The 256252-nt window shown below is 36.4% G+C and overlaps 28 protein-coding genes and 2 pseudogenes across 57 annotated transcripts; 14 read left to right on the top strand and 16 right to left on the bottom strand.

The window, feature by feature from the left end:
* Window positions 1-2442: 2442 nt before the first annotated feature.
* LOC120005144 (histone H2B.2) lies at window positions 2443-3128 on the top strand. The gene has a single exon (XM_038854619.1). The coding sequence runs from the start codon at window positions 2528-2530 to the stop codon at window positions 2933-2935; it is 408 nt and encodes a 135-aa protein (XP_038710547.1). The 5' UTR covers window positions 2443-2527; the 3' UTR covers window positions 2936-3128.
* A 9956-nt stretch (window positions 3129-13084) lies between these two features.
* On the top strand, window positions 13085-20245 carry LOC120005687. The gene is made up of 8 exons (XM_038855474.1): window positions 13085-13365; window positions 13633-14939; window positions 16176-16294; window positions 17843-18454; window positions 18544-18856; window positions 19314-19479; window positions 19684-19786; window positions 19890-20245. Exons 2-8 carry the CDS (start codon window positions 13791-13793, stop codon window positions 20005-20007), a joined length of 2580 nt encoding a protein of 859 aa, XP_038711402.1. The 5' UTR covers window positions 13085-13365; window positions 13633-13790; the 3' UTR covers window positions 20008-20245.
* A 2215-nt stretch (window positions 20246-22460) lies between these two features.
* LOC120006427 (cyclin-dependent protein kinase inhibitor SMR3-like) lies at window positions 22461-23071 on the bottom strand. The gene has a single exon (XM_038856462.1). It carries the CDS (start codon window positions 22981-22983, stop codon window positions 22639-22641), a length of 345 nt encoding a protein of 114 aa, XP_038712390.1. The 5' UTR covers window positions 22984-23071; the 3' UTR covers window positions 22461-22638.
* Window positions 23072-30067: 6996 nt separating this feature from the next.
* Window positions 30068-38367, bottom strand: LOC120005391. 3 transcript variants are annotated; one of them, XM_038855002.1, is made up of 14 exons: window positions 37640-38367; window positions 36285-36371; window positions 35902-36005; window positions 35755-35805; window positions 35149-35320; window positions 34739-35050; window positions 33939-34142; window positions 33358-33849; window positions 33028-33237; window positions 32537-32761; window positions 32074-32243; window positions 31459-31611; window positions 31040-31121; window positions 30068-30927 (listed from the first exon to the last, which is right to left on the bottom strand). In XM_038855002.1, exons 1-14 carry the CDS (start codon window positions 38150-38152, stop codon window positions 30535-30537), a joined length of 3168 nt encoding a protein of 1055 aa, XP_038710930.1. In that variant the 5' UTR covers window positions 38153-38367; the 3' UTR covers window positions 30068-30534. The 3 variants fall into 3 exon arrangements, with proteins under 3 accessions (XP_038710930.1, XP_038710932.1, XP_038710933.1); XM_038855004.1 differs by having other exon boundaries at window positions 32537-32725; XM_038855005.1 differs by lacking the exon at window positions 37640-38367 and having other exon boundaries at window positions 35902-36036; window positions 36285-36310.
* Window positions 38368-44759: 6392 nt separating this feature from the next.
* Window positions 44760-47728, top strand: LOC120005325 (lysosomal Pro-X carboxypeptidase-like). Its single transcript, XM_038854909.1, has 9 exons — window positions 44760-45330; window positions 45602-45791; window positions 45879-46012; window positions 46116-46228; window positions 46358-46604; window positions 46709-46861; window positions 46956-47035; window positions 47134-47183; window positions 47290-47728. Exons 1-9 carry the CDS (start codon window positions 44926-44928, stop codon window positions 47421-47423), a joined length of 1506 nt encoding a protein of 501 aa, XP_038710837.1. The 5' UTR covers window positions 44760-44925; the 3' UTR covers window positions 47424-47728.
* Window positions 47729-50276: 2548 nt separating this feature from the next.
* LOC120004880 (SEC12-like protein 1) lies at window positions 50277-54699 on the bottom strand. The gene is made up of 10 exons (XM_038854214.1): window positions 54407-54699; window positions 54108-54208; window positions 53009-53141; window positions 52802-52893; window positions 52215-52314; window positions 52060-52132; window positions 51837-51957; window positions 51342-51461; window positions 50850-50920; window positions 50277-50704 (listed from the first exon to the last, which is right to left on the bottom strand). The coding sequence occupies exons 1-10, from the start codon at window positions 54578-54580 to the stop codon at window positions 50526-50528; spliced, it is 1164 nt and encodes a 387-aa protein (XP_038710142.1). The 5' UTR covers window positions 54581-54699; the 3' UTR covers window positions 50277-50525.
* A 3980-nt stretch (window positions 54700-58679) lies between these two features.
* Window positions 58680-66437, top strand: LOC120006430 (annotated as a pseudogene).
* Window positions 66438-66600: 163 nt separating this feature from the next.
* Window positions 66601-68361, top strand: LOC120006432 (annotated as a pseudogene).
* A 2236-nt stretch (window positions 68362-70597) lies between these two features.
* Window positions 70598-72434, top strand: LOC120006431 (bark storage protein A-like). Its single transcript, XM_038856470.1, has 6 exons — window positions 70598-70907; window positions 70999-71066; window positions 71179-71334; window positions 71424-71639; window positions 71735-71914; window positions 72141-72434. The coding sequence occupies exons 1-6, from the start codon at window positions 70673-70675 to the stop codon at window positions 72315-72317; spliced, it is 1032 nt and encodes a 343-aa protein (XP_038712398.1). The 5' UTR covers window positions 70598-70672; the 3' UTR covers window positions 72318-72434.
* LOC120006433 (tRNA-specific adenosine deaminase TAD2-like) lies at window positions 72346-73626 on the bottom strand. The gene is made up of 2 exons (XM_038856471.1): window positions 73399-73626; window positions 72346-73301 (listed from the first exon to the last, which is right to left on the bottom strand). The coding sequence occupies exon 2, from the start codon at window positions 73060-73062 to the stop codon at window positions 72508-72510; it is 555 nt and encodes a 184-aa protein (XP_038712399.1). The 5' UTR covers window positions 73063-73301; window positions 73399-73626; the 3' UTR covers window positions 72346-72507.
* A 154-nt stretch (window positions 73627-73780) lies between these two features.
* Window positions 73781-88894, top strand: LOC120006429 (dihydrolipoyllysine-residue acetyltransferase component 1 of pyruvate dehydrogenase complex, mitochondrial). Of its 4 annotated transcripts, none has more exons than XM_038856465.1 (24): window positions 73782-74019; window positions 75695-75745; window positions 76461-76515; window positions 76588-76621; window positions 77881-77933; window positions 78024-78068; window positions 78232-78305; window positions 78491-78560; window positions 78774-78965; window positions 79083-79127; window positions 79238-79311; window positions 80112-80181; window positions 80433-80816; window positions 82449-82509; window positions 82592-82636; window positions 82725-82808; window positions 83397-83473; window positions 83557-83619; window positions 84369-84439; window positions 84547-84607; window positions 85065-85125; window positions 85207-85287; window positions 86002-86398; window positions 88794-88894. In XM_038856465.1, the coding sequence occupies exons 1-23, from the start codon at window positions 73931-73933 to the stop codon at window positions 86058-86060; spliced, it is 1899 nt and encodes a 632-aa protein (XP_038712393.1). In that variant the 5' UTR covers window positions 73782-73930; the 3' UTR covers window positions 86061-86398; window positions 88794-88894. The 4 variants fall into 4 exon arrangements, with proteins under 4 accessions (XP_038712395.1, XP_038712393.1, XP_038712396.1 ...); XM_038856466.1 differs by having other exon boundaries at window positions 73783-74019; window positions 77884-77933; XM_038856467.1 differs by lacking the exon at window positions 75695-75745 and having other exon boundaries at window positions 73781-74019.
* Window positions 88895-89362: 468 nt separating this feature from the next.
* LOC120005049 (mRNA cap guanine-N7 methyltransferase 2) lies at window positions 89363-93854 on the top strand. Of its 3 annotated transcripts, XR_005469720.1 has the most exons (12): window positions 89363-89532; window positions 89615-89693; window positions 89792-89886; window positions 90357-90428; window positions 90524-90633; window positions 91733-91855; window positions 91960-92052; window positions 92501-92569; window positions 92715-92803; window positions 92909-93006; window positions 93280-93530; window positions 93636-93854. XR_005469720.1 is itself a non-coding variant. In XM_038854479.1 (11 exons), the coding sequence occupies exons 1-11, from the start codon at window positions 89425-89427 to the stop codon at window positions 93418-93420; spliced, it is 1062 nt and encodes a 353-aa protein (XP_038710407.1). In that variant the 5' UTR covers window positions 89363-89424; the 3' UTR covers window positions 93421-93854. The 3 variants fall into 3 exon arrangements, 2 of the variants coding, with proteins under 2 accessions (XP_038710407.1, XP_038710406.1); XM_038854479.1 differs by having other exon boundaries at window positions 89792-89871; window positions 93280-93854; XM_038854478.1 differs by having other exon boundaries at window positions 93280-93854.
* Window positions 93855-94677: 823 nt separating this feature from the next.
* On the top strand, window positions 94678-97124 carry LOC120005090. Its single transcript, XM_038854545.1, has 2 exons — window positions 94678-95140; window positions 96777-97124. Exons 1-2 carry the CDS (start codon window positions 94835-94837, stop codon window positions 96933-96935), a joined length of 465 nt encoding a protein of 154 aa, XP_038710473.1. The 5' UTR covers window positions 94678-94834; the 3' UTR covers window positions 96936-97124.
* A 3666-nt stretch (window positions 97125-100790) lies between these two features.
* On the top strand, window positions 100791-103635 carry LOC120005360 (glucomannan 4-beta-mannosyltransferase 9-like). Its single transcript, XM_038854959.1, has 9 exons — window positions 100791-101464; window positions 101575-101673; window positions 101762-102014; window positions 102102-102212; window positions 102322-102458; window positions 102571-102684; window positions 102789-102988; window positions 103073-103267; window positions 103356-103635. The coding sequence occupies exons 1-9, from the start codon at window positions 101156-101158 to the stop codon at window positions 103516-103518; spliced, it is 1581 nt and encodes a 526-aa protein (XP_038710887.1). The 5' UTR covers window positions 100791-101155; the 3' UTR covers window positions 103519-103635.
* Window positions 103636-103750: 115 nt separating this feature from the next.
* Window positions 103751-105130, top strand: LOC120005361 (protein 108-like). Its single transcript, XM_038854960.1, has one exon. The coding sequence runs from the start codon at window positions 104073-104075 to the stop codon at window positions 104361-104363; it is 291 nt and encodes a 96-aa protein (XP_038710888.1). The 5' UTR covers window positions 103751-104072; the 3' UTR covers window positions 104364-105130.
* Window positions 105131-105417: 287 nt separating this feature from the next.
* LOC120006649 lies at window positions 105418-108204 on the bottom strand. The gene is made up of 5 exons (XM_038856771.1): window positions 107571-108204; window positions 106959-107080; window positions 106800-106840; window positions 106617-106715; window positions 105418-105852 (listed from the first exon to the last, which is right to left on the bottom strand). Exons 1-5 carry the CDS (start codon window positions 108082-108084, stop codon window positions 105654-105656), a joined length of 975 nt encoding a protein of 324 aa, XP_038712699.1. The 5' UTR covers window positions 108085-108204; the 3' UTR covers window positions 105418-105653.
* Window positions 108205-117160: 8956 nt separating this feature from the next.
* Window positions 117161-131575, top strand: LOC120006589 (DNA glycosylase/AP lyase ROS1-like). Of its 5 annotated transcripts, none has more exons than XM_038856674.1 (19): window positions 117161-118845; window positions 119588-121288; window positions 121393-121755; window positions 122373-122463; window positions 122561-123935; window positions 124034-124113; window positions 124291-124375; window positions 124462-124553; window positions 124638-124706; window positions 124824-124860; window positions 124944-125026; window positions 125604-126041; window positions 126448-126484; window positions 126557-126614; window positions 127487-127626; window positions 127727-127792; window positions 128013-128127; window positions 128214-128252; window positions 131467-131575. In XM_038856674.1, the coding sequence occupies exons 1-19, from the start codon at window positions 117909-117911 to the stop codon at window positions 131472-131474; spliced, it is 5814 nt and encodes a 1937-aa protein (XP_038712602.1). In that variant the 5' UTR covers window positions 117161-117908; the 3' UTR covers window positions 131475-131575. The 5 variants fall into 5 exon arrangements, with proteins under 5 accessions (XP_038712602.1, XP_038712601.1, XP_038712600.1 ...); XM_038856673.1 differs by lacking the exon at window positions 131467-131575 and adding an exon at window positions 129563-130135; XM_038856671.1 differs by lacking the exon at window positions 131467-131575 and adding an exon at window positions 129563-130135 and having other exon boundaries at window positions 117187-117284; window positions 117700-118845; window positions 126448-126614.
* A 3440-nt stretch (window positions 131576-135015) lies between these two features.
* On the bottom strand, window positions 135016-137293 carry LOC120004948. Its single transcript, XM_038854330.1, has 2 exons — window positions 137069-137293; window positions 135016-135246 (listed from the first exon to the last, which is right to left on the bottom strand). Exons 1-2 carry the CDS (start codon window positions 137234-137236, stop codon window positions 135166-135168), a joined length of 249 nt encoding a protein of 82 aa, XP_038710258.1. The 5' UTR covers window positions 137237-137293; the 3' UTR covers window positions 135016-135165.
* A 586-nt stretch (window positions 137294-137879) lies between these two features.
* LOC120006493 (glycine-rich RNA-binding protein RZ1C-like) lies at window positions 137880-144825 on the bottom strand. 2 transcript variants are annotated; one of them, XM_038856549.1, is made up of 4 exons: window positions 144746-144825; window positions 144518-144653; window positions 138541-139037; window positions 137880-138402 (listed from the first exon to the last, which is right to left on the bottom strand). In XM_038856549.1, exons 2-4 carry the CDS (start codon window positions 144626-144628, stop codon window positions 138147-138149), a joined length of 864 nt encoding a protein of 287 aa, XP_038712477.1. In that variant the 5' UTR covers window positions 144629-144653; window positions 144746-144825; the 3' UTR covers window positions 137880-138146. The 2 variants fall into 2 exon arrangements, with proteins under 2 accessions (XP_038712477.1, XP_038712478.1); XM_038856550.1 differs by lacking the exons at window positions 144518-144653; window positions 144746-144825 and adding an exon at window positions 141014-142466.
* A 3848-nt stretch (window positions 144826-148673) lies between these two features.
* LOC120005922 (F-box protein At5g25290-like) lies at window positions 148674-150109 on the bottom strand. Its single transcript, XM_038855807.1, has 2 exons — window positions 150033-150109; window positions 148674-149964 (listed from the first exon to the last, which is right to left on the bottom strand). Exons 1-2 carry the CDS (start codon window positions 150107-150109, stop codon window positions 148674-148676), a joined length of 1368 nt encoding a protein of 455 aa, XP_038711735.1.
* A 9329-nt stretch (window positions 150110-159438) lies between these two features.
* On the bottom strand, window positions 159439-164424 carry LOC120005228 (vacuolar protein sorting-associated protein 24 homolog 1). Of its 2 annotated transcripts, none has more exons than XM_038854740.1 (6): window positions 164103-164424; window positions 163850-163926; window positions 162714-162816; window positions 160716-160837; window positions 159871-160065; window positions 159439-159777 (listed from the first exon to the last, which is right to left on the bottom strand). In XM_038854740.1, the coding sequence occupies exons 1-6, from the start codon at window positions 164212-164214 to the stop codon at window positions 159697-159699; spliced, it is 690 nt and encodes a 229-aa protein (XP_038710668.1). In that variant the 5' UTR covers window positions 164215-164424; the 3' UTR covers window positions 159439-159696. The 2 variants fall into 2 exon arrangements, with proteins under 2 accessions (XP_038710668.1, XP_038710670.1); XM_038854742.1 differs by having other exon boundaries at window positions 163850-163918; window positions 164103-164121.
* Window positions 164425-165388: 964 nt separating this feature from the next.
* On the bottom strand, window positions 165389-168671 carry LOC120005174 (U11/U12 small nuclear ribonucleoprotein 31 kDa protein). Of its 2 annotated transcripts, none has more exons than XM_038854666.1 (2): window positions 167896-168671; window positions 165389-165718 (listed from the first exon to the last, which is right to left on the bottom strand). In XM_038854666.1, the coding sequence occupies exon 1, from the start codon at window positions 168644-168646 to the stop codon at window positions 167912-167914; it is 735 nt and encodes a 244-aa protein (XP_038710594.1). In that variant the 5' UTR covers window positions 168647-168671; the 3' UTR covers window positions 165389-165718; window positions 167896-167911. The 2 variants fall into 2 exon arrangements, with proteins under 2 accessions (XP_038710594.1, XP_038710595.1); XM_038854667.1 differs by having other exon boundaries at window positions 165389-165713.
* Window positions 168672-169180: 509 nt separating this feature from the next.
* Window positions 169181-173584, top strand: LOC120006627. 9 transcript variants are annotated; one of them, XM_038856731.1, is made up of 4 exons: window positions 169181-169399; window positions 169574-169644; window positions 171511-171652; window positions 172496-173584. In XM_038856731.1, exon 4 carries the CDS (start codon window positions 172523-172525, stop codon window positions 173372-173374), a length of 852 nt encoding a protein of 283 aa, XP_038712659.1. In that variant the 5' UTR covers window positions 169181-169399; window positions 169574-169644; window positions 171511-171652; window positions 172496-172522; the 3' UTR covers window positions 173375-173584. The 9 variants fall into 9 exon arrangements, with proteins under 9 accessions (XP_038712659.1, XP_038712660.1, XP_038712662.1 ...); XM_038856732.1 differs by having other exon boundaries at window positions 171502-171652; XM_038856734.1 differs by having other exon boundaries at window positions 169181-169487.
* A 345-nt stretch (window positions 173585-173929) lies between these two features.
* Window positions 173930-178595, bottom strand: LOC120005576 (protein FLOWERING LOCUS D-like). 6 transcript variants are annotated; one of them, XR_005469835.1, is made up of 7 exons: window positions 176752-178595; window positions 175591-176352; window positions 175446-175491; window positions 175138-175346; window positions 174727-174789; window positions 174605-174629; window positions 173930-174530 (listed from the first exon to the last, which is right to left on the bottom strand). XR_005469835.1 is itself a non-coding variant. In XM_038855286.1 (6 exons), the coding sequence occupies exons 1-5, from the start codon at window positions 178505-178507 to the stop codon at window positions 174752-174754; spliced, it is 2811 nt and encodes a 936-aa protein (XP_038711214.1). In that variant the 5' UTR covers window positions 178508-178595; the 3' UTR covers window positions 173930-174629; window positions 174727-174751. The 6 variants fall into 6 exon arrangements, 3 of the variants coding, with proteins under 3 accessions (XP_038711214.1, XP_038711215.1, XP_038711213.1); XR_005469836.1 differs by having other exon boundaries at window positions 173930-174629; window positions 175109-175346; XR_005469834.1 differs by having other exon boundaries at window positions 174605-174789.
* Window positions 178596-178729: 134 nt separating this feature from the next.
* On the top strand, window positions 178730-197538 carry LOC120005826 (exocyst complex component SEC8). The gene is made up of 27 exons (XM_038855673.1): window positions 178730-178884; window positions 179557-179672; window positions 181493-181705; window positions 182023-182196; window positions 182731-182835; window positions 183209-183318; window positions 183846-184025; window positions 184824-185001; window positions 185094-185200; window positions 186190-186497; window positions 186570-186733; window positions 186886-187001; window positions 187418-187488; window positions 188879-189009; window positions 189103-189152; window positions 189775-189875; window positions 190785-190897; window positions 191055-191162; window positions 192203-192400; window positions 193052-193137; window positions 193316-193502; window positions 193580-193657; window positions 195598-195699; window positions 195855-195929; window positions 196734-196829; window positions 196912-196961; window positions 197046-197538. The coding sequence occupies exons 2-27, from the start codon at window positions 179631-179633 to the stop codon at window positions 197131-197133; spliced, it is 3231 nt and encodes a 1076-aa protein (XP_038711601.1). The 5' UTR covers window positions 178730-178884; window positions 179557-179630; the 3' UTR covers window positions 197134-197538.
* A 783-nt stretch (window positions 197539-198321) lies between these two features.
* On the bottom strand, window positions 198322-220631 carry LOC120005463 (kinesin-like protein KIN-UC). The gene is made up of 22 exons (XM_038855099.1): window positions 220560-220631; window positions 220074-220400; window positions 219015-219115; window positions 218713-218835; window positions 218128-218313; window positions 217285-217506; window positions 216982-217144; window positions 216434-216583; window positions 215972-216060; window positions 214944-215156; window positions 214704-214838; window positions 207917-208096; window positions 207386-207565; window positions 206961-207080; window positions 206689-206817; window positions 206473-206611; window positions 206272-206364; window positions 200739-200864; window positions 200089-200214; window positions 199669-199812; window positions 199444-199572; window positions 198322-198781 (listed from the first exon to the last, which is right to left on the bottom strand). Exons 2-22 carry the CDS (start codon window positions 220315-220317, stop codon window positions 198633-198635), a joined length of 3141 nt encoding a protein of 1046 aa, XP_038711027.1. The 5' UTR covers window positions 220318-220400; window positions 220560-220631; the 3' UTR covers window positions 198322-198632.
* Window positions 220632-221717: 1086 nt separating this feature from the next.
* On the bottom strand, window positions 221718-225671 carry LOC120004956 (putative ribosomal large subunit pseudouridine synthase SVR1, chloroplastic). 2 transcript variants are annotated; one of them, XR_005469683.1, is made up of 11 exons: window positions 225179-225671; window positions 224927-225006; window positions 224693-224793; window positions 224517-224589; window positions 224207-224300; window positions 224074-224122; window positions 223777-223927; window positions 223430-223486; window positions 222911-222966; window positions 222070-222332; window positions 221718-221969 (listed from the first exon to the last, which is right to left on the bottom strand). XR_005469683.1 is itself a non-coding variant. In XM_038854341.1 (10 exons), exons 1-10 carry the CDS (start codon window positions 225642-225644, stop codon window positions 222272-222274), a joined length of 1188 nt encoding a protein of 395 aa, XP_038710269.1. In that variant the 5' UTR covers window positions 225645-225671; the 3' UTR covers window positions 221718-222271. The 2 variants fall into 2 exon arrangements, 1 of the variants encoding a protein (XP_038710269.1); XM_038854341.1 differs by having other exon boundaries at window positions 221718-222332.
* Window positions 225672-232267: 6596 nt separating this feature from the next.
* LOC120005197 (glycerol-3-phosphate dehydrogenase SDP6, mitochondrial-like) lies at window positions 232268-239897 on the bottom strand. Of its 2 annotated transcripts, none has more exons than XM_038854699.1 (7): window positions 239406-239897; window positions 237777-238250; window positions 235860-236191; window positions 234456-234616; window positions 233992-234262; window positions 232788-233084; window positions 232268-232696 (listed from the first exon to the last, which is right to left on the bottom strand). In XM_038854699.1, the coding sequence occupies exons 1-7, from the start codon at window positions 239767-239769 to the stop codon at window positions 232679-232681; spliced, it is 1917 nt and encodes a 638-aa protein (XP_038710627.1). In that variant the 5' UTR covers window positions 239770-239897; the 3' UTR covers window positions 232268-232678. The 2 variants fall into 2 exon arrangements, with proteins under 2 accessions (XP_038710627.1, XP_038710628.1); XM_038854700.1 differs by having other exon boundaries at window positions 233992-234250.
* A 5434-nt stretch (window positions 239898-245331) lies between these two features.
* Window positions 245332-249310, bottom strand: LOC120006358 (U-box domain-containing protein 14-like). The gene is made up of 4 exons (XM_038856374.1): window positions 248823-249310; window positions 247155-247271; window positions 246589-247002; window positions 245332-246501 (listed from the first exon to the last, which is right to left on the bottom strand). Exons 1-4 carry the CDS (start codon window positions 249123-249125, stop codon window positions 245428-245430), a joined length of 1908 nt encoding a protein of 635 aa, XP_038712302.1. The 5' UTR covers window positions 249126-249310; the 3' UTR covers window positions 245332-245427.
* A 729-nt stretch (window positions 249311-250039) lies between these two features.
* Window positions 250040-255062, bottom strand: LOC120004847 (ras-related protein RABF1). The gene is made up of 8 exons (XM_038854172.1): window positions 254830-255062; window positions 254507-254586; window positions 252921-253004; window positions 252660-252754; window positions 252311-252416; window positions 251374-251463; window positions 251202-251288; window positions 250040-250387 (listed from the first exon to the last, which is right to left on the bottom strand). Exons 1-8 carry the CDS (start codon window positions 254852-254854, stop codon window positions 250343-250345), a joined length of 612 nt encoding a protein of 203 aa, XP_038710100.1. The 5' UTR covers window positions 254855-255062; the 3' UTR covers window positions 250040-250342.
* Window positions 255063-256252: the final 1190 nt, after the last annotated feature.

Genomic DNA, 256252 nt, shown 5'->3' with positions numbered 1-256252 from the left:
ATGGAATGCAAACCGTAGTAGTTGAGAATGGGAAATAAATTGTGTTTGAAGGAGAAAGAAACTGTGTTTGAAGGAAGGAGAAAGGGAGAAACTGAAAAGGATCTTCGGGAAACAGAAATGAATGAGGGAGAAAGAAAAGTTAGGGTTATTTTAGTCTTTACAGGTATAAATTAGGTCATTTCACTTGTTTATTATAAACCATGTCATTTTTACAAGTTTGTTAACAAACTAGGTCATTTTTGTCAATTTCCCCTGAAACCCGCCTACCATTTATGTTGTAAATTACATTTTCCCCCTTTTTAAAACACGTATGTACGATACAGTACAACGTACAAACCCCACTATACGCACACTTGGTGGATAGGCCACATCACCATGTATGCAATGACAATGCACGTTGTATTTTTAAAAATTCTCGTTGATTTTCTCATTCAATGACTTTGTGTATTTGACTAGTACTTTTATGAATTTCTATGGGCTAAGTCATATAGAATTGGAATGTGGTTTTGGCCCAATTTGCATTTTTCTTCAATGGGAAAAATTTATGTGCACGTAATTTGGTGATCGAAGTTTAAACTCATATCATATACCTGATGTCAAACTTGTATGATGTTTCTCGGTTACCAAAAAATTATTTGACTCTCACTAATCACTACCTTGATGGTACGACACCGTTTGGGAAAATTGGATTATTATTTGGAATGTTTAATTAATTAAAAGGAAAACAAACGTTTACCTTAGTCTTTTATCCTTTATTTGCATGCATTTGCCATAATCAAGGGCGGCCCTGGGCCTGGGCGAGCTGGGCCGTCTCCCAGGGCTCCCAAAATTTGATTTTTTTAAGGGTAACTTTAGTCATACCCCGAAGTTTACTAAAACACCCCAACTTAATATCCCTTGTAAGAATCAATTGACAGAGAGTAAATATAGGAGTGTGACTAAAGTTATCCATTTTTTAATTATGATAGTTTATTTTAAAATCAGTCCCAACTTATTTTAAAGCCCATAAACATTACTTATGAAGCCCATAAAGAAAAAAAAATTGAGAGTTGAAACAAACTAACAAAAAGAAGGGGCCCAACCCAATTAAAAATCCAATTTAGAGTCTTAAAGACTTAGACATTAGATCAGTCTCAACCCATTAAGAATTTTTTTTTAACAAAAAAAAACAACATCAAAAGCCTCCTTCTCTAAATCGTATCCCATCATTCTCACGAATCTCTCCCATAAAAAAAATCAAAAACATCAAAGTGATTCTGCAAAAAAAGTTGATTATACTAATGTAATTAATGATTTTGTCTCTCAAAATGTTAGAAAAATCATATTTAAGTAATATGTTTATAGAGTTAGACTTTTAAGAATTATATGACAATCACCAAAAAAAATTTAAGGGCCGCTTTTTTAGAGTTCGTCCAGGGCCCCTGTAAACTTTGGTACGTCATGACCATAATACATACCTTTCTTTACCTTGTCAGATTTTCCTGATTTGTTTGGTTTATATATATTCCTCCTATGATAAGATGCAAAGATTCTAGTTTGATGTGCTTGGATGGGATAAGCAGAAAACAATGGCACTGTATAGAACAGGATAATTATAGTTTGGAAAAACTACTGTTAATAAGTCACTAATAAGTACTATTTTGATGTGCTCATTTCATTGATAATAATCGTAAATCATTTGCATAATTTTATGCAGAATTGTAATGTGGTCTTCTGATGATCGCTAATCTCCTTATCATTTTGCATTGCTAGAAGATTTTGAGGATAGAGATACCATGTCAGGATTTAGCCAGATTCATACCATACAGTGAGGTTTTTGGGCAGCCCAAACAAGATATGTTACCCCTTATTCTAAGTGTTCCATATAAAATAAAAATAAGTTGGACTTTTTTGATGTCCGTATAAAAATAAGTTGGATATATACAAAATAGTCCCTCACACTTTTCATCTTGCCACCTTGATTATGGACATTTATGGACATCAAAATTATGGACTTATAGTGTTTCCGTTTAAAAAGAAATATATTCAAACATCCGATAATATGATTAAAAGATAATTTTATATTATACGAAGTCTTATCCTTAATTTTTAACGGATCCTCATTGTTTTGCATTTCTAGAAGATTTTGAGGATAGAGGTACCAGGCCACAATTTAGCAAGATCCATACGGTTAGATTTTTGGCCGGCCCAAGCAACACAATACTGCAACCTAAATAGCGAAGCCCGCCGATGATACATGTCCAGGCCCACATTAGCTTCCGCCAACCCCGCGTAGAAATTTTTTTATTGGGCATTCCCGCTGAAATCAACCACCATTTATGATCGTCCAATCCCATCCTGACGAGATCCAACCGTCCACGTCAACGATCCGCGTTTCCCCCAAATTAACCAATCACCTCTCACCCGCCTCTCCTATATATACGAAACCTCCCATGGCCAAAACCATTCTCATTCTCCCACCCTCCTCGCATAGTACGAAGAATTTGTTTCCCTTTTCTCTCGCAGGAATTTGTGGAAGCAATTTTCGATGGCACCAAAGGCGGATAAGAAGCCAGCTGAGAAGGCCCCAGCGGCCGAAAAGAAGCCGAGAGCGGAGAAGAAGTTGCCCAAGGAGGCGCCAGTCTCGGCGGAGAAGAAGAAAAAGAAGGCCAAGAAGAGCGTGGAGACGTACAAGATCTATATCTTCAAGGTTCTGAAGCAGGTGCATCCAGATATCGGGATCTCGAGCAAGGCCATGGGGATAATGAACAGCTTCATCAATGATATCTTTGAGAAGCTCGCGCAGGAGTCTTCCAGGCTCGCTCGCTACAACAAGAAGCCAACCATCACATCTCGCGAGATTCAAACTGCTGTCAGGCTGGTGCTCCCCGGTGAACTCGCCAAGCACGCCGTCTCTGAAGGCACCAAAGCCGTCACCAAGTTTACTAGTTCTTAGAATTTTTCGTTATTGGCATTGTTTTAGGCATTTTGCTGATCGATTCTGGTTGATTTTGGAATTAGGGTTTAGTGATCGTTTATTAGTTCAATCAGGAATTGATGATATGTAAAGAAGGTACAGGCCATCTCATGGAAAATTAATGCCGTTTCTTCTCTCATTCAATCAATGATACTTAGATTTGCAATCTGAATTTCGCTTGATCAATTCTTTCAGTGAAAGCGTCTTTTTTATTATGTGAGTCCGATTGTGGTTGCCCATTAAGATGGCATACATGGACGTCAGCACTATCTTCGTCATAGGGGTTTCCGGCTCACGGAAACGCACTTGAGTAGGATCTGTGACTTGGTTTCTAAGTCGTGTCGCCACTAACTCTATTAGGTGCAGATGGCGCAGGAGCTTCTTCTACCATTATAAGCCTTAGTTCTGTTACCTTTCAACCCAGAAGCTCTAGGAATTCGTTCTTTGTCAAACAATTCGTTTGAACTTCTCTGCATCAGTCAATGAAGCCTCAGAAGCCCTCGCTTGGTGTTTTTGCTGCAATTTTACCATCCAAATCACGGTTCATTGCTCGCCCCTTTGAGTCTCTGTCCAGCAGCTGAAGAGTCCTCTAGGTAATGTTCAAATTTTTAGTTTGTCTTAGAATGTTCAATTTGTTGGATTTAAAAACAATGGTTTGATTGGGTGCAGTTGAGTATATGTGTTTGCCAGCAAGTCAGTACTCAATGTTGCAAGCAGAGAGGATTGACAGGGTTGATGATGACACATTCAGGTGTTATGTGTATAGTTCAAATTATTTTATTTGGAAATTTTCCCTGTTTTGCTTGTAAAAGTTGAAGAGCAAGCTGATGGTTGCAGCATTAAGCATTTAAGCTGCTGTCTTGCAAGGTTTGTTCTTGATGCTCATTGTATTTTATTCTATTTTCTCCATTTCCTCGAGTTCCAGTTACGTACGTTTTTCTGTGGAGACATGAAGGAAAATGGAACATTGTAAAACTAGGATTTGAAAACTGAATTGTTTTGTAGAGTTATTCTTGGTTGAAGCTAAAGGAGAACGTATCCATGGAAGATCAATTTGTGTTGATATGCTAACAAAAATAGCTTGTTATTTAACACTGTTTGGATGTCCATTAACTCTTCTCCTCAATTGTGTTCATCTTTTGGCTTGATGACTGATTGCAGCTTGAGAGGTTGCCAATTTTGGTTGCACAAAATGAGTTCTATGGTAAGGATGTGTTTATGGTTTTTCCTGCTAGAACATGGAATCCTCATGTTTCTGATGGTGGTGGTTGGGGGGCTTAAATGTCCAGTGCATTCTATCTGTGACTTCCCTAATGAATTTTTTTTAGGATATTGCTCTTGGGGCCTTGCTAGGCTACTGACTTTGTAAACCAATTTCAATTAGTTATGGCTTTCCTTTATTCAATGATAACTTGACAATTCAATTGTATACTATTTTAAAAGAACTGCATACTTAGGATGGTAACTGCAGTACATTTAGCGTTAAATTAGTAATTCTGATGACACAATGGAAGGCCTTCTCTCATCCGCAATGTAGTCGTTCACAGTTTTAAGTATCTCCTCTCACATTATGTTGTTTTTACTTATTACTGGTACCCATAAAGTTTTATGTTTCCTAACTTTTTTTGCATCAATTGTAATAGACATATGGATGTTGATTGGAGGGTGACTCTTTATTACTTCACGTACATATCGTGTTCCAAAACAGCAGATTGAAAATCCCTGACACAATCATGTCCATTGTGCCTTCTGTTTCTAGGTACTGTAGAGAAGGTGCGACATGGTTGAATTAGATGGCCTGTTTCCAAATGATGCAATCATGTCCATTGTGCCTTCTGTTTCTAGGTACTGTAGAGAAGGTGCGACATGGTTGAATTAGATGGCCTGTTTCCAAATGATGCAAAAGAAAAATATTCTCTCCTGAATAATTCCATGAATTATTTTAGTCATTTTCTTTAAGTTTGTTATGCATTTGTTGTGATCAAATGACGCCTTCTCAATTCTCACTGCCTCACCCAAATGTGAGTTTGATGCTAAGTAGCTTTTAGCATAAAACTTCCATTAGTATTTTATACAATGCCTATAGCTTACCGGATACTTGTAATTTTCTGTCTAATTTCCATGGAAAATGGGCTGCTTGTTTTTTCGGCAAAGATATTCTGTTTACTGGATCTGAGCTTGAAGATTATTCCTTTATTTCATTCTTGTTGTCGTTTTATCAACTGTTCAGCTTGGAGCAGTTGCTCTGTTTATTTTTTTAAAAAAATAATGTTTTGACTTCCATACTGTTCTTTATGCCTCATGTTCTTCCTGACAGGACTCGGATCTTTCCCTCTGAAATAAGTATGGCGCTTTCACTGCTTGTTGGATCATTCCGTCACCATGGAGATTGCTTGGTTTGGGGTGCACCTAACTGAATGGAGCTTATTAAAGATTTTTCTAGCTAACTAACCATACAGGATACAGCTTATGCTTTTCCACATCTTACCCATTAACCTATTTAGATAATACATTAGATCGAACATCTGAATCTTTTTTATTAGCATTTCAAAGTAGGAATGATTGCCCATGTAATAGACATTGCCTGTCTTTTCTTTTCATCTTTTAAAGTAAAATGAAGAACTGGGACCAGGTTCTACAAAATAATGTCACTCCTGCAGTACTCATTGTATGAGATTGCTTTTAAGGAAAATCTTAAGGCATGTTTATGTTAGATTTTCTATTTCTATCTAAGTTTTTGCTCAATATCTTCTGTTCTTGATCTGAGTATGCACATTCTGGAACAATGCAGCAGTTTTATGTGCTTAGCCCGGGGTATCTTTGTACCTCCAAGTGCCGAAACATAATAGATTTCTTCTCTTTGTGGAATCCCTCAATAGATTTCTTGTCATGAAGACCATTGTCATGAATGGTTTCTGTGTTGCTGCATGCCTTCTTTTTTTTCTGCAGCTTGTAAAAGACTATTGAAGCTTGGGCTTCAGGAGACACCTCAAGACAGGCTCTTGGAACATGTCAGATTTGAAAAAAGGGTATTTTTAGCTACGAGTACGACTTTCAGATTTTGTATGAAAATCCTTATATCCTTTGGTTGTCTTCTCACTCTCAGTACATGTTCATGCACTCTATGCGTATAAGCCCACTTAAAATACTAGCATCTAGGCTTTTTCATTGGGTTATAGTGACTTGGGCTTCAGCCCAATTGCTAGAATCACAAGAAACAAACTCGTGAAGGTAATCCGATCGGAATTCCAAAACGGACAATATGATTGGAGTTTGGGATGTGGATTTCTAACACATGCCAAGTATAGTCTAATATACTTTACACTTGACCCTCTCTAGTATCTTTTCTGCTTGAGCAGTTAAGCTGAAGTTTGATTCCTCTGTACCTGAGGTTCTGAACAGTAGAAATTGATAATGCCACAAGATGGTAGCGACAAACTTGTAGAAGTCCTGTTATATAATTGATTGATGGAGCCGGTGGCATGTAGGGCATGAGTATCTGGGCAGATCTACGGCTATTTCTCTTTACAGAAAATTCGAAAATGGAAATGACCAGAACAAAGCAAGATTATGATCTTTTTTAAAGCATCTAGATTCAGCAGGAACGTATCCACCCACGAAGGAAATTACTATGTTATCACATGTACATATATATACACCACTTTATTTTCTTATGCGCACTTACGTATCATTTTTTAAGTGTGTGGATGAGTGAAATGACAAGTGCGACTCATTACTTTGGGTCCTATATGTTTCAAATCAATGGTTAAAACATAAGTACGTATTTAAAGTGTGCAAATTAGGAGCGCATAAGAGAATTCATATCTATATATATATAATTATACATGTGGTGTTTTTTTTCCTCAAAATTAATTAAAAATGAAAAAAATATAACAATCATAAATTGTCGGATATAAACTCAAAACATGACATGATAATTCTAGATTGTCGGATATAAATCCAAAACATTCGATCACAATGAATTTGATTTTTATTTTGAATTCGTTGTTGGTTGTAAAAAAAATTGATTTCAAAATAGCCACTCCTATAGAGGATCAGTTTTAATCTTGACGTCCCATCAATTTTGCATTACTCAACATTCAAAAGAAAAGAAAATAGTGTTTTTTTTTTGAAACGGAGGAGGGGAATTCGAATTATGATCACTCGGGTGATAATTTAAAGAATTGCATATGGTATGCGTAGAATTTTCAGCAAAAATCTTGACAAAAGGCCCATGCTCCAAACTTTCAAGCCCATTTAGCACCCTTTCGCGGCCTTGGAAGTTTTGTTTTTCCCCTTCTCATTGTTTCTCTTTCAATGAACACACAAACATGACAAAATTCATTGACTTATTTTATTACACGTAACACAAATTGATATTCCCTCCACCAGAAGTAGACAACAGCAATACCTAAGCTAATTAGCTAAAGCATGTTGCATGGACCCAACCTTGACGGTTTCTTCTGTCATTTTCAACCCTCTCATCACAAGCACTCTTTGATTATCAATAACTTGGGATTCTAACACATAATATCTATGGAAATCCCAACAAGTAGTAATGCAATCTGAATTTGTCTCCCAGTGATGGTCCACTATTTCTGATTTTTTTACCAACTATATATATATATATATATATATTGTGTGTGTGTGTGTGTTTTTTTCTCTATTTGGGTGCACGTGAATGTGATGGAAAGTCGTGATTTTATGGCTTCTTGGAAATGGAGTTTTGCTAAAACCCCAGACAATGATATGAGAGAAGTAATAGGAGACATTATGGAAGGAGATGAAAAAAAAGTTTTATAGTGATTTTCATCACCAAACATATCACTATATATATATATATATATATATATATGTAGATCCCAATGTATTTGTCCACATTCCTATCGACGCTTGTAAATAATTCACCTTTTGTGACGGCTCATATGTGTTCACTTATTCATAACTAGTAGTGGACAACTTTTATCTTCATAGATGATGCTATTTTGTTTAGAGAAAAAAAATACACCTCTAGGAAAATATTTTTATGTTTTCCAGTGTTTAATTACTGTTATGGTAATGATTACATGGTAAACTATTACCATACAGATCACTTCGATAACTAAATAAATGTAACAATTATTGTTACGAATAAAGTCGGTAAACCGTTGATTAGTTACCAATCGTAACGATTAATCGATAATTGATAAATTTACCAAGTCTATAACACATTTGTTATTTTCCATAAAAACAAAAATGAAAATTTCTCTTCAGAAATCAATCAAGCACTATGACAACCACGCCCCAAACTTGCAAATCCAAACAAATTGACAATCTAATAAACACAAACAAAGAAACAAATTTGAACGAATTGACTGGTCTCCATGACGAAAAAGACCACTCAAACTAGATTTGAGTAAATACGATCTGAGAAAAGGAAGTAGAGATCCAACTATCAAACAAGAAAAGGAGAAATTTTAGATCTATGGTCAACCTCATACCTCAAATTAGAAAGTGATGTTTCTTCAATCACAGCTCTAATTATGAGAGTTTTTTACCCAAATAACACTCTCCTCCATAATATATCCCAATATAACACCCGTAGAAAAGCATTTCCCAAAATAACACTACACGCCACTATTAATGGCGTGTTCTTTGTATGTTTTCAACGATCACGCCATCAGAGATTACGTGATTTATTCACGTCATCTCTGATGGCGTGAATAATGTATAAAAACCATGTTGGCGTGACTGTTTGCTTCGTAAAGGTCACGCCCTTAAAAAAAAAAAACAACTCTATATATATGACGGTGTATGTATATATATGTGTGTGTATATATATATCTTAATGCACATATGTATACATTAATACATATACATGTAATATATATGTGTACATGAATTTTCTTATGTGGACTAAAAGTGTGGATCGACTTTGTGGACTTGTTTTTTAACCATATATATGGTGGGTCCCATAATGAATATGTGCCCCCCACTTATGTTGTGTTTTATCACAACCATTAGATTTTGATCCACAAAGTTGGTTCACATAGGAGAATTCCTATATCTATACATATATATATATATATACACACACACACACACATAGAGGAATTATCCTATGTGAACCAACTTTGTGAACTTCAAATCCAATGATTGTAATAAAACAAAACAAAAGTGGGGACCATAAATTTTCTGTGGGACCCATCACATCTATGGTTGAAAAGTTGGTTCACACTTTTTGTTCACATAGAAGAATTATTCTATATATATATATATAGATATATGTATGTATATATATACGTATGTATGTATATATGTGTGTGTGTGTATATATATATATGTATATAGATGTATATATATGTATATAGATGTATATATGTATGTATGTATATATGTATGCATGTATATATGTATGTATGTATGTATATAGATGTATATATATGTAGATACATATATATGTGTACATTTTTATGATGATCACGCCGATCACCATAAAAATATGATTCACGCCAACGATGTTGGCGTGAATGAAAATATCTATTAGTCACTCCATTGCCAATGGAGTGATCAATGTTAATTCGATCACGCCATCTCTGATGGCGTGATCGTTTAAAATTTTCAAAGAACACGCCACTGGCAGTGGCGTATAGTGTTATTTTGGAAAATATTTTCACTCGGTTGTTATTTTGAGTGAGAGTGTTATTTTGGTAAAAAACTCCTGATTATGATGGGAGGGAAGTGAAACTAAATTAGGGCTGGCACGGAGCCACGGGAGAGGGAGAGTCGTGGAGTCGTGTCAATCGAAATTGAGGGAGATGCGCTACGTGGAGAAGAGAGAGAATGAGAGTGAATAAGTGAACAAAATAACCAATAACCCTAAAAAATCAATGGTGTAGATCTAACAATGATCATTAAACAAACTAAAAATAAAAATAATATTAAGTTTTTAAAATATATATGTTGGTTATCAATAAAAATATCGATGTTGAAATTTCATAACTGTTAGTAGTAAAAATTCCATAACATCTAGTGTAGATCGGGTGATTACGCATAAGAAGACGAGGGAACAAAGGATTATAGGAGAGGAGGATACCATCTAGTGGGGATCGGGAAAACATTCGAGAATGGTTGTCACATGGTTCAGAACAAACTCTAATCGGAACATTTTTCCTCTGTATGGGTCGCTTGGGACACCCAGAGATTGGTATGTTTTGGTTTATGTTGCTGGTATTGATATTTTTCTTGGTGGATGGGAAATTGCGAGAAAATAGTCATTTGAATTCGCCTACTATTGTCGTCTACTATTTTCTTCTAGAAGATGACAATTGACGCAAAAATCTTTTATATATTACGTTATAAGCCCCAAAATACTCAATAACGCATTTTAAATCATGATTTAACATGATTTTAGGTGAAAGATGATAAACTGATGTAATGGTCACGTATGATGGCACTCATTGACATTTTCCTACTATATATCATCAGTTTTTATTGGGAAAGGACGACCAATTAGAAGTAGTTTAATGACTTGCGCTTTTAAATTGCTATCCCCACTTCACTTTGTGTTGTGGTGACCTTCTCCTTTGAGAGCATTTTTTCCTACGAAACGAGCAATGATGGGTCCAAAAATAATGATGGTGGTCGAGTGCTTCCGTTTGGTGGGTCGACGGCTCCGATCGATGGTCGGACGATGATGCTACAGTGATGGTGGTTGTGTCATGAGTGGGAGGGAGAAAATGAGAGAGAGAGAGGGGGAGAGAGTGAGTGTTTATATAGACAAAAATTGGTGAGGTGGAATCCTATGTGGAATGCCACCTAGGATTGGGATTTGTTGGGACAAAAAAGTTTGGGCCATTTAACACTATAGTTAAAAAGAAAGCAAGATTTTCCAATCCCCTAAAGGAGTTTTGCTAACTTTGTTTCCTTGAAATCAAAAAGAAAATAGTTGGACTAAATCATCACTAATCACTAATACAATAATGCCTATTCTAAAAAACACCACGAAGAAGAAGAAAGATCCAGATCAAGCCACGAGGGACCGAGCTACACAAAAGGTAAACAAATAGCTCAGTCCCAACAAATAGTTGGGCTCTTCCTATGGATCGGGCTCGACCATCCGGAACAAGTTTATATATATTTAGGGTTTATTATATTTTAGAAAATATTTGGATTGTTATTATATAATATAAGACTTTAAAACAATGTTTATAAAAGAAGTATGATAGAAAAAAATTAACAGTTGATCATTCTCATGTGAATGACACGGAATGACCATTCCTATTACAAAATTTCTGAAACAAACCACATATTGGATTGATAATAAACTAATGTAATGATCATTATCATTACTTAATCAAAGTGTGTACCAAATGTAATCTTAGAAATACTGAGGATAATAACAAAGCATAATCTATTAAAAATTAATAAATAATGCACATTTTATTTTTCTCCAAACCCTCGAGCTTTTAAGGATTCAAATTGTCATATGTAATTTTAACAAAAATTTTATAGTTAATTTATTTTTCTCTAACTTGAAATTTGAGAATCAATGAATTAAAAAAATAAAAAAAAGAGAGAAATTAAAACATCAGCATCAATGAAAAAGGCAGGGTAACATGGTTGAATGAGGCACACCCATCAGCCCAACATGCTTGAATAAGACAAGGCCATGATCTCCCTCGTGCCATTTCCAGATATTTTACCAAAAATGGTCCTTCCTCCCTCGTCTCAAAAAGCTACAACAAATGATAAAAAATTTTTGTATTCATCATATATATATATATATATATATATATGCACATAATATAATTATGCCTTTGGTACTCCAACGTCCGGAAGTTATTCTTCCTATGATGTCATCACACACTTAGTAAATGAGCATCACCTATTATTGGGATGTTTTTGAAATGATAACTATTGGGAAATGTAGCAACATTTCTGTCTGCCTAAATAAATGTAGTTTTTGCTCTTTCACTCTGCACTAAATTTTTTTTTTTAATTTATTTTTTTATAGTAGTTTGGTCTCACTTTTTTTCTTCGTCTTACACTCTTTTATTTGTACTTTGATTTTAAATTAATAATGGCCTACTTTTAAATTTAAGCAATTAAATTTATTAATTATTTATTAGAATTTGAAAAGGGCTCTTTGGTAAAAGACAATGGTATGGATAATCTTTTCTTGTTGAACTTTAATTGAGCTGATATAGAAACTTAAAATACATATCGGATAAGATAAAATTCAAAGAGCAAATATTAAATTTGTATCATAGATTCCTTGCAAGGAATTTAACAAAATGTTATTGTCATACTGTGTGTGTATATATATAGTAATAGTAATATGCAAATACTTTTTTCAAAGTCATGCTTTTACACAATTTACTTATCAATACAATACACAGCTTGTTATATAATGGGCTGTACATAAAATCAGAATTATTGAAGCGACTAAAATTAAGTAGTATGAGTCTCTCTTGTTGAAGGGGAAACCAAGATCATTACTGTAAATTCAAGTTGTTAACTATGTATTGTTTTTCTGTTCAGTTTTTGTTATCCGGCATTGAACGGTGGAGTACGACATCTTTCGATGATCGTTCGATGATTTTTGGTGTAATTTGGTGTCGTTCGGGAGTGTCCGACGATGACCGTCTCTGTGTTTACGTTTTTCAGTTTTTTTTTAGTTCTGTTGGTTGTACTCTATCTTTATGATGGTCCAAATGTCTGCGAGTCTTATTTACCTAATTTATTGAGTAACTTAATACAATCAAATCTATGATCTTTTATTAAAAAAATAAAATAATATGAGCATGTTCACTTTAGGGATTATTAAATTGACAGGATTTATCCGGACAAATTTATCATCTATAGTTAATTATAATTTATAAGCAGGCAAGCAGGCACATAGTGGTCACTTGATAAGGTTTCAAAATATCTTAATTGGGTGGTAAAAAATGGAAATTACTATTAAGTCCAAAAGATTGATTACGTGGGGACAACCAGACAAATGAAATAATAAAAATTATCCAAAAAATAAAAATAAAATAAAATTAGAGAGTACGCGGCAGTTTGTGGTAGATCGGCGCTTCTCCCTCTCAGACATTAACCTTTAACTAATGGAACAAATTAATTAATTAAAACAATAACAAAAAAGAAGAAGAAGGAAATTAGGGTAGCTAAAATGGAAGCAATGAAAATGCTCCAGCTTTCTCTGAAACTCTCTTCCCTCTCTCTCTTAACGTAATTTAGAATTTCTCCCATCATTCTCTGGTTTGATCTCCCTACTTCCTGTTCTTCTCAAACAAATCTCTCCGCATTTTCGATTTTTTTTCCCCTTCCCTTTCTATCACGATACAGAAATTAGGTTTTTTTTGGTCTCTTTCAAAATAAGATACAATCAGAACAAGAAACCATCAATTGAAGCTTCTTTCAAGGTCTGTCTGTTTGTTCGCGACTAATTTTATCTTTAATTTTGTTGCTTTGTTTCGAATAGTTTCTCAATTTTCGATTTTTGTTTGCAATTGTCTGTGTCGATGATTTCATATTGTCTTGTAATGTTATCGGGTGATTTGAGTCGGGGCTATATAGCAATTTGATTAGGTCGTAGTTATTTTTTTGTGTGTTTAATTTTTGGGATGCGATTGGAAGTTGTTAATGGTTCGGTTTGGTGTTTTTAGAGACTGATTAACTGATTGTTTCAGGTTTTTGTTGTCAATGAAAGATCTTTTCTCTTAGGATGGTTGACAGGGTTTGGGGCGGGATGGGAATGTGGTCAATAATGCATATTGTGTGCATTGAGAGAGGGACTTCGTACTAGGCGTGATTTTTAGTGTGTGTGATTGGGGTAGGGTGCGTGAGGATGACTGATACTCAACAGCTACATCAAAAACCCGAATCTACTGATGATCCCTGTTCGGATTTTGAACTGGGATTGGAGGAATTGATGCGTGGGCATTTGGAAAATTGTATGCCATTTGCGTCCTGTAGCTCTCCACGAAATCCTGATGATGAGGAAGGCGAGGGCGATCAACTTGTGAGGAGGAGAAGGAGGTCTGATCTTGAGGGTGATGACTTGGCAGAGTCATCTGCTGCAAGACGGCGTCACTCACGGATTTTGAGCAGGTGGGCTGCCCGTCAGGCACAGGAGATGATAACCACTATTGAGAGGAGAAATCGCGAGTCTGAGTTGATGGCTCTTGCTGGCTTGCACACAGTTTCAATGCTTGACTCATCATTCTTGAGGGAGTCACAGTCCCCAACGTCAAGGCGGCAGGGGGCAGTCGAGAGGCCTAGAACTCAGGCATCTACAATTTTGCAAATGTGGAGGGATTTGGAGGATGAGCATGTGTTGAATAGGGCACGTGAGAGGGTAAGAGAGAGGTTGAGACGGCAGAGGAATGCTGAGTCGAATACCAATTCGTCGATTATGAATCTGTCACAGAGTCATGGGAGTGAGATTCGGGGAAGTTTGGGAGATGCTAGTGAGAGTGAAAATGACTATGTCACATGGGCTCATGATCATATCAGGACGCAGAATGAGCATGGGGATAATAATGGGTCTAGTAGGGAACAGTCTCCTGATCTTGGTGATGTTGAGAGGGAGAGAGTAAGGCAGATTGTTCGTGGGTGGAGAGATACTGGCATTGGTGATGATACTTCTAATGTCTCACAAAGAAATGGCAGTCCAAGAGGGGAATGGCTTGGTGAAACTGAGCGTGAACGGGTCAGAATTGTCAGGGAATGGGTTCAAATGACGAGTCAACATCGAGGATCTCGTGGTGGGCAGAGGGTTGATCAAGCTGCTGTAGCTGATCAAGTCCGCGAAGGGTCAGTTACGGACCAGGATGAAGGGCAGCCGGAGAACATTCGTACGGACGTGCTGAGGTTGCGTGGAAGACAAGCTCTGGTTGATTTGCTTGTCAGGATTGAGAGGGAAAGGCAGAGAGAACTTCAAGCTTTATTGGAGCATCGGGCTGTCTCTGACTTTGCCCACCGCAACCGCATTCAGGTCTGTTTCCCTCGACCCCCAAAGTTTTTTTTTTGGTCTTTTGATTTGATCCCACCCACACAGAAAGACTCTCTATGCACTTAAGTGCTAGATATTATTCCACAGTTAAAGGGATGGCTGCTTCTTGATTAATCTAGACAATGAAGTATTGCACTTGGGGCTCGAGTTGTGTTGAGTTCAGTTCTTCTGTGGTATTTATTATGATTTTCTCTTCCATTTCTAACAATCTGCTTTGGGGGTTGGGGGAGGGGGGGGATGGTGGTTGGTCTCTGTTAACTTTTTCATGCAGCTGATTCGCATTCTCATTTTTTTAAGATTGTACAATTGGGTTAGTCCTCTGGCTCCCTTAAAAACATTTGTTACACCCATTTGAAGGCTGAAGTTCATCTCTCTCTCTCTTCCTTTGTAGAAAGATACCTATCGATGCTATTACATGATCTTATTGGTATCTTATTCTTCAAAGTTTTATTCACTAAAGACACGGTAAATGTGGAACTACAGCTACAGGAAATAGCAAAACAAAGACTAGAACTTGTAAACTTGAAGAGGGAATAAGACTGATATTCTCTAGATTGGAAAACTTTTCAAAATATGTATTATAAATGAATAGGCATACAAATCTTAACCACTATTTCTAATAAAACCCAGGTAATCCTAGTTATCCAAGCTCATTAAAAGTTACATATCTGTCATATGACTATTTAAAATACAGCTACTAACCTTAGACTAAAATAAACTAACAAAAATAAATGAAAGTTAGAAAACTATTCAAAATAAATATGACTCAAATTTGGCTGCAGTGCACTCTACTGTAATGGGAAGGGCAGCCTATACGCTCCTGCATCGCATAAGGAGTGATAATCTTTTATTGGAATAGTTGCTCAATTGTATTATTTCATTTTGCGGTTTGTTAAATCTGAAGCATATTTATATCATTTGGCTGTCTTTTACTGTTGTCTTTCTTTTCTTGTTTATGCCTATGTACTCTGTGGCTGAAAAACTATTTGAGGGAGTCTACATGCCAAAAAACTTGCCCTTTTTGTGCAAACTGGACGTGAAATTGAGGTGCACAGTGAAACTTTTAATTCCTGCAAAGAACAGAATTCTAATGTTTCTTGTGACTCCTGGACTCGAGTTTGATTACATGTTTTATAGTACCATTCCTTGTTATACAAAGCTCTCTTCTGTAGCATCAGCTACATGCAGATCACTGCTAATGTTGTAGCAATTTTTCAGTCATTGCTGAGGGGTCGATTTTTGCGAAATGAAAGGCCTGTTGAAGAGGAGAGACGACCTTCAGTGTCTGCAAGCGAATTGGTTCAATTAAGACAACGTCACACCGTTTCTGATTTAAGGTTTGTGATCTTTTCTACTAGTCCCATAAGCCAAGGTTTTTTTTTCCCTCTGTGCAGAACTCCTTAGCACTATGTTTGTTCATGTCATGTATCTTTCATGGCTTCCTAGTAGTGCAATTTATTTAGGACAACTCTGGAAAGAACTGATTTCAAATGAGAATGGATGCTTGATCCCCAATATCTTTAATAGAATAACCAGCTGCTATATTGATACAAGAATGCTAGTAACTACCAGGGTGGTGAGTTCATTTTCTTTTTATGTACATAGAAATTTCTTGTAACTGAATATTGAGAAATGATCTTCCGCTAACTGCTTTGGTTCATCGGGATCCTGTCAGGTTGTGTGGGTATCCAGACAAAGTAAGTTTCATTTTTGCTTACAGTATCTGATGGCATGGATATAAATTTGTATTCGTAGAACAAATGGGCATGATATGATGTTGGTGGACCCGACAGATTTGTATAATCAGACTGCATATGCTATGTAGATAATCATTAATCAGCATTCTGGAAAACCCAAAAATTTTGGAGAAAAACCAGCATTCTGGAAAACCCAATAGATGATCCAGGACATTATACTGTATTGAAAGAATTGCTGTTCTTTTTGACAAGTTAAGAATTGCTGTTATTAAGAGAGAGAGAATATTGAATGCACATGGGAACATATACCATTTCTTGATACTAGTTCAAACTGGATCAGATATATTTCTACACACGGTTGAATCCGTATACTTGCCACCATTGTTGTTTCTTACATATAATTACATTGAAAGAAAATTAAATTATACATTTTCTCTGTGTTCTTTACATATCTGTTCAGCCCTGGAAAAATTGTAGACGAGGTGACTAAAGAATGAGGTTGACCTTAACCATACTTCAGCTGGACGTTCCTTCTTTCAGTCTGGTGTTTCTTTCGTCCTGTGTCCCTCCCTTTTTCTTTCTCTTATGTATTTCTGGCTGGCAAACTTTATGTATTGTCAATATATATGCGATGCACTGTTTTGTTTTCATCTTCTCGTTTACGTTCTATCTTTTATTGATGTTCTTTACAAATCTATACAACCCCATATTAAAGAAAATGATTAGGAGGCAAATCTAGAATTGGATTGACCCTGTCCAATCTGTGGCTGAACATTTCGTTCTCTACCTAGTGATTCTTTTTTCTTGTGCCTGTTTTCTTCTCTCTTTCACACAGTCTGTTATACACACTTTATCCATTATTAGCACATGCATATTTCATTCTTTTGTTTACATCTTCTAGCTTTGCAATTTTGGTCATGTGAACTTGTTAGCATATTGTATGTTTCTGGGTTTTATTGTTGTAATCAATGTTAAATTTAAGATGCGTTGTTTCCTTCAGTTTGATATGGGAAAACATTGTCTTGGACCTTTGGTGTGTTGATGTATCACTTTACTAGAGGTGTTTATTTCTCTGACTCGTTTGAACACAAGAATCATATAATAGTAGTTGTAATTGTTATGAACCATATAATAGGAGTTGTAATTGTTATTTGTTTCTAATAATTGCAAATTCCTTTGACTTTAAAGGGAAGGTTTCCACTCCGGATTAGAAACTGTTGTTCGTGGTCAAGTAACTAGCAATTCTGATTCTACATTGAACAATGATGTCAATGATTCTAGGAATGATCAGATTCAAACAAACACTTTACAAGATGTGCAAGTTGAAATCAATGTGGAGTCACAACCCCGGAGTCAGGGGAGTGACATCCATAACTTGTCTGAGCCAACAAGCAGCTCAGAAAGCAGCACAATCTCTGATAACATGAATTGGCAAGAAACTGCTAATCATCAAGATGATTGGCAGGAAGAAATCACCACTGCTGAGAGAGATAATTGGCCAGAGTCTACCTACAGTCAGTCAAATGATTGGAGAGATGGTAATGCAGAAGCCATCGGTGGAAATTGGCAAGAAAATTCTGTTAACGATTGGCCTCAGGAAACTCCTGGAAATGTAGACAATCGGGGTAATCTGCCGGAAGTCCGAGGGGTTTGGCATGAGAATGGCTTGGAGGAAGCTGTTGAAAATTGGTCATCAGGGCCTTCCAACCCTCCAAGACCTCGGTATAGAAGATTCAATAGATTTCATCCACCCGAAGATGACAATGTGTATAGCATGGAACTCCGGGAACTTCTGAGCAGGTATATTGTAATTCATAACAGCCAACAGACCTTTATTCTCTGACCACATAGATCAATGCCTTAATGGAATCATTTTCATCATTTTATAGGAGAAGTGTTTCCAATCTTCTGCGTAGTGGTTTCCGAGAAAGTCTGGACCAATTATTCCAGTCATATGTGCAAAGGCAAGGTCATGCTCCTATCAACTGGGATCTATATAGAAACATGCCAACACCAGCTCCTGCTTCACCTGAGCGGGATGAGGAGCAGCAGAGAAATGAACAACATGTGGTTCCACGTGATGGCTCTAGTAGACCTGCACTGGTGCTGCCTACCCCACCAGTGCCTCCACCACAGCCACTGTGGCATCAGGATTTACATCACTCTAGTTGGTCTCGCCATAGTGTTCATCGATCAGAAATAGTGAGCCATCTTTGCTCTACAAATTTGTTAATGCTTAATGCCTTTTTTTTCAAGAAAAAAAAGAAAGAGAGAAAAAGCCATGGAACTAATATCATCCTCCCCCACCCTCTATTCTTGTGGTGTTAATTTAGCATGTAAATGCTACTGTTAGGATTTAAATATGATTGCTTGAAGACACAAGTCATCTGATTGTTTAAAAAAGTTGGGGCAGTGATGTATGATGTGTTTTCTTTGTTTACTGTTATTATAAGTTGTTTTGTTGTTATGTTTTTTAATACAAATCCATCTGTAGTAGTTCATAGTTTAAGCATGACTCTGGGCTTTTTGGCATTTCTTCGGTTTTCTATTATTTCTTTTAGTGAAAGGTTTTCTAAACCTAGCAATGCCAATATTTGTCGTCTGAAATCATTTTGCACGTATAAAGCTTTAACCAAATTTTGATGCTGATTTTGAATAGGAGTGGGAAATGATCAACGATCTGAGAGCAGACATGGCAAGACTTCAGCAAGGGATGAACCACATGCAAAGAATGTTGGAGGCCTGCATGGACATGCAATTAGAGTTGCAGCGTTCTGTCAGACAGGAAGTCTCTGCAGCACTGAATCGATCGGCTGGTGAAAAAGGTTTGTGATATGATTCCAGTGAAAATAAGTTGCTTTCTATGCATGTTCGAACTGTCCACCTGAATGGATGTCTAATAGCAGCAGATTCTGCTTTAGAGGATTCCCTTTCATGGATTCTCTTTCATTGTAGGACTATGTAGTTGCCATAGATTCTGTTGTCGTTAGTTTGTATCATGGATTTAAAAGGGGGTGATGATGTTGTAGGGTCAAGTGCAGAAACATCGGATGATGGATCTAATTGGGGTCATGTGAGGAAAGGGACATGCTGTGTTTGCTGTGATAGCCATATTGATTCTTTATTGTACAGGTACATCTCCCTTGCATTGATTAGACCTTTAATCGTATATTACATCTATTTATTGTTATTTTCTCCTTATAAATTGTTATGATTTCATTGATAATTTATCCAGATGTGGGCACATGTGCACTTGTTTAAAATGTGCAAGCGAATTGGTCCGTGGCGGAGGAAAGTGCCCGTTGTGTCGAGCACCAATCGTGGAAGTCATCCGAGCATACTCCATACTGTAAAAAGTAGATATAACAATAAAGATGAAGCAGAATGATCATGGTGAAGACTTGAGCAATGTCCGTTCCTTGTAATGATCAAGGAGCGACCCAGGCTTTGTATCTGTAGATAGATAGAATTTTGTCTGAGTGTTTCTGGTTACATGTGCTATGTTTATGCTGTGTATAACTGGAACAACATATGACCCCATTCATTCATGATTCTTGCGCAAATAAGATGAATTCATTCTCTTTTCTTGTTCCCCCGACTCCCTCCCTATCCATTAGTAGTTTAGTACTGGACTAGAATTCCCTCCTCAAGGAATATCAGGTGCCCCAGCATAGGCCTTTCCCTTCAGCCTCCCTATACAGGCTTTCTAGGTATAAGAAATGATAGATATATGTGAGCCTTTTCAGCCCCTAGTGAGGGGGTGGTAATACTCTGCTAGGTCCGGATGAATCAAATTTGATCATAAGTTAGATGTCTAAAATTTGGGTTCAAACACAGTACTTTTGTTTGGTTTAAAACCGGATTAGGGTCTAAACATATAAATTTAGTTTGATTTACTTATCCGGATCCTAACCCGGATTAAGTTATTGTTCGATTTATTTGTCCGGATTTAAATCAATCTGGGCTTGGTTAATTAAATTCGTTCGAAATCTAATCCGGATCAGGGTTCGGACATATAAATATTTCCTAAAAACGTGTTGTTGTCTGACATGAAATTGATCCGGAATCGATTTTTTTTCCACCCCTACTAGTGAGCAACATCATTGGGCTCCCGGTGCAATTTTAAATGTTATTGATAATTAGAAAGAGTGGCGGCCCAAGTTTAAGAACAGAAAATAGGATAGAAAGAGAATCTCTCCAATGGGACGGAATCGCTCCACCAAACGGAAATAACTAAATTCTGGATTCTTCATATCTTCAAAGCTGCTCATCTTCTCCTTCAATGACCTTTTGCACATGACATCACGAGAACACCCCCCCCCTCTCCCAAAACATTCTAAACGACATTTTTGTTGGCGTTTTGATATATCTGTTGCATTTCCTGTGTGCTCGTCTAGTTGATCCAATGGGCTATTAATTGATAAGAAAACTTTAGTCACACCCCACCTTTTACTAAATACACCCCAATTTGAGTTGACTATCCCTTGTAAAACTCAGTTGACGAGGTGTCTTTAATAAAAAGTGGGGTGTGACTAAAGTTTTCCTATTTTATATAGTCATTTGGGCCTTGAGAGCATGAGCCACTGCTTCAAATATGCATGGTTATATAGAAGTAAGATCTATCATTTTTTATTTATTTATTTTTTATCTTTACCAGTTTCAATTTTAGTGTTACATAATAGTTATAGTAAAAAATAATAATTTTTGAATGGTTAAATTCATGGAGATAACTTATTCCACTCATTAATGTTGTATAATTTATCAAGGTGTTTATTATCAATAATTATAGTAGTTGGCGTGTCACCAAATTGTCCATGATATTGTAGGTTTCGTCTCATTGTCACCCAATTAACTCCCATTTCTTTTTATATAAATTCAACATAATGATGGATATTTTATTTTTGAAATACCACTGATGAATATGTCTCTTATTAGAATCAAACATTGGGCACACATATACGTCTAACTCAACCGATTGTCCACCGAATCACCTCTCGTTGGTCATGATAGATATTTAATTGGTTAAACAAATTCTCAAATTATTCCGATTGTACACCTAAGCCACTAGTTAGAGGAATAAATATCACCTTGGTGACCAGGGTTTATAGACAAAAAAAAATTGAGTTGAAATATATTCAATTAAATAAAATTTGCGCATAATAGTTAAAGTTTAATAGAATCCAATTAAATCCAAAAGTGATGATCCTTGCAAGATTTGGCGACCATGTCTTCTTGGTGAAGAGAAAAGTACATGAATATATCTTGAATCTGAAGCTATTGAGAATGCAATGTACATGACAACATTCTCAATTTCCTGGCTTGTCTTTTTCCACCAAAAAAGACAAAACCTTGTCACCTTCTGACATTACAAGCTACCTTACCATCTACCCCTCACATTGCCTAATTTCTGCTCATTAAATAGCTTCAAGCTACACATCCCCCCCCCCCCCCCCCCCCCCCCCCCCCCCCTATATATGTATGTGTGTCTGTGTATATATAGGAAAGGGAAAAAAAAGAGAACTCTAATTCTATCTAGAAAAAGAAGAAAAATCAAGTTCATAGATCCAAAGCCGTGTCAATCACTCAATAATTATACGTCAAACACTATGACTAACATCAACTAGATTAATATGAAAAATCTTCAAAATGGACCAAATAATCAAACTTAACCCCAGAAAATAGGCTACCAACCTTATCTACCCTATTCATACTCTCTCACAATGACAATTGTGAATACTGTTTAAACAATGCAAATAAACCAGAATGAATATTAGAATTAGAAGGAAAAAAAATGAAGAGAAATTAATTGCACCAGATAAACATAGAGTTCGTATTCATAATTCAGATCCAAACTGCCTGGAATTTCATTTCCAGACCAGAGTTTTGATAATAACGTGGTATTTAATATTCGTGTAATAATAATTATTAATACATACAACCAAGACAAATTAAATCCCAGAAATTTGAAAACGTCACCGTTTCATTTACGAGATGTTTTTTTTGCACCGTTTGTTCTCGAAATTGGATCGAAAGAAATCCTCCACCTCTTGAAAGTTGTCGATCTCGAAGAACTCCAGCTTCCGCTTACACAAAACACTCCTCCTCCTCGGCTTCCTCGGCGCCGCGGGGCATGATAGGATTGTCGGAATCTTGTGCTCCGCAGATGTTGGAGTCTGACAGGACTCAGACTCCTCGCTGCTGCTGTTGATTTCTGTCTGAATTATTACGCTCCCGCTGTCGTCCGAGCTGGACTTGAGGCTGTCGATATCAATTACCGGCAATCGGATCTTCGGCAGCAGTTTTACTGAGAATTCGAGATCGGTGGACATGGTGATCCAGATATAGAGTAACAAATGGAGAAATGTAAATGGAGGTGCGTGTAAATTGTATGTACAGGTGTAAATATATACGAAAGAGAGGGGGGGGGGGGGGGGGCGAGAATTAGGAAGGCGTGTGTGGTAAGGTAAGAGGTGGTTGGATTCCTTGTGTTGTTGGATGATATATAAGCTTCACAGGAAAATGACATTTATATTATAATAATAATATTATTATTAGCATAGTTTTCATCAGCTTTTTTCAGCTCCAGATCTATATATATACAGCTAATTATTTCACCAATTAACTTTTGTTGATAATGACATTCCTTGATTCATTTTTTATTTGATTCTTTTTTGCAAATAATATATATATATATATATATCAATACCTCTTAATTTTGCATGGCTCGAGAATTTACTACAAGCTTTGTTTTAGGGGTGTAATTTATGAACACATTTAATATTTTTGATTTAGAAACATATTATTTATAATTCACAGCTTCTGATTAAGTCGACATAAATGAGCATGTTTGCATTTTTGTGGAGATTCTAGCTAATTTGAGAATAAATGCTTTTATCCCAAATAGTTTTAATTTTTTTTGACTTCCAAGAATGGCATTTTGTGTTACTAAATATGAGCTACTAATTAATTTTGGTGCCATTTTTAGTTAGGTGAATTTACTAAGAGATCCTGAGTTAAAAACGGTGAGGTAATCGTATGAAATTGATATATTATGGGTAAAAATTAGAGATATGAACATAAATTTTCGTAAAATTGTGAAAATTAGAATAAGAGGGACAATGATAATTCTTGTTTGAGTAATCATAGATTCATATGTACTACACGTTTGTTATGAGATTTCAAATGAATATTTTTACATGTTTAATAACTTAAAGAAAATTCACTCTTATGATTGAAAATCGACTGATTTAGAAAAATTTCAGTACATATTACTTGTTTGAGTGATCATACGTATCCTGTTTATTATGAAATTTCATATGAATAATCTTACATGCTTATTATGATTTATCATGATTGAAACTTAAAAAAAATTCATTGTTATGATTGAAAATCTCATGATTTATAAAGAAATTTCACTGTTATGAGAATAATGATATTACCAGCTTGTTTGAGTGATCATTTGTATTCCGTTTGTTATGAAATTTCATATGAACATTCTTACATGATTAATATGATTTATCATGATTGAAACTTAAAAAATTATACTATTATGATTGAAAATCTCACTGATTTATCATGAGTGAAATTAAAATTTTCAATTATGAAAAATTATTATTTTCAAAAACACTAATATCATTGTTTTTTTGTTTTATTTGAGTTTTTCATTTTGTTTTTTTAGATCTGTAATTATGGATGAATTTAGATATATTGTAGAAGGTTTGAATGTATTATTTGATTTGTTGTTGTTGTAGGTGTTGTGGAAGAAAAAAGAAAGAAAACATTTAAAATCTTAGTGATTTTTTCCCAGATTTGAAAGGGTATAAGTCATTTTTGGGTTAAAAACATTGAGACCAGGTGAGAGTCATGTAAAGAATTGAAAATTTTATAAAATTGATATATTATGGGCGAATATCGAAGATACTGACAGAAAATTGCAGAAAAACAGTTGTGAAAATTCGTTGTTATGGAAAGAGTGAAATTTCTTATTTGAGTAATCATATGTACTTCATTCGTTATGAAATTTGATATGAACATTTTTACATGTTATATCGTACTATGAGTAAAATTGAAATTTTCACTTATGATTTCTATACGGTTAAGTAGTGCATAAAAAAGTATGAAGCTATCTTATTTAAATCAATGTTGTTTTTAATCTTCTTTTTTTTTTGATTCTGAAAGATATCGACAATAAATCCTATTTTTTTATGTTATCGATAATGTTTTAAATATCGGTATCAAAATCATACTTGTGAGACCAATGTTATCCGCTTTTTACTTTAGTTCTACATCTGGAACGTAATTTTTACGTTGGAGCATAAAAGGTTTCTTAACACTGACTCTCCGAATCCATCGCCACTCGCTCTTCCCGCGCGTGAATATTATGTTAAATTATAGGTATGTCCTTAAGCATAGGATGCCGTTTTAGTGTTACCAAATACCCAACCCATGCAAATGCAATTAATTATTATTATCGTAAAATAAAATGCTTCAAAATGAATCATTCCACGTGAAGGACAATCTGTCCCCACTCTCTCTCTCTTCCTCCTTTCTCTCTCTAAAAAAGGTATAATAAAGTTGTTATAATTTTTTAAATTTTTATTTAATAATATTAAACGTATTGATTTAAGATGACACTCATATGTATTATATTTCATAAAGGTCTCGAGTTCGAACATTCTCCATCCCCTCCTCAATACTAAAAAAAGAAAAGAAAACATTTAGAGTACTTAATTAAATTGCTTTCACAAAATGAGTGGGAAATATATATATATATATATATATATATATGATTTCTCACATAGAGTCTAATGTAAAGGTATAAAATAAGAGTTACATTTTAATAGTGTGAATGAATGAGATGACAAGGGGGGTTCACTGTTTTGGGTCTCATATATTTCAAATCAATGGTGTAAACATAAACCATTATTTTACACCCTTACATTATATTTTTATGTGAGAATTCCTATACGTATATATATATCATGAATCTCTTGTTACATATTGACCACGTGTCCTCTATTCCCAATTAAGTTACGAGAAGGGTGATAAATAATATTGATGATCGTATGGAAGGTTCACGAATATCTAGGTGGATGCATCAAGTAAATAGTTGCAGTGAAACCAAGTCAGATCAGACAGACAAAAGACATTCCAAATATTCTTACTTAACTCTGCCCACCACTTTATTCCTTTATGATTTATTTATTTACCTTTTATTCTTACCTTGGCCTTTTAATATTGTCCAATATTTATCTCCATGATTTTGATAGAAGAAGAGTTCATCACAAGCCTTATATATAATCCAAATTCTTTAACAATTAATCACCAAAAGCTGACCATTAAAGGGGAACAAGATCAGACATCATCTCCTCTCTCTGTTAAGTACCCTATATATGTCTTTATGGTTCCACACACAATATATATATATATATAGACACGGCTACGTGTATATGTATGGTTGTTCTCCAGCTGTACATTGCATGAGATTTTTCTAGATCTGCATGTGCATATGTTATTTTTTTTTTTTTGCTGAGCTGAAAAGGTGATATACGATATGCATGCATTGCTAGTTAGAAGTTAGAACTCATGTATCTTATTATTATTGTAAAAGAGAAATTCAATTGCGCACAGCTGGTCAAGATTCCTATTATTATTGTTATTTGCGCAATTAATTGCATGTTTTCTCGAATGATTATAGGAGGTATGGGTATAATTTAATTTCATGGAGTATTGGCATCATTTTACTCAAAATTAATTTGCTTTCCCTCTTTTTGTTTAAATTTGAATACGACGAATGTGGGGCTCATCCACAACAACTAATTTACATAAATAAATAAATAGGAGGGAGGGAGGAAAAAAAACCACTTTAGGGACACTAAATATATGAGATATTTCTAGGTTTTATTATTGAGTCTATGAATCTGTTGGAGCCCAACACCATCAGTCTCACATTGAAAAAATAGAAAGAAAATAGTACGTAGTTTATAAGGCGTGAGGAGGTCTAACTTGGTGGTTTAACTTTTTGAGTAAGATGAGCTTTCCTCCAATGCTATGCTATGCTAAGTAAATCTTTGTGTTAGGCCCATGTAATGTGAACTCACCCCGATTCAAATTTCCTAATAGATAGAATTAGAATTGAAGACATTGATCTTGAAATACTGGTATGTACATGCATGCTATCACTATATTATTGTTTGTATGCAGTGCAAATGATAAATGGATTGTTCGTCAAATCACGAATACTTATTAAGCATGCATCAAGCATATGAGAGCGCAATTTATTTCGTCATGGAGTCTTCTCCTTTAATTTTCCATTGTCAGTCTTGTTTAGTGAGATGCTTTTCCTAGCTAGCTATTTGATGGGTATATTCATATATCTATGGCTTTGTTTGGTAAAGTTTATTTGCTGTCGAAATAAACTAGTTTATAAGATGTGAAAAATAAATTAACTTATAAGTTGTGGAGTGTTTGGCGAAACTTATAACTAATGCTGGTATATATGTTGTGAAAAAATCTATTTAAATTTATTTGAAAAGATGGAATGAAACTACATTTAAAAAATGAGAACGGTGTAAAGAATTGTAATTTTTTATTTTATGATTTTTTGGTAAATAATTTATGTTTAGTACAACGGTAGTGATATACATACATAGGATTTGTGTACATAAATGATACATAATGATGTGGCAGCTGACTGAACATGCTGACTAGACAAATTCAAAAATTAAAAATCAAACCCTACAAATCAATTTTATCTCTCCACATATCTCACTTTTCTCTCTCCTCTCCTTCTCTCACGTGATTCTCTCGTCTTCTCTCACGGTAAAAAATGGACCTCCGTTGTCCGGCCACCGATATGACTGCCGCTACCGCCAAAAGAAGCGTCCGCCCCCAGGAGCAACTTCCAGCCACCACTTGCCGTCACCGGTTGTTGATTTTGTCAAAAATCCACCATGAAGCCATGGGTATCCATCGGACAAAAATCACAGATCCGGTTGATTCCGATGTCGGTTTGGCAACCCGACACCACCAATGGACTCACCTACGTGAGGAGCACCCAGCCCAGCCCTTCGTCAATCGAAACGGCCACCGGAAAATAGAGACCCACATCAAGGTATGCTCCGGTGCGTTATTACACTGTCACAAATTAATTACACTGTCAAGAAAAATATTACTTATCAAGATGGGGGGCTGAGTTCAAGTTTCTTTGGTGTGATAGAGACCCACATAACATGTTGTGCACTCATCACAAACACAACCTATTGAGAGAGAGCAAGCTCGTTAGAGAGAGAGATGTCGGATGAAGTCAGTGAAAAAGGGCAAAGCCATGGAAAGGACTACGTGGATTCTGGTTGGTGGGGGGTTTTGGATTTCTTTTTGATGTCCTCTTATCTAGTTTGATATGCTTGTATTGGGATATTTTTTGATTTTATTTTTTATTCCCTTGGGTTGCAATTGCTCTTGGTTTGCTCATATTCTTCATACCCTTTCGAAGTTGTTTGAAGGTGTTGGTTTAGGTCATGGGTATATACAGAGTTAAATACACTTTCAATACACAATGTAATTAGGATTTTGGTGTAAATTCATTTTGATTTACATTATTGCTGCTGGACAAGGTAATTGGGTTGTTATTTACAATTATAAATGAGTTTGTCAAGTTCTTTAGTAGCAATGAGCCACTGGTGATTAAATTTGTCATTGCTTACTTATTTAGCTTTCCAATTGCTTATTACATTGTGCAATTGACAGTGTATTTAGCTCTCTGGTGGCTTATTACACTAAAATCGACAGTTTATTTAGCCTAGTATGTTATTACACTGTGCAATTGACAGTGTATTTAGCTCTCTGGTGGCTTATTACACTAAAATTGATAGTTTATTTAGCCCAATATGTTATTACACTGTGCAATTGACAGTGTATTTAGTCCATAAAAATCTTAATTATCAAAATGGGGATTTGAGTTCAAGTTTATTTGGTGTGATGGAGACCCACATAACATGTTGTGCACTCATCACACACAGAGCCTATTGAGAGAGCAAGCTCGTTAGAGAGAGATGTCGAACAAAATCAGTGAAGAAGGGCAGAGCCATCGGAAGGACTACGTGGATTCTGGTTGGGGGGTTTGGATTTCTTTTTGATGTTCTCTTACCTAGTTTGATATGCTTGTATTGGGATATTTTTTGATTTGATTTTATTCCCTTAGATTGCAATTTCTCCTGGTTTGCTCATATTCTTCATACCATTTCAAAGTTGTTTGAAGGGCTTGATTAGTTTGAAGGGCTTGGTTCAGGCCATGGGTATATACAAAGTTAAATACACTTTCAATGCGCAATATAATTAGGATTTTGGTGTAAATTCATTTTTATTTATATTGTTGCTACCAGACAAGGTAATTGGGTTTTTATTTACAATTATAAATGAGTTTGTCAAGTTCTTTAGTAGCAATAAACCACTGGTTATTAAACTTGACATTGCTTGCTTATTTAGCTTTTCAGTGGCTTATTACACAGTGTAATTAACAGTGTATTTAGCTCTCCAGTGGCTTATTACACTGTAATCGATGATGTATTTAGCCCAATCTATTATTACACTGTGCAATTGACAGTGTATTTAGTCCAATGATTTATTATAATTTGCAATTGACACTGTAATAAAATTTCAAGTTCTCAATCACAAACTTGGTAAAAAAAAAGGAATAAGTAAAAGAGGTGAGGAGAGAAAATAAGAAAGTTGGAAAGAGAAGAAAGAAGTACAAAAAAGTTAAAAAAAAAAAAACAAAACAAAAAGCTAGCTTGATGAGAGAGAAGCGGGAAATTGAATGTAAGATTTAGGGTTTTTAAAAAATAATCTATGACTAGGCATGCCACATAGATTATGTATCTTATGTACCCCATATATTATGTATCTATGTCATTTCCCTTGGTACAAATGATTTGTTAAATTTAATTGTAAGTTTAAATTTATAAATTACAAGATATTTTTATATAAATAAAATTAAAATTTAAATTTAATAATAGTATATATATATATATATATATATATATATATATTATCTTAATAAAAGAAGAGAGGAAATGAAAGAAAAGGAAAGGAAAAACAAACAAACCAAAACTATAAAATAACTTCAATTTGAAATTATTAGCTTATAATTATTAGAGCTTATAAGCTAGCTTATACCAAGCATGCCATATATATATAATAGGCCAAATCAATTTGGTTGCAATTTAATTGAATATCCGTAATTCCATTTTTTATATGTAAGTATTGAGGGTGGGGGTTTTTGAGATAAATCTTAATCCCTCAATTCCAAGTTTTAATATCTTCATCTGCAATCTGCTTCAACAATTAGCCCCAATAAAATTATCCATGCACAGTTTTCTCTAAGCAGTGCGATAAAGAACCAGACACCAAAGGGGACAAGAACAAAAACCAGCTATAATAATCTACAAAAAATTGGCTCAATTATTTCTATACAATGTGAAAAAGAATGCGTCCATTTCCTCTTAACTGAAAATTTTGAATCGTAAAAAAAATTTTAGTTAATGTTTTGGCTACTCTTCAGAAACCTAATAATCTCTATGCCGCTCGAAATTTTGGGTAACAAGGCCTCAGTGACTTGTGCCTCAATCACCGGGAAGCAACTTTTCCGGCCCCCCAAAAGCTTCATAGAAGTGTGTTTCATGAGAAGAACTCAGAATATTGGTTGAACTCAGCTGTCAGAAAGAATTACGCCTTTCTTTATCCATGAAACTTTTCGATCGCTAAAATTGCCAAAAACTGGATTTAGTTGTGGTGTCTGGTGTCAGGAGTCAAAACTCAAAAAGGCTTCCGAGGTTAGATAAGACCTCCAATCTCCATTGGGATTCAAATGATAAAGCTCCCTATCTTCGTCCAAGTGGCTTCTGCCTGTACCCAGACAGCAGCCTTTCGCGAAGTTTTTCTTTTGTTTTTCTCTTCTTATCCATTTTTACTCTGTATCTTTCTGCCCTCTCCCTGTCGTAAATCCCTTGCCAATGCACTTCCCCCGTTAATGGCCACAACCACTTCTCTCGTGGATGGTCATTGTCGTCAGCAGCCTCGGCTAGATCTTCATCCATACTCTTCAATAAGGCAAGATTGAAGTACTTTGCCCACATAAACCCCTTCCGTTGTTCAATTGGGTGCTGTTCTTCTAAAAAACCAGAGTTGGGATCCACATAAACCATCTTCCTTGCACTATGGTAAGCCCAGACATTCACCAGGAATTCCAATAGTCGACAATAGCAATGATTTTTCTGCAGGTAATTACACCAAAATTTAAAAGGAGAAAAGAAAAAAAAAGAAGTACTAGTTAACTTCCATCATAACCTGAAAAGCAGGCAAATATAAACTGCACAAAGCTCTTACCTCAAGATCTGAGGAACCCAACAAACACATTCTGCCTTCACTAGAATTGCTATGCAATGCATCAAGCGAATCAACAAACATCCTACAGTTCCATCATATAATTATTTAGTCAGTGTTCAAATTAGAATTACTGTAAATTTATGCAAAATATATAAAGCAGATCTAATTATATTAGAGCCTACAATTGCTTTCTTCCGCATAATATACTAATCTATAGGGCCTCAATGGCAAGTGATACAAGATCTCACACCCCAGAACCTATAGGTTATGGACGCAAATTCCTAAGAATGGAACATTTGGGTTTTCAAGTGAAATCCCCGAGTATAGGAATGAGTGAAAGAAGTGTTTTCATAGCTGTAGAATAGCCTTCGCATCTTAATCCATGTAATTAGATAAAATACTATCGTCGATAATATTACCTTGAAAACATTATGAACTCTAGAAAGGATGGGGTTGGCATCAACCAGCTATGCAGGGCAGACCAATGACCACCATCTTGTGGCATGGGGGGCAGAGCTTCCACATCTGATGGTAACCCATACATCTTTCGGAAGGCATCTTCAAATGCAGTTCTGACATGTATTTAGAAGCAAACGGCAGTTACTTGAGAAGCAATTTATTATCCTAAAAAAATTAGTACTTTCTACCATGCAAGTTTTATGCACAAAAGCAAAGATGCAACATGAATCTGCCCCCATAGTTTATGGTTCACTAAAAACATGAAGTTCTTCAGAACATGGCACCAATATTGTCCATAATTTGGATTGAAGCAAAACTAGGATGTTCTAACAGTACTCTCAGCTCATGATAGAGTAAAGAGGGGAGAGCAAAAATACATCTTCAAAATCATGAGTACCATGGGTTAAGATTTTGCAAAAATATACAACATAAGACATGAGAATCAATAAATATATATACTACACAAATATACCACAAGATTCATATGAACACGAGCTATAACACATGAAGAAACTCGTATCACAACCCATTAATCCCTGGCAATCATATATAAACTACACAACTATAAACCACACCTGCAGTGTCCTCCATTTAAGACGTCACACATGGACCAGAATGTGAGCTCTGCACTTTCCGCAACACCATGAACCATGTCCATGCGTGACCAAACATAAATTACATCCCCTATGGTTTCTTTTTGTATCTTCTCTTCCAGAACCTTTTCTGCTTTGATGGACAAGGAAACCTATTTCAAAGAAGAAAGGTTCAAGAACTGCAGCATTTAAGTTATTTACTATAGGTCACAAATTCAATTCCTGGAAACAATCTCTCCACATATGATGCAAGGGTAAGGTCTCCGCATATCTTGCATGTCCCCTACGCAGCCCATTGCAGGAAATATGCGTTATTGAAGTTTTAATTTTCTTTTTCATCATGGGAAGCTAACCATTTAGTTCAGGATAAGACCACAAAACAGATCCATAAAACTACACCCTGCTCATAAAATAAAAGATAGGTTTCCAGGAAAGTGGGAGATACCTTCCTACCAGCAGCATGCCATGATTGAAACCCAATCCAAGGTCTCCGGTGAATGGTGTCCACTTTATTCGCAATCGAAAACATTCCTCCCATCTCACAAATCATATCACGATAGAAAGTATCATTCAGAAGGGGAAGACGAGCTACTGCATCCACATCATCTGATCTTGACCTTCTTGCTCCTGTATTCTGACAAATACAAAGAAAGTACAGAGAAAAAAAAAGCTATACGGGATTAAACATTGTTTTCAAGTTTATTTTCCTTGTACATCCAATGGGTATAATTTTGAAGATTCCATAACAAGGTTAGTTATAAAAAAAAGGTAAAAAGGTGCAATAACGCATATTTCCTGGGGAGGAAGCAATGCAAACATTATTAATAACGTAAGTGAAAGACATGCAATGCAACATAAGTTAAAAGGAAAAGCATATCGTCTGAAACGCAATTAAGATAAAATGAATGTATAAATGTAGTCATAAAAAAAACTTACAAGACTTAGGCCACGGTACAAGGAACCATGGTGTAAAAATGGCCAGGCCCCTGCACCATCATATATTTCATAAATGCATACTGGCTGGCCTGTCCTTTCCAGCTCTCCCTCATCCCTTTCATTCGCTTCAAACTTAAGCTTTTCAGATTTTCGAACATCACGATATATATCATCCCATATACCAGGGCTTTTGTCCTTTCTCTCTTCAAGCTACACATCAGAAAACAATTTTGTGTTTCAGCTTTCTCAATAAAATCTTAAGAAAGAGAGAGAGAGGAGCTAAACAAAGGAGAGAAAATTCCCGAAAGTTCTGAACTTGCAACGAAATACCTGTTCCATTTCTAGTCTCTCATATTCTTCATAGCTTTCCACTTCCTTCAGAACCTCCCAATCTTCTTCGGTAGGAATATCTTGCACCACAGTTTCAGATCCATTCTCAGAACTATTAATTGGATTCACAAGATCAGATAACTCTTCCTCTAGGGCATAAACAACACTAGACTCTCTAGAGAAGTCTTCCTCATCATCAGTTCCCTCTTCTATCTCGTCAAACAAGTCCCATTCCCACTCCTTTTTCTGCAGTTGACTAATAGGACCTGGAAGAAAAACACTTGATGGAAAGCAGAGCACGTTCTCCAGAAGCCTTGCATAAGTAGTAACACATTCGGATGCCAGTACGTTCTTAGCAAGTAGTCTTCCTGAAGAAGCAACTTTTAGAGCAAATTTGGAAAGTTTCCCATTTGATATCAAGAGTGAGAAAGCCATCATCAAAGAGCCAGTGTCATGTTTTGGAAACAAAATTCCATCAACTCTATCAACAACCTGAAATTTCAAAAGACGTAGAGAACATAAGATTAATGCAACTTCAGCAGTACAAAACTCAAGATAAGAAGAAAATTCCATCAACTGACAATTTTTTTTATGATGGGATTATCAGGTGCAACAACTGGTATTCCAAAGGTCATAGCTCTTATTATTAATGGAGGAAAACCCTGTTCATCTTGGGAAGAACCATAAACAACGATATCGCCCATTAATAATACACTGTTCACATCACTGTTCAAGGCATAGTGCTTCACATAACCCGGAGGTAATCCTAGACGAGAAACATCCTCCTGCCAAAAAAAAAAAAAAGAAGTGGGGAAGGTGAATTGAGCACAATATAAGATGGAATAAATTTGTACAGTTCAATGTAAACCCTATAGAGGAAATTCAGTGAGAGACAATTAAAAACAACCAGGAAGATGAACTGGAGAGGATAAACATATTCTTAAGACGCTAGAAAGAGTCATAAGCACTATCTTTCATTTCTTTTCACTTTCAAAACCAGAGACAAATGGTAGATGAAGCAGCGCAAATACACAAGTAATAATCTCAAATCAAATACTTATTTATGATGACAATATGACAACTGAATCATCCAAGTCTCGTATATTTCAGTAGCACATTAAAAACGTAATTTCTGATGGATAATGATAAACTAGTAGAAAGACCACATAAAACTAGCCAATGCGAAAATTTCTCTATCATTGCTATCTTTTCTTTTTTGGGATCATCATTGTCACAATGCATTGTAAACATGAAGTCATGAACATGTGTATTTGGGGAGATTATATAGTTTGAACCTAGAATGGCTTCACTTGGAGGTAAGAAGGATGGCTAGACACACTAAGCATGAAACATGATAATGCACCCATCAACAATAGACTACCTGCAGAGCATGCTCATCAGTGGCATTACCACATAGGAAAACAAATTTAAATGATCCTCCTGCATCATTTGTTGCATATTTTATCAACAAAGGACGTATGGTACTCATCACCACAGAATAGTCCCATGATTGGTCATTGTAGAAGAATGGACTCCCAACAACTAGAACCACCAAATCCTCATCATTGAATCCATTTTCCTTCCTCATCTGATACTTGTCATGGGTCCTGTTGTAGCTTTCTGCAGCCCACACATCAACTGGCGATCCAGGATTCACAAAGAAGTTTCCACTGTCAAGCATACTATATAACATCTGATACAGAAGTAGCAGAAATTGAGAACTAGAGTAACAATGTGTATTAAAGAGCTTGCAAAAATAAGATTTGAAATGAATAAGACAAAAAAATTTACCGGCAGAGTGAAATCTGGAAACACAACAACGCTTGCCCTGCTAAAAGCTTTTCTCCAATGCGAAACAAGATTGTCCCAGCCCATTTCCTTATATACTGGAAGGCGATTGGAAAGGGTATCTTCTCGAATTATCCATATAAGTGGAACTGAACAAAAGGGCTCCTGCATAAGGCTGCAAAAAAGTGAAACTCACCAATCACACCATCTATCCCGAGCAGCAGATGCCAATTCTTCTGCACTTTAAGTTACCATTCAAAATGCTAAAAAAGGAGCTCCTGGCCTAGTGGGGCCACTCTTTAGGATTTCCCCACACATTAAATTAACAAACATTAAAATCAATATATGTTCATAAAAAAACCATTCAAAAATGCTGTTAACGGATTTCTAGCCTCCTTGTAATTCCTCTTTCACGCTTTCTCGGAGCTTAACGGATTTCTTTTTCCAAAAAAATAGAAAGTTGTTTACTATGATTTAGTTTCATTCCACATTCCACTTAAACTTTTCTTTTCTGGATTTCACTATCACCACAATTCCACCATTTTCAAGCTTATGCCAAAAGCAATTGTAACTTAGGTCAGAAAAATGAAAAAGATACAACCCACCAACCTTGAAATGGCATCTTTTGCTTCGAGAGAATTAACCAGAACACCTTCAAATCTGTAGAATGCAAGTATCAACCACACAAGAATATAACATAACGAATAAGAAAATTGATAAGAAAGACACTACTTTATGCAACAAAAAGAAACGTACATTGACCAATCAATATGACTATACTGTTCTGGACCTAAAACTGAAACCTGGAAGCCAATTTGCTGCCACGAAGAACCTGCTTTGCCTTCCTCCTCTATATAAATCTGTAGGCATTGTGAGGGTGCATAAGCTTTTCTGAAGGAGCAATCAGCAAACACTGTTGAGTATGCAGAATAATTACTCTGTCATCCATCTTTTATATGCACCATGCATTGCACAAGGATCCATGAATAAATTTATATCGATAGTATCCTAATATGCCCAACTAATTCAATATAACAAAAAGGTGACAGAACAGCACTAGCCACTAGAAAGAAGAAAGATCCCAACACTATACAGATATATTGGAGCAATAATCTATAGAGATGCAATAGCAAACTTGCCTCAAGCGCATAATCTAGCTTCTGCAGACTCTTCATCAAAGTTATCAATGTCAATGATCGTGGATCTTTCTTCAAATTTCCTAAAACCTGCCAATGATAAAAAAAAAACCTTAAACAATTAGCAAATACCATCCACTTAGACCAATAAAAACATATTGTACGGAATACGACAAACTTGGTAATTTAAGCTTTCGAAATATTCACAATGGATAATACCATGACTTTTAGCATGTCAAATAACCACAAATTGCACGTACAATGGTTCTACTTTATTCTCAAATATACTGACACACACATAAAAAAGGCAGTGTAAGTCTCTTAATTCTCAGACGATGAAAATCTCCATTCAAAAAAAATTCTCAGACAATGAAAATCTCATGCACAGGGTACATTACACCTTGGATATAAAAACGGCTTTTATCACGTCCAATAACTGCAAAATGAGCCTTACAATTATGATCTTCAGCCACACATATGGTGAACGCAAAAACAAGGGAATTGTAATGTTTTGAGAGCCAAGATTTGACTATGGAGAACCAAGTTTCAATAAAATGATCCCTCCCTTTCTATGTCACCTTGAATAGTATGTTGTTCTTTCAATCCATACCAACCAACAAGTGATTAAGGGAATACTTCGAAGAACATTCCCATGAGCTCTGCCTCTACATAACCCTCTGCATGGTAAGAGTTCTACAGATAAAAAGCGTCTAAGACTTTTTTCAAGTATTTTGGCAACGGAAACAGGCATTTTTGAATAAATATAGTGTATTACCACAAAGTCAATAAAGTTGTTTTAAACAAACTGCAAGTATTTTTTCGCTAGAGAAAAAAAAAAAAAAAAAAAAACTGCATCTACTTACTCAAAGTTTTACTAAATTTGACACCTAATTCTTCTCTGCGTTGGTGACTGGCTCCCAAAGGTGGTGTTAAGCAAGTGATAGTAAATGACCTACCTCTCATATTACAATAATCAACTCCTTGCCCCTAAGAGCATAATCTCACAAGTTCTCACCAATCTAAGAATTTGATTCCCTGAAAGTAAAGCCAATCCTTGCCATTCATATTTTCCCTACCATAATATCTACATTTGTAAAGATCTTCCATCCCCTCTCATGCCAATCCATACTTCTTCCAATTATGGCTTGACCTGAATTTTGCCCATTTACAGCCTCAGCAATTTCTAACATCTTCTCACAGTTTCTTACAACTAATATAGTTTTATTCCTGTTTTCCCTTACTTGTCTCTCTCATATGAGAACCGAATGGTAATCTATTTCTAGCTCTAGACCCTTGGAAAAAAAACAAAAACCATGCATGTCGATATGAACAAAGAAAACATATCCAAAAGGACTCACAAGTGCAAGCCTAGGTTTACGCAAGCCAATCTTGGTCGGCAAGGCCATCCCCGTCTGCAACCGTTCTCGATCAAGCCCCTCCCCATCCAATAAACTCTTCAAGACACGTGACGGCACAAATCTCAGAAAGCCCCCCTGTCTTATCGATCTGTGCCTCTCACTGGGGCCCTGCCTGAACACTATCGTGATGGAGCTCTGAAGCACCATGGATGCCATCGCGAATGCAAACACCGTAAAGAAAATCAAAAAGTAAAACAAGTAAGCGCCCCTAAACGGAAACAACGAGAGCAAACCCTTGCGATTGAACCGCGGATGGTGCGATTTGCGCAACGAAGGTCGATCCCAGGACGCCTTGCCTCTGTCTCGGTTGTGCCCTGGGTTCCGCTTGAAAGGAAATCGGTCTCGGATGGATTGGAACCCTAGATCATTGTCCTTGACATGGTTGTGGTTGCCAGCATTGGCGCTGGCGGCTTTGTCTTCTACGTCTGGAGGAGGAGAGGAATTCCTCCACATCGGAATCTGATGATTTACTTCCTCGTAAAGGAAAATTCAGGATTCAGTGAGAAAATTTTGTCGTTGATATCTCCAGGAGTCTCAAAAATAGCATTGATGGAGAAAATTAGTTTGATTTTGAAGAGCTTCGCGTGTTTGAGTTTGTATGCGGAGTTTGTCAACGTTAAGGAAGGGAGTGGCGTTGTACTTTGTGTGAAAGCTGCTGATTTTGTGACGTGAAAGAGAAAGATAAATAAACAGCTACTAATAAATAAAACAATGAAAGCGCGTTCATGTGGACTCAATTTATTTTTTCCTTCTTTTTCAGTTCAATTAATTCTGTATAAATTGTATTTTTTTTTTTTTTTGTGGTTTTTCAATTTGTTGATTGTGAGTGATGGGTCCCAAAGTTGATTTTAATAAAGTGTACCCCTTCCCTCTCAAATTTTCTCTCCAAAATTTCTGTAAGAGTATGTTTGGATTAAGGGATTTGGGGAGGGGAATTGATAGGAAAATTTTTTGTTTAATTTATTAATTTATCTTTGTTTTATGTTAAAATATTATGTACCAGGGTCAAATAGATATTTAACTTATAAATGACTTAATTAGTAATCTATTTCCCTCCAAATGACTCCATTTTGGAATGAAGAATTTTGACAAAAATTTAATGAAATATTCCCTTCAATTCCCTGAAAATCCCTCCCCTTAAATTTTTTTTATAAACTATTCAAATAAGAAAATTGGAAGAAAACTCTATTTCCCCTCCTCTCCCCTTAAATCTCTTAATCCAAACATACTCTAAGTGTACCAACCGCCTCCTCCTTTCACGTTTGGAGAGGAGGAGTCGTTGCTCTTCTTCACTGACTCCTCTCTCCCACATCTTTTCACAAAGCTTTTATTTCTTTCTTTGTTTTAATGATAAGGGTTGATGGTGAGATTCTCCTCTACATTTCCGTTTGAGATATCGTTTTGCTTCGTGAGCGATGTATAATCGGAGATCTTTTAGCATATTCTGAGTTCCTAACTTTGAGATCAAGTATGGGTAGTCATGATTTCGATGGAGTTGGATTTGGATCTAGATCTAGATCTTGATCTTGATCTAGTTTCAGATCTCTTTAGAGGAATTCTCAAATGACCAGATCTGCTTTGTTCATGTTGTTTTTCTCATGTTTATTTGTTTAATCCGGCCAAGTCCAATGTAAGATGGTATCGTTCAGCTTTCGATAATATCTGGTAGAATACAATGGCGACCGGTTTGTATTTGTGTTTATCTTTTTTGAGTTCTCTTAATTGTAATCCATTTTTATGATGGCTCGAGTACATACGAATCTCATATTCTCTTTCCCATTCTGAGTCAATGAATATATTTCGGTCTTCCATGACCATTTCAAAATAATAATAATAATAATAAAATGTATGGTTTAGGATTTTGATTGTATATGAAGATAATGGAAAGGAAACGTTTTATCGGAAAATAAAGTTTCAACAAAGCTCAATAATTGACAATTTATTGTAAATTTATAATAGGATTTGAGTGGATAGATGACATTGTGGTAGTACAAGGTAGCGTCCAAAGCTAGCTTGATTCGAAGTGTGTGGTCTTATACCCTTATGTCTTATCTTATGTTAACAAGCAACCGTGTATTAAATAGGACACATTATTCATATTAAATTGGACCATTAGTATTGTCATGATTGATAAGGATTGGTAACTAATTGAAATGGAATGCAAGACTATTCTCTTCCCTTACAATCGTCCCTCTCTTCTTTAATCTTCCAATTTTTTTTGTTATGTTCTCCATTTCAAACTCTCTCTTTGTTTATGCTTTTATTTTAATTTTGATTTTTGATTATTAAATGACAGTCATCATTGAATACCTGAGATTTTTCTACGTACCCTAATCGGGTCTCTCCGTGTTCAATCGAAGGGGAGAGAAAGGCCAAAAAAAGAGAGGAGGAAAGGGGGAAGGGGAGAGAAAAGGCTAGAAAGAGAGAAGAGGAAAGGGAGAGTATGGTTTTTGAGACTGGTTCTAGACTTCTAGCCTTGATGAGTTGTCATCCCGCACACCGTTAGATGAAACGGATGAAAAGGATTAAAAATATTTCCTACAATCCATATTGCAGGACCCCACTCCCCGACTTGTCTAACGAGAGTGTGAATGAGAAAGGAGCACTTAGATCGTCTTTATCTATCCAAGAAACAAACAAATAAATGATAGGGTATTAATAAAATTAGTCATAGGTAATTGAGATTAAATAATTTGCCAGTGCATAAATGATACTATCAATAATTGAACCAAACAATCACAACATTTAAACAACATATATGCTAATATTTAAAAATAACATTTTCAACTACGATACCAAACAGAGCTTAAGAAACCCTAATCTCTATCAATTGGATATTCCATTATAGAATGTATTAATTAATTGCTCCTAAATAATTTATGGGTATTTTTTTTATGGGGAGTGGGGTCCTGGAATAGTGGTGGGAAATTGCCAAATATATGATTCCATTTGCAGAAAAGTTTATAACAAATAGGTAAAAAACAAACTAAGAATTGTCATTTTCAAAAGAGTAGATGTTTCTTTCTTTATGTAGAGAAATACACATTTGGAGAACTGGCCACCATATTAAAACTCTTCTTCTAAATCCATGAAAAAGGGTATCAAAACAAACAAATTTAATTAGTTGAGCTATTCCATCAACTATTATCGAAAAATTTAAGGTTATATAATTACATATATGTGCGTGTATATATATATATGTATGTATGTATGTATGTATGTATATGTATATGGGACCTAAAGCAATGAGCTCCACTTATTATTTCACTCATCCACACCCTTAAAAAGTGATACGTATTTTAAATGTTCATAAGAAAATTCATATATATATGCATCTTATTACTTAATAGTGTTCATTAAAACATTAAAAGACATGATATTGAGAATGGGAGATAACCTGGTTGGTCAGATTGTCTGCCTAGGACCTTGAGGTCCAGGGTTCCATTCTCACCATGGGGATTGGGATTTGGGTAGTTTTCATCCGCTGTGATGGCTTTCATGCCCCTCGGACATGACTTGGGTTCCATTCTCACCATGGGGGTTGGGATTTGGGTAGTTTTCATCCGCTGTGATGACTTTCATGCCCCTCGGACATGACTTAGAGTGTGTGTGGCCTATGGGCATTTCAAAAAAAAAAAAAAAGACATGATATTGACAAAAGAAAACATAAATTAAAAATCATATAATCATGCCAAACAATAGTTACCAAGATCAATCCTTTAGGCTTAATATATGATTGTGATCAAATTAGTTAGACATATAGTCGAATCTTTTTTCATTTTGAAAGGGGGAGGGGGATTCAAACCCTGATTACCAGGGTGATACACATTATATTTACCATTTCAACTAGTGGCTTTAGTGTTCTTTGGGGAGGGAGGGAATTGATGCAGTGCTCTGGTCATTCCCTTATCCCTTCCAGACCCACTGGCCTTCTATTGCTCAGTCCCTGAATCCCTTGACTAGCTCGGCAACTTCAACATATCCCTGGATCCCATCGGGGACCTTACACCACTACTTCTTCCTCCCCTCTCCTCCAACTCCTTGCTACGTGCACTGAACTCTCTACCACCATAACCAAATCTTTGTCATGAGGAGACACTTCCCTCTCGCCTTGAACGATCTCTCTCGGATCTAAACCGCTTTGGGAACTCTCTTCGAGGAACTGAGAAACTTTCTGAGCGGTGAATTACCCTATCTCCACCACCTCCATTGCCACTATACCCTTCTCTACTGCAACTGTTGTATCTATCAAACCTTTTCCTCCGATCAAAGCCATCAAATTCATGATCAGATCGCTTGTGTAGAGGACGATTATCATCATCCCCACTGTGATTGTACCTGCCTGAGGATGAAGACGAAGACATCATATTCTTCCGTGCATTATCAGATTTATAGTAGAAGCTCTGATGTGAAGAAGATGACCGATTCGTTTTCGACTCTTTGGAGGCGAGCTTCTCACTATACGAATCAAGATCATCACTCGATCTCAATCTCTTCATTATGTGACTAATTACACAAACACAACAAATGCTTGAATCTTGTAAACAACGACAACAACAAGAAATTATAGCTCAGCAAGCAAGTTTGAGGCTCGAAACCCTAACATGTTGGCCACAATTCCAAAACAAATTTACAACAACAAACCAACAGAGCTAGGGTTTTTCCTTTTCGAAACCCTAATTTTGGTTACCATACACCAGAAAGAAAAATCAGATGGGTGGGCAATCCTCAACCTTGCAAGCCGGTTTTCAATGGGTGAGTTAGGCCCACTCCATCATTTGGTATCAAAGCCCAGGCCCATACTAGCCGTGTGGGTGCATGTGGGTCCACGGGGTGGGGTGCCACACATGGGACACATGTTCTTTGGGGAGGGAGGGAATTGATGCAATGTGCTGGTGAGTCCCTTATCCCACATCGGCTACGTGGGAGTAAGTGAAGTGTTTTATATGGGTGGACAATCCTCAACCTTGCAAGCCATTTTCAAAGGGTGAGTTAGACCCACTCCATCATTTGGTGTCGAAGACCAGGCCCATGCTAACGGTGTGGGTGCATGTGGGTCCACGGAGTGGGGTGCCACACGTAGGACACATGTTCTTTAGGGAGGGAGAGAATTGATACAGTGCGTTGGTCATTCTCTTATCCCACATCGGGTGGATTCTCTTATCCCACATCGAGTGGGTGGGAGCAAGTGAAGTGCTTTATATGGGTGGGCAATTCTCATCGGGTGGATTCTCTTATCCCACATCGAGTGGGTGGGAGCAAGTGAAGTGCTTTATATGGGTGGGCAATTCTCAACCTTGTAAGAGGCTTGACGAAGCATATGGAGTGGAGACATCGGGTGGATTCTCTTATCCCACATCGAGTGGGTGGGAGCAAGTGAAGTGCTTTATATGGGTGGGCAATTCTCAACCTTGTAAGAGGCTTGACGAAGCATATGGAGTGGAGAGGCTAGACGAACCATATGGAGAGGTGAGTTAGGCCCACTCCATCAGACTTGACGAACCATATGGAGATGACTTTTTGTTGATGTTGTTTCTAAATTTATTCAAGAGTTCAAGATGGTTTCTCCAATAAGGAGAGAATGATGCGAATCCATATGGTTCGTCTAGCCTCTCCACTCCATCAGACTTGACGAACCATATGGAGATGACTTTTTGTTGACGTTGTTTCTAAATTTATTCAAGAGTTCAAGATTGTTTATCCAATAAGGAGAGAATGATGCGAATATTTTTTAGGAGTAATCTTTTTACTATGAGTAGTTCTATATATTTTCTTTTAAGTCGCAGGAAAGGCCCAAGCCAGTCCCAGGGAATAGTGAAGCTTCATAGACATGTCAATTTCATCGAGTCTCTGAGACAATACACAGATCATTCTTCGTTATGCCTTTTGTGCAGGTCGGAACTTACTGACAAGGAATTTTTCTATTTTAGGACAAGGGCTTCTATCGCTGGCTCCCCAACCAGCAAAACTACTTACTACAAATAACATCTTGTTGTTGCATCGAAACATATATATGTTGACTAATCTGATAAACATTGAACCTGATAATAGATGGATACATCATGAGTTGTCCCGTAATAAACCAAACATATATATATGTTGACTAATCTGATAAACATTGAACCTGATAATAAATGGATACATCATGAGTTGTCCCGTAATAAACCACCAAACATATATATATGTTGACTAATCTGATAAACATTGAACCTGATAATAAATGGATACATCATGAGTTGTCCCGTAATAAACCGTGTTGTGGTGATACCTTCTTTAGGGATAAGGATACTTGATTACATAGAATAAAAATACTTGAAAATCATCACAACCTAATTTTTTTTCTATTTTATCATGGATTCTTATATGACAATTTATCAACTTTCCTAGTTTTATTTATTTTCTCCTAAGTGTTTCTTTCCAAAAGCATTTTAGGGTTTGGTTTAGAGTTTATTATTTAAGCTTGTAACATTTATTGATGAAAAATAGTTTTGATTGAAATAATATTGAAAAGACGAGTTGTCCTTCTTTCTCCAATTCCAGATATTCGTTAAATCAACAAGGTGTTGAAGTCTTGATCTTGATATTCGTGGTTTGAATCGACAAGTTCAAATAGAGTGTTTCTTCATCTCGTTGTCTTGCATCAGGTAAGGACATTTATCTGCTTATAATAAATATTAATAAAAAGGACAGTTATCAAAAAAATCTGGGTAGGGATTGACTCAGCGGTTCACGACCATGTTTGAGTCAGTCAGAACAATTCGAGAAACTTTGTGTTTCAGGTGTTCGATTATATTCCTGAACGAGCGGAAAAGACCAAGAAACATTAACAAACTTTAAAACCTTATTTTGAAGACAAATCCAAATACCAACAACTCATGTACCAACAAAATCGACAATATTATTATGCGTTTGAGGATACTTATATATACACACACATACTGACATGCAGGCCACCTGGTCTTTATCGTTGTTGTTATTAATAACTATAATCCATGATATATATATATTTTATTTTATTTTATTTTTTTGGTATAAGTTATTGTTGTATGGGGTAACAACATTAGCTATAATAATGGGATTTATTTATAACAAATTTTGATTTATCAGGAACTCTACACACAATCAAACAGTTTATATATGTGTGTGTATATTTGGTTTTGAAGTGTTGGAGGCCTTACTTTTTATAAAGACCTTACTTTTTTATTTCATCTTCAAAACAGATAGCCATGGCAGCTCCATCAGTACTCCAGTCTTTTTGTCTTCCATGGCTACTACTTGCTCTACTCTTCCTGGCATCTTCTGCTTCAGCATCATCACCATTGAAGAAAATTCCGACACTCGGTGTTCGAGGAGTACTGAATCCGGAAAAAAGCGAAGCAGCATCGGTCCCGGAGGATCTCCAGACTTATTACTACCACCAAACACTTGATCACTTCAACTTCAAACCAGAAAGTTATGCTACCTTTAAGCAAAGGTACATGGTGAGCTACAAGCACTGGCGTGGGGCCCACGTCGCGGCCCCGATATTTGCATATCTTGGTGAGGAGTCGTCAGTGGATGATGATGTGAAGGCCATTGGATTCTTAAGAGATAATGCGCCCAGGTTTGGTGCTCTTATAGTGTATATAGAGGTATATATTCCTAAAAACTTGAGGACTCCCTTTGATGCATATGCCTTTTTCTTTTCTTTTTGAAAAAGACAAAGATTCCATCATTTTGGTATCCCAGCTATTGGACGCACATGATTCAAGTGAATTCGTGAACTCCACAAATCGCACATGATACCAGTTGTTCGGATCCTTATCATAACTGTCTTTTTTCCTCTTCTTTATTTATTTTTATCAATCTAGCTCAAACCCCTTCTAACAGGAATTTATGCACTATTATCCATTTTATGTGCAGCACCGATACTATGGAAAATCAGTCCCATTCGGAGGATCACAGAACGAAACATTGAAAAACGCGACGAAACGCGGTTATTTCAACTCAGCTCAAGCCTTGGCAGATTATGCAGAGGTGCTGACTTACTTGAAACAAAAGTTATCAGCAGAGGCTTCTCCTGTTATTGTTATTGGGGGATCCTATGGAGGAAGTATGATGCCATGAACAGAAATAATTTTGAACTATATATATACTTAACAATGTTTATATAGGCCTTAATGGGTTGTTTTGTTTTCAGTGCTGGCTTCATGGTTCCGCCTAAAATATCCTCACATTGCTCTTGGAGCACTGGCATCTTCAGCTCCAATTCTCTATTTTGATGGCATTACGTCACCAGATGCATATTATAATGTTGTCACAAAGGACTTTAGAGTAAGAAAATCCAGCATTTTTTGTTAAAACACAAGCTTTGATCCTTAATATTGTCTTAATGGCCCGGCCAGGTGTTGGGATTAATTAGTATTGTTTGTTGCAGGAAACTAGTGAGAATTGCTACAACACCATAAAGAAATCTTGGTCTGAAATCGAGAAAGTTGCTGCTAAAAAAGATGGTCTTTCCATACTCAGTAAAAAGTTCAAAACTTGCAAGTAAAGGGCTTCAAACTATGCTAAGTGTTTATTGAAATCCGTGATTCACAAAATTCCTAGTTTTATGCTTGACTGTCTTAAGAAAAACTAGTACTAAACTCGAGTTTTACGCTGTTTTCTTCTTGTTAGACCCCTGGGCAGTGTAAACGATTTGGAGAACTATTTGTACAATATGTACACAACAGCGGCACAATATGACAGGCCTCCTAGTTATCCTGTCAGTAAGATTTGTAATGGCATCGATGCAGAGCCGAACGAAGGCAGCGATTTACTCGACAAGATTGCTGCAGGAATGTTTGCATATAGAGGATACGAAGGTTGTTATCAATTCAAGGATTTCTTTTCATCAGAAACTCTGTTGGGCTGGAGTTGGCAGGTAAATCATATTAGACTATATATATATATATATATATAAATACATAACTTAAGTTTATCTAGAGGATGATTAATCAAATTTAACGAAAATTCGGGTGTTTGTAGGTGTGTAGTGATCTTGTAATACCAATTGGCATTGGCAACCACACTATGTTTCTACCTTCACCATTTAATATGACGGATTACATCAAGTCTTGCAAGGATAGCTATGGAGTTTCTCCGCGAACACATTGGATCACTACCTATTTCGGCGGTCAGGTATGCCTGTAGTCACTATCTCATCCTCTCTTTCTATACAAGCAAACCAAAAAATAAAGGGTCACTTGATGTGTGGTTGTGTCTGAAATTGCAGAATATAAAACAAGTCCTCAAGAGGTTTGGTAGCAACATAATCTTCTCGAATGGCCTCCGCGATCCTTACAGCAGTGGAGGGTAAACTCAAACTCTTGAACATAAAACATCAAGATATTTTGCTATGAACAATTTCTGCATCTATAGATATAATGTTTTTGATTTGTTTTCAACTACAGGGTGTTGGAAAACATTTCACATTCTGTTGTGGCAGTGTCTACCAAAAAAGGTAATAAGGGTTTAGAGCTTGAATTAACAAATGCTTCTTCTTCTCTCAACAAGTTCTGGTTCAATTCCATTAAAGTTGACATTTTTAACACTGTTGTTGTATACAGGTGCTCATTGTGTGGACATATTGCCAGCAAAAGAAAACGATCCCGAGTGGTTGGTGATGCAGCGAAACGTAGAGCTTGAGATCATCAATGGGTGGATTCTGAAATACTATGAAGATCTGCTACAGAGTTCATGAAATGGGATGTTGTAGACTTCAGATTTAGGCGTCATTGGTTCATGAAATGGATCATGAAGCTATGTAGTAATGTAAAAAATAATTGATTGATGAGTCATGAGATCAAATCTCTTGCCTTGCATTCAGTCCTTCCTAGCTGTTAACAATGGCTTCAATTGTCTCCGGCTTGCATATACTTAGGGATGAAAGGACATGACTTTTGGACAAAATTCCGACCAGATTGAGGTTCCCTGATGTTATCTTTCCTTGAAATCATCCATCGATCCCAGGGCGTGAGGTCTGGAATTCGCAGTTTCGGAGGTGTGTTACATTACTCTGTCAAATTTTTTCTACACCACATCACTGTCATATCATTTCTGCACCGTTAGATGCAAACACCACTCTACCGTATTATTCCTGCGCCGTTGGATGCAAACTTCTCCATCCCCTCAACAAAAACACTAAAACGTATATTTCAAGGAATTACAGGGGATCTCAATGGAGACCAAAAAACTCTATCCCCTCAACACAAACACTAAAAAGTATATCAATCTATATATATATAATGGAGGATCAAAAAGGTTTCTCCTTAGTGCCACGTGGATGCCTCTAAAAAAACCTACACAAAAAACAAAAGAAAAAAATTAAATATATTAAATAACTTTAAGACCAACAAACACATACAATTAATAATATACAAATAATTTTAAAATGATATTTAATAATACAACAAATAGTCATATCAATTATCACTTATTAATTGCATATAAAAACAAAAAGATAAAAGCTTAAATGAAACATATTCACAATATAAATTTAAAATAACACACAAAAACATATAATATCACAATAAAGTTTTAAGACATACTACAAAAACTTCATGGGAAAAATGAACAATTTCAACAAAATTCCTAACGATATGTCCCTACAAATCATGGAATTAGTTGTCAAACAACAACCAATGATGACGGAAAAGATCCAGTTTAGGATGCATTCTTAGGAGATTTCATAGAGGATGATCTCAATGATCCCGTATAAGATAATCCCTTAGTGGATGATCATACAAATGAAGAATTTAATCAAATGTGAGATACATAGTACAACAAATTATATATTATATATGCTTATTGACATAGTATGAAAAATTGTGGCTTGCTGACATAAAAAGCAATAATAAATGAGATGTAAAAATTAGGAGATAAAAAAGGTGCGCTATATTTTCTATAGAATTTATAATTTATGAGATGTTTTTAGTTATTTTACAACTTTGTTAAAAAAACCAACGCAAAAAATAATTGTTAAACTCTGAGCATATTTTTTCTTTATGCATCAAATTTTTCGCTCATTCTTAGAAAATTATTTATTAACATATTGAGAAAAATGTATTGTAGTTATTTGTTCATCTCATAATTATTTTCATTTTCTATAATTCAAGCTTTGTTATTCATTATGGTAATAAAGTATCGAAAAATTATCAAAAATATTTATTTTTTAAATTAATTATGTGTCGCGCGAAGCGCGAGCATGCAACTATCAATCATCAATCATCATCAATCATCAATCAATCTCTATATATATAATGGAGGATCCAAAAGGCTTCTCCTTAGTGCCACGTGGATGCCTCTAAAAAAACCTACACAAAAAACAAAAGAAAAAATTAAATATATTAAATAACTTTAAGACCCACAAGCACATACAATCATCAATCAATCTATATATATATAATGGAGGATCCAAAAGGCTTCTCCTTAGTGCCACGTGGATGCCTCTAAAAAAACCTACACAAAAAACAAAAGAAAAAATTAAATATATTAAATAACTTTAAGACCCACAAGCACATACAATTAATAATATACAAATAATTTTAAAATGATATTTAATAATACAACAAATAGTCATATCAATTATCACTTATTAATTGCATATAAAAACAAAAAGATAAAAGCTTAAATGAAACATATTCACAATATAAATTTAAAATAACACACAAAAACATATAATATCACAATAAAGTTCTAAGACATACTACAAAAACTTCATGGGAAAAATGAACAATTTCAACAAAATTCCTAACGATATGTCCCTACAAATCATGGAATTAGTTGTCAAACAACAACCAATGATGACGGAAAAGATCCAGTTTAGGATGCATTCTTAGGAGATTTCATAGAGGATGATCCCAATGATCCCGTATAAGATAATCCCTTAGTGGATGATCATACAAATGAAGAATTTAATCAAATGTGAGATACATAGTACAACAAATTATATATTATATATGCTTATTGACATAGTATGAAAAATTGTGACTTGCTGACATAAAAAGCAATAATAAATGAGATGTAAAAATTAGGAGATAAAGAAGGTGCGCTATATTTTCTATAGAATTTATAATTTATGAGATGTTTTTAGTTATTTTACAACTTTGTTAAAAAAACCAACGCAAAAAATAATTGTTAAACTCTGAGCATATTTTTTCTTTATGCATCAAATTTTTCGCTCATTCTTAGAAAATTATTTATTAACATATTGAGAAAAATGTATTGTAGTTATTTGTTCATCTCATAATTATTTTCATTTTCTATAATTCAAGCTTTGTTATTCATTATGGTAATAAAGTATCAAAAAATTATCAAAAATATTTATTTTTTAAATTAATTATGTGTCGCGCGAAGCACGAGCATGCAACTAGTTTCAAGGAATTACAGAGGATGTCAATGAAGAACAAACTGTGTGCTTATAGGGTCTTCAAATGATATATAAAAGGATATTACATCTTGCTATGACAAATGGCACTATAAGCCTAAATCATTCTACATTTCCACTAAAAAATATGGAGTAGAAGCATTAGAAAGCATAAGGATAAAACTAAACTTGCTCAACCAAGCTGTGTGCTTATAGGGTCTTAAAATTATGTATATCATATAAAGTTAGGATATTACATCTTGGTATGACAAGTGGCAAATGAAGCCTAAATTATTCTACATTTCCACTGAAATACAGAGTACAAACATTAGAAAGCTTAAAGATAGAACTAAAATTGCTCATTTACATGATAACTTTAGTTTGATCCCTACAAATTCTACTTTCAGTGACTTCAAGGTGACAAAGTATAACAAATGTTCATAAATCCACCGGTCCGAAAATATCATCAGATGACTGTGGATCTCCAAACATGGCTTCAATCTTTGGTTTTCCAGGTTGTGGTAAGTTCCAGAATGAATCCGAATTCTTGAAAAGTATGTAAAATATAACAAGTGAAGCCAAAAATAGTCCTAGAAGCAGCACATAAATCTGCCACTCTGCAAAAGAAAGGAAAAAGAATAAGGCATGAACTGTTGATGCATGTATATATACTAACATGACAGCATGAGTTGCAAATGCACGTCGATCGAGGGGGAAAGACAAGAGAAAGAACAGGAGATAGGGAGGGAGGAGGAGGGAGACCTTTCCAATCTGAAGGCACAGTTAATTTAGTCACCACAACACCCCATTCACCGGAAGTGGTAAGCACAACCCTGCAAATCGTAAAGGCTTGAATCAACAACCTATTGAGCACACGTCTCCAAATGAGCAATGGACAAGTTTATTCTAGACAAGGTCTATAAATCACAATCTCCAAAACAGAATTATTTTGTAGATTACTGGATAAAAGGCTATAATAACAAAAACGAAGATGGCAAACCAAAAACATTTGGTAGATAACCATGATCCAGAGGATACTTGCCATGAGGCCCATGACAGTATGTCACTAAATTAAATTGGCCGATACGACAAATGCACTGCCAAAATTGAACTGATATGACATAATATATTTCTGCTGGACTCTGAGCTTTGGGGATTGATCAAGCAACAACAATGATTACCATAGAACAATAATAATAATTGTAAAAAAAAAGAGCATATTTTCCACTGGTCAAAGTGGTAAAACAAACTTGCCTTTCATTGGGGCAAAATTCTAATGTTTCAATGCATGTTCCCAGGTGTAGCCTCTTACTCCAATGACAGATCTCCATTTTCTTAACTTCAGCTACACAGATATCTCCATCTTTGCTTCCACTGCCATTCAACAAAAGATGGATAATTAAAAGAATATTCCAGAGGCAAATCTTAGCCCTTCTTTAATTATATTCTTAAAATATATTTCAACATTCAGCAGTTACATAACCCCCACCCCAAAACAAAATGGCTTCGTGGGCACCCTCCTGTTTTCCTGTTCCAATATTCCACTTTGCTGTCCTTCCAAATCTTCCATTTACTCCTTTAGTCCTTTATATTACAATAGTTTTTTCATTGGGTTTCCTTTTTCTAAGTTTGGCAGGGAAACACCTGCCACCATGACTAAACAAAAATCACTGTCCAATCAGGCCGGCAAACACGTATTAGTTCTAGGAAATCAAAACAGATGATAAAAAGGAAATGTTAGACGCTTACAGAGCAAGGTATTTCCCGTCCAGACTGACGGACATTATGGATGCAGGCTTTCTGAGGAGCCTCTTAAACCCAATTCTGTTCCACGTGCTTATGTCATAAACTGCAATAACAGACTTATCACCTGTACAGATTGACATCGTAAGATTCAAAACATGTGGCTATTCCTGATGAAAATAGAAGGGCTATATTGTTGATTTCTTGCAAAAGAGCTAGAAATGCTTACCCATTTGAGTGGCACAAAATAAAAATGGTTTCGTCCCATCCTTAGAGAATCGACATAATTCAATCTTTTCATCCTGCAAACAATTCAGATCAGGATGACAAGGTAAGACTAATCAGTATTACGCCACCACATATGTTAAACTGAAAAAACTTTACCGATTTTCGAACCAAAGAAGTCAAAGGAACCCCATCTTCCGTCTTCCATATTCTTCCTGAGCCATCATTAGAAGTTGTGGCCAAAAATTCTGAGTCCAGGCTGCTCGGTAGATAAAAAGGAAGGCCAAATCATTCATTAAAAAATGTGAGAACATCCCACAAAACTTCATTCAGCCAAACTGAGAAGAATCATTAAATGCATCCCTATTCCCCCAAGCCGTCTTACCAAGTGAAAAGCGAACATAAATTTTCAGTTCAGATATTTAGTAGTTTAACTACAATATTTTGCAACTTTTTTGTCAAGAGAGAGTTATACTGCAACTACAATACTCAGGCCTATTTCTTTCCAAAAACAGCTGAGAAGAGGGATAAGGAAAAGCACATCTCTTCACACTAATTATATACATGAATCGGGTAAAATAGTCACATGAATCAAAACTACTGTAGTATACTAAAATAACTGAATCCTGTTTCAAGTCTTTATTTTCAATTCTCTATGCATTACTTCTACAATATAAGTTCTAATCGACATTTATAAATCTGTATTTTTTTTAATTGCACGAAAACAAATATGACTGAATTCTTACCTGAAGTCTAAATCACGAATGGATTTGTGTGCTCTCGGTTCATCTAGAATTATGCGCAGGCCCGGCCACTCCAAGATTCTAAGATGCCCATCCTATAGTTCATTATAGGAAACTAAGATGTATAAGTCTGAAAAAAAAATTTCAAATCCACAAGCATTAGCATAACCAGTAGACCGAATGTTGAATAGAAAAAAGGTTATCCCTCACCATTCCACCAGCAGCAAATTTAGATCCATCAACACTAAATGCTAGGCATTTCTGTGGACCAACATCTTGAAGAGGAGGTAATGCTTTGGCCAACACCTTTATGTTTGCTTCTCCGCCACAAATCTCAAATAATCTGCATCTCAGAAGAAACATCTCATATTACACTTGCACCTTGCCAAAGGAAACTCAGATAAGGAAAGCAAAATGCATAAATCCAACGTATGTGAACTGTGAAGAATGTCATTTACAATTGTTTTCCTCCAATTCTGCACAAAATCAGTGACGAAATACCATGTGCACATTAAGATGGGTTGAGAAATTGGTGCAAAATTAACCTGATACACGAAGGAAAAAAATACCCTCCTCATAGATTTAGAAAGAGCAAAACCTATTTTTGCTACTATATCATATCCTTTTCACATGCGAACACATGGCTAGTAGTAGAGTTGCAAGGATGCAACATAGAGATCACAGGTTCAATAATCTCTCCACATAATACATATTATGTGCGGTAAGGTCTGCATACTTGTCCCCGACTCCACCCACTGTGGGAGCCTTGTGCACAGTTGTTTTACCAAAAAGTCACAAAGTTAAGATATATAATGTCAAAACAGTGTGCACTTGCAATTGCATTAGATCTAATGACTGGAAGTGAATAAAAATACAAGTCTAGGAAACAAGGTAAAACATCTTTGATCCATGTAACCAAACACGGAAACAACTCTTCTAAGTTGCCTGACTGTGCATAATGACTGAATCTGATGAGAAGACGGACAACAAGTATACTCTTCCATCATGAATAAACAATGAAATGATCTTAAAGAAACAACTGAAAAGCTTCACACACCGTTGACCGAATCTTCAACTTTATTTTCAAGGGCAAACTCTAAAATCACTGACCCCAAATACTACTCCGAAACATCAACCGTACAAAACAGTAACAATGAACAAGAAATAACAGCAACTTTCTTACGGGAACTTCCAATTGACCATGAATGCAATGATTCTCGAATAGTACTTTAATAGCAACAGCAGAACGAAAATACGAAGTCCACTTCCAGAATAACAAAAAAAAATTAGAACTGACAAAGACACTTACTTGCAACCACCGCTAGTCGTGGAGCAAACAACATCGTCTCCGTTCGGGTGCACCGCAATAGCTACGGGATCGCCTTCGCCATCTTCAAACGCAAAGGTAGCCTTTCAAACAGACAAACGAAATTTAATCCAAGCAACGAACAAAATCTTATAACAATAATTTAAACCCTAAATTCGTTCTTCTGGTCTTTCGAATATCCAAAATTGTTGCAATTGACAAAGGCATATTATTGATAGCTCCAAAATTAGAATTGTTGCATAAATGAAGGAAAAGAAAACCGTTAGGGTTTAGAGAGAGACCAGAGAATTAGAGAGGGAATTGGTGTTGTGGTCGAAGGAGAAGATCTCGAGAACAGGAGGAGAGGAATCGCCATGCCCGGACTTGCCTAATACCACCAGATTGACCTTCTCGGGTCTCCGTATCCACGACCCGCAAGTCACGGAGTCCCGTTTAGACGACCCACGACCCTCCATTACAAAGCTTAATGAGAGAGATTGTCAGAGAAGGATATATTCGGTGGGTGGCGATCGGGGCACTGAAACGGATTTTTGTAGTTGAAACGGCGAGGAAAAGTACAGTTGTCGATTCACGGATGATGATGTGATGTGCGGTGAGAACAATGAAACTTTGGAGGGTAGTGGTAGGACCCACTTTGGGGAAGCCGCTGACTGCATCACAATGTCAATGTACGAGAGTTTGACAGTGTGTTGCAACACACCTCACAGCGTCATTGATTTTTGCATAACACTCCCAAACGCTTACATTAATTAATGTCAACACTTTCGTGTGAGAAGGATATTCGACGAGCATACCGCGGGGAAGACGAAAGACGGCCGTTGCGTTACAGAAAAGTCGAGAATTAAAACGGCAGCGTTTCTGTCGTTGTTTGAAATTTAATAATGTGTGAACTTTCTCTCACCTTTAGGGCTTGTAATGGGCTTGGGCATTTTTTAATGTGCTTAAAGGATCAAGTATTCATCTTCTTCAGCGTTAGTAGGCCCACTTATACCAATTAATGAAAACATAATTTGAAACAGCGTCTAAGATTCATTGTTTTAATTCTGAATCCATTATTTTTGAAATTCTATTGATAAAAACAATAGAATTAAGATCTATCAGATAAAACTCATCGACAATAAATTTTGTTAGAAAGAGTTTTATGCATTGATTCTGAATATGTAAGTTTTTTAAAATATAACATTGTATTTTGAGAGTTAAAAAGTTTTTATAATTTCGTTTAAGAGAATCGGGCTCCCATGGGCTACCTAACACTATTATTACTATAATACTTTGTACATAAATTATCCTATGTGAATTTAAAGTAAGAAGCTAAAATGCACTCTTTTTTGAGAGTGTGAATAAGTGAGATGACAAGTGAGACTCACTATTTGTGTTTCACATATTACAAATCAACTGTGAAAACATATGTTCGCATTTTAGATGCACCACATAGAAGAATTTCTAATTATATATATAGAGGCCCAGTTTGGAACACATTTTCTAATAACATTTATACTGCAAGTCATCCAAACAACCATTTATGTGCACATATTCCAATACACTTTTATGAGGCATTTCTACTACTTCTAAAATGTTATAAATTTTTAACAATTTCACTAACTTTTCAACAGTTTTTTTCCTGTTTTGTCCCCATCCAATTACCTTTATTTCAGTTTTACCCTCATATAATTAAATATCACAATTTTCACACTTTATATAATTAATTAATAGTAGTCACCGATATTATAATTTAATTTGGAGTTGTAAATTAAATTTTCTTTATTTTATATTCATTAATTTTCTTTATTTTATAAATTTAAACTTTTATGTTTATATACATTTATATGTTTTGCCTACAGTTAACATGCTTAATAACCTTACGCGTAATTTGTCACAATATACTACACAGAATAATTGTTACCAACAAAAGTACAACCAAACACCTACCCAGCATTCATACATCATATCTGCTACTAAAATTGTTCAACATTTCTATTACCACCATTTCTGTTAGTATATCTACTACTTTCAAAAAAAATTACCAAACTAGGCCATATATATATATATTTGATTTCACATATGTTGGGTTTATCATTTAACTGATCAGTATTGCTCTCCTCATCTTAAATTCTTAAAGAATTTTGAGTTACACTCAGTTTGGCCTTGACTATTATGAGCCTCATTACTGGTGGTACAAAAATTCGAAATGCCGACGACAGCTGAGGCTTTAATTGCAGGCTCTGCAACGTCGGCGCGAGATCGCTCTGCGAAGAATTAATGGGTTTAAGCCTCTTGGTGGGTGGTGGTAGGGCAGGAGTTTGTATTAATGGGACGGCGGTGGGAGGTGGCGGCGGCGGTGGGAGCTGTTGTGACATGAGCCTGAGGTGTTGGTGTAGGTGGAGATTGGAGCACACGTGGCTCTCGCTTTGCTCTTCCGGTTTTGTTTTCTTTCTGGGTTGTATTGTGTTGTACGGATCGATTGTGACCCTTTATGATTCTTGGTTACTATCCACGACTTGTTAATGGAAGTCCATTGAAATACAAGGGTGAGAATTATTATGCAAAATCCGCAACTGTATGAAGAGTAGAGTATCGATTCCATGAGGATTGTCTAAAATCACTAAGTATTGATTATGACTAATTCTAACGCTATTTAAACAATCGAATTTTGATTTTCAATTAATTAAACTAAAATAATTAAACTAATGACTAGAAAAGACTACACATATTGCATTTGATTAATACCAAGTAAGAAAGCACTAGGATGTCTAATTTCACCATAACCAATCATATTCGAATCCTTTGACATGTTAATCACAATTATTATCCATATTGAGAATCAATTTTTCCTAACCTATTCAATACTCCATGTCTGACATATATCAAAAGTATTCAAGTTATCAATCTCTGTTATGTCTAACATTAGAATCAAAACAACAATAACCCAACTATGGAAAATTATGTAGCAACCGCACAAGTCATACTCCTACATGTCTGTGAAATATGCAACCTATGATATTTATTGCTATATTCAAATCCCTAAACTCACCTTTCAGTCTTAGTTTAGCATCACAACATTCAAATATTGGTCAGATATTCAAAAGCATTAATAAGAACACCAATAGACACTCAGTCATGTAATAATAATTGTAAATTAACATAAACCAAAGTTATCGAATATTCATGGGTAGGCTACATTATAGCCCTAACAGAGAGGATTAGTTCCTCATCATACAATCAAACAAAGAAATCAATCTAAAGAGATCCATGAGTTTAGGGAAATCAAACACTAAGAAGAGAAACAATCGCGACTGCTTACGCCTCCAACTTCTCTCTACTTCGGTGTAATTCTCCGCCTCTTTCTGTCTAACCCTAAAACAATTAAGAGTTTCTATTTAAATAGTCTAACACTCTTTCCTAATCCAAAATTTCTTCTTTAAAGTCTCTAGCGTTTTTGCCCTTAGGTCTGCCTTCTTTTAATAAGAGATTTCAACCCGAGATACACATCATTTTTATCACTCCAACTAGTGGTTTGTGTGTAAATGAATAATGTTATTGATCACCTAAAGTAGCATAATATTAACAATAAGAAACAAATTATCATGAAAAAAAACATGGAGTATTTACTATTTCGGGCTATGCCGTAAAAGCTTGAGGACTGGTGGTGAAATTTGAAGCAAAGACCCTTGTAATTTGGTATGGTAACCATTAATAATCTCAAAACCATCAAACATACCCCATCTGGTTCTAAAAAGTTGCAAAGACACCCTATTAGTTTCAAAACCTGCAAAGATACCCTCATAATTTCAATTGGTTAACTTCCATTTTTTTTTCTAGTTGTTTTTTTTGTATAATCACCACATATATTAAGAAGAATGATAAAAAAAATAGCAGAGCATCAATATAGATGACTTGAGAAACAACAATAAGAGAAATAGACAAGATTTAAAACAACATACATAAAAGATGAAACAAAAGACATAAACGAAGAGCCCCACAGTACTAACCATATGATATAGGTATAAAACATAGATCATAGAGAGATGTTGACAAGGATTTTGAAGGAGAGATGCTACAATCATTGAGGATCGTTGCTTGAAATTTCTTGAACAACAATTATTTCAAGCAACTATAGATGATCATCTGTGATGCAAAAATGACGATGAATGAGCAGCAATATAGATTGAAGGTGAAAGTCCGTCGAAAATATTCGTAGTCTCTCCATCTTATATATATTGGGTAATTACTAAATCACTCGAGACTTTAAGATGAAGCGAAAAGAATATTTACTTAAGTGAAATTTCAAACTCTTGATTTATTATTACTTAATTACTAAATGAGGTCAAACTAAAAGTGTAAAATATGGACGTGTTTGCATTTAGGTTAAACCTCTACACTCAACAGTAGTGTCTACAAAATTTGAAATTACGGAGGGCATTTTTGCAGCAGGTCAAATTTCCTGGGATGCTTTCGCAAAATGTTAAATTATAATGGGTACTTTTGTAGCTGACCCAAAATATAAGTGGCAAGTAAAATTTCAGAATTTCTGATGTGGCAACAGTTTTACCAATTATAGGGAGGAATTATGCATCCCCAAAAGCAATGGGCGTGTTAGAGAGAGAGACATGAATGATCTTCTCCATGTCCTCTCTTCCTCCTCCCCCCCAACAAAATTCCTGAATTCATTCCCCTCTCACTCCTCTCTCATACACAAAACTGTTATTCATCATATTTACTTTCTAGGGTTTTGAAATTTCACCAAAGCTAAAGCTGATCAGAATTCAGATTTTTCACATATACCCATATACACAATACATCATACAAGAAACAGAATCTCATTCACTTTTTTTTTTCCCAGAGAATATAAAGACTCCTCTTTTGTTTTCTGATCCAAATGGGTTCTCTTTTGACTTAATTACTCTCCTCCCAAGATTTCTAGAGGGAGCAATTTTGTTTTTTTCCTCCAAACTTGCGGTGTTTTATTATGTAGAGAGAGAAGTTTTGTAGAGAGCGATGTTGGCAATGGAGAAGGATTTTGATTCGAAGCTTAGGATTGAAGGCAGTGGCAATTCTTCTTCTAAGGGTGGTGGGAATGTTCAGAGATCTAAGAGCTTTGCCTTCAGGGCTCCTCAGGAGAATTTCACCATCCAGGACTTTGAGCTGGGCAAGATCTATGGCGTTGGCTCTTATTCAAAGGTTTGTTTTTAATCTTCTGATTTTTTTTATTGGTTGGTTTGGGTAATTTGTTTCCATTTTTTTTTGGTGGGTCGTGTTGATTTTGATTAATTGCGATTGTTTGTGTTTTGTTTTGTACATCTATATAGGTATATGATTGGAGATTATCAGTTTATAATACATGGTCTTTCTCTGTTTTTGTGTTGATTTATGACCCGCAGTGTCTTGATGATTATAAAGATGTATTCAAGCAAAAGATTAAGGTTAATTGTCTGCTATAGCAGCTCATTTATCTTCTTCTTTTTCAATGTGAAACACAGATAAATTTCCATTGATAAACACTTGGTCTGTCTGAATTACCAGATAATTTTGTTTTTCCTTTTTTATGCTGGGGATGTGGGTGGTGAGGGGGAAGGAGTAACAGTATGTATCTGCATCAAAAGGAGATGTGAAAAGAGATGTACTTGTGTTTTTTTGTTCAGAACTGAGATGCATTGCACAAAATTGAGAAGAAGGATTTAGATTCATTGTTCTGTATTAATTGATGATGATGTTCGGTGTGAATGATTCATTTGATGGCTGTATTAAGTTATGCAGGATGCCGAAAAATGTTTTTGAAGGGATTGGTGTGAATGATTTTTCTGTGTGGCTTTTTTTTTCTGCCCCAATTTTCCATTTGAACAACCATTAAATTATCATATATTTCATTATTTTGTGATGGTTTGTTTTTACCATTGTTGGAAATGGCTGAGAATTCAACCAGTTCTTCTTGTTCCATCCCAGGTGTTTTAAGAAACATTATATGTTGATATTGACGTGTTGATTTATTTGCTGTAATTGCAATAAGATATGTTGGTTGATCACATGGTAACATGGGTTCTGCTTGCGATAAAATTACTTTGGTGATTCATTTTTCTCTTTTTGCCTTTTTCAAAGACTAAGAGTTTTATGATGTGTTACTTAAATAGTTCGCGGAAAACTATTTTCTTTTGCCATTTCCTTCAGGGTTTACAGGAGCTGTTTTCCCATATAATGAACAATCTATTTTGCTACTTCATTTATGTATCTGGTGTTTAATATGTAGGATTGTTGATTACTATAACTTATTATCCGCCCTAGGTTATCTTTGGGGGGTCATATCTGCTTAATTTCAGCTTTTAGGCTTCTTGCTGCTGGCTTTAATGCTGTAATATAAGCATCTTATTAATCATCTCATCAGGTTGTGAGGGCAAAGAAGAAGGATACAGGAGTTGTTTATGCATTGAAAATCATGGACAAAAAATTCATTACCAAAGAAAACAAAACAGCTTATGTGAAGTTGGAACGCATAGTGCTTGATCAACTGGACCATCCTGGGGTTGTGCGGCTATTTTTTACATTTCAAGATACCTTTTCACTATGTAGGTATTCTTGGTCACTGCCTTTTCAAATTTCAATTTAATTGATAATTTGGTACTTGCTCTGCATGTCTCTTTCTTTTAAGTGCTAGTACTTTCCCAATGCTCAAACTCCTTGTTGTCTGTCACTATTTTGCATATTTTAATTTGTTATTAGAAATTGGTGTCTTTGTGTACTTTGCAGACATGGCACTCGAATCTTGTGAAGGTGGAGAACTTTTTGACCAAATAACCAGAGTAAGTTAATAGCCGTGAACTCCAGAATTTTCTTTTTCTCTAAACTTCTAGTGCCAATTTTATTATGAAGCATGTTATCATTCTGCAATCACATTGGATATTTGATATGTTAGATCTGTGGATAGTATGGACGTATAAAACCTAGAGACATTGGTGCACTGGTGCTACGTTTACATGGGACACTTGATGTGTTAGATATATGGATGGTATGGACACATACAACATACAGATATTGGTGCTCCAGTGCGTGGAGTTGAGAAAATTAAATTAGGAATGCTAAAGAAAAGAGGGAACCAAAAAAAAATACTTATATGGAAGTGATAAGGAAGGATATGGAATCTGCAGGGTTAGTTCCAGCGTGTAGCTTTAGATATGACAAATGGTGAAGGAGAATCCACATGGTGAATTTCAACTAATTTTTTCTAATATATTATTCTCAATTTTTTTGGGATAAATGCTTGATGATGATGGTGATGACGATGATGATGATGTTTGTAATTTGCAGATGAGAACTTAAGCTCTTATTTTTCTGATTGTATTTACTCGTTGCCTCTGAACATTTAAAGATTAGGTAGTAATTTTTTCCTAGTGTTACTAGGTCTAGAGTATTTATATTGTCCATACATTCTATTACACCACGCTTAGTTTAGTAGCCTGGAATGGAATGCCACATCTGGGCTCCTTTCTGTTTCCAAGAATGTAATAAGGGATTCCATTCTTGCTAGGGAGTGGAGGATTGCTAGTCTCCCTTCAGAACCTTTCGTTTCACTTTTTCTTTCCTCCTTATGGAATGCTGTTAAGTGAGAGAAGTTGCATCACCTTTTTCATAAAAATATTTATTTTTACTCATTTTGGGTTTGAGTCGATTGACTACATGAAACTGCAAGGAAATTAGTTGGAATTCACTACGCATTCTCCTTCACCATTCATTTCTTTCGCCATATTTTGACATAATACTATTTAGGTTCACTGTATTATATTCATTACAGTTGTTTCTAAAATTGTATTCTATTCCAATCATTATAAAATCATATTGAACCTATGTTTCATATTAATTTAAGTTTTTTTAGTTCTGAGTAAAATAGTATGTAATATTATCTAGCATGAGGGTAGACTTGCTCATGTCACCAAGGTGGCTCTACAAAGGCTCTAAATTGAGAGTAAAAAAAGAATAGTTGTTGGAGTGAAAGATTCTTGTGAATGTACTAAATGTGTTCATCAGCACTATTTGCTTTCTTAATCCTGATGCTACCAAACATTTCCGTTATCATTACCATTCTCATTCTTATTTCTATTCGGTAGAAATGTCAAATCGGTTAAATACTTTCCTTGCGTGGTTTGACCTGTCTGTGATTGTTTGGTGTCATTGGTATTACCCTTTTAGTTTGTGTTTACAGAAAGGTCGTCTGTCAGAGGATGAAGCTCGCTTCTATGCTGCAGAAGTTGTAGATGCACTAGAATATATACATAGCATGGGATTGATACATCGTGATATTAAGGTATTTTTTTTGGCACTCATGCACTACTTGATTGGCAGCTGGTGGATGCCTAATGTTTCTTCAATGGCAGCCAGAAAACTTGTTACTTAGTGCAGAAGGCCATATTAAAATTGCTGATTTTGGGAGTGTGAAGCCCATGCAAGATAGTTGAATTACTGTGCTGCCTAATGCTGCCTCTGGTAGTATAATGTTTTTTTTATGTGGTGGAAACCTTCTGTCAATATTTAGAGCATTGTGCTAAGGATTTCATTTTTTCTTTTCTTTTTTCCTTGTTGTCCTGTTCAGATGACAAGGCATGCACATTTGTGGGGACTGCGGCTTACGTTCCTCCTGAAGTCCTTAACTCTTCTCCTGCAACGTTCGGGTAAGGACATCTTTCTTGAATTAGTTAAGGGTTCATTAGCTAAATTAAATCGATAATTAGAAACTTGGAATATAATCTTTCCTAATGTGGCTTATTGTATATTTATGTGTATTTCTCTTATCATTTATTGTTTATGTATGATAACTTTCTTGTTTTGATTCTTTTGAACATATCCAAACAGAAATGATCTCTGGGCTCTTGGATGCACCTTGTACCAAATGCTTTCAGGAACGACTCCTTTTAAAGATGCCAGTGAGTGGCTTATTTTTCAGAGGATTATAGCCAGAGATATAAGGTTTCCAGGTTACTTTTCAGTGGAAGCTAGAGATATTATTGATCGGTTATTGGTAAGCGACAAATTCTTCTTTTGGGACTGGCTTTGACATTTTATTTTAGCTTGCTGGCTTTTGTTATTGTTTACATTCTGCACTGCTCTCCCTTTTCTGTCCTTTTGAGGAGTTCTTCTTGTGTCTCTATGTGTTCTGTGTGCATACGAGGTATAGTTTATTTGTTAGCATTCTAGATTTAAATGCTGCATCAAGACCCAAATTTTCTCCATCTGTGTAACCTGAGCCATATATCTGCTACTTTTGCTTGCAGAATGGTCCTCATTACTTTGTTTCATGGCATCCTTTGTTTTGATCGTCAAACACTATTGAAATTTTATAAGAAACCTGTATTATCTGTCATGGGCATTCTGGCCGTTGAAGGAATTGCTTATATAGGTAATTTGGGCCAACATATTATTGTGCGTTGTTGGGCTCTTATCTTGCCAACCACAAAAAAAATATTATTTTGCTGGATCGGGGACAATTCCATATATGTCTTTAAAGCAAATCTGAGCAGATGCTTGCTTAGCATGTGTGTTTAGAGAAGTAGAAGCCAGCTTTCAAGAATGAAAAAGAAAAAGTGCATTTGCATGGATTTGTTTGTGCATTCGGCTGTGGATATGCTTTTAAGACTGGGATATCTATATTATGAGTAGCTAGAAATCTATGTTGCCATTAAAGTCTACCATTCCTGAGGGACTTTTTTTTATAAAAAAAATTTTTATTGCATGGCACCAAGAGTGCCAACCCAAAAATATATAGAGAAAAGAAAAACACAGAACAATGTTACGGAACTTCTAAAGGCTTTAATACATTACAGATCATCATGATGACAAGAAAACCACAATCTCAAACTGCTATACCTATCATCTAAAGATTTTTCCTTTTCAGTCTCGAAGTTGTCAAAAATCTTCCTGTTTATTTCAAATCAAACCCTTCCGCAGGTAACCAAAGCCAGGTATGGCCAAGCTTTTAACTCATAATCAAAAGATTGAGTAATAACCCACTTAAGGCCCTGAATTTCCATGCATACTCCCAGAATTTATTTACCATTTTAATGAAGATCAACGGTCTTAGATTCTTCTTCACATAGGAAACTTTCAACTATTATCATCATCTTTTCTTCAAGTTGCCAAGAGTGAGAATTTGATCCCAAGTTGCTTAGCACACACAGAAAGCGACTTTGATCCAGTCTTTTGGCAACCGCACACACTTCCAAGGAAGCTCTTTGTGACCACAACTCCTATTTAAGCGAGCAAGACTGCAAGAGCCTTATAAAAGATATTTCAGTAAAAGTCCCTTTACTGAACTTGTTCCATATGAGGGAGTCTTCTCTCTCATTATTAATTGAACATCCAAAGATAAACTGTCCTTTCTAGAGGGAAATTAGAGCATGATAAACGACATTTCAACTTTGAAATGTGTTCTGGACATTGAAGATGTTTGATGTTTGGTACACAAAAGTAATTGCTAAAGAGTTGTTTTATTACATGGGGTTGTGCATGTTATGGTGCAAGTTTCATTGGTCTAAATGAGGTTGAAAGTTGAAACTCAAGTTTTTCCTTGCGTGTTGTCTGATGGCAGGGATTAAGGTTTGAGTCACATGTCATTAGAAATTGTAAATTTATAGTTGACAGACAGCTTAAACAAATTAGATTGACCTTTTCTTTTAACTTTTGGTTACAAGTTTATGAAGTTGTACATAATATTGCTTTACAAAGTCTATTTATTGTGGCCATTAATTTTCCTGGTATGTTGATGCAGGACACAGATCCCGGTAGAAGACCGGGTGCTGGACCTGATGGTTATGCTGTGCTTAAGATGCATCCTTTCTTTAAGGGAGTTGACTGGAAGAATGTAAGAGAGCAGACTCCACCAATACTTGCTCTGGAGCCTACGGTATGTCTTCTGTATTCTTTGGTGCTGTATCTATTGGAATGCAACTTCGCTTGCATTATTTCCTTTTCATTTAAACTTTCCTCTTTTTTTTTCTTTTTTTTTTAGGCTACGCCAGGTGAAGGTGATGGTACTCCTGATTCTTCATGGAATCTGTCACACATTGGGGATGGTTCTGCAGGACTTAATGATGGAAATGGTGGAGCCTCATCTTCTGAAGGATCTGGTCACATAACTAGACTTGCTTCAATCGACTCTTTTGATTCAAAATGGTATTGGTTCAATGCTTCCCACATGGACTTCCTTTTCCTCTTTTTTTTGGGTTTGTTTTTGGAATCCTAGAATGGACATTGATGCATTCTTCTGCAGGACTTTTCGAGTTGATGGGGAAATTAATTATTCATTTTTATTTCATTTTGGTTGCTGCTCAGTGATCCCTCCCCCTCTTCCATCAGTCCCTTCTCTTTCACATGCTGGTTCCGGATTCTGTTATATTCATAATCATTGCTCATAATATATTGTTTGTGTTATCAGGCAACAATTTTTGGATCCTGGGGAATCTGTTCTCATGATCTCCATGGTAAAGAAATTGCAGAAGTTGACGAGCAAAAAGGTGCAACTTATCCTTACCAACAAGCCAAAGTTGATTTATGTTGACCCTTCTAAACTAGAGGTTAAGGGGAACATTATATTGTCCGACAAATCTAATGACCTCAGTATCCAAGTTACCAGCCCTTCAAATTTCAAGATCATAACGGTACACTCCTTTTCTTTTCTTTTGTGTGTTTTCTTTGCCTTTCTTACTGCTCCTGAAACACATTGTCTTAAGGTTTTATGAAACTTTATCTTCTCTTTGTGCCATGTTTGGTCATCGCAACTATGTTTAGATCAAAGGTTATTGTAGGCTTGTAGCAAATTGTTTTTTCATCTTCTTTTCCCTGTTTTTGTTATTATTCTGATCTGATCATAATTATGTGATTAATTATTTAGCCCAAGAAGGCATTGTCATTTGAGGATGCAAAACAGAGAGCATGGCAGTGGAAAAAGGCTATTGAGAGTCTGCAAAACCGGTGAATTCCAACATTTTGGGAACAATTACTGTAGAGAGACATGAATTCTTAAACAACTGAAGTCACCACGGATTATTTATTTTGTGAGAGAGAGAGATTGAAGTTGCAGTTTTTCTTCAAGTTTTGGAGCTGCTCTCCACAAGCATTCGTCTATTGCAATTGGAGCTCTGCTTGTGACTGGGGCTTCTCCTGTTTGCTTCCTTTGTACAAAATTAATGTACAATTGTGAAGCTCTTACTGTACGGTTGTTCTGAGGAAAGCTACGGTTCTTTGCTTCTCAAGTGTATGAAAGATTAGCAACTATAATGAAAAGTTCTTCCCATGAAAATTATAGTGTTGCCAGTTGTTGTTAACTTTCAGAAACCTAGTGCAAGTAACTGTCTATTTAGCTCAGTAAATATGGTTTTAGATGCTCGATTGTTTTTTTTTGAATGGAATTTTTTTTTATGCAAGGCAGCCCAAAAAGATTAGAAAGGGGGAGAGACTTGTATGATCAAAAACATTCCCAGAAAAAGATGAACACCAAAACCTAATGCACTCAAATTAGCTATCTATAAAGGTGTGAATGGAGGATTCTTTGTTGTTGAATATTCTGTTATTCCTTTCAATTCAAATCATCCACATTACAGACATTGAAATGAGTTGAATGAAACTCCTTCGATGTTTGTCTATGCCTGTAGACTGATCAACCTACGAATGGCAGAAAAGTTAGTTACGCAAAGCATTCTTATGCTAGTTTTGCTGTCCTTGGTTGGCTACACACTGTCTCCTTCACCATCAAAAGTGATGAAATCCTTGAATATTGTCAAGGAGATAAACAGGAGAGGACCATATATATATTGGCCTCATCACAGTGTTTGCAACTGAAGAGAATGCGTTTTTTGGAACTGGAGACTTCAAGCCTAATCCAAAGCATCCATTTGTGGATCTTTCAGGTTAGTATTTTCTCTGTGTTATATGCTTCTTCTACCTTACATTTTGAGTCTAAGAGGTGGTGTTGAATGTTGTAGGACGGAGATTCCACATCGGTAAGATCTTCCAAAAGAATGTGATCTATGTGAGGTGTGGGGTTGGAATGGTAAGTTCGTTTGGTATCTGTTGCAGTTGCATTACTAGTATGCTAGATTGAACTTATTTGGATATGGGTATTGGATTGACAGGTCAATGGGGCTGCAGCAGCACAGCAAATGCTGGATGTGTTTGACATATCAGGAATAATCCATTTTGAGATGTCACCATTCCCAAACAGTTTGCTCATACTGGTGTTTGGAATTGGATGGTCTGCATGAAACCCAATATAATATTGATCTTTTTTTGTCATTTTTTTTTATGCTTTCCCTGCTTTATTTTGAAACTAAAATGTTTGGTCACTTGAATATGGGAAGCTACAATGTACCAGAAGGCAATGAAGCTAATATGTTGGGTGAGATTGGATATAGTCCTGAACAGGTCTTTTCCGAGTCCGGGGAGCCTACTTCCTTTGTGAGGTTTGCTGCTGGCTTGGAGGTTATACACACAAATACTTTCTTAAGTTTCAGAAATTTGTCAATGTCTCTAGCCTCAAACTAAGCAAAAGTCTTGCTTTCATGTTGTGGTTTCAGGGGATGGAATTGGAACAATGTGTGAATTCCACCATGTGCCATCCCCAGAAGCCCAAGCTAGTTGTTGGACTGAAAGGCTCCACAGCCAACACTTTTGTGGACAATGGAGCTTACAGGGATTTCCTCTATAAGACTTTTGAGGTTTCATCAGCAGATATGGAGAGTTCTGCTATTGTCATGGTAAGACTTCTTAGTTCTTACATCATATCCTCCTTCTCTTTCACTAAAATCAGACCACTTTGGAAACCCAGTAAAAATAGACAGCAATGTAGTGAATTTGTATATAACCATAATTTTACGACGTTTGAGATTGAATGGTCCAGCACTCTGAGCATCACAATGAAATTACTTTCTCATACTTAATAATAACTATAGTAGACAATTATGGTGCTTGCAGACGAGCTTGTCCAATGGTTTCCCTGTGATAGTCATCCGAGGAATATCAGATCTTGCTGGAAAGCAGTCGGGAGATAACGTATGGAGCACTTTCGGATCACTTGCAGCTCTTAATTGTGCCAAAGCTGTTCTTCAGTTCATCCGCAAGCTTAAGCTACCACAAGATTCTTCAGCTGGATGCTAGCATTCTAGTTCAACAATGTATTCTGTTCAGGTGTCTGATTGATTTTAAGAAACAAGAGTAACCATCACAACTCAATACGAAAACAAATAGTTTTGTTGCTGGTAGAAAACAAGATCCTGTCAAATTCTGATGCTCTCTGCCCCCCCCCCCCCCCCCCTCAAAAGGGTTAAATCCGCAACACTTCATTCTATGGCTTAGGTATTTAGGAATCCAAGTAGAAGAATTGTAAAATCAAATAACAATACCGGACTAATCGAGATGTACTCAAATAACATTAGAGAAATATTATTCCCACCCCCTAAAAGTGGTAATCCCACCCCACTTTTTTTTTTTTTTTTTAATATTGATTAATATATATTTGATATTTGATTATTTCGAATTACATGTAATTTGACATTTGATTCTCATTATAAAAATTAGTTTTCTCACTTTCATCAATTAATTAAAGCAAACTTATTACATCACATCAATGCAGATTAGCAATAAGTTTACATTAAATGTACCCGCTAATTTACATTGATATAATGTAATAAGTTGACTTTAATTAATTGATGACGTGAAAAAATCAATAGGGGTGGAAAAATTAATTTTTGGAATGAGTATTAAATGTCAAATCACACACAAATCAAACGAATCAAATATCAAATCATATATAAAATAATATTAAAAAATACAATTCAATCATTTGGGGTGAGATAACCAATTTGAGGGGGTGACAATACTACTTCTCATAAGATCTCGGTATAAACCTAAACATGCTTAATAAAATTAAAAAGCAAAAACAACATATATGGATTGGAGCAAGATTCTTGACTTTTCCTTCATTAAGTACAACAAGTATGTGTGTCATTGGAACACACCTAAAGAATCGGTGTTGTGATCCACAACTAATAAATGAGAAATCCAGATTTCATTTCTATGGAAGAAGATGTGGCTTGCTTATTTTTTATTCAATACAAGGACATAAATAAGCATATCTATACAATGAAAAGACAAATCTATGACATAAGAGGAAGAAAACACATGGAGACTCGTCGTCATCCTCCTCCCATGGCCACGAAAGATATTGGCCGGCCGAGTATTAAAAGTTAAAACACCATTATTATGCATAACCTTTTTTTTATATTAAATGTCATGGACACCCCTTGTGGTTAGGATCATTTCTATGTGCGTCCCCTCGTTTTGAATTTGCAAAAATTGGACCCCTTGTACTTTGATTTCGTTGCACCGTAAGTCCCTCCATCTTTTGACCGTCATTTGACTAACAGTGGATGCTAAAACGGTGTCGTTTTAATTTAATAAAATTAAAAAAAAAACCCCACATATAACACTATTTACTCAATCTCAAAATTCTCCATTTGCAAAGATCAAAATGGGGCTCTCTCTAGCAATTCCTAAAAAACGGTCCACATTCTCAACTGAGGAGGCAGTAGTGTAGAGAAGGAATGCTCATGACTGATCTTTGTTCAAAAACCATGTATGACAAACATTGGCTTCCCAAAAGCCATCATTGATATGTTTAACAAAGAATTTGAATATGTGTCCTCTGCTTTCGTGGTTTCAATACCAAATGTATTGCCTTTTTCATATATCACAAAGAATTTAATGGCATCCGAGGAAGAAGACAGGGATTGTTGATTGTGCCCAAGTGATGTGGTGCCGAAGCAGGAGCCATGTGTGAGCATTTGGGTTCAAAAGCGAGTGCCCCAACACTGTAGAACACAAATGGAAGTTTAAGTTTAGCACCAATGACTTCTTTGCCCTCAAAATGGCACCCTTCACTCTACAGTGTAGATCAGAGGGCTTGCCGCAGTTAGCCACTGGTGGTGCCAAAAGGAGAGGGACGTGATTTGAGAAGATAGGTTTTGGTGCTTTTGAAAAGATGAAGAAGATGGCGTCAAATTTGGGGTTTTATCAATTTTATTAACTCAAAACGACACCGTTTTATGTGTTCAGTTAGTCAATGACGGTCAACAAGATGAAAGGACATGTAATGACACCTGATGAAAGTATAAGAGGTCAAATTCTTACAAATTCAAAATAAGGGGATGCATGTAGAAATAATCATAATCAAAGGGGTCTTAATAACATTTGACATTTTTTTTAAAAAAAAATCTCGGGACCACCCCGCCGCCCTGTCAGATCAAATTTTCTAATAGATACTGAGCAGACAGAGTCTTGAAATATGAAAAGAAAAAATGATTCAGTGATGGGGTTGGATTGCACGTTTTACATGAACTGCAAAAAAGCCAATTTGAAACCAGTAATGGCTGCTGCAGTTATGTAATAGTACATAGCTTTGCTCTCTAGCTAATTATTGTCCTCTTTTTCTTCTTTTTAAGCAGGATACTGGAGTGAGTCTACGATATTGCTGTATAAAACTATCTGTGGACCTTATCTGATCAATAAACCTAAGCATGGCGGAAAAACTAGTGAATCAAAGCATTCTTGTGCTGGTTTTGCTATCCACGGTTGGTAAGACAGTGTCTGCTATACCATCAAATGTGAGGAAATCCTTGAATATAGTCAAGGAGATAAACAGGAGAGGGCCATATATTGGCCTGATCACTGTGTTTGCAACTGAAGAGAATGCCTTTTTTGGAACTGGAGCTTTCAAGCCTAAGCCAAAGCATCCATTTGTGGATTTGTCAGGTTAGTATTTTGTCTGTGCATGGTGGTTGTCTTCATTATATCTATTGGTACCTTATATCGTGAGTCTAAGAGGTTGTGTTGAACGTCGTAGGACGGAGATTCCGGATCGGTAAGATCTTCCAAAAGAATGTAATCTATGTGAGATGCGGGATTGGAATGGTAAGTTTGTTTAGTATCTGGTGCTTATTATATAAGCATTGCATTGCAGACTTGCAGTTACACTACTAGTATGCTAGATTGAACTTGTTTGGATATGGTATTGGACTAACAGGTCAATGCGGCTGCAGCAACACAACAAATGCTGGATGTGTTTGACATATCAGGAATAATCCATTTTGGCATTGCAGGCAATCTAAACGATTCCATGTCGATTGGAGATGTCACCATTCCCAAACAGTTTGCTAATACTGGTGTTTGGAATTGGATGGTCTGAATGAAACCCTATATAAATTTTTGTCATTTTTTTTTAATGCTTTCACTTGAAATTAAAATGTATGTGAATCTGGTACTTGACAGAACATCAATGGATCAGTAGATCCCGTCGATGTTGCTCACTTGAATATTGGAAGCTATAATGTACCAGAAGGCAATGAAACTAATATGTTGGGTGAGATTGGATATAGTCCTGAGCAGATGTTTTCCGAGTCCGGGGGCGGGGAGCCTACTTCCATTGTGAGACTGTTTTGGTTGCAAGTGAGTCACCATTGGATTAGGCTTGCTGCTGGCTTGGAGGTTATACACACAAATACTTTCTTAAGTTTCTGAAATTTGTCAATGTCTCTAGCCTTAAACTAAGCAAAAGTCTTGCTTTTATGTTGTGGTTTCAGGGGATGGAATTGGAACAATGTGTGAATACCACCATGTGCCTTCCCCAGAAGCCCAAGCTAGTTGTTGGACTGAAAGGCTCCACAGCCAACACTTTTGTGGACAATGGAGCTTACAGGTACTTTCTTTATAAGACTTTTGAGGTTTCATCTGCAGATATGGAGAGTTCTGCTATAGTCATGGTAAGACTTCCTACTTCATTTTTCTCCTTCTCTTTCACTAAAATTAGACCAATTTGGATACCCTGTAATGATAGACAGCAATGTAGTGAAATTGTATTGCAGAATCATAACGATAATTTTACGAAGTCTGACACTGAATGGTCCAGCATTCTGACATCCTAAGTTCTATCATGAAATTACTATCTCTACTTAATAACTAACTAGTAGACAATTATGCTGCTTGCAGACGAGCTTGTCCAATGGTTTTCCTATGATAGTCATCCGAGGAATATCAGATCTTGCTGGAAAGCAGTCGGGAGATAACGCATGGAGCACTTTTGGATCACTTGCAGCTCTTAATTGTGTCAAAGCTGTTCTTCAGTTCATCCGCAAGCTACCACAAGATTCTTCAGCTGGATGCTAGATTGCTAGTTCAACAATGTATTCTGTTCAGGTGTCTGATTGCTTTTAAGAAACAAGAGTAACCATCACAAGTTCACAATTCGATATAAAAGCAAACAGTTTTTGTTGCTGGTAGAAGCCAAGATTTGATCAAATTCTGAAGCTCTCTCTAGCTTTCATAAGATCAATTTCGTGAATCATTCAAATATTTATTAATCTGTTGCCTGCCGAGCCAAAGGCCTGTGAGGCTTCGGAGCATTAGGGTTACCTTGCTCATAGAAACTTCGTAAAAGAGAAACAGCTTCTGATGCCATTACACCTCCAGTACATGTAAAACCCTTCGCACCACCATGTGGCTGCTCAGAACTACTCTGCAAGTGCAATGAAAGAATTGATCCGCAGCCTCCGAACTTATCATTTGCACAGCCGTAATAAACTTCTTTTATACCAAGAATAGACAAAGCTGCAGCACACATTATGCATGGTTCACATGTAACATAAAGGCTACATTGCGAAAATTTCTCAGCAATCTCCAGTTCTGATAGTCCATCTCTCTGCCATTGCTCGAGGAGGATATCAATAGCTTCCATTTCTGCATGTCTTGTAGCATTTCGTGTCTCAGAAGTTCGGTTTCTTCCCGACGCAATGGCCTTTCCGTCCTGTACAATCACACAGCCAACAGGGACTTCAAGGAACTGTAGGGCATCCTTTGCCTGCTGTATGGCAAGCTCCATAAGTGCAAGAGTGTCAGTAGAGTGAGAGGCCATCTGAATGTCACACACTATGGGTTATTCGGGCCGAACAACCCAAAAGAGTCAACTAGTAGCCACGGGGAAGAAGATGGTGTCGTTTGGGAAGAGATGGAAGAAAGACCTTTTGATCAAGTTGGCTGAGGCAATTAATCGAACACTTGGTCTACAATTTGCAATTACAGCAGAAAAAGATACAAACGACCAAGCTTTAGCCAAATTGATGCAAATCCCCAACAACAACAACAACAGCAACCCTGGATTAAAAGCAGACAATGAAAAGTCAAATACATAATACACACATGCTGATGACTAACAAATGTAACTAGAGCTAAATTGAGAGTGGTTGAGTACCTAATTAAGGACTCAAGGTCAGGAGTCGGCGTGGAAATTCCCATGCTTGACTAGTTGGCTTGATAAATCTCGATTGGCAGCCATTGCATGGGATGAATATAGGCAGAATTTTGCCGTGGTTGCATCTGAAGCGGATGTCAATATGGACGAAGCCGACTAGCAGAAGATCTGCTGTTACTTCTTAGGCATCAGAACTGCGGGTCTGCAAGGTCTCTTCAAGTTTTAGAGGGAACTGGGTGGTCCAACCCATCTTTTTTGTTTCAATTTTCATTAGGGCTCGAGCCCAATTTAAACGGGGCTAAGGCCCGATTGCATCTTCTGCCAAAAAAATTAGGAATTTTTTGAGTGCAAAAATAAGTGGGTTGGTACACAACTGTGCGTCGTTTTTACCAGTCGTCGACAAGAGCTCGGAAATCGGTCTGCCCTGCGCAGCCTTATTAGCTTGTCACTGCGATCTAAACCGAATTGGTCAAAATTAACGACGAAGGAACTCTCTCCGCTCTCCGTGTGCTTGTGAAACAGTAGACGAGTGATGGCTCTGTCACGCCTTCGACATCCGGTGATCACGCGGGCTCCTAGTCTCTTCAGAGCTCGTTTTCTCTCCTCCAGATCCCACTCTCGGTATTTGCTCTCCTTTTCTTCTCTTAATGACATACACATACGGCAGAATCTTCAATTGGACATCACTGCTGTATCACATGATTAGAAATGGAGGTTGTTGCTTTGTTGCTTTGCATGTGCGATTGTTGAAGGTAGTGATTCTTATGTGTTTTCGTTTTCATGAGTAAGACTACCGTTAATTGGTTTGCGTTTTGGTAGATTTTTTGTTCAATATGGGGATTTGTGAGAGTTTGTGCTTAAAAGACCTATGGTGCTTTCATATTTTGAAGTTTTATATCAATGTAAAACCATTATAGAAAATCCTGTGAAACTATTTTGTGATCTTTGCTAATTCATTCTGTTTTCTTTTAGTAATCTCTTTGCTGATGTTGAGAAAACATGTATGGAAGTCACATTCAAGGCACAGGGCTACGCAGCATTTCCCTTTTATTGCAGAGATGCTCTGCCTAGGGTGCAATTGGTACCAATGTGCTAAAGTTTGCCCTTGTTTAGAATAAATATATATTTGTGAAAAAATTCATTGGATTTACATATGTTTTAGGATAGCCTGAAGGTTGGTGGCTATTCGTGACCTTTCATTAGGTTGGTTGCTTAAATGCTGCCCATATTTCTGTTTTTTTTTGCCTTTGAATAAGAATACTGCCCCTTATTGTTATTGAGGTCTAGATGATAATTGTTCCAATTTTCTTTATGGGACAGCACTATTGTCAAAAGAACAAAGTGTATGAGATATTTCTCTGATGTTAAGCATACACCAAATATCATGAAATATTTCTCAGAAGGTGCATCACATTTCTTACTTTCTCTCAGTGAAACAAATTGATCTAAGGAGCTTCTGATACAAATCTTATGAAGTGGAGCTTTTTTTTGTGATAATGGTCATTCATGGACTGACAACTGAATGCCAACTTAGAAACAGCCAAATGATAATCTTGTGATGGACTAAAGTTTATCATTTCCCATCACTCGAATAAGAGAAAGCGAGGCCTTTCTATAGTCTGTCTACTAAATGCAGTCAAAATCTTGTTTGGCAGGCATCTAGTAATGAGTTTCCTTGGCTACTCTCATTGCTTATGTGATTAGTCTTTGATTCAGTTTGATGGGGTGCTCTTCCAGTGTTCGTACTTTGCTACTATTTAATGTTTATAGTCTTATTTTGTTCTCATGTTTGGTAACTTACAATATTATCGTCAACTTATACCCCTTCTTGCGGAAGTAACTATGGAAAGCTGGTGTAATCTGTGAAAGGTGTTACAGATTTTTAATATATGTCTAGTGAGTTTTGTAGTTGCTCACTTGGTTGAAAATCAGTTAAAGGCATAGGCTTTGAAAAGAGCAACTCTAAGGAAAATTCTGGTGTCCTTTCTCATCTATTGTATTGTTTGGAAATAGATCAATAAAAAGACTTAGAAGGAGGGAATTTCATGATGAAATTATAAAGAATAGGCAGTCTAGTCATTTTTGTTCTTGATATAGACTATCTTCCAACTTCGATAAAGACATTCTTGTTGTTGTAATAGATTTCTTTTCTTGTAAATAATTGTTCATGGCTGCACCCCTTTGTTACGCTTCAATATTTTATTTTTTCTTACGAAAAATTGGCCATTGTGACACAATTATTATGAGGTTGCATGGTTTTCTTATGGCATTATGTATTGTCAACCTACTAATGCAGTGCATCAACCGAGCAAAATTCTTTCCTGGATGGAAATCGCACATTGTTAAGGTTTGGATCTAGTGCCTTTCCATCTCTCAGCGTATGCATATAGTAATAATAATTAGTTAATGACAATTATACTTTCGTTCATCATCATCATTGTGATTATTGTTGTTGTTTTTACTTTTTAGTAGTACTTGTGTTGGAGGTGGTTGTGGTGGCAATCACAGTCGCAGTAGTGCAGTGGGGTGTACTGCGTTTCCAGTTTCCCTTTTGTTTCACTGAAAGGTGGAATTTCGTATGGAAAACCAAAAGGTCAAACTAGACTGAGCTATCCTCTGTAGATCTGTCACATAAGTGATTTATTATTGTTGTAGGGTTACATAGACTCTTGTTAGAATTATTAATATTTTTTTGTAGTAGTGGCTATTCTTTTTCTTCAGTTAATGGTGATCTAAGTTCAGCCACGTTCTCGAGCTTAAGTCATATTTACTTAATCATCCTATTTATGAATTGCTGCATACTAGTGACTTTTTGTTAAGGTCATGCTTAATCAATGTAGAGAAGGTATTAAAAATTGTCTTATGAAATGGTGAAGTTTATCTGGTTAGTTGAACGATTTTCTGATTTTTTTTCTTTCTTAAACTTGATTCAACAAATTATTACTTGTTTAATCAGTGGAAAACCTAGTGTGATTGTGTCATTCTTTATTATTCTTTACTTTCCTCTTTTATCTCTTGAGTTTTTCCTTTGGCTGACAGTTCAGTGGTTATTATCTCACCAGGCCTTCTTCCTTATCCATGCTCGCTGGTGATGTTGATAGTTCAATGAAGCTCAAGGTTAGCATTTGAATTATTTAAGTTGCATAAATTGAGATAAAAGCTTTTTGACACTTTCAAGTCTATTTGCAGTTGCGAATTGGTGTGCGTAATTTCTCGTCTGCAGGTATATTCTCTTATAATTTGAAAATTCTATCTGGTTGCTATGCATCTCTAAGATTATTATTCTTGTGGCTTGAAGGATCATAGTTTCTTGACTGTCTGTTTTGTTAAGTGATTTGTTGGTGACAAGGAAATTAGAAAGCCAGTATCTTCTAGCTTAAGGTACAATGGTCTAGAACTTCACTAGGTATTGTGGACAATATTGATTGTCTTACTATAAAAAAATGAAGACAATATTGCTGGTCTCTTATGCATGGGTTGACGTACAAGTTTTGTGTTCGATACGGAAATTCAAAACATTCAAACCACTAGTTAATGTCTGAGATGTGATTTACCTTATATTTAAGTTAAAACACTAATGATACGACAGCTTGTTTGTGGTTTACTTAGATCTCCAAACCAAGGGTAAACACAGCCACCAATAAATTATTGCTTAATCAGGGTTATGTATACATCATAAGTTTTTCTAGGCATTTATTTTTTCTTTTCAGAGGATGTCAACTTATTGAGCGTGCTCTAAAGAGTGAGACTGACCATAGTTATTGAGTTATATTTGATATCTTAGACTTATATATGATGAATTATGATATCTTATGAGAACTGTTCCTGGAAAATATAAAATGTCATGGACTTGTATTTTCTACTATACAATTTGCAGACTGCCCACTGTTTTGGTTTTCGACCATTTGTTAGAATCAAACTAATTGATTCAGCCCACAATGCCATTTATCCTTCAACACCATGCTGGTGTGTCACTGGTTTGGTGCTTATTGTCTTGTTCACTTTCTTAGTTACAATAATATTGAATGTGACTTAACTGATAAGTTACTTTGGTAGCCACCCACCGTCAGCTGCGCGCATTGTGCATGAAATGGTCACCGTACATGCACCAATTTTAACATGTCGTAGATAACATTCTATTCAAGGTGTGCCTGGACTCTGGGCTATAAAACAAATATCAAATCAAGTGGCAAATTGTGCTATCTAAAAATGCATATTTTTTATTTTAGTGTTCCTTGTGGAATAATGTCAGCAGTCAGCACGTTGAATTAGTTTCCATTTAGGTGTTTATCTTGCCTCCATGCTCATGCCTGCATGAATTTGTTTTTCCTGCAAGTACTTATCCATTTTTCTTATGCAAAGATGAAATTATGTCCTTGCGTGGTTTTTTTTTTTTTTTTGGTGATATAAGTCTGCCCGTAGCTGCCGAATTAAGCACCTCAAATGTATTATAAGTCTTTATCAATGAGCTGTTTGTTGTAGCAGAAGTTCCGCTCCATACAGTTCTTGGAATGCCAGCTTTGTCTCCTACAATGGTATTGAGAGATAAGCCTCACCTTCTTTCACTGGCATTTCTTTTCTTTCCTTTTTGCAAGAACTCAACTCTTGTGTTTGCTCTTTTCCAGAGCCACGGAAACATCTCAAAGTGGAAGAAGAAAGAAGGTGATAAGGTTAGTTACATTTAGGTTGATTTAAACTGATGATTGTAAGGTCTGCCATGTCTATTTTTGATACATATTGATGTCGTGTATGAACAATAAACCGCCGATCAAAGAGTGTGGAGAATTTACTGATGTGAAGACTTTTTCTGTTCTCAACTGTTGAATCTAACAGATACAAGTCGGTGATGTGCTATGCGAAATAGAAACCGACAAAGCAACAGTTGAGTTTGAAAGTCTTGAAGAGGGGTAACTGTTCATACATTCATTTGTTAATGTACTTTGAATGCTTGTGATGTTTGATCTATGCAAGTGTTCTTTGAGCTTACATCTCTTTCCAACTGAAGATTCTTTCCCTGGATTCTCGAATTATGCAAACTTTCAAGATGTTTGAATTCTTTTGCCTTGCTTCATGGTTGGTGTTTTTTCTCCAGCTTTTTGGCTAAGATACTGGTACCAGAAGGTTCAAAGGATGTACCTGTTGGACAACCAATTGCTATAACGGTATACTTTGACTTACCATTAATTGGTTCTTTGATCAAAGCAATACTGCATGTAGTCTTGAAATCTCAGTGTAATTGGTTCCTGATACTTTTGGAAAAGTAAAGATATTTCGTGTTTTATGTTCTTGGTACACCAATTTTATGGTTTCCAATTTTGTCATTTCTTAATCAATTGTAGAATGCTGCTAAAATATTTTTTTAATTTCTTCACAAGGTTGAGGATCTTGATGATATCAAAAGTATCCCTGCACCCGTTGGTAGTGGGTCAGAAGTTAAAGAGGAAAAGTGCACTCCCCAAAATGCCCAAAATGGAGATGGGGTACAGGAAAGGAGTTCTGTTAAGATTGATATATCACAACTTCCTCCTCATGTGGTTGTTGGGATGCCAGCGTTATCTCCTACAATGGTAAGCCATAATTTATAAATATTTTTGTCTAATTTGCATGACTTCATGGAACTTTGTATTTGTAATCTTTTTCTTGGCTGTAGAAGGTAATTGTTTTACCTATGTAAACTTGTGCAGAACCAAGGTAATATAGCCAAGTGGAGGAAAAATGAAGGAGACAAGGTTTGCTTGTTATTTTAAGCTGCAAATTCAACCTAAAATTCTTTGTCTAGTTAAGGGCATGGCGATTTATCAAATGTTCGTTTGTCCTTGTCATTTTCTCAACCTGACAGATAGAGGTGGGTGATATAATATGTGAGATAGAGACAGACAAGGCTACCCTTGAATTTGAGAGTCTTGAAGAGGGGTATTATTCTTTCCTAATGAAGATTTACTTGTCGTGATTGCTATGAAAAGCAAATTTTGTATGAGTGCTGATTCTGACGTTGTTCACTTGATTGAAAGACGTGGATTGAGATGACTGAATTGACTGTCAGTTACTGGGGTGTGCTTCTGAGATTTTGTGTCTCTTTTTCTGTCTCTTTTCCATTTTTGCAGGACTAAAAATGAAATTATAAATGAGAAAGTCACCATGCCAATGTAGTAATGTGTTTGTGAGCTTATCAAAAAAGAAAAGTAATGTGTTTGTGACACATGCTTGCTGACATTTTCAACACCCATTAAAATTTATGATAACTAAGTTACTAGGATAAATTTATGTTGTCTTTTAGTAAATGGAATACAGGATGAGTTGGCAAACTACATTGAAATGAGATCGGACAAGATGACTTACAGGGAGGGACAGGATAGGTTAACTATTACCTGATTACATTTTTGGTGAATGGTTTGATAGACATGATGACAGATTAACTGTTCCGTATGGCCTTGGTATCCTCATGATAGACATTGGATTGTGTGGTGGCACCTTATGATTACACATGTACTTGTGTGTATATTCCCGTATATTTTTTTTTTACTTTTTTAATTTGGTTCTCTATGTTGAAGTTAGTTTTAAAGATTAGTTCTTATATTGTATACTTCATTCTCTACGATTATATTAAGTCGTTGAATGGATGGAAAAAATGTATGGACTGTGGTTAATTTTGAATATTAAGGCCTCATATGCTGCATTTGTTCATATTCTTTTGTCAAAATGCTTGGGTGCAGTTACTTGGCCAAGATCGTAGCTCCTGAAGGTTCAAAGGATGTTGCTGTGGGACAACCTATCGCAGTAACAGTAAGTTACAATTACATCCGTTTGTATGATACAATCACACTTGCATATGTAACTTCCTACCTTGTTATGAACCACACATTGGGAGTTTTCTTTTAGTAATAAAGTTTCCAGTCTTATTTGACATCACACTCCTTCAATAGACATGTTTATTTGTTGAAATCTTGACACATTTTTTTCCTCTCTCTGCTGCATCTGTTTGAATATTTGTACTTGGAGCATATGGGAACATTTATGCTTCTTTTTGATGCAAGGTTGAAGATCTAGATGATGTTAAAACAGTGAGAAGTTTTTTCAGTAGTTCGGGGGGCAAAGAAGAAAAACAAACCCATCATGACTCTAAAAGTGAAGCTACAGTGCAAAAAACCAATTTTACAAAGATCAGTCCATCTGCTAAGTTGCTTATTTTGGAACATGGGCTGGATTCCTCATCACTGAATGCTACAGGTCCTTATGGTACATTGCTAAAAGCAGATGTTTTGAATGCAATTAAGTCAGGGAAAGGATCTTCGAGAAAGACTTCATCTCAGGAAAAGAAAACTCCATCACCTCCTCCGACCACAAAAGCACCACAGTCTAGGTCTAACCTGCTGCAGTCAGATGCTTTTGATGATCTGCCGAATACTCAAATTCGCAAGGTAATCTTCTTTTAATTAGAAAGACAATGAGGAAGGCTTTTCTTATTTGAGGATTCTCTTTTGGGTTGTACCCCCTTGAAGTCCTCAATGCAGTAGTGCAGTACATGTCCATTTTCTTTATAAACTATTTTTTTTTCCTTTCATCTGTTTGCCAAACTTTCGAAATACAACAAAGTACTGCAGAGGATTCCAATATTTTAGATGATGCCTTTATGTGTTTTTTTCTAATTTTAGCACTCTATTAAAAACTGTGAATTTGTTACTGCATTATGAGGCAAACGATGCTGGTGGTGTGAACGTACGACAGTAAGCAGGGTTGTATTTCCACTTGGACCATAATATCCAAAAAGTTGTCAATATGGATGTGTGGAAGGCACAAGAGGTTATCAATGATGCTTTCTCAGAGTTTAGGCAGAAGTATGATCAAATAGGGGGAAAAGGAAAAGGAAATGAGCTTGTAGGAGCGTAGGAGGATGACACTTGGCAAATAGACACTTCCTTTACATAAAGATCCAGTGACCGTTAGTCACTTCTTCCTTCACTGTAATTGGTAAAGATATCTTAGGTGTTGTCTTGGAAGTTCATGGGCTTCAAGGATGTGCCAATGAGGAGTAATTTGGCCTAAATGGAATCTGAATGTAGACAAGTGAAATGGAATGTGACTGTGTTGAGGCTGTGAAAGCAGACATGATAGGTGAAACAAGTATTTTTATAGAATGATTGCCTCTTGATTGAATAAAATGTCTTAGGTGTTGGCTTGGAAGTTCATGGGCTTCAAGGATGTGCCAATGAGGAGTAATTTGGCCTAAATGGAATCTGAATGTAGACAAGTGAAATGGAATGTGACTGTGTTGAGGCTGTGAAAACAGACATGATAGGTGAAACAAGTACTTTTACTGAATGATTCCCTCTTGATTGAATAAAATGTTGAAGTATTTGGCTGATTCCATGTAAATCATATTAAGTCTGTCCTATCCACTCCTGTGGCTTGAGCAAAGTTTGCATAGTAAGACTCAACTTGGAAGCGCCCCTGTCCAATCATTGGTCTTCCTAGTGAAAATAGGCCTCAAGCTTTGTAAATTGTTTTGAAGAGAGAGTTGAAGGGATCCAATTCACTATCCATAGCCTCTCTAGTGAGGTGAGATGCAAAGTGATCGTACTATCAGAGATAAGTTATCACAAACCTTTGCTTCTTTGTTTCTTGCCAATAAATAAAGCTCTGGGAGGGTAGATTTGAGGGAATCGTTCGGTACAAAAAATCATTGTAAGAATCAATCTTGTTTCCATTTCCTCTGCAAATGAGGCCCAATCTCCCTTTTTTTTTTTTCTAATTTTCCTCCACAATCCAACCCTATAAGTTGCACACAATCCTTTGTGATACACCGTTCATTCTCAAGGCCATACCTCCTTCTAATGGTCCTTTAATACCTGCATTCCCCTTATACAATTTTAGCAATTCACATCTTGTTGTGAGGAATTCTGCTTGTTATGATAGGATAAGAGTACACATATATATTGGACTTATACTATGCATATAGATTGGACCCTAGAAATTATATTCATTGATGGTGAACAAATGTACTATTTTCCATGTGGAATGTTTTTTTAACTCAAACCATTGTTGTTTTGCAGGTGATAGCAAGAAGGTTACTGGAATCAAAGCAGATTACACCACATTTATATTTGTCTACAGGTTTCAAGTCCATTGGCTAGATTTTTGTTCCCTATACTATTATTAGAAAATTAATCCTATTCTTTTTGCTGGTTTCTATCAGATGTCACTCTCGATCCACTTCTTTCTTTTAGAAAGGAGCTTAAAGGTTGGAATATGTAATTTTTATTTCATACTTTTGTGTTCTTGGAACTTGTAATGGTAGACTTCTCATCCTTTTGCTTGTTCATCCACAGAGAAGCATGATATTAGAGTTTCAGTAAATGATATCGTCATCAAGGCTGTTGCAGTTGCTTTGAAAAATGTACCTGAAGCTAATGGTAAGATACATTTATGTATGAATGTATGTATGTATGTATGTGTGTATGTATTTATCATTCTTCATGTAATGATCCAGAGTCATTGTCCTACTCTCATAAACTGGGACTAGAATATTCTTCATGAATACACAACCAAGTATAGTGTAGACCTTTTCTTTCGACATAGGGTACATGTTTTTGCTGTGGGAGGAAGGGTGTGTGCCTTTGTGCTTCATTTACTTCTGTTTGATTTAAATGATTACTAATATGATCCCAGTCTATGTATTTTGTGAAGAACCTGATAAATTCGTAACAGAGGTCAGATATTCAGCCAAATTTCTGAAAAGAAAACTTTGTTTCATTGCATTACAGCATTCTTCTGCTTCTTCTTCCTCTTTTTTACATTTATTTTCTGGACCTTCATAACTAATTAGCCAAATTGGAACAACAAACCATCAATGGATAGAAATCTTGCTCCCCCAAAGAATCTATTATTTGTAATTAACTCGGCATTATGTATCAGAGGGGAAAAAAAAGTAAAAGAAAAGAATGTTTTGCAAGTGTCAGTGATCAATTGCTTCTATCCTGTGTTTACCTTTTTTATGGCAGCCTTTTGGAGTGGAGAAAAAGGGGAAATTATTCTATGTGATTCTGTTGACATATCAATTGCAGTGGCTACTGAGAAGGTAAGTGCCCATCAATCTTTTTGTATGAATGTCTTGGCACAACGTTACTTCATCAATTTATTAATCCCTTCTTTGCACTGCAGGGCCTGATGACTCCAATAGTGAAAAATGCAGATCAGAAATCCATTTCATCGATCTCCTTGGAGGTTCTTATACATTTGGTTCATGACATTATCAATAGTCCATATAGGTTTAAGGAAATGGGATTTGATCTTCATCATTTTGATGCAGGCTTTTTAGTTTCTTGCAAAAGGAAAGAAAACATAAAAAGAAATTAAAAAATACAAGCTACAGTTTGATAATCCACGAAAAAAAAGAATCGTGATAACACTTTAAATTTGACTAACTGTTAGAATATGTATAAATGATGTGAAATGCTCCAACCCAACAAATTAACTTATGGAGTTGCATGACAAAATAACTAATCTTAACATGGTATCGGAGTTGAGGTCTTGGGTTTAAACCTTGGCTTCCGCAATTTAAACCCCTATTTGTTGTTGTCCCAAGTGTGGGCCTTTGTGTGTGTATATTGTTGCCCCAAGGGAGGGCCTTGTGTGAGAGTAGCCCTTGGTCCTTGTTTGTTGTTCACGTGTTGGACCGTCGGATTGCTTAGCCCACAAGTGATAGAAAGTGTCAGAATATGTAAAACTGATGTGAAATGCCCCAACCCAACAATTTTTTAATTGGGTTGAATGGCAAAGTAACAAATATTAACACTAAACAACTTGCTCAGACATGGCATATTTTACATTGACATTAACAGATGTATATGAGATACAGCAATTGACTGTATTATGTAACTAGTCCAACCTCAGCAATCAATCATCCATTTGTATTGTGCTGTCCTCTATTTTGCTTTTCTTCAGTGTCTAATTCCTGCTCGCTTGTCCTGCAGGTCAAGGAATTAGCTGAAAAAGCAAGGTCAGGGAAGCTTGCGCCTCATGAGTTTCAAGGGGGAACTTTCAGGCACGTGTATTATATAATACATATTTTGGCTTCGGTTTAATTTACTTGTCTCGTTTGCTTTCAATTTCGTATGATAAACACTATGCTTGCCTTCAATCTTTCTGCAGCATTTCAAACCTGGGAATGTTTCCAGTGGACCATTTTTTTGCAATTATAAACCCCCCTCAGGTACTCTCTTTTGCTTTGTCTCTGGAAATATATTCGAGAACTCAGTAGTCACCTACTGCAGTAAACTCTTTGTAGCCTAAAACCTGCATACACTAATACACTTCATGGTTGGCAACTCATGTCAGAAGTGTCTTGTATTGAGAATTTGAGATCCAACTGAATGATTCTTACAGAAGTGTTCAGTCCTCAACTTCTGAGAACTTATCCATTTCCTTGGTTGAAAAGAATGATGATTATGGATGTTTTAGGAAATCATACTTGGGAAAAATAGTTTTAAGTCCATAAGAACATTTTCATTATTCTGAAATTTACCTGTTGTCTGTGGTTTTTCTGAGATCAAGATACCCCACTCTTGCACCTTTTGAAATTAGAAATGTTGCTAGAATTTAAGAACCACTAGTTATATTGAATTTGGCATGATTTGAACAAGTTTTGACTTGTCCTTTACATCTTCCAGGCTGGAATCCTTTCTGTTGGCAGAGGGAATAAAGTTGTTGAACCAGTGATTGGAAGTGATGGTAGGATATAGCTCATATTTTATGCCTCAAGTATTTGAGGCTTTCGAGTGAACTAAGTGACATGCATTTGGTTTCTGCCAGGCATTGAGAGGCCAGCAGTTTTCAACAAAATGAACTTAGGCTTATCTGCTGATCATCGCGTGTTTGATGGCAAAGTTGGAGGTATGTAATTAATGCTGTAGCGCATTCTTTATTGCATCTGAATGAAAAGATTCTTTGAAAGTGACATATTTAACTTTTTTGTGTTTCTGCTGCCTCAAATCAAATTAATTGCTGTTACCTATAATTAGTTTAGCTTCTTCACCGATGATGAACAAGGCTTCAAGTGTAGTAAAATATTTGTATTGGTATGTGACTCCAGCCACTTCTAGCTATTTGATCTATGAGGTATATGGATTTATCTAATGTGCTGATTTCCCAAAAGTTATTACTCATAGCACATGTGAAAAGAAGAAAGAAAAAGAAGAGAAAATAAAATAAAATAAGAAGAGTTGGCAATTGACTTTAAAAGAAGGGAAAAAATCTCAAATATCTTCTAGGGCTTGTCAGTTGGATAAGTTCTTCCACGCAAGTATTGGCGTAAGTTTTAAGCAATTGGTGCCATGATAAACCAGGGAAGCAAAATTCGAGATTAAGCGACTTGTGGCTTGCTTCTAACTATTAAAAAGATAGCTTTGAAAACACCTTAGTCGTGACATTGTTTCATGAGCAGTTAGAAGAACTCTGAAGCAGTTGTTATTCACTTTCTTATTTATCATTGAGTTCATTGGTGGGGCCAAAATGCTAGTTAAGAAGCTCTGGTCATTGGGGATCATAACAATGGCGTTCACCTCTATTCACATGATAAACACTATCTTAAGCTGTTTGGTTTTGCAGGTGAATTTTTATCGGCCTTGCGATCTAACTTCAGCGATATTCGGAGGCTTCTTCTGTAACAATTTTAGAAGTTCCTTCAAATCAACAACAGCTGGGTTCCCACAGATGCTAGCCAGGGCGGAGGACGTCTTAGTAATTTATAAATTTTCTAAGCAGAGAGCTAACTTGTTGCAGGGATATTTGTTGTGGCATCTGAATTTCCCAGGTTTCTTGTGAATTCTTTGGACTCAAAGTTGTTCCCGGTGTTTCTATTTTCAAATGAGAACCAAATGATTCAGAGGCTAATTGATGTAAGATTTTGTGTGTTTTGGAAGAGATTACTGGAGTAATGTGGCCAGTTTTTCTTTCCCATTTGGCGATTCGGCCTCAAATGTTTTTGAGGCATTTTTGCGCATACATAAAACGGTAGTGATAGTTAGCCCAAATATTAGTAGCCCAAAGGAGCCCAATTACATGTGGCATGTTGACTCAGCTTATGACTGTACAAGTGAGAGAAAATTAAAATTCAAAAACTTGTTTCTATCTTATCTCATAGACACCCACTCTCTCTCTATTTCTATATCACATTTCCTCTCTCTTATCTCACATACTCCCATTCTCTCTCTCTCCTTCCCTCTCTTCTCCTCACGGAGAAAACAAGAATCGATCGTCCGACCATCGATCATGCTTGTCGACCCACCGATCTGAAAAGCCAGAACGCCATGACTCATCCACAACCATCATTTTCCGACAACAATCATCTATTTCTATGGAATCTCGTCTTGAAGCCGCGACAAAAAGAAACTTTTGAAGCCCGATCCGGCCACTATAGGCCACCTCTTGACGAACCACCACCACCTTTAGACTCGTCTTGTTGAGCTCTACTGGTTTCAGCCATTGAACGACCAGAATAGTCGCCGAAATAGTTATTCCATTGATTTCGTATGTCGTTCCTTTATTATTTTTTTTAGACATTTGGTTATTCAATTGATAAAAACCAATGTATTTAGTCATTCCAATGATTTGGATGCCATTCCGTTGATTTTATTGTAAGATATGTATATTTCATTAATTTTAAAAAAATTATTTAGAGCTTGTTAGCCTTTGACTACTTCTTTGTAGTTTCTTTCCGATCTTTGCTGCTACTTATAGGTTTTATTTTTTATTGAATAAAAACCTTTTGTTTTTGTAGAATCATGAATGGGTGTTGTTGGGTGTTGTTGGGTAAAGTAAACAGACATCCTAATTGAATCAAAAGGGGTGTTGTTTGGATAACTAAATTCATTGTTTTGAAGTAATGGAACAACTAAATCCATTTGTTTAAATCAGTGGAATAACTAAATTCATTGTTTTGAATCAGTTGAACAACTAAATCCATTTGCTTGAACTAGTGGAACAACTAAATTTATTATTTTGATTCATCGTTTTGAATCAGTGGAAGAGCTAAATCCATTTGTTTGGACCAGTGTAACAACTAAATTCATTATTTTGAATCTGTTAAACAACTAAATCCATTTGTTTGAACTAGTGGAACAACTAAATTTATTATTTTGAACCAGTGGAACAAATTAAATCCATTATTTTGAACCAGTGAAACAATTAAATCCATTGTTTAAAATCAATTGAATAGATAAATCTAATTAAAATCTGAAATGCAATCGCAATAACGCACTTTTCTATTTATGTGCAAAGGAAACAAAACTCAGGGACTCATTTCATGTTTCTATATTTTTGCTTACTTTCCAAACAATTAAAGAAAAAATAACCACATAATCTCTTAATTCCAATTGTAAATGTCTATTGAATGTTAGATTGCTCAATATTAAATGCGTAAGGTCATATGCATAGCTCATTTTTTGTTTTAAGGTGATGATCTTAAGTAAAGTCATATGCATGACTGATATGTTTGTTCATCAAAATCAATTGAATAAACACATGTATGACAAAAATTCAATGAAATTAGCTATTTCATTGTTTTAAAATAGTGGATTTAGTTATTTCACTGCTTTAAAACAATGGAATAGCTAAATCTATTATTTTACATCAATGGAATAAATCATTTCAAATACTAAATCCATTGTGATTTGTTCAAATACTAAGCCCAACGTGTTACATAACAAAAAGGAAGCACATAAGATAAAGACAAAAGTATTTATATCTTATTACTAAGGTTGATATATAGAGTACTCCAATGTTGTTGTACGCAATATACATAGTTCTTGGTTATATATGCACAGAAGGTGAAAAAAAAAAAAAGAATAGATGGCTATGACAAGCTTAACGAGGATCTCCAATGTTGAGCTACTTTTCCGACCACCACCACTCCCAAAAGGAGCGTTCGACCCCCAAGATCAAACCCCAATTGTCAACCACCATCGATAGTTGTCTGATTTTTCAAGAAACTACCTCGAAGTCGTGGGTGTCCGCTGGAGAAATCGGCTCGATTTGGCCATTTTTGTCGTCGTTGGTGGAAACCACCACCACTTTTAGTCTTCCCGAAGTAAGGTGCATCTATTCCACCCATTTTTCGGCCGAAATGGTCACCGGAAAGAAAGAGATGGAAGAGAGAGAAAGGGAGATGGAAGAGAGAGAGAGGGAGAAAATAGATAGAGAGGAGAGAGACGTGATTGTGAAAAGAGGGAATAGAGGAAAGATAAGAGAGATGAGAAAAAAAAGGGGAGTAAATTTAGGTAATAAAATTTTTTAAAATTTGAATTTTAAAAACTTTCCAATTAGGATGATGATATGGCTATGCCATGTAGATTTGGGTTCTTTTGGGCTTCCAAGTTTTGGGCTCTTTATCATTTTCCTACATAAAATATGTGCCATATTTGTTTCTCCGTAGAAAGAATAATGTGTACAACATGTACTAGATTTTCCATTGTTGAATAAATAAATTGTGGCTTTCTGTGAATAGATTTTCCCTTTTTGTGCATAAACTCAAGAGGTACAAATGTTTCAAAGCAAACAACTCTCATGCGGTGGAGTAAGGTTGGAGACGCAGATCTTGCCTCTACAGAACGGTGGTTGGAAGTGAAAATGAGAGTGGAAATGGAATGAATATGAATATGAATATGTTTGGTAACACTAGGGAATGGGATTGGTAATAATAAATTTAGTGTTTCGTATGCAAATTTTTGGTATGAATGGAATAGAAATGAGAGGTTGCTCAAATTGTCTTTTGAGTGTAAACTTATATTGAATAATGAAATATATTTATTTCATCATAATATGATTTAATTTTATAAATTTTAAAATATAATACGATTAAATTTTCTTTATTAAATTAAAATAGAATTTGACATTTTTATATTATATTATTTTAATATTTTTTATAATATAATTATAAGGAAGGGGAATGGACATTCCAGATTCTTAAGGAACCAAATGCGAGAATTGTGAAATCTAACGTATTTTGGCATGTTTGAAGCCAGTTCAGAGTGAATGGTGATGGCTTCATATGGAATTCCGAGAACCGACTCGATTCAACACCGTCTCTTCGACTTCGCCAAGACTGCTCTCATCAAGATCTTCTCACACCCTTACGCCACGGTTCTTCCTTTCTCCCTCTCTATCCCCTTTATATCTCTGTAGCGACACTGAAAACGTATAAAATTGGTTTTGTTATGTGAAGGTCTGTGACTTGTATTGTGGAGGAGGAGCAGACGCCGACAAATGGGACGCTGTTCAAATTAGCCACTACATCGGAATTGGTATGTCAATTGTACGTATTTGTTTTGGCGTTCTTGGTTTGGGCGTCTCTCTATGTGTAGAAGTGGGAGGTATAAGAGAGGTTCCTCCTTATGCGCAGATGATTCTTCGTCTGGGATAAATGAGATTAGAGAAGCAAACGAGATGCAGAGTAAAAATTACACCGCCGAGTACTTTGAGGTCGACCCTTGCTCGGTAATCAGATACATTACTGTTGTGTTTATCCTTTGTTGTACTTTAACTTGTCAGTGGATGTTCTTAGGATGTTCAGTTGGAATTCCAAAAACAATATGGCTACGGAGAACGTACTGAATTTGAGGATTAAACTTCATGTATAATTTAATAAGATGCTTAAATGAACATGTTATTGAAGTTCGATATGAAGAAACTGTATTGGATACATGCTTTAATATACATGAGTATTAAAGAGTACACGGTCTCTCAATACTTCTATTTGAAAGATAAGTGACAAAGTTGTTATCACCATTGAATGATTATTGGATTATCACAGGTTACATGCGAGTTGTTGCCCATAAGATCCTATCAAATCTTTTTAATTTTGAGTGTGTCATGCCTCACATTTAAGATCTTTTTCCCACCTGGTTTATCATCAGTGTTTTGGTTCTGCTATGCTCTCCTAATTTCACAAATCGTTTCCTTGACAGGAAAATCTAGAAACACAGTTGCCAGAAAAGGCCAACCAAGCCGATTTAGTTTGCTGCTTGCAGCATTTGCAGGTTTCAGACTTTTTTTCTTGCATGTTTGCTCAACATTCTCGTGTCTCTGAAAAAGCCTTTTGTACCTAAGAAGCTTCTTACCATTTTACTTGCAGTCGTGTTTTGAAACTGAAGGGAGGGCAAGGAGACTTCTGCATAATGTATCATCCCTGTTGAAACCTGGGGGTTATTTTTTTGGTATTACTCCTGACTCATCTACCATATGGTATGAATATCATCTGTCAAGTGTTCCATATTTCGCTTTAAATTCCTGAGCCTCCTATTTAAAGTTGTTGACATGCTTAACATCTTGATCGTTGATTCTTGATTGGGTCTTAATTTTGTTTCAATGACATCTTTGCTTTCTAAGGATTTAATAAATACTAATTTTGAGGTTGTTCCTGAGAAACTTCAAGTAGCCAATACTAAAAAGAAGAGAGACTAAGAAAAAGACATGGATAGACGTGATAAAAAGCAGAATGTGCATTATATATTAGTGTGAGTCGTAGCCTTTTCAGGGTGAATGGTAAAGGAAAAACCCACGAGGTGGATTCCAACTAAAGTTTCTCTTATGGATTGATGTAGCAGATCCCTAATTGTTTGGTGTTAGGACTTGGATGGTGGTTGGTGTTTCATGAGATTCTATCATGTTGAAGTTTCCCATGAATTTTAAAGGACATTTTGGGCAGTTCTAGTTTTGCCTCTATAAATGCATGCAGCCATTGATTAAATTTTCTGGGGAACTTGTATCTTTATTGTCTGTCATCTAATTGGGGCTGACAATTCATGTAAGATAATGTCACCGGGGCGGCATCAAGTGCTTGTTGTGGCTTTCTATTTTTCCCCTGGTATAATCTTTTTCAGTGAAAAAGAAAAGGTGGGGCATAAGCCATTCATCCTCTTGTTTGCAAATGATGCTGTCATTGAATGATTAGTTTTGCCCGTTGGTGGTTGTTGGATGACTCGATGTTAGAATATTTTGTTGTTTTTAAAACCTTTTGTTTTTGACTGAGGTTTCAACATCTCTGGTGTCTCTAATGGTATTATTTGACTCAAGTGGATGACATTTTAAGTAGTTGTGTCTCGTCTCTAATTTCAGTAAATATTTCATTTACTTACAATCTGAACATCACAAATTTTAGGGACTGTGCATTTGAAAATATATAATTCAAGAAGTAAACAGCATGGTAACATTATGCCATCAGGGGCCCCCCACCCCAATCTCTAAAGTCAAGATTTCCTCGTCTACTTTTGGGATTATGGCATTTTAGGTTTTACACTACAAAGCATGTCATGCATGATGGTACTAACATTATGTTATTCAGGGCAAAATACCAAAAGAATGTTGAAGCATATCACAACAGAAGCAGCAGCATGAAACCCAACATTGTTCCCAACTGCATTAGATCGGAGAGCTATATGATTACCTTTGAAGTTGAGGAAGAGAAGTATACATGGATTTGAACTGTCTGGCATCTTTTATCGCTATATTTTCATAATTATGCATCCATAAACATTTAATACTTTTTTTTTCTGTTCCAATTGATTCCAGGTTCCCATTATTTGGAAAGAAATACCAATTAAAATTTGCAAGTGATGTCTCTCCTGAAACTCATTCCTTGGTCCATTTTCCAAGCTTGATCAGGTTGATCCCTATCTTTGTTTTGTTGGCCTCTCCATTGTCCCTAATGATTTGTGTTGCCTAACATGATCCTTCATCTCCAATACTTATTAATGTGACCAATTTTTCCTCATGTTGAACGTACAAACTTGCAGACGTGCATTTCCGGTGTTCTTCATTTTAAATTGCTTTATTTCTCTTTAAATTTATCCCCCTATAAGTAAGAACAAATTTTGAAACAATGAACAAGAACTATTAATGAGGACGCTGGGGTACCTGTATAAAGTATAAACCATTAACCAATGAATCGACTTTCCCCTCATTATTGATCCTCCATTCTTTTTTCCTTTCCTAAAGACTTCTGTTGTTTAACAAATAATTTGGCGTGAACTTTGCTACCCTCTTTGGTTCTATACCTTGTACGTTGAAATTCAAATGATCTAAGCACCAATTTCTGTGATGCACAACTCAGGTTAGCCAGGGAAGCTGGTCTAGAGTATGTGGAGATGCAGAACTTAACAGAATTTTATGATGATAACAGGTGTGTAAGCTTTTCCAAATTGCTTTGCTCATTGGACGCTCTTTTGACACTCCAGCATCTAGTGTATCTTCATCCTATTATATATCTGAGGCATATTTTAAATAGGAAGCCTAATTTATGTTCCCTTATTCATTGCTGCACAAAGAGCACAATTTGCAGGCATGCTGATGAATTTTGGTCCAAATCTTGTTGATCCCAGGGGCAGGCTCCTTTCTCGATCGTATGATGTGCTAGGTGTTGCATTTATCATATGTTGTCTTACATCTTTTGTTTCCTGATCTTCAATCACCTGGCCATTCACACTATCATTACCATGCTTTTGGAATCTCTATTTCACAGGTCTATATACCACATTCATATTTCAAAAGCCTGATCCAGATGTTACCCCTCCACTCACAACGCCATTGTTGCAGGAGAGTAATTACAATCATGATGAGGTATGTGATTCTTATATCGAACAAGGGCTATAAACAACGTACCATATTTCCAAACAGCAGTCTCTCCCACAGTCATAAGAGAGAAAACCTTGAGATCTAAGACTATGGAGATTTTTCATCATGTTACAGAATTTCAGTATCATTTTCTTTGAGTATGCAGGAATGATAATCCAAATTCTCTGTAATTTGGTCCTGTATATTACCTTGTATATACATGGTCTAGTTTGTTATTGACACATTTTGTTTAGCTTTGACTTGCTTTTGATTTTGCAGAGGGAGAGGCAGGGGTCTGGCTGGAGGGATGATGAAAAGAACGGCCAAACTGACCCTTCTCTTCGAATAGCCAAGATTAGTGAGCAGAAAGGGATATTGGGTCCTGGTCCAGCAGATCTTCGTTTTGCAGAGGCACTTTGACCTTTTGTTTGGAAAGCTAGTGCAATAGGTAGCATTTAAGGTGGCACAAGAGGAGATTTGATATTTGATCTTCACCCCATTTGGTATACATTACTATGGCAAGCTTTCAGGTAACACAGTCCGCCCCCTTGATCCATATTATCTCACTCATTTGTCAGTTACTTTTGCATGGTACCTTTTGCCACAATCCTCTACATTTGTGTGATTTGGTATAGATCTGTGCTTGCAACAAGCCTACGGTGTCGGCTGTAATCCGCAAAGTACTTGGGATGTTGCTTGTGACTTTCTGTTTCACTCTATTTGCGATGTTATCAGTGTAGTGTAACTTTGGTTCATGTACAAATGCCATTCAGGTTTGTAGACAAATATTGCTTCAACTTCCCATTTGGGACCTGAACAATCCAATGTTTGGTAACAAGGCTTATGGCATTTCACACCAAGTGCAAAACTACTTGGTTGTTTTCATCCTTTAGGGAAACCTAAATTGAAAATGATCAAATTAAACATACAAATTTTGTAAGGACGAGTATGTAAACAAAAAAAGGCCAATTTTGCAACTTCCTAGGTCAAACGTACTCCTAAGTTCTAAATTAGGGCGGTATATATTAGTTTGAATGTTTCAAATTCATTTAAACCACCTTTAGAAAAAATTGGCCCAATTACTACCCGTCCATTTAGTATTATATTAGTTATGGTTGAAAATATGGACCTAAGGTCCAGCTCACATACCCAAAAACATGAATTTGAATGTTTCTATACCCAATTACTTTTATTAAAAATCACTCCATATTTTTCCAATGTGAAACTTTTGTGTTGGTATGTTCCAATACTCTCCTCTCACACAAGTCCCTAGATGTGCGGCCTCTTTGGACCTCACCAAATATGGACCCAAGGTTCAGTCCACACACTTTGACAAATTGGACCAGAGTCTAGGCCCAGTTACTTGTATCATAAATCACTTTATATTTTTTGAATGTGAGGTTTTTGTGTGAATATATTCCAACAATTAAGCTCTCTATTGAAAGTGATTACATGATCTGCTCGCTCACACTTTTACATCGCCTTCAATCAGTGATGAATCGAATTTAGACTCTTGTATGCCCTACCACACAATTTCGGACGGCCCTCTTCAACCCATAAACATAATTCTATGGGCTAACTTATCAATGACGTACAGAAATTGAGGTAATATTATAATTAGACATAAATTATTAAACAATGGAAGAAAATTTTTTTCTTCTAGATTTTGTAAAATTAGGAATGCCTAAATGATGCCGCCACTGCAAACGACGTCGGACAGGTGACGAATGATCAGGAGCGGTGGAAGGCGTCATTTTCTAGATTTCTTCGTGGATTGTATTACCCAAAACGACTAGCGATCCAAGTGAAGAACAGAGTTTCTCAACCGGAAACCATGCCTGAAAACGCCCAAGTCACCTTGCGTGGAGAGGCTGACTCGAAGGACGCTCACCAGCAGCAGCTGCACAACTTCTTGTCGCTGCTTCCGAAATTTGAACTCAAAATCCCTTTCCTCTACCGACTGCTAAAACCTAAAGGCGAGTCTGATGTTAAGGTTGAATCTGTTGACGCTCAAAATGAGGAGAAAAGCCAGAAACCGGATGTTGTTAGGTTGCCGAACGCGCAGCTGACGGTTCCTCCTCCATTGGAGTTGGAGGTGGAAGAGACCGGGAGGACTTCCAACCCGGTCATTCTCTGGCAGGTCGGCTTCTTCAATTCGTTCATATATATTTTAGTGTTTGTTTGTACACGGTAATTAGGTTTCGTTCTTTTTTGGTTCAGTGGGAAGGGCATGGATTTTTGCTTTTAGGCAATAAAGTGATATTATTCTCCTTAAACTAGTGAGGCTACTAGTTTTGGTAAACCAGATACGAGGGCAAACTATCCTGAAAAGTGAAGGAGAATTTGCCTGAAAATGTAAATTTAACAGGAGACGTATGCTGTTGAAATAAACACGGATTAGTGTGGTAGATTTGGTGAGTGTTTGATATATTTCAACAAAATGTTGGATAAAACAACTGAAGGGGAGTTGATAGAAATATATAGAATTGGTATTGCCTATCCATGAAAATTTATCATGCTTCTTTTGGTTTTAGTGAATATCCCGAATTCAATGATGAATAAGGTAGAGGGACTGGCTTGTTTTATCCTATGAGTCAGTAGAAGGCTAGAACTTAGAAGCATTGTGGATGTATGGTAAGGTGGTAGGGATATGAAGAATATAGACATCATTAATTTACAGGGGATTTGTTGAATTTGTATGACTTAGGAAATAACATCAAATGAGGGCAAAATAAAATTGTCCACCCTCTATTGCAATTGGATTATATTATTTTGTTGTTTCGGGGCAGCTGGAGAAGCTTATACCCTAATTGCCATTTGAGCTGCTAGATTTGGCGATAGCCTATAGCCTACCGTATGTATACTCATGATCGGTTGCATTCTTGATATTTTAATACCTATGCAGCATGATGTTGAGCCAATGGCATCGGGAGCAAAATATATCTAAGTATCTAACCATTTGAGTTCTATGGAGGGTGAAACAATGGGTCTTACCCCTTTGATGTTGTTAGCCTTTTTATTTGAAACACCAGGATACTCCTTCCTTTTGCATGATTTTTGTGCTGTTCTTTTTTATTTATTCACCTATCTGGGAATGATTTTGAAGGTGTTAATGATACCATGTGAAGTTACTTTTTTTTTTTTTTTTGTGTTTTGTTCTCATGATTGATAACACTCTAGCAGTACGCCAATCCCCCCGGATTTCACTAGAACATGTATTAGTTTATTGTTTGCATTTCACAAGTGTGAAAACCAACTGTAGACAAAGTTATTTATATTGGCTGAGCTTCTCTTGCTATCATAATGTGTAAGCAGTGCATTCAGTTAGAATCTCATCTGCTGTATTGATATAATTTTGTAACGAAGGACATAGCGTTGCAAAAGAGCTCGCAACCAAACAGAGAAAAATTAAGTCTTTTTTCCTATTCTCCAATGGTTGGTAAGGAGGTGGAAAGGCTCATGTAAATCATGGAATATATTAATAACTTTTGATACCTTATTTTATTAAGTTAAATTAGGGAGAAAAGGGTTTTGCCAATTATGTATGGAGCCAAGTTACTATAACTGTCAGCTACTTCACACCTGCCTCCCCGCTATAGACATTTGGCTCTCCCTTTAGCGAAGCTTTTCCTTTTTTGATATTTGCTCAATTACCTGCATCTGGCATTAATCAGACTACAAAGACAAAATCATTGTCAATTGTCATTATCATATTCCCTTGTATTAAATGCTGTGATAATATTTTTCTTGTAATGAAAAGCTTCATCTGTTGATAGGTTTATGCCATTGGAGGTTTCTTTGTCCTGAAGTGGGTGTGGGCAAGATGGAATGAGAGAAAGGAGAGAGCCAAGAAGGGTTCGTCTGATGATAATCAGCCTCGTGAGGATGATCCGTCCCCTGAAAACTATCAATCTGCAGCTGATGATGAGCCGTAAGCCCGTAACTTTCAATTGTATTGTATATGGAAATCAGACTTCTTTTCTAAACTCTTTAATACTTGGTGATTACAAAGTTGGATTTCCTAGCGAAAGAAATATTTTTTTTGTCTCATCTTTTCTGCCACCTGATAGGCTGATACTTGCATATGAAATGGTTTTAGAATATTTGGATTTCATCATTAAACATCTTATAGCGTTGGTGGGACTTTAGGAGAACAATCCTTAGCATATTGGTAAGTTCCAGGTTTATAACTAATGGAAATAATTTCCAGTATCATGGATGTGAGTTTGCTTACATTTGCCCTCCTGCCTATCTTCTCAGTATGTGCAATGGGTGCCTGCGTTCCACATTTGAGATAAGATGCAAGTCATTTGCTTAAAGCTATTGCCATTTGCCAGAGTAATTTGTTGTACGTCTCATGCGTCATTCACCTCTCATAACGGGGAGAGAAATTTACGGCAGATTGGTTATGGTGGCAGCTTAGACCTGAGCACTGCAGTGCAAAAATCAGTTTCTTTCCTTTTTTTTTTTAAAATATAAATGAAATAAAATTGATTAAGGGCAAAGTTGAAAGAAAATTTCCGTGCTTCAACATTGAAAATGCCATTAATGCGTTGTGTCAGGAGTGGAAGCAGCAACTTCAAAATCATTGTGGTGCGATGATATCGTAACATGACACTCAACCAAATACTTTTTGCATAAATGCAGTGAGGTGTAAAGTGGGTCAGCACGGTTCACAGGTGGCCCAATCCAACGTCGGCCGGGCTGACCCATTTCTTCAAAGATTAGAGCAAATGCAATGGTGAAGTGTTATTAGGCCAACAAAGATGTTGTCTTTTGCTGATGTGGCTGTATTGTAAAATGTGTTTTGCTTATGTGGCTGTATTGGGATAAGTGTTTTGTTGATGTGGATGTATTGATATTTGATATTTTGGTGTAGTTTTATTGTGGATAATATGGAGGAATGAAATGTTGTTGGGTTGGGTGGAAGATAAAGTGCGTGGGAAGAAAAAGTGTATAGAAATTTATGTTTTGCTGATGTGGCTGTATTAGAATACGTGTTTGACTTGACTTTTGTGTAATAGAGGTGGGACCGGGCCAACAAAAATGTTGGCCCAGCAACCTAAATCCCATTGCATTTGCCCTTACAGACAAGGTCAGACTGACGAACTTGAGGCCTGTTTGTCAACTCTAGCTAGACGCCTTGTGACAACTCAACCATAGTTAACAGTTATGTAAAGAGAGGTATGAAACTATGGGATAGGGTGGTCTATTGGAAATTTTTTACAATGGACCCTCTATAAATTCATTAGAGCAAGTTATAACTTTTTTAAAAAAAAAATCATTGTTGTGTTTTTATCAAAAATTACGAGTCAACGGTATTTTTTGAACAATTGATATATATTACACTTATATCAACTATTGAGTTGGATGCACAACTTGAGTATTTACGCAAAAAAAAAAAAAAGTGTCCAACTCGATTCCACTTCGCTCCTGGCTAACTCGACCTCCTAGCTCAAAATGTTAGGCAAGTCGCAAGGTGTTAGTGTGTGCTTCCAACTCAAGTTCTCCAACTGAAAACTCGAGGGTTTTTCTTTTGATAAGCAGCAATATATCTCGACAGTACAAGAACAATACAAAAGGGCATAATATGAATGATAGTAGCTCATAACCAGAGAATGAAATCTGAAGATCTTTTGATCCCTTCTTTAGCAGGCAAATCTGCTAGAGTATTTCCTCCAGTGATTGGTTATGGATCTGCAACTTGACAAGAACAACGGCATTTGAGAGTTGTGCGAGTTTCTAAGGAGTTTCACACTGTTGGGTAACCCACTTGAAAGCATTTAGGGAGTCTGTTTCCAAAGTAATCAAAGATGCGGCTGACATGGAAGATGACAGAGTGAGGTTTAGAGTCCTACTCATTGCCCTCAATTCCGCCTCATTTGATTCACAAATCCCCACACTGCATGAGAACATACATAATAATTGGCCATTTTCATCATACAACACTTCTCCTATACCAGTTCTTATTGGTTTCTCTAGTGAGGCCCCGTCCACATTCCACTTCAGTATGCAATTACCAGGGGAACCCACTGGAGATGAGCAAAGGGAGGTTTCTTTCTTGGCCCTTCCTAGGCTCTGATACCATCTGCAAATTGGATTAGCTAACTAGGTGAGTATGCCTAGCATGATGATAATGTTAGGAACGGTATCAACAACAGAGAGTAAGTGAAAAATAAAACAATCGAAAGAGCAAGACACTAAGATTTATGAGGTTCGGTCAATTGTGTCTACGCCCTCGGAGTTACAGAGAGTTTTCACTATTGCAGAGAAATAATACGAGATTTTTTATGTTACATCACTGATTTGACTGTCTAAATGGTCGAAATTTTGCCTGAATGTGCACATTTGAACAATTTTAAACTTTACGTTATTAAGTTGGAATGTTTGAACATTCGGTGGGTGACTAAGTTTCACCTTATCAACTTTTTCAGTGATCAAAATTGCTAGAGACCCTTTTTCTTTACTCTCTCTCACTCCACTTGATTCACTTTTCCCAGAAAATGCTTTACGGGGAATTAAGCATATTTTTTTTTCATTGATTATATATACATATCATGCAATGCTAGTTTAATCTTTTGAAAGTACGTATGATCCTATCTCCTCTATTACATTATCATTAAAGAAGTTCAACTCCCTCTATCACACATATTTTTTTCATGTAATAAAGAATGAGGATCATACCCAGAAACAAAAATTATTTTTTTCTAGAAAAAATAATTGAGGACCATGTTTGCTTTCGATGAGATTTCAACATGCTTATGATCACATGGTTTAATAACATTGCTTGACCAAAATTTTCACTAGTATATAAATATATATATATATACACACACACACATACATATACATACATACATATATATATATATATATATATATATATATATATATATATATATATATATATTCTAAGGGAAATTAATTAATTTTGATTGGTAGGGTAATGATAGGGGCATATAAATTGATGTTTCATCTACCATGACTTTCAAACCCTATTTAAAATTAGTACTATGAATTACTTCTGTCAACTATAGATGATGCCTCTGTTACTTCTCTTTCAAAAAATTCTCCATCAATACATTCCCTTTTAATTCTTTATAAGTAATTATTTGATGAGGTGAGACACTACATCACATCTCATTCCCATCTAACACTCATTTTTACACTTAAATGGTTTTTTTTTCTATCCTTTTCATAATTGACTCATTATGGTCATATATAATAATTATATGAAAAAAAAAATCAAATCATTAACTCTTTTATTTCCCTATAGATACTACCAAAGTGGAATGAAAAGGATACCATTTTTCTCTCTAAATATATTGCTTAATTAAAAAATCAACATTGAATTGTGACACATAACAAGACAAATAATCAAGTTTTGGTTCATGATTTCCATACCCACTGGACCCAATTCTTCAAACAGGGGTGACACATATTCCTTTTATTCTTTATATTACATGTGTGAAAAATATATATTTTTTAAAATTTCTCTCATGCTTTAGAATTTATTTTTAAGAAATGATTATTGCTGGTCATGTCTGTCTGAAAGAGATGGCCAAACTAGTTTGAGCAAGTCATTTTCTCTATGATGAACATTTAATTAGAGTATGGTGTGGACCTCTCATCTGCAACAAAATTTGAAGAAAACACTACTAAAATTTCCAATTTAGGGTCCATTGTCATTTTCTTTTTGACCAGTTCTTGCTTACAATTCTCCATATTTGTGTATATATATATATTCACATAAAGAAAAACTACACTATCATTATTGTACCCTCTCTTCTCTCTCACTCTGTCTCTCTGTTTCAAAGGAAATGACCAGCAAGCCATTTCACTTTAGCTTTGCCTTGTTGTTTGGTCTTCCTCTGTTTTTGTGATCATAATAGTGAAGTGGGTCTGCTTCTGTAACCACAATAGAGTACTTGAACAATCAACTCTCTCACTCTCTGACACAAATCCAGCTAAGCTAGCTCACATTGCCCTAACTTGACTCACAAGCAAAAATCACCAACATTGTTTTTGTGGAACCAAATTAAAGAATTCGTGTTCTTTTCGCAAAACCCACACACACACTCTTCTTTAAAAACCAAATCCTCAGTGTTTTTTTTTTTGTACCTCTTATCAATATCCCAATTCTTCTTCTTCATCAATGGAACAGTTTTCTTCATTCCAAGGTTATGGGGATGACATTACAGGACAATTGGGATTGATTTGGCAGCAGCTGAAAGCGCCATTGATCGTCCCGGTTTTGAAGTTGTTAGTAGTGTTGTGTCTGGCAATGTCTGTGATGCTCTTTGTTGAGAGGGTGTACATGGGTGTTGTGATAGTTTTTGTGAAGTTGTTTGGTCGAAAACCCGAAAAGAAGTACAAGTGGGAGACTATAAAGGATGATGTTGAGTTTGGCAATTCTGCTTATCCAATGGTGTTAGTGCAAATTCCAATGTACAATGAAAGAGAGGTACCTATACATACATATTATATACATACCAAAACTATAAACTAGTTTTTGTTGAGATGTTTGCTTTCAAGGACTTGTGTTCACTGTTTTTTTTGTTGTTTTTGATGCAGGTCTACCAGCTATCTATTGGTGCTGCTTGTGGACTTTCATGGCCGTCTGATCGCATCATCGTTCAAGTTCTTGATGATTCAACAGACCCCACAATCAAGGTATTGGGCAACTATCTTACTTTCAAGTGCATCAATCATGAAAAAGAACATTTTTTTAATGTGGGTTTGTGTTTTTTTGGTATGATAGGACTTGGTGGCGCTAGAATGCCAGAGATGGGCAAGCAAAGGCATTAACATCAAGTATGAGATTAGAGACAACAGAAATGGGTATAAAGCAGGAGCTCTTAAAGAAGGCATGAAGCATAGTTATGTTAAACAATGTGACTATGTTGCCATTTTTGATGCTGATTTCCAACCCGAACCCGATTTTCTCTGGCGCACCATTCCATTTCTTGTCCACAACCCGGAAATCGCCCTTGTTCAAGCCCGCTGGAAATTTGGTAATCAACCTTAATCTAAGCTCTTTAATTCATTTTGTTTTTGATGTAATTGGTGCTGATGCTGTGTTTGTTGGATTGTGATTGCAGTCAATGCAGATGAATGCTTGATGACAAGAATGCAAGAGATGTCATTGGATTATCATTTCACAGTTGAGCAAGAAGTAGGGTCTGCAACCCATGCCTTCTTTGGTTTCAATGGTAAAGACCAATTTCATCAAAGTTGATTACAGTTTCTATCATTCTAATAATGTAGAAAAGTCTCAACCCATTTTAGATTTTGTAATATAAATGGGGTTATCAAATATAGGTACTGCTGGTGTGTGGAGAATTTCAGCACTAAATGAATCTGGTGGATGGAAGGACCGGACGACAGTGGAGGACATGGATTTGGCTGTCCGAGCTAGTCTCAGAGGCTGGAAGTTTGTATATCTTTCTGACCTAAAAGTAATATTTGAATCTCTTCTGCATAATATACTTACCTACATATATATACACCCACACCCATATATGAAGAGATATATTACTCTAAATTTAATGGCAAAATTGTGCATTTCAGGTGAAGAATGAATTACCAAGCACATTCAAGGCCTATAGGTATCAGCAGCACAGATGGTCTTGTGGACCCGCAAATCTGTTCAAGAAAATGGCAATGGAAATTTTAAGAAACAAGGTATGGTAATCAAATCACAATCTCCAAAAATGAGGACGGATTGTATAGTCCATCCCGATAAGCTTTACTCATTTAGCCTGTTTCTTTTTTTTTTTTTTTTCCAGAGAGTCTCCCTTCAGAAGAAGTTGTATGTGATATACAGTTTCTTCTTCGTCCGGAAGATTGTGGCTCACATAGTCACATTTGTCTTCTATTGCGTCGTTTTACCAGCAACAGTCTTCGTTCCAGAAGTCGAAGTCCCCAAATGGGGAGCTGTCTATATTCCTTCTACAATCACTCTCCTGAATGCAGTTGGAACTCCAAGGTCAATTTCTTTTCTTGTTTGTTTGGTGAGAAAATTTTCTTGGAATTTCTTTTAATGCTGTCTAATATAATTCTGGTGCTGCAGGTCTCTTCACTTGTTGGTCTTCTGGATCCTATTTGAGAATGTGATGTCATTGCACAGAACTAAAGCAACATTCATAGGTTTGTTGGAGGCAGGAAGAGTGAATGAATGGGTTGTCACTGAAAAATTAGGTGATGTTCTTAAGACAAAATTGGGTGCCAAAGTTCCCAAAAAACCGCGCATTCGGATTGGAGAAAGGTAATCCAATCCTTCTATTTTCACTAAAACTACAAATTTTCATTAATCCTATGTAACATGTTCTGTTTTGTGGTTCCTTGCAAAACAGGCTACATTTGCTGGAACTGGCTGTTGGGGCATTCCTCTTCTTCTGTGGATGCTATGATCTTGCTTTCGGAAAAAACAGATACTTCATTTACCTCTTCCTCCAATCCATTGCCTTTTTCGTCGCTGGCATCGGTTATGTTGGCACCTTTGTACCTAACGCCTAGCAGAAAAAACCAATGCAAGAATTGTTTCAGGAGTTTTCTTTCTCTTATGTCAAACAAATTACTATACCATTGTATCATCTTTATAGAGAAATTTTACATCTGAGCTCAGGTTTTGAAGCAAATAATTGCTGGTCATTCTTTGATAATGAGCATTAAGGCTGCAGGCAATATAGGCAAAGAAACTATAATTACACAAGTTTCTGTCAGTTCACTACTGACTCTTGACAGATAACACAGGTGTTGATATTTACTTGTGCACTGGACAAGAAATCGCTGCGATATTCACCCACCGGAGATTTAAGATCCAATTTTAAGAATTTCAGTAACTTTACAGGAAATTTAACTATGTAAACTTCACCAAAGGCATCCACATAAAAAGTGCTATTGAACTTCCAACACAATTTTTATGGTGAACTCAAAGTTGTTATGGAGTTAGGTGAGTCATCCAGAACGCTCAACTCTTACTGCCAAAACCAACTATAAATAACCCACAAAAGTATGTTACAAACAGATTGAGAGAGTAGAAGAATCATACAACACTAAGAAGTATAGTTATGGCAGCAGCACTTAAGTCTCAGCTCTTTTCTGGCTTCCAAGCTGCAGCACTGCTTGTGTTGCTCATTGCGCTGGCAGCGGAGACTCAAATGGCTCAGGCGCAGGACTGTCAGGCTCAGCTCACAGGCGTCAATGCATGCGCGCCATTCGTGCTTCCTGGTGCCACTAACCCAAGCACAGACTGCTGCAATGCACTCAGTTCAGTTCAACATGACTGCCTCTGCAGCACTGTTAGGATGGTCACTCACCTTCCCTCGCAGTGCAATCTCCCTACTGTCACTTGCGCGTAACTAGTAAGTTTTTAGCTCGCTCGCTCGAATAGATCATGGAATTATCAATTGCAGCGAAGCAATTTTGTTATGGTTGGCTTGAATAGATGTCTGATTATCCTTTATGGTTTATCTTTTCTGTTTACAGATTCGAAATGAAGCTTGAAGAGGACATGAGTGGCAAACAAATAAATTTGAGTTTTCATGCTCTGTATTTTCAGCTTTTTGCTGTTTTTCTTGTCCTTCTGTTCTTCTCTAGAAGTATCCTGATCTGTAATCAGGCTCAAAGTTGGTGACAAAATAAAGAGAACACATGTTTCTGTTGCATCCTTCAACTATGCACGTAGCTGTTACTTTTTACCCCAAATAATACTGGATTCGGCTAAAGATATGTGAACGCAAAACGGTATGTTCAATTGACGTCCATGCGCACATAAATTTTTATCCAAATTCGGCTAAAGATATGTGAATGCAACAGTATATTCAATTGGGGTCTCTACATAGTCTCTGAATTGTATACAAGCCATGTAAAACAAAAGGACAGACTGATTTTGCTCCTCTCACACCATGTGCTGTTGCTTACCTTGCAGAAAACTTCACACACAAGCCAGTCCTAAAACTGTACAGGACATTCAAACCTGTCTGATGCTATATGCCACATTAACGAGTGGCACAAATGCAGCATACATAGAGGTCTTTGTGATCATTCCATATGCTCTGTAACTCATCATTCTCTTTTCTGCACCATACAATCTACCCCGTTCCATGTTCACTTTGGTCCCCTATGAAACCCACCACTCATTACAAAAGGTATCAAGGTATCAAGGTATTCACAAGTCAAGGTAGTTCTACCCAACACAACCATTTTCGAGTGGCTGTGAAAACTACTCAATGAACTATAGGAAAACAAACACCAAACTACCAAAGGACCAAAATTCAGAAGAAAAATCTGGAGTCAAAGTTGCTGTCAAGGTAGTTCTATCCAACAAAACCATTTTCGACAGGCTGTGGAAACTTGTTAATGAACAATAGAAAAAGAAACACCAAACTACCAAAGGACAAGAATTCAGAAGACTAAAGAAAAATATCACACTACTTATTTAATGAAAGAATTAACCATCCGGAACACCCAGTAGATCAATTATTAGCTTGTATGGCTGAAATGTTAAGAAATTGAAACCGAGGTCTTAGCACCTACAAAAATTTAACAAACCTACTGCTCAAGCTTGCTGTAGCAGTTCCAAGGCATTATTGTTTATGTGCAATATGTCTTATTCCGACTCCCTTGATCTATGGCTAGTAGTACACCAATTAACAACACCCAACTTCTACAGGATAACTGTTTGGCAACATTTTGTCCAAGCAAGTCTCAACTATGTCATAGTGACCATATCCATGAAAAAGCACATTAATGGGGCTCTCATTGTCCTTTCGATATTCTTCACCGTAATTTGCTATGATCACCAAATTACCTGAGGTTCTATCTTTCATGTAGACTGATATCAGTGTCCTGGACAATAAAGAGAGATGTCATATGTAGAGGACGAAAGTAAAGCAAGCTAAGAATTCAAAATGGATATTTCAATTCAAATATAACGGTGAGTGTTGTACTGAAATAAAACCACTACGTTTCACTTTGACATATAATCATGCTTCCCACATATAATAGTCTAAACTCTCGCTTGATTCCTCTGGTAATCTGATTCAGAAAGGCTACCCTTACAAATTACGATAACAACAGGCACAACATCAATGATTTGTTTCCAATATGACAGAAAAATCGGACATCCATGTCAATGTACAAAAGGGAATGGTCCAGGAAATTTACATTCGAAACAAAAGCTCTAAGTTTATGCACGTCAACTAAGCTTAAGGACTTTTTCAATGAAAACAAGGAAAAATTAGAAAACTAATACCTTGGCTCATATCAAGTGCAAAAGACATAGAAAGGAGCATCACTATGGGAATTCCCAAATCAAAAAAAAAAAGAGCAAAAGAAAGAAGAGAGGACAAAACCTGACACCAAAGCCTCGCTCTATGGAAAGAGGGGCGGCATCAATTCTTTGTTTTGCCTCTCTTACCTTTTGCCTTTCAAATTGAAGTGGGAGATCCCACGCGAACCTCTCTCTTTGTATTCATTGCCATCGCCAAATTGTCAATCTAGTAAGCTAAAGCACTTAACGAAAGCAAGGGGAAGAAAACATTATATGAAATGGCTAAACTCCACCATAAAGTATTTGTGTTTGCCCCAGACACATGTTGGCTTAAACTTACTTCAAAACATGAGAGGCCATCAGCAACTCAGGTTCTCCACCCCATACATAAGGCTGCTGAATTCTCTTCACGTACGTATCAAAGTCTTCTTCGATGAACCTGAAATAAAAGGTTAACAAATTAAATGCCAATGACAAATATACTAAGGCGATTCCGAAACTGCCATTAATTAATAAAATTTACCATTCCGATTCTTCCCGCCTCTTTAAGAGCTCATCCACAACCTACCAAATCAAGAATGAGAACCAACTAGCATCAAACAGTTCATTATAATAGAACAAATTAAGGTTAACGTCTTAGCGATGCAAATAAGTAATTTTTGTCTATATATATCTAACTCACTTGGGCTCTTAACTCATCGGCGAGTTCTGTTTGTCGATTCTCATCAGGTGCTTGCTCGCCACTTCTCAAGCATGCCCCATGAGCAATTGCTCTAAATAGGCACCGCCCATCTGCCATCACCCCTATATTGATTGTCCTCAAATTAGATTCCATACTATAACTATGTTCATATTTATGCCCTTTGATACTATTTAAGGCCTTGTACAGATAAGTATCAAACAATACCGCACTCACTCCTTATATTGATTTATTCACTGTCAGAATCAAAAACTTGAGGGAGAAGTAGATTTCAATTATTTGAAAAGAATGCACATACAATCATTCATATTGTCACTATCAGTTTTACACCAATCCGATTATCGCAGGACGTTGAATGATTCACCAAATTGATATACAAAGTTAATCAGACAGCGAAATCAATCCATGCATGATCCTGTAAATTTTATGGATCAATTTATCATCTTTTATCTAAAAGCATCCTGTATACCATGATAAGAACATGAGAAAAAGTCACAACAGTATAACAAATCAAAAACTACATGCAAAGAATACATACATATGAAATAACCAATAATGGAGTCTGTACACTGTTACAAGGAGAGAATAACCAACCTGTGACTTTGTAATCAGCAGACTTGTCATTTTTCTCATCAGAACACCTCACAGTTTCCTCTGTTGTTGTTCTCTCAATCAATTCGCAACCGTCAATCTTCTCCTCCACAACGCCACTGGTCTCCGCGTCCTCATCGATCAAATCGAACGGCGCAAGGCAGGGGCAGACTCCAAACATCAGCCAAGCAGAATCCGGCCAATGAAGCCACCGCGCAGGGCGAGCATCCCACGCGACATTCCACGACCCCTCCCCTCTCTGCTCCACCGGCCGCCTGAGTTCGCTCCCTCGCCGGCGAGTCGAGGAAGGAAGGATCACGTGCCATATAGCCGCAGCGCCACCGCCAACAGAGCCGTCGAGATGACAGGCAGCGCTGGAGTGACGACGCAACCGGTTGCTGGTGGAATCGAGGAAATGAATCGGGCTTTGAGAGAGCCGACAGTGGTGAGGCGCCGCCGAGCCGTGGAGGAGATTGAAGATCCAAGGCTTGGGGCGCACACACAGTACACCAAGCATATCAGTGGTGCTCTATACTATCTTACACCTACAGGTGATCACAAGCTTAATCTACGCACCCATCTGGAGCACAAGAAAGGAATTGCGAGAAAGCTCTTATAACTAGCTCCTTCAACATTTTCAAACTATGAAGGAGACAAGGATAAAATTGTCCATTTATCATGTTGGTGGGGTCCACGAGGTATCCACTATCAAAATATTCGAGATTGTTCTATTTGACTGAGGGTAGGTCAATTTGAGCACTTGATATTTATTGTGGAGTCAAAAAAAATCATATGGTAGAATCACATTACACCATGCTTTAATCATCCCTCAAAATTATGTTAAATCATACATTAAAATATGTGATTAAGTATTTTAATGTTCACAACGTTAGAATATAATAGATTTTGAGAAAAAAATTATAAATACTAAATTATAAATCCTAAATCCTAAACTTTAAACCCTAAACACTAAAAATTAAGTCGTAAACCCTAAATTCTAAATGCTAAATTCTAAATATTAATTTCTAATTCATAAAAATATGTCAATTTTAAAAAAAAAATCATGATTTAATATGATTTTTTAGGAGAATTGAAGGAAGAATTGGAATCATGAATTGGAGTCTCTCCCATTCCTATTACACCTAACAACTTCTTTTCTTCTTCTTCTTTTTTTTCATTTGTGATGTTCCAAAAACATATTGTTGCATATTAAGAAACCAAAAGACAAGAAAAACAATTGAGAATCGATTGAACATGTGTTAAATGCATATGGCATAGTCATATAATTATCTCTTCATTTTACAAAGTTGCAAACTTGCAATAATAAGAGTGTAAAGCAATGTTAATGAGAGTTGGTACCATATAGTTACGTGCATAAGATGAAAGTTTATGAAGAAACTAAAATGGTAGGTTGAGGAAATAGTGTTGTCATGATTTGGTGGAGTTGCACTAAAATGGCGTTATAGTGACACGCAAAAAATATATAAATATATATATATATATATAATTATTAAGATATCGTAGGGTTTTTGTGAACTTTTTGGTAGGTAATGCTAATTTTGTTAATCATCATATATATATATATATATATATATATATTGATATTGTGTTTAGTGATGTTTTGTGGTAGGTGTGTGTGAGAGAGAGAGAGAGAGAAGGCTAGACGGCCACTCTTTCTCTACCTCAACAGAAAGGATCTTCCGTGGCCAAAACATACACCATGCATATCTATCCACACATTCTATTTAAAAGTTTGAGAAAGATAAGTACACGAGTTCCCTTATGTGTTGCTTGTACTTGTTTTACACTACAACTTTTGGCTTATATCGTTATATTAAAGGTCATTTTTTTGATTACGCGACAAGGAGATGCAAAGCTCCAACTCGAGATCACTAATTATAAGATACCACACATATGAGTCTCATCTGAGCTACTCATAGTTCTCTATGTTAATGGTCATTTAACCCTTTAAAAAAACACAGTAATTCATCAAACTTGTACAATAAGTTGCAAATTACGTTCGCCGGACAAATTAGCAAAATATGTTAAGATTTTATTCCATATTTAATCCAATCGAGTAGCATATAAGTAAATGTCCAACGTGTTTTTATAGGTTTGAAATCAATGATGACGATCTAAAAAGAACAGAGTCGTGAGTCTTTGTCCCAAAGCAAACAATATTGGTTTGTAGTATTTGAGCTGAATTTTTTAACATGGTATCAAAGCTAATATTCAGTCCATTGGGACATGACATCTACTTTTTCAGTTGTTGGATCTGGCATAACCTAGTCCACAAGTGCGAAAGAATGTTAAGACTTTATCACACATCGAATTGGCATAATAACCCAACCGAGTTGTATATAAATAAAGTTCAAGTTCCTCTAACACAACCAACATGTTTTTTGAGCCTAAGAACATGATGATGGTTCAAGAAGAACAAAGTTGTGAGGCCAAAGTGGACAATACTGATTTATAGTGTTTGAGTTGGATTTATTAAGATTTTATCCCACATCGGACTGACATAACTTAATCGAGTGGCATATAAGGAAAGGTCTAGACCCTTTCATACTACCAACACGTTTTTTGGGCCTAAAGAGCCAATAGTCACGGCTCAAGAAATAATAAAGTTGTGAGAGTCTTTGGCCCAAAGCTGACAATATTAGTTTATAGTGTTTGACACGAGAATATGACGACATTGACTAGTATATCTTTAACCATCCAAATCCGTTCGGGCTCATTTCCCATGTAAAAAAAATACAAAAATACCTCAAAAAAGGAGAGCATAAATATATAAACAAATGATTGTTGTGGTTGTGTTTGTGTTTGTGTTTGGTTCAACCTTGAAAGGTCAGACGTGGGAGCTCCAAGACAATTCATTCATTTGTAGGAGAAGCCCACACCAACGGCTCACAATAACATAATATTTTTATTTTTAACCTTAAACATAAAAATTAAAATCAAAATGACCCATAGACTTTGATTACAGGATAACAAAGTCCTTAATACCTTTTCGCTTTAGCAGCAAATTTTGTCTAACAAGATCTGTCCAGGCCAACAAGTAGTCATGACTGGCAATCACTCTTGCCGAAAAAAAGGCAGTGAAGATCCAGTTGAAATCTCGAACAGTTATATTTTTTAGAAGAATTAATTTTCTCGGTGAAGATCAAGCTGCATGTTGACCGGCACCAAAGTGTGCGTGTGTGTACTTACCCAAAATGTAAGGTAGTCGACAAGTAATAAAATCCGAGAGTCCCGAGTCGAATCCACAAGGAAGCAAAATGCAAATTTTGTGGATGAATGCAAACAACTAACTAAAAAGCTAAACACAAACGCAAAGAATAACAAATAAAGGACGGAAAAGGAAAAGAGCCGAAGGCTCGACAAGCATGCGCATTTTGTAACAAAACTAAAACAAGAGTGAATACAACAATTAATTAAAAACATCTAGCCTCTAATCCTTCTCGGTGGATACTCATTTCTCACGCTCAAGGTACAATTACAAACACGCACAACCATACACAATGCATTGTGCGCTACCATTAACTATGCATATGCAAAGGAAATTAGGCATGAAGACGTTGATTCCTACATGGAGGACATCGGGCCTCTTGGTCTATGATGAACGCAAAGGGGTAGACACCTAGTCTTACGGATTAATGTTCCTCCTTGGGGCTCGGCTTTGCTAGCACCCTAGTTTCACACTCAAAGACCAATTAACCATAACTCTCCCATGCATATTCTGTAAATTCTGCAAAATCTCATCATCAATACACACAATTAGTGGTTATGCAATTCAATTCAATCAATTAGGGAAATCATGCATTGGACATTTAACAATTCCTAAATCAAGCTTATTAAATTGAATCCCTAAACTAAACAATCCAAAAACACAATAAACATGTTATTCTCATACACCCACATACACAACTATCACAAAATCGAAAGAGAGAGATCGAAGCTACAACTCTTTAGACATACCTTGAGCAATTAGAACTTGTATCCACCCTTCGGGATTAGAAACTAGAAAAGAGAACTATCCACTTATGATTTTTGTGATAAACAATAAATTTATTGTCATCTAAACAAGTATTTACACAAAATCAAAGAGAGGAATCAAAAACAACAAAGAAAACTTAGAGAGAGAAACTAAATCTACACTACTCCTATGGTGGCTTAATGAGAGAATAATGAGAACAATTAGGGTTTTAGCCCTCTTTTGTGTCTAAAAATACTTATCTACCCTTACAGAACCGTCCCCCATTTGTTACAATTGAGATTTGCCCAAAAACTCCCTCAAAATTCTGTCTTGAAAGTGCAGTTTCGCGACAGGGTGTCTTGACGATTCAGAATGTGTCCGGACATCTGGTCTTCATCAAGTTCTCTTTGAAGGTGTTGTTTCATTTTTCAAAGGAAGTGTCCGAATACCTAAGGTGGGTGTCCGGAATGTAGGTGTCCCGACACCTCACAGCAAAAATGCCCAAAATGGTCCTCCAAGTTACTCGAATTAGGTCCGATTCCTACAAAACTAAGGGGAAACATTTGTAAGTGTAAAATTAAGCTAAAATACAATAAAATACATTAGCTAAGTGCTAAAACATCATAATTAAAGGACATTGAAATATCAAAATAGAGGTCAAATCACATGTCTCCACTCTTCAATGACTGTTGAGAGGGAAATAATGGATTGGCATAACAGCAATTGAAGTTCTTAGATATGCTTATGGTTTTTGCTCTTTTGGGTGTGTATATATATATGTTCTAAATATTTGGGGGTGTTTTTGCAAGAAATTAGAAGTTACGGGGTCTCTATGCACATTTCATAAGCAAAAAAAAAAAAGTGTGGGCCGAAAAAGAGATCCAGAGTTATAAATAAGACGAAATGTCAGATCATACAATGGTGTACGTTAGGCTGTTAGCTGTTATTATATATATGGGAGTATTGGACATGTTAGGGATGCAACTATTGGAAAATGATGGTCAACTATAGTTTGACCATTATTAATTGAAAGCTCAATAATAATTATTGAATGAAAGTTATGGGCAACTGATCATTGTTATAAGGACAATAAATTGGAGCAATTAGTGTGACCAAATCATTTTTTGATTGAATGTAAAAAGACTCAAAAGTGACCATGATGAGCATGGTGCAATAAGTGTGTGTATGAGAATCTCACATTGGAAAAATACCATGTGGATGTGTTGTTTATAAACCCAAGTGTTGTAGTAAGACTTTGGGTCCAAGGACACCCAAGCTTTTGTAGGAGTGAAAGGCTCCACATTATGAGCTTGGACTAAAACACACACACGCGCGCCAGCCGGCTGATTGGTCGGGCATGGCGTGGAGAGAAGGGCGAGCGTGTGGGCCAGGCCCTTATGCGAACTCGGAATTGGGCTTACTTGGTTGTTAGGCCTGAAATTGCAGCCCATGACTTGGTCAAGTTTGGTTGCATCTTACCTGGTCAAATAGCAGTTGCAACATTTTTGGCCTGATTTTTCTGGGTCAAATTTCCCTTCTCTGTCTCTGTGTTTACTATACACGAAATTCATCTTTTCTGCCTCTATTACTCTGCCAAATTTTCGTCTACTATCCGGAGAGCTTAGCTAGCACCAGTGGCTGGGACATTTCTCTTTAAGGAGATTCGCAAAAGACGAGCCTCGCTCCTCCTATCAATTGCCCTGATGATTTGGTTTGGTATTCTTTAATATAAGCGATTGTATTTACGTTACTGTTTTGTTAATGTTACTGTTTGTGTAACTTGGTCATTGTTCATGCAATTATTACTATATTGATTTATGCATGCTATATTTCCAACAGCAACTTCCATAGACTACAAATTAATGAATCCAATTGAAAACAACTTATTCATAGGAGTGAGACTTCCATATTGGCTACATGATATATTACACCACCTATTTTTTAGTCAAATCACTTGAGCAGGACTTGATATGCACATGGTAACGCCATCAGATACCAGTTATAGCGATTCTGTGTATTGCTATTTTGAGTTGATCATCATTGCATCTTTTCTTTCCTTTTTTTTTGTCATGGATGACAAATCCCATGAGTTATTTCCTCAGAGACTCCATATCTGTCACTCTTTGTTTGATGAAAACGTATTCTGGTGTAGTGAATTATATGTGAAAACCGCAATGTTTCTTATCAATGCCTTTACACATTAGCAATTATAGGTAGAAATTTGTAGAGAGAGGCTCTTAAAGACTATCCGAGGATTCATTGTTTAAGATAATGGATTTATGAATTTAGTGCACAGTTACTACACACTTTTTAATTCTTTAAATCATGCGAGCCATATACATTCAGGGCTATATGGTATATTCATTTTATTCACTTGTTTGTCCTAAAATATATATATAGGTTTGAGAGGGGCTCTCAGTTGATTATCCAGTCACATGATCGATGACCTCTCTCAAATCTCAATCATGCTGGGCAGCAATGTGTGGTGGTGGTGCAGTCTTCACTTCTAAGATCATTAATTGATTTCAGTATCTCCAAGAGAACATGGAAGGATTTGCGTTGAACAGTCAAATGAAGCCCATCTAGTGAACAAGGGAATTAACTTTCTTCTATTAGCAGTTGTATCGGTCCGATGACCCAAGTTAAGACACATATTGAATGTTCAAAGCGTAAATTTGTATGTTTTCGTTCTCGATTACCATTTTTGTTTTCCTTTTTTGCAAATCAATAAAATCAAAGCAACTTTAATGGAGAACATGGAAGGATACTCTTTAAAAGTGAGTTGGCCATGTTTTGCCGTCCGGTCATGCAAGAACAGTTCAAGAATGCCTGGTATGCACGAGATTATGAATTAAATACATATATAAATATATAAATACATATTATCTTACAAATTAAGTTCAACTAAATAAATAAATATATAAATAACTCTATTTACGGTTTAAAAACATAGTTTTGCAAATTCAAAAGCTAAACCAGAAGACAAAACTTTGCCAACTCGATCACCATTATGAATTATCCTTTGCTTTTTCAATTTTCATGCATTGGCAAGACCAAGACCCTCAAACCAGTCTTTCAAGCAAGAATGCCACTATCAATGCCGAGTGCAAGACCAACCAAGACCTCAAAATATTCCATTTTTACAGATCGAAATGGGTCTCTCTATCACTAATATCACTGTCAATGTGGAGTGCAAGTAGTGGCAGGAATATCTGGCGTATAAGGTCCGTTTGGTAGAGCGGAAAGATTGATTTTCAATACTAGCAGAAATGCTGTGAAAAAAAAACTAAGCTTAAAGCTGTGAAATATGTTGTGAGGTGTCTGGTGAAGTAAAATGTTGACGTTAAAGGAAAATTTATTAAAATAAAGTATTATAATATTAGATTTTTATTTTTATATTAAAATTTTATGATTTTTATGAAAAATAAATTTAAAAATCGTTGAATAAAAAATAGTTAATGATTTTTATAGTCAATTTAATCTAATAATAAATATAATTTTTATTAAGAGTAATTTTAAGAATAATATATAAATATTTAAAACATTATAAATTTTTTTAAATTTGTTATGAATATGAGATCAAGAAGAACACAGAGGCATAAGAGCTTATAAAATGCCAACGGATGCGCTGGCCAGTTGAACCCGCTGTGCTGTTTGGCACAACGGTTCCGCAAAGCGGAATCGGTAGCGGATCCGCTTTGCGGACCGCTGTGCCAAACAGGCACATACGGAAATTATGTGCCAATTCAAGTTGTGTATAGAAAAAATGGGTTGGGAACTTCTTTTAAAGTCATTTTGATCTCAATTCCATGGCCAGAGCTAGAAAATGATGTTTGTTGTAAAATCACATTCCCATACAATCGACTCTATTGTTTACTTTGGGTTGTCCTATTCTTGTGGATATATCGGATCCGTACAACTTTATTTCTCCCAAGCCTAACAAGAGGGTTAAACCCAACTCACCAAGCAATGGAAAATGCCTAAGTGATTGTAAAGAAGTGGGTTTACATGTCATTATAAAGAAGAAATAAATCCTTACATTTTTCTTCGATGTGGGATAACATGGATTGAGCTAATATTGTGCAGAGGTTTCTTAGTGGTTTACATTGCTCAAACCTGATAAATAAGAGCCAAAGAACTCATCATCACCCATAATAATTGTATTAATCTGATTCCTGCAAATTGAAGGAAAAAAAACGAAAGATACTGTAAAACTAACCAAATAGCACACAAAATAGAAGCAAATAACAAAAAAGAAATGCAGAAGAAAACACACAAGATATAAGCTAGCGTTTACCCTAATTTTTTTTCCTCTTATATTTATCAATTTCGCTTATGCAGGGGTCATGGAATCGACGAAGCAGACATTCTTGGACGAGTTCTATTTGGATTTGGTTCGACAATGGACTTTGGCTCATGTGCGCTAAAAAATGTCTGTAAATTTTGTTTTTATTATTAGTCAAGTTAGGAGTCAAATATTGTCTTTTATAATTAAAGTTATGATTTTAATTAAAATTAGCAAAGGGTTATAAGTTTAATATAACGCAGCTGTTAACTCTTTAATCATTTGTGTGACTTTTTGACTATTCTAAATAACTTCTTTGTTCAATTCTTTGTAAATTGAATTGAGTAAGAGTACTTGCAACAATATTATTTTGATGGTTCGTGGATGATCTTTTTCACAAATTTGTGGGTCCATGGATATTATTTTGACTACAATAATACTATTTTATCGTTTATTTTAATGGGTCAAGCTTGGGGGCATGAGACATGGTTAGCATTCGTGATAGATCCAAACATGACCTCACTTAAACCACACTTACCAGTAACCAAAAATCAACATTGACTCCACCTTTATTATACGGCAAAAACCAAACCAATAAATTTACATTATTATACCAATAATATAATGTTTCATTCTCATTCTCATCCAAGTCATCTCAACAAAACACGTATTCCAATATATTTTATCATCTCAAACAAAAAATCACCATTACAAGCATGGTTATCAAAATCCCGATTTTGATTGTAAGATTGTACGAGCTTACGATTTTAGGTAATCAAAACGATTCGAATCGATATAAAATCCCAAAATTGATAAGATCTATCGATCTTACCTTACGATATGGCCTGATCTTATCGATTTTATGGTCTCAACCTTAATAAAGACTTATGAAGCCATAGGCTTATGGGTTGTGATCTATTAATAATGTGCTTATGTTTCTAATCTTAGTTTTTGTTGAAAAATTGGTTCTAATATATTAACATGATATAATCTTGTACCATTATTGTGCTTGTTTTTCATAGATCTCTAGAGGTCTTAAAAATTACAATTTTGTGAAATATTAACATGTCTATAAATAAATAATAATAATATTTTTCAATTTTTTATTATCTATAAACTATAGTATATTATATCATGTTAATTATTAATTTAGAAGTAAATAATTATATTATTTTACATTTATTTTTTAAATTATATCATTTCACGATTCAATTTTGTACACTTTTCACTGATCTTGTGTAAGATCCCGACTTTTCCAACCTTGATTACAAGTGTTCTAAGATCACGTGTCATATTTAAAATTTCCCCTTTATTTAACCGCGCTCTCAATGACTTGCTCTGTATCTCCTCTCTCTGTCCTGCTCCTTGTTTACCACGGGAGGAACCCTTTTTTTCCCGGCAATGACTCGTCCCAGAAAGCACACAACTCTGGCCAACTAAAGCACCACCAGATCTGGTGAGGCTTAACCCAGCATAAATTTCTCTTTTATTGCACATAAATGGGTTAAATTTGTCTCATTTCTCCAATCCAGAAAAGATGATTCTTTTGGAAGATTTAATTAGTGTTCTTTTTGACCCAGAATCGTATCCATTTAAAAGAGATTAATTATGTCGATATTTCTTCAGATTTACAGCTATCTGTTTGTGGAATTTACTCTGTTAAGTTTGCATTTAATGGGTTTTCCATTTACTGCCTCGTGTTTTCCAAACAAAGGGAGATATTGTTGGCCTTTAGTTGTGGAGACGTTTGGGAATTTTCTGACCTCTCTAGCATTTATAAAGCATTGATATTTTTGTGTGTGATTTCAGTTTCACTACCTGAATATAGGGTTTTTTTTTGTTTGTTTGGTCATTCTCCGGTGCATTGTTAGGAGGTGGAGTTTGGGGGGGTGAAGATTTTGTTAGGGTTTCATTGAGGGAGGGACAGGGGATGGAGTAGGTGACGAGTTAGGGTCTTGATTAGTTACCCGAATTCAAATTCGGGTAATGTGCTATGGATTTGTTCCAATTAGAGATGTCAATTTTGGTTACTGGTGTGTGGGAAGTGGATTGTGTGCTCTGACTGTTTGTGTTCGCGAGAATGAATTATGGAGATGGATTTTCAGTTCCACCAGAGAAAGAACTCCAGCTTATGGGTTCTTGGATGCCATTAACACCACAGAAGCCTATTCCTGCTAGGTCTAATCTGGTGCCTGAGAGGCATGTGAACCAAATGGGAAGGGCCAATGGCCCAGACCTCGTGTCGAATCCGATGACTGAGAGGCATGGGGACCAAATGGGAATGGAAAATTGGCAAGGCCTGGCATTGAATCCGTTGCCCGAGAGGCGTGGGAACCAAATGGGAAGGGCAAATTGGCAAGACCTGGAACTGAATTCGATGCCTCAGAGGGTTGGGAATCAAATGGGAATGGTGAATTGGCAAGACCTGGTATCTAATCAGATGCCCAAGAGGCATGGGAACCAAATGGGAGGGACGAATTGGCAGGACTTGGCATCTAACCTAACCCCGGAAAGGCATGGAAACCAAATGGGAAGGGCAAATTGGCAGGAACTGGCTGGGTTTCACAGTATTCGTGCACAAGAGGTGCAGAATTACAATGCGGTTGTTAAGAGTTTTAGTCCTGCTGAACAAGCTGTTAGAAATGGAAGTTGTCAAGGTCACAGTGCAGGTTCCATGGAGAGAAGCCGGCGGATCAATCAGATTGCAGGTGCCTATACACAGGCCTTCATCGATAACACTGATGCTCGGAGCAGTAATGCATTAGCAAATTTTATGGCACGGAGGAATGCCGCTTCCATTTCCTCTGCAACCAGAAATCTGAATGGAAGCATGAGCATCGGAAACGACAGAAATCTGGGCGGAAGTATGAGCATGGGAACTGAGCCTCTGATTCCAAATTTTCAACTATGCGACTGGGGAGAGTCCAGCTTAACCAGTTTTTTGCTTGCTAACCGATCTCAGTTTTCTGGCAGAAATATGTCAACTAACATCAGCAGCATACCTCAGAATCCCCAATGTAAGTTATAGAAGTCTTTTTTCTACTTCAATGTTTTCAATTGTTCTGCTCATTTTCCATTATGAAGTTATAAAATGGTAGGAAGGAACCAAAGTTGCTCTATTTAGCCTTTAATCATTCTTAATGCCAACGCTCTTTATGTATCTTCTTTCCCATGGTGAATTTATTGAAGCACCTGGGAGGTGCAGAAGACAAGGTAACAAAGAGGCTAGAACAGAGTTTAAACATGCAAATAATCACCAGGAGTCCCGTCATTGATTTGATATTTCCTTTCATAGGCACCTTATGAGTAGAAATTGCCACATTTCTAGAGGAAATTGCAAGATTTTATTAACAGTCCTTAAAAATTTGTTGATAATTTGTTCTCTAAAATTTCGATGTTACCGAGGCTAGTATGAAAATTCTGACCAAAACCGACAAAACCAGTTCTACACCCTACTTACATTAAGGGTTTAGCTCCCTTGGATTTAAGTGAAACAACAAAGAAGCACTCTCCCCATGAAACCCCTGCCAAAAGTTGTAGAAACTGAATTTTGTTATATGCATGACAAAAAAGCCATGAAACTCTGTAACGTTCCCTTCTTTCAAATAGTTATATCGCTGTAAGCCTGTAAATACAGAAAACAAGTTCCAACGGAGTGAAGGAAAAAGCTAAATAGAACTTTCATTCTGATAACATTGTTAAATATTGTCCTTATTCTTATATATGTATACAACTTCTGAGGTGAACTTCTTTTTTCAGCAGGCGGACTCCCTAGACAATACCAACCTGACCACAATCTCAACTCACTAACTAGAACAGAAGCTGATCAAGCTTCAAGCATTGCCGCCTCAGTCCAATTCACACCACTAACACCAGATCAGGCCAGGAAGGTGGAGAATAACCGGCTTTTGACGATGCAAAATTTCTCAATGGACAAAATGTCAAATCAGGAAAAAGAGAAACATAAGGAAATAATTGTGATAGAAGATGAAGCTGATCAGCACAGTTGTGATATTCTCTTACATAGCATTGTGGATTCATCATCTGTCATTGATTCTATACCAGTTGAGGACAAGAATGATTATGACAAGGGAAGTGACCAAGGCTTCAATCTTAACAAGACGCCCCTGCAGAAACCACCCAAAAGAAGAAAGCACAGGCCCAAAGTTTTTGTAGAAGGGAAACCCAAAAGGACTCCAAGTGCTGCAAGCACGAAAAATAGTGAGTCGAAGCAGAAATCAAATGAAAAGAGGAAGTATGTGCGTAAGAATGGCATGAACCAGTCAGCAACTCAGGGTGCTGCTTTTGTCAGAGAGGGTACAGATCCACTTGCTGGAGCAAATGCAAAATCATGCAGAAGAACGTTGAATTTCTCATCAGAAAAGGCTGGAGAAGAAAGGCAGATCAGCATAGTTGGTCAAAAGGGGAGAACTCCCATAAATAAACAGGTTCCTGGTTTAATTGTAGATTTTCAAGCAAGAGAATTGTCCTCCGGAACTGACATTTTATGCAGAACAAAGTCAGCATTACAGACCACCCAGCAAAATGCATTATTGCCAGAAATTCAGCAACCAGGAACCACAAGTAGCCTCATCGCTTCTACGAAACAAATGCCAAGAAACTTCTTATCAATGTCAGAAGCACAAGCATCTCTATCCCATCAATTCCCAACAAAAAGCATTCGAACAGAAGACTCAATAGTTGACCCACAAATTGTTGATCCCCACCAAATGAGTAGCAAAACAAGATTCCCTCCCATACCACAAATGCATGCAGAACAATTTGGGAGACTTCTACCTCAAGCAAGAGCTAATCTTCCAAGCTCTGAAAGTACCAGTAAATTGATGCCAAAGAGTACCCTTCATTCAGCACCAAACTTTCTGTCGAATTCAAATCAAGCTAGGGGATCTAAGAGAGGATATTTTCATACCATTGAGCAGACACCGTTCCATGACATGAGCACAATTGCTCCTGCAATGTTCTGTCAAGAGATATTCCATCTTGAAGATTACCACAGAGAGAGTAGTGTTGTTGGAGCAGGTTATTTTGAGACCCACAAGAAGAAGAAAAATGAGAATGGATTTCAAACAACAACATACGAAATGCCCTCCTGCAGTGTGGCATTTGAAAGTGAGGGGCTCTCAAAGAGGGAAAACAATGGGGTCTGCCTGAATAACAGTAATGTTGAATTTATAGCTTTCAGGAAAAATTTGGCAAAGCAAAATATAAGATCTGAACAGCATTCATGCATGGAAAGCATGGGAGTCAGCAGTAATTTAATTCGGTACGACATCTTTTCCAAATGTCACCTACTTCCACCAACTCCTTCCAGGAAAACCTGCAATGTTAATGTGTCAGATGGACAGGAGATGGGATCTGCTCCATCCCGCTCAATAACAAGGGTGCCACACAAAAAGGATACATTCCATGATCATCATCAACCATCTGCAAGAAGAAGAGGTATGAGATCTCGTTCAACTGTTCAACTATGAAAGCATTAAAAATTTTTTAAAAAAAGATTCAGATAATATCCAAAACGTTTCAACCACTCATTTTTTATGCAGGGCAACCAGTAATGCAGACATACCCCATTTCAGTTGACCAAATCTTACACAGACTGAATGATCTCAATCTCAGAGGAAGGAGCAATGAAAGTGGAGGACAAGAGGAAAATGCACTAGTCCCATACAAAACAGATGGTACCATTGTTCCTTATGAGGGGTTTGGATTCCTCAAGAAATGTAAGCCAAGGCCAAAGGTGGACTTGGACCCAGAAACAAATAGATTGTGGAATCTGTTGATGGGAAAAGAAGGAGTGAAAAGCCTGGAGGGGACAGAAAAAGAAAAAGAAAAATGGTGGGAAGAAGAAAGGAAAATTTTTCGTGGAAGGGTAGATTCATTCATCGCAAGAATGCATCTAGTACAAGGTACTCTCCCCAACTTTTAGCTGACAGTTTTTTATTGGGAAGTTCGCCATCCCTATTCTTTGGCATTGACATTATTGTGCAGACTTCATTCCTTTTGATTATGACTGTATTTTGGCATGCAACCACAATCATGATAAATTAATTAAAGATAAGGCATCTACAAACTATAATCCTGCAGACACAAATTTCTAATATAATATGCTTAATCAGCTTAAGATGAAAAAAGAAACACATCAATCTAATTGCAAATAAAGAGCTAATACCAAATTGTGCATTGCTGCCAAACGATGAAAACAAAACCAGACTATACTAATAGAAATCAAATGCAGGGAGCCAATGTCTACTTCTATGAATGTGAGAAACAAACAAACACATATAAGTTAGATGGATTTCCTGAGGTATTTTTCTGAAATTCATACTAGTTCCTAATTCCTAAATGAGACAATCTATGTGCATATTGTTATCATTTCATGGGGAGCTTAGAAATAGCAAATCTTATTACTTAACATGTACTAGCAAATGTAGATATAAACAAGCCATTCGTCTCTTTTTACTGTAATGGCAAGAAATTCTACCTATGTATAGGCTAATAAACCTTGCAAATAAATTCTTCACAGGAGATAGACGCTTCTCACAATGGAAGGGATCTGTTATTGACTCTGTGATAGGAGTTTTCCTCACGCAGAACGTTTCAGATCATCTTTCAAGGTACGTTGAAAGTTTTTTTTATTATGATAATTCCATATATTCCAATAAACCTTCAACTCTAGTGAACAATGCATTTGACTTCATTTCCACGATGCAGCTCTGCCTTCATGTCTCTAGCAGCAAGATTTCCTCTCAAGTCAAAAAGCAATACAACCTACGACAGGGATGGAACCAATATATTTGTTGAAGAACCAGAGGTTTGCTGCTTGCAAAATCCAAATGAGACAATCAAATGGCATGAAAATGTATTAAGTCAACAACTCTGCAACAAAAGCTCTTCAACGGCTCATAAGTCGGCAGAAAAATCAAGGGAAAGTGTGACCCCTGTGAAAGAAGGAACAAGCTTAGCAGAGGTGCCTAGTCAAAGTTTAGAAGAAGTGACTTCATCACAAGATTCTTTTGATTCTTTGATCATACAAGGAATTCCAGGAATCAGATCATGCGCAGGTTCTAACTCAGAAGCAGAGGATCCTACTACTGGGAGCGAATGCCACAAGATCCGTGGTTCAACCTTCATGGATCTTCTACTGATGGACAGCAACTCCTTATTGGATGATTTATACAGTTTCGAAAATGGTAGCCCACTTTTTCACGAGGGACCTCATGGCCAGCAATGCCCAAGATCAGGAAGGTTAGATGACCAGAAGGGTCCTTCAGCTTCCCTGTTTAACCAGAATGTGGCTTACAGCAACCCCAATCTGCAGATGCCAGTGATTCCTTCCAACGATTTGTTACACGTGACTTCAAACTCTGAGGTGATGGGGATCAAGGCTCTTGAGTTTCATGGCGAAGAAAGTATATCTTCGCTTTCAGCTCCTTCTGGGCTCACTAAGGCAATTGATGACAACATTACAAGCAAAAGTGTCGGACAAGTGGCAGAAAGTGTAAGTAGACCTACCGCCCGAGGGAATAAATCTATGCGAGTGGAAGACACAATCACGAATCCATATGCTACACTAAACAAGCATCCATTGCACCAAGAAAGCACCTCCAAAGCTTATCATGACAGTAACTTGAGTGAGATGAGCACGCCCCTGGAGAGCACATCAGTGACACAGCCCATAAATCTTGCTGACACACTGTCTAAGAGGCAGACTAGCAAGACAGAGCGTATTTCAATTGTCCCTGAGTTTCCAGGAAAAACTTTTGATGTTCTGGAGGGAATTTCTAAAGTAAACAAACAAATACATGTGGAAAATAAGTTGGTCGAACCAAATTCTAGACAGCATGTACATTCTACCGATACTGGTCCTCGGAAAGCAAAAAAAGCAAAGATTGATCATGGAAAGAATAATGCAGTCGATGGGGATGGTTTAAGGAAACAGGTGGAGACCAATGGTAGGAAAAGGGAGAGAAACAAAGATGCAATGGATTCATTGGACTACGAGGCAGTGAGATGTGCTGCTGTTAAAGAGATTTCAGATGCTATCAAAGAAAGGGGAATGAGCAATATGCTAGCAGAGCGAATCAAGGTATGTGTAGCAGAGATTAGAGATAGTCAAACGACGTTTTTTTCAATATTAACAAGTTTCACTTTCAGAAATGTTAATGTGATTGCATAATATTGCAGGAATTCCTTAATCGAATGGTTACAGAACATGGAAGCATGGACCTAGAGTGGTTAAGGGATGTTAACCCTGACAAAGCAAAGTAAGCCTTCTCCACATTACAGTTCTTCATACTTCCATTTTCAAAAGCAATGCCATGGAAAACCTGTTTGAAAAAACAAAGATGCAAAAAATTATCAAATCTGCCCAACTGTGGAGGAAAATACTACACTGATTTGCAGATTTACATGCTCAATTGTCCAAATGTCTAATGATGCAGGGATTACCTGTTAAGTATATGGGGCTTGGGGTTGAAAAGTGTGGAGTGTGTGCGGCTTCTAACTCTTCATCATCTTGCTTTTCCGGTATAATTTGTATTACAACTTGGACCATACAGCATAAAAGAGGAACAAAATTGACAAATAAACATTTTCTGTTATTTTTCTTTAAGGTTGACACAAATGTTGGACGAATAGCAGTTCGACTGGGATGGGTACCCCTCCAACCATTGCCAGAGTCACTTCAGTTACATCTTCTCGAACTGTAAGCTCTAATTACCAACGTAAAAAATTACACACAGACACATCTATTACAATGCTAAAACATTCCAAGCTCATTCTTCTATAGGTATCCAGTTCTGGAGTCTATTCAGAAACATTTATGGCCAAGATTGTGCAAACTTGACCAACAGACATTGTAACCACTAAACTCCTCTTTGAATGCATAGCTTATCTCTTTGTCTAGAAAGTGTCAAGAAAGCTGCTCTAACATTTTCTTAAAAAGCATTACTGATTTGTCTTTACTGAACTACAGGTATGAGTTACACTACCAGATGATTACCTTTGGGAAGGTATGTAGGATCACATGTATTTGGTATTTGCTTCTGCATTCCTGAGTAATGTAGACTGTATCAAAAACATCAATTACATGCAGGTTTTCTGCACTAAGAAAAAGCCAAATTGTAACGCCTGCCCAATGAGAGCGGAATGCAGACACTTTGCCAGTGCATGTGCAAGGTATGTATCCAAATGGCTGCCCAATTACTAAAGCTATTTCCGCCACTGTGCCTGTAGTTTTTCTATCATCATGTTTGATAACCCCCTTACCTGAAAGAGAAAACGCAAAATTGAGAGTTAGACAATCTGTGGCAAACTTGATACTATTGTCAGGTTGACAGATTACAGCCACAAACAGTATATGATTGTCCATTTATATGCTTCAAGTAGTTTCATCTTTGTGGACTAGGGCCAGGTAAAGGCTTATGGCTAATGACACCTTTTGTAAACACTCTACAAATGATATAAACAAGCATAGCAGACAATCACAATGTAAACAAACACAGACTACATAGCTCACAAGGATTGACGACCATAAATGAATATGGGGCAGTCCAATCAATTCGCTACTGCAATCAAGGAAAGCAAATTAAGTCATAAAAAATCTTAAAATTGATTATGGAGGATAGAAAATAGAAGATAAGAAATTTAGACTGAATGAGAATTCATTCTTCTTAGAATCGCTTATCCCATATTCAATTAATTATGGAATTCAGCATACCAAATGAAACCGAGTTCTACCTTTTGTTTGATGCAGTGCACGGCTTGCACTGCCTGGGCCAGAAGAAAGGAGTTTAGCAAATTCAGTTGTTCCCATTACATCTCAGAAAAACCCTGCAGTACTGATCAATTCTGCGCCATTACCGCTGATTGAGAAAAACTCACTTAAAATGGCACCGTCTGATGTTGGTGGTTGTGAGCCTATCATTGAAGAGCCGGCAACACCAGAATCAGAACGCCGTGAAATAACAGAAAGCGACATAGAGGACTCATTCTGGGAAGATCCTGATGAGATTCCGACAATAAAACTCAACATTGATGAATTCACTGCAAATTTGCAGACTTATATGCACGAGAACATGGAACTTCAAGACGGTGAAATGTCCAACGCTTTAGTTGCTTTGAATCCAGCAGCTGCTTCCATCCCTACACCAAAACTGAAGAATATAAACAGGCTACGGACAGAACACCACGTGTAAGTGAATGTTTTCCCATCACTACTTGATCAAGTCATCAACCAGGAAAGAACTATGATATGTAAACTCAACTGGCCAAGATAAAATACATTTCACATTAATCCTTGTAACCATAAACTCAAGCCAAGCAAATTTAGTTTAACTAAACTTTACATTCATTTTGGCAAAAAAGTTTCCTCTCATGTGATAAGTTGAATTTAACAACATTAAGATGGTAATAAAGTAATTGAATTACTAATAGGAGAGCTGTAGTTGACCTTCTAGTTGCTAGTTCAAAGGAAGATCTCTAGCTCAAGCAATCTTAGCATGAATGGTTGACAAAGAAACCATTGATATTTCAAACTAACACAACAATTATTAAAATCCTATTTGATGCACTCTGACATTTCATGACACATGATACAGGTATGAACTTCCAGATTCGCATCCTCTCCTGAAAGGGGTTAGTTTCTCTTCTTTTATTGTATTCTCTTTACATGACGAAATTCTCAATGATTACTTCACAAAATTGCAGATGGAGAGACGAGAACATGATGATCCTAGCCCATACCTTCTTGCAATATGGACCCCAGGTGAGAACAAAAGAATAAGCTGACTTCATCCTAACACATAACTGGGATTTTCCATCGTCCATTGCATGACGAAATGTCTATGTACTGTCATGTAATACTTTACAAGTCAAGAAATGCTGGTGAAATACCAATATAGTAGGTTGCTCAATTAGGCGGCAATGAATTGAAGCTTAAAAAGGTTACTACCTAGGAAGCACGTACACTTCTTCTAAGGTGACGTATCAGTGTCGGACACCGACACGGCCTGGACACATGTCCGGACAGTATCCTGTTTTTTTTTAAAATTTTTTTGAAAATGGACACTGCTCAGCCAGGACATGGCAATAGACAAATATACAAGTTTGAATGTTGCAAAAGAAGATAAAACTTGTCCACACGTTTACAGAATTACAGCGAAGTCAAAAAGATTTGAATTACAAATCTGTTTCCAAATCAGTTTATTTTTATATTTTTAAAGTTTTAGCCCATTGAAACTCAATTACAAAACATGAATGAATAGAAAAATTATTAGAACAACCAAAATATAGCTTATTTGAAAATCCACGCAACGTTTTTATGCATGCAGTTGGGTTTTCTTTTGCAATACACAAGTGGTGAGATTTCTAATTCTATTTTGACTTTGTGTTTGGATTCTATTGTAATATTGAGATAATAGACAACTATTTGTTTATGTTAATATCTTATATCTGATTTACATATATTTTATCTATATTTATGTATGCGTGTCCTTGTTGTGTCTGTGTCCTATAAATTTTGAAATTCCCTTGTTGGAGTGTCCATGTCTATGCTTCCTAGGTTACTATCCTCAATAAAAGATGCCACAATGTTGTATGGTTGCTAACATTAGACCAATTTTTGCATTGCTTCATTAGGTGAAACCGCAAACTCTATTCAAGCGCCAGTTCAACCATGCAAGTCCCAAGGACCGGACAAATTATGCGATGATAAAACATGCTTTTCATGCAACAATGTACGAGAAGCTAATTCACAAACAGTTCGGGGAACGCTTCTGGTGAGAATGCATATCTCATTAGCACACAAACAATGAGATTCAATGTAACAAAATATGCTACTGACCAAGGGAGACTAATGCTCTATGCTGACATGTACAGATACCTTGTAGAACAGCAATGAGAGGAAGTTTTCCACTTAACGGGACATACTTTCAAGTCAATGAGGTAAAAACTACTCAGTTGATCCGTCAATTTTTTCACTTTGGATAAATGTGGATAATAGCCTAGAGCCTGGAAAGTGGAAACCCCTTCTCCACACTGCTCAACAAGCAGATGTGCAATTTTAGATAGGGAAGTGTCGAATGCTCCCTTCACTTAAACCACAATGAATATCAATTGGTTTTGAGATTAGCTTCTAGCCTAAAATAATTCAAAAACATTGCAGATGTTTGCAGACCATGAATCGAGTGTCCAACCTATTGATGTACCAAGAGCATGGATATGGAATTTGCCAAGACGAATTGTGTTCTTTGGAACTTCAGTATCAACAATATTCAAAGGTGAGAAAACTTGTTATCTATGCACTTCTGCGAAACAATGTTGCGGTCAACTGTAAGTACTGACATAAAATACCTTTTTATTTCAGGCCTTTCAACCGAGGGAATTCAGTATTGCTTCTGGAAAGGTATGAAATTTTACTTCTATTGCACATCTTATATATACTGGTTAAATGCAATCAATAAGTGATGCAGATATCTCATAGCATCAGAAAGAAAATTGATAATGTGATTTTCTTATGCGATCTGTCTAGAATTCCTTCTCCACTGGAAGTCAGTTTCTATGAAGTATTTCAGGCAATATGATGTGAACTCTTACTAAAAGACTAAAACATCAATAATAAGGTTTGGAACAAAAGAAACCAGCGAAGGCCAACTTAGCTTATCTGTTCTGACATGAATTTGCACAAGCTTCAAATAATTTTTGAATTTGAACTACAGGGACATGATACACAAATGATGAACTCCTACAGGGTGCAAAAGTTTCTCACTTTGAGGTGTACACCTCAGCTATAGAGTTGCAAAAATTTAGGGCCTTGATCTAAATTTCAATTAGTCAATTTACCACTCAAATAATTTGAGGCACGGACAATTCACTCAAAAGATAAGATAACTGTAACAATATCATACTCACCTAAAAGCCTTAGATTACCTTAATGCTAGAGATTTGGGATTGGATATGTGAATTCTTAGTCAAAGCAAATGGAGTGCACGGTGCACAGTATAGATTGTCTTTCTACATTCTATCTTGTATACATCTATAGTCTATACTCAACCAATTTCTATGCTTTCATAATTTTTTATCACATTACTTCATGTCTTTCTTGCCTTCTCTCTTGGCTTCTTTACATCTTCTCTTAGACGCTCTTTTCTTTTCTACACCATTACACTTAACTTCTGTACATTCCACAGATTCACATAATCTTACATGATTTGTCTTGTATCAGCAATGTTCATAGATTTCTCTATGTAGCCTGAAATTCTAGCCATCCGCACAAGTCAATCGACAGCCTCCCCAAATGTTTCTGGCTACACTGAGAAAGCATTTATTTATCATCCTTTCTTCCTATACCAGAAGATATATATCTAATCAAAATTACACATCTTCACCTATTGTCTGAAACCACTCCACTCCCATCATATTCATAAACCATGACATCCTTCTACCTTTTGACAGCTCTTATATTCAGAACGGGTTTCTGTGTTCACCTCAAAAACTACAATAAATAATTATGAGAGCTAGTTAAGTTTTTTGCTGCGATCATTCGAAACTAAGTAAATACGAAGCAAGGCAATATTTTGGCCTTCCATAACATTCCCTAGGCATTGCTGTAGGAATGTGTTTTAACTTGTGTCAATGATTTGTTTCAATCCACATGCATCCCTAAGTTATCATTAGTCGATAGTCGCACTTAACAATCAAAAATGGATTTTTCAGGATTTGTTTGTGTCAGAGGATTTGACCAGACAACAAGAGCACCTCGACCCCTTTTAGCCAGACTGCACTTTCCAGCAAGTAAACTGACCAAGAAGAAAGATGATGTGAAATGAGAAGCACCATGATGCTAGAAAAAATCCCAGAAAATATACTAACTAGGGGTATGCTCATACAAGAAGAGAGAAGATACCCGACTCTGAAGGAAAACGACTATAGACCAGAACATTGTTGTAGGTGTAATCATTCTTCCTCAAACTTCAAATGCACCCACCATCGTAGACGGGGAAATCCAATGGCAAGTGAGATTTGGTCTGTATGAGAACGAAATATATTAGTGCAATTACTTCAATTGATGCTCCAAATTGAGCAATTCTTGCCAGAAGAAAGAACAAATAAAATATTAGTCGTATAAAGAATAGTTCTTTTAGGTATGTTACCCTGACTCCGGAGTCACATTGTATGGTATGGCTAAATGTAAGGTTAGATGGGTATTGCATACAAGAACAATGTTCGTATGTTATTTGAAAATAAGAACAATTCTCAAGAGTCAAGATATCATTGTGAGATTTTGAGCCAATATATTAAACGATGAAATTGAAAATAGACCCAGTGCCTCTATAATAAAAGGAAAGAAAATTAAAACCTGTTATATTACACATATCAGGAATCAGGATCCAAGTTTTAGGCAGAAAAAGAAAAAAAAATTGAGTGCCCAAATTACTGGATATATCTTACCACCTGCTGGAACAACAACAATAGTAGAAAGGAGAACCGTGTAGTTACAACATATTGGCTGCCATGCATGGTTAGATACACACATGATCTTGGGAGAAGATAAGTAAGATTGAAGAACTATTAATATTTTTGCGAAATTTGGACTTTTGACTTGATAACATACATGCCACAAGCTAAACAGAGCAAATAATAGATAATTGCACTAGATTTATCAAAACTTGAAAAAGTACCTTTCTGGCAACTTCCAAGACAGTCTTACATTAAGGTGACCTTCTAAGCACTCGCCTGAAGCTTCATAATTCATATCCATCTTGTAAGAAAAAACCACAAATCAATCAAAAAGTACAAAGTAAATAAATAATAACAAGTGTCATGATCAGTTATATGTTTTGTAAATAATAAAAAGCCAAAGGGAAAAAAGAGGCCATCCTAACAACTCCAGAAGATAAGTAGCACAATAAAACCTAGAAGAACAACAACCATCAACATCTAACTCGGAGGATAATTAACTAAACAAAAGGTAAAAGATAAGTATAAATAATACCATTGTCCATAATATTCCGTTTTATACATAGAAAGAGCACTTGACCAACAACTTTAGCTAGAGATTCATAGCATGATATGAACATGTATATCAGGTGTGGCATCAAAGTAGTATACATTAGATGACACTTTTATGCATCGGAGACAATTACTCGTTACATTTCAACAGCAATGGATCAAGAATATGCAACACATAAATCACATTCAAATTCAGAAACAAAAATAGTCAATTTTGAAAATAACTTAACCTCTTTCAGATATGAATCTATCTGATTCAGAAAGGAAGTTGCTTCAGTATCTCAATTTAAATTCAAACATGGGTTTGATTCATATTCCATATTGTGATCAAATTCCATTGAGGGCACAACACATAGTGTTTGAACAATTGAACACCAGCAGGCTCACACTGATTGATACACAAGATGAAAGTATGTAATGCCAAACAAGTTACAGAAGATTTCGACACAATTACCCGTTTCTAGCAATAAAGAATCACCTCATTTCTCGGTGGGTTTGTTGCTACCTTATGTTTTCTGGGTATTCTGACTTTGTTTCTGTTCATCGCTGTTTTGGTTTGTGTTTTCTGTCTGATAATTTCGATTGCTTAATCAAATTTCGTTTTAAAGCTACTTGAAGGTGCTCCTCCAAGAAAGCTTCAGAAGCCGCTGGAAAATGGTGATACAGTCATATACATTGGTGGGATACCTCATGGATTTTATGAGACAGAGATGGAAGGTGAGATTATGTTTTTTTTTTTACCTTTGATTGCAGGTATGCAGCAAACTTATGCTATTACAGTGGTTTGTTGTTATACATGGGTTGCATTTTTTTTCTTTTAATGCTAATTAATTAGGTTGCGACAGCTTATTTTTCACAATTTGGTAAGATCAAGAGACTGAGGATTGCACGGAATAAGAAGGTTAATCTTTCAAACATATGCTATTTTGTGCAATTTGAAACCATCGTTACTCTGAAAGTAATCATCGAGCCTTTGTAACTGGCTTACATCATTGAATTTATGACTTGGTGACTGGTGTCATGACTTATGAGTCCTTTGTTGTCATTGTCTATTCTAACGTAGTTCAAAATTATTTGCCTTTTTTCCCTCCTTTTAACAGTGATAGAATTAGTTCCGGTTCTGGTGGCAGGAGCCATTTGATACCTTGGTTTTGTAATGCCTTTGTCTGATGAATGCTTTACTCGTAGATCATTTGTGTTCTGGAAGTCTTGGGTCTCACTTGTCAAGTATGATTATGCGCATTATCTCTCTGAGTGGTATATAATGGAGACACATTTTGTCTATTTGCGTTGATATCGTACCATTTCAGTGAACAGTAGATTCCTGCGAACAACTATACCATTTTCCTTGGACCCATGAGATCAGGATGAGTTCTTGGACTATAGTAGTACTATACTATAGAGACAATTTGCGTGTATGAACATTTTGGCTTTATCCACAACAGAGAGATATTATCTGTTTTCTGTACCATTTCAGCATCTGCTAGTCTGTGCAGTTCATCTGACTTCTGAGCACTTCGTGCAAATCTCTTTAGGCATTAGCATGGATTCAACAGCTCTATTGCAAGTACGCAACCCTAGGGCCTAAGCAGTTTATATGTGGTTTTTTTCCCTAGGAGAGATCATATCATGTGTATTGAACCTTGCGTTCATGATGAAGTGGTTTTCTTTGCTTAGGAATGTTGGTGTTGGTGTTATATGTAGGTCTGAAACAATTTGAGACGTGTTTTGGCTGGGCTTATAGACCTTAAGTAACGTTTCTAACTTCTGGAACAATTTGAGATACCTTTTGGCTTGCTACGTAAATGATAGTTTGGTGGTAGGAGAATATGCTAGACTGCTCTTTAAATGGGGATGATTCTTACTTGTATGCTGAAATGCTATTGATTCATTTTTGTTTTATATATTTTTGAATTTTAGATACTGTAGTCGTTATTGATTTCTGTTTTCCCTTTGCATTTGGTGTTTTGCAGACAGTAAAATCCAAACATTTTGGATTCATCGAATTTGAGGCTCCTGGGGTTGTTTTCTCTGCATTACTTGAATTTAATATCGGTTTACTCGTATTCCTGTTTAATAACAATGGGCTTCTGGTAAGTGCAGGTAGCAGAGATTGTAGCTGATTGTATGCATAATTATCTATTATTTGAGCATCTTCTGCAAGTCCATGTTATCCCTCCAGAACATGTTCATCCAAAGTTGTAAGCAATTTTATTATTCTATGCTACAGTTGAGTCCACATTTACGTAGTGCTATTCATCGCTGATTCTTCATTTTTGTTTCTTAATTTATCTATACAATAACTTTCTGATATGTAGATGGAGAGGCTATAATTATAAACGTACCCCATTGGACTGGGGTCAAATTGAACGAAAGAGACAGAACAAGGTATTAAGGGTGCAGAGCAGTTTAATTTGGCATGAATTACTTGTGAGGCAAACCATTAAGAAGTCATCTATCCATGACTTGAATGTTTACTGTCGATGTTCTTCAGGAAAGAACCCTGGACGAGTGCAAAAAGTTGGCGGAGAATACATTGAAGAGAGATCGGAAGAGGAGAAAGAGGATAGAGTCTGCTGGTATTGAGTACGAGTGCCCAGAAATTGTAAGTATTACTTGTTTTGTTGTTTTGGATTGCTACAAGCAGAACGATAAATGTGTTGAAGTATATCTTTTGCTGGCATTTGCTTCGTTTTAACACCTGGGCCGACTCAAATTCTAAATTTCTTAAGTTGTCAGATATAAAATCTGGAGATTGTGGCTCTTCTCCCATGCATGTGGTAAATAGATGTCCATTTCTCAGAGACGTGAAAGAGTTTCATGGTGTAAATGAAAACTTTGATTGTATTTTATGCTTTGATATCATAGAGAAGTTCTTGCATGTTGTGAACTAGTTAATTAATACATTTCATTCTGTTAACTAGTCAAGAGGCACCAATATGGCTTTGTTTGAGGAGCATCCTTAGTCATATCATTCTATTGAAGTTATAAATATATATATATTATGCTGTTGATGGTTCTCAGTTCGGTTTTCTAAGAATTTTTCTTTTGACACCCAGTAGCTCAGGTATCATGTACCTAATTCTGTTTTGCAGGTTGGTCACATTCAGCCTGCTCCAAAGAAGATCAAGTTTGATGATGAGTAGAAATTCTTCCCCCATTGTTAATATGGAAGGATTTTTTTAAATGCCGTCAGTATTTATCTGTTTGGAAGCTGGTTGCTCATTGTTTTTGGTCCGACTGGATTTTCATGGTTGAGAAAAAGATTCGAAGGAGAAGATCTACCTTTTCAATGTTATTTTACCTTCTATTACCTGCGGAGAGGTCCTCAGCCGAGTGTTAAGCTTTCAATACATTGGATTCTTCAAATCAATTTGCTATAATATTTGTATGTTTACTCCTTCGTCTTTCACCTAATACAGCTGTGACCAAGTTTTTTACTATTATTTTTTAAGGCACTGGTATTAATGTCTTAGCTTATCTTGAATTTATATGTTAATGACTGAAATTTGGAAATCTAAATCGATTTTAGTTATGAATCAGTTATCTTTTTTCTTTGACGCAATAAGTGAAGCAACAGAGCTTGATTCTAACCAGTAAATTTTTACCATCACAAATATCAGAATTTCTGTATGTTTGCTTTTTTGGTCAATTGGAGTAACAGAGTTTGATGCTAGCCGGTAATATGCCAATAAAAGGATAAAAAGATAAATGCATGCTTTCACATAGCAATTTAGAACTCTATTTTTCATCCACAAAGCGAAGAGCCAAAAACCATTCCACTAAGGGGAAGAACCAAACACCCTTCAGCTAGATTGCCGCAGCCTAAAACAAGAAAATCAACGATCTTTAGTAACATAGGACAGTTCTTTCCCAGTCTCAGTATTTAATATGGAACCCATACAGTACAAAAGCTAAGCTAAACTGGCTGACACAATTCTTAAAACATAAAACATTATAGTTAGGCAATGCTTGGCAAGGGGGTTAACGAGAGTTGGGGGTGGGGAGGGTAAGGGAGCATTCCACTACAAAAATACCCTCTTGTGCATTGGAATGCTCCCTGTCCTCTCCCCAAAGCTTAGGAACGCCCCTGCCAAGCATACCTTTAATCAAATCAATGAATGTGCAACTGCAAACAATGCTTGACAAAAATGAAATAAAGCAAAGCAGCATCAACTACTTTTATTAGATTTGCCAGTAAACGAGTAGAACTACAAAACAAACTTCCCAGAGTCCACATGTGAAAAAAAGAAAAGAGCAGTTACCAAACTGAATAACAGGAATACATTGTGGTTGAAAACCCACTTCTACTCCTCCGACAACATATATTTTTTATAGTCAAAACCAAAGTTCCGGCGTGGTCTGCCTGCTTCATCATCTTGCATATGCTGTCACCAAAGTCACCAGAAAGTTACAATACTCATTGGCAAATACATGGTAATTATCAGAATTGAACTTTCATTAGGGTATCAGAATTAACTTTCATAAGGGTTAAAGTGTACATTTCATTCTTATTTTGATCTCATTATTAATTTTTAATTTATCTTAGCCATTTTCTTTTTCCTTGCGCTTAGGCGCACCTTTGACAACACTGCATGATCCAAAATTTTGCAGTAACATAAGGATGACTTGTACACTTTAACCCTTTAACATATTGGTGCAAATTACAAAGACTTCCCAAAAATGCAAAAGAAGAAAAAAGGTTCGAACCGGGAAAAAAAATCATGGCCTGAAATTACGTGCTTCTGCTGGCACACATCCAGATCCCTTTTAAAATATATGAAACAAGTTTCTCGGATTGCTTGTCAAAAGTTTCTAGATGCAAAAAACTAGTTTCTATTATTACAATATTTTTTTCATGTCAATCCTAGTCTACTCCAAATTGAAATCTTAAGTTTCTTAAGAGTCTAAGTCCTTAAAGAATTAGGACTACTGGGAAGTCTGTAACTCACATATGCTGCGTACACTATTATTTGAGGGATGAATGAACAAGGGATAAAAAATTTTGTACTATCAGCAAAAGTTTTTGAGGAGAAGTTCATACACAATCATAACTATAAAAGAATCTCACTACCATCTCCGGAAACAGAGCATTGACGATTATGAAACAAGTACGAAAAGCCCTCCATTTCTAACAATGGACTCAATGAATGAACAATGTAGAATCCCCTACCAAAGTATCAATCAAAAGATTGAGACCATACACCATAGACACCATTTCTTTGCAGGAGAAAGTTATAGGTAGAGGTTCACTCCACATATATAATACTACATCTAAACATTCACACACATCAAGAGCAGAGAAAGACAATAGTAATTACTTCAAGTTCAGGAAACCAAATTAAATGCAACTCCTTAGATCTCGGCTCAAAAATTATATGTGTAAGAGATACATTTGATGTGTGCTAGTACAAGATTGAAATAGCAGTCCACTGACTCATAGAATGGACCATGCAACTAATTGTTATGTTTGTCAGCATGAACAGAAGTTGAATCATAAATAATCAATTAGTATACCAAAAAAAAAGTAAGAATCCAATACTAGAGTTAAAGAGGCACTTAAGCATAGCAAAGCTTCAAATGAAACACATCTATCACTTCTTGAGAATTCTATTTCTGCACAATCAAATCTTATTTGAAGGAATTCTTCATTATCCAACCACAATTGTAATTTCTAACTGCAATTTGACGCTCTTACTATGCAATAGGGGAAAAAAAAAAAAACAGATTCTGACAATGCATAAATCCTATAGTAGTAGAGACAACGAGATAAATCCCATTCCTCCATTCTGCTAGGTTATGAGCAGAGCTAAAGACTCGCATCAACTCTTATACTCAAAACAAATTCTCAAGTTATTTTTTTGAAGAAGTTGACAATTCGTCTAGCCATAGATCATCCCACCACTAAGCTAAAGTACACTTCTACTTGCAAATCTCCCCAAAACCATCATCTACTCTAGGCTCTTTTAAAATCCAAACTGAAGTTTTCAGCTCCTCCGACTTGAATCTTAGATTCAACCGAAAGGGGAGTAAATATTACGAGGTCTTTTGAAATAGTCAATCCGAATTTAAAATCCGAACTCCAAGATGCACAGTTCTTAAGGGCCGATTCCGAATAACAATGGATCAGATTGAAATAAAACCAATCAATAACGAAATTAGATATAACTATAAACAGAAAGAGAGAGACAGAGAGAGAGAGAATTTTACGAATTCTTTGACGATGCCCCTGTAGACTAAGACTGGAACCACGATGCCGAAGATCCCAACGAGAGAAAGAGTGCGGCGATTCCAACGGATGTTGTACTCCACATTCTCTCTTAGAGTGCCCCAATCCTCGATGAACTTGTTCTTGTTCGCTTCCATGCCGCCCCCCATTTTCGCCCAATCTGCTCTCGCTTCCTCTTCTCGCGGATGTTGAGGGAATGAGATACTTGGATTTGGGCAGAGCATCATATTTATAACTCATCGAATGGGCCTTATGACAATCACGATCTGGGCCATGTCTTCGTCCCATCAATTATAAGCTTACTCTAAAGAAATATTTTAGTCACACCCCCGAACTTTATTAATCTCACCCCGATTTAAGTCGACTGTGTTTTCTAGATCTTTGCTCTTTCCACCCCATTCTCACCATCTCTTTCTACTCCCTCACGAGTACACCCACTACCAATCATGGAGTCATAGTCATCCGAGCACCAAACCGGTAACTATTACCGTCAAATTGAAACTCAAACCACCACGAACTAAATCCGAGCAATCCTGATGAGTTTCACCTACCAACCAAACCCCGAGAACTGTCAGAAATGAAGCCACAACAACCCCACGCTTTAAGCTCTTAATCCAGTGTATTAGCCATCACCCAGTTCCCAATAAAGCCGCAAGCAATGTGCAATTTTTTACAATAACAAATTGTGGTTTGGGCTTTTTGACAACAAGAAATTGTGGTTTGGGCTTTTTGACAACAAGAAGAGATAATGTAGAAGTCAAATGTGCAATTTTTGTAGAAACAAGACAATTGTGGATTCTGCATTTTTTTCATTTCTTCACTTCGTCTCCATATGTATCCATTGCGGTCAAACAAAAAAACAAGAACTGTGTAAAACATACTGCAACCATTAACCTCCTGTTCATAGCAGCGGTGCGTCTACATACAACTTCCCGTAATAAAAAGGCAATAAAGTGATAATTTTTTAGTCTGGCACAATGAACTAACCGAAAACCAAAAGTACTAAGACTAGTGCTAAAACACCTAACGAATTCCGGATACTCATCCACTATATAGGGCTTAGTAGCGCTCAAAGGAAGATGGGCGACCACCCCTGCTAGGGTGGTCATATGGAGTTGCAGCTGGACGATTCCTGTAATTCCTTCCTTCACTCCGGGCAGGTCCCCCAGCTCCATACCTATCACCACCTCCACGTGGGCCACCATCTCTATCATAGGCTCTGTCCTTGGCATAACCATTTAGAGGGTAACGATCTGACCCACCATTCCTATCACCTACAAAGCGATCAGCAAAACGATCTCCAGCAGGTGGGTACCTGCATGGTTTAAAGAAGATGAATGGCTACAAGACTCGATGTTAAAAGTAAACGATCTAAATGCTGGCAACTTTCCACAGTAATAGTTCAGAATAGAGATGAAGCATCACTGTTGTATTTTGATGATCTCTCGAGTACCTGTCACTAGCATAGCGATCACGGCCCAAATATTTATCTCTGCCATTAAGGCGGTCCCTATCTCCATAGCGTCCACCATCATAACGGTCATCAATGTAACGATCACGATCTCCAAAGCAATCTCCACGACTACCTGCCCCTTCAAACCTAGAATGTGAAGAGAACGAACCTCCACCTCCAGCTCGGCCGCCACCACCAGCTGAAAGACAATCTCTGGCCCAATGCCCTGGCCTTCCGCACTTGAAACATTCATCTTGTCCCACAGGTCTGTCACGTCCCACATAGCTTCCCCTGCCACCTGATGGATAGCTTCCTCCCCTATAGCCATAATCTGCATCATCGCCCCCCATTTTTGGTTGGGCCTTGTTGACTGAGATAGTACGATCACCAAACTCACGTCCATGCATCTCCGTTATGGCATCTTCCATCCCCTGACGATCTGCAAATGTAATGAACCCAAATCCACGAGGACGGCCCGTGTCTCTTTCCAGCATGATCTACAAGAACCATTAAAAAGGTGATGCCAAGCAATAGTACAGCACTGATATACTAGCTTTAGTTTAAACGAAAGACAATTTAGTTTAACCAAAGATGACCATGCAAGGCAAACATCCATCATTTATGCTCAATATTGGGATTGTCAGTGTCCTCGACAAATATGGCCCAAGTACATATATGCAGCAATGCAGCATAGCAACTCAAACAAGTAAAAGAGGGGGGGACGTGACAAAATAATAATCATACCAAACAAGGGCAAAGATCGGCCATGAACTATTTGATTTTCAAATATAGAAAGATAAAGGAATAGAATCCAGATACAGATATTGAAACCTGCAAAAGAGTCCATCAATATGTTCTTCACAAATATGACATAAGTACATAAATGCAGCATGGCAACACAAACGAGCAAAAGAGGCGGAAGTGACAAAATAATAAGCATACCAAACAAGGGCAAAGATCGGCCATGAACTATTGCATTTTCAATTATAAAAAGATAAAACAAATAGAATACAGATACAGATATTGAAACCTGCAAAAGTATCAATCAATGAGAAACAGGAGAAAAGATAAGCAATAAACTCTTGCACTTTCAAACATAAGAAAAGATAAATGAATGGAAAAGAAAACTGGTACATATATAGAGAACTGCAAAAGTTCCACGTGAACTACATTTCTAAAGCGGGGAAAAAAAAAGAAAAAAAAAAGAAAAAAGAAGCAAAGGTCAACAAATATCACAATCCATCCTACATAATTAGAGCATGTCCAATGGACACTTGATAACACATTTTCAAGTGTTGAAAAATGAACTTTATGGAAAATTTAGAGTGCTGGAGTTCTACAATGGAAGAAAATGAACACTTGAAAACACACTTTTTTGAGAATGACACTTGAAATATAGGTTGTTGTTAAAAATGACACTTGAAATATGAAGTATGTATATAGTTGATGAATAGTGAAGAGAGAGATGATGAAAAGTAAGAAAGAGATGATAAAAAGTAAGAGAGAGAAAATAAAGAAGATGAGTATGAAGTGTTGAAAAGTTATGCCAATTAAGTTATGCCACGTAGGAGAGAGTAGAAGAGAGAGAATGATTTTGAAGTGCTTGATATAGTTTTTACCACTGGAGTTGCTCTTACACAGAAAGCTTGTATCTCTATCCTTCGTAATCATGCACATATACCTTAAGAGTGTGCTACCAGAAGAAAAGATCAACTGAGACCAAACAAATTAATCAGGGGAACCTTTCAATTTGTGGTTTGATGGAAAGAAACCAAAATGTGATACACTTTCAGGGGTAATTACTTAACCAGGAAAAGTTATCATCAGTACACCATGCAATCAATATACAAATAATTCAGTAAATCATGATTCATTAGCCCCTCAAAATTTAATCCCCTACTACCAAGTATAATTTGGTCACATGATGAAGCTGAAAGAATCATTATGAAACAAAATCAGACTAAAATTAAGAAGCTACATAGTGAATTCGTGGAAGAAACTTTCTACATAGAAGCATCATAAACGAGGACGTCAGGGAACAACTAAGATTCACCAAAATAAGGTAAAGGATATTTGTGTTCAGGTAGAGTTGGGGAAAAATTAAGCGGGTTAATTTTTACAAAAAAAAAAAAAAGGCCTTTCAAAATTAAGACTTGAGAATATAAAACAAATAACAAGCCAAAGCAGTACTGGCAGAGCTAGTGGAAAATACGTGAACAGATAATATGCCCATCAAAACTACTAATTATTTAATGCGTAGAGAGTAATTGCATTTGGCAAATCCGTGTAAATAATTATCCTAAACTTCAAAGTATCAAAAAACAAAGAAACATAGTAAAACAGGATGGCAGAACCCATCTTGAAACATCCACAAGAATGATCGAATAGTTGAGTTTTACGTTCATCAACTTCAATCAAATAGACATGATTAATAAGGATACAATACACAAAAGGCAAAAAGAAGATGACTTACATTGTCTTTGTTACACGAGATAAAGCCATTCAATGTGCTTGATAGTTCAAGGAGTTCTTAGAAAAAACAGAAGAACCGCAAAAGTCTATCAGTCATCAAATTAACAATTGACCACAGACCTCAATTCACAACCGATATTCCAACAAATTTTATATTCCTGGCTCCTGCCATGCTCTGCTCTTGCAAAAGTTTTTCCAGCAAAACAATTCCTACTTAGACTGGTCATTTATCCAAGCTTATAGCCACCCTTACAACATATCAACTCCGACGAAAAACCCAATAACAATTTATCAGCCCCAAGTCCAAGCAAAAAGTCACTCTACAGGAAGAAGCAAATCTTCATAAACAAACAACATAATTTACTATGATCGATCCTCCTGTGAAGTGTGATGCAACATTTAACAATCTAAAATGCAAAACAGGCATCAACAAATACTTCTTTGCCGGAAACTTTACAGCTATTGTTCGGGTTCTTTCTTCAGGTTTGATTGGTCCAGTAAGCAGCATGACTGAGAAGCAATCAGAAACGCGAGTAGGAAACATATATGTTTATGCATCCACCACGACATGTGAATGAAAGTCAAAAGCACCTCCTAACCATCATATTTGATGCAGAACAAATTTTTAGCCAGAAACCCAGGAATAAAATTCCAAACACCAGAATTCCCACTTACTCTAGTTTTTATTTATTGCCTTATCACAAAATTGTAGATAATTATCACAAAGTCGTGGGAATAGATGGCAGTGTTTCTGAACACCCAAAAAGATCACCCCCTTAACTATTCATGTAAAACATTAAGTCATTGATGTAAACTGCTACCAAATTAGAAGTAGCAAATTCAGTATCATTGTTTACTCCATCAAATCCATCCTCAGCAATACGAGATGCAGTTTCGAAACTTTCAGAGAATCAAAGAGGTAAATTCAGTGTATTTGTAAGTGTAACTGAGGCATCTAAAGAACACAAGTGTTGAGGAACCGTGAAGATCCAACAACTGCGTAGCCTAAACTTCCAAAGTACAAAGACGGAAAATGAGGTAGCCAGACAGGAAGTAATCTGAAAGCTGAAGATACTATGACAAGTTTAGAATGCGAAACCCGGAAAAATTGTCGAACAGTCACAAGCAAACCGATAACTGGAAGCTACAATATAATTTTATCTCCTGATCCCTTCAGCAGGTACGTTCAACATACCACCTCGTTACTAAAAACCTATCAACAACATGTGCAAACCAGTTCACATACAAGATCTTCAAGAATATGGTATCTCAAAGATCATCAGTCAGAGCATCTTGTTTTCACTCAAAGTTTCTGCTGCTGCACAAGAATGATCTATCTGGGACTTGCTTTGGACTATCCCAAACACGTTGACCATAATCTAAACTCACGGAACACAACATACTTATCAAAGTTCTTATGCACACTCTAGGACGAACAATTCAGTACATAACATTCCTGATGGTAGAATGAAACAACATGACGTAACATCTTCCATATATCTTCACTGTGTAAACACACAGATATTTAGCAGCACCAGATAATCCTCTAGATTCTCTGGAGACGGGAACATGTCGTAAAAGGCGCCACAGACCACATCAGTATAAACGCCAATGGCATGAATGACTGAACTGGAGACTGTTTCTGACACACTCCAAGTAAAAACATCTAGTCCAAGTGTATTGTAGAAGTTGGGAAAGCCACTTGGATAACGGAAGTTTATTTTGAAAGCTGAAACAAATCTTCAAGAAAATGCATGGGCATTTCAACCATTAAACACTGATCTATTAAGATTGCTCAGTTACTCAGTCACCAGATGGATGGAAGCTCACTGACACAGAGAACTTGGCAAGAAAGAAAGAGCTCTAGAAGTTTACTAAACAAACATAACTTGTTAGATAAATCAACCAAAACAATATAACCCTTTCATATCTGTAATTTTGTTTCTCTTCTGGACCCAACTGCACTGATCCGAATACAAACTCTTCTGACCAGACAGCCAAACCTTAAATGCCTTCAACAAACCAAAATCCGTATATTCTGAACCAATCTGTATTTCTTCTCTTGGATAATTCAAAACTAACCGTTCACTATGATCTAAGATACTAAGCACAGAAAAGGCATTGACCTTCAGCAATCTGAATTGCTCTCGGCAATAACATCTCTAAATCTAGGGTATCTCAAAAGATCACAACCAACAATCACAAACACCATAAACAAACAGGAGGTTAATTTGATTGAACAAAGAGGTACAAAAATACAACAGCTGCTGCCAAAGACGATAGAACGAAGTAACAACTTTTAACTAAACTATATTTTGAATGGAACTGTCCTTCTCTTTACATTAAATACAATGGTTTAGGTGACTTTTAATGTGTCTTAATTAGTCTTCCCTCATAGATTAGAAGTTCAAAAAAATGGAAAAAAATCACTTTCAGAAGGAAGTAATTTTTTTTTTTTTAAATCAGTGGCTTCGCTCGTAGAAGTTTATCATGATATCATACTCTTTCATGTGAAGTCTTATGAGCAATCGCCAATCAGTATGATGCTTGAACCAGTTCTTGTATCATCAACTTTGCAACCATAACAATCATTCTCAGCTCAAATCTAACCCCATCACACACTCCCCAGCCTACCTCTTATAAACCCACAAAACTCCCACCCCGCAGAGAGGCAAAGAAACTGCTTTTTCTTTTTATATTTTGTTGAACGTAAAAATCCCATTAGTAAAAGAAAATGATTCTGTAATTTGGACCAGCAGCCCAAAGATAACAATGTTAGTTACAACTCCCTTGAACCAAAGGTCCCCCACTAAACTTGCTATAATGAGTATCAAACCCAGCGTCTTCAACTTAGCATCCCATTCTTTTTTCAACCTCAAAGATTTTCTTGGCATCATGCTTCATTAGTTTCCCAACCTTAACAATCACAACCTCTTCAAATTTAGGCCCAATGAAATCTTAAACCTCCTACCTTTATTGTCATAAGACACTTACTTCAAATAGATGCATTATATCAGCAAAATCTCAACTTATATATTCTAACTGGCAAGCCTAACAAGTTGCTCAAGTTATGTGTCACATCTTCAGAAGATCTCATATCCAAATTACACCAAATCCGGGAACAATTCCATTCTTTGCCATGGAATAACAGATTAAAAGCGCCTTCAAATCCAAATTAGTGTCTGTTGTTTAAGGAAAAAGTCCGTTACTTTCTATCACACTGCCATCAAGTTCATCTTTTTGCCACTCTGTTCTCAAAGTTGAATCATACACTACAGCACAAATTATCCAAAACCGTAGTTCTGTCAGATGCCACAGCCAACCTCTTTTGGAAATATTTTCTTTATTTTTCTTCTCATTCTTCTTCAGTGGAGGACAAAACCAAATTCTAAGTATGTCACCAGACGATTCAACATCAATCATATGCCGTAAGACCATATAATCACGAATTTATTGACATCAAACTGAACCATTAACAAGACGACAACCAAAGATGGACGGATACCTGAGTCTCGATGATTTTGCCGAAACGATTGAAAGCATTATCGAGCTGTCGCTCGGTGACGTCAAATGATAATCCTCCAACGAATATCCGGTTTTCTTCCTTCGCAGCCATCTCTCACGTACAAGGCACAGAGTTCCTACGCCAAAAAAAAAAAAAACACAATTAATCCTAGAGAAACCCTAGAATCCACAGTTCCCTGCAAAACCAGAGAAAAAAAGAGAGATTTACCCTTCGCTCCGCAGGCCGAGAGTGAAAATTTCTGTTTTTTGGTTTCGGGTATGCGAGAAGCCCTAAAAACAAAAAAATATTTAAATATCTGGTGGAGCTCAATCCAGGTACCCCTCTACAAGGGGTGGGGTGGGGTGGAAAAAAAAAATGGACAGGTCGGTTTAAGTCCGACAATATCACGTAATTATGAATATTCATGTGTCCAGAATTTAATTCGAATTGAATTTTAAATATACTTAATTAATTAAATTCATATTGATTTAAATATAGATAAGTAAGAAAAACAATAAATTAATTGGGTTAAAGTTCAAATAAATAAATTGGTGTGTTTGATCAGACTCGATTTTAAATTGGACAAAAAAAAATTGTTTAGACCCAAATTTTGAACATAAATTATTAGTTTAATCTAGGTTGAATAAATTCGGTTATTCGTACTGCACAGAGTTTTGCCACCTTGATGGTAGTACCTTGTTACTTAAAAGGTGCCACGACTACAAGGTAATTTAAAATTTAAATTTTAAAATCTATATTTATGAGAAATGGAAAATATATATTTCACTATTTTGTTGCTATTTTGTTTTTTGAAAAATTCCCCTAATTAATAATTATTTATCTGGCCATTTATTTGTGTGCTTAATTTTGTGTTTATTTTTAATACTTGCAACAAAAATTTCGTTAATTATCGTTTCACTTTCTTCTAAGATTATCTAGAATTAGCACCCTAATTCCATCACGAAAATTAAAAAAAATAATTTGCATAGAGACAAGTACAAAGAAGCATGTAAAGCTTTAGTCATCTATGGCAGTTAATTGCCCTTAACAAACTGATGTAAAATCATAATATTGTATTCATGCATTGTTCAATGATATGTATTATCTTGGTCAACAGGATTCGAATCCCCCTCTTCTGTTTTTTTTTTTTTAAAAATCCATCCATCAAATGTCACCCGCACATTAATTTGAATTATTGTTTATTATGATAGGTGTTTAATTATTTGACAAAATGCATGTAAAGTTTTTTAAAAATAATTAATTAAATAAGGCAAGTTTGATTTAGGAAAAGAGTTAACCTAAGTTTATTGAGATACAAGTTTTCCTTCTTCTTTTTTCTCTTAATCTATTGATATTATATTAAAGTTCATATATAGCTAATGTCATAAAATATTTATAGTTTTTAAATATTTATAAAAAATTAGAAAAAATAATTAAATTACATATAAATGTTTCTCAACTTATCATTTTTTTAAAAAAAATAAAATCGACACATAATTTATAAATTCATTGACCTATTGCAAAAACAAATATATATATATATATATGTATATAATATTTATATAGATGAAGAAAAAAACATATACTTGATTAGGACAATAATAAATGATCAAATATACATTTACATCTTTCACATATACATGAATATAGAAGAATAATAAATAATCAAATTAATACATTTACATCTTTCTCATATACATGAATATAGAAGAATAATGAATTATCAAATCAAGACATTTAATAATCAAAAATTGTGGCCTTTGCCCTAGAAAAGGAGTAGAAAGATTTTGACAAATATGGATTCTTTCAACAAAAATTTGGTATTGTTTTTGGTGTCAATTGCAATATTTTGCCTTAATGCTTGTGATTCGTTTTTTCCAACAAGAACACATGTTTTTATCTACAATAATATCGATCCCAACAAGAACTTAACTGACGTTCAAAAGATGATCTTAGATAGCATGTTATCTCTTTTCACAATGAGTTTGACTTTGATTTTATTCCTAATATTTGGGCCACCACACTCATCTATTGTAGTTTTTCATGACCTGATGGGTTTCAGATGTTTGATATCTACATACATAAGAGAGATTACAAATGTACTAAATGTGTTTGGTACATTTTTGTTACGTGTCCTTATTTTATTCTTCAGAACAATCTCTTTGTTATCCATGGAATTAATGATTAAATTGTACTTAAATATAAGTACAAATTAATATTTTATTTTTTCAAATGAATAATTGGTTATCCATAAACTATATAAAAACATGGTTAGACCCCTAGCTCAAGTCTGCAATCGAATTGAGAATGGGAGGTAGTCTGGTTGGTCAGATTGTATGCACAGGATCTTGAAGTCTAGGGTTCCATTCTCATCAGGAGGTTGAGATTTGGATAGTTTTCATCCGCTGTGGTGGCCTTCATACCCCTCGGGCATGGCTTAACGTGTGTGTGACTTATGGGTCTTTCAAAAAAAAAGTCTGCAATGCAATTGAGGTAGCAAAGATGCAGCTTGCAAAGGTTGACATAATTCACATCTTCAGAGAAGCAAATGGGATGGTAGATCTGTTTACAAAGAAATGTATGCTGAGATCAGCATATTGTGTTTTATGGTTTTGAAGGAGCTCTCCCTTTGGTGCACTCCAATCTGCACATTGGGAGTTTTGTAAAATCTGTTTTCATTGTAGTTTTGTGCACTCTTACTTGTTTTTTCTGCTCTCAGACCATCCCTTGATACCTTATTTGTACTTTCTTTTGTTCCGAATATATCTCGTTACTTATCAAAAAAAAAAACATTTCTCAATTATATTCACAATTCAACCACGATGATCAATTGTGATGCCATATATCTTCCACGTATAAAGATAAACAACTCCGGTGCCATATATCTTTCATATACTGACAAAAATACCCTTCCAGATTCTCTGTTAAAATTAAACTCCAAATTCACCACGCAAAGACGAACTAGTAATTCAACTAATTGTAGCTAATCACTCTTATAATAACAACCGAGGACGTATAATATATGGAAATAACGTAAAGAGATCTATATATATATTTTTTTTCTATATATACATCGTTTACTATACAGAAACAAAAATATAGATCTCTTTACATATATGCATCCTCAAATTTATTGAAGGAAATATATATATATAGTGTGCTTCTCACCCACGGGATCCCGCAGTGTTTTTAAAGTGCGGGATAGGTTTTCAGCCATTGATCAGATCACATGGCCCTGGCCCACATTAAAGCACACATGTGCAATGTTGGTAATCAAGAGTGAAAAAGTTATCCCGCACTTAAAAAAATTCACGGGATCCCGCGTGTGAGAATTCGGGTATATATATATATATATATTATTAGTATTATTATATCTTATGCATATCGAACAATATTTATTTGATACAATCTATCAGTTCATTCAATACACAACAACAATAAATGAGAACAATTTGTCCTATTTCAAATCAGATTTACTTCAAATGTTTTATTTATATTTGACAAATAATAACTACTTTTCCACGAGAGTCACATTCAAACTAAAGAGAAATTGTGTTACTAAATACTGATGGTATTTTTTGGTTAGAGTTTGTTGTTTCCAGTTTCCTTCAATTGTTGCTTGTTGGTTTCAAGTTGAAAAAAGACTTACATATTTCTAAAGAATTTTAACAGTATTTAAAAGTACTGACGATGATGTTAAAACTGAAATAATTGTACCGCAAAAGTGTTAAGAATCCCAATAAATAGATTCATGGTCATCCCAATAATTTATCTTGTCACTCGATTAATGTAAGTGCTTGGGCCCATAATACCGGGTGATTGAACCAGAGAGTGACATATTAGTCACTGAGATCCCTGTCACATCCAAGTTAGGTTGAGAAAAGCTTCAAAATAACGTAGACTTATTTTATTTTAAAGATTCAAATATCTATAAATACTAAAACTATAAAATCCTAACAGATATGAAATTACCAAAAGTACTAATAACAAAATTAGAAATAGACTTCGAGAACGAAATAATTAAACTAAGTCTCTTAATTATTATAAAAACCATATTAATAGAGAGTAACAAAAATGAAAAAGTGAACTTACAAACTTATATTGAAACTTCTAAATTACATTAAAACTTAAAAAAATACTAACATTAAACCAAGAATTAATTATTCATCTTCAATTGTAAGTGAGCTGCGGATCCAAGTGTTGGTACCATCCAAACAGAAGGAGGCCATAGAAATCTTGGAGATCGATCACTATCATAATGAGGTGTAATGCTCTCATCTTTCAAGTTGAAAACACCCATGTCATGAATCGCTGTGTCCCAAAAATGAGGAACAAAGTATATGGCGTCTGGTTTGCAGTCAGGAAAGTTAGATGACTTAACACAAAACGATTGTCTGTCTCCCAAAAACAATGCATCATCACCCAAACTCCTAACCTCATGCCAATATAGCTGCTCATTAGCTTTATCTTTATTGGTGATCAGTGAATCCCTACGTATGCTGTAAATCCTAAAAGTCGTAGTCTTACAATCAACGTAGCTTATATATCTACGAATGTACAGCAAATCTCCTTCAGATGATTTTGCAAGGTATTCCACGCATTTGTCATCATCATCAACACGAGGAAGCAGTCCATCATTCAGTACCCTTGTTTCCACTTGTCGAGGTCGACTTTCATTAACAATGATGGACACGAGCTCAGAATTATCCATTAGTAGGAGCATACCTTCGTAATAAATAATATCATTCGAGAAGGTGTAATGTTCATATACGTAAACCCAAGATTTAGTTCCGGGTTTCAATACAGCCAAACATTCATCACATAGCACCACAACTTCATACTTGTCAGGATACATATAAGGGTTATGAGACAATACCAGTTTATAGATCCAATATTTATCATAGTCACGTCGTCGTCGCGGTCGCCGAAAATAATAACCAGATGATTTGGCTGAAATCATTGGGGGTAAGGTTATAATCTGATTCAAGAAAGGGTTTCGAAGAGTTATACGCAAACCCTTATCAGTAGTCGCAAACCATCCATGAGAATATCCACATAACCTCTTCTGATAATGAGGCAGGTTATACTTGAAATCGTAAGTTTTACTGGTTGTGACATTGTATAGAGTGTGCTGGTGGTCGCTACCATACGCGGAAGGGAACATCAACAGGGGAAGTTGTACGCTCCACAATTCCATAAGCTGTTGTCTTCGTTGCTTTGCAACAGAGTACCAGTGTTTGCAAACCGCACCGAATCTGGCATAGTCATAGAAAGACACTATACCATCTAGGATTCCGTCGAGAATATCTTTAGGAAGCCACGCCCAGTTTGATTCTGACAACTCCATCAGCAATTTGTCTGGTTGAATCAAAGAGAAAGAAAGGTTCGGACTTTGAAGAAACGAGGCTGAAGTTGAAGTAATATTTATAAGGGTTGTGATTCGAAGTCTGTTCAATTAGGAAACAAATTGAGGTTTTGCGGCTTTGAAAGGAGGATGGAGGACTAGTGCACCCACACAGTCGAAGCTTTATAAGGAGTCCTCAGTATTCCTAATTGACAAGAATTCTTGGCGTGGTAGGCAAGGCGCCGCATGGACTCAATTACACCCTGAGAGAAAATTACCCTTCACGGTTTCTCTCTCTCTTTAAATTGTTTCCCTTTTGTGCCTTTTATATAATCACCAACTACAAGTGGAAAAAAAAAAAACCTCTCAAATATTACCTCATTAACTTATTCTATGGTTTATTTAGCCTCAGTAATCACTAAGGGTGCGTTTGGTATGAGGGTAAGAATTCAGGGGTATAATTTGTTACCCATGTAAATGTTACAAGAGTAATAATAATTATGGAGAATAAGTGTTTCCCTTGTTTGGTAAAGAATGGTAAAATTTATCCAAATATTCATTACTCTTGTTTGTTACGACTATACATTACTGGTGTAATACCATTACCATTGTTTGTTATTATTGTAATGAACCAAACTAGAAAAAAGTGATATTATGTTTTTTATTGTTACGACTATCATGTACCAAAATTTTAAAAATATAGATACATATGCATATATATACACACACAGTTAGACATATATATATATATATATAATAACAATTGTTAACAATTTCAACAAAATAATCTGATAACATTCAAATCCATGACAAAGACGTAACACAAGAGTAGGGGTCATCATTTGGCCCGCGGGCCTAGGTCCGAGCTCGGCCCTGCCCGACCCTTTGGGCGGGCATGAGCTCCATTTTTTGGGTCAGCCCAACCCGAAGCCAGACACCTCATGCCAATTTTGGCTCAGCTCGAGCCCAACCCAAGCCCGACATTATTTATTTTTATATATATATAATATGTATATATTTATATTTATATATATATATATAATATGTATGTATATATATAATACACACACATACACAGACAGTGCATATGTATATATTTATATGTGTGTGTATATGTATATGTGTGTGTGTGTGTATATATATATATATATATATATATATATATATATATATATGCATATGTATATATATATATATATGTGTGTATGTATATGTGTGTGTATATATATATATGTATATATATATACAGGCAGTGCATATGTGCGTGTATATATATATATGTGTGTGTGTGTGTATATATATATATATATATGTGTGTGTATACCCACAGACAGTGCATATGTGAGTGTGTGTGTGTATATACATATATGTGCATGTGTGTGTGTGTCTGTGTATATATACATATATATATATAATATATATGTGTATATATAACTTATGGGCTTTTAGAATTTTTTATTTAAAGGGGTAATAGGTTGGAGTAAAACTTCTCATTACTTTTTATTACCCAGGTCCCCCACTAGTAAACTTTATGTGTAAAAAATAAGCTCAATTACTAAAATTTATTACAGGAGTAAAAGTTATAATGACATAACAAACACAAGTAAACTTAAAATTTAATTACCCTTGTAACTATTACACCCCATTACCCTTGTATCAAACGCACCATAAAGGTCATTTCTATAAATGGCACTTGTCGTATATCCGCGGTATGCACGTTTATTTTATTAATATATATTTTTTAACAATAGTGTTAGGTAGTCCATATAGTGATAGCTCATGGGGGCCCAAGTCTCTTAAACGAAATTTTAAAACATTTTAATTCTCAAAATACACATTAAATTTTTTCAAAAAATTACATATTTAGAATCAGCGCATAAAACTCTTTATAACAAGGTTCATTGTCGATGAGTTTTATCATATAAAATCTTAATTTCATTGTTTTTTTTCAATGGAATTTATTAATTTCATTGTTTTTGAAATTTATGAATTCTAAACTGTGCTTTAAAAAATAATAGAATATATATTAAAATAATAAATTTTGGATAATGAATTATGGGATAAAAGAGTATAAATAAAACTATTACATTGATTAAATCAATAGAATAACAGAAGCACTGCATGTCCATAATTTTAATGTCCATAACTATCCACAATTTAGGTGGCATGAGGAGAAGTGTAGGAGACCATTTTGTATTAAATAGTCTTCACACATCTCCTCATGTCACCTAGATTATGGACAATTATTACCCAAAATTATGGACATATATCATTTTGGATGGAATAAATCTGTTGGGCTCCCATGGTTTACCAAACAGATGGGGTACATGTCATTTTTAGTATATTTTTATGTAAGTATGTACTAAACATATGAGTTTTTAGTATATTTTTATGTAAATATGTACTAATAAAAATATTATTGTTATTATTGTTGAGTTCATAGCATAAAGTTCCACCGTACTTATACTAAAAAAAAAAAAATTTCACGGTACTTTGGGGAGGATATATTTTGTTATAGGCAAGGAGAGACCGAATTATAGGTGGATTATAATAGCATATACTGGGTCTGGTTCGTCATTTCACATTGATTCTAATTAAACTTCAGCTTGGAATGCAATGATCAAGGGGTTTAAGAAGTGGATTATGTGATGTAATTCCACCCGGAGTACATCCAAGCCTAGATGGTGCCGGGGTGGCTTGTCCTATTTTTATAAGGGTTAATGACATATTTGGTCACCGAAAGATACTTTGTGTACAATTTGTATACTAGAAAAGATCTATATTTTTTTTTCTATTTATAGATCTTTTACCATACAGAAACAAAAATATAGACCACTTTACATATATGCATCCTCAAATTCATTGAAGGAAATAGATATAATTCAATACACAACAACGATAAATGAGAACAATTTGTCCTATTTCAAATGAGATGTACTTCAAATGTCTTGTTTATATTTGACAAATAATAACTACTTTTCCACGACAATCACATTCAAACTAAAGAGAACCTGTGATACTAAATACTGATGGTATTTTTTGCTTAGAGTTTGTTGTTTCCAGTTTCCTTCAAATTGTTGCTTGTTGGTTTCAAGTAGAAAAAAAAGACTTAGATTATACTTCCATTTTTCTAAAGAAATTTAAAAGTACTGACAACATCAGTGATGCTAAAATTGGAATAATTGCGTACTTGTATTGCAAAAATGTTAGGAATCTCAATAGGTGGAATCATAGTCATCCCAATAATTCATCTTGTCCCTTGATTAATGTAATAGCAGGAGCCCACAAAATCTGGTGACTGAACCAGAGACTGACATATGGTCCTTATCACATCCAAGTTATTTTATTTTAGGGTAGACTTATTTTATTTTAAAGATTCAAAGATCTATAAATACTAAAACTATAAAACTTTAATAGATATAAAATTACCCAAAAGTAATAATAATAAAATTAGAAATAGACTTCTAACAAGACAATGAAATCATTAAACTAAGTCTCCTAATTATTATAAAAAACATATTCATAGAGAGTAACAAAAATGAAAAAGTGAAGCTTACCAAACTTATATTAAAACTTCTAAGTTACATTAAAAAATACTAATATTAAACCAAGAATTAATTATTCATCTTCAATTGCAAGTAAGATGCGGTTCCAAGTGTTGGTACTATCTGTAGAAGCCCGAATCTACAATTGTTGAATAGTCAACGTAATTTATATGGAGGTCTTCTACAGCGGGATCCTGAGAAACAAAGCAAGGTTGAGATCAAAGAACTTGGGCACCGGTGGGGTACCTGCCAAAGAACCTCCTACGCTCAAGTCAGTCAATCGAAATTATGTTGGTCAAAGTAAAGATATAAGAATCGTAAAGTGCGAATGCTGGTATGAGAATGGTGGATGCAAGATGCGAGGTCGCTGTGAATGAGCTGAAGGTTGAAGAAAATTTTAATTCTTAATTATATTTTTAGTTGTTATCCTTATCACTTTACCCATGTTTGAATATAATTTCAATTAATATGAAAATTTTGAAAATTTCACAATGTTGTTTTTATCCTTATCACTTTACCCATGATTTTAATCCTTAATAATTTTCTCATGAATTGAAACATATTTGAATTTGCTATCATTTTTTTCTTCTAACAACCATTTATAAATACCCTTTATTATCATATAAATTATAATTTAATTATTTAACTATGATATTTTATCACTACTTAATTATAAATATGATTATATTTTATCACTATGTAAATTATTAATTGATAATTTTTATTATTCAAATATTTATTCACAAGGATGAAGCCTAATTTCTTTTTTCAAAATTAAATATAAAGAAATGAATTATTTTTTAAAAGTCTAGCTTATTGTGTAGAGCCAAAGAAGAATAATTACAAATTGCTGAAAAATAAAAGAAATTTTTGATTGACAAAATTTTTGTTTTGTATCTTTGTCTTTTATAGGTTTGCATGTTAAAGATCGTAATGATAACTCTTTATATTTGCGAAATTTTACAAGGTCTTAAGATTGACAAAAAAAATTAAGCTTCATCAGATAAGTGGTCATGATTTTACATTAAACAGTATAAGATAGTTCTCATAATGGATATTAAAAATCGATGATAGTGAAATTGGAGATCATAATGATTGTGAGAGAATTGTAGAAATTCTAGATGATTTCCTTATCAAGAACTCAGACAATCCCTTGACAACAATTGTTAATAACACATATCTTTCTTTACTTCAAAAAATGGGTGATTCTAAGTATGTGCAGGAGAGGATAATTCTTGTACATACATTTGAAATAGTACAAACAGTGAATAACTTTATGTTTTCATTAGTTTCAAGTGAAGAAATAACTTATTTTAGTTCCGATAATGTTTGCAAAAGTAGATATGAATGTCGATAGTCATGAATATTTATACACAATTGAATTTTTAAATTCCATTACATCTTTTGGTCTTCTAAACCATGAATCAATATAGATGATTGGTGTTCCAATAATGCTGCTTAGAAATATTGATCAGAAATCTGGTGTATGCAATGGAACCAAATTGATAGCAACACAATTGAAAAAACACATTATAGAAGCTAAGATTATTTCAGAAATCAAGGTAGGTCACAAGATATTTATTTCTCGAATGATACTATCTCTATCAGATTCTTGATTATTATTTAAACTCCAAAGAAGATAGTATCCATTAGCTATTAATTTTGCTATAACAATAAACAAAAGTCAAGGATAACCACTTTCTCATGTTGGTTTGTATTTGTCAAGATCGGTTTTTAGTCATGGCTAATTATATGTTGCAGTCTCAAGGGTAAAAAGTATGAATGGGCTGAAGATATTGATTGTTAATGATGAAGGATAATTATGTAATACTACAAGCAAATGTACGTAATATTGTTTTTCATAATTTAATATTGGTATGTCATACTATTGTCAACTTTCTATTATTATCGACTTCAATAAATTCTAATTAGAAATTTAAAGTTAATGTCAAGACTATGGAGTATCTCTTCACTTTTCTTAGATCCATTTTGTGTTAGTCCTTTTATGATAAAGTATTTTAGTGAAATTATAATTTTTTTATTATGCGTGCATCGCACGAGTCTAATAACTAGTTTAGTGAAATTATAAGCAAATTGATTGATATTATATGTATAATCGTCACCTACTCACCTTTATGCCTTTCCCGTAATAAAGGTTTTAGGTTTTTGATTTGATCTATATACCTATAAAATAAATATTTAATTATTAATATTCTCTCAATGAGAAATAAAGTTCCAAATATTACTTTTATACATATGCTAGATGTTGAAGAGAACATAGATTATAAGGCAATATAGTAAATAGCTTCATATATATTATATATATACGCATTCCACGAATTCATTGACCAAAAAAATAAGTTTCTCAATATAACTTTTTATTTTAGTTGGAGAGATTATATAATGTATGACAACAGTAAATAGATTTTTTCTCTAGATGGTGATATAGTCAACTTTCTCAATACACTTATTTATTAGTAGAAATATACAGCAAATAATTTATTTATTTTACTTGTATAATCTTTAAATTTTTGCCTTTCCCATAAATTTATGTTTATCAACCCTATAAATTGTGGCATTTTCCTTAGAAAAAGAGTAGAAAGTTTTTAACAAATATGGATTCTTTCAATAAAAAATTGGTATTTGTTTTCGGTGTCAATTACAATATTTTTGCATTAGTGCTTGTGTTGCAATTTTTCCAACAAAGGCACAAGTTGTCGTCTACAACAATATCGATCCCAAAACAAGAACTTAGCAATTCACTGCATCTCGGGAGATGATGATCTTTGAGAGCATGTTATCTCTTTTGGCGAACAGTATAATTTTGAATTTAAAACTAATATTGGGGCCCCACACTCTATCATTGTAGTTTTTCACGACCTGATAGATAGAACATAGAATATATAGAAGCAAGTAAACAAAATATACGGATGTAAGTAAACAAATTTCCGCATTAACTTTTCAAATATAATTATTTAGTAGAAGTAGATAGCAAATTGATTTATATTACATGTATATAATTTACATTACGCCTTCCAGGATCAGGGTTTCCTATATGCTTTTGATTTGATTATCTATAAAGAAAATATTTGATTATTAATACTCTTTCATTGAAAATAAATTTCCCAATATTACTTTTACACATATGCAGCTAGAAGTTGAAGAGAAAATAGATTATAAGGCAGTATAGTAAATAGATTCATATAGATTATATGTACACACATCCCACAAATTTATTAACCAACCCATAATAAAAATATTTAATTTTATCCAAAAAATAAGTTTCCCAATATAACTTTTTATTTTAGTTGGTGAGAATATGTAATATATGGCAACATAGTAAACAGATTTTCTATAGATGGTGATATAATTAACTTTCCCAATATAACTTTCCATTTTAGGGGACAGGGGAGCTGGAATTAGACCTGCCAATTCCACCAAATCTCCACCAATCTTCTTCCTTATTTTAGTTTTTGAGAATATATAATATATGACAACATAGTAAATATATAATTAACTTCCCCAATATAATTATTAAGTGGAAATATATAGCAAATTGATTTATATTCCTATTATCTATATAATCTTTACATTTATGCCTTTTCCATACATATATGTTTGTTAACCCTATAAATGTGTGGCTTTTGCCCTGGAAAAGGAGCAGAAAGTTTTTAATAAATATGGATTATTTCAACAAAAAATTGGTATTGTTTTTGGTGTCAATTGCAATATTTTGCATTAGTGATTGTGATGCGATTTTTCCAATGAGATCACATGTTTTGATCTACAACAATATCGATCCCAACAAAAACTTAACAGTTCACTGCCTCTCAGGAGATGATGATCTTGGAGAGCATGTTATCCCTTATCATACGGAGTATCACTTTGACTTTATTCCTAATATCTGGTGCACTACACTCTTCCATTGCAGTTTTGCATGGCCTGGTGGGTTTCATAAGTTTGATATCTACAAATGTAAGAGAGATTTCAAGTGTACTAGATGTGTTTGGTACATTTATGAAACGGGTCCTTGTTATCCTCTTCCAGGAGACCCTCGATGCTATCCATGGAATTCATGATTAAATTGTACTTAAATATAATTAGTACAAATTAATCTCTTTCCCCCGAATGAATAATTGGTTATCCATAAACTAAATAAAAACATGGTTACACCCGTTGTTGTTTATTTGTTTTTCCCCTTGTTTATTGGTAGTTCTTAGAATATTCATAGGAGATTTATTTTATACTATTAATTATTCTACTTTTTATTAGTTTCTTGTTTAAATTTTAATATTCTGAAGTCTCACAAACCGCTCTTCATACTGATACGCAACACTTTTGGGTTACTACCCCCACCTTCATTTTTTGTTGGGGGCTTTGGTGCATGATGGTGTTTCTTTGCGTAATATATAATCTTGGAAATGATTTGTATGTGCTAGAAGTGTTAGATTATGGGTGATTCTGGTGTATGTTTATGTCTTTGGCTCTCTTTGAGAGTTTGAACTATGCTATTGGTGAACAATTGTGTTCACTAAGCAAGTTGTTTGGTTGATTCCAACTAAATGAATATAGGGCATTTAGCCTTCCAAAAAAAAAGTTTTAATATTCTGAATGGTACCATTGTAATAATTGGACCAAAGGCTACCATATCTGACCGAAATGGTCACCGGGCCTAGGAGGAGGAGGAGTCGAGTTTGATCCACATGTACCCATTTTGACTCAAAAGTTGAACATCCATGGTTCATAATGACATTTTAATATCAATTGTTGGTCAGATCTAATGACTTAGATTAGAGGGTCAAGATTATCATAAAACAACAATCTGCTCAATCTAAAACCATGTTTATTCAAAAATCTTCACAATATCCACTTTCAATAAACTTTTTCATTCAAAAAAAAAGTGATATCACAGCCTCTGGAGACTTCAACTTCCAATAGAGTTTTAAAGCTTCTCTGGCCTAGACATGATTTTTTGTGAAGCTGCACTTGCTTAGTAAAGCAAAAGTGCAATATGTTACTGGACTGGACTGGACTGGACTGTGTGGAAAAATGCCGATTAACAGTACACTTCTTTGCTTTAGATTCCTACAGACCCCAGCATGGCTGGCAAAAGCCTTGCTGGTGTCGGGTGGTTGAACACTTCAAAATGATACTTGTGATTTCTTTGATTGAGTTTGGCTTTGTTTCATACGGGGTCTTTTTTTTATTTGTCCTGTTGATCCTACATTATTTCCTTTATGCAACGATTATTTTTTTTACTGAGGTCAATCGATTTATCTCAAAATCAGTGTTCACCATGTGGTCATTTTGTTGGTATTATTTAAAATGGAGTGGAGTTTGGTCATCTTTCTGGTTTCCATTGGCTTTTTGCTCAAGCAATGGTGCGCTTCGTTTAGTACATTTTTTAGGTCTAACTCACGCAGGTGACAGCTTTTGGTCGTCTTTCTGGTTGCCCAGCAGCCCTTCCTAGTGAGAGCTCAATGAGATTGGTGGGAGACATGGACTTGTTCATGTAGGACATGGTTGAGAATCAGCCCGTTGGCATGAAAAGCCATGGACTATACGAAACTCACTCCCTGTGGCACAGTTCTCTTTACTGCTGCAGGTGAGCTCGAGTCATTAAGAGTGTGGGACGGATATATGATGAAGCTAATGGCTAATGCTGCTGGGTTCATACCTTTCTATGGTCTCCTAATGAGAGTCAGGGCCCTGCTTGAAAGATACTCTTTGATGACTGGGTTGATCTATAATCAATGTCTTAAGAATACTTTCATGTGATTTGCCACAGTAATTTTTTAGTCTGGCTTTTTTTCAACCAATATTACCTGTTTAATCACTTGAGATTGTTTTTGATGCCTTTTCTTTTATTTCTGGGCCTGATCATATTAAACCCTAGAAATGACCATGCAAAGACTCAAGAAAGACTCAAGAAAATAATTGTATTAAGTCAAGAACAATGACCAAACAGTTTATGTAAGCAAAATCCAGCTTCTCTGCAATGTGTAGCCAAAAACCTAAATAAAGGAAAGAAAGAAAACTAAACTGAATCATGTTTACTTAAGAAGCTTCACAATATTAAATCAAGTAGCCAACTTATATAATATAAGATTGAAAAAAGAAAATACTTATGGTACTAGTTTGAAATCACTAGGCACTTCGACCATGTTACATGACGGTCCAGTAAACCACGACAAACAAGGCTCAAACCCCAGCTCTCAACCATGGAAATCCAGGTTTTACATTTCCTCATGAATTTGGAAGACATGAACAGCGATTAAGAATTTGTCAAGCTACGATCTCACTTTTGCAAGTCGTGCCCTTATTTCTTCTAATTCTTCCTCATCATCCACACCCTCTGCTATAGCTTCTTCCTGTCAATGTGATACCGATATTAGTTCATATGCTCCTTGTAAAACTAAAACCATGTAAAAGAAATTCGTGAAGGGCAGGGAAGTTGGGCATACTTCATGTGAAGTGCTTGCTCTCTGGGCAGGTACTTTCACCTTCTCCTTCCTGACAGCTTCTGGAAGCTCAGCGGCTGTCTCACCAGCTATTTCTGTTAGGACTTTATCAACTTCTTCCTCAATTTCCTCTTCGATATCTTCTGAATCTAAAGCTGTGTCAACAGCATCATTTACAAATTCTTCAATAACCCCAGCCTGCAATCACATTTATGTTGGATCGAAATATAGGGAAACCAAGACATTATATCTAAAAAGTACTTGGACTACTTTGCTTACGACGATATTCTGAACCTGTGGCATGCAAAGGCCATCAAAGCCACAACAGCAAATCTCTCGTAAAATGAAACCTTTGATGTGTTTGAATATGCTTTGAAGCTATCACCCTTTTAATTCGTAACAAAAAAGTAACCAACACTATTTTCCCAGACTATAGCCACTCTAGTTAATTTTTCAAACACATTTACATGCCTCAGTCTACAATTGAATTTTAAAGAGGATAATCCATGAGGTTGCGAAGGTCAGACCTTCAAGGATCAAAGCTTTTGTTCAATATATCAAAGTATTCTGTCACAAAGTGAATTTTATCTATTTTCATCCACCAAAGAAAAGAGTAATGCCCATTATGTAACCCGTATTTGATTCACAGAGAACATATCAAAGTTTTCATCATGCGCTTGAAAGGCTACATGCAATCCAGAAACAGCATCCAAACAAAAACACCAATAACTAAATAGAAATGCTAGAGAAGCACAAGATACAAAATAATTTTTAGAAAAACTAGCTGCTTTTTGAAGTAAGGAATTCCAAATTAATTACAGACCCAAAAGGTTAAAATTTATAATTACCTTGATCATTTCTTTGCTGAATTCCTGCATTGTGGCAGCCATTTGTGGAGCTTTCATGACATTATTGACAAGTTTCATGACTTCAGCACTCTTAGACAAATGACCCACTGTCCTAGCAATTGCTGCAAGCCCATAAAAACAAATAAATACTCAGAAACATTTGAAAAGTCAAGAAAAGGAGCTGGAGTCATGCCCATTGAGTTACACCAGGGAAGGGACAAGAAGGAGCAGAAAAAGGGGGTGGGTGCATTGTGTTGGAGTTACACCAGGAACTAAGCACGTGAGAAAGCTATCACAAGAGGAATACCCAAAAATCTGAACAAGATTTCCGATTGGCAGGAGACAAACTTCGTAAGTAAAATAATAGTAACTGCAAAAAGAGTAGACGAGCGAAAGCACAGAGACTTTGTTCTAACTTATTTTTAGGACCTTCCCTTACTACAGTACCATAAGAATGATCCAAAAGGACCTTGTAATTATGAAGTTGGGAGGCAGTAAGTAGAAACACAGGTGATGTGCAAGCATATAGAAGTTATGGTTGATAAATCAAAATCCCTCTCCTATGCATTGTCTTGGATATGATACATTTAGAAACATTTTACATGCCTTGGAATCTCAAGTTATAAGCAAAGAATTTTTCATACATGAAAGACGTAGATTTCCAGGATTGAAGATAAAGTACACATGTACAATAATTAAATAAATATACAGAACCTTTGCTATTATGATTGATTTGAGGGAAAAAAATGATTGGCAGTCTGGTTTGCAGGTACAATCTTGACACTTAAAATGATAGTGACTTTTATTTCTGGATGCAAAAGAGTATGTATTGAAGGCAACAAGCGGATGCAACCCTTATATGTTCATAAACAAAAATGGGTTCTAATGTTCTATTAGATCAAGAAGAGTATTTTCACATATGTTGCTAGAACCACTAAATCAAGAACCAAAAAAGAATGTTCTATTCTTTAAAATACCAAAATGAGTTTCTAGTTTCTACAGCTTTGAAAGCCTTTCATTCTCATCCTTCCATATATAAATGATAGTAGCTATAAAACACTTAAGGAAAAGAAATGGCCTTCAAAATAGAATATTAGATCAAGCACGGGCTGAGCCACATGTCATTTTCCATGAAGACCAATACCCTTTCAAGGAAAATGCGATAGAGATAGGACAGATGAATGCCTAATAAGCAAAGTCATAGACACCAGAGAATATGATAATCTTCCTCAAACTAACTCAGATACAGAATAGAGGAATAGAGGAAGAAAAAAGAAAATTGCGATGTATAAATGTATTTGAATGATTATGATTGCAACGCTGTTGTTAACTGCCATGATACTAATGCAATTGGCTAAAACTGCACTGCATCATGCCATTATCCAATACGTTACATGTGTAATTTCAATTCATCTCATAAGTTTTTTTTGGCTAGAATAACATCACATCATGAACCAAAGAACGATGCCGTGTGACCTTCAACTCAAATCAGGTAAATGCTGAACAAAGTCTGAGTTTAATTATAGGTATTTATCTATTTGTTGCTAAGTCAATTCTAATCAAGCGGCTGCTATTCATATCAGTTTCTCAAACCATTTTGACTTCCACAACTCACTTTCTAGGTAGAAATTAAAGTCCCTCTGCCTAATGCAAAGCTTTGTTGATTAAAAACCATCGCACATCTATCAGAGAAAGAGCATTGTTATAATGAGGGGGAAAATACCACCTTTCTCTACTAACCTAGAGTATATTACTCTCCTTCAACAAGAATATTGGCATTCATCTCTCAACAAAAAAAAATTACTTTAAGGTGGAAAACTGAAAGGATAATCTTAAAGAAATCAGGCCCTCACAAACATTATATTTCACAGCTTTATGCATCATATTTCTAATTCTAAATCGATCAATGCCACTTATGCAGTGTAGTATCACGAGGAGGAAATATATGTGAATGGAAGAGTACTAAAAATATGTATTCAGGAACAGTAAGCAACATACCAACACTTTCCCCAAGATGCATTGATATTGAATTTAACTGGGCTTTATTTTCATGAAGACGGTTTACAGCTTTTCTCGACATAACAATTTCCTTCGCAAGAGCCTGAATAATAAAGGAATTAATATAAAACAAGCAGCTGATGATAAAAAAAAAAACATAAATAAATACTGACAACATATTCAGCTTCCCAAAACATTGTACATTGCTAGTGCCAAGTGGTGGAGAGTCAAAATGTTAAATCATGAGGCAATCTTTATGGTTGACTCTAGCACATGTCCACAAAAGACTATAAGACCAAATAAATCCTTCTATTTCTCATGATTTCTTCTTTCATAAAATTAGGCGCAGACCAGAGGCAGGAGCGTCAAACCAAACCCCAAAATGGTGAAGGGTCGGCAAGGAGAGTGTACCTTTTGTAATCGAACCAGTACCTAAACACGTTGCTGATATAGATCGAGGGCGTGAACACCAAGGAGGAGGTTGTGTGGTACTGTAGGAAGTGCATGGCCTACATATACAAGGCCAAGGTGAAAAAGAATGGCACCAATTATCACTGTATTTGGGGCAGTGGCGTCGTTCTTGCTAAGTTCAAGTCTAATCTTCCACCCAAATCTGTGGGAACTAGGCTTAGGGTTTTCATGTATCCGAGCAACATATAAGGTTGTATGGTTTTTGGCGCTGTCTCAAGACTTGGGATTTAGTGTGGATCTTTCGAGTTTGCTATTGCTGTCTATTTACGGCTAAGTTTTAAGATTTTTGAACTTTTAGAAGCTAAAGAACAAGCCAAAGAGGCTCATATTTCCTGGCTAAGTTTGAGCATCAAGCCATTTAGTAGAATAACTCTCATCTACATTATTCGATGAGCTGGTAGATAAATCATAAACTTTCAAAGCACCACCACAAGGATGATTTCAAGAATGTTCTAACAACTCTTACAAAATCAATTGAGCAACTATAATTGATCTTTCATACAGCATTAACAGCTTCCCATAACTTTCTCACCAGTTATTACCAGCCAATACATGACTGGAATCATGTACAAAGGTAAACATTCTGAAAAAAAAAAAGAAAAAAAAAAAGTCTGGTGACATAAACGCATTCTGCAAAGCAAAGAAGCAAAAAAATTCAGCAGTACCTTTGCTGATCCCACATCATTTCTCTTGGCAGCTTCTCTGATTGCTTTATGCACATTCTTCTCCTCTCTCTGAACATCTAAACCAAGTAACAACAAGCCGTTTCCTTTTAGCCCAAATTAACCATAAACACACGAAACATCACATACCCATTAATCCAAAGTTCAAATTATGCATAAGCACATAGTGGAGCTCGACACAAACGATCCGCAGCAGAATCAAAAGAAAAAAAAAGAAGCAAAATATGAAACTTGCCTCTGATTTGGCGCTCGATGTTGCGGCACTCTTGGCGTAGCCGTCTCTGCCAATCTCTCAATTGCTGTTGCGGGTTCGGTTTCGGCTTTAACATGCTTTTGAATTTGTCCATTTATCTCCCTGAAAATAAAATTTTCTGTAATGCACTTAGGAAGAGGAGAATATGAGAGTGGTGGATTCTGAAGGAATTATAGGGAAGAAAAGAAAAGGGAGAAACAGGCGTATAATATAAGCGAATTATATATTGTCCTGTTTGGTTTCCGGGATTATAGCTTTTCCCTTCGGTGGGAAAATATTCTTCTGCCAACGAGTGGTCCCCGACCGAAACGTCGACATCTAAGTCCTGTTAAGGCACTTGTAATGGTAGCACTTATAAAGGTAAATTATTATTGGATCAACAAAGATGTTATCTCGATGTGATTATATTGGAAAATATATTTTGTTGATATGATTGTATTGAGAGACGTATTTTGTTGGGATAACATAGAGACATGAAATGTTATTGGCCTCAATGTTGGACGGGAATAGATAATGCATAGAAATTTGTGTTTTATTAATGTGGTTGTATTGGGAGATGTGTTTTGTTGATATTACTGTATTGAGAGACGTGATTAACTTGACTTTTTGTATAATAGAGATAGAACCGCCCCAACAATTTTGTTGGCCCAGCAAATAAAACGCCATTGCAATTGCCCTTATTGTTATCTCAGGGCGATGCGAAACTACAATGACTCTCAAACCTATCAATTAATTAGTTATTGTCAAAGATATATTAATGAGTATCAATCGAAAAATCAATCAAACTGACAAAAAATTGACAGAAATCAACCACTAATACCCCTAATGTGTTGACATGCAACGTAAACTTGATAATTGGCTCGTGGGCTAGGCCTAGTCAATCATCCAAAGTCCTAAGAAACGTGATAGAAGGTTCACATATCACAGGACCGTAAAAGCTTTTTCACATATGGGCGTAAATAATAATATTTATAGATTTTTAATCTCAGTCGTTTGATCTGACTAACCCCTCCAAACTTCACCACAATAATCAAAGCCGAACACTTCAAAATGAAAATGGAATGCACTCTCCTCCTTTGCCATCATCTTCAATTTCTCCATTTGTATCTCACACTTTGAATTGAACACTGGGATGGAACCCATCTCGAAGTGAATATGGAACCACTTCAAATTTCATCATAGTCGCAACCCATTCGTCGAACATGCCCAAGAAAGTGCAACCCAGAAAATTACAGGGAGGATAACTTCATAAGATCAAAAATGTTGCCTGAGAAAGAAAAACACCATGATTTAAGGCAGTCAAACCAGCAGGCACTGTCTAAATTAGTTTAGATGTTGTTGAAAATCCTATTATTTCTGTGATATCATATACTACAGCTGCTTTCTCTTAATGTGCACTCTTATGTGAAAACACAGAGGTAAAAATTTAGAAACAGATCTGATGAGCTCAACAAACAATTCAGTACTTGACAACCATAAATACAATGCTGGATCTCTCATGACCTCATCATTGGAAGTAAAAGATTGCTGCAAGTGCCTCTGCTCTGTTATCCAGAAACACTCTGTTCGAAACAACTTTCCGAGTTCATATACCTGAACTGAAAAAAAAAAAAAACAAGTAATGAGAAAGACCACAATATTGAGCAAGATGGGACAGGAAAAGAAAAATCCTCAGAATAGTATTAAATTCACTGGATGCTATAGCAAACCAAATTACTCAAAGTTCCCACCAACACCTATTACCTATGTAGCATGGACACGGACACGTGATTTTTCAAAAAAGTAGGATACGGACACGCTGGGGACAAGTTGAATAATTTTTTATATTATATATATATATATATATATATATATTTCATTTCAATCAATATTGTTCAAAACAGGGGTTTAATATAAATAGATGCTAGAATAGACACATAAATTCTGCACACAAATTGAAAATAGGCAGAATTGTGCACGTTTTCTCTGGTTTAATCCAAACAGATGCTACTATGCTACAATACAAACATAAACTCTCCATTCAAATCGAAAATAGGTGCAGGTGTTCACTACTTCACTGTAAATCAGATCGAAGACCTAACAAGTGCATGTGTATCAAATCAAAAACCTAACAGCTGCAGGTGTTCACTGCAAATCAAATCGAAGACCCTAACCTTTGATGGTCTTCAATATCTGCGGTGTAGAACAAGAGCCTTTGTCGTCGATTTCAGTCTCTCTTTGGTCGTTGATCTCTGTCGACAGTCATGGTTTAGTTTTCTTAGATGATCTCTGTCGGCAGTCGTCGAAGACGATAAAATAGGGTAAAAGATGATAAAGGGTAGGCTGTTGTCTTATGTTATTAAACTAATAAAAGTATTAATAAATTCCAATATCCTATAATAAATTAAAAAATAAAAAATCCTTTAGTAAATTAAAAAAAAATGACAAAAACGCATCCCCAACGTGTCAAAGACATGTCCAATATTCAAAATATTCAAATAAAAAAAAAAAATCGGATACTCAATTTCATGTGTCCAGAAGTATTTAGAGCGTGTTGGCACGTGTCCGTGTCCGACACGTGTCGGACACCGACACTCTGACCAAAACAGAGTGTCCGTGCTACATAGCCTATTACTCATATGTTAATGGTACTTTTTCCTCACTAGTGAAACAATTGAAAGAAAATATATCAGAAAAAAATGGTGCAGTGCATCAGTAATCGTTACAATTATTCCTTTAGAACAAATCTCTTTTTAAATCTTCCAAACCTCTCATTTCTGGAAGGTGCCCACCCTACTAAACGATTAAAATAAAGTCTGTCTTCACCTCTCTTTCCTTACTTTCTCTCTTTTCACACTTTTTTGAATTCTCCAATTGATTTCATACGAACTCTTCCAATATCTCCAAGTGTCTTTTTCAGTTTAAAACCCACCATCAATTTGTCAAGAACAACAATCAATTTCAGATGGGGAGTTATCATAAGACCAAATGGCAAGTCCACTGTACAGAAAGTATATCAGTGCAATGGCGAAAGAAGAAGCAAACTCCCAACCATAGAGAATATGGAGGATACAGTCCAGAAAACAGCGGACCAAGGAGACGCAACCCTAAGAGAAGATGTCTGAGAAAGCTAGTAAACAAGAAGGCTACAGTCCAGAAAACATTCAAAGATAAGGATTACCTAATATCATACGTCCCCCCCCCCCCCTCTCCCCCCCCTCCCCCTCCCCCTTCAATATCTCCCATTTCACTCAAGTTCTATTACATCAAGCTGATAGAAACAACTGTCTATCGGTTCTCACACAACACACAATATTTCATTACTTATTCCTGATTCCTCAACATTAACCTTGTGCCTTGTCGTTGTTAAACATCCCCCTGGAGAGACCAACCTTTAGAAGATGAAGCAACATCTTCCCTACATCTTTTTCTACTCACTTCTGTAGTAAATTGAAGAAGCATTCAGGAGCTAAAAATCCCCCAAAATTCTTTGCATTAATGTTCTTAGCGTCAACAAAAGACCACTTTTTATATTGCTGGTAAGTAAAACATTTGCCCTCATCCATTAAATACTAAATCATTAAGATTACATATCACACAAAAGGAAAAACTCTAATCTTGAAACTAAGTTCTCAAAGCATTAAGCAGTACCCAAGGGAATTCAAGCACTTATGACAGATAACCAAAAGTGGAAGAAAGTGAGGTGCTGCAAAAAGCATATCTACATCAGTCTTAAAATCAAGCAAACACAATCAGACAAAACCAAGTTGGCAACATCATCTGAAATTGTTATTACCTGCAAAGAGTATTTATCAGTCCTCCTCATCGCTCTCATCGCTAAAATAACTGGCCTTCTTCATTCTCTTCCTATCCTCAGCCCCATCTTCCCCTCCTCTCAACAACCTCTCCTCCGCCCCATTATCCACAACAGACGCCCAATTATCATCCTCAAATCCCTCTCCCCCGTCGGATCCCTCCTCTTCCCCTTCCCTCCTCACCTGGACTCCACCCCTCCTCTTCGGCGGCACCGGCCGCTCCCTGGGCCCCAGCTGATTCTTAGGGCACTCATAGGACAAATGTCCATGCTCTCCACACTCGTAACACCTCGATTTATCCTTGTAGACTCTCTTCTTAATGAACTCGGGAGCGCGGCCATTGTCTTCAGCTATGGAGGCCGTGATGGTGCGACCGTTGAGGATCTTGTTTTGCATTTGGGAGACGGCGGAGACGGCGTCGGTACGGGAAACGTACTGGACGAAGGCGACACCACGGGATTGGCGGGATAGGCGGTCCTTGAGGACGGTGACGCGAGCGATCTTGCCGAAAGTAGAGAAGAGAGTGTGGAGGTCGGAGTTGGTGAGGGAATAGTCGAGGTTTGAGACGTAGAGAGTTGATTTCGACGGGGCTAAGCCTCCGGAACCGCCTCTCTTCGACGAAGAGGAGGTGGACGATTGTTGTGGAGCTGAAGTGGAGGCGTAACGGTAGTAGAAGGTCTCGTCTTCATCGCTGTCGCTGTTGCTCTGTTTCTTGCTACGCCTTCGAACCATTTTTTCCCCCTTCACTGGGCTTCCCCCTTCGCTCTTAAGTTAGAGCTTTTGTTTTTTTAATTTTTTATCAAGATAATATTATAAAATTTTTAAATATTGATTTTAATTTATGTATATTTTTTTTTGTAATTTATAAATTTAAATTGAAATTGAAATAAAATAAAAAAAAAATTTATCAAAAAATAAAAAATCATGAAATAGCACATTACAATAATTTATATATTTTTATTCTAATTTTAAATTAAATTTAAATATACCTTTTCAAAACTTATTAAGTAACATCAGCTATAAATTTTGCCAAACAATTTATAAGTTAACTTATTTTTATTATTTTTAACAGTATATAAATTAACTTATTTGAAATTAATTGAAAGACTTTAATTTTTTCTTTTGGAAAAAATGGTTTTTTGAAAAATAAATGACCTCATTTATATATATGTATGTATATATATATTTTTTCTAGTAAACAAATTAACCCAAAAGATTTGCGTAAAAGCGTAAAGTACATGTCAATCCTGTCTCTTATATGCCGTTAATCCTAGTTGATTCACATGTCAACGAGGATTTGGAAGCACAAGATGAGCAGATAAAGATGGCTGGACAGACCGAGCGAGAAATAGAGAGGGTTCTTCTTCGACGAACTGTGTGAAAAGGAAGCTCTTTTTTCTGCTCACCGTAACCACCTCTCTGTTTGATCTTCAGCTCCATCATCAGATGATTAAAAACCCCAAGGTTCTTGTGCGAATCCATCCTGTGAGTCACTTGTCCTCATCTCCACCATATTAAATTTTTCCTATTCCTTTTGTCTATCTGACGCGCGACATTGAAATGAATTTGGGAGGTCGGTTTGTTGCTTTTGTGATTCTTTCATCTGGGTACCAATGATTTGATTCAAATTCCTGATATTTGATGCATATTTGTTTACAGTTGAGTTTAACAGAAACTGCTGGCGACCAAAACTTTGTTTTTTGGGAGAGGATAATTGCTGTGTCAATAAGGTATATTTCTGGTTGGGAGGAATTTGTGTGTTGAAAGGAGAGTCACTATGGACATGAAATGGCTGTCACAAAATTCTGATGGTAATATCATTTTTGATTAAGAGAGATTTAAGAAACCGCAATCCAGTCCATTTGTTTATTGTATTTAGATGTCCATCTTAGGGAAATAATGTTCTTGATTAAGAAATGGGTTAATAATTTGCTTCTACATTGTTTTGGTTTTCAATTGAGGCATAATTAGACTTGTAAACTAACGTTTACAAATGAAGTTTCTTTTGGCTCGTATTATGATCAGTATCTTATTGTCATTGCGCTTTTTGAATGAAGTTCAAAGAGGTGGTAAACATTTAGAATAACATTTGACGTGATGTTCCATTTCAATGATGGAGTAACTTGGATGATGTGTATTTGTGGTTGTAGAAATCGTTGGTTGTGATCTACTGGCCTCATAATATGCAGTTGATTTCCTATTATTTTCTATCTCTGTGTGATGTATTCTTGAAAGTACTAAGTACGTATTGACTTCTTAACACATGACAAGAGTGGTAGGTCAACGTCGTGATTGAGCTCAAGGTGTTTGATATTGTGATATGCAAATTATGTAGACACTGATGAGACATCTCAGGGGAGTTAAAATTATTGCTGAGGATTGGTGTGTGCTGACAATTAGTGCCTTTTTCTCTTCAGTCTACATTTTCTTTTGTTTCTAATGTGATATAGCGTTGGACCTTAAATTGAGCTGCATTTTGTTGTTCCGAGTTTATAGCTTTTAATAAGCATTAGCAGTAGCCAGGCATAGTTGGATGGTAAATTGAAGCAGAAAACTATATTGCTTATCCGAAAACTTTTACATTCCCAGATTTTGACTGATCTATTATTCTATTAACATTAATGTTGAGTGTTTTTATGATCCCTCATAATCCTTGTTTATAAGGGTTCTACATCTTTAAATCTTTTCCCTTTGTTTCCCTTTTTCTAGTGTTACATTTGAACCATCTAATACGTATGTCAGCTTGTTGCTGTCTATCCAGAGGAGTAGTTTAATAAACCATCCGCAAGTTCTGAATGGTGCTGTATACGGAAGTGGTGTTTAATAATATTACGTAGCTTAGGTGCAGTGGTTGGTGAGACTTGCTTATGCCTCACAAATTGTAACATCTGTTAATCATTGAGTCACATGGCAGTTGACTAGTCACATTACTTGTAATATAGTTGTATATTATAGGAGTAAATTGTGCTAGAGGTTGATAGCACTGTAGGACTGTCTGAGAGTAGCAAATTATCAAATCATTCTAGGGTTCCAATGTGCCGTTACACAATTTTCTAAAGAGGAGATGATGCATGAGGGAACTAGACAGATTTCCAAAGCTGATATGTTTTTGTTAGTTTTTCAAGAATATTGTAACTATACAGTCAAGGGTATTTTTGTGGTCTTTTAATACTTCAAAGTTTCTTGTAGTATTTAGGGGTTTATGTTATCCTTATTGAGTTAGAAATTCTTTTCATATTAGAATTAGCAGCTTTGTTTCTTTTCCTATTAGAAGAAGAAGTGTCTTACTTGCCCTTATAGAATTGGGATTTGGTTCTCTGTGTAGAGGTAATAAACTTTCAGATTTTGATTCAGTTCTCTTGCGAGAGTGTTTTGTTTTTTCTTTTGGTGGTGAGACTCCATCGGATTTTCTTCTGCTAGGAGGGCTTAGTGAGTCACTACGGTTATTGTTCTTTTCTTTTCGTAAGTTCCTAAACACCCAAACCCCTAAAAACGCTGTTCACGCTACTGTTTATATGCCTTGACAGAAAATATTTTGGTTATTTTGTCCATCAATTGCTTTGAATCCCAGCTTTAATCTATTGTAGTCCTATCAGGGGAAGGCACCAAGGCCAACAGAGAAATTATACATGATTGTTCAGAGCGTATTGGGGCAGTTATTGGGGATTTCATAGCCTCCTTGCACCTGTCACTTAGGTCGTGTATGCAAAAGCCATAAACTATGAAAGATGTATCAAGGTTACATTATAGCACCACTTCCGGAAATCTCTCTCTTGCTTTATGTTCTCTCTCTTATAAATGTGTATTGCACGATGAGATTAATATTGAAGGATGGATATATATTAGGTTGTGCTGGAAAGCCTTCTCCTTCTATCTTTGCGTGCGCCGTGCATATCTATCTTGCTGTTACTTAATGTTGGAGACACCTATATTAAGGATCATGTCTCCATTGATTTTTTTGTTCCCATTCGATACTTTTTTGGTCCACTACTCCACTGCAAGCCAACTTACATAACCAATGACATTTTAGAACCCGTGGGCTGAGAACTCATGGGCCTTGGGGGGAGCTTTTCCCCCCGGGGGGGTGGGGGGGTGGGGTTAATAAGAGACTGAGGGAGCTTAGTGTGTGTAATTGTGTATGCAGGAGGGATTGCCATTGAAATTTATAATCTTTATGTAGGTTTTTTCTCATCTTGGATTTTGGTTGCTTCCTAATTAGATAGTAGCGCATGACCAAAAGGGTCGTGTACAAGTTCTGTCACTGTGTTAGTTGTTTGAATGGTCAAAGTCTTATTAAAGCACCAAGGTGGTGCTGAGATTATGTTTCACTTCACGATGCATTAAATTCACTACTAGAGGGGGACTAATTCAATATCTCTAAGATGAATATTCAAAAAAAAAAAATCCTCATTCGTATTGTGCGACTCTAATGAGTTTTTTTTTTACCTGTATATGTGTCACTGTAATTTCTCTTAGGCATAAAGCACGGGGATGCATAAAATTGTATTGAGAGTATATTATTTGGTTTCATTTTTGTTCTCTCTCTTTCTCATTTGTTTATCTAATCTTTTCCACCCCCAGGGATGAGTTGTCAATCTCTTCTACAAGATGCATGGATTCTCCACTGTTGATGGCTTTGTGGAGTTAAATGAATGCTTGGCAGAGATGATTAAATACATCGCAAATGAACCCTCAGTGGGGCTGTACTATGTACAGCAGCACACACAAAACGCTGTACCTAATGTCATTAATCTCAAGAATCATGTGGTGGAAAAATCTCGAGAAACAACATTGCATACTGAAGACTTGGAAGATTCCATAGCCATGGTGGGCTCAATGAAGGAGTGTGGTTTCCCCATTGCTGACGAGATGATTAGAGACATTGGGAAATCTTTAGCAATCATGTCAAAGAAGCAACCTAGAAGAGGACTAATCCATAATCCGTCTTCTGGTTTTCATGTGGGAAGAAGCAGTTCCTGGGGTCCCTCAATGTGGGGCCGTACTGCAGTTTCTTCCCGGCAGAATGACCAAACAAAAGACAGTTATTTTTCAACGGTGTTCAAGTCAGCAAAACAAAAGGCCAACCATTTCAAGTGGCCTCAACTTGATCCCAAAGAACTTGTCCAAACCAAAGGCGATAAGCTACTACAAAAGCATAGTAAATCAGTATCAGTCACAACTGCCAGCAGTGGTTTATCTGAGCCAGATGTGGAAGCTGATGAGCTGCCTGTGTCAAGTCAGGCTCCAAACGAGCTAGATGAAGAGGGCGAGGAAGAAGAAGATGAGAAAGAAGGGATTGAGAAAATAAGCTTGCCACTTGATACTATTCTGCCATCTCTGCCGGAAAATTATGATGAGTTCAAGGCTAACAAAGAAGCAGAACTAGAGGAGTGGTTAGAAGGGACTGGTGGCAGCTTAAATGGTGGCCTGAGATCAGGTGAGGATGAGGGGCATCCTTGAAGAAGCTCTTGCCTTGTATACTCTCTTGTTTATTATACAACTATATTTTGATACTGATCATAAACATATGTGTTCATGGCTCTCCGGTAATTTCTTCATTGGGTTTAGGGTAGTCAGTAAATTTATCCGCTCAACGGTTTGGTGGTTTATTGCACGCTAAACTTCTCCAAATTGAAGCAAAGCAAGCTGATATTTTCTTTGTTGTTTGAATTTCATAGTTCATTATGTCGGGTTTGGGAATTATGCATCATGCTCGTAGATGGTAAAATGCCATTGGAGTTTACATTGAACTTGGCCTATTACAATGTACTCTTTTTTATCTTTAAGGAGTTCTTTCAATTTTAATTCTTGTTATTGGGGAATCACATGAGATTGAACACAAAGGCCATTTGGCTACACAGCCTAGGGAGCACTGGTAGCCTATTTTGTGCATTAATCTGGAACTACTACACTTACTGCGTCAACAAGATTCATGAGCTATTTAGGTCTTGCAGCAACGATTGTCTGAAGTCTGAGTTCATTGCGTAGAAGTAATAAAACATTGAAGCTGGTACATGGGTAGACTACCTTCGTGCCACTATGACAACAATCATGGATTTTACAGAAAAAACATTCAAGTTTCAACAATTTCCTGATCAGAATCAGCCAAATGAATAGGAAGCAAAATTACATAATATCGTCCAGGCAAATGAGAGACCATCATAAGCCCAAGGTTACAGGCTTACAGCGTGTCAAATGGAAATTTTGCTGGACAGAAACCTCTGAAAAACACTAGGCAATAACTCCAAGCTTTGAGTTCCCTTCCTCCAATGCTTTTGCTACAGTAGATTCATTCCCATTAAAATGAAGGCAGTGTTTCTCAAGATGGTCGTGTTGCTGCAATGGGCATTAAACATTGGAAAGTTTCTTCAAAGCATCTGTTAAGAAAAGCGGTTCTCTCCTTTGATGGTGTTCTAGAGTTGAGATTCTCTCGTAAATTGTTTTCCAAGTCACAAAAGCAACTCTTGTTGGACATTAATTGCCAAACTTGCCTCCAAGGGAAATCTTCTAACCCCGCACCTTGCAAAAGGAGGCCATAGCAGGTCTTGATTTGGAATGCCCTGCCTTTCCAAATCATGCGGTCTTCACGATTGGGATGATGTTTGAGATCCGATTCCTAGTCCATAACCTCTCCATTGAAATGTCATTCCAAGTAATCTCACAATTGGAACTAAGCATGTTATCACTTACCTGGGGCATCTTCATCTCTTGCCAACTTTTCCAGGTCGGAAAAGCACATCAATCAGTAAAATGGGGAACACCAAATTCTCAAAGATTCACTCTAGGGACAACAACAGTTTTCAACATCTCACCTCTGAAAAGGAAGAGGGTCTCTGGTCATTGCTTCATCCCATCATATTGATTTTGCCCTAAAACTTTACAAAACAATATTAGATGTCTAATACAGATTATGGAAGCAACAATAGCAAATAAATATTGATATGGATGATGATTGTGTGCATTCCAAGAACGCACATTGTTTGGAATCATTTTCTGTGTTTTCCTAGGCATAATACTCATTATAAAGAACTTAAAATTTCCGTTACATTCCTATGCAACAGTAATGCAATTTAATTGAAGTCTACACAATACATAAGGACAAAAAAAGGATTGAACATACGTGCTGGATTGAAAGATTTTGAAAGCTACTCATTTCCATCAAACATCCAGAAAAATAAAAAATACCAAACTTACAGAAGTAAAAGGAAAGGTGGCGTATATACCTGAACCAGATATGCCCTGAGGTGCCTGATTTGTGGTCCTGATTTCCTCGGAAGCAATACCATTTACAATCTCAGAATTAAGAGGGGCTACTATTTTATTGCTGTTTACAATGTTCAAATTGGGTTCAACAGCCAAAGCATTTCCAATTATCATGTTTGAAGAGGGAGGAGGTACCAACTTATTAGTGTTGCTTACTACTTTTGCCCTCCTGGATATTCAGCAAAAAATATAGAAAGGATCATTTTCTATGAATCAGAGTTTGAGGTGATACAAGAAAAAAGTAACATTAAAGGCATCCAATACATACCTGACCAACTTTTGCTTCAAATTTCCTGTTTTCAATTTAGAGGCACCTTTTCAAAAGCCATGTAAAAAAGTTATTTCAAGTTGCATAACAAACTAGATTTTATAACTGGAACACAAAAAGGAAAAATATAACTCACACCACCCACCTGATTTCAGAGCCATTGAAGTTGAAGCAGGTTTACGGCGGCCTCTCTCAGCTCTTATGGAAGCAATTAGAGAATCAGCAGTAGGCCCCAAACCTTTTCTTCCCACCAGCTTCACTCCTAGATTTTCACAAAGGTAATTCAACCTCATCTCATCACCCCCTCTCACCTCTCTAAGCTCAAGGGCTTGCTGTTTTGATAACAAAGTGTAAACATGAAGCTGTTGTTGCTGATTGAAATGTGACTGGAGCTGTTGAAAAAGCACTTTATTCGAATGCTGCTGATTTGGTTTTGACCCTTCCAGGTTCTTCTTTCGAGGCTCATTAAATGTCACCCTTAATATTGCCGTCGATTTTGGATCCAAATTCTTGTGACCAAAGATAACAGAAAAACTCCCAAATTCTAAATCAGGCTCCCTGAATAAATCTGCAAGAAGGGAAGCACAAGAATGCGCATTCTTAGACGGGTTCCTATTAACCTTCATCCTCATTGTTCGAGTTCTAGCATAGCGAGCCATATTTGCTGCTTCCCGAAGCCCACTAAGAAATGCTCCATGCATAGTTGCAGGGTATCGCCTATTAGTGGCCTCCCCTGCAAAGAAAAGTCTTCCATCTCCCACATTTTCTGCCATTATATCATAATCATCCCCGGACGAGCCAACAGCAACATTAGAGTAAGAGCCAAGGCAAAATGGATCACTACCCCATCTAGTACAGACGGTCTGGATTGGCTCTGGGACATTGATTCCCCGTGGTTCATAGATACCTGCAAACATATATGCAAAAAAGCCTCATAAATAAAATGACATGTAATCAGAGAAATCAAGGCGAATAAAAAGAATCAAATAATTTACCCTATTAACATTCAAATCTCATTATTACGTGAAATAAACCATAATCACGGTGGACGAACCTCCAGCATAAATTGCAGCTATACACATCTAAAATACATAAGAAAGTATCAGCCCCCTTTAGCTGTTGACATATTTATTTTTCTTCCAAGCAAGAAGCTAGAAAATCTCTTCAAAACAGAAGAAAACCATCTCATAATTATTTCACTAGCTTCACTGCCAGGCGCCAGCCATGTAGAAAAAGCAAGTAAGATGAATTTGTAACTTACAAGACCTGACTAAATGTTTCAATGCAAAAGTATTTGATCAATTACCCTTGAGAATTTGAAGAACTTTGGTCAACGCATCCGTGGGGGGCATGCTCTCAAACTTGTGTGCAGCTTCTCCTGCTACTAAAGCAATCACGAGAGGTCCACCAGCAACCGGCGAATAGCTATAGAACAAAAAGAACTCCCCTCGAGTACTTGCATCATCAGTCAAATGCCCAAAGGTATCAAGATCTGTCTCCCAAAACACATAAGGAAAAAGCATAGCAACTTTGTTCAACAAACCATATCCCAACCTTTTCATCCCATCAAGCTTTCTCTGAGGCAACTCAGGAATAAACTTAACAGACCCGCTCTTCAAAACCCCAAGTGGAATGGTGCACAAAGCCATATCACCCTCAAAAACCTGATTCCCTGCAATAACCTGCACTCCGTCACTGCCATACCTGATAGTATGCACAGTTTTCTCATACAGGATTGGCACATTCTCTGCCAGAGCCTGAACCAGCCTCCCATTCCCTCCAGGAAGGAAACAGTGATCCCCTCCCATATCGTATGGATCATCTTGATCCCAAAAGGCAAGTGAAAGTTTTGACATTAACCCAGCATTAGCATACTCCAAATTTGCACAATGCCAATTGAACAAGTTCATGTCCTCTGTATTCACAGCGTCACCATAAACCTGCCTAAATGTCTCTAATGCTGCCCCAAGTGATACATCAACAGAAACCTCTCCCATCAACTGCCTAAGCCTACTTGCCTTGTCCAACAAACGATTGAATGCAATCTCCACCTTCCTGTCCATATCTAAATCAACTGGCTTCCCATCCATTTGGTAAAGCGGACACTTATCTCTCACTTTATGAAGGGAATGCCCCAGCTGCCGTGCCAAAATCCCAAGTGGGTTACCCAATGTACCTGTCAATACACTACCACCTAAATCCGCAGCAGCACTTACCTTGTTCCCACCGCCACCCTCCATTCTCTTTGTGTAAACCCGGCCACCTGCACGCTTCCTACCCTCCAAAACTGTCACCTTGAAGCCAAGTCTCATTAACTGGCGTGCTGCAGCCAAACCAGAAAGCCCAGCACCTATGATCACAATGCTTGGCTTGCTAGGCTCGGCCGGAATTTTCTCCTTAATTGCTGGGGCAACCCCAAAATTAATATATCCATGGGAAACCAAATAATTATAAGCTGAATTCAAGAGAGAGGTACAGTGCTTTGGTATGCTGTTGATGAACATCTCCTTACTAACCCAACTGGAGATGTTCTCGCGCCATTTGGCGATAATGTGATTGCGTATGATAGTGTAGTTGACCTGCTCGATGCCACCTACAACAGAAACAACACCTGCCTCAATTTCCTCGTCAGTGAGGGAGTCAGCAGGGAACCCCGCAGAGAGTGCAATTAAGGCCTCGCCGGTGGAATCCTTGTTGATCACTATGATCTCATCACTAAAATCCGGCACAGAGGAATTAGGGTTTAACAAAGAGGAAGAAGGAGGAGGGGCAAAATTGTTGTTGCTGGTACTGGCGGCAGTGATGGTGGTCGTGTCGAAGGTGAGATAATGCGGAGGAAGGATGTGAAACGAAGTCCTGGCACTACCGCGTTGGGGACGGCTTCTCCTTGGTTTCTTGGGAACGATGAAGGGGAAGAATTGGGCAGGATTAGGGTTAGGGTTAGATGTTAGTGATGGAACTGAAGTTGATTCCGGGATGGGGTTTGGTTCCGGAGTGTTAGTGATGATCTCGATAGAAGATAGAGAGAACAACTGGTCAGGAACTTCGCTTGAAGAATCCATGGCCTCCTCAAACCCGTGCGGAAGGTTGGGAGATGGCGAGAGAGGAAGGAGAACTAGCCCAACCTCGGAACGCAAACACCGGATGTCGTTTTGGGATTGGACCGTTTTAGTTATTATTGCTTATCCAATTAAACAATGATACCCGTCCGACTCGGATCCTCCACCACCGAATTAAATAAATAAATAAATAAATAAAAGTAAAAAACACGAGAAAACGAAAAGCGAAAAATTCAGAGTAGAAAAAGAAAAATCAAAGTAATTCGGAGAAGAAAGTGACGTTGTTTTTTGTTTTCCCACCTCTGCAATTTTTCGCTATTCGTGATCTATCAAAGCTTCGATTCGCATGTACATTTGAGCACTGGTTCGAGCTTAGCTCTGTAAGCAATCTCCATATGAGCTATCGTATTTGCTGCATTTTTTTTTTAAATTTCGGTTTAAACTCATCACGATTTGATGGTAATGGATTCCATCGATGGATTTTGGTTTTGTGTTATTGTGTGAACCCTTCATAGTCGATCTACAGTCTACTCAAACGAAAATCAAATTTTTTTTAAAAATATTAGCATGACCTTTTTCGTGAATGTTTTTCTTTGAGTTTGCAATTTCTCAGACGAATTTCGGTTTCTGTCTCCAAGGAAAACTTTATTACTTTCTGCTACCTCTGGTATGAATATTATAGGGTTTTGCTCATAGATTTGAGATCGTGACGGCAAGCCGGAGCTTGTTGGTCGTCTATTTGCTGTTGTGTCGGTGTTGGAGATAATTAAAGCCGATTTAGGGCCGTGACGGGGTGGGAGCTTATTTACCAATCACGTTTCAGATTGCTCGCTGTCAGGCTGAGGCAATTTAGTTCCAGTGACTTTACATCTTATTTCAAACTTGGGAAGTAGCCAATGTTAAACCTGAACTAGATGTCTCTTGAATGCTTGGGTATTAAAAGTGAGGATGAGTAGCGCCAACTTATTTTGATTGTGCTGGTCATGATGGTTGTCTTGGTGTTATCAGAACGTTCATTTGTGTTACTACTTTCTTTTCTTTTCTTTTCCTAGGTTCTAGTTTGGATGATTTAGAGTTGTATTCTACTTGGGTTCTCCAACGCCCCTATTGAGGAGGACTGCACAAGATGGGTTTTTTTGATGGATTGCCTGTGCCTCCTGATAAAGCTGTAAGTCTTTTCTACTCCTTACTTGCTCAATTTTTTTTTCCCTGTCTTGCTTGGGCAGTTGGTTGCACATGGGTCACATAACTGACTGTATTACCTATGCTGTGATTGATGAAATTTTGTTTACCCTCAGGTGACGATTTGGATTATCATGATATTTATATTTTAATGGTGTGATTTTGGGCTTATAGTCATATTAGTGGAATTTAGCTTTATTGTCAAATAAAAAATTCAGATGTTTCTGGTAATTTGGCATTTGACTTAAATTTCATTTCCCTAGCATCCCATGCATGTTTAACAACTGTGGGAAACAAATGAAACATTCTCTGAGCCTTGGTTGCAACTTCAAAGTTTGCAAAAAAATAGAGACATATCTGCAACTAGATTTAAATGCAGCAATGTAACAACACATTTGACATAACTTGAATGAAACACATGATGGATAGTTGGATACCCATGTTAGGAACACTGGGTGGTATTGCACGCTGTCTAGGGATAGTTTTGCTGGTTTTATAACTCCAGAAACTGTTGAAATGCTAAACATCCAGGTTTTTTTGGTTTGTGTGGATTGATTCTCAAGTGTTTCGTTGTTTTTTTTTTTACCTTATTTCACATTAGGTTTCTAATTGTTAAATATATCATGTAATAACAACTCATGCGCAAGATTTGTTTATTGTGGGAGTTTGGACCATTAAGTACAAGAAGATCGCAATCTATTTATTCATTTCTAGGAGGAAAAGGTAGGAGAGGCAGAGAAGACGTTAGTTGAGAGAAAAAGGGAGAATTTTCCAGCAGTTTAAGAATCTGTAGTCGGATGCTATCGAGTAAGGTGAAGTACATGGGCACAATCCTCTCCTAATCTTAATGCCCTGGTTGCCGATCAGTTGAAGTGCTAGTTTCTGGGTGATGGTCGTGCATCAGTATATTAGATATATCATGCAGTAACTTTGTGAAAAACCTCCTCACACTATACTGGGTGTGGGCATAAATTTAACTTCTAAATAAGGGAAAATAGCTAATGGAAGCTTGTCAATGTTCCAACAGTGGTTGTTAATTTGGATGTGCAGGAATTGTTGTTAATGAAATAAATCCCTATCCTTGAATAAAAAAATGAAATGAATCCCTATCCAGATAATTGTATGTGTAAGCTCAAGTTATCAGTCCCATACTAACTGTTGGATCTTTGTCTATGTTAAGGAAAATTTTCTGTTGATATTTATTTTCTGGTTAGGGAAAAGTATTAACGATTGATGGAAAAATCTTTAATACCTCCAGAATATTTGCATAATTTGGAATCCCTATAATAATAATAATGTTATTTACTGCGCTATCATGTTTTTGTGCAATAGATATTATATGAGTGATGTTTTCTTTTATTCTCTAGTTGCATGTAATCAAATAATTGTTTTTACAGACAAGCATTTGAATTTGAATCTTTCTGTCTCTTCCCCCCTCCATGCATCCATTGTTTAATTCTGTAAGGAAATTGTCTTCTTACTGCTTGTTGTGGAAGTAAAAGATCACCATGCTGTTTGATATAGAGATTCCTGATGCTCAGATGGCATGGCACCAGATAAAAGTTCTATAATGTTCATGCATATTGTTTGTATATGCATATATAAGCCAATGTATTTACGTACAATTGGAAAATTTTAGTAGATATCTCAAAGTCTCAGTGTTTATATACTAATCATTTGAAACAATTTCTGCATTCTTAAGAAATTTAGCCATTTTGCCCCCTATCTCTCTCTCTCCCCCTTTATGTTTTATTTACTTTAAGTTATATTTTTCTTACCTTTTTCTCATGTGCTTTTGATAAATAGTATTTAAGAGAGGATCTTTCAAGAATAGATGAAAGTTGGGCTGCTGCACGATTTGATTCCCTACCTCATGTTGTTCATATTTTGACATCAAAAGATCGTGAAGGTGAAGCCCAAGTTTTGAAGGAGCAAAGTGATGTGATTGAAGAGGTTGTGGATGAAGTGGTACATGCTTATCATAGTGGCTTCAATAAAGCAATCCAAAATTATTCCCAGGTTTTTGGTTTCTCTTTTCTCAATGTTCATCTTGTTGAAAGATATCATTTGATTGACGCATGTTTTTTCCTTTCCCTTGGATGCTCTATTGCTGCCACCCTCTATGATCAAAAAAATTGGTTAGCGACTAGGGAGGGCACAGAAGCTGATTTTCCTCCCTCCGTCTTCTTTGGCCAAGATCTGGCTATCATTTACCGGTCCATTTTCTGATTGTATGGTTGTTGTAGTCTAATGTGCTGTCATTGTTTGGTCCTTGGGGTTGCTTGGAATATGTGAAACTATGGGATACTGATTTGTTACTGTTTACTTATATTCAGATCTTGCGGTTATTCAGTGAATCAGCTGAAAGTATTGCTGTACTAAAGGTTGATTTAACTGAGGCGAAGAAGCGTCTTGGTACCCGCAATAAACAATTGCATCAGCTGTGGTATCGATCTGTTACGTTGAGGCACATAATCTCACTCTTAGATCAAATTGAGGGCATAGCTAAGGTTTGTCTCTTTTAACCTTCAGACAATATTAAAGTGAATGGTCTCCGCAATTCTGCTTATTTCTAAAAACGGGACATTTAACAACAGTCTCAAATCCTGTGCATGTAAACAACACTTGTTGATTTGTGTCTATACATGATTATGAACTCGATTCTGTTTGGTAAATGAGCCAAGTGATGCAGGAATATTTGTATAGTTTGGCCCATGCCATGCTGCCAGTTGTTTAATTTTAAAATCTATTCTGTCATGTATGAGCACTGTACTCTACTCTGGCATCATATGTTCTCAAGCAAGAGCGCTTTAAAGGAGTGTATGTGTTTACTCTCTGTTTGTGTTACTGAAGTGTATTAGTGGTGTTGTTGTGGTTGTTATTGTTGTTTTGTCGCTTCCTGTTTAATCTGTCATGTTTAAACATTTTTTTGTATAACTCGGTCATGTAGCTTAACTTTGTTTCTTCAGTCCATTGTTCACAACGTGTGTTATTTTACATACACAGTTCTGTTGAGGAATCCCTCTGTTCAAAATGTTTATTAGGTACCGGCTCGTATTGAGAAACTCATCGACGAAAAACAGTTTTATGCGGCAGTTCAATTGCATGTTCAGTCGTCATTGATGCTAGAGCGAGAAGGCCTTCAAACGGTAGCTTTCTGTACTTTTTTTGTGATGACACTGTTGTAATTCTTCAAAGAGTTTTTGTGTTTTATTGGGTGGAGACCTCCTATACTGTATGCCCATGATGTTTACTCAAATTCCTCATTTTTATGTTTGCTAGCTTAACTGATTAAAATTTATAGGTAATCTTTTGTACATCAGTTTACTATTTGGGATTTAATGTCCAATATCCTAAGTACCATCCAGCTGACAGTTGTATACTTGTGTGTCTTCTGACGTTCTTGCTTTGGGTGAAACGTTTTAGCATTCTTAGAGCATTGATTTATATTTGTCACATCCCATCTTTTAACAGTTCTGTATAGAGAACATAATACTTCTTGTTCCAAACATTTTAAATCAGGTAGGTGCCCTTCAAGATGTTCGATCTGAGCTGACAAAGTTGCGAGGGGTTCTTTTTTATAAGGTTTTGGACGATTTGCATGCGCATCTTTACAACAAGGGTGAATACAGGTATATACACTTTCTTATTTGGTTCAAGCTTATGCTAAAATTTGACAATAGTGAATTTTCTAAGGAAACCCATGGATATCTGGTTCCATAATCTAAAGTTTTTGATTACTGCAGATTGCAATTATAGTGTTTTTAATTTCCTAGAAGAGGTTAATCTTACCTCCTCGGGATGTACCGATGTACTGGGGAGTAACCCCCGTGTTTCTCTTATCTAATAAAAATCTGTTTGCATTAAAAAAACAATGTACCTTTGGCTGTAGGATGATATTTTACAGGTGTATGATCATGAAATTTACTGCCTCATTAGTTGAGTTGCTGTAGCTGAGGAAACTTATGACCTTATGGGAATTTAAGACAATTATGTTTTTTGTTTCTTCATATATAAGGGAAGGAGATCATGAAAGGATTTTACTTCACTTTGATAGATCTGTTGTCCTTCATTCAATTACGAAGTGCTTTTATCTTTTGAGTTTGTTATTGTAAAGTAATTTGATCCAAAATTTCTACTGTTCTTTTTCTTTTTCCAGCTCATTTGCCTCAAGCATACATGACAGAGATGATGAGATTCCAACTACTACAGCTGCTGCTTTTACTATGAATAACTCACAGTCTCTATCTCGAAGAACAAGGTCGGTGAAAGGTGACAATCAATTTGGTGGTCATGGACTTGTGGATGGATCATATAAGCCAGGTTCTGTTGATGGAGGGTAAGATTCAAATGTCTTCTGTGGATGGAGTTCTGCTAATGTCTTCTCATCTGTGTATTATAAGGTCTTCTGTTATCTCAATACTCTGGTTCTTCGTTTTTTCACTTTAAATATGTTTAGACATATGCTTGATTGGTAGATTTTACCAATTGTTTGCGCCTGATGTCCTTGAGACACAATACACTCGGTGTCTTATTCCGTTTTCTTGAACAGTTACACGATCAAGTTATTATCATTAATAGCTTGTATAGTGCTCTCTCTGGTTTTTTTTCTATCTCAAAACTAATGATTCTCACTAGAACCCTAAGAAGAGTTCTGCGGTTCAAATCCCACCCAGTGCACCTATGGTTTAAGTGATCGTGTTAGTTTGTGCATAATTTCCAGTATTTGGGGTTCTCTGCATTGGTGTGTACAATGTGGCTCGACCTCATCTCGTAAAAGTCATAGTAAATTTTGTAGAAAATGTGTGGGAACACATATGCTTTGTAAGAATATGTTATTTAGAATTGTTGTCTTATACTGGTTACTCTAATGGGATCGACATTTCTCAAATCTATATTGTGGTTATTTTATGTCCCGGCTACCACTTTTGGGGTCATATGTATTTAGCAAAGCTCATGTAGTTGCTTTCAGTTTACCATCTCTCATTTTAGCAAATGTCTATATTTTTTTCCTTTTCCTTTTTGTTGCGATAGACAGTCTAATTTTGCATTGGGGGACACGACATTGGGATACTAGAATGTTGATAAATCTATGCTATTACCTTTTTATTTAGTAAATTCATCTCTGGATGTCCAGTTCTTCATTTGATGGCCATGATGATGATGGCTCTCTGGAAATACATGATGAAGCAACCTTAGATGGCCATGCAGCATCAATAAGGGTAAATAGTGGTGATGGGAACATGAAGGATGTTAAGATTGTTCCTCGTCAAATACCAACATGGCTGGTGAATTCCACTCCAGATGAATTTCTTGTATGAACATTGAACTGAACATAATGACTAATCATTGCATACTTCTCATGTTTTGGTTATCTGGCTAACTTGGATTTTATTTATGGATGTAGGAAACAATCAAAAAGAGTGATGCTCCTCTTCATGTGAAGTATTTGCAGACAATGGTTGAATGCCTCTGCATGCTTGGCAAAGTTGCTGCTGGTGGTGCCATAATATGGTTGGTATTTCTTGACATACTTCATTTTAAAAAAAATTATATTGTTAAAAAATATATATAAAAGATGTGAAATGCCCCAACCCAACAAGTTAACTTCTTGGCTTAAGTGGCAAAGTAACTAATCTTAACATGGTATCGAAGCTTAAGGTCTTGAGTTCAAACCGTAGCTTCCACAATTTAAACTCCCATTTGTTGTTACCCCAAGTGTGGGCAGTGTGAGAGTAGCCCTAGTGTTGGGCCTCGTTTATTGTGCACGTGTTGGGCCGTCGGATTACCCAGCCCACACGTGAGGGAGAGTGTTAGAATATGTATAAATGATGTGAAATTCCGCAACCCAACAAGTTAACTCATTGGATTAAATGACAAAGTAACTAATCTTAACAATTTGCAAGAAAGTCTTCCGTGATAAATCGGATGGATAATAATTAAAATGAGTGTGATTGAAGTGGCTGATATGTGACACTTGGAGGTTAAGTAATGTAATCTGGTTAGGTATCATACCCGATCTTGGCCTTATCTGCAGAAAAGAAAGAAATATAAAATTGGTACTTTTGTCACTTTCGATCATTTGCTTAAAGAGGAAATTTCCTCAGAAAGAAGACCTCTTGATGCGTGATAATCCTCTTCCTTTTTTCCAAAAGTGATTAATTGGTGCCGTTGAGGAGGATGCGAGAAGCTCTATGCGTTTTTTACTCTTTTCCTTTTTTTTTGGTTTATTGTTTTATTACTATTGTGTTATCAGTATCATGTAAACCAAGGCATATTGGTTTATATGTGCTCTTATGCATGACCAGAGCCCAGCAAAAAGCCCATCAGAAATGCGTTTCTGTGAAATTATAATAATTGAGATTGTAATCTACATTCAGTTAGACATATCATGCTTTGCTAGCTCGTGCAAAAATCTATTTCAAACTTTCAACTCTTCCATGACCTTTTTCTGTTTTAAATCTTCCATTCTATATTCAAGTATTGTTGTTCTTGTGTAACAGCCAAAGATTGCGGCCCACCATTCATGATACTATCACATCCAAGATAAAAGTTCATGCAGAAGCTGTCAACTCTTCAAGGTCTGGCATAGATCAGGTTGCCCGTAGTTCCGCTACAGGTCTCCACTTTGTTAAGGGACAGTTAGAAAGTTTCCAGTTGCCTAAACAGAAGCATCAGAATGGGATAGCACTGGCGGGGACTCTGGTTGCAGTTAGCCCTGTCTCATCCATGATGGCTCCCACAGGAAAAGCGCAGGCTGCTGCCAAAGAGCTTCTTGATTCAATTTTGGATGCTGTTGTTCGCATATTTGGTATGACCATAGACTTGCTACTTGTGTTATATGAGACATGTTGAACTAAAATTCAGAGCTGTGGCTTCTTAGAGAACCATGTTGTTGTTGGAGAGCTTTTGGAATCAAAATCTTCTCAACAAGTTGACATGAACACTCCAAAATTAATGACGACGGATATAAACTGGAACCCTGATACTGAAGCATCTCAAATCACTGGAGGCTATAGTATTGGTTTTTCCTTGACAGTTTTACAGGTAGTCTTTGTCATTGTGTATGGGCTGTTGATTTTAATAGTAAGCCAATAAATATCAGTCATGTAGAAATAGAATGTGATGGATTTCTGCCAAAAGCCTATTCTGATTCCTTTTTTCAACTCACGTATATTGGTTTCTGATTTTTTTTATAGAGTGAATGCCAACAACTGATATGTGAAGTTCTGCGAGCAACCCCTGAAGCAACATCAACGGATGCTGCTGTGCAGACTGCTAGACTAGCTAGTAAGGTCCCTTCCAAAGAGAAAAGGCAAGGAACTTGTCATTTTTTGATTCAATACTACATTCCCTTCAGTTATTTTCGCTTCATTCCTCCCCCCCCCCCCCCCTGCATTTCATTGCTTCCCAAAGTTTGCAAAAGAGTAATATGGTTGGAAGGTATAAGGGTTATGTTTTTACAAGATAGATACTCTTGCATTTGTGAAACACGGGCCATGCTACAATAGCAAGTGTAATTTGGTTTTCAATGTTTGCTAATGCTTTACCTTTTGAATTACATGCGGAGTATAAAAACGCTCTTGTGCGTATTAGGTTGCGCTTCCTATCCTGGTTACTGTTATATTAGGATCTTGTATTTTTGTGTGATTGAACTTTTAATAATATTATAATATTCATGCTTTGTGTGAAATGTAATACTTGACATTTATTAATATTGATGGATGGCAGGGATGGGTCTGAAGATGGTCTCACTTTCGCTTTTCGCTTTACAGATGCTACTATCTCTATGCCAAACCAGGGTATGCTAAAGATTTTGTTGACTCATGTTAAAAACCATAATTTTTCCCATAGTTTTTAACTGTAGGCGAACATGTGACCCAGTGATAGAGTTGCAGGGGTGCAATCTAAAGGTCACAGGTTCAATACCTAGAAACAGTCTCTCCACATAATATGTGAGAATAAAGTCTGCGTATATCCTATCCATCCCTAACCCCACCCACTGCGGAGCCGTTGTGTACGGGAGTTGCTTATCTTTTTACGACTTTTTAATTCAATATTGGTGATGGTCATGCACAATTAATTGAAATTGGCTTCGGAAATAAATTTTGTTTCCATTAAAAGGATTCCCTTTGCTCAATAAATGGTAGCTTCCAAGTGCAGCATCCAGACCTCAATCTTTTGAAACATTTTATGGAGTATGATGAAAGGTAGAGATGGTTTCATGTCGTCTCTCACTATAATGACGCCAATCAATGGAGATTTGGTGGATGTTCTATGAGAAATGGATGAAATATTTGAAATTTAACAATTCTCTTGAAGAACAGTTCTCCCGTTCATTGAATATATCATAAAATAATACAATGTTGCTGATATATTAGTCAAACTGATGGGCCTGTTAAGTATCTTAAATTGTCAAAAGTTGTGTTTTATTTGCTATTATGAACATATTTACAAATAAATCATGGAGATGGTGATGATGTTTCAAACAATAATAAGTTTGTGATTCCTCTGTGCATCAAAATCGCAAATTGCAGCTTTAGTTTATATGTCAATCTATTCCTTAGATTCAGTTTCTGTTTTGGTGGTTCTCAGAATATCCTGTTAAATGATTTGATTATGTTTCTTCACTAGAAAAGGCCCAATATCACTTTATTCTCTTGAACTCAAGTAACTCACATGTAGATACTACTTATATAATGGGATATGATAGTCGTATCAGTTGCTGGTTTCAAGCTACCAAATATAGCATTTGTAAATTCGTATGTACCAGCATTGTTGTCGTGTAAGTTGTATCCGTACTAACAGTATGAGCTGGAAAGAAGCGGAAATTTTTTAACATTTCGCTCGGAAAATACTTTTCTGATTTTGTTCAATCGATAATTTTAGAATTTAATAATGGAACCTTGTTAAATTGGTTCTCTTTCTGTATTGCATCCATAATCTTTAGTGTTGGTTCTCTCTCTCTCTGCGTGTTTTTGTGGCTTTTGGTATGTACATACTCACACCTAATAGGTTTCTTATCATAATTTACTGCTCGAAGTACGACGAGGCTTAATTTGTGCTTCAAGAAATATCGATAGTCCTGGATTCTTCTTCATCGTACCTTGTACTCTGTTTTTTTATATTTAATTTCTTTTATTGTTTGCATTCGGATTGGTCAATGATTTTCCTTATTTATCCATTACTCAGGTGCTGATCTCATTCGACAAGGATGGAGTAGGAGGGGTCCAAATGTGTTACAAGAGGGCTATGGATCTGCTGCTGTTTTGCCTGAGCAAGGCATATATCTGGCAGCATCTATATACCGTCCTGTTCTTCAGGTTTGAGGGTGCCATCATGTTATCAAAAAACTGTTATAATGATGTCTTCAGGGGTTTCTTATTTGGCTTTTGCTTTGCTGATATGCTATGCAGTTTACAGAGAAGCTCGCGTCAATGCTGCCAAAAGAGTATTCCCAGCTTGGGTAAGCTTGTAAATTTTTTGTGCTTCTTTCAGTGGCCTTGAAATTTTACTCTTCTCTTTGTCCTATATTCTGTTCTTAATTCACTGCATGGCTAGATTATTGTATATATGTGGCTGAGAAACAGCGTGCCAAATGAATTAAAATGATTGAAGACACAAACACAAGTTTAAAAAAACCAGCAAACACCTCCATCCAATCACACCCCAAGTGGAAGGTTCAGAAAGGGAGCTTTTGAAGTCAAGACTTACATGGAGGAATTTTATCAAAAGAGTACCTAGAAAACTACAACGCTGGCTGAAAGTGCTTTCTTATCTTGGGAAGCCTTTGAGGAAGCATCTTAATCATTGACTGGGTACTTGAAAGGGGAAAATGAATCGCTAATAAATGCTATCTTTGGAGAGAGGTGGTGGTGAAGGTTATCACCATTTCATAAATTATATTTGCCTATATTGTTATTTTCCAGCAGGAATATGTGATCGGAATTGTTCATTTGTGTTTTTTTCGTTTGTGGAATCTTTGTGTTTACAATTTTACATGAAATTCTCTCTATTGTACTTTTGTGAAATGCATGTGGTATTTCTTCTGTCCATATAATTTATTCCTCCCAACTTTAAAACTGCAGGAATGATGGATTGCTAGCTTTTGTTGAAAACTTCGTGAAAGACCACTTTTTACCAACTATGTTTGTGGACTACCGGAAAGTAGTACAGCAAGCTATATCAAGTAAGTTCTATATGCTCTGAATTCAATTGCCCGAAATGGAGTCTATGCTAGTTGTGTTGCCAATTTAAGTCCTAGCTAGCAAACTCTTCTCATCAGTTGATTCCAGCTCATTTGCAATTTGAGCATGCCTCAATCAGCTTTTTCTTAATTCAGTGAACTTCATATATGTCTAGGTTTCTCTGAGTAGAGGGATGCACTGGAAAATCATCTTGATTGTTGTACTTAAAATTTAGTAGTGTTAATGCCCAAAATGGTTTCAAGATATCTGGTCCAACTGCTACGTCTTTCGATCAGTTATTGTACATAGTTATGGGTACAGAAGATTATCAATAGGTGTTAAAAAACTTGGAGTGTCATTACATCATTGTCTTAGGTTTAAATTGTACCTAGCTATAATCCATATTGGATTAAGGGGACCTACAGTGGCAAAAGCACTACAGGATTCTGAGCTATAATGTGGCATTAGACTGATTGGTTTTAAACACTGAAAAGTTATCTTTTCATCTTTTGTGTGGCTTACAAGAATTCAAAATTTTGATCAACAAAATCCGAAGGTTGAAAAGTGCACTACACCCTGTAGTCGCTAAAAGACCCCCTCATCCTTCCGTATTGACATTGCAGCATATCATTTTCTTCTGTCTTGACATTTGAAGTTTTAGGGATATCTGCCTCTTTGCCACAGTCCTTAGCGGACTGGAAAAGTTGCATAAAAATTAATAGCTTCACAGTTTTTAAGGTTAAAAAGAAAGTGTTTTCAGGAGTCCACGGTAGATGTTCTAATTATATATTTACAACTTAAATTCAGTCCACAGATTGTGGAACCCGTTGTCAATTCTGCGACACATTTTTGGCTTTTGCTCTATCTTTAGTAAGGCTAATTTTTATCTGATTGACTGAATATTATTACAGGCCCAGCTGCATTTAGGCCAAGGGCACATACTACAGCTACCTATACTCCATCAATCGAGAAGGGTCGACCAGTCTTACAGGGTCTTTTGGCCATTGATTATTTAGCAAAGGAGGCATGTCTAATCTTACGTACATATTTTTAGATAATGATTATATTTATATTACCATTATATGCAATCCCCAACTTATACAAAATGACATTTACGTAAAAGCCTTATTGTCAATTTATGAAACATCTAGATGTCTAATTCTCCCTTTTCATTACTCTAGGTGCTTGGCTGGGCTCAAGCAATGCCTAAATTTGCTGGTGACCTTGTGAAATATGTACAAACTTTCCTTGAGCGAACATATGAAAGATGCCGAACTTCATACATGGAGGCATGGATGATTCTCTATTTCTCTTCCAACTCTATTTATTCTTGGCAGTTCTCATGCTCTATATTCTTTCAATGCATTTTCTAGTCACATGTGTTATTCAGTTTTTTCTAGTTGGCTGGTAACCATGCTGTTAGAATATATATATATAAAAAGTGTGAAACACCCCAAATCAACAAGTTAACTTATTGGGTTGAATGACAAGTAACTAAACTTAACATATGTGATAGTTTGTTCATATGCCCTTTAGTGCACAGTTTTGTACATTGAATAAACTTCTAATCCCATAGCACTTTCAATTATATTTAGTTTAATAGAATGAGAATTCAGCAATTGTAAGTAAGTGTCACCTTTTTTGGCATCTGTTATTATTATTTTGCAAAAAAATTAAAATAACTATAATATGGTTGTTTCACAATTAAATATCATATCATGAATAGCAATTTAGGCTTCGTAAGTATTACTTAACATCATTTATTACAAGACTTTTATGATTGACCGTGCTTGAGTTCCTGTTGTCGTTGCATTGGTTATGTTCTCATACAAAAAATTTAAGTTACATAATTACATTATGATCGCACACTTAAAGAAGCTTGATTAGCCCATAACATGCCATCAGAAGGCCTTAAGGTTTGCTTGCTTCAGATTAGATTTATACTGATCATGAAAAGATTCAAAGTGAAGCTTGGAACAACAAAGGGATGCTAACAAGTTAAGTTAAAGCAGAGAAAAAACATTCTGACTACTGGAACAAAGTCTCCTATTTTGATAGCTTCATCACCTCCTCTCCTATCTTTTATACATTTTCAGTCTGTGTTTTCTGTTTCACTCTGCAATTAGTCTGAAATCTTTAGGCATGTCTCAATGTTTGAAACTTCTGAGTTCACTATTGATAAAAGGCCTCATGTAATAATATTGAAACCAGTCTTACATGTTATGTGGGCCTATTTTATTGTAAGAGATTTATCTTTTGAATGATATGTGCTGATACTAGAGTTCCACTTCATATTGACCTTTGTTGTGCTTTCCCACTAATACTTCAGGCAGTTCTTGAGAAGCAGAGTTATATGCTCATTGGGAGGCATGATATTGACAAATTGATGCGGCTTGATCCAGCAAGTGCATGTTTACCAAGTTCACTTGCTCAGTCACATGTGGGAAACACTGGCTCTGATGCTGAGGCTGTTGAGGTTGAGTCAGAACTGAGTGAACTATTTTTGAACTTGCGGCCTATCAAGCAGGTGTCTTTTTTAATCTCTTCTTTTCTTTTGGTGGTTGTTTTTAAAAAAAATAAAAATAAAGGAGAGAGACCTTGTGTTTGTGTTGTGTTAGGAGCCAAATTGAATTTTCTTTTATTTTGTTTTGTAGAAGTGGGGGGGAGAAGTGCCATTACATGGGGACTTCAATCCTTCTATGGCAGTTTTAGAATATTGTTCTATAATTAAGAAAGTTCTAGAATCTTAAATTGGATTTTCTCATATTACTTGTAATGTTGTCCTGCATTGATTTTGTTAACCTTTTTCATTCAAGCCATTCATTGATATGAAATTAAGGGTACTACAAATTGATGCATGTGTATAGCTGAGAGCGCAAAGGTGTTAATCAAGGCATCTTAGAACTTCAAGACAAAGGACTTGTCTTATCTGGAGGTAGTGAAAGTCGGCTGAAATCAGTGATGGTTGTACAAAGCTTTGATCCTTAATCCATTAAAAGCTAGGCAGGAGACCCAAACACCTCAAATCTGTGAAGAGGCTGTTATTTTAACTTTTCAAAGAATCTAGTATGGGATTGATTTTTTTTTCTTGGAAATCAATAGTCACTGTATTGTGGTGCTCTAAATAAATATCATGGTAGGTTTTGGTTCTGTGATATTCACCGTGTATTTTGTGCAGGAAAATCTAATTCGTGAGGATAACAAACTTATTTTGCTGGCGAGCCTTAGCGATTCATTGGAGTACGTAGCAGACTCAATTGAAAGGTAAGTATCATATTGCTGCAGTTGTAGATCAACTCTGTTTGTGAAGCCTCACTGTCTAAAGGCAACCACTTATTCAACATGTTAGAACACAATACAAGATTGTTTCTTAAGAAAATTCATTAGTAAGCAAATTAATTACAGCTAATTAAAATGGGAGACATTTGTAACTGATTTGTAGGCTGGTGCAAACAACTCTGGGAACATCAGACCTAGTGGAAGAGAGTGGTAAGCCTCATCGTTCTCAAGGAAGCAGCTCAGCTACAAAGGATCTGGCATCATTTGCAGATGATTACAGAAAACTTGCGATTGATTGCCTTAAGGTGTTACGTGTGGAGATGCAACTGGAGACAATTTTCCATATGCAGGTGCATAAACTTTACTAGGGATAGACCTTCAGGTATTCAAAATTATTTCCACTTATTTAGATTTTTTATGGAAACAGGAAATGACCAGTAGGGAATATTTGGAGGACCAAGATGCTGAAGAACCAGATGACTTCATCATTACCCTCACTGCACAGGTTAGTATCTTCATTTGCCGGCCTTCTGAGATGTAATAGTGGCCAACATTTTGTTGGCTGTTAAGGAGACATGTTTGCATGCGACCTTCAAAGGATTGAAGAGTCTGCATTGCTCATTGATTCGATGTAGTTGTCTTCAAATATTATTAGCTTGTATGAAACTATTATTAGATAGCAATAACATAAAGTATTGGTCTCAAAAAATTATGGGGCCCATGAGCTTAACTATTCACCTGACAAAAAGGTTTATAGTCGTACTGGAATCAGATATAAAGGAGGCAATATATAACATTATTGTTTATTTAGTACTCCCTCCATCCCAATTTGTCTGTAATTCTTTGAAAATCTAACTTTTTAGGGAGACATGATTTAATGCAATTCAACTGCACGACATAATCATGTCATTCCAAATTTGCCCTTATTTATAGAGGTACTTTTTTCCTTTGAAACAAAGATAATTAAAGTAACAACGACAATTTTGGAATACATCAACAAAATTGTTAATTAATGATGAAAAGTTACACTAGTTTTGGGATAGCCCAAAATAGAAAGATGGACAACCAAAATGAGACAGAGGGAGTAACTTTTTTACTATTCGCTACATCGCTTCCAAATGTTAGAACATCCACATCAGATTACCTAAACATAGATTTGTCTGTAAAATAGGGAACGATTATAGAGAACTTGTCAGAATAGAGCTCTGCATCATATCACCTAGAGATTTCCTATTTTACAGAACATAAACAGTCCTCTCTCCTCTCTCCTCATTTTTTCCCTCCCTTCTCTCTCCTCAATCCTCTTTCTCACTCCTCTCTGTCTCTCTCCTCACTCCTCACTCCTCTCTCCCCTCACTTTTTTCTCTTCCCTCTCTCTCCGGCAACATCTCTCAATTTATTCTCTCCTTCCCCAGATCATGAAATCAAGCCAAAAAAAAATCTCCAATTTTTAATAACATGAATTTATTATTTTAAATAACATTAATTGATTAATATTAAATATAATTAATCTATTTTTTTAAATGGAATTATTATTTTATATAGAAGTAATTTATATTAATAGAATAAACAAAGGAAAGAGAAAGAAATATTATTTTAATGCAGTAGAGAATATGATAGGTAATCTGATGCAGTGTTGGTTGGATAGGGAATCTGTAAAATAGGGGAAAGTGGCATTTTGACTGTATTTTAAGAAATCTATTAAGAGAAACTGATGCAGGTGCTCTTATAGTATAGCTATCATTCCCAAAATCTCCATGCATTTTCAAAGCCTTTTACTTATGATTTCTTAGTTTCCGTAATATTCATACTAGTTATTTTATTATCAGTATTCGATAACCAAAGAAAAAAAAGGGATTGCTTTTAGTTATCAATAAAAAGAAAGCAATATGGGGAGAAATAGAGTTCTGTTGTGTCAATCCAGTAACTAATTGTTCTGAAACCGGTCCTTTTTCCAGAGGAGATTATTATCTTAAATACAAATATGAATGTTGTTCGATCAAGCTACCGTATTGATGAGAGTGAGAACACATTTGAAATTCACTTAGCTTTTAGTGGAAGCAAAATTTACAAACAATAATTTTATTTTCTTCATACCCATAGTTATACTTATACATTTAATTTTCTTCTTTCAATTGGGATTAGCTGTAGGTGTTATGTGTTGGTTATGGAAGAGGCAATTGATGGTTCATCCAATTTTAAATACTTCTCTGAATATCATTCTACTTGTGCTGCCCTAATTTACACGTAGTGATGAGGAAATTGCACCATTTGTTGTGGGGGAGTGAAGCGGAATTACATTTTTTGTGGAATTTGTAGTATTGCAGCAATTTTCTTCTTTCATTGGGATTAGCGGTAGGTGATATGTTGGTTATGGAAGAGGTAATTGATGGTTCCTCCAATTTTAACTATTCTCTGAATATCATTCTACTTGTTTACACCTAGATTACACGTAGAGATGAGGAAATTGCACCATTCGTAGTGGGAGTGAAGAGGAATTACATTTTTGGTGGAATTTGTAGTATTGCAGCAAATGCTTCCATCAAGGTTTGGATATGCACCTTTTCTCAGAACATTTGCTTTAGTCACGTGATTATAATTTATTTCGAAGCATTACTTACTGTTATTCTGGTTTAGCATATGGTCGCGCCTATTTCTATTCCTTGTCTACATTTATAATGGGAAAACACAAATGTTTTTAGGCTTTGGCTGACATGAAATCCATCAACCTTTTCGGAGTTCAGCAAATATGTCGGAATTCAATTGCGCTGGAACAGGTGAGCTTTATACCATGTAGATTATTTTTCCTCCTTCCAAGCAATATTATTTTCTGTGCTGTCTAGATTTTGTAAGCGTTTAGACCTACAAAAGTCTCTTTCCATTGAGCTACATGTTTCCGTGAAGTCGGGAACAAACCAGAATAAGAGGACTATGATGCTATTATTTTTATTAGATGACAACCATATTCTCCTGAGATAGGCCTTAATTGAGCCTTCCTTTGAAGATTACATTATTTTCTGCCACCAAATTACTATCTTCATCATGCAATTTCAGTATCTGAAACAGTGCACTGTTTCTGGAGCCGACGATGAGAGGAATGAATAATGAATGGGTGGTAAGCCCACGAAGTTTGCTGAATGTTAAAATGAATAAGATTCACCTTTGTCTTTTCAGGTTCTAGGTGGATGGCAAATAGTTTTGTTATAATACAATAGTAACTGTATTTGGTTTGCTCCGGTGTCTTGTTGACCAAGGCAAATGCGATTCACTCTAGAATAGAAGCTTCTTACACCCATTTTGCAAATAATTTATTTCATTTGAAAGGATGCATTAGTTAGGTTGGTTCCTACATGCCAATCTCTTAGCCAAGGCTTGTGAGGAGCATGTTTTCTTCACCATAATACCTTGCTGGAGTTCTTATCATCTCACATGGCATTGGTTTGAGGCCTAGAGGTTGTTGTACAAGCAATTAAACTTAGTGGATTTTACTATGCATGCATGAAAGTCGAAACAATCCTTGTTAGAATCAAGTTTTGCTGTTTTTGACAAAACGAAACATATTTCATAATGATGGGATGCAGGCCCTGGCGGCTATCCCATCAATTGACAGTGAAGCAGTGCAGCAGAGACTGGATCATGTCCGTACCTATTATGAACTGTTGAACATGCCATATGAGGCAAGTCTTCTGAAGATTAAATTACTCGAGTTTAACTACCCCTGTATTACCGTAAACATCAGTCTTGCTTTCCTGTTTGCAGGCCTTGCTTGCGTTCATCACAGAGCATGAGGAGTTGTTTGCAACAACAGAGTAAGTTTCTCTTACTGTCTGCCCTATTTCCTTAACTGGAGTTGGATGTTAATTCACCTGATAACTGTTCCATCTATCTTTCAGGTACGCTAATCTTCTAAAGGTCCAGGTACCAGGAAGGGAGATTCCTCCTGATGCACAGGATCGAATTGCAGAGATGTTATCTAGGTAGTTTTGTCGATTGATAGACGAAGATTGATTCATTTATGTGTCATGCTGGCCGGAAGTGCAACAAATCCATTGTGCGAGGATTTTAACATAAAATAATGAACGCTGTAGCAGATGCGGACTCAAACTCCTCTGATGTCAGCTGTTCATCTCTCTCACCCTGATGGGGTAAATTTTGAGTCGAATTGTAGGTGTCATTGATCTGTTATTTATGATTTGTGTTGTAAAAAAAAATCAGTCGTGTTGTTTCATGTTGCAATGGTGTAGTACAGGTGATGTAATGTAATGTAATGTAATGTAAACGCTCACTGATTGTTTTAAGTTCTTCTGATTCAAGCACCAGTTTCTCCAACTCTATCCATGAAACTGTTACTTTCTTATATCTATTGTCCGACACAATGGAAACTTATCCTGTATGTGTTTATAAACTAGCAATGGTCGTGGTGGTATCCTGTTTTTCGACTTTACGCTTGTCACATGATGAATGTAAGGCATATGACACCTTTGGTCAATATTTATGATTCGTGGGAGCCGAATACACTCAAATTCATTTAAAAATATGCCTAAAAGTTTCTTCCATACCCTTGAAAAATATTCAGTCCCTCGCTAAAACCAAAAGAAGTGAAATCCTTCTTTTTATTTGATCTTTATTTTATCAAGACTCCCCCAAGGAAAGGAGCGCATATAAATAATATATGAAAAAAAAAATTCAGTGGGAAGTTTGAATGAAAGAGAGTGTTTCAAATTCACATTAGACCAACACCACAAAAAAAGATACTAGTGATTTTGTAATTATATCAACCTTGCAATTAATAGCATGTTAAAGAGCATCCACAATGGATGTTCTTTAGAGTGCTTGAAATATGTCATATTTTATTGATAAATTTAGTGCTATATGTCGACAATAGACACATTTTGACACTTCAAAACATATGGAAAATTTGTAGCTACTCCATATTAAAGTGTTTCTTGATTCATGAATAGTGAAGAGAGAAATGATGGAAAGGAAGAGAGAAGAGGGAGAAAAGGAGTATGGAGTGTTGACTCAAGTGTGTCTATTGTGGGTATATTATAATGTAACACTTGTTAAATTGATAGTTGCACAAGAATTGATGTGTTTGGAGTGTGGCTACAAGTGTGTTCACTATGAATGTTCTTAGCGGCAGTAAAATAAACTGATTGCACCGTCTACTTTAGACACAATGAAGCCAAGACACGCTTTTCCTTTGGACTGTGAAGCACATATACTTGGGGAGGGAAAGCGATGGAGATCAGATAATATTCACATTTATCCCCTTCCCCCAAAAAAGGTTCGTCTCCCGAGAGTGGTTGGGGGATGGTATACCTTTCATACTTTATTAAAGTACCATAGTTCTGAGTACAATATTTGCCAGTCTTTGTATCCTCTGTTACACTGCATTCTTCTCTGCTTGAAATGACACATGTTGCTCAAAGTATTATAGTTCCGATAACAATATTCGCCTGCAATCTCTGTATCCTCTGCTATTCTGCATTCATCTCTGCTTGAAATTCTCGGCTCAATTTCAGTGTCTTCTTAGCTAAGTTTCGAATATCTTCTCTGTTAGACTCAACTGATATTCGAACAAGTTCTTTCAACCCTCCAGTGGATATGAAATCCCTGGCATTGTCCTCTGCATAAACAGGAAAGCATATGGTTAGTATTCATGAGGGATCCTAATTCCTAAATTTGTTCATTAGGAGAGCAGAAGAAGGCTTCAAATATAATTCTCCAAAGGTAAAATGAGTAGACAAAATCGATTATACATCATCCAATTGAGTGTGTATATATATTTTATTAGTTCCACCAATCCCAAACAAAATTTAAGCCATGTTAAAAGGGCAAGTCACTTGAGCCCCAACTGATCAGCATACTCCAGCAGACGATTGAAACTAGCCTAGCATGTTATTCTAAACATCAGCAACATTTGTCAATCTGAAATCGTCGAGTGACTTTCTGATATAATATTTATCATGTTTTCTCCTATCTGTTAGAATATATATAAAATGTGTTGAAACACCACAAACCAACAAGTTAATTTATTGGGTTGAATGACAAAGTAACTAATCTTAACATGGTATCGGAGCAGGAGGTATTGGGTTCAAACCTTAGCTTCCGCAATTAAACCCCCATGTGTAGGCCTTTTTGTGTCTAATGTTGCCCTAATATTGTGCCTCGTTTGGTATCAAAAAAGGCCCCAAAACCAATACGCAATGGCAAAGTAACTAATTTTAACACTATCTAAAATCGTGATAGAAGTTGCAATTCAATAACAAACGAGATTCCAAATTTTACCATTTTGTGCTAAATGGCAAACAGCAAGCTCAATATGGCGTCTCGTGGAAGCTGAATTAAATTTGGAGTTGGCAATCAACCATTCCAGGGTCCCATATTCCATTAGAAGTGATGGGCCTTTTCTTTGTCCTGCAGAAAAAAGCCCACCACAATCATGATAAGTGGTGGCTGGTGTATAACAATCTACATTTTTCAATAATGGAACTGAGAAACCAGCCAAGAAACCTTGAATATTTCCCCGGGATTCGCATTTTGCGAAATTAGCCACTCCTCTTGCAACTTGTGCGATGACATCATTATTCCAAGAACCAATCATTCCCAGAAGTGCCTTGATGCCTCCATCTTCTTTCAGCATAGTGTGTAATCTTTCTATTGTACAAAAATCTTTGGATAAGTAAACCATAACTTCTTATATTCAACTATGACTTGCAATTAATGAAAAGCTGCTCTACCTGATTTGGTAGATTATAAATCAGAAAAATCAGCATGTCAACAACTTTTTCTAGTTCTAAGTTTGTAACAGAAAGTGAACACCTATGATGTGAGATAAGATTCAAAGTTCAAACTATGTTTCAATATGTAAATAGTATAGAATCTATTGCATCAGACGAATGTTGATGTAGTAATAAATCACCTTCATCTTACCATTTCCACATAAATTTGCAAGTGCACCAGCTACCATTCTGAGAGTTTGTGGGTCGTCTGTTTTTGATGCTGTCCCTGCTAGAAGCTGAGCACCACCTTTGCTCATTATTAGCCCTTGATTGATCTCTGAGAAGAATTTGTTTTAAAAGATATGAGAGAAATCAATACATCTTCAATCAGGAAGATCATAGAGCCAGGAAACTTAGATCACCATATCAACTTTTGATAGAAGTAGGAACTACGAGTGCACAAGCAAGTCCTGTTACATAGAAACTGATCAATGGCAGAATGTAACAGTCAAATGTTTTGGCTCAGAAAGGAGAGTCCAAATTCTGAAGGTTAGGAAAGAAATGCTAGCAGGCTGTGACGCAATGTTTTCTTGTCATTTAGGTCTAGTTCCCTTGAATAGTCTGACATTCTGCATCAGACGAACTAAGGGAGTACCCTTTTTTTTATTTTCGAATGGTGAATTGCAAAGCCAGTATCACTATGTCAATCACGAACAGCAGCTTCATCATGGATATTACCTCTCAGAAAAAGGATACGATTTTTTTTTGGGAATGGGGGTTGGGGGTGGTAGAATAATATCTGCATTGTAAAAGGATTCACATCATCTAATACATAATGTAGAGACAAAGGTTCATGTTTACCATTCATTGCAAGGTTGGCGATGGCCCCAGAAGCAACTCTTAGTATGGTTGTATTTTGAGATGACTGCAATAGCATAAGCAGTGCATCCAAACCTCCATCCTCCACAATCTTCTCTTGGTTGATATCTTCAAAATACAGATAACGTAGTTAATATCTAGCCAGTTTAGTGTTTCCACCTAAATGGAAAGTAACCCACCAGTGCGGATTCACCTATACCCTTCAATAGCTAAAAATAATACAAAAATAACCTAAAACATCAACTAAGTAGGCTATTGAGTATTGTTGTTAGAACAACTATTGCAGTAAGTTCTAGTTGTTAAAAGTAACAGTGCCAGGATATTTCTACAAATGCTGAAAAGGAAAATGCAATTCTGGGGGAAAAAAGGAAAGAATGAAAAGAAAATAGAGCACATTATCAAGAGTGACTGACATCCAAAGTTAATGATAAAGAGATAGAAAGCTTAAGCCAAAATTTTCATGCAACTTTGTAAGACTTAAAGAACTAAGATCCATGAACAGGTTGCCGCAAAGAATAAGGAAGGACTTAACACCATTTGCTAAACATAAACATAATCTACCTGTTAAATATTGTAAGGGTAAGTTAGTCTTTGTCTGGGTATGTGTTGACTTATCAAGGGTTGGTGTAACAGAAGAAAAAGAAGATAAGAAAATACGAAAAGCTCTCTCTCTTCTCTGTGTTCATCTTCTTCTTCCTTTTTTATCAATTTCATCCTTTTGATTCATTAAGTTGGTATCGGAGCTGGTTAATTACCCAGCTACCAAGACAGTTTCAGCTCTCTCTACACATCCCTCACTCTAGCTACTGTTTCCTGTACTGGTGACTCATGCGAGACCCCTGAAATTGCCGACGAGTGTTCTGCAACGATGAATGGAGTCTGAAACACGCATGGGTGCACCAAATCTTCGTCTTACCACCTGGCAGATCTCGATTTTTTCTTAATCTGGGTTTGCAGATTGTGATGAACTCCAGCTCTTGAACTTTTCTGGGTTTTTTGCTTGCTGTTTTGTATCTTTGTAACCTGCAGTTAAAGATTCCTGCAGCATGTCTACTGCCGATTCTGATAGTAAATCTCTGGCGAAGGTGAGTGTCTCCCGGGATGATGATCTTCCTCGTTCTATTACTTCCAAGAAGCTCAATGGGTACAACTATATGTCATGGGCTCATGCTGTCAAGATTCACCTTCGAGGTAAAAAAAAAATTGAAGTATATTACTGATGAACCTCCTGAAAAAGGAGATCTTAGTCTTGCTGATTGGGAAAGTGAAGATTCCCTCATTATGGGATGGTTGTGGCATAGTATGGAATCTCATATTATTTCCACTGTGGAATTTGCTAACACTTCAAAACAGATTTGGGATACTCTTGCTAGTGCTCATTCTCAACACTCAAATGTTTCTCAGGTGTATGAATTGTATGAACAAATTTTCTTTACTAAGCAAAATGGTATACCTCTCCCTGAACATTATAGTAAACTAAAGAGCTTGTGGGATCAGCTGTTGCAACATCGTCCTTTTACCCCTGATATTTCTGAACAAAAACGCTACTGGGAGGAATTTATGCTTGCTTCCCTTCTTGCAAGCTTAGATTCTGATTTCAAGGGGTTTAAAGATCAGATTTTGGCTAGTGAGAGTTTACCTACTGCTGCAAATGCATACTCTCGGTTGCTGCGTTCATCTTTGGGGCAAACTTCCTCTACCCAGTCTTCTACCCACTCTACTTCCGATGCTTCAATTTTACTCTCTACTCAAAACACCCGTGGTGGTGCCTTTCGTGGTCGTGGTAATCGTGGTCGTGGTAAAGGTCGCGGGGGTGGTCGTTCTCAGGGCCGTGGTGACAAACAATGTACACATTGTGGAGGGACAAATCACACCGAGCCATATTGTTGGGTTAAATATGGCAAACCAGATCATGTGAATCATGTAATAGCATCATCTTCCTCTGTTCCTTCACTTGGACCTGATGTGTCTACACCTCAAATGTCTAGCACTCCTGATATTGCTGCTCAACTTGGTCAACTCAGTCAAATTATTCAGACATTGCGTGCTTCCAGCCCAACCACCTCCACTGTCACGCTTGCCAAAACAGGTAACATTGCATGTTCTGTTCAAACCCCTTCTTGGATTATTGATTCTGGTGCAAGCACACATATGTCTGGTAATTCCTCACTCTTTACTCACCTAAATTCTATCGATCATCATGTCATTCTGGCGGATGGTTCTTCACGACCTGTTTCTGGTAAAGGAATTCTGAATCCATATTCCTTAGGTTCTCTTCCAAATAGTCTTTATCTTAAAAACTTTCCTTTTAATCTTTTGTCAGTTAGTCAATTAACTCGTGCTCTGAATTGCTCCATTAATTTTACTCCAAATTCGTGTGTCTTTCAGGATCTTCAGAGCAAGAAGACGATTGGTTTGGGGCATGAGCGTGATGGTTTGTACTATTTGAATCCTCCACATTCTACAACTGCTCATTCCTTTCCAGCATTGGCTGCATCTCTCACTCCTCTCCAGTGGCATTTTCGTTTGGGACATCCATCACTGTCAAAGTTGAAGCTTGTGGTTCCTTCTCTTAGTTCCATTTCAACTCTTGATTGTGAAGCTTGTCAACTAGGAAAACATCATCGTAGTTCATTTCCTAGTCGTAATGCTCCTCGTGAGTCTGAATCTTTTGCTTTAGTTCATACTGATATCTGGGGACCTGCTCGTGTTTCTAGTGTTTCTGGTCATTTATATTTTGTGGTTTTTGTTGATGATCATTCTCGTATGACTTGGTTATTTTTAATGAAACATCGATCTGAATTACCATCTGTTCTTTTTCGTTTTTATAATGAAGTGTTTACTCAGTTTGAGAAGCGTATCAAAGTCATTCGTTCTGATAATGCACTTGAGTATATCCAAACTTCTGTCTCTAAATTTTGTATTGACAAAGGTATACTTCATCAAACTACCTGTGCTCACACTTCCCAACAAAATGGGGTCGCCGAACGCAAGCATCGACATTTGTTAGATGTAGCACGTACTATAATGTTTCATATGCATGTTCCAAAACATTTTTGGGGCGATGCGGTTCTCACTGCTTGCTATCTTGTTAATCGTATGCCTGCTGTATTATTAGGGAATAAAACTCCTTTCTCTATTTTATATCCTTCTCGATCTCCTTTTTCTGTCTCACCTCGAGTTTTTGGTTGTGTTGCCTTTGTTCATATTTTAGATGCAGGATTGGACAAATTGTCTCCTCGAGCACGGAAATGTATTTTCCTTGGCTACCCTCGTACTCAAAAGGGATATCGGTGTTATTGTCCTTCCTCTCGTCGTTACTTTGTCTGTGCTGATGTTACATTCTTCGAAACAGTTCCTTTTTATTCTGATGCAGGTTCTACCCTAGTTTTGGATGCCTTACATGCTCCTCCTGAGTCCACTTCTTCTGCCCCTGTTCTCCCTCTCTCGGATGGTCCACTTAGTGAGGGGGAATCTTCTGATTCTCCTTCTCCTCTAAGTGCAGGGGAGTCCATATCTGTTTCTTCTCCTTCCAAAGAATCTTCGTCTGAGCCTCCATTACAAGTGTATTCTCGGACTCCAAATAGGAAAATCATTTCGTATGGCCCAACCGAGTCATCTCTTGCTCCTGAAGTCCTACCCAGTGCTACTCAAGTTCCCATTTCTACAGATGACTTGCCTATTGCTCTCCGTCGCGGTAAGCGTGCTTGTACTAGACATCCTATTTCTAACTTTGTCTCATATCATCGTGTATCTCCTTGTTTCCACTCCTTTGTTCATGCCTTGTCTACTATTTCTATTCCAGGAACCTATAAGGAAGCTGTCTCTTCTCCGGGATGGAAGAAAGCAATGGATGAAGAAATGAGTGCCCTTTATAAAAACCAAACCTGGGAGTTGACCACTCTTCCTTCGGGGAAGCACACGGTAGGATGTCGATGGGTGTATACTGTGAAATATTTACCGGATGGTTCTGTTGAACGCCTCAAGGCTAGATTGGTTGCAAAGGGGTATACTCAAACATATGGAATTGATTATATGGAAACCTTTTCGCCAGTAGCCCGTTTGAATTCAGTCCGTATCCTCTTTGCGGTTGCTGTTACTCGATCTTGGCCTTTATATCAACTTGACATTAAAAATGCTTTTCTTCATGGTGATCTCCAAGAAGAAGTGTACATGGACCAACCTCCAGGTTATGTTGTTCCTGGGAGTGGAAGTCTTGTTTGTCGCCTGCGAAAATCCTTGTATGGTTTGAAACAATCTCCTCGTGCCTGGTTTGATCGATTTAGCAAGGCTCTAGTGGATTATGGCTATAAGAGGTCGGTGTTTGATCATTCGGTTTTTGTTCGGCATAAACCATCTGGTAGTGTTATTCTTATTGTTTATGTTGATGATATTATTATATCTGGTGGTGATATGAAAGGCATTAGTGAGTTAAAAAGCTATCTGAGTAGCCAGTTTTGTACTAAAGACCTGGGAAACATTCGTTACTTTCTTGGCATAGAGGTGGCTCGATCCTCTAGTGGTCTTTTCTTGTCGCAGCGGAAGTATGTTATGGATCTTCTTACTGAGACAGGATTATTGGGTTCTCGTCCAGCAGACACACCTATAGATGCTACAACCAGGCTTGATCCCGATACTGGTGCTGTTTTCCGAGATGTAGGTCGATATCGTCGTCTGGTTGGTAAGTTAATGTATCTTACAGTTACTCGTCCTGATATTGCCTATGCAGTCAGTGTTGTTAGCAGATTTATGCAGACCCCTCGGTCCCCACATTTTGCAGCAGTTTGGCGTATCATCCGCTACTTGAAAGGCACTGTCGGGCGTGGTTTATTTTATCGTATATCCTCTCTTTATGTGTCTGGGTATAGTGATGCAGATTGGGCTGGCTCTCGTTCTGATCGTCATTCTACTTCTGGATATTGTACTTTTATTGGTGATAATCTGGTTACTTGGCGTTCTAAGAAGCAACAAGTTGTTGCTCGTTCTAGTGCAGAGGCAGAGTATCGTGCCATGGCCCACACCGCTTCTGAAATGTTATGGGTGTTTTTCATCCTCTCTGACTTTGGTGTTAAGGTGTCTCGCCCAATGCCCATGTATTGTGATAATCAAGCAGCCATTTATATTGCTAATAATCCCGTTTTTCATGAACGTACCAAACATATTGAAGTGGATTGTCACTTCATCCGAGATCTGTTGTTGAGAGGAGATATATGTACACCTTATGTCTCCTCCACTTCTCAGTTAGGAGATTTCTTCACAAAACCTTTGTTTCCTTCTATGTTTCATAAGTTCTGTACCAAGCTGAGCATGTTCAATATGTATGCTCCAGCTTGAGGGGGGATGTTAAATATTGTAAGGGTAAGTTAGTCTTTGTCTGGGTATGTGTTGACTTATCAAGGGTTGGTGTAACAGAAGAAAAAGAAGATAAGAAAATACGAAAAGCTCTCTCTCTTCTCTGTGTTCATCTTCTTCTTCCTTTTTTATCAATTTCATCCTTTTGATTCATTAAGTCTACCTTCAGCGGCAAGATTGGCTATCACTTTCACAGCATGGATTTGGACATCTACGTCCTCAGATGTTAATAATTGCAGTATCTTCTGTAGCCCAACTGATTTACAAAACAAAGAACAATATATTAATAGATCTCAAGTAGTCCAATAAGAAAAGGAAAAGGGAAAGAATGTTACTTGTAAATGCAAAGACAGCACAAGCTTACCCTCTTCACATATCTTCGCAATAGAGGCCCTTTGGCCAGATAGTGTCTCCCTTACTGTGTTTGAGTTGTGTAACCCCATTGGCCTCCGGAGAGCAGAAGATCCTTTGCCAATATTTTCTTTCATATATGACTTTTTATCCTATTAAAAAAAAACATATATATCTTAAGACCATAAATCAATTAAAAGAGAATGAGAAAATCCATAATATGGTATACCTCAATGTCATTATCACCTTCAGGAACAGTCTTCTTTAGTTCCACCAGCTCATGTTCAATGGTCTTCCTTTGCTTCTCTTCAACCAAAAGTCTTTGCCTCGCAGCATAAAGTTCTTCACTTAGTGTTGCCTGTATAAGTGAAATTTGTACAAAATTATTTTAAATTGTCAATAGACAATTGAATTTTCACCAAAAAATTGACAATAAATAAAAGTTGTTACAAAATAACAAACACTCAACTGAACCCATCCCAAGGCACATATCAGTAATACCTTCTCTTCGTGTACATTGTCATACTCAGATTTCAGGGATCGTAATTCAACTAAAGTATCGTTATGCAGCTGATGCATTTCTTGTAATTTCACCCTAAGTTCCTCAACCTCATTTTGCTCCTGCATTTCATTAGAGATACTAAATGTCATGAATGTTGTTATGTACATCTTGTTCAGAGAAGATAATAACATTATGCAAGAGGTTGTTAACAAAAGAACTAAGGTTTTAGCACTTATGTGAAGTGGACTGAACTAGTTAGGCTACCACCGCGTGAACATGCTGGGTTGACAGCAGATGATATCAATGGGGATCTGAAAAATGCTATCAATGCGTTGATAGAAAAAAAAAAATGAAAGTGAAGCTAAACTGAGAAGCCAAGCCATGATGTTTCCATTATTAACGTGCATCTTTAGAGAAAGTCTACCTGCATTGAGTTCTGACAATCACTTATAAACTTCTTTGCCAGATCCAATTGCTCTGCTGCACATTCAAACCGAACATGCTCATCCTCCACTTGCTTAATTAGCTCTCCTACTTTCTTTTCAAACATCTGAGAGGTGTCTGCCAGTTCTTTCTGATATTTGGAATTTTCCATCTCATGTTGCTGTTTGCAAAAGAAAAAAAGAGATGAGAGCAAATGGTTATTTCTAAGATTGCTAAAGGCTGGTGCAAAACAATTAGGGATAAGGATGGTCATTGGTCAGAAAAGAAACCAACACCCTCACGAGTTAAAACAAACATAGGGCAAATTAGACAAGATTAATCAGCGCAACTGCAAGTGATAAAACTAAACACAAACGGAGAATTGATATGAAACATGCAACATACTAAAAAACTATTCAACCTCATGTTTTAAATTCCCTGCATGAAAAACAGAGATAAAACATAATACGAAAACTGGAGATGAAATGAACTCCATAATAACTTATTCCAGTTGTTAATAAAGAGTAACAACCTGAATTGTCTTTTGATGGTCACTTAGGAGTTTCTTCATGACATCGAATTGTTGCTCAGCACTCTCCGTACGAGCACGGTCATCTTCTACCTGCTTAATTAGCTCTGCTATTTTCATCTCGTACATCTGAGTGGTATCAGCAAGTACATTCTGATATGTAGTGTTTTCAACCTCTTGTTTCTGCTAACAGACAAATTGACAGCATAAACCTTGAGTAGTCATGTTTCTCGAAAACTATTATGCATAGATAAATTGAATCTAGAACTAGTTGACATCAAGCATTGTAAACAAGAGTATAAAAGCACATTTCTAAGGTTTTTCATTACTACTTTCATATCAAATTTACTTTGGAATGACGTGCACTGGCCCCATCAATGATGATGGGAAAATGATATTAATAAAAGAAGTAAAAATATATTAGATGCATGCAACAAGGGGTTGGCACTCAAGTACAGTAATGGGAGGAGCTAGTTACAAGAAATAAGTTCCATAATATTGAAGAGATTTTCATCCTTTTAAACCCTTCCCAATGTTGTCCCATGGACAAGTATAATGTATCCAGGAGGCAAATAGTTCTATTCAATTAATCCTTGACGATGTGCTGCTAACTAAACCTACCATTCTCTCAATGCAACATGGCTTTTTTGAGGGTATGGCTGTCAGACGTATGATCACTAAAGTCAACATCCTAAAAATCTATGTTGAAACCCACCAAGGAACCCCTTTAGATAAGAATGAATGTCTACTTAAGGATGTTTGAAAACTTTAGCCACCAACAAAAATTGCAGGGGGACTAAATTGCAGTATCTTCCCCAATGTAAGCCAGATTGATGTTAAAGAGTTAATTAAAGGCCTCCATTGCTAGATTAGATCATAGTCACCATTGACTCCACAATCTTATTTCTTCAACCAAGAGGCCTAATCCCTGACTTCCATCGAATGGAAAAAATAGCCTGCCCGAAAATACAATGCTGCAACTGATTAGCAGGAAAGGTTAGATAGAGAAAATTTCAACGCTTCAGGAACAAGTAATTTTGAGCATCTCAGCATGCCTTCAGTAACTTAATTCTTTTGTTTTGTTCTAAGAAGGTGAAATAAGTAAGCATTTTTTCTTTAACAAAATTATTGTCAAAATATTTGGTTGAATAAACAAATTGGAACAGAATAGCCTTAACAATTGCCAACCAATTCATTTTCATGGTTGCTTGTTCCTACTGCCTGCCAGAAAAAATATCCATTGAAGAAAATATTTTATATAATATCCTTGGGTATTTATCAGAAAAGATAAGTAAAATCTAACCATCTAGGATGTTATGAGAAGTATAAAAGGGTACTATGGTAATTACAGTAATAAGTGTAATTCTGTATATATATTGAAGTATGGTAAATAAGGAATAAGATAACACGAGAGAACTCTCTCCTTTCTGCTATTCCTTCTACAGCTGTACTCTGCTCTTCTTTCTGCAGATGTGCTCTTCTTTCTGCAGCTATGCTCTGCTTCATATCACAACCCATACATCTGAATACGTCTGATCCAGTTTCATTGCTTTGTTACATGGTATCGGAGCTTTCCTGGTAGACATCTGCGCTGGTTGTCCACTTCATCAAAATCTGATCTGGTTGTTCATTTCCTCGATCTACGTTGATCCAACGGTCGGATCAGCAAACCTCATCTTACAAAGATCTTCGTCGGAGGTTAGTGAGTCCCGGCGGAAGGTCAGCGACCTCATCGCCGAGGCGCGCACTGTTCACGCATGATGGCTGGTAGACATGCCGTTGTCGGGATGTGAGTTCGAAAACTTGCTGGAAATCCACATCTTGGTCTTCTTCTTCCGCTGTGAATGGGGCTATTGGTGTGTGTTGGAATGGTTTGCCCAGCTCTGTGAAGTGGGTCTTTGTGTTGATCTGTATTTCAGTTTTGTTTGGTAGTGGAAGTGTAGCAACTGAGACTTTATTATGAGTGAGACAGAACACAAAATGGGATCTACTGAGGTGGTTGCGGCTTCTACCAAGTTGACTGACCAGAGACTGGTTGGTCCTAATTATCAACACTGGCGGAAAATTATCCAAGTTACCATTCGGGGAATGGATAAGGAAGACCATCTTACTGGTACAGCACCTGATTCTACTAATCATGCTACTGACTATAAGGTGTGGATGCGTGATGATGCACGGCTGTATGGCCAACTGTTGAATTCCATGGACCGGAAGGTCTCTGAATTGGTGACACACTGTGATACTGTGAAGGAAATATGGGAATATCTGGGAGTTTTGTATTCGGGAAAAAATGATATGAATCGACTCTATGATGTAGCATTATCTTTCTTTCGGCCTGAACAAAAGGACTCGAATCTTAGTGAGTATTTTGCTTCTTTCAAGAGCATTTATGAAGAGTTTAATACTTTGATGTCTTTAGATTTAGATCTGGAAAAGAGGAGACAACAACGAGAGAAGTTGGCTATCATTGCCTTCCTTAGTGGGATGAGGTCTGAGTATGATTCTGCACGTTCCCAGATTCTTGCTAGTGGCGAGACCTCCCTTACAGAAGCTTTTTCGCGGGCTAACCGTTCGGTTAGGCCTACCTCTTTCAACCCCGATCTCTCTGAGAGGTCTGGATTAGTTGGTCATGCTTCTTATGATGCTGGTGGTAGCCGTGGGGGTCGTGGTGGCCGTGGGGGTCGTGGTGGTCGTAGTGGTCGGGGTTTAGATGGTAAATTTACATGTTATCATTGTGGGGGAGTGGGTCACACTCGTGACAGGTGCTGGAAGTTGCATGGCAAACCACCACAGGTTCGCTCTGCAAATGTAGTTTCTGGAATGGATATGGGCATCCAAGATTTGAGTATTAATTCTGAGTCCCCAAGTGAGGGACGAGTGAGTTTGTCTGCGGCTGAATATTCTCATCTTATGAGTCAGATATCTACTTCTGCTCCCGCTACTACGTCTGCTACTACGAATGCTTCGGCATTCATGTCAGTTTCTCCTCATACGTGGGTGATTGATTCTGGCGCTTCCGATCACATGACTGGGAACACAGGTATCCTTACTTCATATTCCTCTACATCGTCGTATCCTGCGGTGCGTGTTGCTAATGGCATGTTTGTGGAAGTCAAAGGAGTTGGCAGTGCATCTCCTACATCTAGTTTGCAATTGGATTCTGTTTTGACTTTACCTTCATTCCCATTCAATTTACTATCTGTGAGTGCTCTTACGAAGGCACTTAAATGTTCAGTAACATTTTTCGATGATCATTGTGTTTTTCAGGACCGGTCTACGAAGCAGATGATTGGTAGAGGTTCTCTTACTTCCGGGGGATTGTACGTCTTGGATGTTAGACCTTCTTCCTTGTTCGTGTCAAGTCCTTCTTCTCCTATGGAGCTTCACAATCGTCTTGGTCATCCTGCTCTTCCTAGTTTAAAGCTTATGTGCCCATCTTTATCCTCTTTAAAGCAGCTGTTTTGTGAGTCTTGTCAATTTGCGAAACATCATCGCAGGTCTTATGTGTCTAGGAGTGTTAAACGAGCTTGTGCTCCTTTTGACTTGGTTCATTCCGATATCTGGGGTCCATGTCCTGTTATGTCGAAATCTGGATTTCACTATTTTGTTATTTTTGTGGATGACTATTCTCGTGCTACTTGGGTATATTTAATGAAAAAGCGTTCAGATCTCTTTTCTATTTTTTGTTCCTTCTATGCTGAAATTAATACTCAGTTTTCTTTATGTATCCGTACTCTTCGGAGTGACAATGCGAAAGAATATGTGTCCACAGCTATGTCCACTTTCTTGTCAAATAAGGGTATTATTCATCAATCTTCGTGTCCTGATACCCCTCAACAAAATGGGGTTGCTGAGCGTAAAAATCGCCACCTTATGGAAGTTGCCCGTGCCCTTATGTTCCACATGAAAGTTCCCAAACAATTCTGGGGTGATGCTGTACTCACTGCAGCCTATTTAATTAATAGGATGCCATCATCTGTTCTTCATGGTAAAACTCCCTATCAAATCTTATTTCCTCACGAAGTGCCTCATCCTCTCCCTGTTCGAGTATTTGGTTGTGTTTGTTATGTTCGGGATATTCGTCCTCATCTTACGAAATTGGATCCTAAATCTTTGCGGTGTATGTTTTTGGGATATTCTCGGACACAAAAGGGTTATAGGTGTTTCTCTCCTGACTTGGGTAGATATCTTGTTTCCTCTGATGTCATTTTCGATGAGTCGATTTCCTTTTCCTCCCATTCTTCTTCTTCCTCCTCATCATCAGTCTCACCAGATCTTGATGAATGTCTTGTTTATGATCTTGTCAGCGTACCTGCTCCGTCTTCACCTTCTCTTGGTCCTCCGCCAAGTCCTAGACCTCCAGTGTTGCAAACCTATACCCGTGGCCCTCGCTCGGTGTTTCGTTATCCTTCTTCGAGTCCTCCGGAAGTGGTCCCCTCTCCATCTTCTGCTCTACCGACTGATCCTGACCCTGATCCTGATTCTGCTCCTGCACCCGTGGTTCAGTCCAATGTTGATCTACCTATTGCTCTTCGCAAAGGGAAACGTCAGTGTGCCACTTATCCTTTATCTGCTAGTATATCTTATGCAGGGATCTCCCAATCCCTTCGGACATTTGCTCTGGCTATTGACTCTATTACCATTCCTCGGTCTGTGTCTGAGGCTCTTTCTGATCCTGGGTGGCTCACTGCTATGAAGGATGAAATGTCTGCTTTGGAACAGAATCAGACCTGGGATCTCGTGCCTCTACCTCCTGGCAAGAGGTCTATTGGTAGCAAATGGGTGTACACTATCAAAACTAATCCAGATGGTTCTATTGCTCGCCTTAAGGCGAGGCTTGTGGCCAAAGGGTATGCCCAGACCTATGGCGTTGACTATACTGACACCTTTTCTCCAGTGGCCAAGTTTACTTTTGTTCGTCTTCTTATCTCCCTTGCTGCCACTTATGATTGGCCTTTACATCAATTAGATGTGAAGAATGCGTTTCTTCATGGCAATCTCCATGAAGAGGTTTATTTGGAGCAACCCCCTGGGTTTGTTGCTCAGGGGGAGTCGGGGTTGGTGTGCAAATTGAAGAAAGCGTTATATGGTTTGAAGCAATCTCCCCGGGCTTGGTTTGGTCGGTTTACCGAAGTAGTACAAAAGTTTGGTATGAGACGGTCTGCCAAAGATCATTCAGTATTTTATCAACAATCTAGTGCAGGGAGTATTTTACTGGTAGTGTATGTGGATGATATTGTGATTACGGGGAGCAATACAGATGGTATATCTGCAGTGAAGACATTTCTTCAACGTCACTTTCAAACTAAGGACCTAGGTCCTCTTCGGTATTTTCTAGGTGTGGAGGTAGCCAGATGTAGGCGTGGGATATTTTTGTCCCAGAGGAAGTATGTCTTAAATTTACTACAGGATACAGGGATGGTTGATGCGAAGCCATGTGATTCTCCTATGATGGTTGGAATGAAACTTCATTCTGATGAGGGTGAAATGTTTGATGATCCTGAACAATATCGACGTCTTGTGGGTCGATTGAATTACCTTGGAGTGACTCGTCCTGATATAGCTTTCTCAGTTAGTGTGGTGAGTCGGTTTATGTCTAGTCCACGAGTACCTCATTGGGAGGCTGTTTTACATATCCTTCGGTACCTTAAGGGTGCCCCTGGTCTAGGTTTGTTATATGCAAATCACAATCATGTGCGGATTGAGGCATTTTCTGATGCTGATTGGGCAGGGTCACTAAGTGATCGAAAATCTACTACTGGATATTGTGTGTTTGTCGGTGGTAATCTCGTTTCTTGGAAGAGCAAGAAACAATTGGTGGTAGCTCGATCTAGTGCCGAATCAGAGTATAGGGCTATGGCTCACACGGTAGCTGAAATATGTTATGTGAGACAACTAATGAAGGAGTTAGGCTATGGACAGCAGGCTGGGTCTAACTTATGGTGTGATAACCAAGCTGCGATTCATATTGCTTCAAATCCAGTGTTTCACGAGAGGACAAAACATATTGAAGTAGATTGTTACTTTGTGCGTGAGAAGGTACAAATGAAGAAAGTTGTTTTAAAGTCTGTACGAACCAATGATCAGCTGGCCGATATTCATACCAAAGCTCTAGCTGGTGCTCGGGTTAATTTCATATGTAACAAGTTGGGCATGATTAACATCTATGCTCCAACTTGAGGGGGAGTGTTATGAGAAGTATAAAAGGGTACTATGGTAATTACAGTAATAAGTGTAATTCTGTATATATATTGAAGTATGGTAAATAAGGAATAAGATAACACGAGAGAACTCTCTCCTTTCTGCTATTCCTTCTACAGCTGTACTCTGCTCTTCTTTCTGCAGATGTGCTCTTCTTTCTGCAGCTATGCTCTGCTTCATATCACAACCCATACATCTGAATACGTCTGATCCAGTTTCATTGCTTTGTTACATAGGAGAAATGAAAAACAGTAGAGATCATCGACACAGAAATTCTCTGGCTTCATTCTAGTAACAAAATGGATGGAACTAAGCACCCACCTTGAATATAGATAGCATACATGTCGGGTTATTCTCCAAAACGCTCAAATTTATTAAAGAAAATATCTTAAGATAAAAGAGGTTTTAGTTAAGATAGATCTCAAGGTAAAAAGAGCTTGCAGTCAAAGTTCCAGTTGAGTTTACTCCATAAAGAAGAGCTATGCTGGGTTCTTTCCATACCAACCAGATTAATTTTACCCCATGTCAAATCGCTTGAGATGAAGGCTTTATCACAATGATGAAGATATAATTTAGTTGAGATATTTACCTGACTATGTTTTAAGCTCATTTCTAGCTGTGCAACTTTATCACGCATCAAATTGCTATGATCTTTTAGACAGTTCAATTCAGTTAGGATGTTGTTCATCTCCAACTTCAAATGACCATTTTCATTCTCTAAAAACTGCAACCCAGTAGCAAAAATAACAATATGAGATTGAAAATAACTGAGCAAAAAGGACGCACTGATAGTTTATTAGTCAAAAACTAACAACCTGGAGAGACGTACCTCAGACCTTGTGAGTAAATTCTTGTTTTCTTCAGAAAAAGAGTCTACACATTCCTTGAGCTGCTTTTCGAAGTTATGCTCGTCATTGTCCCTTAATTTCTGTTGCCTCTCAATTTCTGCAGTTAGATGATCTACTTGAGCCTCAAGCTTCCGACATAAACTTTCATAATCAAATTCTTCTTTAAGCTTTACCATGTTTACTACTTTCATTGCCTGCAAATGAAATAAGATACTAGACTGATCTGTACTAAATTCCGCGTAAAAACATATTCAATTGACACTTAATAGATGGACAACATCATCTACATCTCTATGGAAAGCAGTGAAACTATGGAATCACCAAATCTTACTAGTTGAAATATGAACCTGGAACAGCAATACTAAACAATCAACATTAAGGATGGGGAAAAATATGTAGGCAATTGAAAAAAGAGAAAACAAGCAAAAAACCTATAAAAACCAGCAACGTTGAGCATGGAAAAAAATTATTCAAGTTCTGACATCATATGCCTTCATTAATCTTTCGATTGTAACCAGAGGGCTGTAGCCCGTTGGAGAATGAAGCCAACTTTAGGACATAGGCAGTTCAAGTTCATTTTGTTCTCTTCTATCACAACGGTACTACCATTGCTGGGTCGTGACTTTTCCATGAAATAGCTATCATGAGTGATCAAATTTCTTCAAAGTAAGAGACCAATCCTTTTGACATAGAGGCCAATAAGCAATGTCTTTCAGTTCATTGAAATAGAAAGCAAATTTTGCTTTCTTCCCCCTGGGGGAAAGGAGGTGTGTGAAATAATGCATGCTTCAAATATCCATTATCAATGAAATCTTGTCCCGTTTATCCAGTGAAATTACACAACAGGATAGATGCTTTTATCATTTTAAAACATCCAGAACCTTACATGATAATGAACATAGATGCTTAAGGATCAATATATCATACAACTCTACACTAGAGAGTGGAAAGAAGAGGTTGATCAGCTCACATTAATCACATGAAATTGCATAACTATTCACCAACTCACCCGTTGGCCAAACATTATTGTGCTTGTGGTCTCTCCATGATGTCGTGCAGATGGCCCAATTGTAACTATAAGTGAAGTCCTTGCAGCGCCTGTTTGACAAGACAAAATTCCATAAGGAAGTTTCAGCCAAAAAAAAAAAACTCAACCACAAGAATTTTAAGAAGAAAGATTTCACTAGAGGTTTAATCAAACATTGAAATAAAAAATATGATAAGACAGTGATATAAAGTATCAACACTGTTGTCTTATCACAAATAAGCCAGTACCAAAAGTGCGTTTTAGATTTGAAGTAGAGATTTTAAAACATATTTGAAAGGGTAAAGTGTAACTGGAGTCCTTAGTGAAAAATAAAAGGTGCCAAGGAAAGATTTTATAAACACTATTATCTAGAAATTCCAGCACATTTTCTTTATTAAATGTGAAGGGCCAAAATAAAAGGCCAAGGAAAGATTACTGCCTCACCTCCAAATGAATCACGCAGCAACCTTGTCAACTTAGAATCCCTAGTAGGTATATGGGGACTATTTTCAGCCAAAGCATTTATACATTTGCCAAGTGAAGTAAGAGAAAGATTGATAAACTTAGCCTCTTCCATTAAGTGACCTTCACTGCCTGAAACATAGAAAAATAGTCATTTGAGTCAATTAAGGTAGGTAAACAACTCCCGTTCACAAGGCTCCCGTAGTGAGCAGGGTCGGGGATAGGCAAGATACAGAACTTATCCCACATAATATGTGTAGAGGTTGTTTCCAGGAATTGAACCTGTGAACTCTAGGTTGTACACCTGCAACTTTATCACTTGGCCACATGTTTGCCAGTATAATAGTCAAGGTGCGTATGATGCTAATAAAGGATTCCGCCAGTTCAATAAATTTTGGCAAAACCAATATCATTACTATAAACAAACTATCTTTATAATGGTCAAGGTGTGTATGATGCTTTGAAAACATTGAAGCAACGTAGTAAAATTCTAATTATCAATCCATGGAAGTGTGTCATCAAGAACAAACCAGATTTGTCTAGTCTCTCAGATCCAGCAAGATCCACAATCAGCAACTTGCTTTTCCTTATTACAGGTAAGTCAGTACCACCACATGAATTCAATCTTGTGTCTTTCTCTTGAAAAGCAATTTGATCTTGTGCATTCTCATGGATGTATCGTCGTACATAAACCTACAGATACGAAAAGGCTGATATTTTGAGAAGTTCATATTATCATTATGTTCAAAAAAGGATGAGAACATGATGGTCTGAAAGTTATAGGTAATACAATTATTAAAAAAATTAAAAAAAAAAACCTACAACATTCCCACCATCAGAATTGCATGACTGCGTGAAGATTCTGTATTCAGCTTTGTATTAGCCGCATGACGGTTTGCCTCACCAATCTGCAGTAGTTCTAAGAAATGATCGAGATCTCGAATTTTAACCACTTCAGCCCCTGCCAATGATACTTCTCCTGTCTTGGGATCTTCATGAATAGGAAGATTAGTCTTTTCTGGAGCAAGAAGATCTTGTACAGATTCCATGTATAGCTGGAGAAACAACATAAGAGGCTATAAGCTAGTAACCATCCTTCAGAAAATTACTATGAAATTACTGTATTGCATAGCAACTTGAAAGCAACAAAAGTAACCGTCAGTTGAGTTACAATTTCTATGTTATACTATACATATACATATGGCACAACCGCACAAGTTTAGAACTGGGAACAAAATGAATATCAAATATACCATCTAGCATAATTCCTCTTCAACTAATAAAACAGCTCTTTCCCACAAGCTTTGGCCCCCATATGGAAGCTCCTACAGACTGATTTTTATGTCATCTGGCCTCATGCATAAAAGTTTTATTATGCTTTCAGAAATTATTTCAAACAAAGTTGTTCTGAAACACCCCAACATTTCACATCCTGAAATGTTTCATCTTTCAGCAGACATGAATTATGTCTATTAATTCCATAAGAACTTCAAGCGAAATGCAAATATAAAACATTTACGCACAACCAGGTCAATTGAGGAAGGCATCTCACTTTGTTAACAAGATACCAAGGATGAAGACAAATCTAGCTGCAAAAATGATAACATGGAAAAATGGCATGCACAAGAATAACATAAAGGTAAGCGATACCGCCATATAAACTACTCCAGAAATACCTGCAAATAGGATACTTCTACACTATCAGAAGTAGGAGAAGTATTGGCAATTATGTCCTCAAAAGCTCTAACCATAATGCCACGCTCAGATGCATCATCTTTACCAAGTCTGCCAAGCGTGTAAGTTTTGCCAGTGCCTGTTTGCCCATAAGCCATAACTGTCCCATTATATCCACTCAAGACACTCTGCATAGTATGTCAAAATTAGAAGTGTATCATAAATACAGAATGTGGTTTGTAAGATTTTACTTTCTTCTGTGACCATGAAAGAAATGAGATTGATGCGGAAGACCAAATTACCAATTTAGCAGTAAAAACACATTGCATTCACACATACAAACATATGCATTGCAAATATTTGACTGGAGTTGCACACCTAGAACATCCAAATAAATAGAATGTCCTAAGAAATAAACGATAGAGAGAAAACATGGAGTAGGTAGAATGATGTAAACATAATTTCCGGACCGATGCTAAATTGCTAATCCCCCAATGCCGCTGCCTCCCGGAATAAGAAGACCAACGATTTACATAATTAAAAAATTATTCTTAATTCTGTGGGTTACAAGCTACGTAGTCACTTACCTCAACTACTGGTTTTGCCACCACTTCGTAAATGCGCTTTTGAGAGGCAGTTTCTGTAAAAACTTCATCGAATCTGTAAGATTCAGAACTCCAGTTGTTCTTTCTTAACTTTAGCCGCTTCAACTACAGAGGGGGGAAAAATACATCACTAGTGGATGCTACAGGGGAAAGGGGGGAGCTGTTTCTTTAATTGGAAATTACATACCCATGTAAAATTTGAAACCAAATAGGCATAATAACAAAAGTTCTTAAAGGCTCCAATCAAACCATTTTAAAAGCAAGTTTTAACCGCATAAAATTACCTCAGGCTGCAATTCAACAAAATCTGCAAAATCAGCATCTGAAAGGATATCTTCAGCATTTCTGGGTCGAAGTCTAACAGCCACTCTCACTCTTCCAGGATCTGTGGTAAAGGTCAGGTCAAGGTTAGATAAATTTAATAAAGATAATCCCATCAAACCATGAAAATTAATATCACATTATGTAATACCAAATCAAGGATACTTCACCAACAAAGCTAAAATCACATACGTTTATCAAAAAGACCACGGATGCTTGAAACTTTTAAATACGGAATTGGTATACGGATAAATGGATTAGTACACCAACACATAAGGAGATTGAGTGGATGGTAAAGAATTCTCAAGATCAACAATCTTGTGCTGTTGCAGACTTGCAGTATTCATATATACTTTTTCATTTTAATAAGAAACCACACATTCATTGATATCCAAAGTCGTAAAGTCATACAAGATTGGGAAACATTGGCATAATCAAATAATCTTACTTATTCATCAACTACTTTGTCGTAATTAGCAGCCACACTTTAGTTTTAGATACGCATGATCACTTGATTCACATTGTTTTGCATCCTTATAATTGGTTAGGTATAGATTGAGCGAGAACATTCCAAACAACACTCATTGCAATAAGGATGTTGAAGCCTGCAGCATTTCACATCACTGCTAATACCGCATTTACACATCATAGTTTGTTCATGATAGATAATTGAAGCTTTAGTGAATTATCACAGAAGTTGGCCACAATGTCATGGCAACTCACAAAGTTATATCTTGATAGCCAATTTAGTTATGCTCAACAAAGTATATAGATTTTTTCCTGGAAACAAGAATGAAAAATAAAAGCAAATAAGCATCTGAATACCGCTTTTAAAAAGCCTCAATTTTATCAAAGTTGGTTCCTAATCTGTTAATCCAATTTAGCAATCCCTTTTTATTTTTCCAATATTGCATTGTCAACTTCTTGCAGCAAAAGCAACCAAAAAGCTGTAAAATCACAAACTAACATTCAAGAACAGTGAAATATTTTTTTTAGTACGAGATGTGCAGAGAGAAAGAAACCGTTGTCAAAGTCGATGTTGGTAGAGACAGAACGGGAAGTGGGAGTGACAGAGCGCCGCGTAACAGGTGCCTTAGCGCGAGCAGAATGATTAGCTTGTTGTTGTGTGCCGTTACTGTCATTCACGTTCCCATTCACATTTCTTGAAGACGAATTCAGAGAAGAACCATGTCCGTGGGACGAATTGTGAAGCTGTTGCTGCCTGTAGGACACTCTCGCCATTGCAGTAGACGAATTTGACGCCATTGCGAATCAGCTCCAAACTCCACTACGACAGAGAGAAATCACCAGCAACGAACAATGAAAGAAAGAAAGAGAGACTGGGGATCCTGTATATAAATTTCATACAGAGTCGTTAGCTTCATTGACGAAGTCCATCAAGAGAGAGAGAAAGTGAGGCCGGCACGATATGTGAGATAGAGAGAGAGAGAGAGAGATAGAGTGTGTTCGTGTTTTGTTTGTGTGTGTGAATGGTTCCCGCGTCGTACTTGTACGCAGAGACCGTTTCTTTTTCTGATGAGTTGTTGTTGTCGTCGTGCGTTGGGAAGGACGGCCATTTTCATTTGCTTTGAATTTTGATATTGGACAATAACCTTCAATCTCAATGCACTTTTTTGAATTTCAAAAAAAAAATTCTCAAACGGATCTATTTCCATTAACTCCATGGGTTTACCAAATCCTAGGAGTAGTTCCAATTTCCCAACTATTTCTAATGTATTCACTAGATAATAATTCATCAAATAATCGGTTTGATGATTTCGATTTGACATGATTTTTTTGGACAATCCCACACCCCAAAAAATTTCTCCATATTCTTCTCCCTTCCTCCACTAAGAACACACCCAATCACAATCTCTTCCGATTCTTCCTCATGGAAATCTCTCTCGATTCTTCCTCCGCCAAGAATACATTCAAGCTGATGACCATTTATTTTTATGGTAGCTAAGATTTTACCAGGATGCTTAAATTCGTTTGAAATTGAGGATTGTCGGTTCTACAACAGATTCTAGAATGCCGTTTTACATGCACCCTTTATTTTTTTTCCCTAAAAGAACATAAAGAAAGTAGAGATGGGGGACATGACATGTTCTTGGAAGTGTATTGACTACTACACACCAAACCATGTTGGAACCAAGCAATTGGTGTTGGTACCAGATGTTGACAATTATGCATGCTATATGTTTTGTTCCCATTAAACTACTATAAAACATGAAATTAAGCATCACTTGACCCACTTTGACTGTCAATCATTTATTTCTTAGGAAAAATCCAAATCTATATATGTTAGTAAGTGGGGTCAAACTTGAATCATTTTATTAAAGTACCAGCCTGTGTGAATAAGAGTAGACTGAGTCATACATCAAGCCTCATTTCTCTGCACTGTCAAAGTCCCCTCCCAGCTCATGAAGTAGCTGGACCCTCCAAGTTTTGTGCTTTTATATTTTGTAATTGACAATATTTTTATATTGATAGATACTACAACAAGACATGTATATTTTGGTTATCTTCAACAACAGAAATATTTTTTGAAAACTTCTTACGTAAAAAATGGAGTACTAACTAGTTATTGCAAGTAATGTTTTCAAATTTTGCTGCAATGGTTTTACCAGTTTCACGAACATCTTGGAATGCTTTTCTATGCTAGCTTCCTCCAAAGAATCAACTTTGTTAACGTGTGGTAGTGCACAACAGTATGAGAGTATGGGAGTGTGGAAGAACATAACATCCATACGCTGAATCATTCTCCCAATTTACACAACAGGACTTCTATGAGAAGTCCTAACATGTCTCAACTAAAAGCCAGTAATCTGCTCCTGGACTTTTTGGCTAAACAAATGTCAGTTCTTTACTCAAATTTCCATCATGACCAGACAGATCTTGCATCTAATCCAACAGCTCTACATCAATACAAAATTGCAACTTATCAGTAGTCAAGAACAGCTTTCACTTTCTACAGTAGACATAGGTTTGCCTTCTGTTCATAGATCTATTATTTACCTGAACCCGACTTTGAACTGAGAGGTAAGCCAACTCATAAATCCGTACTGTCATCAGTGTGGCGCAGTTGACGTGATTTAGTAAATTTTCACCCATTGACCTGAGTGAGCAAATATCTTCTACATCCCATGAAGTGGTATTGTGTAAGCAAACTCCCTTCCAGCTGAGAGAGTTGAAACTCAGTCATTGCGAAGCAAGTTCTTTAATTCTTCCAACCCAGTGCCAGTAGGTCAGCCTTCTTCAATTCAACGTGGTACCCAAGCCTGAGAAATGATCATATTAGAAGTTAGAACCACCAAAAAAATGTTAATTAGGGTTCTCTTCTTTTATCTTTATGTTCAAATATGTTAGTTTTGAAATTGGTTGGGTTACAAGGACTGAAATAATTTGGGCCTCCCATGTTCTCCCCCCAAAAGGCCTTATTGAAGGAAGGAGAGAACCCAACTTATATGCAAGTATTTAACCGATATGGGACTTTGACCAATACCCCCGCACTCGTGGACTGGGTATCTTTGCCCAAGGCCCAACGAGTGGACTTCTTACCAAGGACAAGTGCACACCGGCCTACTCCGATACCATGAAATAATTTGGGTCTCCCATGTTCTCCCCCCAAAAGGCTTTATTGAAGGGAGGAGAGAACCCAACTTATATGCAAGTTATCCTTGCATCATTTAACCAATGTGGGACTTTGTCCAACAAGGACCCACGTTCGCATTCCAATTAGAGCAACAAGAAACAAAGAAATTGCAGAGAGAGGCCTGCACAGATGTTTTCAGGGAAAAACCAATATCAAAAAGATTAAGAAAACCATAACAAAAAGAGAGATTTTAAGGAACATTACCCAAGGTCTGATGGAAGTCTATAACCAGCTATTCGCACACGCTTTAAGGAATGAATCTGGAATAACAGTAAACGAAAGCACTGATATGAACACAAAAGAATCAACAAAAAGAAAAGAAGTAAGATAAGTGATTAATTAAACTTACGATTAATGAAGACCAGATTTCATCGGAACATACTTCATTTGTAACCCAGAGCTCTCAGTTATTTAATATTACAGAAAAAAATTATAATGAAAATTTTAAAAAGGTATTACAGATGCATGTTTAATAAAGGGAAAGAACAAATCAGATTGAGGAAAGAGGATAAACAAAAAAAAAAACTCACATCAGTTCAAAGCACCAAAGTCGCTACTTTTAAGAATTAAAATTTATCAAATTGATAAACAACACAAATCCGCTTTAGTCACCAAAGAATTTCACAGATAATATGATCTAGTGAGAATACAAAAACCGACTCCGATGAATGTAGAGGTACTTTTTAATAATCCATAAACGCTCATAAAGAAGACCAAGCTAACCTCAAGGCCAGCTTTTTTCACTAGTTCTCGAACTTCATGATTCCTTCCTTCATGAACCTGAAATAGGGTAATTTAAACAAATAAATTGCTATGATCTAATTCTAATCAACCAAGACAGGCATTCAACTCCCTATAGAAACTTTACCAGTTAAAGAGAGGAACAGCATAGTTTATAAACCACAAACAATATTTCATCTTCGGTCATGTGGAGAAACAAAAACAAATACCTAACGGGTCAAAACCAAAATAATTGAAATGTTTTAACACCTAAATGAATAATTTGCAGCACAAATCAACTATAGGGAGAAGTGCAGAAATTCTTGTAGAGCTGAAAAGATTAAGGGTACCACAATACGAATACGAGATCGTAGTATCTCAGGCTGACGTGGTAGCAACTCCACAGAATCTGGGACGCAATGGACACCTTCAATATTAGTTCCTTCACTAATAGCTATCAAATGCTGCTTGTTTACTGCACCATCTATGGTTGCAATGTATCTAATTCACACGACATCATCATTAGCCAACATTGAAATCCAATAACTGAACCAAGTATTGTTTAGACAGCTGACAACCAAAGTGTCTAATTGAATATTATTAAGAATTAAATACATGGAATTTTATTATGAAGTATGAAGCCTTACTCCTTTGTTAAATTAGACGAAGGATGTGCAAGGGCTTGAGCAAAATCTCCTGAAGATAAATAGAACTGCAACTGCTTAATATAAGGAACCCTCACATATCTCATTATTCTCCAGAATAGCAATATGTGCATACCATCATTAGTTATGATGATCAATCCGGTAGTGGCAACATCAAGTCGGCCAACAGTGAAGAGCCGCGGTTTGGGCACCCCTCGATTTATTTTATCCTGAAATGCAACTTAATCTTAGCATACAAATTTTGAGAAAAAAATATAGAAGAAAATCCAACGACTATGTGTTACTGAAATTAAACTGCAACTATAGAAGCCCAGAGTTTTATTCTAGAGAATGTGTGTCTTCTCTTCTTTTTTCTAGCTTTTTATCTTTTGAAAACAAAATTGATTGGCAATTTGAGAAGCTATGTATAAAGTTCCAAAGCATACCCAGCTCTTCAAATAATCATCAAGCAGAGACATAACTGTCTTGGACTCTTTTTTCCCAGATGAGCAAATATACCTGTCATAAAGAGATTACATTAATTTTACAAATGAATAAAGTTTCTAAGGATGAAATGCTTAGCAAAATGCATAGGTAGCTGGGCTTAGCAAAAGTTACAAACCCTTTTGGCTTGTTCAGAGCAAGATAAACCCTTGGTGGCAGTTTCTTTGGAAGCCGGTTTCCATTGACATAAATGATGTCCCTCACAGTATCAACTCGAGTCTGCTCATCACAGCAAGTGAAACGAAACAAGAGTAAATACAATGACGAGTACCGGCATCCCACAATAACAATATCAATTCTGGAATTAAGCCAGTTGATTCTCTTTAGGAAAACACTATAACTGCAAACTGACCTGTGGAGTATTGCATACAGAACCGTTGACAGTCACCCGACCTTCAAAGATTAGCTCTTCACAGCTCCTTCTTGATGCCACTGATCACAAGCCCATCACAAGCCAATAATTACACAATAATTGCTAGTTCAGCACATTGTACGCAGAAAAAATTATAAAAACCACATTCCTTGTACCAAATCAACTCGATTTCGATCAATACACGGTCAGAGTCCAATCAACAATAAGAATGCACAAAATTACAGAACTTACCACCAGAGGCAGCAAGAACTTTACTGAGGCGCTGAGCGGGAGCCCGGAAATTCTCGTTGTAGAATCTCCTGGCTGCCTTTGAATACTTGGGCTCGGGCGTAGGAGTCTTGGGGGCACTCTTCTTTTTGTTCTTCTTCTTGTCGGTAGGATTTGCGCTCTTGGTATCGGCCAGGGCGTGGACGAGTTGCACTGGCGGGTGCGTCTGGAGCTTGAGGTTTCCATCTTCGCCGCGCACTATCCAGGGAACTGAGCCGGTGGAGATGGAGTCGTGGACGTCATTCAGCGACCCCTTGGGTTTGGGTTTAGGAGGGGCAAATGTGATGTTGAATTCTAGTGAAGAAGAAGTAGAGGAGGAGGAGGAGGCGGCGGAGCATGTGATGCGAGGGAGGGTGTGGAAGAAGGTTTTGAGTTTGAGAGGAAGAAAAGGCTTGGAGAAGAGTGAAGAAGAGAGGGACAGTGTAGCCATCCCTCGCGTTCGATAGATTTTTGGTGCGTTTGTCTTCTTTCTTTTCTTTTTCACAATTAATTGGGCACAAGAGAAATGGAACTCATGGGCTGGGCCTTTTCTGTTGGCTATTGAACTTTGGTAAACTTTAGTTAGAGCAACTCCAACAAATTCTATTAACAGATTCTCTAAAATACAATCAAATGAATCATTTTACAGTTTTACAGAATCACAGCACTCTACATCAACTTTTCAAGATTGTTCTCTATAACTTAAAATATTCATTTTCTCCAATCACTTCTAATTTCATTTTTGTTTAATTTTTATTGATTATATTATGATGAGCGAAACATATTTTTGACAACAAATTTTTTAAATAAAATAATAATTTCAATGCAAATATCAGAAAATATAAATATATATATATATATTAATTAAAAAGGAGTATACATACGTACATTTAGATCATTGTTTCAAAAGAGCATACATGTAACAACTAAATATTACATACACTTTCAATTTAAATACTACTCATTCATCATTCTAGCAAGAATTTTAGCTTGTAGGGCTTCAAAGTATTTTTTTTGCACCTCGCCCATAGTGCTTAAATCCATCATCATTATTTTCATGTCTTCTTTCCTTTGATCCCTCTCTTCTTTTTTGCGTTGTAGGTCAACCATCTCTCTTTGTGCCACAATCTTTTCTTGTTCAATCTTCAATTCTTCTTCCAACACTCTCTCCACCATCTTCATTTTGTCCTTGTGTATTTTTGTTCCTCCTCTTTGGCTAGATTCCTATCATCCTTCCAATCACAAAACACATCACTAAAACCCGGAACATCGTTGTGTTTACCCTTCTCCTTCTCCTTCTCCTTCCTTTGTCTGGCCTTTTCAGCCTTTTTGCCCATTGGTCTCTCCAATACAATAGGTGATGTAGTCATATTGTCATCAACCTAGATTGATGATATCCGGAGTGGAAGGAGAACATGAATCCCTATTCTTTCTTTTCAAAGATCCTTGACCCACTTGAGCAATCCACTTTGGTTGATGTCCTAATTTGTTCCAACAATGCTTCAAACTGAAAATGAGTTTTTTGAAATTTTAAAAACATCAACTTTGCCTCTTCAATCTGTAAATCAAAAACATAAATAGAGAAAACGGGAGAGCGGAAGGACAGAGTAATAGAGAGAGAGAAAAACTAAATAATAAATGATTAAAGAAATAAGAAAATTAATATTTTATTATTAAAAAAATATATCAGAGCTACAGTGATCCGCTATCTCTAGCGGATCAGTGTGGCAACTGTAAAATCTTCCATTAAAATACAGGAACTACTGTGAGGGCTTTTTTTTAACATTTTTTGGATTTCATCCTTTAAAATAGAGTGGAGAACTTGTTTACAAGAGTCACTGTAGACTCTAACTCTTAAGTTTACTAAATAGTAAAGACATCCCGTCAACTTATCTTTACAAGGATGGTCAATCAAAGTCGGGAATGACTTAGGGGTGTAACTAAAGTTTACTATTTTTTTAGGATATGAGCTCGTTTGCTACAATTTGTAATTTTCTCAAAATTATTTGAAATTATAAAAATTAAAATATGATAAATTTAAAAAAATTCAAAATTCAAAACTATATTGACTTCTAACTAGGAAAGTCATTGAATACTACATAAACCGTAGCTTGACATAAGGCTATTACTATAGGAATCAAATACTATACTAATAAAAACCGTAGCCTTGACATAAGACTATTACTATAGGAATCAAATAATAAACTCATAATTAATTAATAATAGGAGATGCCATAATCAATGTCCATGATTTGCGCCATCGTTGACCATGGTTGCTGGAGACAATTCATCCACGATTTGCTCCATTTGACAAGAGTGAGTTGTTCATCTCTACGTTTCTCACGTCCTTTTAGGTTGAGGAATTGTGGAGAAGATGATATGGTGTTTTGGATCCTAATTGGGCTCATTTTCATGGGCTTAGTTATTGGGTTCATTTCATAGTCCAGTTTATTATAGGTGTTGGGTTATTTTCTTAAGCCCAATTCATATCTTTGAATTTGTATTTCAAATATATTGTACAAGTCAGTAGGAGATATACTATACAAGTCAGTAGGAGGTCTTGTCTTGGGTTACATCATTGTAACCGTTGGGTCTCTAGTATATATTGTAATCATTCTTGACCGTTTGACTCTAAGCCAATTCATTCCAATGAACTGAGCTCTTCTTCTTTTCTCTACATTTCTTCTTCTTCTTCTTCTTTAACGATTCAATCAATCCACTGCAAATCAAATACAATACAATTAATATTTATTTCATGGTATCAGAGCTAGGTTATCCAATTGGATCACTCATTTTGGTAGCTGCTACTCATGCAAGAAAAGAACTAGAGATCAAAGTTTCAAAATGGCAGAAGCTACACAAGGTTCAGCCATGAATGCTAAAACCTCACTTGAAGATATTATTCAGATGATAAGAGGAGCACAAACTCCATTGATTAATACCAGCAACACAGCTGTTGGAGGTTCTACAAACTCAACAGAGATTGTAGAACTTCTCAATAAAGTTCATGAAGCAGTTACTATCAAGATTTCAGAAGCACAGGGACTGACAAATGCAAATGCAAATATCACGGGTATTGTGCCCACACTTTCTCAAAACCCCTACTCATTTCTACCAAATGATTTCACCATCACAAAGGTGACTCGGACAGATTTAGATGGTACTAACTACTACACTTGGAGTAAAAGCATAATCAATGCTTTTAGAGCCAGAAACAAAATGGGCTTTCTAAATGGTACAATAGCTATTCCATAGAGTTCAGACCCAATGTATGAACAGTGGTGGCAAGTCAACAATATTCTCAGTTTGTGGATAACTAATAGTGTGTCCAATAAGATACACAACAGCATTACAGGGTGGAAATCAATGAAAGAGCTTTGGGATGGTTTGAAGAAAAGGTATTTTGCAGTGAATGACACTAGACTTTTTCAGTTGTATAAGCAATTAACAAATGTGAAACAGGAATCTCTAAATGTGACAGACTACTACGCAAAGCTGAAAGGTTTTTGGGATGAGATGGAAGAATATGAAGAAAGTATTGAATGTGATGATGAAGGATTTGCATGTAAGAAGGCAAAATCACTATTTGCAAAGAAAGAAAGAGAGAAGCTCATGCAATTTTTTATGGGGCTAAATGACAAGTATGATCATATTTCAAGTCAAATATTCCTAATCAAACCAATACCAGATGTGGAGACAGCCTTCAATATTGTATTGGAGGAGGAGGATAAACAGGCATTGTCACAGGTGGCAAAGGTTAAACCAGAAAATGTGATGGCAATGGCCTTCAATAGACAAACAGGAACATCAAATGCAACAGGAAACAATGGGAGAGGGCAGTCTAAAAACAGATGGTGCACAATTTGCAAAAAGGACAATCATAATACAGACAAGTGCTTTAAGAAAGTAAGGTCAATTGTGCACTCATTGCAATATGAATACACACAACACAGATAGATGCTACAAGCTACATGGTTATCCAAATGGAATGAACAAAAGGCCAAGAATTATAGATTCAGAAGTCAAACACATGGTAAATCAATTTAGCTGTAATTCTCATTCAACTGCATCAAATGCTAGAGGCCTAGAGTTTAGTGCAGAACAATGTCAACAATTGATGCAACTACTCAGGAGCAAAACAAGGGAAACATCTGAACAAGGGATGAACCAACATAGCATAGCATTAGTATCTACAATGGGAGGTACTCTAAAACCAAAGCTATTTCAAAATTTACATAAATGGTTCTTAGATGGCGATGCTACAGATCATGTGGTGTGCAATGAAAAATTATTTGATGCATGTAATCCACTTAAAAACTGTTATGTGAATTTACCTAATGGAGATAAACATAAGGTGACACACATGGGTAGAGTAAAACTGACAGATGACATTATGTTAAATAATGCTCTGTGTGTGCCTAGTTTCAAGTTCAATTGATTTCAATAAGTAGGTTAACAGAGGGAGATAAATATGCAGTGAAATTTACAAGTAAAACTTGTGAATTGTAGGAAATGTGCACCTTGAACAAGACAGGCATAGGAATAATGGATAAGGGGCTATACATGCTTAAAGAAATTGAATGAAGGAAGTTCATATGCTCCCTGGAGATGAATTCTAATGTAGATGAAAATATTTGTCACTTAAGATTAGGACATCCTTCAGAATCTGTAACATGCTTATTACCTGATTTTGTGAAGTCTAAAAATGTGGCATGTACTGATTGTATTTTGGCTAAAATTAAGAGAAGTTATTTTGCTTCCAGTATTACATGTTAGAGCAACTCCAACCGTTATCTTAACAGATTCTCTAAAATACAGTAAAATGAGTCATTTTACAGTTTTACATAATCACAATTCAACAACACTCCACATCAATTCTCTAGGGTATATCCTCTATGACTTAAAATATTCATTTTCTCCAATCACTTCTAATTTCATTTTTGTTTAATTTTTATTGATTATATTATGATGAGCAAAGCATATTTTTGACAACAAATTTTTTTAATAAGATAATAATTTCAATGCAAATATCAGAAAATATAAATATATATATTTTAATTGAAAAGGAGTATACATACATACATTTAGATCATTATTTCAAAAGAGCATACATGTAACAACTAAATATTACATACACTTTCAATTTAAATATTACTCATTCATCATTCAAAGTATTTTTTTTGCACCTTACCCATAGTGCTTAAATCCATCATCAGAATTTCCATGTCTTCTTTCCTTTGATCCCTCTCTTCTTTTTTGCGTTGTAGTTCAACCATCTCACTTTGTGCCACGATCTTTTCTTGTTCAATCTTCAATTCTTCTTCCAACACTCTCTCCACCATCTTCATTTTGTCCTTGTGTATTTTTTTTCCTCCTCTTTGGCTAGATTCCTATCATCCTTCCAATCACAAAACACATCACTAAAACCCGGAACATCGTTGTGTTTACCCCTCTCCTGCTCCTTCCTTTGTCTGGCCTTTTCGGCCTTTTTGCCCATTGGTCTCTCCAATACAATAGGTGATGTAGTCATATTGTCATCACCTAGATTGATGATATCCGGAGTGGAAGGAGAACATGAATCCCTATTCTTTCTTTTCAAAGATCCTTGACCCACTTGAGCAATCCACTTTGGTTGATGTCTTAATTTGTTCCAACAATGCTCAAACTGAAAATGAGTTTTTTGAAATTTCAAAAACATCAACTTTGCCTCTTCAATCTGTAAATCAAAAACATAAATAGAGAAAACGGGAGAGCGGAAGGACAGAGTAATAGAGAGAGAGAGAAAAACTAAATAATAAATGATTAAAGAAATAAGAAAATTAATATTTTATTATTAAAAAAATATACCAGAGCTACAGTGATCCGCTATCTCTAGCGGATCACTGTAGCAACTGTAAAATCTTTCCTTAAAATACAGGAACTGCTGTGAAGGCTTTTTTTAACATTTTTTAGATTTCATCTTTTAAAATAGAGTGGAGGACTTGTTTACAAGAGCCACTGTAGACTCTAACTCTTAAGTTTACTAAATAGTAAAGATATCCCGTCAACTTATCTTTACAAGGATGGTCAATCAAAGTTGAGAATGACTTAGGGTTGTGACTAAAGTTTATTATTTTTTTAGAATACGAGCTCGTTTGCTAAAATTTGTAATTTTCTCAAAAATTATTTGAAATTATAAAAATTAAAATGATGATAAATTAAAAAAAATTCAAAATTCGAAACCCTATTGACTTCTAACTAGGAAAATCATTGAATACTACATAAACCGTAGCTTGACATAAGGCTATTACTATAGGAATTAAATACTAAACTAATAAAAACCGTAGCCTTGACATAAGGCTATTACTATAAGAATCAAATAATAAACTAATAATTAATTAATAATAGGAGATACCACAATCAATGTCCATGATTTGCGTCATCATTGACGATGGTTTCTGAAGACAATTCACCCACGATTTGCTCCATTTGCCTCCAATTCCTCTTGATTGTACGTGATTGGTTTCATTGATGACTAAACTCTAATCTGATATTTTCAAATAAATAAAATCATGATTTAACATAATTTTGGAAAGAATTGTAAGCATAATTGTAGCTAAAAATTGGAGCAAACGTTTTAGATTTTGTTATTTATAAATGAATATATTATATCTTATCCTCATCATATGCTTTGTGGCGTGCTTTCAGGTTACCAACTCCTCCACCTTGAATTTTTCTCCATACCAACTCATCAGGAAAAATCCAATCCTTCAACGTCTCTCCAAACCGATTCATCAGCAAAATCCTCTTCAAGCTCGACATTGTTTCCATCAACTCATTAAAACAACACAACTGACTTAGCAGGAGCAAGATAATAAACCTGTAAGAAAACTCTACTCTTGCCTTTATACATGTAGTATAATTAATTTAGTACTAGCTATTAGCACTGCAATTATTAGATGGTTCTAGGAGGAAATGACGGACAACAATCTATCTACCTGTACATCTTGATCCAGACCAATGGGTGCAGGGTGCATTCGCCTCAAATCTGTTGAGGAATGGTGCTTCTATCTCTTTGTTCAATAAAAATCAATAGACTAGGAAAGGTTTCTTTTAACTTCTCCATTAGAGAAATTACAGAGGCTAAAACCAGCTACTAATAATTGTAACACATGAATTGAAAGAGAGACAATAATGGCCTACACAAGAAGGTGAACCCGGAAAAGAGGGGATTTATTGACAGCAATTGTTATTTTCGCCTTCAATGAAAAGGAAGGAAAGAACTTATTTTGGCATCAACCGTATCCAAAAGCTTTAAGAAAATGAGGACCCTTCAATGTTGTGTAAGCCTTAACCAGATTCACATAATCGTTTTTGGCATCTGTAGGGATTCTACCAATTTGCAGAATGAAGCAAGCAAAACTTGCTTCGTATGGCAAAAATTAAAAGTTATTGTCAAAACTATCCACCAGAAGATGGAGAATGGAGATCCATCAAAAGGCCTGCTCATTTGATTTCAAGCACCTGAACAAAAGTGGCAAGCAGCCGTGTTAACTAAACAAAATTTCAGAATAAGTTAATAGAATGATCAAAGTACAATATCAGTAGCACTTGCCTGGTGTTTCCCATCATGGAACTGGGCATTTTTTGAGGATTTGAAAGTTTCCAAAAAGTCTTTGGCCTTTTGTAGTTCTAGCTCTTGCTTTGACATGTCCCAGCTGTGTTCAAGAGCCAGAATCTCAATTACGCGTGGCAATGCCCGCCTTGCAGCATCCGTGTCAAGGAAAGCAAGCCGAGATCTCCTAGCAATGAAATCAACAGCAGATTCACAGTACTCATGCCGAGCACAGTAGGCAACCTCAGCCTCCAGATAAGGATATCCATGAGCAAGTCTCTTTCCTAGGCCTTCATCCTGAAAATTGCAAAAGTGGATGGTAGTTAAATTATGAAACTACCAAAAAAAAAACACCATAACACACAAATGCATTAAGAGACAACATATCCAAGGAATGAACATAGCAGAAATGTGAATACTGACATTGAATGTGTGGCAACAAAATAGAATTAAAAACAAGATAATGTAGAGGTACTGCAACGTGGAAACACCGTTTAAGATGGTGTGGGCATGCACAATGTAGATATGGTGGTGCGGCAGTGAAATGAGTTCTAACTTCAAGTAGGGGAGAGAAAAAAGATGAGAAGATGAATACCGAGAAAAAAAAATTATTGATAGAAGTGATATGATATTAGCTCTATAGGAATAATGGAGAGCACGTCAATAACTAGTTCAACAATATAAACATCCTGCAGTAATATTAATCATGGAAAAGAAGTTTAAATCTTCACGAATATGAAGCTTAAACCATTCTTATTAAGATATACTACAAAACGATACTCAATATTTCTGTATAAAGATATGCAGCTTAATTCCTTGTATAAGAAAAAAACAAAGAGGGGAATACTAAAACTGGAACGTTGAGGATAATTAATTAATCATTTGGGAGGGAGGGAAAGATGCAATTTTGTTGACTCCAGGATCCAGCATGCCATTATGCAGAATCAAGACTAAACAAAAGAAACCATGAAAAGGACAGCGAATAAAAAATAGAAGAGCAGTTCAAGCAGAAAGTTTGATGCTGATTATACTCGTTTGGCTTCAAATGTGATTTTGCACAGGTGATGTGTCAAATTATCATTCATTAACAAGGCTGCCATGAAACAGATTCAATATGTATTTCATTGAAGAGAATATGTAACAAGAAAGCATAAATCTTCCCTTTGACTGTCATTACCACTCAGAGAAAGAGCATGAAACCCACCTGAGCTATAGCAGCTACTCTATATGCCAAGGTACCATATGCATGCGACAAATGCTTAGCTGCAGCACTATCCATTATGCCAGGAACAACTTTGCCACCATATGTCTTCTTCATGCGCACATACTGCTGAGCAAGAACTGTAAAGGATGATGGCTCCCATCCCTCTCCACCAATAAGCCTCAGGTTCTGAGTTAAACAACCAGTACCCGGACTCAACTTTCCAGACTTTATTGCAGCATTAACTGCATCCTCTGCCATGCTGAAACTAGTTCTAGTGAGGGCAATGTCCATCTAAAAAAAATTAAAGAAAGAAGAGGAGAAATTTGTATGTTGTGTAAGTTTATGAAAACAATTTCTTCTATTAAAAGGCCCAAATAAACCAAATAAAATACATTTTTGATTGGTTAAAAACCCTCTCTATTAGGTGGTACATGCCACTTCCATGTACACCAAGCATACATTACCTTCTGTAAGTGGTCCACTTTCCCCCAGTAATAGTGACCAAACCCGGATATTCTTCACCTACAACATGATCTCTGGAGATGCTCTCAGTGTTCTTTGCTGATGGATCCATTGCCAATGGGCGGATGCCACTCCAAGCAGAAAGAACATCTGTCCGTCGTACCTATAATTTCCAACCAAAACAAGTGTGCTTAAGAGTTTAAGAACAGGCAACCAAAATAGGATGGAAACAAAAAGTTACAAATATTGCTCATGTTGGAACCAGACTAGCAGTAAATGCCACAAAGTGCCAGAAAATACAAGTCTCTGGTGGACTAAGGTAATCCCACAACCAGAAAAGTAAACAACAGCCACTCCTCTGTTAATTTATCAACATTTCTACATTGTCAAACCAAACTACAGCATAACATGGTACTGCATGTTGATGACGGGAAAAAAAAAACTTATAACGCAAAATCAAAAGTAGATTCGGGTCAGCCATACTAAATTGCATATATAAGCTGGAACTCTTCAAGTTGTATCCTAAGCATCTTGGCATCTCCAACATGATCTATGTTTCCTAGCACTATCCTTAGATTAAAAGAAACAAAGAAAACAAATAAACAAACTTTCATATACTTCTTGTGTCAGGAAAGACACTAGACACAGACAATGTCAATGCATTCATATTATCTGAAGACTTGTTCACTGGATGTCAGTTCGTCAACAGGAATGTGCAAATGCATGTTTCAGTCCGAATAGAAAAAAAATTTTTAAAAAAAACCCGAAAATACAAAGTTCTATAAAAAAAACAAAATGCACAAAAAGAAAGAAAAAAAAAAGGCAAAAAAATTGCTTCTGACTGACTTTATGTGTTCAAATCTCAAATTTCATACCATGTATGCAAGCTGAGTATATATAAAAATCAAGCATAGCTAAACGGAAGAGAGATTTACAATTCAGATTAAATGAAGTGGTAATATTTCTTCAATGCATGTGTAAGACAAACTCGTAAGGGATACGACTTTTCAATATACAGTTATGCAAGATCTCATAAAATATGTTTTAAAAGAGGCAGGAAACCAGAAAATAATCATAGGCATATATCTCGGCTTTTTCCTTTGAATGATATAGACTGTGCTTTCATAGAATCGAAGCAGAAATGTAAAAGTTCAAGTTCATCCGTGTTACAGAAAAGTAGAAAACAAAGATCATGAAGCTCTTCTAATATCAGTTAGATGGAAACTACCGAGTGAAAGGACGATTCGCGCCTTCATCCATGCTTGATTAGTGATTTTTTTATGAGACTATCAGATCTATAGCTATTGTATTGAATTCTTGAACTTTCTCAGTGATAAAGATTAGAAAAGAAAATATTTTGTATTACAGAAGAAAAAATTGTTGCCTTACAGTTTACAATGCCTAACCTTAACAGAAAGATAATCGGAAATGGCATCCAGTATGAATTGAATTTCATCCTCATGCGGTTCCGGAAGTGGAGTGATAATGGTATCAGAATCTGTGGTGCCAGCAACCGTTCTACCCAACCAAGGCAGCATAAATACAACACGCCCATCCTTAGTTTTAGGAACAATCAAGCCCATTCCTTCTGGAGAATAATAATCAGGGAGAACAATGTGCACACCACTGCTAGGACAGATAATTGGCTTCACAGCTTTGTTAACCATTTTCCTTACCGAATCACAAAATGGCCCAGCAGCATTCACAACAACTTTTGCGTAGCTATCAAACTCTTTGCCTGGCAAAATATGATATACTGTTAGGAAAATGCTTGCCAATCCCATTCCAAGTTCCAACCTATTTTCCATTCACACAGACAAACCCAGAAACAATTTGCTGGGATATGCTAACAGGGCATTTGTCAAAAAAGGGTGGGATTTAAAAGAGTGCACACATGCAGTTGCCTCATCAAGTTTTTGAATTGAAAAGGTGGAGATAAAGGTGAATAGTCACAAGTGTAATAACCACATGATCAATAAATTCCTAAAGCAACTAAAAATTTTCAGAGGTACATTTCTTGTAATGATTCATTTTCATAAGCTTTGGTAAAGTTTTATGCTAGCTACTAACCTATTGCAATCCTCCTCCTTTATCTTGTAAGTACATAAACTTCAAATAAGGAAACAAAAAAAATTTTGTTTATTTATTAGAGAAACAGCATTGCCTTTCTTTCTTAAAATGATTGTGATATTGAACACGAACGCAAAAAAAAAAGGGGGGTACTATTTTTGTGTATTTGTATGCATATGCGTGTGTTGGCATGCATGAGGGCGTGTGTGTAGGCATGTCTGTGTCTCTGTGTGTGTTGTGTGTGTGCGTGTGTGTTGGCATGCATGAGGGCGTGTGTATGTAGGCATGTATGTGTCTCTGTGTGTGTGTGTGTGAGAGAGAGAGAGAGAGAGGGAGATGGAAAGACTGAGAAGAGGGAGGAGGGGGACTAATGAACAAAGAAGCCAACTGGTAGTAGTAGCAGGAAAATAACGAAACACTAGAGCATAAAAGAGATAATTGTTTGGTTATAGTTCAAGCAATCTACACTACAAGTTTACAAAACCTTTGGCCTTGTTTAGTAGTATTGCTTATATAATACATATTAAAAGAACTTAAGTAAATTCTAACCTCTAAGCATAATATATCATCCAACAAGATACATGGTGCTTCTTTTCAACTGACCAGTTGACAAAAGACTTTCTAAATGGTCTTGAAAAATCCTAGAAACAAACACAGGATAGGACACTGTGTCTATATTGTAGAACATTGACTGAAAACTAACTGTATTAATCCTAAACTGTACTTTGTTGTCTTCTAATATTGAATTACAATCTGCACCAGTATAGGCCTCATAGTTATCAACTTATCATTGACCATTCTATTGCATAAATTATTTACCCGGGATCGTAAAATTTCTCTCACCCAACTTATCACTGCTTCAACGAGGAACCTTCACGCAAAATAGCATGTTTCCCTTTCAGCAGAATAATAAAAGCCTTAGAAAAAGAACAAAAAGTAGCAAGGATAACTTCATAGTATTGCAATGCCGACCTCCAAATCTAACTTTTCAACTAAGGATAAGGTTAATTCAGATAACAGCCATAAGTAACGCTGATGCACTCAGTCATAATGATTCCATAATCCATCAATTCTTTTGCATACACTTAAAAATGTTTATCATTGAGATGTAAAAGTCATGAAACAAGCACATTAAGCAAAAAGAGAGAAACAAATGAGTAATAGCATGATTCAAACAAAGCAACAGAAAAATAAGTACAAAGAAAGCGTAATTTTGAGCGATAGAAGTCTTTAGACAAATGTGATGGTCGTACCAGAAATATTGTCTCGAATACGTGCACCAATTATCCGCCCATTAGCCTCATCTTTGAGAAGCGATACAACTTCAGCATGGTTCAGCACTGCTGCGCCAGCTAATGCAGCAGTACAAGCTAATGAAACATTAAGCCGTGAGTCATTCATTTGTCCATCATAATACACCACGGTACCACTCAAGTTTCTACCGTTTCCCTTCTTGGCAAGTGTTGGGAAAAGTTCAACAGACTCTTGTGTAGAATAATATCTGGATAAATGTAGCAGACGTGGTCCTGCGACCAAATCATACATTTTCAAGCCCATCCAGTAGTATAGTACCTCAAACCGACTAAAACAGGGTGTCATGCATGGCAAAGCATGACACAGGTGTGGGGCATTGTCAATAACCTGTTTACGCTCCTCAAGTGCATGGAATACCAGTTTCAGTTGTCCATAGTCGAGATTAAAAAAAGCTTTTTCCAAGTATCGCACACCTGAAGAAAATTAAATTACATGAGTGGCAGAGAATTGAAGAAGACATCAGCAATAGCAAACCATCAACTCAGCAAAATATTTGGAAACAACTTTTCTTGTCTCTCCTACTTTCAGAATCCCACACCCACAGAGTATAAATGTAACACCATAATTCTACGCAAATCTTGAATGTGGACAAAAAAGTATCTTCAGCTCCAAGAAATTCTAAATGATAGAAATTATCTGAAACAAATTAAGGCCCTAAAGATCAATAACACTCGAGCGCAATATCTGTAAGACGAATTTGTCATAACATGTGTAGAGCCAAAACGCCAAGATTGGTCATTGGCAGTGTCCACCTCGACAAAACATTGTGTGTTTCATAGAACTCCGTGGACCACATGAAGAACGTCTCGCCTTACTCTAAGCCTCCTCTGGTCCCACCTAGCTCACGGGAAATAAAAGGAAGACCTTCCTCCCCCAAAAAAAATATAATAATAAATAAAAAGGACAACCTTACTCCATTTAGTTAGTTAGAAAGGGAACCACTTCTAAGAATTTTTTCTAACCCCGCATTGTGAATTAGAAAACTGGATTTGAGAGCTTTCCTATGTTTCGAAGGGCAGAGCACTGTGCTTCAAAGGCATGCTCAATTCCTATGATTTCCTGATTTTTAATATGCCTCTCATCTTTTCTACAAAATATAGCAAATTGGAAGGCACCAAATGGGTACATCACAACATTGGAATCATTTCCAGGGTACTTTCTAAAGAAAAACATCTTTATAACCATCTCACATTCTGGTTAAAGGAAAAAAAAAAACATAAATCCATAATCTCTAATTTAACATCCAATAATCAGCGGAATTCAAGAAAAAGGGACTATAGCCACTGAAATTTCAAAGACTTGGAAACTGGGCATTTGTAGGAATTCACGTTCAATTCTAAGTTTCATGCCCTGCTAATCTACCTTAAACAGATAAAGCACACGATACATAATTCAATGAAAAGAATGATCAGAAATCATAAAAAAAAATACGCTAAAATTAATCTCCACCACACATTTCGAATTACTGTCGATGAAAGAGACATTATTACCACTTCACTATTACAACTAAACGACGATACAGAACGTACGAAGTCCGATTTGGCACCAACAAACATATAAATGCGTACCTCCATGAACTAGCTTTGTGGACCGCGAAGATGTGCCCGAAGAGAAGTCCTCTCTCTCAACGAGCCCAACGCGGAGCCCTCTGGTGGCAGCATCCAGGGCCACGCCGCAGCCAGTGCCTCCGCCACCAACGACAAGAATATCAAGAGGATTGGCGGAACTCGCGCCCATCAAAGTGGACTCTTGAACCCCCCGCGACGGGACGTCAGCGTTCGGGTCATTGATCTTCTGTCGCACCGCATCAAGCAAAGGTCCACCTCCGCGATCACTGGAGGAGAAGGCGGGTTGAAGGAGGAAGATTCCACCGGATGCCACGGTGGTGGCCATGACTGCGACGCCCAGACGGCGGAGACGAGCGGTGGACATAGTGATGTCTCAGTTGTTGGTTGGCAGAAGGAGCGAAGAGTGGGCCAAAGCAGAATGGGAGGTCGGTTATGGGAAGGAGATGGTTGCCTTGGGAATCGGATTCATCACTACTAGTCTTGATTTTACTGAAATGCCACTTTGTTCGGAATGGTTTTCCTCCAATCCTCCTTATTTGGATGGAGTAAATGACCATTTCGTCCTCGTAAAAGTTTCCTTCTGTGTTTGGAATGGCGTGATTAATTGCGTCATTTACTATTTCTTCTCAAAGAAAGTTGTAAAGTGACAGTTGAAAAGTACAAGTTGGTAGTCCCATAGATGCCACGTGTCCGAAGAGATCATAAGAGAGTTGATGAACTCGTGAGTCACCGATTACTGAGCGAGTAAGTGTGACTGTGTTAACGCCAAGTGGCAACTGTTGGCATGATGCCTGTGAATATTCTACCTTGAGGCAATAAACTAGTCGGAACGCTACGCAATTGATATTTTATTTCAATTTCTTTACTCAAATTTTATACACGGGATAGAAAAAAAATAAATATTTTGATTGTCAATTTAATTTTTCATAATTATTTATGAAAAATTATATTAAATTAATTCAAATATATTTATTATCTATTAATTTTCATAATTAGAAAGATTTTGTACTGCTAATCTAAATTGATATGGTAATTTTCTATTGTAATACATATGTTTTTAAATAATAAGTTAATTTTTTAAACGACGTGATATTTTGAATTTTAAATGATTTATTTTAGTGATCAAACAACTTTTTTCTGTTTGTACAATTTTATTTCTATGTTGCACCTTATACATTTTAATTTTAGCTCCATATTTCTTCAAATGTATTTTTTTGAACCATTCCAATGTTGACTTTCTTATCCAATGCATAATAAATCAACTGAGATTTTCTTGTGATTTGTTCTTGTCAGCATTTATGTTAATACTCTTATACATTTTTTTTTTATCTTCTTTCCTTTTGCTGCTTTCTATCTAAGCATAGATGATAAAATCTCATATTCATATTTCGTATTGTTCCACAATTTGTGCTATTGCCAAAATATAAAGAGATATTGCTTGATAGCTAGAAGCAGATTCGACAATATAATACATCCCATAACGTCTTGCATTTGTACGAAAAAATAATCGTGTTCCTATTAAAAGTTTTTAGTATAAGTTTCCCTATTGTTCAAGATCAATCGAAAATGTAACCCTTCAATTGCTGTACTTTTTTATCATTTTTCATACATCGATGTGCTGCGTAACTTGTCTTTAGACAGTTGCAAAATTTATACACAACTATCGACACCAAAAAAACTCATATTATTGTTAGAAGATATTTTTTGAAAATGCTATAGATAGTTTATTGAAATGTATAAAAGTAATAAACAATGTATAATACGTGCACCTTTGCCTTATTGATTCGTAATCATTTGGTTATTATATGACCACTATTTTGTTGAGGTTTTCATTTTTCCCTTACGTTCTTGTCGGAATTTTTTTTAACTTCATTATGTGTTTGGTATGTTATTTTATACTTGTATTATAAATATTTTTCATTTAAGCTTTTTTCCTTTTGTTTTGCTATGTAATTAATAGGTCATCATTAATATGACTCTTTATTTTCTTATTCAATGTGATATTATATTTTTAACAATATTATTAATTATATGTAGGTGTAGAGTGTGAAACGTATTCAATATAATTGAAGTCATCCAATTATAATTACAGATTGTTCTATTTTTTAAATTTTATTTTTTAAAAAAATCATCTTTGTGTTTTTTATTTTTTAATCATTCTTTTCATCTTAAGTATGACCCTTCATTATATCTCTCTTGATTTTTCTTGATTCTATTATATTTTATATTTTTATTGTTTTAAGCCTATAAAAGTACAGGCACGCAGGAGGCACAAATCAAACCCACGCGGGGGCAAACTATCAAGCACGCGCGCAGGAGACACAAATCAAACCCACGCAAGGGCAGACTAAGCCCACACACCTCCTTATAAATATTCGGAGGAGGTGAGACTAGAACCCATGATCTCAGTCAGTGACATGCAAAGTCATTGTCACTCAACCAATGTCTCATTTGCATTATATTTTTATTCTTGTTCTATAAAGAGGTCATTGTTGATTCCATCTATCTATCTATTACATAAATACATAAATGTAATGCCGAAGCTTAGAGAAATTTTCGTGAGATTCTATGACGCCACATCAACATTGTTATAGCATCACAACAAGACACGTGGCATTTTTATGAAAGTTAATATATTATTTTATTTTATTTTCAAAGATTGTTTGTGTGATTTTGTGACTTTTTGAATTTAATGTGATAATTAATTTACCTATTAAAGAATGTTAAATTGTCTAAAAGGTTACAAATTGACCATTCTTTCCCTTAAAGCAAGATTGAAGACTCACAATTTGACATGTGTACATGTGAAATTTATTTTACTTTTAAAAGTCTTTTAAATTGTGTTTATTTGGTTTTATTTTTTTAATTTGACATGACAATTTCCTTACCTTAATAAGGCATTAAATTTAACGTTTTTCTTACCCCAAATAAATTAATTACTCACATGATTGATGTGGAATTTCGTTATATAAGGCATTCTTAAAGGTACCATTATCATTTCTGTAATAAATGTGATCATTGATGAAGATTTTTGTTTTAGTGAAAAGAAGTATGTCAAATGGAGAAATAAATTTGGAAAAAAAAAATGTAATCATTGATGAAGAATTTTGTTTTAAAGAAAACAAATATGCTAAATGGAGAAACAAATTTGGAAAAAAAAAAAAGTTAACTTTTGTTGAGAATTTTGTAAACGTGAGTATTTGTATGATTTTTTTTGAATGATTTACAGATCTATTATAAATTGAAAATTATATATTCCTTTAAATATCAATAAATTTATAATTTACCCTATATAAATAAATGGCATTACTCACATATAATTAATTCTTTTGCATAAGTTAGGAATATCATGTAGAGACATGATTATTATAATGCTCATGGTATTTATTTCTCTATATAAATAACAAACAAATGTGCATTGTAAACTATTTTCTTAAACCAAAAGTAACAATCTAAGTAAGATGTCTTTCAATTATCTTGGGGATCTAAACTCATCTAGGTTAAACTGGCACATCCAAATTCGGATTACTTGCATGTGAGATTCGTTGAATGCAAAGAACAACGATGAGTTAATAAACATTGACATGGTTATTCTCAATGCAAAGACGATTGTCAATAAGTTTGCTCAAATATATTAAGCATGTTAGGCCTTTAAAATTTTTGATATATTGCCTTTAAAATTTTTGATATATATTTTGATTGAGTAGGGCACGCTCATACATTGGGTGAAAATTTCAGAGTTGTAATATCCATGATATTTTATTTATATCTTTTTTTTTCCAATTCATTCAGTAAACGAATTGTTGATAAAAAAATGAAAAAGTTCATATATTCTTTGTTTGGTTATTTCATTTGTACAAATATATGAGAAAGTTCATGTTTAATTTTGATTGGTTTGAAAAAAATAATATTAAAACGTAATTTTGCTACTATTTTCACTTAAATTTTTAAAGACCTACAGTGACTTCTGGATAAAGATAAGAATTTGGGAGGACAAAGGCAAAGGTTGATGGTATTTTATCAACGGTTAATTCCTAAAATATTATTTTGATCGTGACTTCAACAACTATCGAAAAAATTATGGTATGACAACTCTTATTGATATATAGATATTCTCCTACATTTTACCACAATATATATAGTTAATACATTATATTTAGGTGCTTATTGACTATCATTTACGGGACAACAGAGATGTATGCAAATGTTGAGTTATCTTTAACAAGATGTTTATTTGAGAGTCAAGTTTAATATAATAAAAATATTATTTGGGCTATGAGTATTTAGCTTTTGATTTTTTTTTGTATGAAAAAAAAATATTCAAAGTTTACCATGTGTAGCGCGGGTATTACACTAGTTTTACATAAAAATTAAATGCTAAGAGTGTTTTTACCAAAACTATTAATCTACTTTTTTAAATGAGATTAGAAATATATATATCTTTAAATTTTATAATACTCATATTTATGTTTTGATATCACAATAATTATATAAATATCATTAGTTAAAGATGTCATTAGATTGAATGAAATATATATATTTTTTATATGATAAAGCAATTACTTGATAAAATTATTATTTGTAAAAGTAATCAAATGTTCACTTAAATATTGTAAAAGTTTATTTTTCTCATATATGGATATTTTGTAGTCTATTTTATATTTCATATACTATATATTTCACCTATGTAATATTCGTAAATGTGTTTAAATTATTATTAAATTATTTAATTGTTGTCTTATCAAATTCCATAACTATAGATTAAATATAATGAATGAAATACATTTTTATTTAGTAAACAGTTATTACTTTTAAAATTACGTAACTATTGTGTAAATATAATAATTATTACAATTGTTACTTTTTATTTTGTTATTAATTTCTTAGATGTTTTGAATTAATTGCTTTTATTTTTCTTCTTAGATGTTTTGAATGATTTGCTTTCAAAATCTTTTAAAGTTGACAAATCGAATAGATAAATTTTAGGAGTCTACATGGACTCTTAACAAAATACTTTAGACTCTAGGTGTTACATAGGGAGAACACCTCCTTAGTGCTTCTTCCTCTTTATATAGATGTATAGATTATCTGCATAAGGAATTGGGCCGGGCCAGGGCCAGGGCCATACTGAATATAAGCTTCTTATATTTTGGATTTTGGACCTTCCCTGACTTGTTGGGCCTAGCCCAAAAAATTGCTACTATGCCAGGGAGGACGGTCCAACCCACGTTCAGTTAGAGAGCGGCCCACTATCCTCAACATGCAAAAGAAAGAAAGGTTAGGGCAAATGCAATGGTGAAGTGATATTGGGTTAACAAAGATGTTGTCTTTTGCTGATGTGGCTGTATTGTAAAATGTGTTTTGCTTATGTGGCTGTATTGGGATAAGTGTTTTGCTGATGTGGATGTATTGATATTTAATGTTTTGGTGTAGTTTTGTTGTGGATAATATGGAGGAATGGAATGTTGTTGGGTTGGGTGGAAAGAGAAAGTGTGTGGGAAGAAAAAGTGTATAGAAATTTGTGTTTTGCTGATGTGGCTGTATTAGAATACGTGTTTGACTTGACTTTTTGTGTAGTAGAGGTGGGACCGGACCAACAAAAATGTTGGCCCAGTAAATTGCTTCTTATTGCATTTGCCCTTATCGTTTGATCTCGTTGGGAAGACGAAAAGCGATTCTGCGGATTTACCATGTACACTGGCTTGGTATGAAGCTTTAGGGGAGTAGAGAAAGACAATCGTGCTATTCGATTACTCTTCTCCGTTGCAGGAACCCGTCAATGGCTCAGATTCCTAATTTAGATAATTCTCCTCTCAATCTCAAAGCCCTCAGGCACGTACACCGTCTTCTCTGCCTTACTGTTTACATTGCAACCATAGGTCCATAACTGACCATGCATGATTATAAGAGATTTTGTTCACAGGGATCAGTCTCAGAAGCATGACAAATACTACGGATTCTTATAAATAAATAATAAGAGTTGAGGACATGAATGCAGGTTTTGGACATTGACAATGAAATATTAGACATCGACAGACATGTCAACTCGTTGAAGGAGCTCTAATATGCTTCCAGCTTTTCTTTTAGCTCTATCAGTGCCACTTTCTGACAGTTCTTTCAGTGCCTCTTCTGCACTAAGCTCCCTAGCTATTGTCAGCTGCTGCAGGTCACCTGTGCAGAGTGACCATAGTACAGATGCAGCATTCTCCCTATTGCGTGGGGAACCGGTCCGTATGAAATCCATTAAGACGGGAACTGGGCCAGCCTGACCAATTGCACTCTTCCCTTCTTGATGGCTTGCAAGAATGGCAAGAAGTGCCAATGCTTCATCTACCATTCCACCTCCAGCGTCCTTCACCAAACTCATTAGGGGACGTACAATGCCAGCCTTAACAGCCCTTGCCTTGTTTCCCTGATAGATTGAAAGATTAAAGATAGCAGTGGCAGCGTCTTTCTTTCCTCTTGGAGTCCCCTCACAAAGCAATTTTATAAGAGCCGGAATTGCTCCAGCAGCTCCAATTGCCACCTTGTTCTCATCCACAACAGATAAACTGAAAAGCGCTGCAGCTGCGTTTTCTCTTGCCTCCATGCTGCCATTTTTCAACACATCTACAATGTCAGGTATTGCTCCTGCAATTACAATAGTTGCCTTGTTACTGTCGTTTATAGAAAGGTTGAGAAGCGCTGTCACAGCATGCTCCTGGGTCCGAGGATCAGTGGACGACAATAGCTCTACGAGAAGTGGGATGGCTCCTGCCTCGGCAATGCATATTCTATTGTCTGCATTTCTCTTTGCCAGCAATCGTAACTCGCCGGCAGCAGCTCTTTGTTCCTCTGTAGCTCCATTCACTAGTTTTTCCATTAAGGCAACAATAGCAGGCCGGTCGCAGTCTGAGAAATGGCCTCCAGCTTTTTTACGTATACCGGTTTCATGGTTCTTGGGTAGCTCAATGCCATTGCTCTCGCACCACAAAGCAATCAAACTCTTCAAGACATAGTTAGGTGTCAGGGCAGTGTGTAACAGCGTCTGCTGTGTTTTGGGACAGGTCTTGTGTCCGGCATCCAGCCATTTCTGAATGCAAGATCTTTCAAACGTCTGCAAAAGGATATTAAGAACATTGATGCATAACGGCCACCAGCACGAATTAATAACTATGAATTGGGAAACCAAACGGAAGTTTACCTGTCCAGTGGAGACAATGACAGGATCTTTCATCAGTTCAAGAGATATAGGACACTGAAAATCATCCGGAATAAGAGGAGATCTGTGTTTAACTGAGCCCTTTTCACATTCGGAGATGTCAGCTATAGGGTAATTCATTTGAACATAATCCTTTAGCTTCTTAAGAAGGGATGACATGTTCTCAATAAAATCCCCAGGTTCTCCACCACTTGAGATAACCAATTCATGGAAAGCAATCGATTCTTTCTTTAGATCATTGATGGTCTTAAGTTGCAGCTTTTCTGAAAGTCTTTTTAGTAGTGCAGGTTCAGGGTCCTTCTCTTTCTGCGCCACAAATAAATCTTGTTCAAATAGTAAATCAGGGGAGTCCAGTCTTTCCTTTGCTCTTCTGAATTGAGCATGCACAAGTTCAATCTGATAATTCAAAGAAACACCGACTGTTATTGCGTAGAAACTCCACACAGATATCTGTCTACACATATATTCTCTAAGAGAACTAAAATGCAAATGAAATATTGACAGATTTCCTAGGCAACGTGCCAACATCAATCAAGATGTCGAAGGACCTGTTCTCGAGCCTCCTCTGCTATATCAAGGTTATCGTAAGGAATTTCATTCAATGCTGCCTCAATCTGTGCCGTAATGTGGTGGAATTGATCTGTAATGATGTCCCTCTGCAGTGCCTGCAACATCATAAACATTGATTAAATCTGTCCCAACAAACATAATCACTCAATGAATTCCCAAAACAGTCAATTAATAACCTCTGATATTCAGAATCAGTAATTCGACAAATGATTAAAAAATGAAAATACTAGCATAAGCCAGTGTCGGCAATTTTAATAGCATGGATTTTTTATGACTAGTTTCATTTGCACTTTTCTTCCCTGGCACAGACCTTTCTTTAGACCAGTTCATTTACATTTATTACAACCCATCCTTTTACTACTCGAAGGATAAAATATATTTGAGAAAATATGAGGGGCATATCTCCTGCAAATGGGCGACACTTGACTATCGAATAAAAAAAATTTCTTTCCAAGAGGAGCTAAGGTGGAGAAATGAAATTTAACAATAGACTAAATACAAGCAAGGGTTTGCTGTAACTTCAATAAGCTCAGTATATATGCTTTATGAGTTACAGCCACAGAAACGTCTGATCTAAGAAGAAAAGGCAAACTGCACCACCATTCACCTCAAAAGATTCCAAATTCTTTATGAAATTGTAAAACCGTGTGAGAGAGATACCGAACTTGTGAATTTCACCCTTATGAGATGCGAGTGGTTTGTGTTGATATTTATAATCAGTATGTATAATTGTACTAATTACAATCTGAGGTAACACAAAGTTTTAATAGCATAGCATTTATATCATGAGCAGGTTTTATCACCATCATGTTTACATTTTCTTTATCCTGGATAACTGATGTTGGAGATAATGGGCTTGCTAAAGATGTCAGAAACTTGATCTTTACTAGAAACTAAAATCAACTTGATAAGGAGTAATAGGTCAAACGAGTAAGGCTTTGAGTTCCAAGCAAGTAATCATAAATTCATCCCAGAACGTCTGAGATAGACAATTGATCTCAATAAAAGTGCACTCAACATATAAACCATCAAAAAAATGGAGGCAATATAACTAGGATTCTCGACTGCTAAAACTCTAATAACAGACAGAACACAGAGAGTAAGAGGCAGCAAGAATGCTGGCTCTATTTTTCTAATACATCATGTAATAAGACCATAAATGCAGCACACATAATGATGCATTCAACCCTTGTAGTTCATATAAGACGGCCAAGACCTAAAGAACCGAGGAAACATTTTAACATTTCTATACTCATAGAAGTGGAGCATACAAAACAAATGGTAAATTTCCAAAATTTTTTTAATATGATTTCAACTTGCAGCCTCTTAGGGTATTTTCAAGCTAGAGTTCTGCAAATTGGAAAGAGGAAGAAGTTCCAAGACCACATTTTTAAAAAATTTCTTCTCTCAAAGAAACAAACAAAGATTTCTTCTCTAATGTATATCTGGATCAAATTGACTACATAGAGAAATAATCGCAATAACTGCGATGATACTAAAAGGTCAATAGACTGATCAGAAGACAATCACATGGAGTAAGTAGGGCAAAGTCTAGCAGATGGTAAGAGAAAAACCACAGAAAATAAAAACCCAAATATTACTTTCAGTTCTCACCAACCAAAAAGATAATTGAAAGCAATCGATACCTGATACACCTTGCTTCCATCGATGACCCACTTCAGGTGTTTCATGGCAGAATCCAATGCAACTCTAAGCGCCTCAAGTGCTCGAATATCTTCATCTTTGAGAGCTCCATAATTGTCCTTCAACTCCTCAAACAGAGGGCTCAATAGCTTGATTCTTCGGACAAAATTCCCATGCATCTTCTTGCAAACTCCTCTGCACTCCGTTAACCCAAAAATATCCTTCATCAAGTCCAGGAGTTGATTGATCAACTCGGTGGTTGAATCCTCCGTTAAACTCATGTCGGTCAACCAAACTTCAGCCATAAAACCAAAGCCAAAAGAGGAGACTTGAATGTTAGAAGATGAGATTTTGGGATAATAAGAGAGACCCAGATGAGGAAATCGAGTGAATTGAAATGGGTTTTTTTATGAATCAGTGGAAAACGGCATGATCCATGGAAGCATCGAAGAAGTGGACCATGGGTAGAAACTAGAAATATAGAGAGAAAAAATGGGGTTTTAAGACTAATGCCAAAAAAAAATGAAAGTCTAAGAACTAAATTTAAGGATTTATTAGTAATAATTTGAGTTGTAATAAAATGATCTCCGTTGTTTGTTTGTAACCGTTGAAACAGTAGGAATAGATGAGATCATTTGTGACAAAATTATTGCCTTTCTTGTGCCTAAATTGTCATTGTATTTCTTAATTTATTAAAATTTTATTTTTCTTATCCTAATAAAATTATTTTGGAGCCTCCTTAAGAAGAGATCATGTGCATGACTCACGACCAATTCAATTTGTATGTGGAGAAGCAAACTAGGCAAAGTTGGGGGGGATTGGACGTACAAAATAATGTATTTGTGAATTCAGATTTATTTCCTTTGTATTTGCCAGTGACATCATGTGCATGACTCACGACCAATTCAATTTGTATGTGGAGAAGCAAACTAGGCAAAGTTGGCGGGGATTGGACGTACAAAATAATGTATTTGTGAATTCACATTTATTTCCTTTGTATTTGCTTTCAGCACTGGCAAGTGGCAGGTTCGGTGGGTGTTTAATAACCTTGTTTTGGAGGAATCCAGTGCATGAGAAGGATCGGGAAGTTGATATTGTTGGAGGGGGAGGCAAGTTTACAATGGTCAAGGCCAGTTATCACAATGCTGCTAATACTGACCAATTGTGGCTAACCTGAAAGATCAGTACAGCACCTGTACAATGGTTCCGTCACAGAGAATAAGACCATGCAAATTCCTCTATCAAATAAGATATTCTGCCATGGATTTCACGGCAAGACGTAGTCCGAAGCCAAATGATTCAGAGGAGTTAAATATGGCTCCTTACATTACATGATTGTCTCTTTAGGACAGCAAGCCCCACTAGCTGAGTTGGAATTGTTATATCCGCACTTGCACTTTCCAAATCAAACCAGATTACAAACAGATCAGTGATACAAGGATGAAACTTAATATACACAAACTTGAGACTGAAATCATATTCTCATAACATTACAAGTTGTATAATTGACGAGGCTATGCGGTCACGAAGACGAAGAGGAGGGGCGGGGAAGTCGCTTGCCGATTTCCTGGTAAAAGTGCAAAATTGTCAGGTTGCAACTTGTGCTAACTTAAAATCAATAATATATACGATTAATGCACACTAAGCATGACCGCTCCCAACTTTCTAGTCCCTTCCCAGCAGCTCGTCCTCTCCAAAAAACACACAAAACAGTAAATGGAACAAAAAAGGAGGGGGGAGGGAGGCAATAGCAAGTGCCAGATAGGGGGTTGCAGATTTCAAACTCATTGTACATTTCCAAAATTAATGGATTGACAAAAAGTACTGAACTTAAGGTTCAAATATTTGGGATTTGGGAAACTAAGCGGATATTATTATGATCTACCAACAAGCAGGATGATACTTAACTCTGCTATTCACATCTTGTACAGCATAAATCGAAACCTTCAAAAACATTTTTAAAGACAGAGAGCAACCGGAAAACAATAAAATAAATGACTAACAAGAGAACAAGTCACAAGAATCAAACATTGACATTATTTCTAGAGAAGAGTAAGTATACACTGAAGAGGGAGATTGTCTGTCTCTCTACTACAGCTTGATTGCAAGTTTCTTTTTATATCTGTGTTCCCCTATCCTTTATATAGACCTTAAAATCCTGGGAGTTTTTCAATAGACCAGATGTAAAGTGGAACACCACATACAACCTTTTTTTTATAAGGAGTAACATTGTAACTTTACCCTCCAATGAATGACTCACTAAGAAATTTAAGGATAAGCCTTACTACCAACGACTTCCCTAATATATAACATTACTAAAGTTTAGCAGAAATTAGTTCAAAGAAAACCAGATTCTACAAGAAAGCCTTAGCCATAAATACCTCAAACAGCTGGTTTATATTATCAGCTGTCTTCGCAGATGTCTCAATAAAGAACATCCCCTGCTTCTCTGCATACTCAAGGCCATCCTTCAAGCCAAAAAAAAAACACGTCATAAAAATTTTCCAATACATAGAGAAGCTAATTTCAGTAAGTAGAGACCCCTGCACTCACTTGAGCAGGCACTTCTCGTTTCTCATGAAGATCAGCCTTGTTACCAACTAAAGCCATGACTATATCAGCGCTCCCATGTTTCTGTAGCTCCTGTTATACTCTAACAAGTTAACAACCATAGAAGGAGTGGGGAAAAAACAAAAAACAGCAGCAGTTACACACATCTACAAGTCCATCTATGATCAGGGTGGTTAATATCTAAGTTTCAGAAATAACCATGCATTTCCTAATTTCCAAAGCATTCTATAGTGGTAAATGTAACATTTCTCATAGATGAAGATCAATAATAAAAAATGTCATAAGAAGAATCAAAATAAAAATGAAATGAGCTAAAGAAACAGGGGAAAAAGAAAGAGAAACATCCTATGCTATAACAATCCCAGAAAAATTCTCTCTGTCAACTTCAAATTTCATGCTGACTTCCTTCTCTCCATCTCAGAATGCTCCAATCCTGTATAAAACCTCGTGTATATTCAACTAATGATGAAGCAACGAGTCAATGTTTTAACTGCTAAAACCCAACTTACAAGGTCTACCAGCCTCCCTGCATGAATCACTAATCTGATGCCCTTTATATTCAGTCAATCACCCAACAAAATGGTTTCTTTGGGCTCAATTTTGCATTTAAAACTCATTCATAAAATTAAGCCATTCACTAAGATACGTATAAAAAACGGACAAAAATATTGTGAAGCTTCCCAATAACTTCAACCAAATTCTTCTATTATAAATGAAGATAAGACAAGTTCTCAAGCACCACGAAATTCTGATTTCCACACTGGACTATATATGATGACAATTCCTTAAAACTTGTCAGTTATAATGATTTGGACCTTAGTTTCATAACCTCTGACCATTTCTAAAAAAAATTTAAGAAAAATACAAACGGAAGAAAAACAGAGCAAATAAGGAATTGGGGGATTAGCTATCCATGCACCTTAACCCAATACTGTGCTTTATTGAATGAATCCGGATTTGTAATATCATAGACAATAACTGCAACCGCAGCACCTCGATAGTATAGTGGTGCCAATGCAGCATACCTGAATGAGGCAGAATAAAGAATTAAAATTCTCCAGCAAATACTCGTATTAGTAGAAGAAGTGAAAGGCCCCAATGATAAGAAACCGTGATCAAAAGGAGAATGAATATCTTCTACTGAAATCCGCAGCAAGGATCATGTGGTTATGAGGTCTTTTTTTTTTTTTTGTGCATGACTTTTTTTTTGGCAAGTATGTGTCCATGTGCATGCTTTAGGGGTTGCTACATAAGATATCCAATGATACCTCTCTTGGCCAGCAGTGTCCCATATCTCAAACTTAACCGTTGTAGAATCTTGTAAAGCAATTGTTTGTGACAAGAATGACGCTCCAACTGTTACCTGAAATCACAGATACCAACAAACATGAGGGAACTTATCAGGGATAGCTTATAAGTATTTTAAAATCCTCTTTCAAACATCATAACTTTCCAAATCTTACTCAGGTGAATTACCAACCATCATATCCTGATTACTGATTAGTAAATAGAAACGATGCATTGCTTACCTTGGATGTTGGATCGAACTGTCCACGAACAAAACGGAGTACAATACAGCTTTTCCCAACACCAGAATCACCTAACAAAACAAGCTGCAAACAGCAACAAAGGGAAGGTGAGTTGGAACTGTTAAAAAAGGTAGAACAGTTCATTGCTGTTATTACCATGTGTATAATGTTTTATTAAAGGGGAAAGTTTTCGGAAGGGCGAATACGCTCTCCTTCTCAAGTAATTTCTGCACATGCAAGGCATCAAGGACTCACCATTTCAAGGCATAAAACAACACCAAATCAGACAACAACTCTTTTGCATCCCTTCCCCAAACCAAATGAAAGGAAAACCAATCTCTACCATCTTAACAAATCTTCATCCACAGTTCAAACCAAAAATGTCTCTTTTAACCCATCCATAATATAGTATTTTTGCTACAATCATTTATGTCTGCTAAGCATTTCTGTTGATAGAAAATCATTGTAACATCCAAACTGAGCCTTGTTGAGAAAGAGGAGTATCAAGCCTGAGCACTAACTCTTTGTGCGGTTTCACATTATCCTAGCTCACCAATTTATGTCAACCTATCACCCCATAAGGTTTCTTTGAATCTCATCTGATCTAGGACAACTTTATAGAGAAAATATAAGGAATGATTTTGTAATAATTTTATTTTACAGAGAAACTTAAATGAATCAATTGCTTTCCCCGATAACCAGAAGCCAGATAAGTCCATTCCCAACTACTTAAGCTTGAACACACTTGGATACCCTATAACAAGCAAAAAGAGTTACCTAATGACTGTTCAAGCCCCAACCATACAATTCATACCTATCAACAATGTAACGAAACCTTAGATTGAATCTTTTATACATTTAGACTCTAGTTATCAATCACATTCAGATGCAACAAGACATATGCTTTTGTCAGTTGTTCATAATGAGCCACCACACAAATGAAACGTGTGTCATAAGAATAAGATACATATACATCATTCATAGTTTCATACAAATTGAAAATAAAAAATTACGCAAAAGAAAGGTAAAATATATGATGATAGGGAGATTAAACATTTGCAAACTCGCTACCATGCCCATAACAAGGCTGGTCTGAAATATTTACTCCTTCATATAAACTAAAAAAGACACTATGAGTTCTACAATGGGCACCTACATCAACTCTAAAGTTTTGACAACACCTCCATGTTTCTTAGTCTTCGAATTTGATTTCTACTTGTTTTCTGCATTGACGCATTTGTTGCAACTTGAACTGAGATTAAAATAAGAGGTCCGCATTCAGACTATTAAATAAGGAAATTTCCATCAAAGACATTGACAGTTATCAAATTGACAAAAATCTCAAGAGAATCGTCAGTGTGTTTATTAGTTCCCCCACTGATCCTGATGTCACAAGTGAACCCATCCCAGAAAACTCCAACCCAATTTAACCAATACCATTATCAGGTGGGTACATGTCAAATAACAAAAATTCAATATCAAGCATAAAATCTGCTAAAGGAGCATTGAAGTCTCGAGATGAATACGAGAGCCTTAACACCCTCGACATATGAACTAATTATGGCAATGATAAGGCCAAGATTTACCTTAACACGTAGATTTTTCGCATCTGGCACCCCACCACTCTCTGAACTGTTAAGGCCCCCCAACCGCCCAGAACTCCTACCTACAACAATGAATAACCAAATAAAGTAACATATCATTCAATCAATAAAATTTAGCTTCGATTCAATCGAGAACCCAAATCAGAACCACCAATTACCAAACAAAACTCTACAATTCCGTCGATTTCGACATGAATTTTGAAATTAGAGCATTAAATAGCTCGATCAAAACTATATCGATATTCACTTAAACCCTAAAAGCTCCAATGATCTTTTATTTTAAAAGGTGAGGATAAGGGTTTTACCTGGAAGAGAAGAGGAGCAGCCCATGGATTGCAATATTTAAATACAGCTCTGTCTTAATGTAAGTATATGTGATTATTGGGTTTGAAGGGCGAAGTCGATCAGAGCAATTTTTTGATTTCCAGAGAAAGATGGGTTTGGGTGATGAAGGTTGTTAACGACTGAGCAATTTCGAGTCTTCGATTTTCCATGCGGCCGACACACGTTTTCTCTGTCCACGCGGGTAATGTCTCTCCCGTTCTATACGAGATAAAATATTTATATGTTTGGGTTTATGTTGGATTAAATTTAAGACGTATTTAATTGATCAAATTTGAATAAAATAATTCAAACAAATAAGTTCAATAATACCTTAATTCAAATTAGGTTTCAGACAAATAATTCAGATTATCCGATTTTATATTGGATAAAAGTTTTGTGTTTAAACTTAGATTTGAGATATATAACTTATATTCAAATTTAATTTAATCTAAACCGGCCGTGTAGTCAAAATAGCACAAGAGCCGATTATTAATTGTTTATGATGAATGATGCAATGGGCTCGACTGTAAAGAGGCCTTGCGTTATTTGGGCTCAATATTGTTTTGTCTATTATAATAAGCTTCAATCTTTATAAATTTGGCCCAAGTGTCTGTTAGGTTTAGTGTTTAGGGTTCACTGCAAAAATAAATAAAAAATTGTGGTTGGTGTGCTGCTCTGGCAGGCAGGGCACTCTCTTGCATGAAACACTAGTATAGTGCGCGCAATGGGTGTTGCAACCCAGTAATGTTGCTTCGATGCATGAATTTTTAACCCTTTAAAATTTTAAATATAGTTGTAATAAATTTGGGGTTGAGTAGGGTGGAAAAAAAAATCGGTTCTGGGTCAGTTTTAGGTCGGACAATAACACGTGTTTATGAAATATTTACATATCTGGACCCTAACTCAGATTGAATTCCTAACGTACTTAATTGATCAAACCCGGATTGATTTAAATTTGGGCAAGTAAATCGGATAATAATCTGACCCGAATTTCGGACATATAAATTATATCTAAACTTGATATAATCCGGATCAGATAAATTCGATCATTCAGACCGAACAGAGTTTTGCCAATCCTAAGATTGAGTGCAAAGAGAGGACTTTGATGAGGAGTAGCCCATCAAACATTTGGTATATTTTATGCAATGTGTTATATACCAGGCATATATCACAATAGCAATAGCAATAGCAATGGTGTTGGGTCGTCACTTCTGATGATAAGGTCTAACACTAGACATCCATTGGGTCTCTGACAAGTGACAAACTTTGTGTGATATACCGTGAACTAATTAAATGATGGAACGAACACAAACTCTGAATTATTATTTTGATTAAGACAAACACAACATCCATAGAAAAAATAGTTGATGAACCCCATAAGTCATGAGTGATAGACTGATGGTG

This window comes from Tripterygium wilfordii, chromosome 9 (genome assembly GCF_013401445.1).
Source record: "Tripterygium wilfordii isolate XIE 37 chromosome 9, ASM1340144v1, whole genome shotgun sequence".
Taxonomy (NCBI): Eukaryota; Viridiplantae; Streptophyta; class Magnoliopsida; order Celastrales; family Celastraceae; genus Tripterygium; species Tripterygium wilfordii.
The sequence above is the reverse complement of the archived record's forward strand: the minus strand, read 5'-3'. Positions and strand labels throughout refer to the sequence as shown.

What these genes read in the sequence shown, in the direction of transcription:
- LOC120005144 (XM_038854619.1), top strand. Translation starts at nt 2,528, where the DNA reads ATGGCACCAAAGGCGGATAAGAAGCCAGCTGAGAAGGCCCCAGCGGCC.
- LOC120005687 (XM_038855474.1), top strand. Translation starts at nt 13,791, where the DNA reads ATGACTGATACTCAACAGCTACATCAAAAACCCGAATCTACTGATGAT. An exon ending in GTGTTCATCGATCAGAAATA is followed by an intron (nt 18,857 to 19,313) that starts GTGAGCCATCTT and finishes GATTTTGAATAG; the next exon opens with GAGTGGGAAATGATCAACGA. An exon ending in ATTGATTCTTTATTGTACAG is followed by an intron (nt 19,787 to 19,889) that starts GTACATCTCCCT and finishes TAATTTATCCAG; the next exon opens with ATGTGGGCACATGTGCACTT.
- LOC120006427 (XM_038856462.1), bottom strand. Translation starts at nt 22,983, where the DNA reads ATGTCCACCGATCTCGAATTCTCAGTAAAACTGCTGCCGAAGATCCGA.
- LOC120005391 (XM_038855002.1), bottom strand. Translation starts at nt 38,152, where the DNA reads ATGTGGAGGAATTCCTCTCCTCCTCCAGACGTAGAAGACAAAGCCGCC. An exon ending in AGCTAGATTATGCGCTTGAG is followed by an intron (nt 36,006 to 36,284) that starts GCAAGTTTGCTA and finishes CAATGCCTACAG; the next exon opens with ATTTATATAGAGGAGGAAGG. An exon ending in TTCCAGATTTCACTCTGCCG is followed by an intron (nt 35,051 to 35,148) that starts GTAAATTTTTTT and finishes CTTCTGTATCAG; the next exon opens with ATGTTATATAGTATGCTTGA.
- LOC120005325 (XM_038854909.1), top strand. Translation starts at nt 44,926, where the DNA reads ATGGCAGCTCCATCAGTACTCCAGTCTTTTTGTCTTCCATGGCTACTA. An exon ending in TGGGGGATCCTATGGAGGAA is followed by an intron (nt 45,792 to 45,878) that starts GTATGATGCCAT and finishes TTTTGTTTTCAG; the next exon opens with TGCTGGCTTCATGGTTCCGC. An exon ending in AAAAAGTTCAAAACTTGCAA is followed by an intron (nt 46,229 to 46,357) that starts GTAAAGGGCTTC and finishes TCTTCTTGTTAG; the next exon opens with ACCCCTGGGCAGTGTAAACG.
- LOC120004880 (XM_038854214.1), bottom strand. Translation starts at nt 54,580, where the DNA reads ATGGAGGGTCGTGGGTCGTCTAAACGGGACTCCGTGACTTGCGGGTCG. An exon ending in CTTCTTTGGTTCGAAAATCG is followed by an intron (nt 52,133 to 52,214) that starts GTAAAGTTTTTT and finishes AATTGTTTGCAG; the next exon opens with GATGAAAAGATTGAATTATG. An exon ending in GACGGGAAATACCTTGCTCT is followed by an intron (nt 51,462 to 51,836) that starts GTAAGCGTCTAA and finishes GTTGAATGGCAG; the next exon opens with TGGAAGCAAAGATGGAGATA.
- LOC120006431 (XM_038856470.1), top strand. Translation starts at nt 70,673, where the DNA reads ATGGCGGAAAAACTAGTGAATCAAAGCATTCTTGTGCTGGTTTTGCTA. An exon ending in TCCATTTGTGGATTTGTCAG is followed by an intron (nt 70,908 to 70,998) that starts GTTAGTATTTTG and finishes TGAACGTCGTAG; the next exon opens with GACGGAGATTCCGGATCGGT. An exon ending in CTGGTGTTTGGAATTGGATG is followed by an intron (nt 71,335 to 71,423) that starts GTCTGAATGAAA and finishes GGTACTTGACAG; the next exon opens with AACATCAATGGATCAGTAGA.
- LOC120006433 (XM_038856471.1), bottom strand. Translation starts at nt 73,062, where the DNA reads ATGGCCTCTCACTCTACTGACACTCTTGCACTTATGGAGCTTGCCATA.
- LOC120006429 (XM_038856465.1), top strand. Translation starts at nt 73,931, where the DNA reads ATGGCTCTGTCACGCCTTCGACATCCGGTGATCACGCGGGCTCCTAGT. An exon ending in GACAACCAATTGCTATAACG is followed by an intron (nt 78,561 to 78,773) that starts GTATACTTTGAC and finishes TTTCTTCACAAG; the next exon opens with GTTGAGGATCTTGATGATAT. An exon ending in TTTCAAGGGGGAACTTTCAG is followed by an intron (nt 84,440 to 84,546) that starts GCACGTGTATTA and finishes ATCTTTCTGCAG; the next exon opens with CATTTCAAACCTGGGAATGT.
- LOC120005049 (XM_038854478.1), top strand. Translation starts at nt 89,425, where the DNA reads ATGGTGATGGCTTCATATGGAATTCCGAGAACCGACTCGATTCAACAC. An exon ending in GAATTTTATGATGATAACAG is followed by an intron (nt 92,570 to 92,714) that starts GTGTGTAAGCTT and finishes TGCTGCACAAAG; the next exon opens with AGCACAATTTGCAGGCATGC. An exon ending in GTAATTACAATCATGATGAG is followed by an intron (nt 93,007 to 93,279) that starts GTATGTGATTCT and finishes TTGATTTTGCAG; the next exon opens with AGGGAGAGGCAGGGGTCTGG.
- LOC120005090 (XM_038854545.1), top strand. Translation starts at nt 94,835, where the DNA reads ATGCCTGAAAACGCCCAAGTCACCTTGCGTGGAGAGGCTGACTCGAAG. An exon ending in ACCCGGTCATTCTCTGGCAG is followed by an intron (nt 95,141 to 96,776) that starts GTCGGCTTCTTC and finishes ATCTGTTGATAG; the next exon opens with GTTTATGCCATTGGAGGTTT.
- LOC120005360 (XM_038854959.1), top strand. Translation starts at nt 101,156, where the DNA reads ATGGAACAGTTTTCTTCATTCCAAGGTTATGGGGATGACATTACAGGA. An exon ending in CAACAGACCCCACAATCAAG is followed by an intron (nt 101,674 to 101,761) that starts GTATTGGGCAAC and finishes TTGGTATGATAG; the next exon opens with GACTTGGTGGCGCTAGAATG. An exon ending in TATATCTTTCTGACCTAAAA is followed by an intron (nt 102,459 to 102,570) that starts GTAATATTTGAA and finishes TGTGCATTTCAG; the next exon opens with GTGAAGAATGAATTACCAAG.
- LOC120005361 (XM_038854960.1), top strand. Translation starts at nt 104,073, where the DNA reads ATGGCAGCAGCACTTAAGTCTCAGCTCTTTTCTGGCTTCCAAGCTGCA.
- LOC120006649 (XM_038856771.1), bottom strand. Translation starts at nt 108,084, where the DNA reads ATGCTTGGTGTACTGTGTGTGCGCCCCAAGCCTTGGATCTTCAATCTC. An exon ending in TGCTGATTACAAAGTCACAG is followed by an intron (nt 107,081 to 107,570) that starts GTTGGTTATTCT and finishes CAATCAATATAG; the next exon opens with GGGTGATGGCAGATGGGCGG. An exon ending in ATGGCCTCTCATGTTTTGAA is followed by an intron (nt 105,853 to 106,616) that starts GTAAGTTTAAGC and finishes TTTATTGTCCAG; the next exon opens with GACACTGATATCAGTCTACA.
- LOC120006589 (XM_038856670.1), top strand. Translation starts at nt 117,909, where the DNA reads ATGAATTATGGAGATGGATTTTCAGTTCCACCAGAGAAAGAACTCCAG. An exon ending in TTCATCATCTTGCTTTTCCG is followed by an intron (nt 124,376 to 124,461) that starts GTATAATTTGTA and finishes TTTTTCTTTAAG; the next exon opens with GTTGACACAAATGTTGGACG. An exon ending in AGTATCAACAATATTCAAAG is followed by an intron (nt 128,128 to 128,213) that starts GTGAGAAAACTT and finishes TTTTTATTTCAG; the next exon opens with GCCTTTCAACCGAGGGAATT.
- LOC120004948 (XM_038854330.1), bottom strand. Translation starts at nt 137,236, where the DNA reads ATGGGGGGCGGCATGGAAGCGAACAAGAACAAGTTCATCGAGGATTGG. An exon ending in GGGGCATCGTCAAAGAATTC is followed by an intron (nt 135,247 to 137,068) that starts GTAAAATTCTCT and finishes CTTTGGTGACAG; the next exon opens with CATATGCAAGATGATGAAGC.
- LOC120006493 (XM_038856549.1), bottom strand. Translation starts at nt 144,628, where the DNA reads ATGGCTGCGAAGGAAGAAAACCGGATATTCGTTGGAGGATTATCATTT. An exon ending in GCAAAATCATCGAGACTCAG is followed by an intron (nt 139,038 to 144,517) that starts GTATCCGTCCAT and finishes TGGTTCTTGTAG; the next exon opens with ATCATGCTGGAAAGAGACAC. An exon ending in GATCGCTATGCTAGTGACAG is followed by an intron (nt 138,403 to 138,540) that starts GTACTCGAGAGA and finishes TAAACCATGCAG; the next exon opens with GTACCCACCTGCTGGAGATC.
- LOC120005922 (XM_038855807.1), bottom strand. Translation starts at nt 150,109, where the DNA reads ATGCGGCGCCTTGCCTACCACGCCAAGAATTCTTGTCAATTAGGAATA. An exon ending in CCTTATAAAGCTTCGACTGT is followed by an intron (nt 149,965 to 150,032) that starts GTGGGTGCACTA and finishes CTAATTGAACAG; the next exon opens with ACTTCGAATCACAACCCTTA.
- LOC120005228 (XM_038854740.1), bottom strand. Translation starts at nt 164,214, where the DNA reads ATGGACAAATTCAAAAGCATGTTAAAGCCGAAACCGAACCCGCAACAG. An exon ending in GCATCTTGGGGAAAGTGTTG is followed by an intron (nt 160,838 to 162,713) that starts GTATGTTGCTTA and finishes ATGGGCTTGCAG; the next exon opens with CAATTGCTAGGACAGTGGGT. An exon ending in GAGCAAGCACTTCACATGAA is followed by an intron (nt 159,778 to 159,870) that starts GTATGCCCAACT and finishes TCACATTGACAG; the next exon opens with GAAGAAGCTATAGCAGAGGG.
- LOC120005174 (XM_038854666.1), bottom strand. Translation starts at nt 168,646, where the DNA reads ATGGTTCGAAGGCGTAGCAAGAAACAGAGCAACAGCGACAGCGATGAA.
- LOC120006627 (XM_038856737.1), top strand. Translation starts at nt 172,523, where the DNA reads ATGCATGGATTCTCCACTGTTGATGGCTTTGTGGAGTTAAATGAATGC.
- LOC120005576 (XM_038855285.1), bottom strand. Translation starts at nt 178,507, where the DNA reads ATGGATTCTTCAAGCGAAGTTCCTGACCAGTTGTTCTCTCTATCTTCT. An exon ending in TTCAATGGCTCTGAAATCAG is followed by an intron (nt 175,492 to 175,590) that starts GTGGGTGGTGTG and finishes GCTTTTGAAAAG; the next exon opens with GTGCCTCTAAATTGAAAACA. An exon ending in TCAGGGCATATCTGGTTCAG is followed by an intron (nt 174,790 to 175,137) that starts GTATATACGCCA and finishes TGTTTTGTAAAG; the next exon opens with TTTTAGGGCAAAATCAATAT.
- LOC120005826 (XM_038855673.1), top strand. Translation starts at nt 179,631, where the DNA reads ATGGGTTTTTTTGATGGATTGCCTGTGCCTCCTGATAAAGCT. An exon ending in AAAGAGTATTCCCAGCTTGG is followed by an intron (nt 189,153 to 189,774) that starts GTAAGCTTGTAA and finishes TTAAAACTGCAG; the next exon opens with GAATGATGGATTGCTAGCTT. An exon ending in AGTACAGCAAGCTATATCAA is followed by an intron (nt 189,876 to 190,784) that starts GTAAGTTCTATA and finishes ATATTATTACAG; the next exon opens with GCCCAGCTGCATTTAGGCCA.
- LOC120005463 (XM_038855099.1), bottom strand. Translation starts at nt 220,317, where the DNA reads ATGGCGTCAAATTCGTCTACTGCAATGGCGAGAGTGTCCTACAGGCAG. An exon ending in TTGTTGAATTGCAGCCTGAG is followed by an intron (nt 218,836 to 219,014) that starts GTAATTTTATGC and finishes CCCCCTCTGTAG; the next exon opens with TTGAAGCGGCTAAAGTTAAG. An exon ending in ATTGTCAGAACTCAATGCAG is followed by an intron (nt 207,081 to 207,385) that starts GTAGACTTTCTC and finishes AATGAAATGCAG; the next exon opens with GAGCAAAATGAGGTTGAGGA.
- LOC120004956 (XM_038854341.1), bottom strand. Translation starts at nt 225,644, where the DNA reads ATGGCTACACTGTCCCTCTCTTCTTCACTCTTCTCCAAGCCTTTTCTT. An exon ending in AGTTCTTGCTGCCTCTGGTG is followed by an intron (nt 225,007 to 225,178) that starts GTAAGTTCTGTA and finishes GCTTGTGATCAG; the next exon opens with TGGCATCAAGAAGGAGCTGT. An exon ending in CTGTATGCAATACTCCACAG is followed by an intron (nt 224,794 to 224,926) that starts GTCAGTTTGCAG and finishes TGTGATGAGCAG; the next exon opens with ACTCGAGTTGATACTGTGAG.
- LOC120005197 (XM_038854699.1), bottom strand. Translation starts at nt 239,769, where the DNA reads ATGTCCACCGCTCGTCTCCGCCGTCTGGGCGTCGCAGTCATGGCCACC. An exon ending in CACAAAGCTAGTTCATGGAG is followed by an intron (nt 238,251 to 239,405) that starts GTACGCATTTAT and finishes AATTTTCTTCAG; the next exon opens with GTGTGCGATACTTGGAAAAA. An exon ending in CCGATTATCTTTCTGTTAAG is followed by an intron (nt 234,617 to 235,859) that starts GTTAGGCATTGT and finishes TGGAAATTATAG; the next exon opens with GTACGACGGACAGATGTTCT.
- LOC120006358 (XM_038856374.1), bottom strand. Translation starts at nt 249,125, where the DNA reads ATGGCTGAAGTTTGGTTGACCGACATGAGTTTAACGGAGGATTCAACC. An exon ending in ATGGAAGCAAGGTGTATCAG is followed by an intron (nt 247,272 to 248,822) that starts GTATCGATTGCT and finishes ATGATGTTGCAG; the next exon opens with GCACTGCAGAGGGACATCAT. An exon ending in CAGAGGAGGCTCGAGAACAG is followed by an intron (nt 247,003 to 247,154) that starts GTCCTTCGACAT and finishes TTGAATTATCAG; the next exon opens with ATTGAACTTGTGCATGCTCA.
- LOC120004847 (XM_038854172.1), bottom strand. Translation starts at nt 254,854, where the DNA reads ATGGGCTGCTCCTCTTCTCTTCCAG. An exon ending in AAGCACAGTATTGGGTTAAG is followed by an intron (nt 251,464 to 252,310) that starts GTGCATGGATAG and finishes AGAGTATAACAG; the next exon opens with GAGCTACAGAAACATGGGAG. An exon ending in AACGAGAAGTGCCTGCTCAA is followed by an intron (nt 251,289 to 251,373) that starts GTGAGTGCAGGG and finishes TTTGGCTTGAAG; the next exon opens with GATGGCCTTGAGTATGCAGA.